Source organism: Malaclemys terrapin, chromosome 19, assembly GCF_027887155.1.
Source record: "Malaclemys terrapin pileata isolate rMalTer1 chromosome 19, rMalTer1.hap1, whole genome shotgun sequence".
NCBI classification, from domain to species: Eukaryota; Metazoa; Chordata; order Testudines; family Emydidae; genus Malaclemys; species Malaclemys terrapin.
In genome coordinates, this window is record NC_071523.1 from 4,490,436 (window position 1) to 4,775,536 (window position 285,101).

The 285,101-nt window shown below is 52.3% G+C and overlaps 1 protein-coding gene and 2 long non-coding RNA genes across 6 annotated transcripts; 2 read left to right on the plus strand and 1 right to left on the minus strand.

Annotated features, from left to right (window-relative positions):
• The first annotated feature begins 1,872 nt into the window (after window positions 1-1,872).
• On the plus strand, window positions 1,873-243,050 carry EPHB2 (EPH receptor B2). 4 transcript variants are annotated; one of them, XM_054009140.1, is made up of 16 exons: window positions 1,873-2,027; window positions 86,885-86,949; window positions 93,749-94,433; window positions 169,830-169,985; window positions 173,384-173,719; window positions 200,833-200,957; window positions 207,992-208,154; window positions 208,516-208,624; window positions 209,063-209,175; window positions 212,365-212,487; window positions 213,177-213,424; window positions 214,830-215,045; window positions 221,294-221,443; window positions 227,197-227,390; window positions 229,756-229,911; window positions 233,305-243,050. In XM_054009140.1, exons 1-16 carry the CDS (start codon window positions 1,967-1,969, stop codon window positions 233,411-233,413), a joined length of 3,009 nt encoding a protein of 1,002 aa, XP_053865115.1. In that variant the 5' UTR covers window positions 1,873-1,966; the 3' UTR covers window positions 233,414-243,050. The 4 variants fall into 4 exon arrangements, with proteins under 4 accessions (XP_053865115.1, XP_053865114.1, XP_053865117.1 ...); XM_054009139.1 differs by having other exon boundaries at window positions 1,874-2,027; window positions 209,060-209,175; XM_054009142.1 differs by having other exon boundaries at window positions 1,874-2,027; window positions 209,063-209,127.
• Window positions 118,902-121,650, minus strand: LOC128826076 (uncharacterized). Its single transcript, XR_008442785.1, has 2 exons — window positions 121,596-121,650; window positions 118,902-120,656 (listed from the first exon to the last, which is right to left on the minus strand). It is a non-coding gene; the product is annotated as an uncharacterized LOC128826076 (long non-coding RNA).
• A 34,517-nt stretch (window positions 243,051-277,567) lies between the features above and the next one.
• LOC128826185 (uncharacterized) lies at window positions 277,568-278,794 on the plus strand. The gene is made up of 2 exons (XR_008442810.1): window positions 277,568-277,656; window positions 278,045-278,794. It is a non-coding gene; the product is annotated as an uncharacterized LOC128826185 (long non-coding RNA).
• The last annotated feature ends 6,307 nt before the right edge of the window (window positions 278,795-285,101 follow it).

The window sequence follows — 285,101 nt, forward strand, 5'->3', positions numbered from 1 at the left end:
ACAACCCCCAGTAGAATACAGTCCAGGTCAGGCACAGCTAGGGTGACCAGATGTCCCAATTTTATAGGGACAGTCCCGATATTTGGGGCTTTTTTTTTAATATGGGCTCCTATTACCCCCCCACCCCTGTCCTGATTTTTCACACTTGATATCTGGTCACCCTAGGCACAGACAACCTCCAGCAGGGTACAGCCAAGCCCAGGTAAGGTGCAGATAGGGTGACCAGATGTCCCGATTTTATAGGAACAGTCCCGATTTTGGGGTCTTTTTCTGTAATAGGCTCCTATTACCTCCCCACTCCCGGCCCGATTTTTCACATTTGCTGTCTGGTCACCTAAGGTGCAGACAACCCTCGGCAGGGTACAGTCGAGGTCAGGTGCAGATAACCCTCGGCAGGGTACAGTCGGGGTCAGGTGCAGATAACCCCGGGCAGGGTACAGCCGAGCCCGGGTCAGGCGCAGATAACCCCGGGCAGGGTACAGCCGAGCCCGGGTCAGGCGCAGATAACCCCGGGCAGGGTACAGCCGAGCCCGGGTCAGGCGCAGATAACCCCGGGCAGGGTACAGTCGGGGTCAGGTGCAGATAACCCCGGGCAGGGTACAGCCGAGCCCGGGTCAGGTGCAGATAACCCCGGGCAGGGTACAGCCGAGCCCGGGTCAGGCGCAGATAACCCCGGGCAGGGTACAGTCGGGGTCAGGCGCAGATAACCCCGGGCTGGGTACAGTCGGGGTCAGGCGCAGATAACCCCGGGCAGGGTACAGTCGGGGTCAGGCGCAGATAACCCCGGGCTGGGTACAGTCGGGGTCAGGCGCAGATAACCCCGGGCAGGGTACAGTCGGGGTCAGGTGCAGATAACCCCGGGCAGGGTACAGCCGAGCCCGGGTCAGGTGCAGATAACCCCGGGCAGGGTACAGCCGAGCCCGGGTCAGGCGCAGATAACCCCGGGCAGGGTACAGTCGGGGTCAGGCGCAGATAACCCCGGGCTGGGTACAGTCGGGGTCAGGCGCAGATAACCCCGGGCAGGGTACAGTCGGGGTCAGGCGCAGATAACCCCGGGCTGGGTACAGTCGGGGTCAGGCGCAGATAACCCCGGGCTGGGTACAGTCGGGGTCAGGCGCAGATAACCCCGGGCAGGGTACAGTCGGGGTCAGGCGCAGATAACCCCGGGCTGGGTACAGTCGGGGTCAGGCGCAGATAACCCCGGGCTGGGTACAGTCGGGGTCAGGCGCAGATAACCCCGGGCTGGGTACAGTCGGGGTCAGGCGCAGATAACCCCGGGCTGGGTACAGTCGGGGTCAGGCGCAGATAACCCCGGGCAGGATACAGTCGGGGTCAGGCGCAGATAACCCCGGGCAGGGTACAGTCGGGGTCAGGCGCAGATAACCCCGGGCTGGGTACAGTCGGGGTCAGGCGCAGACAACCAACCCCCACCGGGGACAGCCGAGCCCGAGCCCGGGTTCTGCGGGCACCTGCCTGGCACGTGGCGCGGGGGGCGCTGGCGATCCCGGCCTGGGCCCCTGCCCAGAGCCCCCCCCCGGCGGCTCCCCTGGCCCGGCAGGTGACGGGCGACCCCGCCCCGCAGCCCGGCCGGCCGCGGCTGACAGACAGCGCCGGGAGATACCACTGGCGGCGGGGGGGCGCCGGCCCCGCTCGCCCGCCGGGCCGCCCCGCGCCGCCCCCCGCCCCCGCCCCCGCAGGCTGCGCCGCCCGCCCCGCCCGGCCCGGCAGGCGCGGCGGGGCCCGGGGGCGGGGCGGCGGCGGGCGCTCCCCCGCGCGGCGCGGGCGGTGGGTCGCTCCAGCCTGGCGGAGCGGGGCCGGCTCCGCGCTCCCTATGGCTCACTCGGCGGCGAGCGCGCGGCGCGTGTGTCTGCCTGCGCGGGGCCGGGCTGGCCGCATGGAGCCGCGGCCGCTGCCCCGCTAGCCCCGGCCGCCGCCGCCCGCCCGCCGGTCCCTCCCCGCGCCCGCCATGGCGCTGCTGCCCGGCTGCTGCCTGCTGCTGCTGCTGCCCCTGCTCGCCGCCGTGGAGGGTAAGTGCGGCCGGCCGGGGCTCGGGGCTCGGGGCAGGCGCCGCCCGGCTGGGGCTCGGCACCGGCCGCTCCGCTCCGCTGGGGCCGGCGAGGGCACGGCGGGGAGCGGCCGCCTTTGCCGGGGGCAGGGGCCGTCGCGCCCCGGTCCGCAGCCAGGCCAGCGCCGGGCGCCCCCCGCGGCATGGGGACGGGTCCCCGGGAAGCGCGCTGCAGCGAGCCCCCGGCCGGGGCCCGGAGCCTCGGGGGCCGGGCAAAGTTTGCAGCCGGAGGGTGGAAGTGCGGAGCGGGGGACAGCGCTCGGGGGCAGCGCGGGGCTGCGGGGCGAGGACCCCGCTGGCGATGTGGAGACGCTGTCCGGGGGCTCTGGGCTGCGGCTGCTGGAGCCTGGACCTTCCCAAACATGGCGTGAGGATGGAGTGAGCCTGTGGGGCACACAGGTCCCCCTCGCCCCATGCTGCCTGCCAGTCTGCGGCGGCTTCTGGCATGGGCCGTGGTTGGCATTGCCAGCCTGTGCTGTGCCCTCTGCCTGCTCCCCCGTTAGCTGCCCGTGGCTTGGTGGGAGCCCCGGCGTGGGGGCTGTGCAGCCTGTGAGAGAGGCTTCGCGATCCCGGGCCTGGCGCCGCACGGGCTGCCCACCTCAGCCTGGCGCTGGCGGGCCGGGAGAGGGTTTGGCACGTGCCTGTAGTGGGCCCTGGCCCCTTCCTGGCTTCTGGAGCCTGAGGTTGGCCCCCGGCGTGGGCTTTCGGGAGCCGACACGTTCCCGGCTGCGTTCCCCCGGCTGTGCAGGCTAGATGGCAGGTAGGGAGTTTGTGGAATGCGGGTGCGTTTGGAACATGGTGCCCGACAGGGGGAGACGCGTTGTGGCAGCACTGTCTGGGCACGGGATGAGGTGGGATTCATCCTGCTCGCCCGCCTGTCTGAGCCGTGCGTCCATGCCCTCACACCGCTGGAGAGCCGGCCCTGTCGCCCGGGGAAGTACGACGGCACAGAACCCTGGGCTCCCGTCTCAGGGGCAGGGAGGAGCGCGAGGTCTCAGGCTGGACTCTGGCTCGTACCGGCTCGGTGAGCGCTTTGGGGGCAGCGAATGGAACTTGCGTTCAACGCAAGGGGTGACTGGATCCCCTGCTGGGTGGATGGATGGGTTTGTGTGGACGCCACTGGGTTTGGCTGTCAAGACAAATGCCCGGAAGGGGCCTAGGCACTGCGTTGGTGTGGGCTAGGGATGAGGCACTGTTGATTAAGTCGGAGTTTTGGGGAATGACTCATGGGTTGGCCAGCTATACGTAGTGATATTTACAATATGCGAGCTTGGCACAAATAGGACTATTTACATTGCAGTGGAGAGCACTAGCCAGCAATGCTGTTCAGACGAGCCCAGCATGGTTTTAATTATAGGGGGATGAGCGTGTTCCTAGGAACATCCATGTCCACGTCGGATGGCTGGCCTGATCGGATGGCAGTATTGATGGTTGACAGCGGCATTCCTGCAACGCCAGCCAGACCCGACACTGCTGACTATAGCAGGAGCGCCTGCTGCGTAGGCGACTACAGCCATGGGAGGGGAGGGGGCTGGGCCTGTGCACAGGAGCTGGCTGACACCTCCGCCCCCACCCTCCTAGTGCAACCTCTGTGGCGGAGAAAAGCCCCATGCAGCCCCCCCCGGCCAGCGCTAGGGGTCAGTAGCCCCATGTACCGTGGCGCTGCCCGGCCTGTAGGTCTCCGTCTCCATTTTCTAGAAGGAGCCAGAAACACCAGATAACATGGGCGGCTTCCCGAAGCCGTGGCAGCGTCTGGCTGGGCGCGGAGTCAAGAACTTGCGGGGCTCGGGGGGCTTTTCTCCCCTGTTAACTGGATCGTTCAGCAATGCAGAGCCCAGGCTGTCGGCTTTGGGGTCTGACTGGCCTTGCATTAGGTTCCCCCTCTCTTCCTCCCCACGCGCTCCCCTGGGCGCTTCCCGGTGTGTGTCCCGGTCAAGGGGCTCTCAGCAGATGTTGTCCCGCCCAGGAGAGGGGCCAGGCCTGGGAGGCGGATCTGTTCTTTGGCCAGTCTAGTTGGTCCAAGCGTTTCCCCAGCTGTACTTTAGTGTCACTCTTTGCCTGTCCAGTGGCCCATCCCACCCACCCTCGAGCCCCTGAGCGAGGAGCCAGCACCTTTCCCTTTGTGCCACAAAGGGCCCCCAGCCCTCCCGAAGGGAGCTTTGCTCACGTGGGTTTGAAATAGGGAAACAAGCAGCTTTTGGGGAAAGACGATCCAGGCCTGGCTTGAAGTCATTGGGCCCGGCCTGGTCTCGGGCTCCTCTCCGAGACCCTGCCCGGAGCATGGAAATGAAACTGGAGCTGAGGCGGAGTTGTCTGCTCCTGCCGCTCGCTCCTTTACCATTTACTGTAGCAAGAGCCTTGTTCTCTCCACCTGAAGGAGTGTCTGGGGCTGTGGCACCTCACAGGTCAGCAGCTCTCATCCTTGCTTTGCAAAGCTCCAGTCAGCAAATGCTGTGCTCCGGACTGGAGGGGGCGGGGAGGGCTGCCAGTTTAAAAAGTCATTAACATCATGGAGAGCCATTGGTGGGGGTGTGCTGGGTGGCGAGCGGGAGGAGGAGGGCCCTAGGGGGAAGGGCGTGCACGGGGAAGTCCTGCTCTACTAAGGAATGGATGCTTGGCCTGCTGGGTGCTGGAAAGAAAAGAGCTGGGGAGGGGAGGGGGAGAAATGGGGGGCAAGGGGAGGGAGTCCCAAACCAGCTGGACCTTAGAGCCTGAAACACAGTTGCCAGGGACAAAATGGGACAAATGCAACCTGAAGTCAATGCACTTCCCATCGGAGTCTCTGGGCCTCTCGCAGCGGGTGTGAGTGACTCTCGCAGCGGGTGTGAGTGTGCACTGGTGCTATGTAAGCTGCATCTCTTTGGCATTCAGTGGAGTGGGGAGGCGGGGAGAGGGGGCTCTCAGATGGATAGCTCATCCCATCCCATCTCCTAGAACTGGAAGGGACCTTGAAAGGTCATCGAGTCCAGCCCCCTGCCTTCACTAGCAGGACCAAGTACTGATTTTGCCCCAGATCCCTAAGTGGCCCCCTCAAGGATTGAACTCACAACCCTGGGTTTAGCAGGCCAATGCTCAAACCACTAGCTGCACTCTCCAAAGGCCTAGCTGCTTTCCATGCTGGTAGCCCCCTGCCCCCCGCCTCCCTGGACAGGTCAGCTTCACTCATGTGCTCGCCACCTGAATGCCAGGTGGGTGTAAGTCATTCACGTCACCATCTTGAGCTGCCCTCTTCCCCGATGGGTAATGTCCGTTGCCTGTCAGGGCAGTCCTGGGCCTGGCCCGTGGTCCCACACTCCTTCTGTGTGATGCTGTCTAGAATGGTAGAGTTGAAAGGGACCGTGGGAGGTCATCTAGTCCAGTCCCCTGCACTCATGGTGGGACTAAGTCTAGGTCGTGGGGACCCAGCATCATGTTCATGCAAGCGACCCCCAGCCCAGGCTGCCTCTGCCTCTGTGATAGCAAAGCCTAGCCCAGAACTACGGCCCCTAAGCTGAATGCCGGCAAGGCAGAGCGATGACGGGCTCGGGGTGCTGTGGTGCTCTCCTCCCTCCTTGAGTTACTCTTCTCCAAGGTGGTACGCCTGGCATGCTGGTTGGTCCTGCAGCTGCCTTGTCAGGCTGGGGCTCTGCCTTGGCCAGTGTAGGAAGCTCAGACATTTATGCTTTAGTGCCTGTGTCTAATCCATTCTAGCCTCCCTTGCCTTGCGCGGGCTGGGTTATTGGTAGGTCCCCCTGGTACTTACCTCCGCTCTAGCAGGTTGGCTGAGCAAGTGTGCCAGATCCACTGACACCGCAAATCAGTGTTAAGAGTCCTTCCTTACGCTGGAGGCCCTGCAGGCGTCTCACTCCGCCATATGTCTGAGTGACACCTCCTCAGCCCCTGCTCCCTAAATGTTCCCCCGCTGCCTTCGCAGCTGCAAGGGACTCCTGGCTGTTTTTCCTTTTTCTCCAACAGGCAGGGCAAGACCTCTGGCTTATTTATGGGAGACCGTGTTGTCTAGTTGTTAGCTCTTCTAGGAGACAAGACTCCTGGGTTGTATTCTCAGCTCTGATGTTGGGGAGGTCACTTGTCCCCTCTATCTCTGTTTCCCCATCTTTAAATGAGTGAAATAATACAGACCCCCATCCTGGGAGGCTTCACTAATTGATGATGTGAGGTGCTTTGAGATCCTTTGATGAAAGTAAAACAGAATTCTGTCCCCACCAGTAATAGATATATATGTATCTGTATTTACACACACTTGAGCTAACTCCCCAAAGCTACAGATAATGATGAGCAAAACTGTTGGGAAGAAAAATGTAAACTGAGAAGTGTGTATGGAAATTGGGAGTTGTTTAAGAACACTTTACTAAGTGCTCCAAAAGTCACAGTATCTCAGCTGTGAAAAAGTGTTTTTTTTTTTTTTTTTTAAATTTTAGAGGAAATGTGCAAAGAACAATAAAACATAAATCAGTGTGGAAAAAGGGGAGGTGAATGGCAGTGAATATAAAACAGAAGCTGAGATTGCCGGCAGCTGATAAGAGAAACAAAAGGGATGCTCCCCATATCTATGTCAGAGAGTTAAAGGTAATAAGGAGGCGCGTTCAAAATGTATCCGAAATAAAAGGAATCCTAAAAATAGTGTGGATCCAATATTGGGTGGAGATGGCACCATTGTCAATAATGGTGCAGAAAAGGCAGAAGGGTTCAATAAATATTTCTGTCCTATATTACGAATCAGATTGGATGATGTATCCATTGTGTATAATGATGTAGAAATACTTCTCCAAGGGTAACGAAAAGGATGTTCAGTAGCAGCATCTACTAAAATTACACATTTTAAAATCAGCAGGGCCAGAGAGCTTGCACCCAAGAGGTTTAAAAGAGTTGGCCAAGGAGCTCTTCATACCTTTGATTTTTACTTTTAATAACTTGCAGTGCTTGAGAGGTTTTAGAGGGCTAGAAGAAATGCAATATTGTTCCAACAAAATGTTAAAGACTAAATGGGATAACCTGGGTAACTATAGGATACTATTAGCCTGACATTGGTGCTGGGCAAAAGAGCGGAACCGCTAACACCGAATTCTATCACTAACGAATCAAAAGCTGGAAATATAATTAATACTAGTGCACATGGAAAATAGGTCTTGTCACACCACCTTGATATCATCCTTTGACAAGATATAAGTCTGGTTGATAAAGGCAATTGTGTTGACTGAATATACTTTGAATTCTGTAAGGATTTAGCTCTGCCAGACATTCCAATTTAAAAAAACAACACCCCCACCCCCAGAAATGTACAAAATAATTGCAGCCCATATTAGGTGGATTAAAAATGGGCTAACTGTTATTGCTGATAGGGAATGATCCACACTGGGGTGGTCCCAGTGGGGTCCTACAGGGCTTGGTTCTCAGCCTAAGGCTAGTCAGTAATGCATCATTACACCTGCGTGGCGGAAGGGTGGCGAATAAGGGGGGCACCTTGGGGTTCTGGTGAGGAGCAGCATGCGGGAGCTTGGCTGTGAACACAATACATAAAATGCTTGCACTGTGCTGGTGTAGTGATAGTATCACCACATCCCTTGTGTAATACGGGCTGTAGTGGCATCAGTGTGCTTACAGTAGGATCACTATTCCTGTACGGAAAGAAGAATAGCGCCGCGGGTGGAAGGCACTTCGGTACCAGTAACACTGCATCTCCAGAGGAATACTACCGGCAAACCTGTATCAGTAGTACACTTACAAATCCCCGACTGACGCAAACGCAGGCCAGAGGTACATTGAAAATCCTGCGGGAGGGGAGGAAATCGGTGACTTTCCTCTCCTGACCTGTTGTGTCCCTCAATCGCGTTTCCCTTGGGGGATCCTGAAAGAGATTCTCAGCAGGGACTGACCAACAGAGCGAGTGCTAGGACCCAGGCAGGGGTCATTCATGGAGCGTTCTGCCGTGGTTGGGATGCCCTGTCCTCTGCCACAGCCAGGGGGCGCTCTGGACTGTGGAGGGCAGCAGCAGAAATAGGCCAACTGCAGATGAACCCCCGGACATCTGGGTGCTGCTCAGCTGGGCTGGCTGAATTTTGGGGAAAACAGGCTCTCTGATCCCGCCTGCTTCTGGATCAACCCCAGGGCTTGCTGGGCTGCATGGGGAAGGGCGGGGCCATGGCAACGACTGGAGGTGGGGGAGGCCCTATTTGGAGACTTTCATGGCCCCAGAAAGGTTCAGTTCATAGCTCCCCTGAACCGGTTCTCCCCAGCCTTGCTGTAAGGAGGCCATGTTGAAAGGCTCTGGGGGGCTGCAGGAGGTTCAGGGGGCCTTTTGCCTGCTTAGGGCCAGCGTTCTCTTCAGGCTCTGATTGCAGCAGGCCTGGGCCCTCCCTTCGCTGATCCTGTGGGCCCTGGTGGCGGCCATCCAGCTCCTACCCTGCGGGCACTTGGAACTCCGGGACTGAGCGTGAGAACCACCCGGAAGGTGGAATAGGTGTGGGGGGAGAGCGCTCGTCCTGCCCCCCCCTCCCCCGGCCCCTCCCAGTATCGTAGTTCCATCACTGCCTCCCCCAGGCCTTCAGGAAAGGGTCTGCCAGGGGAGAAAGAGTTACGGGCTCTGGGTCTGGCTGGGGTCAGCACCTTTACCGTGGAACTTGATAGGATGAAATTTGCAAAACTGCCTCCTCTTCATCACTGTGTGAACCCAGGCCAGCCCTCCCTAGGTGTCTGGCACATGGAGGCCCTGCTGGGCTGCCTGCATTCCTTCCAGGCTGACACTTCTCCCCTCCCTCCTTGGTAGGGTGGATGGTCTAGTAGATAAGGCAGGAGGCTGGGGCCTGGGAGACCTGGGATTAATTCCCTGCTCTGCCACAGATTTTCTGGGTGATCTTGGGTGAGTCTCTTAATCTTCCTCACTTCCTGTCTGTTCAATGGGGATAATGCCCTTTGGGGTGTTGTGAAATTAAACTCCACTGACAATTGTGAGGTGCTCAGAGGATATTATGAGGAAGGCCAGTTAAGTATGTAGAGAGCTGGAGCTCCTCTATTAGGATCATCACTTGCTGCGACTGTTGTATCTGCCCTTTCCGGAGCCTCAGGCTGGTTTGCACGGTTACAATCTGCGGGGAGAGCACGGAGTGGGCTCGGACGGGGAGGGCTTCCAATTATGAGGAACCCATTCAGTGTAGGGACCCCCTACCCTGTCACTGGCTTGGGTCCCACCACAAGGGGAGAATGAACAAGGTGCTGCCTTTAGCACATAGGGAGTGAATGCTGCTCCCACTGGCTGCCTTTTGACTGGGAATGGGAGTTCTGGGGCTAATTAATGATGCCCCTCCAGCCCACGGGATGCTGCTTTTCCAGCTTACCCAGCCTATGTGTGTAGGAGTTTGTCCGGCACTTTGGGATGGAGCTGTAGAATGAAAGGCATTCTGGAAATGGATGGGTCCTAGGGTAGTTACTCATCACTATCATCCTGGGCTGCTGTTTATAATCCGTGCAGCTTCCCTGTAAAGGAGCGACCCAGTCCTCCCAACTAGAACCAGTGCACAGGGCAGAAACAGGTTTCAGAGTAGCAGCCGTGTTAGTCTGTATCCGCAAAAAGAACAGGAGTACTTGTGGCACCTTAGAGACTAACAAATTTATGAGAGCATAAGCTTTCGTGGACTACAGCCCACTTCTTTGGATGCATACAGAGTGGAATAAATATTGAGGAGATATATATATATACACACATACAGAGAGCATGAACAGGTGGGAGTTGTCTTACCAACTCTGAGAGGCCAATTAAGTAAGAGAAAAAAAACTTTTGAAGTGATAATCAAGCTAGCCGAGTACAGACAGTGTGATAAGAAGTGTGAGAATACTTACAAGGGGAGATAGAGTCAACGTTTGTAATGGCTCAGCCATTCCCAGTCCTTATTCAATCCTGAGTTGATTGTGTCTAGTTTGCATATCAGAAACAGGGCAGAAACAGTACGACTCTGTGCCCCCCCCCCCTTCAGTGGTATGTAAAGTGCATACGCTACACGCCCCCTAGCACAGGTGTAAATAACAGTGTAGATGGGGAAGCACTGCTTATATGACGAGTAAAGACACTCCTGAACCCTGTGCCGATGTACCCCCCAGTGCTCTCTCTGTTCCCAAGCAGTACCTCCCCATTTACGCCGCTGCTTTTAGCTGTGTAGTGTCCCACTACTGGAGTTTTTACCACTGCAGGGAAAGGCTCTGATGGAAGGAGGCAGTGGGGAAAGGATCCCAGCAGCCTTTCCCTGACACGTAATTCTTTCCCAGGTATCTGCCTGCTGGGTCTTGCCCACATACTCGGGGTCTAACTGATGGCCAGACTTGGGGTCAGGAAGGAATTTCCCCCGGATCAGATTGGCAGAGACCCTGGGGGGTTTTCGCCTTTCTCTGCAGCATGGGGCACAGGTTTCAACTAGTGTAAGTGGTGAATTCTTTGTAACTTGAATTCTTTAAACCATGATTTGTGGACTCCAGCAACTCAGCCAGAGTTCAGGGGTCTTTTACAGGAGTGGGTGGATGAGGTTGTGTGTCCTGCGGTCTGCAGGAGGTCGGACTAGATAATCATGCTGCTTCCTTCTGACCTTTAAATCTGAGTCTATGATCCAAAATGAAACGTGTAGACATTTCCAAATGGACGTTTTTCAGAACTTTCTGTTCCACCAAACGTTTTGATATTTTTGTCCCGACTCAGGACAAAAAGGAATTCCCAAATACACCTCTACCTCGATATAATGCCGTCCTCAGGAGCCAAAAAATCTTACCATGTTATAGGTGAAACCGTGTTATATCGAACTTGCTTTGATCCACCGGAGTGCGCAACCCCACCTCCCGGAGCGCTGCTTTACCGTGTTATATCCGAATTCGTGTTATATCTGGTCACGTTATATCGAGATAGAGGGGTACCAGAGTTTTTCATGCCCCGAGTTTTCAACCAGTTGTGTTTATCACCAGACGATTGACTCTTCAGCCCTGCCCTGTCAGTCGCCCTGCCGGGTGCGACCCCTGGGAGTGTGCTAGAGAACCATGGTGAGTTGGGTTTCCTTGTACTGTACCTTGTCGTTGCCATGGCATCTGTCTGTGTGCTTGCAGGGGCGACTGCTGTCATGGGAGGGCCTGTCACAGAGCAGAGCCCCCCTCTGGGCTCTCTTGGACCCTCTCCCTTTGTCATGGCGGTTTTGCTGGTGTCTCTAATCTAAAGAGAAAGTCTTGGGCCCTGCCAGGCTGGGGTGGGCTTTGTGTGCAGAGTAGAGCTGCCAGCAGAGCCGCTTGGCTCACCGGGTGCTCCCAAATCCCTTTACCATGGCCCCCTTCTCCTAGCGATAACCCTCAGCCGAACAACTGGTAGAGGGGCAATATGCAAATAAGAGGGTTTCGCCTCTGAGCACGTCCAGTGTCAACTGGATGTTTGCAGCCCCCTGAGCTCACTGCAGCTGGTACTGGAAGTGCTGGGTCGTTTCTCCCGCCTCGCATCATGCACCTGCAAAACCACTGTCCGTCCCGCTGGAGAATGGCTCTGCGTGGGAGTGGCTCTGTACTCTTCCACCCTGTAGAGGGCTCTGGGGTGACGGGGCTGGGTCCTGGGAAGGGGTGTGGCCAGGTGTCTGTGCGCTCCAGCTAGTCTTCAGCCACACAAGCTCCCTAAGAGAGGGTCTTTGTAGGCAGGGCACATGCAACCCCAGGGGCAGGAAGTCGCAAGTTCATGCCGGGCTCCGCATTGCCCCAGGGATGGGATTTGGCGGCCGACACAAGAAAATCAGTTCTCTGCTCCGCTGAGTGAGAGGGTGGGCGGGTGGGTGTGGTGCTTCTTGCCTTGCAGTGAAAGTTGATTTCATTAAGGAAAAACGTTAGCAAGCTCCCGAATGCTGAAGGGGAACTGTGATTTCAGAGTGATCAAAACCCACTGTTTATTCGGGGGGCGGGGGGTGAGCCCGGTGCGCACACCACGTGGGCCCTTGCAGTGAGTGGCAGGGCTTGTGGTGGAATGGCCACTCCCTGATCCTCTGCATCCCGCACCACTTCACATCGGTGCTAAATTTCCCATTACCTTGAGCATGCAGAGGGCCAGTCCCATGTGCGCGCATATGCACATGCATGGACCACAAGGGATGTGTGTGTTTGGTCGGTCGGTCCAGTCTACAAGGACTGTCTCTGTGTGTGTGTGTGTGTGTGTGTGTGTGTGTGGTCTGCAAGGTGTGCGTGTGTGACAGGGCAGCCACCTGCCACATCTGGAGGCAGTCCGCTCTAGTGGTTAGAGCAGGGCACTGGGAGGTCGGAGCTGGGTTCCCAACTCTGCCACTGAATCATTGTGAGACCTCGGGAGAGCTACATCCCCTGTCTGGGCCTCAGCCTGCGCCTCTGTAAAATGAGCCTGGCGCTGACCCCAGGGCCTGGAGCTCTCGGGATGGGAGGTGCCCAGTGTAATCTGCAGGGCTGATGTTGCCCTTCCCCTGCTCAGGGACCTCCTGTGCCTATACAGTGACCAGCAGAACCAGTGATGAGTCATGAGGAGGGAGGCAGCCAACGGTGTGCACTGGAGCTGGCTGCCTTCACTCCGCCACCCTGAGAGCTAGCTGGCAGCAGGGCCCTGTGTGTGGTGGCCGGGAGCAGGCACTCAGTCAGCCCTCGCAGTGGGGTCCCCTCGGCCTGTACTGGGTGGGAGAATGGGGGCCCCTTGAGCAGGATGCATTGTGCTTGGATGGGGCAGAGTGGTGGCAGTGTCTGGCTACAAAGCCAAGTGCAGGTCTGCTCCTGGCTAGAGCCATTTGTGTTTTATTAGTGACCAGAAGCTGCTGGATCCACTCTGCCTGGCAACTCCCCCCCTTCCCCCCTGGCATCAGAGGTTCCTTCCTGAGGTCCTGGATCAAGAGCGCAAAGGATGGAGGGTGGGAGCACCGAGATCCAGCAAGAGGGGACACTGGGACCTGAGCATACCTGTGCCCCTCAGGTGGAGGAGTTGTCTCTGCATAGAGACCTCTCGCATAAGGACAATGAGTGCCCCCCCACACACACTGTGGGAGCAAAGCAAGCTGGGGAGGGGGCTGTCGGGTTGGATGCATAGGGCTTTGTGCCCCTCTATTCCCACTTGGCTTCTGAGCAGGCAACGTCGCTGCTCCTGCCAGCAGCTGCCTGGGTACCCCCAGTTCCAGGGGCATGGCAGGCTGCCACCAGGAGCTTTGTACTGGGCCTGGGCAGAGGCATGGCCAGAGCCTCGTCCTGCTGGGGTCACTGCAGAGCAAGACGTGCCTAACGCACCAAGCCAGGCCGGAGGAGCCTTTTATGTCTGAGCCGATTATCCTTCCCAGGCTGCGGGAGGGGGTTGGGAAAGCCTGGCTGCGAATGCGGTAATGAGCACTGCAGAGAGTTCTCAGGGCTCCAGACAGACCCTCCTGCCAGGCCGTGCAGTGGAGAGGCAGAGCAAAGGGCGGTGCTGAGCTGGGGCAGCCGGTGTGGAGATCAGGGAGTGACTGGCTGGCTGCAGCAGGGACAGGGAAGAGCTGCCTGTGATGAGAGAATAGCCTCCTGGGTCCTGAATGCAGCCAGATCCCAGGAAACCAGCCAATACGTTTAGTGTCGCGCTGGCTCCAACAGTGCCCCTGTGGCTGAGGTCAGAGAGCAGCCTGCGCTCTGAGCCCCGCTGGCCAGCGTTGCCCGGTTCGGTCGCTACTCAAAGGAGGATTTCTGTGGCGAGTCAATCGGTTGATGAAACCACTCCAGGGTTCGGAAGCATGTCCATGATACATTCCCCAGAAGGCCCACAGCACCCCTGCCAGGGTGGGTCCCCTGTGTGTCGGGCACTGCCAGCTCCCAGTGAACAAGGGGTTAACTCCTTGTCTGTCCCAGATACTGTACATCTGGGCTGCTTGGGAGACAGGGAGGCTTTGGGGACATTAGGCTCCACACCCCGGGGTCACGGAGCGGGTCCAAGCCCCAGGAGGCAATGTGTCTGTTTGCTGGTCATCTCACATTGTTTTTTCCTCCCCGTCCTTCACCTGGACACCCAGGAGAAGCCCTTGCTGACCGGGACTGTGTCTGTCTCTTGCATTGTTCCCCTGCATAGTGTTGCTGTGAGGACGGGAAACCAAGACACAGGGAGCTGCCTGGCCCGCAGGGAGTCGGGGCCAGCGTGGGGATTAGAACCCAGGAGATCTGACCCAGTTCTCCTGCTCTGCTCTTCTTGCACCGTCCATGCCTCCTGTGACCAAACAGAGTGGGGACAACAGTGTCGAGGATGCTGGACAGAGCTTCATAGCTGCTCTGTTAAAATTGCTGGGGTCTGCTTCCTGCTCCACTATCTCCTTCCCTGGACGTGTCCGAAGATTCCCGGCATTGCCTTCAGTCTCCCCCAGACTCGTGTGCCGAGTGGGGCGCTGATCTCAGGGCTGGGGGAAGGCATCCCTTTCCAAGAGTGAGATCTACGAACGGCTTTAACCAATCGAAAAGGAAAAGCTGGAGGGGAGCGTATCTTGGCAGACCTGGGCTGTCACCCCAGGAAGGTCACTTGCATTTTGGCTTCCCCATAGGAGCGGAAGGACGGGGGCATTCTGTGGTCCCCAGACTGCCCAGTTACCACCGCTATCAATGGCAGACAGGAGTAAAAGCCGGGAGCTCCGGGGGCCCAGCCCAATGTTTGTCCCTAGGCCTTGCTGCCTCTCCTGGCCACCACCCAGTTCCTGGGCAGTTCTGGGTCCACTACAGGCCCAGTGCTGGCCTGCTCTGGAGCTGGGCAAGGGGTGAGGCCGAAGCAATGATCCCGCTCCCCCCTTTGCCCTGCCCTTGGTACTGCTCAGGGCCCCAGAGAAGGGACTGGGAAGCTGTGCCTGGAGCCCCAGCCTCCCTCCCCCCCCCCCGCCCCTTCATCTCTGAATCTCACCAGCAAATACACACAGCACCTGAGCCAAAGTCTCTGCATTGCCTTCGGTGAGCTTTGGCTCGGAGGCCCACACCCTCCCTGGGATTTAGGCACTTCACTGGGAGTTAAGAGTCTGGCCCAGATCCTCAAGGTGTTTAAAGTGCCTGCTAGTAAATGGAGCAAGGCCCTGGCCTGTTCAGCCTCTTCCCGTATGGAGATCCTGGGGGATCAGGGTGGTTCCGGATGGGGACTCCCCCACTCCCGCCCTTCCAGCTGGCCCATGCTGCCAGCCTGGTTCCTGGAGAGCAGCCGGCTGCATCACCAACGTTGTTGCTGGCTTGCGTTCAGCACTTCCTCTAGGAGCAGCACTTGGCTGCCAGGAAACATCTCTGGGGAGACATCTGCTTTCTAGCAACTTCCCTGAGGCAAGAGAACAGGCTGAAGCCAGGCAGTTGCTGTCCTGGTCCCTCTACCTGCTGCAGCTTCTCTCCTTTCCACAAAGCGTTGTGTGCCCGTCTCTGCTCTGCTGGCAGGGCTGGGGGAACACCTGGACCGGGAAGAAGGTGCTCTGTCCACCAGCTGTTTCATGGCTGTTGCTGTGCCCACCTGTGTCATGGTGGTGAGGTGCCCATGCAGATGGAGCAGAGCCCGCTGCCAGCGCCAGGCGGCTGCTACGGGGAACAGCTTGCTCTTTGGGAGGGCCTGGACTCCACGCAGGAGTGCAAGCCCCAAGTTCTGGCACTGAAGAGCCAGGATGGACGGAGCACGTCTCCGTTATGCAGAGCTGTGGTGAGGTTGGAGGGACTCCTAGCCAGAGCTGGGGTCCTGTGACCAGAGGTCCCTGGGCTTCGATTTCAGCCCAGCAGTGAAACAGCCACTGCAGAGAGGGCCAAGTGCTTGATGGTCCTGGAGCAGGGGATTGAAATGCTGCCCTTCCCCCTCCCAACCCGCTCTCCCTGCAACCTGCCCCCCTGCAGAATCTGCTCCTCAGCCCAGCCCAGGTCTGTGTGCCCCCTGTTGTCAGAGCACCCTGGGGGGCTGTATTGGGTATGGGGGGGGTCAGCGTGTGCTGTGATGTCAGAGCGCCCTGGGGGGCTGTATTGGGTACGGGGGCTGGTGGTGTCAGTGTGTGCTGTGCTGTCAGAGCACCCTGGGGGGCTATATTGGGTACCGGGGTGGGGGGTCAGCATGTGCTGTGCTGTCAGAGCGCCCTGGGGGAGCTGTATTGGGTATGGGGGGGTCAGCGAGTGCCGTGCTGTCAGAGCGCCCTGGGGGGCTGTATTGGGTATGGGGGGGGTCAGCGTGTGCCGTGCTGTCAGAGCGCCCTGGGGGGCTGTATTGGGTATGGGGGGGTTAGCGTGTGCCGTGCTGTCAGAGCGCCCTGGGGCTGTATTGGGTACAGGGGGAGGGGGGTCAGCGTGTGCTGTGCTGTCAGAGCGCCCTGGGGCTGTATTGGGTATGGGGGGGGGTCAGCGTGTGCTGTGCTGTCAGAGCGTGCCGGGGGGCTGTATTTGTTTGTTTTTTACTCTCTAGAGTGCAGCTTGGTTGGACAGTTGCTCTGATGGTTCGAGGTGGTGTCTGGGGGCACAGGCGGTGATAGGAGAAGTGTGAGAGCAGGGGCAGTTTGTGTGTCTGGGGAGCTGTGCATGTGCAGAGGCGGGGGCGGGGGGAGATGACTGGTATGCAGTTCTTTTATCGGACTGAAGCCTAGGTCGGTAGAGCTCGAGTGCCCAGGGAGATGACTGGGCCACGTCTGCCCTTCAGCCTGTGTGTGTGGCGTGGTGAGGGAGTGTGGGGAAAGGATTTGGGCTCTCAGCAGGGCCGTGCTGCATCAGGGGAGCCTGGGAACTGCTGCTGGCTGGCGAGGTGCTGCTTGCAGCCAACCTGGGGCGTGGCAGCGAAGGCAGCCTGTGGAGCTGGGCTTGCCCACACCGGCAGGTGTGGAAGGAGAGCGCTCGAGGGGTGAAATCGCTGCAGAGGAGTGGGCTGTTGCCCCAGGAGAGCAGAGAGCACCTAAGCATCTCGCCCAGCCTCAGTGAGTGGCTGCAGGCTGAGGGTGGGGATATGGGAGATGCAGCTTGTCCCACACGCTTAGTTCCTCTTCACTCCTGCATGCGGTCCAGGCCTTGTCTGCACTATGGTTTGTCCTTGTGTTAATCCGCACGTGTTTGCTAACTCCAGTTAAGAATGTGCCTTTTTTCTTAGGGGAGATGAGTGGGTAACACACAGAGAAATCGGGGCCGATTCTCATCCTGCTGCATCAGAGTAAACCTGGAGTAACTCCAGGGCAGTCCCTCTGCATTTACATCGCCGAGCTGATCCCAGACCTGGTTCTTTCACCAAGGCATGTGTACGTGTACAGACACACACACCTTGGCACTGCTGGCTGCGTCTGCATTCTGCTTGCTTGGGGCTACGTGTAAATCCTCTTTGGGGTGCAGGAGAGCTGCCTGCGTTCTCAGCCTTGCCTGCACCCGTGGCTCTCTGCACCTCTAGCTTACCTGACGTCTCAGCAGGGAGGCCGTGTCCTAGCTCCATTTTCCAAACCCCTGCCATGCCCACACTGTCTCCGTGCAGCTCTGCTGAGCTGTGGGAGAGTGCATGCTGCATCCTGGGCAAGGCAGCCCAACAGCTGGGTGTCCTGCGTCCCCACGCACAGAGCTCCTGCTGGGGTGTTCAGCTGGGCCGGGCCCCTACTACAGGTTGTACTCAAGGCAGAAGTTGAGTCCATGCTGTGCTCAAGGCAGTGTGAACAGGGTCAGGAATCACTGCGACTCCCTTCCTCTGGAGGGCTGCTCCATGCAGGCGCTCAGTGAACTCTGCTCTGGTGGGTGCTGGGGGTCAGGGAATCCATTTTTGAACCTGGCCTAATTCTGCTTGTGGGAGCCAGTGATGCCGCTGCAGGGCCATGAGAGCCAGTGCCACCAGGTGGGACAGGGAGATGAATGCTTTTCCCCACCCGGGCAGCCTCTCTTGCTTGGAGTGGCTGTGGCTTTGTGCCCTCAGCAGGCACACAGCCGACCTGACATCTCAGAGCCCCTGTGCAGCTGCGGCTGGGCCTGTCTCCTCTCCCCCAGCCCAGCGTGGACAAACGTGGCAAGTATTTTGAGTGGGTGTGTGGGAAGCCCAGGGCTTTATGAAGCAGTGGGATCAGCTCCCTGGTGAAGAGCGGTGGGCTGGGAAAGCCCCCGCCAGTGAGTAAAGGGAGAGCAGGCTGGCAGCAGCTCGTGCCAGATCTGCATCATTGTTTCTGTGTTGAGGAACACAGGCTAGTGGATCAGAAGCGGGCAGTGACTGTGGCTCCCCTGACTTTGGGGAGGCCTTTGATACAGGTCTTGAGCGACATTTTCATTTGTAAACTGGAGCCGTCTGGGTAGGGATGGACATGCCGCTGGATAACAGTGCTGGAAGGAGCGACTTGTGGTGTTCCTGGCATAATGAAGGGGTTGGTGTCTGGCTGGTGGGAAGCATCAGGTGGGCACTGCGGGGGTCTGTTCTGTATCCAGTATTGTCATGAACGCACTGGCTGATGGTCAGTAAATGGGGTTCATTGATGGCACAAGCCAGGAGCAATGACAGCACTTCAGAAGGGAGATAAGTTGTCCTGACCTGTCAGCTTCTTTTCTCTGAGATGTCAGGTCGGCTGGCCTGCCCCCAAACCTGCGCTGGCCTGCCCCCGTTTTAGGCTGTTGTGTTTTACTCTAGCGCTTGCTGGTCTGTATCATTGCTGTAAGTGATGGCTCTCTGCTTTGGAGTGATAGGAGGGCTGCTCCCTCCCCCTCAGCTTCCAGTGACTGTCATCTGAGCCACCTCCATGCATGGTGGGCAAAGAAACCCAAAGCCATCTGTCCTGGGTCATCAGGTGCAGCCTCCAGAGACATCACTGCTGTCCATCGTGGTCTTGCTGGTGTGGAGCAAAGGCTGACCTCAGGGAAAGGGTCTTCAGCCCCGGCGAAGGAGTGGTGCAACACGAATGTCACTCCTCCAACCTGCGGAGTGCTGGCCAGGCAGACACAGGCCCCGGGCTCACAGTGGACAGAAAATTGAATGTGACTCAAGTCAGTTGTTGCTGTCACTAGAAGTGCAGATGTTGCTGTGGGTTTTAATAAAAGGGTCACTCCCCATCCCCAGATCGCTCTCAGGGTGCAGTCTGGGGTCCTGTTTCTGCTAGTGGCTGATTCCCTGGTGCTCGGGGCAGGAGAAAATTCCCCAGAGCGGGGCCTGTCTGTATTTCCTATTATTTACTCACTTTTCATTCTGCCTCTGTTTCTTTGCTTTCCTTTATCGATAGCTCTCTTCAAACTCGGGAAGCAGAGAAGGAGGTTCTCCCATGAGAGAAGGAGCTAAAAGCTCATTCTGACCTGATGTCAAACTCTTTGCTTTCTGACTGAATGTTTGCCGGGAGATTTCACTGTGACTGACACCTGTTCTGGCTGCAGATTGACAGCTTTTGATAAATACAGATCTCCTGGAAATGCTGAATTGACTGTCAGCTGCTTCCACTTGTCACCTGTGTTTCTGCTAATATGGAGCTTGGACAGCTTAGAAAGGCTGTGATGTTACTTCTCTATGCATGGCTGTGGCCTGGGGGGGCTGCCAGCTTCCTGGGCTAGGGCTAGAGTGCTGCCAGCCCGTCTGTGGTAGGTCCAGAAGTGTTGAGGCAACACCGGTGCCAGGGGCAGCGGCGGCTCCAGGCACCAGCGCTCCCAGTGTGTCCCTGGGGCGGCAAGCCGCAGGGGGTGCCCCGCCGGTCTCCGCGAGGGCGGCAGTCAGGCTGCCTTCTGCGGCATGCCTGCGGGAGGTCCGCTGGTCCCATGGATTCGGCGGTGGGTACGCCGAAGCCGGGGACCGGTGGACCTCCCGCAGGCATGCCGCCGAAGGCAGCCTGCCTGCCGTGCTTGGGGCGGCAAAAAAGCTAGAGCCACCCCTGGCCAGGGGAGGCTACCTACGCTAACAGAGGAGCGCAGGCGTGAAGGGGAAGGCCGCTTTCTCTGGACTGAGCACTGGTGAGTCGCAAGCACCGTGAGTGCCAATTCCCTTTCTGGCAGGAGCCCAGAGCACTAATGTGGTGTGATGTTACTGTGGCTTTAAGAGGATGAACAATCTCCAGGGTGACAGGTTTCAGAGTAGCAGCCGTGTTAGTCTGTATCAGCAAAAACAGCAAGGAGTCCTTGTGGCACCTTAGAGACTAACAAATTTATTTGGGCATAAGCTTTTGTGGGTAAAAAACCCACTGCATCAGATGCATGGAGTGGAAAATACAGAAGGAAGATTATATAGAGATAGAGATAATGTTTTCACCTCTCTTAGCCAGTATTACACACACACACAGAACATGAAATGATGGGGGTTGCCTTACCTGATCCCCCACTGGGTAAGGCAACTCCCATGTTTTCATGTACTGTTACATATATCTTCCTACTGTATTTTCCACTCCAGGCATCTGATGCAGTGGGTTTTAGCCCACGAAAGCTTATGCCCAAATAAATTTGTTAGTCTCTACGGGGCCACAAGTACTTCTCGTTGTTTTTAATCTCCAGGGTGTGGGAGCTGACATGGGGAGCAGGCACCTGGTTTTAGGTTAGACTGACCAGAGTTCAGATGCTCTCTATGTGCGGTAGCAAAGCTCTTAATAAAGACTGTGGTTAAGTTACTAGCAAGGAATGACGTAAAATGACACATGGTACCAGGATTGTGGGAAGTGATAAAAAGAACTGGAAGTTGGGTGGTTGGTGTGGTGTGTGTTTTTGTTTGTTAGTTTTTGTTTAAAAACAAATGAACAAAAAAACCCTGAAGTAAAAGTCACTCGGGAGTGAAAAACAATTTTGAATGAAATAAGATGGATCAATTCAGAGTTCCCACGTTTCTAAAAATGATAAATGCTGCAGAAACCTGGAAAAGGTTTAAATGAGAATTGGATTTATGTTTGAGGGCATCAGGGTCTATTCTGAGGGAAGATAAACAAAAGATTGCCACCTTTTTGAAAACTACAGGTGCTGAAGCAATTTGTTTATATAATTCATTTGAGTTTAATCAACAACAACTGCACATTTTAGAAAGAAAACCAACTGATGTGAATATAAACTTAATAAGAAAAAGTGTATATAAAAAAAGCCTATGGAGGAAAACAGAGTTGAAGTTTTGAAGTTAAAACATACGAGCATATGAAAGAATATTCTAGAATGTGGAGGGAGGCACCAACCTAGACAATGTCCAGCAGGTGGTCAAACCTGTCACATCTGAAAGAGACAGAATTATTCTCCAAAGCTGGTAAACAGAGAAGTCTGAAAAAAATTAGAAATATATATTTAATTCCAAATTCAAAAGTCTCAGAGAAGATGCTAAGTAAGGAATGCAGAGCTGACGTTACAGAGGAAGAAAATTGTGTTTCTGGGTATTTTGAAACAGAGCCAATCTGTGAACTACAAGCAGGATTGGATGGTTACACTATCTACTAATGGAACATGCATTTTGTATGTAATAGATACAGGTGCACAGGCTAATGTAATTTCTTCTGAAATTCCAAAATGTCTAAAAGTAAAACCTGTAGTAAGAGAACAAATGCAGATTACTTTACAGTCTTATAGCGGAAAAAATTCCTGTTATGGTATTTGTGAATTACAGGTCATAGTTAAAGATAATTTGGAAAACATAAGATTTGTAGTAGTTAAAGGACAAAGTTTAGGTTTAGAAACCTGTTTAGCACTAATTCTAATTGATAGAATTCAGACTATTCAGGATTCTGAAATGCCGGAAAACTTTATGAAGTATTCACTGGCATTGGTAAATTAGATACAATGTATAAAACAGATTTTAAATGAAACAAAGAAATCAGTTATACATGCAACTAGAAAAATACCCTTTGCTTTAAGACAGTGGTTTTCACCTTGTGATCCGCTGACCCGTGGGGGTCTGCAGACTGTCTAAGGGGTCCGTGAAAGATTGTCATTACTACAGAATAGTGGTTTTCAACTTGTGGTCTCCGCAGACTGACTAAGATTTCCAAAAGGGTCCACGCATCCATTTGAAATGTTTCTGGTGGTCCACAAATGAAAAAAGATTGAAAACCACTGCTTTAAGAAGTAGGGTACAAAAGGAATTGGAAAGGTTAGCTAATTTAGATATAATTAAAGAGTAGAAGAACTGACTGGGTGAATTCAGCTGTAATAGCAGAAAAGAAAGATGGATCCTTACGTTTGTTTAGATCCGAAAGGGAACATTTTAAAATACCTACCAGGGAAGAAATATTTGGACAAATAGCAGGACCAAAATACATTTCTTCTTTCGATGCATCAAATGGATTTGGGCAGATATCTTTGGAGCAAGAAGGTCAGTTGCCATGTACATTTAACACAGCTTTTGGATGTTACTGTTTTAATGCTGCTGAGATATTTCATAGAGCAATGCAAAAGATTTTTGAAAATACAGCTACAGTAATATGGGGAAGAACTTTAGAAGAGCATGATAGAAGATTAACTAAAGCATTATCTAGAGCAAAAGGGGGATTGAAACTTAACAAAAATGCATGTAAATTTATTGTGCAACAATTGACAACTCCATGACCAGTCAGGAGTTGATCCACAGTGAATACAAGCCATTGATGATATTGCTTACCTAAAAGATAAGGAGTCATTACAGACATTTTTGGGTGTGGTTAATTTTGTAGGAAAATGCAAACCTAACCTAGCAGGAAAAAAACAAGCAACAAATTGAAGGGCTTTAACTTTGTAAAAAATAATCAGTGGAAATGGGACTATGAACACAACAAGAATTTGAGCAACTAATAAAAAACCGCTCCAGTATTAAAATTATTTGATAGTAACAGCCTTACAAAATTATCTTCAGACGCATCCAAACAAGGTCTCCGAGCAATTCTATTACAGAAGTGTGGTGCACTATGGAAACCAGCTGCTTATGCATCTGGGGCTATGTCAAACTGAATGTCAGTATGCTCAAATAGAGAGAGGCTTTGGCATTGGTTTTTGCATGCAAAAGTCACATGTTTGTATGTGATAGATCTGTACTTGCAGGAGTAGTTCATAAGCCATTAGTTAATATTTCGAAAAGGAACATGACAGTTATACCACCTTGGTTACAAAGATTATTTTTTCAATTTTATGTATATGATTTACTAGTAGAGTATCAGCCAGGCAAATCATTAATTGTTGATGATATTCCTTCTAGAGTTTATGATGTAACCAACGTAATTGAAGGTGATGAGATGCATGTAGATGTACTTAAATAGTTTTCTGTATCAGAAAGGGTATGGAAAGAAATTGTACAAGTAGACAGGTTGAGAATTTGCAAACAGTTATTACAGCTGTTGAAAAAGGATATAATAAATTATACCAAAGCCATATAGTCCATTTATTCAAGACTTATCAGTAATTGAAGGACTTCTGTTTAAAGGCAATAGAGTAATAATTCCTTTAGGGTAAACAGCAGAGATGTTGCAGTGCTTACATGAGGGACATGTAGGCATAGACAAATGAAATGTAGAGCAAGAGAGGTTCTGTACTGGCCCCAAAAGACAGAGAAATATAAAGAATGTGACATATGTCAAAGATATAGAAATGCTCAGTCTAAACAACTTGTGACACATATTCATGAAAACTTAAGACCTTGGTCTAAAGTAGGCTTAGATCTATTTGAATATAAAGGAAATGCTTATAGATTCATGGACTCTAGGACTGGAAGGGACCTCGAGAGGTCGAGTCCAGTCCCCTGCCCTCATGGCAGGACCAAATACTGTCTAGACCATCCCTGATAGACATTTATCTAACCTACTCTTAAATATCTCCAGAGATGAAGATTCCACAACCTCCCTAGGCAATTTATTCCAGTGTTTAACCACCCTGACAGTTAGGAACTTTTTCCTAATGTCCAACCTAAACCTCCCTTGCTGCAGTTTAAGCCCATTGCTTCTTGTTCTATCCTTAGAGGCTAAGGTGAACAAGTTTTCTCCCACCTCCTTATGACACCCTTTTAAATACCTGAAAACTGCTATCATGTCCCCTCTCAGTCTTCTCTTTTCCAAACTAAACAAACCCAGATCTTTCAGCCTTCCTTCATAGGTCATGTTCTCAAGACCTTTAATCATTCTTGTTGCTCTTCTCTGGACCCTCTCCAATTTCTCCACATCTTTCTTGAAATGCGGTGCCCAGAACTGGACACAATACTCCAGCTGAGGCCTAACCAGCGCAGAGTAAAGTGGAAGAATGACTTCTCGTGTCTTGCTCACAACACACCTGTTAATGCGTCCCAGAATCATGTTTGCTTTTTTTTTTTTTTTTTTTTTTTTAACAGCATCACACTGTTGACTCATATTTAGCTTGTGGTCCACTATAACCCCTAGATCCCTTTCTGCCGTACTCCTTCCTAGACAGCCTCTTCCCATTCTGTATGTGTGAAACTGATGGTTCCTTCCTAAGTGGAGCACTTTACATTTGTCTTTATTAAACTTCATCCTGTTTACCTCAGACCATTTCTCCAATTTGTCCAGATCATTTTGAACTTTGACCCTATCCTCCAAAGCAGTTGCAATCCTCCCAGTTTGATATCATCTGCAAACTTAATAAGCGTACTTTCTATGCCAATATCTAAGTCGTTAATGAAGATATTGAACAAAGCTGGTCCCAAAACAGACCCGTGCGGAACCCCACTCGTTATGCCTTTCCAGCAGGATTGGGAACCATTAATAATTACTCTCCGAGTACAGTTATCCAGCCAGTTATGCACCCACCTTATAGTAGCCCCATCTAAGTTGTATTTGCCTAGTTTATTGATAAGAATATCATGCGAGACCGTATCAAATGCCTTACTAAAGTCTAGGTATACCACATCCACAGCTTCTCCCTTATCCGCAAGACTCGTTATCCTACCAAAGAAAGCTATCAGATTGGTTTGACATGATTTGTTCTTTACAAATCCATGCTGGCTATTCCCTATCCCTATGTTCTAGTTCTTGATTATTTTTTCCAGAAATATCTATACTATAAAACACATATGCCAATCAATTTATAAAATTAAATTAGTTTTTGCGAGGCATTGCATTCCCAACACAGCAATTACTGAGGATGGACCTCAATTACATAGTCAAGAGTTTAAAAGTTTTTGCCAGAGTGTGTATGATTTCAAACATTGCATCAAGTCCGGGTTTATCCTCAATCTAATGGACTAGTTGAAAATGGTGTTAAAATAGTAAAAAGATGTGCATTCTGGTTTATATTTGGCATTATTAAATTACAGAATATCGCCGTTACCACAAGGTTTATCATCTGCACAGTTTATTTAACAGAAAGCTTAGAAACAGATAACATATGTTATCCCCCCCACCCCCCAGGAGGATATAAGGAAAGGAATAAGTATCAATATCAGTTGAGTTTGTATTAAAATAATTATGATAGAATAAACGACTTGATTTGAAACTGAATGATCGAGTACGTGTCTGTCATGGGAGAAGTTGGGCTCGGAAAGCTACTGTAGCAAAGGAGGTAACACCTCAGTCTTATGATGTCATGACTAGTAATAGTCAAGTGGACAGCTGAAATCAGAGGCATTTGCAGTTGTTACCTGCAAGACCAGACTCTGGGCTTGTCTACCCTTAAAATGCTACATTGGCACAGCTGGGCTGCCGTATCTCTTCAGTGTAGATGCTACCTATGCTGATAGGAGCAGTTCTCTCATCAGCCTTGGTAATTCACCTCTCCAAGAGCTGGTAGCTAGGCTGACAGAAGAATTCTTCACTGACCTAGCACAGTCTACACAGGAACTTAGGTCAGCTTAACATACCCCTGACCAAGGTAATTAAACTGACCTAATTCTGTAGTGCAAGACCAGGCCTCAGCTGAAAGAAGAAATGATATAGCAAGAACATGACATCAGTCCTCTAAGTAATAAGAGAACTTCATTAATATGGCAAATATAGAAGTTAGACTGTCATTGCATCCAAGGAGACCTGTTAAAAGACTTGTATGAAGCTGTTAAGATAAAATCAGAATTATATGCATTTATATGTACAGAAAATGCTGAACAAAAATTACAAGAAAGGCGATGTGGTATTATTGTGGCTTTAAGAGACTGAATAGGATCTCCAGGATTCTGAGCTGACAGTAGAAGGAGGCAGCTGGTTTTAAGTTAGACTGACAGACTGGAGTTCAGATACTCTGTTTCTGTGTTAACTACCTATCTAATAGACTGTTAAGTTACTAGCAATGACTGATTATTAAGACTAGTGGATTACATGACTATAAAACACAGGCAGAGAACAGGCATGTCTGAGGAGACATGGGGTGAAGGCCAGCCCATAGCATCTCAGATACTCCTCCCTGCCCAGAGTCCACAGAGCAGCGCCAGAGATGGATTTGTCCCAGTGTTTTCTAAACTGAAATTTGGGGAAAAAGCAGAATTAGAGACCGAGAGAGAGAGAGAGAGAGAGGATCCCTGTGAGCTCTGGCAGGGACCCACCCTTACGTAAATTCACAGAGGTGGGTGTTTAATCTCTTCCACTGGGTGAGGCCTTGGCTGTTGCTCTGTAGTCAGCTTTGGGCAACACATCTAAAGAAAGGCAGACCCGAGGTGAGAATTAAAAGGTGTGCATGCCGTCACTGGCCCTCTGGCTGGGGTAGCAACCCATTGGGTCTCTGGAAGAAGGATGCTGCAAGACATCATTGAGCACAAACCATGCCCTGGCATTTAGGCGCCTAAATGGGCACTGAGCTCTCAACTGTGGGCGCTGAGCTCTTGAGAATCTGGCCCTGTATTTTGACCTGCGTTTGGGAGGTCGCCAGGGTCTGGGCTGGTCTAGTAGAAGAAGCAGAAGCAGACGGAGATGTAGATCTTGTTAATTTTTCTTTCTTCAGATTCTTCTCCAGCAGATCAGGCCCCCTCTAGCAGCATGCAGCGCTGTCAGGGTTATGATGCATCGTTGTACCGCAGGAGCGGCTAGCGGCACCAAGCCGGGATCAGGGTGCGGCTGGGCTGGGCTGGGCACAGCAGAGACACACCGTGTAAAGACAGGCCATGCCCCGGGGAGCTCACCATCCGGCGGAGAGTTCTAAAAAGTCGAAGACTCAGTAAAGGTCCTCACTGAGCCGGTGCAGCTCCTCATTCCCTATGAGAAGCTGGTTCAGGTGGTTAAATGTACTGCTTGGGAAGCCTCATCTGAGGCTTTACTTTGAGGAGGAGACCAGTGAGCTGTTCCATCCGCTGGTAGGACCCACCTTTCCGCAGCTGGGGATGCTGAGCCCTGCTCAGACCTCTGACACTTTCCCAGAGACCTCACATGAGCAGCTCCCTCTGTCTGCAAAGCAATCCGAGCCCTGTATCGTGCCTTGCATCCCAGAGCTCAGACCACAGTGCCTGCGAGGTGGAGAACGAACCCCAGGCAGTGTCTGTCGTCGGAGCTGTGTCCTCACCCACGACCCGTCCCCACAGGACACCACACTTAGGCAATATGAGGTTGGATTCAAATCCTTGGGTACTGTCTATCCTGCAAAATCCATGGCTGTAGCTCGTGTCTCTGAGGAGCACTGCCAGGAGAGTCCAAGGAGGTCCCTAAGGGTCCCAGAGCTGGTCTAGACAGAAAGATACAGTATCTGTTCCTCAGTGTGGTGCATCAGGAATAAAGGCCCTAGGTGCTGAGCTGAGCAGAAAATGTCTGTCTTCATTTACAATCTTCCTTTTAAAAGTTGATTGTCTATCTAATCTTCTAGTGCCCACGCTCTTCCCATCCCATCTTCCCCCACCCCCCACCCCCCCCAATCTCTGTCACTAGATATTCCAGCTCCTCACCACCGTATCTTTGGCAGGACTGAACGGCAGGTTCTTGTCTGAGTTGTATCCTCTGAGCAGTAATGCAGCACTTTGTAGCTCATAGATGGTTCCTTGTCGTCTTTCATATCTAGCCACAGGGTCAAATTTATTAGTACGTTTTTAGTCCAAACATTGATTTTCACACACACTGAGCCTAGGGGTTCAGTCTCTTGACAGTGCACATGCAGATCCCAATAAAGTGTCTGGATTCCTACATCTGTCTGACGGGAGGGCAGAGCAAACTGCATGAACGTTAATCTGCATCTGGCCCCTGCATAAGTTCTAGGAGAATCTGAACACCCTGCTGAGTCTACATCCTTTTCTCCCATGTGAGGCCGGAGCACGCGGCAGGATTTTGCATGGCCCAGATTCAGCTGTAGTAAATTGTTGGCAAAGTTTCATCATGCGCACAACCCAGAGTCCAGCTATGCTGTGTCCGCGCGCGCGCGTGAGAGAGCACGCACCTTCTGTGGCTGCTTAGGCCTGGAATGCCCGCATGTGTCACGATGGCTGTGATGCAGAGGAAGAACTGCGGTTCAGGTGTCGTGTGAGCGTCTGATGAGGATGTTGGTTCTCCTCTGCCTTGGTTCCGATACTGCACTCCTTGCCATGATATCTAGTGAGTTAGCGCAGGGGTTCTCAAACTGGGGGTTGCGAGGTCATTACATGGGGGGGTCGCGAGCTGTCAACCTCCACCCCAAACCCTGCTTGCCTCCAGCATTTATAATGGTGTTAAATATATTAAAAGGGTGTTTAATGTCTTAGGGGGGTCGCCCTCAGAGGCTTGCGATGTGAAAGGGGTCATCAGTAAAAACAGTTAGACGCACTGCGTTAGAGCTTTACAATGACGTTTCTATAGCGTAGGAGTCCATTTGTGATCGACGTGTTCTGCCGCAGGCCGGGCAGGCTCACGTGCTGCTAAGAGACAGGACGTGGCTGTTGTAAGGTCTCCTGGTTGCATGAAATGTTTGTTTTCAAACAGCCCTGCTCCGTACGTTACTGACGGCCAGCCGTTAGGGCCGTTGCAACCCTGGTGTCCCAGTGCTCTTTAGAGATCCTTTTAGAAAGAGCTTCCAGCTGTGTAACGTGGAGCATGTAGGAAGGAAACAGATCAATACACTTGGGCCTTTCAGCCGGGTCTGTACGTCTATGGGTGAAGTCGCATCGAGGAGCCCTGGAGGGGGGCTGGCGAATCAGTGACTGGTGCTCCTCTATCCGAGGGTGTGCTAGAGCTGGGCGGGAACTTTCTGTCTGAATGTGGCTGTGAAGGGACATATGGCTTCCACGGAATGATTTCCCCAAATGCTTCAGTTCTCCCTCTGGCAAATCAAATCAAAAGACTTTATTCGGGGCAGATCATTCTGAATTGAAACTTTTGGTATGGAGTTAGTTTGGGTACCTCCTGCTCCCATTCTCCTCTAGGAGTCAGCCTCCTTGGCTGGACTTCATCTCCCATGATGCACTACATGCTTCGCTTTCGGTGAGGTGCCATGACGCATCATGGGACGTGTAGTTCAGCCAGGGAGCCCAGCTTATCAGGGAGAACGGGAGCAGGAGGCACTCAAATGACGACTCCCAAGCGATACCACGGCGGGTCACGTAGACTCTGTTTAATTTTTAAGTCTGTTCGACACTAAACTTTCTGACCTTTCCAAATGGAATATTTTTGGAACTTGTCATTCTGTGAAAAGTTTCAATATGTTGCCCTTTGTCCAGACTTGCCATGAAAACTTATGTCTAAATATTGGAATTTTCCATGAGACAGAAATTCCTATTTTTGATCAGCTCTGCTCTATGCCTTAGCACCCCCTACCCCTCTTCTATGTGGCTGGAGGTGCTGTGTTTTGAATGAGACAAGAGATTGAGACTCTGTGGCCATTAAAGTTCCTATAGCACTTTCTGTAAGAGCAGTGGTGTATACCTGCTTATTGAATTCCAGCTCCGGTAGCTTCCTTCTCTCTACATTACCCAAACCCCTCTGCCATTCCAGGTAGATACAGGATTCTTCACTTGTTGCTGCAGGCTGTTAAGCAGCTGCCGTGGCTCACCCCAGAGGTGGCTGCTCTCAAGGGGTTGGAGCAGTGATCCCTGTGGTTTAGTGCTTTTCATCCACAAAAGTATGCAACTCTGTTACCAGGAGGCTGCCTTCCAGCGTGTCTCACGGTACGGACTTCTAGCAGCCTCCCAACTGGTGGCACTAACCAACGCCTGCAGCGGGTCCCGCTGTAAGCGCAGACATGTCACTGATCTGGCTGATCCTGCTGGAGTCGTTACACCGCTGCTATTCTCAGGGCTCTCCGATGGGGTTGAGACTTGCTGGACTCCACATTTTATGTGCCATGGGACTTTGCCAACAACTTAATCACAGCTGAACTCTCCGAGAGTAGCATAAAAAATGTTGTAGTTGGGATTAGGTTACCCATCCTCCCTATAAAAGACTCTATAAACAGTCCATCAAGCCCAAGAATTCCTCTGTTGGCTGTGAGGTCCTTTGCCCTTAATGGAGCTGGTGTTTGCTTTGACTAAGTCTTGAGGGGGAAGGGGATGCTCCACTTTAAAGTGATCCCCAAAGGATGGCATTTTTCGTGGATTAGAAGAGGGAACCCAACTGCGGGCTGGCTTGGGGGAGACGGTGTTGAATGTCAGGAGCGCTGGCTGGGGAGGGCAGGGGGTAAGCGGCTCCAGCAGCAAAGCTCAGAGACACTGACAACAGCAGCTGCTTTGTCTCCATTTTGAAGGGATTCTTAACTATGAATTTACAGCTTGTGAAAGGGCTGGAGTGAGAGTTTTGGAGTCTTGTTTGACCTTAGGACTGTGGCAGTGCTGGGAGTCACAGTGCATATTGCCCTGCCCTCCTGTCCTGCTAACACACCTCACGTTCCCTTGTCAGCCTCTGCCGAGATTCCTAGTCACAGCCCAGCCCAGTCCCCCTCTCTGGACTGGCACCAGTCTGTTGTGAGTGGGCCCATCTGCTGTATCCCATATCCTGCTAAGTTCCTGGGGGCTAGATTATGACCCCTGCTTGGGGTCTCTGGTGCACTCCCAGGTGCAGGCCCCGTGTCTGATACCCTTCTTGGGCAGTGGGACCCTGCAGTCTGGCTGCCTTAGACCTCCGAGCCACTGCCGTAGTCTACCCTCAGTTGTCTGAACATGCTCCCTCAGACCTCACTGTGGGCACTCTGAGTTCCTTTGCAGGGGCAACGTGTCAGGCCAACAAGGAACACAGGCTTAGCCAAGGAATTTCGTATCCAGAGACACTTTACTCTGAGCAAAGCACACTAGAATTACAGCTGTTTGAAAAATAACCTACAGCGCTGAATGCAGTCCCCGCAGGGAGGTCTCGTGCCTATTGTGAGTCCTGGGTTTAGCCTCTGTCCTAAGGCCAGGCAGCCTCTATCCCCCTTTTGTCCATGTGCTTCAGCAGGGCAACTTCTGAGCTCCACTGTCCTCCCGCAGCTGCTTCTGTGTAGGGAGTCACCTTGTTGTGATGGGCTGGTAGCTGAGAGGCATTCAGGGTGTGTCTGCATCGCAGCTGGGAGATGTAAACCTCTGCTCAGGTAGACGGTTAACTGTGGCAGCACGGGCAGTGTCTCCAAAGCTAGCTGCCCGAGTACATACCCAGAGGGTTGAGCAGGGTTGCCCGAGATTGCTTTGTGCCAATGTATCAGACAGTCTGTCGCCAAGACGTCCAGCCCCTACTATGAGCTGGATGCTCTGATCCACAGTGGAGGTTGCAATACAACATGGATCGTGCTCCCCCATGAAAGCTGGAATACAAAATGGTGCCCTGAAAACCAAACGACATTCACAATCTGATCCTCATACCCCTCCCCTTCCCCCCCCCCCCCCATGTTCCGCACTGCTTCAAGGGCACCAGTTGTGAGGGCAACCTGCCAATTTGGAAAGAGGTTGAAACCATCCAGTTGTTTTATATACAGTATATCAGTGGACAGCTGTCAGATGGGAACCTGTCTATTCATTATTAACCAGGGCAGGTGGCTGTGATGGGAGAGGGTAACGATTTAGGTTTCTCATCTATTTCGGGTTGATAATGATGTTTTGCTTGTTTTGAGTTTCTATTTGGCTCGTGTTTGTACTTTTCTCCTTGTTTCTTAGGTGGAAAATGTGCATTAGGTTCCATTTAACTGGTCTCCAGAGCTAATCTCTGTAGGACAGAATATTTTCTAGTTCTATGACTGGACAAAGCTTATAAAGCCAGAAGGGGACCACTGTAATCATGTGCTCTTGTTGCCAAGAAGGCTAACAGCATATAGGGCTGTATTAGTAGGAGCGTTGCCAACAGATCGAGGGAAGTGCTTATTCCCCCTCTGTGGCACTGGTGAGGCCACATCTGGAGTATTGTGCCCAGTTTTGGGCCCTTCACTACAGAAAGGATGTGGACAAATTGGAGAGAGTCCAGCGGAGGGCAACAAAAATGATCAGGGGGCTGGGGCACATGACTTACGAGGAGAGGCTGAGGAAACTGGGTTTTAGTCTGCAGAAGAGAAGAGTGAGGGGGGATTTGATAGCAGCCTTCAACTACCTGAAGGGGGATTCCAAAGAGGATGGAGCTCGGCTGTTCTTAGTGGTGGCAGATGACAGAACAAGGAGCAATGGTCTCAAGTTGCAGTGGGGGAGGTTTAGGCTGGATATTAGGAAACACTATTTCACTAGGAGGGTGGTGAAGCACTGGAATGGGTTACCTAGGGTGGTGGTGGAATCACCATCCTTAGAGGTTTTTAAGGCCTGGCTTGAAAAGCCCTGGCTGGGATGATTTAATTGGGGTTGGTCCTGCTTTGAGCAGGGGATTGGACTAGATACCTCCTGAGGTCCCTTCCAACCCTGATATTCTATGAGTCTATGTAGTCTGACTCCTGCATAACACAGGCCATAACTTCCCCAAAGTCCAGCTTGTACTAGAGCACATATTTTAGGAAAAAACATCCAATCTTGACTTAACTTGCTGGTGCCAGACAACCCACCACAACCCTGGATAAGTTGTTCAAATGGTTCATTAACCCTCCCTGTTAAAAATTTACACTTTATTTACAGTCTGAATTTCTCTAGCTTTAGCTTCCAGCCATTGGATTGCGTTAGACCTTTCTGTGCTAGAGTGAAGTGCCTTGAATCTGGGCCACCCAAGTCTCTGAATTCCTTGGTAACTCAATGAGTTGGTGTGGTGCGGCAGCTAAGACTGCTTCCCAAGAATTGAGTCGACCTGGGTCCAAGCGCCCTGATGTACTGGTGCCAAATGCAGAGAGATTACCTCCCTACTCCTACTTGAGATTCCCATGTGTACATCCAAGGATCCCATGAGCTGGGAGTTCAAAGTTCAGCTGATTATTCACCATGATCTCTATCTATCAATATATATATTTTGCAGTCACTCCTTCGCAGAGTGACCCCTTCTGTAAGCATGGCCTACGTTATTTGTTCCTAGAAGCATGACTTTACATTTGGCTGTTTTTAAAATGCATATTGTTTGCTTGTGCCCAACTACCAAGTGATCTATATCGCTCTGTACCAGTGACCTGTCCTTTCCATTTTTACTATTCCCCCAAACTTTCTGTCATCTGCAAATTTTATCAGTGATGTGGTGGTTTTTGCAGGTCATTGATAAAAAATATTAAGTAGCATTGGGCCAAGAACTGATCCCTGTGGGACCCCAGAAGAAATATACCCGTTCAATTATGATTACCCCTTGATGGATACATTTTGAGACCTGTTAGCCAGTTAGTGCATGCTGTGTTAATTTTGTATTGTTTTAATTTTTAATCATAATGTTGTTTCACACATTTTAAGGCCAGAAATGATCGAGTCTGATGTACTGTATATCAGAGGCTATTCAATTTCACCCGTGTACCCCTCTGTTGAGCCCAAAGACGAAGAATCGATGAAAATGGAATTCGAACCCACAAGCGCGGAGCACAATGAATTAGCAGTCCATTGCTTAGCCACTTGGCCACCTTATCTCAGTACAATCAGTTTGTCTTGTGTGGTACAAAGTCAAATGCCTTACAGGTGTCTAGTATGTTACATCAACACTGTTCTCTTAATCAACCAAACTTGTAATCTCATCAAAAAGTATCTCAAGTTAGTTTGATAGGATAGGATCTACTTTCCATAAACCCTTGTTGACTGGCATTATTCAGACTAATCTTTAATTGTTTATTAATCGAGTCTTGTATCATCTGATCCATTACTTTGCCCAGGATCCGTGTCAGGATGGTAGGCCTTTATTATCCAGGTGTCCCATTTACCCAACTTAAATATTAGCAGAACATTAGTTTTCTTCTGGAACTTCTTCAGTGTTCCAAGAGTTATTGAAATCCCATTAATGGTCTACTTTAGAGAGTACCTTGGCCAGCTTTTTCAAAATCTTGGATGCAAGTTATCCGGACCTGAGGATTTAAAAATGTCTAGGTTTAGTAGCTGTTGTTAACATCCTCCAGAGATACTATTGGAATGGAAAATGTTTCATCATTGTATGTATGACTACATCATCTGTTTTATTCTTCCCCAAATACAAAATATGTATTGAATTATTCAGCCTTTCTGCATTATTATTGGCAATTCTACTATTTCCATCTATTAATGGACTAGACCATTGTCTAGTTCAAATATCTCCTCTTTTTGGAGCCCGTGCCATGGTCTGGTAGATCTAATTGCTAGGATATCTTTCTTAATATGCATTCTACATTTTCCTTTTTTGAATTTCAGTCCCATTTCTCCTAGCTATTTTCCCCCTTCTGCGGTGTTGCACCTTGCACATAATTCTGGGGTAGGTTGGGACAAACTGTTTACCTGCAGAAGTTTTCTTTTCCTCTCATGAGAATAGACCTTTTTAGATTGCAATTTTCTTGAATTAGGCTGCTTGTTTCACCGGATAAAGGGGATTTGGACACCTCGTTCCAAATTTAGTTTTAATGGGAACCCGTTGTCCAGATCCTCTAGGTGGTTTAAAAAATGTCAGCATTCTTCAAAGTTATGCATCATATAATGTCAGCAAATTATTCTTGGTTTGTAGCTTGTTAGTGTGGAGACTGTTGTAAGTATTTGAAATTCAAGTTCATAAACCACAAGACCAATCTTCTTCTCCAGTGAAGAATGATCAGTCTATTTGTCTCAGTATTTGCTCCACTCTGTCATATTTCTATAGCCCTATTATCATTATTAAATATTTGTAGTAGCCCCTAGTGGCCCCAGTTGCCCCCATTTTGGTAGGAACTGTACACCCCTAATGAAGAGTTCTATACATCCAAGAATCACACCGGCGCTTCTTGCCACAGCATCGCACTGAGAGATCACGTTCAATGCTTGTCCACTGTAACTGCTAAATCCTTTTCAGAGTCGCTGCTTTCCAGGGTATAGTTCCCCAGTCTGTCGGGATGGCCTGTATTCTCTATTCCTAGATATGTAACTTTGCATTTGGTTGTCTTACATTACATTTTGTTTCAATGGCCCCAGTTACCGAGCAAATCCGTTCACCACTACACCAATCTTCGTCCACGGATTTTTATCAGCAATGATTGTATATTTACTTCCAGATCGTTGAAGAGCATCAGGTACCACAGGTACCTGCAGAACCCCGTTAGAAACACCGCAATGATGACTCCCCATTGACAACTATTTCTTGTGATCTGTCAGTTAGTCAGTTCTCTAGTGATATTGAGTAGAGCTCATTATTTAATCAGAATGTTGTATGGTACTAACTCAAAAGGCTTCACAAAGCCCTAAGTAGTAACCTTTGATCAACCAAACTTTTAATCTCATAAAAGAATGAAACCAGCTATGTTTGAGAAGACCTATTTTCTGTAAAGCCTTGTTGACTGGCATTAATTACATTCCTGTCCTTCAATTTGCTATGAGTTGAATCCTGTATCAGCATTTCCATTATTTTGCCTAGGACAGATGTCAGGCTAACAAGCCTATAGTTAATGGGTCATTCCGCTTGCCCTTTTTGTCTGTTGGCACAGTACTGCATTAGCACTTTATCAGTCTTCTGGAATTTCCCTGGTATTCCAAGATGTATGAAAAGTTATCTGCATACCAGAGATCTCCTTAGCCAGCTTTTTAGGACTCCTCAGTGCAAGTAACCCAGGCCTGATGATTTTAAAAATCTGTATCCCCTAGCATATGTCATCTAGCATCCTCCTCAGTTACTAATGTACCACATGAGGATGATGAAATACTTTACAGTACAAGTCCATCATCCTGCTTCTTTCCGAGTACAGAACAGAAATATTTATTGACTGCTGCTGCATCATTATTAACAATTTTACCATCTCCATCTAGTAACAGCTCTATATCATTGCTGGGATTTCTTTTTTTCCTAATATACTTAAACTCTTGCTTATAATCCTTAGCTCTTCCCTTATTTTTCCCCATGCCTTTAGCTTCCCTTATCAATTTTCAGCACTTCATAACTCCTAATTTGTATCATTACCCCTTTTCCACCATTTGTTATATATTGCTTATTTGTTTCTAATTGCTGCCTTCATTTCACACTGATCCAGGATGGGCTTTTATCCAAAGTTGTCATCTTTTTTTGATTGTGGAATCGTGGCTTTTTGGCCCTCTAATAAAGTCTTCTTAAAGCACTCCCAATTTTCATTCACATCTTTCTAAATTTCGCTCATAATTGTCCTCAGTTTTGGGACACTAGCCCTGTTGTCGCCCCAAGTTCAGTATATAGGTTACTGACATGAGCTCGGTCTTGACCCCCTGTATCCTGCTCCATGAGTGGACAGAGCTGATCCTGCTTTTTCCCCCGGCTCGGTGTCCTTGTATATGTGGCTAAATTGTGCAATGGATTCCACTCAAGCTTGATTTCACACTGTTATTTGTTACTATTGAAGTAAATGTGCCTGCAGGGGAAATGCATCAGAGAGAACAATTTCCAATTATTTAGTGTTCTGGTTTAATCTGTGAAACGCACTCCCCTGAGCAGTCAGTGCTGGGCGGGTTTGCTGCTGGGATGGCTCTTATTTACCTGGTTACTCAGTGTAGAGCAGGGGTGTCAAACTCAAATGACCACGAGGGCCACATGAGGAGTAGTACGTTGGCCCGAGGGCCGCATTTACTGACACCTCTCCCCCCGCTGCCCTCGGCCCCGCCCCCACTCTACCCCTTCCATGAGGCCCCGCCCTGCTCTTCCAACCCCTTCCCTGAAATCCCCATCCCAACTCTGCCCCTTCCCTGCCCCCGGGGGGGGCAGGAGGGGTGTGGGGTGTGGCGGGGGCTCAGGGCAGGGAGTTGGGATGTGGGGTACAGGAGGGGTGAGGGGTGTGGCATGGGGTCAGGGTGCAGCGGGGGCTCAGGGCAGGGGGTCGGCGTGCGAGGTGCAGCGGGGGGGTTCAGGGCAGGGGGCTGGGGTGCAGCAGGGGGTTCAGGGCAGGGGGTTCGGCTGCAGGAGGGAGTTCGGGGGCGGGCTCCGGCCCGACGCGCACTGGGAGCAGGGCAGGCTGCCTGCCTGCCCTGCCCCTGCGCCGCTCCGGGAAGTGGACGGAACGTGGGGGAGGAGGGGCGCAGGGGTGTGTGGCTGTTGCTTCAGGCACTGCCTGCAGCTGCTCCCATTGGCCGTTAGTAGTCAGGAAAGGTTGAGAGCCATTGGTTTAGGAGGCTGTTGCAGGAACGACTCTAAACTAAACAATCCTGTATTTCAAAGCTGCTCTCCCTTTGGAGTGATCGTTTGCATTCCCATATCCGCTTTGAAAGACAAACCGTCTAAGCCTAATGGGAATGACTGTTTTTGCCAGCGTAATGTCTCCTCCTGCAGCCCAGCATCATGGCTGGAGTGGTTTGTGGGAGAGGAAGGATTGCATCTTGCTAAGCTGAGAAGGCAGCCACGCCATTAGCTGCAGGTATGACGTCTACCCAGAAATGCCCACCGCAGGGGTGTACGTTTTAGCAAGAACATGAGCTTCCAAAATTGCAAATATAAGGAAAGATGCTCCCCTCGGCCTCATGGCTTTACCTAATGGAGCAATCCAGACGCCTTGGCTGTGACAGCTGCTTTAGTGGACTTTTTCAACTGTAAAATCAGAAGGGTGGTTGTGGATAAAATATACATGGCACATACTGGATAGTGTGCAATGGATTCCACTCTGGCTTGTGTTCACACTGTTGGTTGTTACTACTGAAATAAATCTGTCTACGGGGAAATGCATGTGACAGGAGGCAGACCCAGTGGTAAATAGCAAATGTTGCATACCATGGCCAGTGTGTGTGATGCCCTGTACCCTTGCTGGCCAGTCCTTTAATAAAGTCCTTGCGATAAAGGCAGCAGGAGCTCTCATAAGAGCTGGTCACTGGAAAAGCAGGCAGGCCCATGGATTTGGGTGGATTTGATTCCTGTTTGGAATCCTCAAATACTAAACACTTCACGGGGCTGCGAGGGCAGAGGGACGGGTAAAATTGATACTGATGTGTAACATTCACTTACCCTTGGAGTGCTTCCTTGCGGCTCCATTTAGGGATTAGCTCCTTTCAGGTCAGAAGCCCCCTCCCGCCCTCCAACAGTTGCTCACATCGTAACCCCCCACCTTTTCCCCCAGAACTTGCAGTGCTCCTTCGTGACTCACCCAGCTGGCCAGGTCATTGTATAGTCCTCCCCTTGCGGGGTATCCAAGTGCCACTGGGTCTGCGGTCCGCATGCCATTCCGGACAGTCCTCCAGCCCAAGGCCAGGTCTTGTCACTTTCCCAGTGGCTGGTAGGGGAATCCGGGCCCACGCACTACTCTGGGTTCTAGCCCAGGGACTCCTATGTCCAGCAACTACAGATCCTGTCGCTATTTCCCAGGACTCCATCCTACTTCCCTGCTCTGTCTTCTGTTCTCCTACCGCTGGATTTACCCGTCCAAACTCCCATCTCCCCAGAAGTGACTGCAGACTACTTCCCCTGCAGCCCCCTTTGTACCAATGAAAAACATGGGCAGTGGGGTAAAGGACAATAAGAAGGATTTTTTTTTTTTTTTTTTGGGTGTATATCAGGAACAAAAAAAATAATCCTAGCAAGGGGGTAGGTCTGTTACTCATTAGAAATGGTCAAATTGTCAATAATGATGCAGAAAAGCTAGACGTGCTCAATAAATTCTTTATATATTCATAAAGAACCTGGATGGAGTGTACACATCTTGCAGTAATAATGAAATACTTTATTTTCTGACAGTAACTAAGGAGGATGTGAAACAGCGACTACTAAACGTTTTTCAATTGGCAGGACCCAGATAACTTGCATCTAAGAGTTTGATAAGAATTGGCAGAGGACCTCTTTGAGCCATTGATGTTGATATTTAATAAATCTTGGAATCCTGAGGAAGTTCCAGAGGACAGAGAAAAAACGAATTCTGTCCCAATATTTAACAAGCATAAATGGGATGTCCCAGGTAACTATAGGCCAGCTAACCTGGCATAGACCCTATGCAGAATCATGGAACAGCGGATGCAGGATGCAGTTAGTAAAGGATGGTAGAAGTACTAATGCCAATCAGTGTGGTTTTATGGAAAATAGGTCTCGACAGACAAATTTGAAATCTACTTTGATGAAATCACAGGGTTAATCGATAAAGGGAACATGTTGACGTACTAGTACTACAGCAAGGCACTAGACTGCCACGAGCGTTCTGATGAAGAGTTAACATAAAATAAATGCAGCATGTATTAAATGGATTAATAACTGACAGATCTTAAGAACTTACTGTAAATGGGGACTCCTCATTCAACGGGTATGTTTCTAATTTGGCCTGAATTTGCAGGCAGTACAAAAACTGGCAGCGTGATAAACAATGCTGAGGGCAGGTCGTTTATACAGGATGACCAGGGTCACTTGGTAAGTTGAGCTCACTTTAGCAACATGTGTGTTAATACAGCCAAATGGAATGTCCTTCAGCTAGGAATAAAGGAGGTGGCTCACGCTTCCTGGGTGGGGGCTGTATCCTGGAAAGCAGTGACTCTGAAAGGGACTTAAGTCATGGTGGGTAACCAGCTGAACGTGAGCTCCTAGTGCAATGTGGAGGCCAAGAGGGCTAATGCATTCCTGATCTATAAGCAGGAAAATACTGAGTAGAAGCGGGGAGATGGCAGTACCATTGTATAGGACATTAATGTGACCATTGCTGGAGACCACAGCCAATTCTGGTGTCCACACTTCAAAAGGGATGTTGAAAAAATTGGAAAAGATTCAGAAAAGAGCTACAAGAATGATTCAAAGTCTGGAAATCCTGCCTTATAATGTGGGTGAGGTAATATCTTTTATTGGACCAACTTCTGCTGATGAAAGAGACAAGGTTCTGAGCTTATATAGAGCTCTTCTTCAGGTCAGCTGGTCTCTTTCACTAACAGAAGTTGACCCAGTAAAAGAGATTACCTCATCCACTTTGTCTTTCTAATATCCTGGAAACTACACTGCAAACTGCCTTAAAATGACATACTGAAGTAGCTTCTCCAGAAGGTTAGGTGATGACGTGATCATGGTTTATAAATACCTACAGGGGAAGAAGGTTGCTGATGGTAGAGGGTTCTTTAATTTAGTATACAAAAGCAGAACAAGATTGAGTGGCTGGAGGCAGAAGCTAGACGAACATGGGCAAGTAAAAAAAGGCACGTTTTTTAACAGCGTGGATAATTAACCACTGGAGCCTTTTCAATAAATCTTGGAACACTGAGGAAGGTCCTGGAGAGTGGAAGAAGGCTAGGTGGGCCAGTGTTTAAAAAAGAGTAAATGGGATGACCTGGGTAATCATGGGTTTGCCAGCCTGATTACGACCCTGGGTGAGAGTATGGAGCAGCTGATATGGGACTCATTTAATAAAGAATTAAAGGAGGGGGTAATATAATTAATGCCATGGATTTATGGGAAATAGAGCCTATCAAACTAACTTGATACCATTTTTTGACAAGATGACGGGTTCGATTGATAAGGTCCTAGTGTTGATATAATTCTTTCAGATGTGTGGTTGCCTAGTCAAACAACATTTTGATTGTTAAATGGATTGGTAACTGGCTAGCTGGTAGGTCTCAATATAATTGTAAACGGAATCATCATTGGAGGGGGCAGGGAGGCTTGTAGTGGGCTGCCAAAGGGTTTGGTTCTTGGCCCTATACCATAGGCACCAACTTTCTCTGGCGCCAGTGGGTGCCTGCGCCCCCCCCGCCCCTTTCTCTGCCCCGACTCCACCTCATCCCTGCCCCTTGCCCTGCCCCCATTCCAACCCCATCCCCAAAGTCCCTGCCCTAACTCCGCCCCCTCCCTGCCCCTATTGGATCCCTTCCCCAGCCCCGCCTCTTCCCCCAGCACGCCACGTCCCCCCTCCCTCCCTGCCCCGTGAATCAGCTGTTTCACGGCGCAAGCACTGGGAGGGAGGGGGGAGAAGCAGGACGCGGCAGCGCGCTTGCAGAGGAAGAGGAGGTGAGCTGGAGCAGGGGGGTGGGGTGGGGCCATGGGGAGCTGCCCACGGAGTCTGCACCTGTGCCCTACACCATTCAACATATTTATCGATGCCCTGGAAGAATATGTTAAATCATCGCTGATAAAGTTTGCAGAGGACACCGAGATTGGAGGAGTGGTAAATAATGAAGAGGACAAGTCATTGCTACAGAGTGATCTGATGGCCTGGTAAGCTGGGTGGCAAGCAAACAACGTGTGTTTTAATACAGTCAAATGTCAAGTTATGCTGCTAGGGACAAAGCATGTAGGCCATGCTCTATCTGGCAAAGCAGTGACTCTGCCAAGAAAAAAAAAATAGGAATCACGATGGATAATCAGCTGAGCATGAGTTCAGTGCATCACTGTGGCCAAAGGGGCTAATGCCAGCCTGGGATGTGTAAACGGGAAAACCGAGTCAGAAGGTGATCGTTGTATTTGGCACAAGTGCATTTGCTGCTGGGATACTGAATCCCGTTCTGGGGTCCACAGCTCAAGAAGGATGTTGCTAAATTGGAGAGGGTTTAGCGAAGAGCCACGACAACGATTAAAGGATTAGAAAACCTGCCTGATTGTGATAGACTCAAGGAGCGCCATCTATTAGTTTAACAAAGAGGCGGTTAAGAGGTGACTTGAACACAGATTCCAAGGCCAGACGGGATCATTGATGACCCCCTGTATATCATTGGCCAGAGACCTGCCCCAAAATAAATCCTAGACCAAGTACCTTCACGGGGAACAAATATTCCAAATGGGCTCTGCAGCCTGGCAGAGGAAAGGTAGAACACGATTCAATGGCTGGAAGTTGAAGCTAGACAAATTCAGACTGGAAATGAGGCATCAGTTTTTAAACAATGAGAGCAATTAAGTAGTGAAGTAATTTTCCAAGGGTTGCGCAGGATTCTCCATAATGCAATTTTTGAATGAAAATTGGATTTTTTTTCTAAAAGCTCTGCTCTAGGAATTATCTGGGGGAAAATCTAGGGCCTGTGTTATACAGGAGGTCAGACTAGATGATCAGAGTGGTTCCTTTTGGACTTAAAATATGAGAATTTTTTTTTTTTTTTTTGTATCAAATATAATTCCAAGTGATGACACATCACTCAAATTGCCTAATATAACGCATTTACTGGGAAAAGAATTCTGAGTTGAATTTAATTTGCTGCATTTCAGCTGTGCATGTTCTTGCTGGGAGGAGTGTCTTGTAGAATAAATTTTTCAGCAGAAATACGCATCTTAAACAAGATATTTTGGTTTAAAGTGTTCACTAATAAAACTATTGTAGCATGTCTTAAGTGCTTGTAAAACTGCTGACTAGGGTTGGGTGACATTTTTCTGTGAATAGTTTACACGTTCGGGTCAGCTGAAGGCGTTCATGAATTTGGCAAACTGTTTTGGCTGGAAAAAAGGAGGGGGGAGGTTTCTGGAAAAGTCCATGTTTGTTGTTTTTGAAATGTGGCTAGGTGTGGGGGAGCGGAGTGGGTGGGAGGAACTTTTTCCCTGTTTGGTCAGTTCGAGGGCTGAACCCAATCAGATATTTGCCCAGCCAACACTATAATCCTCATGGAGGGTCATGGGTGCACGTTGCCCAGCGTGGCCAGATTCCATTTCAGAACAAGCGCTCCAGTGTCTGCTGTCGGATGCTACCTCCTATTTGCGGCTGATGATGCTGGTAGGGTTGCCAGGCCTGTGGTTTTTAATCGGAAAACTGGGCCGTTAAAAGTCTGGTCGGCAGTGCAGCGGGGCTAAGGCAGGCTCCCTGCCTAGCCTGGCTCTGTGCAGCTGGCCGGTATGTCCGGCCCCTAGGCGCAGGGACGATCAGGGAAGCGCTACCTGCTACCTCCGCCCCCAGCGCTGGCTCCACATCTCCCATTGGTTGGGAACGCCGGCCAAAGGGAGCTGTGGGGGCGGCATCACCTGGCTGGCTTTGCCTGGGGCCGGACATGCTGGCTGCTTCTGGGAGCCTTAGCCCCGCTGCACCACCAGCCTGAGGTAAGTGCCGCCCGGTCGCAGCCCACACCCCAACCCCCCTGTCCCAGGTTGGAATCCCCTCCCGCACCTGCCCGGCTGGAGCCTGCACCTCGATGACCCCCCCCACCCGCTCAGGTCGGAACCCGCTCCCGCACCCAAACTCCCTCTCAGAGCCCTCTCCTTCATCCCCAACCCCTCCCCAGAGCCTGCACCCCAACCCAACCTCCTGCCCCAGCCCAGTGAAAATGAGTGAGGGTGGGGTAGAGTGAGCGATGGAGGGAGGGGGGCTGGAGGGAGTGGGGGCAGGGCCTCAGAAGGGGCGGGGAAAGGGTGTTGGAAAAGCTGGCACACCTAGCATGCAGGGTGGGGCTCTGCAGAGAGGCAGAGCCAGCCAGGTTTGCAAGATGTGGAAGCAGGACGTCATTATGCTGCCGCCACTCCAGAGAGCTTCCGTAGGGTGACCAGACAGCAAGTGTGAAAAATCAGGACAGGGGGTGAGGGGTAATAGGAACCTATATAAGAAAAAACCCCAAAATCGGGACTATCCCTATAAAATTGGGACATCTGGTCACCCTAGGCTTCCATGGCATGTTGCGCGAAGCGAGGTGCACTGCTGGCTTGATCGCCGTGGGTTTATGGTCAGGAGTCGGGAACAGTCTTTTCCAGCAGCTCTATGTGCTTGGATTTCTAGACTGAGCTGGGTCGCGCGCTTTGCTTCTCCATCTCTGGCGGCTGTATTGGTCTTTGGACAGGCTGCGTGGAAAGCCTCTGACGTGTTTGTAAGGAGCAGCGCTGAAGGGGGGAAGGGTTGGAAGGAACTGGGGCTGCTGCGCACCAACTTCGGGCTCTGTGTCCGTGAAGAACTCGGCCAGTGGTGGTGGAACAGTTTGTATAGTGGGGGTGCTGAGCCATTGAACCGAACCGTAAACCCGGTCTGTGATGGAAACCATTGGGACCCCCTAGTTCCAGCCCCCCTGCACTCTTGAGAGAGAAGCAAAAAGGGCTGTAGTGGAGTCTCTGACCCTAGGAATGTTTAAATCTTTCTCAAAAGGAGCTGTTGTCGTTCAAGCAAAGCTATTGGACTGGAAGCAGAAAGTTCTGTGGTCTGTGCTAGGCAGGAGGTCGGACAAGGTGATTGCAATTCCTAGATTTGCAGAGTCCCAGGCCAGAAGGGACCACTGTGATCCTCTAGTCTGCACTGCTGTATAACACCGGCCAGGGACCTGCCCCATAACAATTCCTAGAGCAGAGCTGGGAGGGAAAAAGTCTGGTCTTGATTTAAAAACAGCCAGTGATGGAGAATCCACCGCAGCCCTTGGTAAATTGTTCCAGTGGTTACTTAACCTCACTGTTAAAAAGTTCTGCCTTATGGAAATAAGTCTGATTTTTTTTGTCTAGCTTCGACTTCCAGCCACTGGATCGTGTCACAGCTTTCTCTGCTAGATCGAAGAGCCCAGTGAATGGTCCCTTCTGGCCTTAAAAGCTATAAATCTGCAGATTGACCTTTGATCTCTTGGTTGGGCACCTCCATGCCCAGGTGGCGAGTCAGAGTCTTGACAGCTGGCATGACCCCAGATACGCCTGCACTGCTGCAGCTTATCCTTGTGTGTCCGGGCCTCTGAAGCTGGATCCCAGGCTCTGCTATGCCTCGTGCACCTCCTCGGAGCAGAAAGCGATGAGAGCCTGTTTGTTCCCCAGCGCCTCACCCCTCTGTCCCTGTCTGGTGGGGGAGCTGGTCAATAGGAGAGCCACACCCATGCGATGTCTGGCACCTGGCCATTCCTCCAGCACGTCCTCACACCCACCTTGTGGATGTGCTGCGGAGATCTCGGAGGAGCAAGTCTGGGCGGTTTCCTCTGGGAACACAATTCTGCCACAACTAGTGGGCTGCGGGCTGCGTTAGCACCTGTGTCCCCGTCAGGCAAACGTGCTGTATTTGGCTGGGAAGTTATTGGAGGGAAGCTGTAGCTGAAGTTGAAAGCCTTGTTAGCTGCCAAGGTGCAGTCAGATGGCTGTTGGTGGTTGTCATTCTCCAGGGCAATATGGCTCTTACCTTAGGAGACTTGTCTCTCCACAGCCTCCTCTGCGCTCCCTGCTCCCCCAGGGATCCCTGCATGGCTTGGGGACTGGACTGAACTCTGCACACACAGTGCTGCCCCCCAATAGCCTTTCCCAAGCTCCCAGGTGCCTGTTGTGAATGTGCTTTCTCACAGCTGGTCCAGAATAGCTGGATATCTCTGCTAGGGTTACCATATTTCAACAATCAAAAAAGAGGACGGGAGGAGCCCCGTCCCCGTCCTGTCCTAGCCCCGCCCCTGCCCCTTCCACTCCCTCCCACTTCCTGCCCCCTCAGAACCCCCAACCCTCCCCCCCACTCCTTGTCCCCTGACTGCCCCCCAGGACTCCACCCCCTCCCTAAGCCTCCCTGCCTCTTGTCCCCTGACTGCCTCCTCCTGAGACCTTCCCCACATCCTAACTGGCCCCCTAGGACCCTACCCCCCTACCTGTCCCCTGACTGCCCCAACCCTTATCCACACCCCTGCCCCCTGACAGACCCCCCCAGAACTCCTGACCCATCTAAACCCCTCTGCTCCCTGTCCCCTGACTGCCCCCTCCTGGGACCCCTGCTCCTAACTGCCCTCCAGAACCCCACCCCCTACCTAAGCCTCCCTGTTCCTTATCCCCTAACTGCCCCTTCCTAAGACCCCTCTCCCTAACTGCCCCCCAGGATCCTACCCCCTACCTGTACCCTGACTGCCCAAAACCTTACACCCCCAACCCCCAGACAGCCCCCCCAGAACTCCCAAACACCCCCCCCGCTCCTTGTCCCCTAACTGCCCCCTCCTGAGACCCCCCACCTGTACCCTGACTACCCAAATCCTTACACCCCCAACCCCCAGACAGCCCCCCCCCCGAACTCCCTGACCCATTCAACCCTCCCCCCTGCTCCCTGTCTCTTGACTACCCCCACCCCCCCCGAACCTCCCTGCCGCTTCTCTGGCCCCCGGCCCCCTTACTGTGCTGCAGAGCAGCGCGCTCGGCAGCGGTGGAGGGGAGTAGGCTCAGAGCTCCAGAGGAACAGCCGGTGATCTGTGAATGCAGGGAGGGAGGGGTGTCAAGTTTCAGGAGGGAGGAGGGGGGAAGTGCAAGCAGGGCTCTGGCTCTGGCTGTCGGAGCACCGGCTGCTTTGTAAGCGCGTGCACGCTCTGCATGGGAGGGGGGAGGAGGGGAAGTCCGGACATTGACAAATTCCCCCCGGAAGCTATTTTTAACCCGAAAAAGCCGGACATGTCCGGGGGAATCCGGACGAATGGTAACCCTACCTCTGCCTCTGCTTGAACAGGGCCCACTGCTAGCTGGGAAGGTGGATTAATGTGCCAGGTACCTTCCGAGGCTCACATACTTCCAGGGTCTCTATCCACACAGTCCCAGGGAGTCTGGATCCGTGTGCAGATCGGCTCTGGTTTGGGGATTTGTCCACCAGAGCCATCTGTGGTGTGCCCCTCTAGCCTTGTCTTGTGGGACAGCTGGTCAATGGCCGGCCTGTGCTCTGTGCAGCCCTCCACTTGGAATCGTGAGTTGGGGTCACCGGTCCAGTTTCACCCCTGCTCCAGTTTAACTGGATTATTTTTATAACCACAAATTGCAAACCCGATCTGCTTAAATACCCGCTCTCTCTAGGCGCGAAGAGTCACCCTTTAGGAGTATTCAGTAGTGGATTTTTATGATCTATAAAGCTGTGACAATGTGTAACAAACAGGTGAAGTGATTCACCCGCCCCAGCCACCCAACGTCTGGTTACTTGTTCCACTAGATGCGAGGAAGTGAGTGGTCAGTACAGTACCGTGGTGCGGCCTCCAAAGGCGGAGGAATTATTTCAGTAGCAGAGGTTCACCGAATGCATTCACACGTTTGTATTAATTAAAAATAAACATTGTCAAATATTCTGGCCTTGATGCCCAGCCATGGAGAGTGAGTGAGTGAGTGAGTGTGTGTGTGTGTGTGTGTGTATACACAAGCATATTGCATACGTGTGTTTGTACACGTCAGTGCATATGTGCACGTACTTGTGGTAGTGTGTGCGTTGGTGCTGTGCAAGTACTCCTCTGTGTGTGTGTGTGTAAGTGAGAGTGCATGCGGTGTATGTTTCTCTGCATGGACGTGCCCTTTCCTTGGATCTTCCCGCTGGCTTCTATATCTGAGGGATTCTCCCCTCCCTGCTCAGCTAGAAGCAAGTGTGTGTGGAGAGATCTGTGGGAGGAGGTGGGGCTATGACCCCTTTTCCCCCTCCTCCCTGAGAGCAGCTTTCAGGGCCCAGGTGTTCTCAGTGACTAGCCAGGTATGTGTTATGACAAGAGGGTTTATTATGGTACTTAATGAACCAGGGAGCTGCCCAAGCAACTTCGCCTGTAAATCTCTCCATTAGGGCCTTGTAACAAGGGTGTGATGCAGGCACCCTGATCTCCATTGCACTGTAAAGCCACCTGGGAAATTACTTTCCCGGCTGTAGCTGCTCGGTGCAGCTGGCTTGGCATAACTCAGCAAAGCCGTCTCCCCAGGGAGCCCCATTCTTAGCGCGGCAGCAGCCGCATTCCAGAGACAGTTTGCTCTGTGTGCAGACAGATCCCGCCTGCTCTGGGAAGGAGCAGCACGCAGCCCTAGTAAATCATGGAGTAAAAAGCTGCCGGTGGTTGTGTGGCTCTTGCAGTGGGTTTGTTGGCTCTGAACTCTTCCCTCCACCTGACTCCAAGTGTTCCCACGCTTCTGATGTGGATTACAGGGAAAGAGACGTTCCTGTCACAGCCCACCCACATCTCCTAGGTGTGGGCAGTGGTATTCCTTCCCCCCTTTGATTTCCTGCAGCCGAAAAGCTGCTGAGCAGGAACCAGTAAACTGGACCTGCCAAGTTCTGGAGATGCTCCCAAGGCACTGCCAGGAAATGAGCCATGGGCAGGCAGGTCTGCAGAACATGAGGGCCCCTAGCTCTTGCCCTACAAAGCTGTAGGGGGAAGCTCCGGGAGCCAGGGGCAGGGTGTACGTGGGATGGACCCTCACTCAGGGAATCCGTGGCAGCTACAGTCTGGCCATTCTCCGGGTGAGAGCGCCACATTTCTCCATTCAGGTGGGCTGTGGGCCTTCTGAGATTGACTCTCTCATCAGCTCAGGTGCAAAGCAGCGGAGCCAGCTGTGGTGGAGCGTCGTGGAGTGTGAGCTCCATGCTTTGAAGATGGTAACTGGTGTCCAGTCAGCCTAGCTCCCATAGAAACACACAATCGCTTTGTGCACCTGTGCACAGCCCAGCCTCTGTGCTCAGCAGGACTCTCATTCAGTCTGTTTACCCCAGGATTCTGGCCAAGCTTCCCTCTGGACAAGTGCGCTCTCCTGGTCTGCAGCTTCAGTTGGGTCTAGTGCTCTTTACTTCTCGCGGAGTCTTGGCATGCCCGATAAAACTGCTGTCACGCTCCACTCCAGAGGTGGCTGCATTTCAGGGATATCATGGTGATGGGTGCAGTATAAGGAGCCTGACTAGAACAGAATGAAATAGTGGAAAGTACTAAAGTAGTGTGAAGTCTTATTTCCCTGACTGGTATGGAGCTCAGCATGTCCAAGGAGAACAACTAGGTGCTCAAATGCAGCACCTGGAACACACCTGCAGGATGTGGACAAACAGCGTGGTACTTTCTCATCTGTTTTTTTAGTGCAGAACTTGATTTGCAGAGTCTGGTTAGCACTGAGATTGTGGATGGTGTCAGTGAAGGGAATTGTATGTGAGGTGCATTCTCTGGCAGGCTCTGAGAGCATAAACTCTTTCCGTCTTTGTCAGATTTACAGCTGGTTCCAGAGTCACGGCTGAAGTTTTAAAGGTCACACCCCACAATGCAACTGCACCTGCCCCGCTCCCCACTTGGATCCAGGCTGCCCCCCAGGGTCCTGGCTCCCCCAGCCCACTGGGCTCCCAGCGGTGGAGCTGTGGGCCAGGCATGTGGCCCCGTTCATGCTGCCCCTTTTAAGTCCGTGGAAGCGTTCCTGGTGAGGATTCGCATCCCCGACAGAAGAAGGGCAGTGTGGACAGGGCTATGTTAGGTCGTAGGTCGACTTAAGTTCCTAGTGTAGATGTGCCCCAAGTCACTGCCCCAGAGCAAAGACTTGAACCTGGATCTCTCCCATCCTAGGTGAGTGCCCAGAGCACTGGGCTATTGGCTCTTCTGGGGACTCGCTTGTGCTCCTTTTTTATATATATATATTACACCTTAATAATAATAATAAATGGAGATATCCCATCTCCTAGAACTGGAAGGGACCTTGAAAGGTCATTGAGTCCAGCCCCCTGCCTTCACTAGCAGGACCAAGTACTGATTTTGCCCCAGATCCCCAAGTGGCCCCCTCAAGGATTGAACTCACAACCCTGGGTTTAGCAGGCCAATGCTCAAACCACCCTCCCCACCTGCTGCTGCATTGCTCCCTCTTCTGGAGAAGGGCATTGTCTGTGTGTCTCTAGGTGTGCTTCAGTAATTGTTGTTGGGTCGGTACACGTAGATATGTGTTACACTGTGTGCTGGGGGTTTATTTGCACTGAGGTGGGTTGGCTGTTGTGGGAGGGTCATGCAAAAGTATTTGAGGATTATCTCAAATGATAATTTATTGCTGTTATTACTCACAGCACCGAGGGAGTGCCTGCCATTGACAGACCAGTGGAGCAGACAGGCACAGGGGCAGATCAGGATGTATAGGTTGGCCAGTTTATGGCTGGTGGAGCTTGTTCTGACCTGGTGGAGGGTGTTATCTGTGAGGAGATGTCACTTCATCTTCCCTAGGATCCCTCTGTCTGGGACAGTTTGAAGAATATGTGGGCATCTTTCAAAGCTCTGCCCCTGTCCCCGACACTCCCAGCTCCTCTCCCCCACAGAGCTCTGCTTCACCCCTTCCCACGTGACAGTCTGATAAGTTAGTTGGAGAAATGCAGGCTCGGCAGAACTACCATTAAATGGATACATAATTGGTTGAACAACCACAAACAAAGAGTAACTATTAATGGAATGATGTCGGATTGGAGGGAGGTCTCAAGTGGGGTTCCACAGGGATCTGTTCTGGGTCCGGTGTTGTTTAACATCTTTATTAATGACCTGGATGTAGGACTAGAGAGCACACTGATCAGGTTTGCAGATGAGACACAGCTGTGGGGGTTGCCAACACTTTGGAGGATAGAGCTAAAATTCAGAAGGATCTGGATAAATTGGAGAACTGGGCTATAGACAACACAATGGAATTCAACAAAGACAAATGTAAGGTGCTACACTTAGGGAAGAAAAACCAAATGCACAAATACACAATGGGGGATAACTGGCTTGGCAGCAGCTCTGCTGAGAAGGATCTGGGAGTTGTGGATCACAACCTCAACATGAGTCAGCAATGCGCTGCTGTTGCAAAAAAAAAAGCAAATGCAATTTTAAGTTGCATGAACGGAGGCATCGCATGCAAGTCACAGGAGGTGATAGTACCGCTCTAATCGGCGCTGGGTAGGCCTCAGCTGCAGTACTGTGTCCAATTTTGGTCACTAATGCATAGAAAGGATGTAGAGAAACTGGAAAGGATCCAGAGGCATGTGACAGGTGATCAAAGGGCTGGAATGCAAACCACACGAGCAAAGGCTGAAGGAACTGGGTATGTTTAGTTTAGAAAAGAGGAGATAAATGGGGATATGATAGCGGTCTTCAGATAGTTGAAAGGCTGCCATTAAAAAAAGATGAAGAAAAGTTGTTCTGTCTTGCCATAGAGGGCAGGACAAGAGGCCCTGGGCGCAAACTCCAACAGAGCAGATTTAGATTAAAACTCAGGAAAATCTTCCTAACTGTAAGAACAGGCGGCCAATGGAGCAGATGCCTTGGGAGGTCGTGGAAGCTCCTTCACTGGAGGTTTTCAAAAGAAGGCTGGATAGTCACCGGCCTTGGATGGGTTAAAACCACAAATCCTGCATCCTGGCAGGGGGTTAATTAGACTAGATGACTCTCCTGGTCCCTTCTAACCCCACGTTCTAGGCATCATTCTTTCCTTGAACTCTGACCTGAGGAGGTGCTCTACCCTTGTCCCATCATGTCACCGGGTCCACTCGCTGCAGGTGGCACCTCCTGCCAGTCACTCTGGGGATTAGCTCTTCCAGGTGTTGCGCACTCCTCTGGTGGTTTCTCCACCCGTCTTGTCTCACCCTGCGGCCGCTCTTGCTTCAGGAGCGGAGCTTGCTCTTCGTGATTTGTCTTCTCAGTGAGTGGCTCAGGCAGTCTTCCTGCTCGCTGCCCCACCAGTGCCACTTCATCAATGGCTGGTAGGGGGGCCCAGACCTGCCCTCTACCCTAGGTCCTGGCTCAGGGACCCTCTCAACAGCAGCCAAGTTTTGCAGCCCTGTTCCTTGCTGCTTTTCCCCGGAGTCTTCTCCTCTCTTCCTGGCTTCCCCCCCTCTCTGGGTTCGCCTGCCTCCCTCTTCTCAGGGAGTAACTGTGGACTACCTCTAACCCCTGTCGCACCTCCCTTCTCCCAGGGAGTGACCGCAGCCTGCTTCTCTTGTCAGTTTCCTGGCTTATATAACTGAGCCTGCTTTCAGTCAGTTCCCTGCTCCCTGGCTGGCTGCTCCTCGGCCCACTTAGCCATCGTAACCCCCCCGGCTTTGTGTGGGGTAGACACCCCGTCACACGTCGGCTCATTATTTTCTGCCATTGTGCACAACCGTGCTACGCTCTTGACCTGTGCGATCACCCTGCCATCACCCCTGTGCTAGACACTGACCTCTGCCCTGTCCGTATTGTCCCGACCTCCGCTCTCCTCTGGCCTCTATCTTCACTCGCTGTGGTGGCACAGGCCTGAGGCTGCAGGCTCTGCCCTTCCTGGGTGCACAGGGAATTCCTTGGGGTTCATTTCAGCCACAGTTCTGTATGCCAGACACCGAGTGGACCCGTCTTAGCCCTTCATTTCATGGCTCGGGGTGGGTAGCGAGTACTCCCCAAAGCAGCCAGCCGGCAGGAAGGAAGAGAAAGATGGGGAGAGCAGGGCCTGTCTGCCTGTGAAGTACCTTACACCTAGTTTCTTTAGGAACAGAGGCCTCTCTGCCTCAGCTTCCCCACCACTCAATGTGGGCCATAGGCCCGTCCGCCATAGTACAGTGCTGTGGCGTGACCGGGGCGGAGAGAAATGCAACGGGGTGTTATATGTAGCAAGGTCAAGGCAGTGACAACCAGATTCCTTTGTTGAGGAGAAACCCAGCTATTTTCTGTGAGGTAAACGCTGCGCTTCTGTATCAGAGGGGTAGCCGTGTTAGTCTGTACCCACAAAAACAAAGAGGAGTCCGGTGGCACCTTAAAAATTAACAGATGTATAACCTTTTGTGGGTAAAAAAATCCACTTCTTCAGATGCATGGAGTGAAAATTAGATACAGGCATAAATATACTGGCACATGAAGAGAAGGGAGTTACCACACAAGGGGAGAACCAGTGTTGACAAGGCCAATTCAGTCAGGGTGGATGTGGTCCACTCCCAATAACTGATGAGGAGGTGTCCATACCAAGAGAGGGAAAATTGCTTTTATAGTGAGCCAGCCACTCCCAGTCCCTATTCAAGCCCAAATTAATGGTGTTAAATTTGCAAATGAATCGTAGCTCTGCAGTTTCTTTTCGTAGCTTTTCAGTTCTGTGGACTGAGCAAACCCATCCAGTTCCTGCAGGCACTCTGACCCCACAGCAGTGTGCGTGAGCACAACCGTGCAACTGACCCAGGGCCAGAGCAGCACGGAGGCCTCCACTTCCCACTCCTTATATACAGGTGAAAGTCTTCCTGCTGGTCTAGCGCAGTGTGTGTGAGGGTGGCTGCCCTGAGAACAGGCTGAGCTGTGTCAGTGTCTCTGCCGTTCAAAATAAGGCCGGGGTGTGAGCGAGCTGCCTCTCTCTCCAAGGCCGATCCTCTCCTCAGCACTGCGAGTCTCTGCTGGGGGTTGGCAGCAGAATTTCTTGTGGCAGCAGCTCCCATGGGAAGCGAGGCTGAATGACCTTGTCCCAGTGAAATTTCATTTGAGTTGCTGTTTGCAAGAATTGGCATCCCAGGGCTCTGCAGTAGCTGGGCGCCAGCGCCCTAGCAAACGCTGGGTGGTGGGATTCCACAGCCCGTGGGGAAGGAAAAACAGAACAGAATTGAGTGCGTGCACTCTGGCAGAGAGAGCGAGAGCTTTGCTCACACGCTGCAGCTCACTCGGAGGAAGTATGAGTGGCCGGCTGGCCTGGGGGGGTGTGTGCGTGCGTGCGGAGGTGTGCGTTCGTGTGTGTGCCTTCCGCAGACTACGCTGTAGCACTGATGCATGAAACTCAATTCCCCGAGGCTTACAGAGGTTAAGGAGCACATTTTAAATGCAAAAGTGCTGGCCCAATGACTTCATGTGTGTGTCCGGTGATTCCTGCCTGGTCCTCACAGCTGGGTGCTGCTGGGTGGCTCTGCTCCTACAGGGGCTGGCCATTGTTTCCGTGACCAAGTTGGGTGGAGAAGAGCATCTTGGTTTGCAGGGAGGCCGGGAGGAGGCTGGATCACATAGTGCCGAGTTTGAGAGTTTAAAGAGAAATAGCACAGCACTACAGAGCTAAAGATGAGCATTGCCTCTGACATCACTGGATTGCCTGGCCCACTTCCTGTGACATCACTAGATCGCCCGGTCCATTTCCTTGGCAATCTTTGTGGTGGTCCTTTTTGTACATATTATTATTATTATTATTTTTTTTTTTTTAAGAGTTTTTGCTGGAGCCCCAGGAAGTGGGCCTCCACCCCATTGCTGGGGGACAGACCCCCGCCATGCCACACCACAGCTTGCTGCCTGCCCCAGTGTCCCCTTCTGAATTCTGTCCTCGTTACTCCCAGCTCTGCCTCATGTGGCAGCCCACACAGTTCCCCTCCCTCCTTGGCATTTGCAGCCTGTTGTTGTGGCTGTCTTGCACCTGGGTTAGACACACCGGGAAGGATTAGCTCTTAATCATCGCTCATAAAATATTTTTGTCGCTAAAAAATGTGCTGGTTCTTAGCTGTCCATCAGTGGGGCCCAGGCAGCATCATGCCCCACCCACCCTCCTGTGCAGACATGACTCTTCTCTCCATACACACGTACGGGAAGATGCACACGATGTTTGATCGCGGGGGGAGTGCCCCTCCCTTCAGCGGAGCACACTAGGCACAGAGAGCCTGGAATCCACTTGGACCTGAGTGACTGAAAGCTGGAAAGACAGAACCGAATCACTGGGCCACCGCCCCAGCGTGACTGCTCCCCGCGCCCCGCTCCCCTCTGAGCTGCGCTGAGAGCAGGGAAAGATCTACACATCCACATTAGCACATGAATGGTCCTGTTGGCCAGGAAAGGGTTGCAGGGAAAGCAGAGTGGGATACTCCATGTTTCCAGCCCAACTAAAGGATCATTTTCTTCTTCTATTTCTGTCTTCCCCCGAGTCATTTATTATTGATCGGTCCCCCACGCTGCTGCTTTGCATAGTACGGTTTCACTGCATGCCAACGAGGCCGTTCTACGTGGCACACAGGATGCAGGTTCATTTCATGGTGAGCCCTGGTTTCCTGCTCCCAGGGATGGTTCTCGGTGTGGGGCCAGCAGGGCCTGGGTCAGCCACAGAGGAGCCTATCTGCTCCGTCCCTGGGGGCAGTGCGGAGAAGGGCCTCAAAGCAGGTTGAGGCGTTCTCCTGGGGGTGCAGGAGGATAAGAGGCTGAGTTGTTCGGGCTGTTCAGCAAGGAGCTGGACCAGGCTCTGTTTGTCACCGTGCAGACCACATCTTACCAGGTTTACATGTCCCTTTCTGTGTGCCACTGTGTAGAACGCTTTCCTCCCCTCCGCAGTGGTGGACCTGGTTTCCCTTTCCCCATTCGCCATCACAAGGGCAGATCTGCTCCCCTTCGCCATTGCATGAGCCCCCTACCCCTGCCTAGGTGGCGGGATTCTGTGTACCGGAGCGTTCATCTCAGGAAGCCCCGCCTTTGTTTTTTTGAAATGCTGTCTAACCATGGTTGCGTGTAAGCGCTGTTTTGGGTGTGCCCGCTGAGGTTCTGTACGTAAGCCCCTCACACACGCCTACACCACAAGGAAACGACATGTAAAGGCAGCCAGCACCATAGACTCCCTGTAGCCCTGCCTGGAGAGAAACCTTATCACTCGCACAACGGCTGTGCCCTACACCCCAACTCTGCCCCGGGAGGAACGGTGGCCCTCCCACTTGCCCAAATTCCACCCACGCACAGCCAGGCCTGTTAGCGTGACATCGCTACAGCTCTCGGGGCTATGAAAAATCCATATACAGGCAGTACTGTGTTGCCCTAACTCCTGTGTAGACCAGACCAGCCAGGTAGTGGATTGAAAAATGGTTCTGTGGTGTTCAGAGTGGTGGTGGTCCTACAGCAATGGAAAAGCCCCTTCTGCTGTGCCGCTGTATTCCCCGTCGTGTAGACATGGACCCAGACTCCCCCTTTCCCTGCTCTCCCATTGCACATTGCTGTAAAGCTCTACCCACTCCACGGTGGGGAAGTCTCTGGGCAGCCGGTGAGTGTGGTCAGCTTTCATGACAGACAAAGTAATGGTCGGACCCTCCCAGGTGTGAGGGAAGGTTGGAAAGCCTGACCCCTAAGGGCTCAGGAACCAGAAGGCAAAGACAGCCCCACAGTTCTAGCTTTTAAAATATTTTTAAAATGTTGGAGGCCTGCCTCATGGCGTGGGGCCAGCAGTGCTGCACACTCTAAAAAGTAAACCAGCAGCATCACCAGGGAAGAATAAGTTCACATCCTCTCTGGTTTCCATATTACCAGCTGGACCCCTCTTCCTCACCCCTCATACAAGAGGGTGCACTGGCCATGCTGCCCCCAGGTGCCAGGGTATGCTGCTCTGTGCGGGTGGCCAGCTCCCCTAGCTGCCACTGATGTGGAGGGGACCGCGTGAACCCGCCCCATAGGTCATGCTAACCGCTGGTGGGTGGAAGGACTGCAGCTGTGCTTGGCATTCAGGGTCCCCTCCCCACATGTGCACAGCTGGGCTTTCAGGGCACAGGTGGGGTCACTGATTTCAATTGGAGCAGAGGTAGGCCAATGCTGAGCCCTGTAGAAAATCACCCCTCCCCCGGTGTTCTCAATAATACAGGCATGGGGGTGAAATTCCCATGCACCAAGCCTCTGATGGTAGGAAGGGAGCGCTGATTAAAGGCACACATCCTATGGGGCGGTAGCACATTGCCAGGTCAGCAACACTGTCCCTGGTTTATGTAACATGCTGGCTCAGGTGTCATGTCTTCCTCTAGTGGCTGGCACACACACAAAATTATAGCCTACTACTACTACCAGCCAATGGAATTACTCTAGCTCAAGTAGGAAGACCTGCGGTGAACATGCAAGGTTCTACCCCCACCACCCACCTTTACAGGAGTGTTACAGTGATCAGTAAGGAATACCCATGTGTGGGGGGCAGGGAGAGGTTGCCCTCTCATACACCAGGTGTGGAAGAGAGAATTCATCCATAGCTCCCAGAGGAGCAAACTTCTGCAACTACACAGGAAGCACCTGTAGCTCCCAGCTGGCATGTGCACCATAGCCCTCTGTGCAGCACACCTAGGGGACCCCGTACATGCATACAGCTTGGCGCTTACAGAGCATAGTCGTAGCAGGACCTAACTCTCATATAGAGCTTCCCCTCCATAAATCCGACAGCCCTTTGGAATCTTGAACATGGGTCTGTTTAGTTTAGAAAAGAGGAGGTTGAGGGGGACATGATAGCAGCCTTCAAATGCTTGAAAAGCTGCCATAAAAAATGGAGACAAGTTGTCCTCTCTTGCCACAGAGGGCAGGATGAGTGGCAATAGATTCAAACTACAGCACAGCAGAGTAAATCTCAGGAAAAACTTCCTAACTGTAAGAGACCAGCAGGACAACGGTCCAGACACCTATGGGGGTTGTGGAAGCTCCTTCATTGGAGGCTTTCAAGAGGAGGCTGGAGCCATCTGTCTTGGATGGTGTAGACACAACAAATCCTGCATCTTGGCAGGGGCCTAGACTAGATGACCTTTGTGTTCCCTTCCAACCCTCTGGGTCTTTGATTCTAGCATGCTTAGCCTCACAACCCAGCACCCTGGGAGCCGGGGCAGTGTTGTTATCCCCACGGGGCAGGTGAGGAACTGAGGATCAGTGACTTGCTTGAGATAACACCGGGAACCTGGGGCAGAGCATGGAACTGAACGCAGGTCTCCCAAGACTACTGTCCTGAGCACCTTAGCACCAGGCCCATTAGAAGTGCAGGCAGCTTGGGTAGATGCAGTGATCTGGAGTGTAAAGCGCTCCTTTAGTCTGGCTCCGGATCCGGTGGAGGAGCCCTTAGAAACGGCCCAGCTGAGGAACTCTCAAGGGGCGGAGTCCTGCATGCTCTGTGCTGGGAATTTAGATCCTTGCAGCATTTGTAGTGTGGAGTCACTCCTGTGGCCCTGAGATCTAGTCCTGGACTTCCGCCATTGCCCTGCCTAGTCAGGGCACGGAGCGTTTCTGAGGTAAGAAGCCCAAATCTCTGCATTTTCAAACCTGCAGCTGGCTCTTCGGTTCCTCAGAAGTTGATCCGCGTGGAGCTGCCAACCAGCAGCAGAGGTACAGACCAGCTGTAAAAATATGGAAACACAGGAACATGTGGCTGTCGGCAAAATGTTCACAGCCAACCATCACGGTCAGTAAAATGGGGAAAAACAATGAGGAATCCGGTGGCACCTTAAAGACTAACAGATTTATTTGGGCATAAGCTTTTGTGGGTAAAAAACCCACTTCTTCAGCTGGGGAGAATCTGTCCCTGCTCCAGCCAGGTGCTGTGTATTTCCAGGACTCCTGCGTGGGCTCCCTCAGTGAAAGGACCTGAGCCCTAACCCAGGGCGTAGTGGCACCTATGAATATTGACACCTAGGTCCCGAAGCTGATACTGCGCGGGGCAGATTGCTTCCATGATGCTGTGGGATTCTCCTTTCATCCTGCGAGCCCCTGTGCAGGAAGGTTTCTGTGCTTTGCAGTGATCAGCTTGTCTGGGCTGAAAGCTTGCCAGGCAAGGGCTGTAGCGCGGGTACATAATGTGCCGGTACATTTCTCCCCGTGGGGTTGGCAGCTCTGACACTCGGCTGTCAGGGTCTTGGGTCTACCGGTCACTGGAGCCCACCTCAGTTAGTGGAGTGACAACTTGGAAGATGGAAATGTTCCCTTGGGCAGCCTGAATTCTGATGCAAACAAAAGGACATGAGCAATGACTGGTTTGTTGGTGCCTGTGACCTCCCTGCACTTTGCCCTGAACTTCCCTCTCTCTCCACTGTGGGGCACTGAATGTGCCGCTCCCACCAGAGACGCCGGGAACCAAACTCACTGAGTCCATGGAACAGGCAGGGGCTGCCTAGTGCCCTTCACCAGCACTCCCCCCCCACCTGCAGCCCCATCGCCCAGCAGCCTAGCTGGGAGAGGTGGTGCCGCTGGGATTCACGCCGGCTGCCAGCCTGCAGTGGGGAGCGCTAGGAAGTAGCAGGGCCGTAGTGCTGAATGCAGCTTGCCGCACTATGCCCAATACACCCAACACGGCTTCCTGGGGGGAAGGCTCCCCACTCGCTCTCAGCAGCTCCCCAAAGCTGTCCTGTGCTGCCCCATCCTGACCCCTCTCTGGGCTGTTCCGTCAGGCCCCGTGGGGAGCTGCCACGGTCAGGGAAGCCCAGCGGGCTCCGGGTGCATCCCATGTAGTGTTCTCGGGCCTGGGAGCCAGAGGAACCGGCTTCTATTCCCAACTCTGTGATCCTGGGCAGTTCGTCTGGTCTCTGTGCCAGGGCAGTGACCCTGCCCCACTCGCATGGATGTGCCTGAAGCACATGGGGGCTGCTGAGTGCTGCCTGCCGGGGGTGTGACTGCACAGCACCTCCTGCGGGTTGGGAGCCCTGGGCTCTGTCAGGGGACCGTGCGGTATCGTGCCAGGACCAGTGTTTACCCGTCTGTCTGCTCCTGCTGAGTGCAGCCCGGCCCGATCCATCCCCCTCCCCAGCTCCCGGGAGCTGCTGTGGACCCATCTCGCTGCTCAGGCTGCTCCCTGAGACCCTTGATTCAGGTGCAGGGAACCACTCGGCCTGCAATGGAGCCAGATCTGCGCTCTGATTTCCTCCCTTTCCCCCGCCCCATCCCCAGCTCCCAGGCACCAGCCATTTTAATTAGATGCATTTTTAAGAACAAGTGTCAACCTCAAAGGCTTATGGGATTGATCACCCAGCACGGCTCTTCTCTGCTTGGGGCGACAGCTCCGTGCCCAGCGGAGAACTAATGAGGTGTGTGTGTGTGTGAGAGCAAAGGGGACGGGGTTGCCACTGCCGCCTCGGGGGGTGGGCGGGGAGGGGGGCCGGGCGGAAAGGCCCCTTGCTGCGGCTGTTTAGGGGGCAGAAGATAGATGCCCTGCCCTGCCCTGCCCCACTGCTGCTGTGGTTCCCTGCCCGTGCCCAGCACAACGGGGTTTGGTGCTGTGAGGGGAAGCAAAGCGACTGCTCATGGGGCTGCCCCTGTGCTTGCTGGCCCCTTGGATGGCATTTAGCTCTCCTGCTCCCTGGCCCTGCAGCGCCCGTGTGGTCTGGCCAGACGTCTCTGTCCGTGGGGCAGCTGCACGGTGCTGCCGGCTCTGGGTTTCCATCGGGGCGTTGGCAGTTCTTGCAGATAATCTTTTCCTTTAGAAACGTTATTACATTGTGTGCATACAAGGGGAGGGGCACGGGGGGGGGGGGGGAGGTGGGTCACCATCTGTGTTTTCCAATAAAAGGAAATTAAAATGGAAGCCCATTAAGGAGGAGTTGATTGGGATTCTGAGCAGGGCTCCAGAGCCTGCTGAGAGTGAGGAGCTGCTTCCAAAAGACCCCACCGGGCAGGGCGGCGAATCTCACGGAGCCCAGGCCTCTCTGGCAAGCAGGCTGCCGGCGCCCCGTGCACACCTGGAGTCCCACCAACCCCAGCGCCGGCAAGGGCTAGCCCAGCCCCTGGGCTGTGGGATTTTGGTGGGGGGTGGCCCTGCCTGCCACTGGGAAGAGCCCTCTGCCCAGCTGCTCGACCCCTGGGGTCAGATGGGACAAAGGGCTGAGGGCAGGTCACAATGTTCCCCATGTATCCGGCTGGGCAGTGCAGCCCTGCTCATCCCATCCCAGGGGGCTGTGGTTTGCTGCCCACCGGCGCGGTCAGCTGGCCGCGGGGATGGGCTGCACAGACCGCCCTGGGCTGGGCCTTGCCTGCACCCAGAGCGCAGCTGCTGGATTTGCTGGTCCCGCTGCAGGCCTTGCCCTTGGCACCGCCCCTGGAGCGGGCAGCTGGGGGTGGCTCTGCTCACCACCATGCGCCCCCTGGGAGGGGACAGGGAGGCTGTTTCCATGCCTGTGTTTGCAGACGTGACTGGCCCTACTCGGAGCCCCTCTCACAGATCCTGCAGGATGATGGGTGGGGATTCGGTGAGCGTATGGCCGCTGCTGGATCACTGAGCAGAGCTCCACTGGGCCTCCATGGCTGTGCTCGGTGGGGAAAGGGGGGTCCTCCCAGCCCCAAAGCCCTCTCCATCTTGGCAAGAGCCCCCTTGTCACTTACATGGTGGTGCCCTGAACAGAGAGCTTCTGGGCTGGGGCACAGGGTGAGCCACGGGGCTTGGCCAGCCCCCCCATACCAGTGCTAAGGGTGTTAGTGCTCTGGCTCAGGGCATGGCTACACTCACCGCGCTGCAGCGCCGAAGAGCTTAGTGAAGCTGCTCCGAGCGAATCCCGCTCCCCAAGAGGCAGGAGCTCTGTGGACAGGAGAAGCCCCCCCCGCCCCGGTTGACACCGCGCTGTCCACACCGGGAGTGTGGGTGGTGTAACTGCATCGCTCGGGGGGCGGCCGTGTAAACCCAGGCTCGGGGACTGCTGCACTGCAGTTGAAGGTGTGCTTGCCGTGTCCGTAGCCATCCCGTGCGAGCTTTAACCGAGCTAGTACAGGGAACAATAGCAGTGATGCGAGGTAGCGCGGCACCCTGAGTATGTCCCCAGCTCCCCTGGCAGCCTTGTTCTCCGAGTGTGGGTCCAGGCTGCTGTGCCTTCACCTGCACTAGCGAGGTTAAAGCTAGCCCGGGGCTGTCTACCCACGCTGCACTCACACCTCTGCCAGTGCGTAGCTAGATCATCAGGCTGGTTTGCAGTGTGCCCCAGGGGCTGGGCAGGGGGGAGCAGGCCCTGGTGGGGATCGATCCCCTTGACACCGCCGAAGGGAACCAGCATGGGGAGGCTAGCGTGGGAGAGCTGGGTGGGCAGTGATGGGATGAGACTGGCAGCTCAGGTGACTGGCTTTACCTCCTGGCTGGTTCCCACAGTGACAGCCTGTCAGGGGAGGCCTGGCCCCTGCTGTGCTCAGAGGAGGCCGACTGGACTTTGCTCAGGGAGAGGCTGTGCAGGGCAGCCGCTAAAGCAAGACTTCCTCAGAGCCCTCCTCAGTCCATGGCCCTCCCCAGGAGGGGCTGGGGAAGCCACTGTGCCTGGGAGGCTGCTCCTGGATGGATCAGGCCTGGCACGGTGCACCCGGCTCAGGCCCGCTCGCCTCCAGGTAGCGGCTGCGCACTGCAACTTGGCAGCCAGACCTGTCCTGTTCCCTTAAGGGATGAGCCCCATCCCTGCCCAGGGGAGCCGCTGGGGACTATCTGGTCAGCTCCCTCTACATGCAGGGTTTGTGTTAAGGAAAAGAGACAAAAGCAAAGTGACACCCCCCTCCCCCCGCCCCGTAGCAATCGAGTGGCAGAACCCAGCTAGCTCGCTGGGCCAACACATCCTACTAGGGCAGCCTTGTGGCTCGGGCACTGCCCTAGACTCTCTGGGTGATGCTGGGCAAGCCACTGTCTCTCTGGGCCTCAGTTCCCATCTGTACAACGGGCTGCTGATTCTTCCTTTATCTCGCCAGTGCTTGGCTATTGAGACTGTGAACTCTTGGGGCCCGGCTGGGTCTCTGTTGGGGACTACGGGGGTCACCGGAACACGCACGGTAGTGCGGAATGAGAACATGACAAGGAGCGTATTGGAAACCCGTCTGCCCAGTGCCGTAGCTCAGGAGATGGTTTGAAATCAGCAGTGTCCCTTTAAGGCCGGGCACTGAGCTCTAAGGGATTGCACGGGGGTAAGAGTGCCGTGCCAGCGTGCGACGTGCAGCACCAGAGCGCGTTCAGGCGGGGGTTCAGCACATCCCCTGGGGTACGGTTACTTGTGGACCCTGGCCACAGCTCAGCCCCTCGGTGCTCCCAGAGAATCTAATCTACAGGGCGCAGCACTTCCGTTGGGTCGGGGATTGGCAGCCTCCGCCCCGTCCCAGCGAGGGAAATGCACCCTGGGTCAGCGCGACTGACGGGGGCACGGCCTCGTCATGGTGCCGGCCAAGCCCCTGGGGTGGCAGGTGCAGCATCGGTTCCAGTCGCTGCTCCAGGCCTCTGGCCGTGGTGGGGAGCGAACAACAGATCCGGGCGCTTCCCGAGCCCAGAGCTGCTGCACTTACCCCCTGGGCAGAGGGGCAAAGGGGGTTGGCCCAGGGTACTGAGTGAGTGCGGCACCTCCAGGGGAATCCAGGGACCTGCGTCTCCCCCCGGGCTGCTGAGCCGGCACTGAACCCGGCCCATTTGAGCTCCCATAGGAGCGCTCGTGCTGAGGGGCAAGCGGTGTGTGTCTGCGCCACAAGCAATTGACTTAGCTGTTAATTTTCTGCCTCCCCCTGGCGGCTGTTGCAGTCCCCCAGGGTCTGTGTGGGAATCGGTGCCCTGGACCCCGCAGCGCCGCCACAACCCGCTGTCTCAAGCAGCCGCGTTGGCGCCGAAATGAGCAATGTCACCGGCGCAGCTGGGCTGAGGATCGGGTCCCAGGAGCCCATGGGCTCCTGCCACAAGAGATCTTGGAGACCAAGTGTTTCCCAGGATTGCAGAAAGGTTTAGCCATTTATATTGCTCTGATAGTTCTTAGGATTTTTGTTGGACAGACGGGTGGCATTCGCTAGCATCACAGAGCTGGGGCCTTTCTGCAGCAGGGCATGCACCCGCCATTGCCTGCCTTGGGGGTTCTTGCACCTGCCTTGGAGGCAGCCGGGGCTGGCCACTTTCAGAGGCAGGAGAGGGCTGGCTGGGCGCCAGGTTTGATGGGGGCTGGCAGTCGCTTGCTTTACGGAGTGTATGTGCTGATGGTAGCAATGGGGGCAGCTTCCAGGCCCCCTGAGGGGCAGACTGGGATCTCTCGTGGCTCTTCGAGACTCCCCTGCACCTTGCAGGACTGGAGCAGGGGCTGTGCGGGTGGCTCGGATTTGAAAGGATTCAGTGAGTGGAGATTGCAGGCGGGAGCCTCCCTTCAGTCTAGGCAGTCGTGTTTTCTGTCCGAGAGTCGCGGTGGGCCTGAGGTTTGTTGCTCCTGCCCCGCCTGTGCCGTGCTGAGAAGCAGCTGTTCCAAGTGTCTGTTCCTTGATCAAGGGGCAGGATACCGGGGCAGGAGCAGCTTCGAGAGGCAGAGCCGCTTTCCTCAGAACCTCCCTCCCTGCAGCCATGTCCTACAGGAGGTGGAAGGACAGGACAGAGGCCGACAGGGAAGCCCTGGCACGCTCTGCACGTCAGAGAAATTGTGGGTTACTTTCCCAGTGGGTAAAAAGTCGGCCGTCTTGGATTCCTGAGGTTCCAGCTCCAATTTCTCAATTTGAGCTGGAATTTCTGCCTTTGCTCGCGGCGCTGGAGGGTCTGCCACAGCAGGCTGGTTCCTCCCCGTGATTATGGGGACAATGAGCCGGCGGGGGCTTTGGGCCATGGAGTCTGGGCGCAGTCCTGCGAGGGGAAAGAAATGAGCCATCTCTGCCGGGCCCCGAAGGCTCCCAGGCAGACACCCTCCCTCTTGTCCCTGCCCGTCGGGCAGACGGAGAACTGAGTGCGGAGCACTAACCACAGGTTGGGCCAGGTTCATTCCTGGTGAAACTCCACTCCCTTTGGTAGCATTGCCCCAGGGGTGGAGTGCGTGCTTTGAGCCTCTTGGACGAAGGGTGTCCTGGCATATCAGAGCTGTCCCCCGAGTAGGGCAGACGGCCCAGCCCGGCGGCTGCTGGGTATATCCATGCAGGAGGGATAATTCCTCTGCTCTTGTTGCTTGTTCCTGTCAGAGACCATTGGGCCATCAGTGGGTGCCCCAAAGGACTGGATGTCTGGAGCACGCCCAGGAAGTGTCTGTTGTGTTGGGTCTGCAGGATCTGTGGCCCCAGCCATCCCACTGCGTCGCTAGTACTGCCTTTACATCCCAGCCAGATCAGTGGGAGGGTCTGTAATGGCTAACAGGCTGAGGAAGGCAAGCAGGCAGACACTGCTACCCAGGTAAGGGGCTATCTGGTATCCAGCCAGAGCTACTCATCTCCCAGCCAGAGCAACCACAGGGCACACAGAAATGCCAGGCCTCCCCTTCCGGATCAGATGCTGGGAGACCGTGTGTGTGTGTGCACTGACATGGGCACTGGCATATCCGTGCGTGGTGTCTGTATTGCGTGACTGGGGTGTGGGCAGTCAGGCCTAGTGGTTAGAACTGGAGTTGGTAACCAGGAATTGAGGGGCAGAGCTGAAGCCAGAGCCCAGGGTCAGAACCAGCTCCCTGGAGTCAGGCAAGGCAGGGGCAAGGCTGGAGCCAAGGCAGAGGCAGGGCTGGGAACAAGCCGGCATAGGAGCTATCGCAGGCATGGGCCAATCTTTGTGCAACCACTGAATTGCTGCTGGGCGTAAGTGCCAGTTTGTTGACTCTTCCGACCCGTCAGACATCCTATTAGCTTGCCTGGAGACTGGCTCTGATGCAGGCCCTGATTCTTGACAGCATCCCCTCTTCCAGGGCACTTCCTAGGGACCTCGGCGACTGGTTTCTTGGGGTACTTCCGATGGAATTCTCGCAATGGGTCTGGGGCCCGGATGTTCTCTACCAGGTCCCAAGACTGCTCGTCCGGCCCATAGCCTTCCCAGTCCACAGGCACTGCAGCCTTCCCCTAACTCCCTGAGACCAAGTGCTCCTCCTGTCCATGGACTGTTGTGGGTGGCAGTGGCAGATGGGAGAAGTTTGGGTTTGGGTTCTTGGTGTAGGGCTTGAGATGTGAAAGACGGGGTGGATCTTCAAGGACTCAGGCAGCTATAACCTGAAGGCCACTGGGTTTACCTGTTCTATGGTCTTCAAGGGGCCCAGTATTGGTAGTCTAGTGTGGCAGATGGGAGGCTCGATGTGGGATTCGGGGCAGAGAGTCACACCCTGTCCCTTATGGCCAGATTGGGGGCACCCTGACAGCCTTGGTCTGCATGGTGTTAGTAGGTTTCTCTGACGGACGGCAGGTGTTCTTTGAGGTCCTGGTGCACTGGTGTAGGTGGGAGGCTAAATCCACAGTGGCTGGTACTGGGGAACTCCAGGGTAAGTCCAGATGGAAGCAGGGGAGAAAGTTTGCTGTGTTGGGGCGAGGTGTGGATTGCATTGTTATATGCGAATTCGGCACAGCAGGGGATGCAGAACATCAGACTGTTGTTGACCATCCCGTTGACAGTGGCAGAAGGCTCACCACTAGATTTGAGATTCAAGAAATTCGTCTTTGGGGGATAGGGCCTCTGCCGTCCCGTTTCTTGTCCCTGGGTGATCGGCTACAACAAAGCTGAAGTGTGCAAACAAAAGAGACCAGCAGATCTGGCGTCGGCGAAGGCGTCTGGCAGTCTGTACGTACTCCAGGTTCTTGTGCTCTGGCAGGACTTGAATCAGAACTGGGCTCCTTTTCGGACGTGGCACCACCCCTCAAAAGCTGCCTTGATGGCCGGTAGCTCCTTGTCCCAAATAGTTTAGGGTTTTTTTCCTGCTTGGACCTTCATGGGGCATCTTGATGTAAAGTGTCCTGGTTCCCTGCGGCATAGGCATAAGCCTGATGCCCAGCGTCGCCTCTTCTCTACGTCAGAGGTGGGGCCAGACCTGATTGACTTGCATGGGTTTGGGCAATGGAGGAAGTAGTACTGCTGAGGAGGGGCTGGAGGTGATCAGCCAGGCGGTTGACTAAGCCTCCAGGGCGGCTGGGGATTCCACCTGGGCCAGTTCATCTTCAGTATCCTTGCTGAGGCTGAACTGGATTTGATAACGCTGGGTGTCCTCACTCCATTTGATGAATGCACCAGGCGTTGGAACTAGGCTGCATGTGTAGCCACTGGCCGGTGTCCCTTCTGCCACAACTGACGGGCAGCTTGCGTCGTCAGCAGTCTGTACATAGCTCCAACCAAGTCCTCAAATTGTCCTAGAAGTAGACGCTCAGGCCGAGGCCTTTCCAGTAACTGGGCTGATAATCGGTCCCCTTTGGCTTGGTCAGTGGGACAGGACTGTGGTCATGGCAGAAATAGGAGCCAACACGTATTTAGGAACCCACAAAATTTGTCCCGATTGCTATTGAATTCTCAGGCGGGGGAATTTGGGCTTGGGGAGGGGAAGGCGGAGCGGCTGGAGCGTGCAGGAGTGCATTCTGTGCACGCAGAGCGAGGCACCTTGGCTCTGCAAAGTCTGTAGGGCTCCCACTCTCTGGCAGAGCTGTTGGCCTTTGTGGACCAGGCTTGCTATATCCTCTCTGGTTCCCTTATTGTCTGTGTTTGGGCTGCTCAAACTGTCAGTTCCCCGCATGGTACTTAGGCCTAGTGGTCAGAGCAGGTGTCGGTAGCCAGGACTTGGAGGCTAGGGTGGAGCCAGAGTCAGAGGTCAGGAATCAGAGCTGAGGGTCAGAACCAGGTTACCGGGAGTGTGGCAAGGCAGGTGCAGGGCCGGGAACCTGCAGGCCAGGAGCTGTCACAGCCGTGGGTGAGTGTTGAGAGCGGCCACTGAACTGCTGCTGTTTAATAGTGGGTCGGTGCTGGACTGAGGAACGGGGGTGCCAGCGTCCCAGCCCTGCTCTCCTACCCATTTGTCATGCAGCAACCTCGGCCCTCAGACTGCTAGTAACAGGGACACCCAAGCAGCCCTGGTGAGGCCGGCAGGAGCCCTCTCCATTTCCTCCCTCCTTGCTTGTGTTGGCTGCACCAGACGCGCTCCCCGGCGAGGGGTGGAACATCACTCTCCTGTAAGCTTGGCAGGTGGCTCTCAGGAGCCGCCGTCTGGGCTCATACACCACGTGTGCCAGGGACTTGCCTCTGCAGCTCGCTGACCGGCACAAATACAGATGCTTTGTGCAGATCTAGTGCTCTGCGAGATGCATCTGTGCCCCCAGCAGTGCCCCCCCTCCCAGCTCACACCTGGCAGGGTCACAACTGGCATGTAAACCCAAATCATCTGGACACCTGTGCGTGTTCCCGGAGGCCATGCCCAAGCCCAGCCCATTCATGCGAGCCCCTTTCTGCGTGCAGCCTGCCATTCCCTTTGCTAATGCCCAGTGCAGCCATGTCTTGCTCATGCCCTGCGATCTGCACTCAGATTGGGGTTGGTGCCCACACAACCTCTGAAATCATTGGCCTAACTAATTAATCCACCTGGGTGGTGGCCAAGGTTTTTGTCACTGCTAGTACAGATGGGGAAACTGAGACACAAGGGGTGTGGTTGGGGCTCGTTCAGCATCATCCAGTGAGTGCATGGCAGAGCTGGGACCAGGGCTCTGGACTCCTTGGCGCTCACTCCCACGCTCCGTGCGCGAGGCCCAGCTGGCTGTGTTAGTGCCGTCGATGTAGCCTGCGTTTGCTCGGGGCTGCTCTCAGTCCGCAGGCAGCCGGCGGGAACGATCGAGTTGTGTGCATCGAAAAGCCATAGGAGGGAATTGATTATGGGGAGCAAACTGGCTCGAATGACTCACTCTCTGTCGCCGAGGGCGGTGCAGATGCAGGGTGCTGTGCACAGGGAGGGGCAGAGCTGTACGGGGGACTCACCCTCCTCTGCGAGCGGCTGTTCCCAGCTGGCAGTGAGAAGGCGCGGAAACCTGCCACTCCATTCGGCCAGTCCCTGTGCAGCGGGACAGGAGTTGTGTTGTGGAGAAGGAAGCATTACAGTCCGGGGGGGGGGAAGGGAGGGTGAGCAGCCCAGCCCAGCTCTGCCCTGTGCAGACACCCCTCCAAGGGCTCAGGACTCCCGGGAAAGATTCAGACGCTCGCGGGAGAGATGAAGCCAAGGTGCAATAGAGCCCTGGAGCTGGTGGGCGTAGGCAGAGCAAGAACCCCCCAGTGAAATCATCTGCCGCACAAGTGCAGCAGCCCCTCGATTTCCTCCCCAGCCTAGCACGGTGCCTTACACAAGGCAGTCCTCAGCACCTGGTACCCGGCTAGCCTTCCGCTGACTTCCGAGGCAGGAGGAGCAGACCTGGGACCCGAGTCCAAGGACAGGTGGGCGTCACTCTGAAGCCATAAAGAGCCCAGCTAGCCGGGTGGGGCTGGGGGAGCCTGCGGGAATCACTCTGAAGCCAGAGGGTGGGTGGTGATTACTGGTTAAGGATATCCGCACCATCCGGGGCCCTTTTCCATCCACCCAGTGTGTGAGCAGACGGCTTCCCCTTCCCTTCCTGCTGGGCCCCTGGCCCGCCACAGGCAGATGGCATGCGTGCCTCATCCTCCCCAGGGCTGGGAACATGGGCTCTCCTGATACCCTCAGCCTGGACTCAGTCCTCGATCCAGTGATACCAGCGGAGTGTAGGACTGCCCCTCCCCAGGCCACGCACATCCCACTGCAGGGTCAGGCCGGGGCCCGACAGTTCCTGGGCTACGTGGAGAATTGCTGCATGGGCGTGAGGCCAGAGCCATGGGCGTCGTTCTGTACTCGGTGCTTTCAAGGGCGAGTGCGGAGAAATTGTCCCGCCCCTGGCTGCCTGCTCCCTGCTGCCCCAGTACTCCCTGGCACTGCCACACCATGCCCTCGGCTTTCCTTGTTCCCTTAGGGTGGGGGGCCGGGGCGGGAAAAGTGTGTGTGGGGATCCCATTCCAGATCAGTCATCGTTCATTCCCTCTCCCTATCAATCACTCCCTCCCTCTTGGAGGCTAAGTGGATCCCTGAGCAAAGTATCCCGAGTACCCGGTTCACAGCGCAGTGTGCGGTTACTGTGCTGGCGGGTCGGCCGGGGGGATTGGGTTTCAGTTTGTTCCGCTGGCCCCCGGCCAGGCAAAGCAAAGCGGGGTGTTGTAGTGAAGGACAAGCAGCTGCCGTTGGGTTCGCAAGACCCTCTTCGCTCTGCCTGGTGAAAATATTATACTAGGCCCCAGTAAAGAGCCAGAGGCAGATAGGGGGCCTTTCAACTGCAAGGAGGATAAATACATCTGCAGCAAAGCTTCTTGGCCAGGCCCAGATGGATTCCTCATTAGCTACCCCTCCTGGACAGGAGTTCGTGGCTGTGCACAGGCTGGCCTGGAGCGCGCGTTCCCGTTTTGATGAGGGATTTTGTGCCACGTCAGCACATTTGTGCGTCTGCACGTCACGGAGCCCCGGGCTTGCCACGCTGCGGGAGATCCCAGCGCTCTGCTGAGAGGGAAATGCCTGAGCCCCATCGACAGCTGTGCCAAGGGCCGTCCCTTGGCTCCGCTCGTCACAATGGGGAAGGAACCGGGAACCCTGCCTATGTCTGTGCCCAGGGCTGAGGCCTGCATTCTTGTCGCTGTTTTCCTTTGGTCACTTACAGCGTTGCCAACTCTTGCCATTTTAATATGAGTCTCATGATATTTGGTGCATCCCTTAAAGCCCCAGCTCCTGGAGTCCTGGCACTCCGAGAGAGCCTGGCCTTTCACTTCTTTTTTTAAAGGAAGTTCCCAGCCCTGCTGACTGCGGAGAAAAGCTTGAAAACGTCCCCCCTCCCCCTCCCACCCTGAACCAGAAAGCAAACAGCGAGAACCCCAGACGTATTGTTTCAAAGATCTCCTGAGCTCTAAGCCTACCTCGTGACATCGAGGGCAGTGATAGCGAGTGCTGGGCGTTGGCAGCCTGGCACTGGCGGGGCCAAGGGGCATTTGGAGATGCCCCTCCTGGGAGCGGTGGCGTCCCTCTCCCCGCATACGTGCATCCCTTCCTGGGGGTTACAGCTCCCACTAACGTGCTCAGGCCCACCCAAGGCCAAACTGCCCTGTGTCAGGGCAAAGCATGGAGTGTGGGGTCACTGCTGCCTTGGACGGGGCCTTGCTGAGGTGGGAGCGTCACTGCAAGACCGTCCCAGTACAAGTCAGAGCCACCCTTTGAGCCCGGTTCGTCTGCACCGAGGTCGTGGCCTTGGGTGCGGGGAGCTGTCCGCACTGCCAGGAGAGCAGCCTGGAACTGGCAGGACAGATGCAGCTCCTTGGCTGCCCTTTCTGCGCTGCGTGCCCTGACCCAATGAGATGCTGTAGGTCCAGTTTAGATCCATTTTGCTGCCTGTAACTCTTGGGCAATGCACCTAATGAGCTTTATACTCCAAGGGCTGAGGTACCATCGACTGCAGTTGAGAGCTTTGATATCCTAAAAAGTGGCATTTAATTATATAGGCAATTACCATCCAGCACTAGCCCAGGAGGGAGTCCCTTCCAGTGTCCATGCAGAGGTCTATTGAGTCAGTTACACTGCAGTGCGAGAAACGTTGGTTTTATTCCCTACCCTGAGAACTAACTAGAGAAGCAGAGTGAGGAAGAGGCTGCAGGGAGGAGGGGCTGGAGGGGAAGCAGGAATTAGAGATGGGAGAGGAGAAATAAAGGGGTGGACTCCAGCTGTTTGGAGCACTTTGCAGCTGGACCCTAGTGCTTGTGAATGAGAAGTGATGGCACAACTGGTGAGAAACACGGGGCCAGATCCTCAATGTCTGTGAACTAGACCACAGTGCACACAGATCTTGTGATGATCCCCTTCCCCACTTCCCCCTTGCCAATGCCCCTTAATTTTGACCTTTAGCATCCTCTACTAGTCCTGTCCTGCCTTCTCCTCCCAGCTCGGCCAATAAACCTCAATCCTGAACCAGCCAGCTGGGGAAAAGTGACTGGGGCTCAGGTCCCCAAACTCTTTTCACTTGTGACTTAAGTAGTAAGAGGCTAGTGTGCAAAGCCAGGTGGCCCCCCCCCATCCCCCAGGGTATCGACACGGGTGTGATAAGATTTCCGCATGGCCCAGGTTCTGAATCAGCTGGCGGCTGTGTTCCGATGGCGCTACCTGCAGCGTGCTCTGAGCTGGGACTGACCGAGCACAGGCTAGGATGGCAGAGTGGCTGTAATGCTGTGGATGTCCTTCCAGGGCCAGCCCCGCCAGTGGTGGGCAGAAAGTTGCTCCTTGAAAGCATCTTCAAAGTGAAAAGGACAGGCACTTACCGTAACTGGGCCGTGGGGAGCTGTGCGGTTTATGGTGGGAAGGAGTCCAGAGTTGTGTCTGCGAGTTCTGAACAGCTGGAGATTTATTTACAATGCCGGGTGTAGCGTGTGAGTCTGCAGATAAACACACGGGAGGGAATAACACAAACAACAACACTGATAAAATGCCGCTTCTGCGAGAGGATCTCACTGAGCTGCAGCTATCGCCAGCCACCAGCGATGGGCCAGCAGCCAGACACCCACTCCCTCCTGCTCCCCGCAGGCCTGCTTTGTCCCTGGCATTGGCAGAGCACCGCTTCGGCCAGGACGCAGGTCTGGGCTCTGCATGAGGCAGGCGCTTCTGGGCCTGCCAAGGCATTGCGACGCATCCAGCACTTGCCATGGCATTCAGGTGGCATCAAAGCTGCTGAACTGCCCCTGTGCCGTGGGCCTTCCCTGGTAGCTCCCTTGTTCTTCTGGGAGCCGCGTGACAGCACCTACCAGTTAGCACGTGCCAGGCTGCCGCCACCGCCCGAGGATTTGGGGAAGGATGAGAAAAGCAGCCAGGCTCGCTCCTGGGTGGGTTGAACTCTACCCGACCAGCCCCTCTGCTGAGGCTGCCGGTCGTCTGCCTCGACACTGCCCTTCCTCCGTCTGCTGTGCAAATAACCTGCGTTCACGCTCCTCTAGCGCCTCAAACCAGCTGACCAAGCCAGGCCGTGGCATTGAGACCCAGGGAAGGGACGCAACTGGCCCAAAGCACACAGCAAAGAAATGGCAGGGCTGGCACCCTTATTTGCAGCTCTAGCCACTAGACTGGGGTGAGCAAATTTTTTGGCCCGAGGGCCACATCTGGAAATAGAAATTGTATGTCGGGCCATAAATGGTCACAAAACTGGGGTTGGGGTGTGGGAGGGAGGGAGGGCTCTGGTTGGGGGTGTGGGCTCTGGGGTGGGGCCAGAAATGAGTTCAGGGTGTGTGTGTGTGTGGGGGGGGGTGAGGGCTCTGGGGCGGGGCTGGGGATGAGGAGTTTGGGGTGTAGGAGGGTGCTCTGGGCTGGGACTGAGGGGTTTGGAGAGCGGGAGGGGGATCAGGGCTGGGGCAGAGGGTTAGGGCGCAAGGCGAGGCTCAGGGGAGCAGGCTCCGGGCGGCGCTTACCTCAAGCAGCTCCCAGAAGCGCCGGAGTGGGGCAAATCCCAGACCCCACTCCCCAGCAGGAGTTTGAGGGCCAGATTAAAATGGCCGGTGGGCCAGATATATCCCGCGGGCCGTAGTTTGCCCACCCCTGCACTACACCTACCACCTCCCTTGCTTTGAGATCCCCAGAGGAAAGGGCCTCAAAGCACTTGACAACGAATTAGGCCTTGTACTCCTTGGGAGGCAGGGGAAGATGCTGAAAATCGCAGAGCAACTGAGTGGCAGAGCTAGGACTAGAACCCAGGAGTCCTGAATCTGGTCTGTCTCTGGGCACCACTCGGTTTTCCTCCCTGCCGTTCTGATCGGGCGCTAAGCCAGCGTTCCAGGTACCGCCACTCCTTCGTCCCCAGTCCCGCTCGGCCGTCTCCTTCCCACGCAGGGCCTCTTGGAGCCACTAGCAGCTCACCAGCTGTGCAGGGCGGGGAGGGGAGTGTGCTGGGGGGGCAGTGGAAGCGGCAGGCAGTGTTGCTGGGCTGGGCTGCAGGAGGCTGCGGCCCTTCGGTGTGGGTGGCATGCAGCGGCACGTCGGGTGTGGGCTCTCTCTGGCACGGTGCCCGTGAAGTTGGCAGTCAGCCCATGCCCAGGAAGCAATGGTGTGGCATTAGCAGGGATTGATGCCTGGGGGTGGGGGGATGGGAATGTTTGCTGTTGTCTTGTGAGTTCAAATCCTGCTGAGGGTAGGAGTGATTGCCAGTGGTTTGCGGCTGCTCGGCGGTCCCCTTGAGAAAGGAGCTGAGATCTCAGGCCAGTTCCCAGGACACAAACACCCAGGTCAGTGCTCTGAAGGGGAATAACCCCGTGTGCTTCAGGGGATGAGCAACCACTGACTAGCTGGGCTCGCGGGGAAGCGTCCTGCCTTCCTCCCTGCTGGGCTCATAGGCTGCTGGTCTGATCTCCTCTGGCAATTCCTGCCTTCAGGACCGTCCTCGAGTCGCCTTTAAAACCTTGCCGGTGGCAGCTGTGGTGTTTGACCTCTGTCCAGCGGCGCGAAGAGCAGCAAGCCCCGAGGAGCGCGAGAGGCCAGGGCAAGCAATGCTGGGTTTGAGTGAGGTCCAGATAACCTGTGGTTTCTTGCTGGTGCTCACTGGGTCTGCTGTGCCCATATGTCTGCGCAGCACCTAGCACAGTGGGGCCTCTCGGCACGACTGAATGTGAACTGGAGAGAGAGCTGGGTGCAGCAGCTTGCAGCGTGCCCCTGGGGGAAGTGTGCCTTGCTTGGTGAGAGAGGTGGGGGCTGCTCGTCTGAGCCCGGCTGCCTCCCCATTGAGATCGCTTGGCGTGACAGCTTGTTTGGTGCATGGGAGTCTGCACACTGCTAAAAGCAACAGAGGGTCCTGTGGCACCTTTGAGACTAACAGAAGTATTGGGAGCATAAGCTTTCGTGGGTAAGAACCTCACTTCTTCAGATGCCTTCAGGACCCTCTGTTGCTTTTTACAGATTCAGACTAACACAGCTACCCCTCTGATACTGCACTCTGCTAGCGGCTGCCCTTCCCGGAGCACCAGGTCGTTGGTGGGCAGTGCCCTGGGGAGGCAGGGGGAATGGAGACACTGTCTGGGGCCCTGCCTGATGGGGTCTCCCTGTCCCGAGCAAGGGAGCCCTCTGCAGCACTGGCCATGCTACTGCTGATCTGCGCTTGGCACTGCACGGGCAGACAAGCCGCCTGCCCCCAGGAAATCAAGGGGTGTCTTGCACTGACTTCAGTGGTGGCAGGATCAGTCCCATGTGATGTTGCAGGGGTGACCATGCTGCTGCTGTTCCCTGTTTCCCGGCGGAGCCTGTCTCCCTGCCCCTCCATCCCCGTTGATTCACTCCCTGTCCTCAGCCTTACCTTTTGCCATTGTTTCTTGCCAGTGCTCCACTGATGCCGGTTCAGAGTCGGGGGGTGGGGAGTCCCCCACCAGGGTTAAAGAATCACAGTTTTAAACATTAATTTATAGGCTTGAGCCCAGGTCCCCCGAGCAGGAGTGTGTGTAGGGGCAGGCAGCCTCACCTGGCCTCCTCATGGCAAGCGGTGGGTTCCTGGGGCCAGCAGGGCTGCTAGCGGCTCCTCGGGACCTGACAGGTCTGGGCTGGTCAGGGCACAGAACTGCTGTGCGTTTTCTGGTACTGTCTGAGCGCTGATCCCACCATGGGATGGGCAGTGGGCCAGCTTGGTTTTGGGAGTGTGGCATCAGCCTGCGTCTGGGAGTGAGCATGGGGTCAGCAGGAAGGTGGGAGCCCCAGTGGGGCTGGGGTGTTTACAGGAGCCCATTCAGGGTCACTGTGGGGAAAGGTCCATGTCACTAGGATGGGCAGTGTACCAGCTCTTGTGCACTGGTCACATGTTCTGCATCCCTGCTGCAGGATGGCTTGTGCAGCCTCTCTGTGGTTTGGGGGCAGAAAAACCCAAAGGGAGGGGCAGGAGCCCTGCATGCGGTAGCCTAGCAGGAGAGAGACTGCCCTGCAAGCCCTAATCTCCGCTCTGCGACTGAGTGCTGCTAACGGGGCTGTGGCTTGCCAGCCTCTCTCGTGCATCAGCGTCGCACGCTAGTAACTGTCAGTCACCCATTCCACAGAGCGGGTCACTGAGAGCTTACCCAAGATCACCAGACAGAGCTGGAAGTTGCTGATGTAATAGAGCCATGTCTCCTCCACTTTGCCATTGTCTTTTAGGAGGAGAATGTCAAATTAGGTGCTGGTGTAACCCACCTGGCCCTGGTGGTGGTCTGTGTTACCAGCTAGCAGCTAGACTATATTGCATTGACTCAGGTACTGCTTCCTTGCTAAGAGGGTGGGGTCTTCAGGTCAAGTGGCAAACGCTCAGGGATTTATGTCCTCAGGTTGGTTCCCCAACTGGGATGGTTTGCTGGGGTGCAACCTTGAACTGGGGTACTGGTGAGCCCTCTGTCTTACCAGTGTGGGCTCCCTCTCACACTGTGACGTTGTGGCAAGCTGCAAACCCCTCCGGGTCCTGCACTCACACAGCCATCCACGGGCAGGGACACCCCCAACTGAGTTACATGAATGCTTTCGCCAGCCACTCATGAACCAACAATATAGACGCTCTAGCCAGTTCCCCCCAAATCCCCAGCCTGGCATTCCAGAACTGGACCGTCTTGTCCTGGTCAGAAGCCTGAGCAGTGTACGTTTATAACCTAGTCCACCCCTCACTCAATGTGGAGAGGACATGCCACCAGCTCTGGTTCCTGAGCAGATTCCCCCAGCACTTCAAGCAAAACCCACTGTTTTAGGTAGAATATAATACAAATTTATTAACTACAGAAAGATAGATTTTAAATGATTATAAGTAGCAAGTGTACAGATCAAAGTCAGTCACCCAAGAAATAAAAGAAGAATTGCAGTCTGAGTTCTATAACTAGACAGGGTTTGAATCAAGCAGTGTCTCACCCTGATGGGAGTCCTCTTTTCAGCCTGGGACCACCTCCCCCGTTCAAAGGTTTTGTTCTCCAGACGTGTTTCCAGGTGTTGAGTTGTGAGGGGAGGGAGGACAAGCGATGATGTTACTTGCCCCTTTTATAGCTTCTTCCAGCTTGCTGGAAAGATCCTTTGCTATGACATGAGTCAAGCAGTCTCCAGTGTCTGTGTGCTATCTCGGAGAGGTCTCCATTGTATGTAGTTTCTGGGGTAGTCCTTGGGAGCGCGGATTCCCCTTAATGAGCCTTCAATACATCTCGCTCCTCCATTGTTGCTCCTGAAAGGTTGGTTGTGGGTGTTTCCAACCTTACAACACATTTCAGTAACGCACACATAGCAAAACTTCATAACTTCCCATACAATGACAGCACACACAATCCGACAGGGTATTAATGTTCAGTAGATCAAGATGTTTAAAATGATCCCTCACAAGGTATACTTTGTACAAAACATATTATAATTATAGCACCTTAGTGAATATGGGGGTGCCAGGGTGTTGCTTTGGGGTACAGAGTGTCACACCCACATGCCCCAAACAAGGCTGGTGTTACATTCATTAGACCACAATCTACTCCCCGAGCGAGGAACTGAGACCAGGAATCCTAATATTGCACCGTGGCTCACAAGTCACTGTGTAACCTGTTGGCCGTGTGTTTGTTGCACCTCCTGTAGGGGTCAGGCTTCATATATGACAGCAGCATGCACTCCTCCCCCCACCCTTTCCTGTTAGTTGCTCCTGTAGGCAAAATGACAGAGCTCTGTGCTGTAGCATTCACAGGTGTGGGGTCAGACTCTGCTACTGGGCAGTGCAGGAGTGTGACAAATACACAGCAGCCCTGTAGTTATTCAGGGTTGCAGATGAGTGCTGGGTTGCACAATGGTTTGTTATTAGAGAGTTGTTTAAAGCACTTGGCTACTGATGCAGATTTTTTGATGGAGAAGAGCATTATGGCTATGGTACAGAGAGAAATCTGCCCCCTTCACAAACAGATTAAGGAGCAGGTTGGGAGTGTAGCTTTGTGGCAGAGCCTTTCCCTTGCAGAGAGAATTAGCCCCGGGCTCAGCCTGACAAGCCGCCACAGCAGACAGGCGCAGAGCATGGGGGAGTGGACTCGCTCGGCAGGGCAGACAGTTTTCTGGTGCAGTTAGAGGATTATTAATAGATTCAGGCTCTCCAGGGCAAGGGGGACCTCTAGGACCATCTAATCCGTTCTGCTGCAGAGCACAGGCCAGGCAACCTTGCCCAGGGCTTTCTGCATCCAGCCCAGAGCTGCTTTCTCTGTGAGAAAGAGACGTCCATTCGCGAGCTGAACTCTCCGAGTGCTGGGGGATCCACCATCTCCCTGGGTACATCTCTGCACGGGTTCGTTACTCTGCCTGTAAAAAACTGGGTCTGCCTTCCAATTGGAAGTTTGCCACTTTCAACGTCCAGACGTTGCCTCTTGTTCAGACCGTGATAAGTCACCTCTTAACCTCCTATTTGATAAGCTTCCTCTGCCCCCGTGCAGCAATAAGCCCTGTCCTATTTAAAGAAGAACAGACCCTGAGGGACATTCAGGGTGGCTGGCTGGGGAGATGGGGTGGGGCCAGGTTATGCTTTTTCAAACCTTCACCGTTTTGCTGGTCACTAGTTTAGACTCCATGCCAGCATTTCAAGGAGAGACTGAAAACAGGGGCCACTGTGCCTTTAACTAGCTCTGTGCCTGGCATGTGGAGTCTCCTCTCTGGAGCAATCTGGCCCTGCTAGCCTCTCACCAACGGTACCGGAGTGGATCCGATGTGGAACCCAGGAGAGAGGCAGAGCTAAGCCCCTGCAGCCTAGTGATGCATGAATGGATTGCCAATCGCTCCTGGTTCCGTTTGCTGGAAACCAGAGAATTAACCCCGTCACTGGGTTTGGAAGTAAACAGTGTGTTAGGAAAGAGTCGAGCGTGCTGCCCTGGAGCGCTCAGATGAGTGACGCTGATCCAGGGAGCGGAGCAGGAATGCACAGCAGGCTGTACACCTCGCTCCAGAGCTGTGGGCAGCAGGAAATAGAAAAGAGTGAGTGCTCACTGATCCCAGGTAGGGAATACCTTCCAGGCAGTGCTCAGCAAGAACAAGGCAACAAATGGGAAAATCAGAGGCTTGGAGCTAACTAGTTTCTTATGGTTCCGTTGTTGATTCACATGCCAGAGAGGAGAAGGGGAGAGCAGCATTTCAGCCAGTAAAGAGCCTCCCTCAAGGCTGCCTTCCCGAGCTGTTGATTGGTCTAATGTTCTGCTGTTGCAATGGAAGGCTCGGATTGCCTAGCAATGAGGTAACGCTTCCAAACAGTTCTTCCTGGGCCCTCTAGAGCCAGTGTCTTCCCAGTGAGGTGTTTGACTTGGTACCGTGTGACATTTTGATTAAAAAACTACAAAGATCGAACGTTAACATGGCACACCGTGGATTAAAAACTGGCTAACTGATAGGTCTCAAAATGTAACCGTGAACAGGGAATTGTCATCAAGCAGGTGTTTTACCAAGTCGGTTCTTGGCCCTGCACTATTAACATTTTTATCAGTGACCTTTAAAGTGTGCAGATAACACACAACTTGGGAGAATGGTAAATAGTGAAGAAGTCAAGTCACTGATACAGAGCGATCTGGATCACTCGATAAACTGGTCACAAGCAAACCGTACATTTTAATATGGCTAAATGTAAGTGTGTACATCTAGGAACAAAGAATGTAGCCCACAGTCCCAGGACGGGGGACTCTATCCTGGGAAGCCGTGACTCTGAAAAAGATTTGGGGCGTTATGGGGGATAATCAGCTGAACACAAGCTCCTGGTGCAACGCTGTGGCCAAAAGAGCTAATGGGATCCTGGGATGTATAAACAGGGGACTCTCGAGTAGGAGCAGAGAGGTTATTTTACCTCTGCATTTGGCCCTGGTGTGACTGCTGCTGGAATCCTGTGTCCAGTTCTGGTGCCCGCAATTCTAGAAAGGGGTTGATAAATTAGAGAAGGTTCAGAGAAGATTAAATGATTAATTTAATGACAATGATTAAAGGATTAGAAAACCTGCCTGATAGATGGAGCTCCTTGAGTCTATCACTATTTAATACATGGAAGATTAAGTGGGGTCACAGTTCTTGGGCTGCTGACGGGTGCGTCCTACTGTAGGGACACCGAGAAATCCTTAGGGCACCTCCATTTGCCTCAGTAGGGGTATCGAATATGCACTGAGTTAGAGTCCCTTGCCCATGTATAAGCTCCCTTGCACCGAGTCCCTTTAGTGTGGAGCTTGCCAAACCTGTCTTACCCGGCCAGTAGACCAGGGTCCTTTTCTCCCTGTAGGCCTGGCGGTGGGGATCTGGAAAATGGCCTTCCGGAGGGAAGTTCCCTGAAGACATCCAGGAGTCTCCTGTGGAGCTGTAGAGCCACCATCTGCTCTCTCCAAGAGCTGCCTGGCAACTGCCGGGAACTTCCTCCTTTTCAGCCCTTATTCCACCCCTGACATGATTGACAGGGCCAGAGGGGCGGGGCCAGCCTTGCCCACACCCCTTCGTCACTGGTGTAGGGTTTATAAACCCCATCACAAAGGGGTGACTTAATTACTGTCGGTAAGTATCTACACGGGGAACAAATATTTAATACTGGGGGCTTACCTACACGACCGCTTAAGTTGATGCAACTTACGTCACTCAGCGGTGTGAAAAAGCCACCCCCGAGCAACGCAAGTTACATCGACTTACAGTGCTGTCCACACCGCGCTGTGTCGGTGGGAGACGATCCCCCACCGACACAGCTTCCGCCTCTCGTTGAGGTGGAATAATTATGTCTATGGGAGAGCGCTCTCCCGTCGGCTTAGCATGCCTTCACCGGATGCGCTACCGTGACACATCTGCATCAATGCAGCTGTGCCGATGTAGCGCGGGAGTGTAGACTAGCCTGGGCTCTTCATTCTAGCAGAGAAAGATCTAGGAAGTTGAAGCGAGGCAAGTTCAGACTGGAAATAAGGTCTACATTTTGAACAGTGAAACTTTGGGACAGTTTACCACGGGATGTGGTGGAGTCTCTGTTGCTGACCATTTTAAAATCCAGAGTGGATGTTTTCCTCACCGATCCGCTCTAGGAATGATTGTGGGGCAGGTCATAGAATCATAGAATATCAGGGTTGGAAGGGAGCTCAGGAGGTATCTAGTCCAGCCCCCTGCTCAAAGCAGGACCAGTCCCCAACTAAATCATCCCAGCCAGGGCTTTGTCAAGCCTGACCTTAAAAACCTCTAAGGAAGGAGATTCCACCACCTCCCATTCCAGTGCTTCACCACCCTCCTAGTGAAAAAGTTTTTCCTAATATCCAATCCAAACCTCCCCCACTGCAACTTGAGACCATTACTCCTTGTTCTGTCATCTGGTACCACGGAGAACAGTCTAGATCCATCCTTTTCGGAACCCCCTTTCAGGTAGTTCAAAGCAGTTATCAAATCCCCCCTCATTCTTCTCTTCTGGAGACTAAACAATCCCAGTTCCCTCAGCCTCTCCTCATAAGTCATGTGCTCCAGCCCCCTAATAATTTTTGTTGCCCTCCGCTGGACTCTTTCCAATTTTTCCACATCCTTCTTGTAGTGTGGGGCCCAAAATTGGACACAGTACTCCAGATGAAGCCTCACCAATGCCAAATAGAGGGGAATGATCGCGTCCCTCGATCTGCTGGCAATGCCCCATCTTATACAGCCCAAAATGCCGTTAGCCTTCTTGGCAACAAGGGCACACTGTTGATTCATATCCAGCTTCTCGTCCACTGTAACCCCTAGATCCTTTTCTGCAGAACTGCTGCCTAGACACTCGGTCCCTAGTCTGTAGCAGTGCATGGGATTCTTCTGTCCTAAGTGCAGGACTCTGCACTTGTCCTTGTTGAACCTCATCAGGTTTCTTTTGGCCCAATCCTCTCTGGCCTGTGCCCTACCGGAGGTCAGAGTAGATGATCACAATGGTCCCATCTGGCCTTGCAAGCTCTGACTAGCTGGGGGGTTACATTAAGGAGCGTTGGAGATGTCTAGAGGACAGGTGCTGGAGAGGACGAGCAGACAGTGCACCTTTTGGGGCTGTATCTGTGTAAGCCTCTGATCTTTTCACCTTTTTGCTGCGCACAATGAGCCCCTCTGGCCACCTTCCCCCCGCTCCTCATGCTGGGCGCTAAAAGCAGAGAGGAATCCCATTGTTGGTGCTTGCTGCAGGGTGCTTTGATTCTTCACTTGTCAGGACCCATCAGTAGGAGGCAGCATCTCTGGGAGGCCTCCCAGGGCTGCTGGATTGTGGTTCCCATTGTGATTGGCTCAGACGCTGCGAGGAAGTCGGTGCCATCTGCTGACGCTGTAGAGTGGCAGCCTGCGATCTAGCACACGTCGAGAGTCATCCAACCGGGAGCTGACGGTGGGTGAAATAATGATTGATTGGTGTCTCTGGCACAACAGTGCTGCGTTTCCATGTGCAGCCACCCAGGAGTCGGACGATGGCCTGAAATCACTGGTAGAGCAGGACAGAGATGTCAGCCATATGGCTGCTGCTAGCATGGTTTCAACCTTAGTGTAGATGGGCTGCTAAGGCAGTCGCTCTGTCTAGCTGGACAGGTTTTTAATTTCCTGCCCCCTTCCCCGTCTATCCTGTCATATCGCCTCCTCTCTCTGGTTTTTAAGTTTTCGTTTGCTAGCCAGACCAGGGCAGGGGCTAGGGACTTGTGATGCCGAATGGGCGGCTGTGGAGGGAGAAGTCCCTGTTATGTTCTGCAGATATGGAGATTATCAACGTAACTAGAGCTGAACGAAAAGTGACTCCAAAGGCCACGGTGCTAATGAATGCTGGGGGCTCTCTGTCGAGTGTTTGCCCTTCCTCTTTGCTGTGTGTAGGCAGTGCAAGCAGGAAAGGCAACGTGCCAGTTTCCAAGCAGAATAAGTTTCCCATTATAGCCAGTAAAACCAGCAGCTCCTCCAGGTGGTTCCATGAAGTCACCACGGACCCAGTTGTGGCACAGTGGAAGAACAGAAATTACACTACAGACGCTTCAGAACCCGCAGAAAGAAAAGTTCCGCCTGTTTCCTCATTTCAAATCTCCTTGGGCCCCTGTGCCTCAGTTGCTCTCCCTGCTGTGTTGGCAATGCGACCTCCACTCAGCACCGCGGCGTCATTAAAAACTAACCACCTGGGAGGACAATGCAGCGGCCGGGAGCCCTGGGTCATGCACTGCAGGAATGCCTCGTCCTACGTCCAGGCCAGTCTCCTGCCTGCACTTCACTGGCCGGAGACCAGGCTGGGTTGGAGCGCCCCTCCCCTGACCCGGAAGCCAGTGACTGCCCTAGCAGGGGGAGCTAAAGCTCACAAGGCTGGTTAGGACTGACCATCACATGTCCACATGCTTCTACTGCATCCTATCCTCACGAGCCGTGCCCAGGGCTAACGTGCTTGGCAGATGCGCAGCCTGAGGGCTGATTGTGAGGACTTCCCCACCCACCTCTGAAGCTAGATGACTGCTGGAACGGTGAGCATTCAGGAGGCAGATTTGGGGGGAAAAGCCCCGCCGTATGCCCCGCCCCCCACGCGTCACCTCTGCCTGCGCGAGCATTCAGCCCAGCCCGAGTCTGCTCTAGCACTGCAACTATCCAGCTCCCACTGGGCATGCTCAGAGGCTTAGCCTGGCCACTCCCATTCTCTATCCTAGTACCTTACTTTCAGGGTCCCTCCCTTGCTCTCGAACACCTTGTGTCCCTGCAAAGTCAGCTGCCACTTCCACAAAGCACTACTTAACCTGTGGAAGCCCTGAGCAGGAAGCACCTCCCTAGCAAGGGACCACCTCTGCTTCCTGGAGGACAGTTGCTGAATGCCTCCTCCTCCGGGTGCCTCCTCCTTGCTCCGCCCCCCGACCCCCAAGTGCTAGACAGAGCAGGAAGGGGGCGGCTTCCCTTCCAGCAAAGGTTCCCCAAGAAGCACAAATGGCAGATTTCCTGTGCTGCCCAGGAGAGCAGCCCTACGCCAATGAACCCGGCTAGGTGTGCCAGACTAGGCCTTCCTGTGACGTGACATGACATAACCAAGGGACACATGGGGGAGCTAGCGAGAGGGGCTGCATGGGGCTAGGGGAGTGAGGCTGGGGAGGTGGGTTGGGCAGTAGGACAGGGGAGTGAAGGCTCACTCCTACTCCAGCCCTTTGCTGGCTGTGGAATGACGGAGGCGGCAATCTCTGTCTGCTTCCTTTGGCAAAAGTCACATCACGTGTCTCCTTTTTAATATAAAATGAGCTGGTATCTGGGACTCAGACCCTGGTCTAGCACCGTTTCAAAGCACTTACAAAACTTCAAGCACATGCTAAAGTGCTTTGCTGGATTGGGGCCTTAGTCTGGAGCTGCGCGGGCCGAAAGTCTGAAGTGTCCCGTCCCAGCCCTTTGGTAGCCAGAGGGAGGGGAGGAAAGGTGAGATCCCAGGCTATGTTTCATGTGGAACTGCATCCAACTCCTAAACACCTCAATAGCTTGACTTTGAGCGTCCCTGAAAATGCACTCTTCACCCTGCGTGCGCGCTGCACGTTACTCAGACCTAGGAAAGGGATCTAAGCCCGGCTATAACCGCAAACCTCAGTGCAGCCCTAGCCGTAGACTCTCCGTCACACACTCTCACCGGGGACTGTCTGGGATGCTCTCATTGGGGTCAGGAGGTATTTTAGTCCCAAGCCTGTTTTCAGGCAATTAGAGCTTTCTGCAAACAAGTCCCCTTTGGGCAGCCGTTTCAGAGGAGGCTGCTCACTAGTTAAGATACGGTCTTCTGTGGAAGCATCAGACTTTCCCCGAACCCAGCCTTCCGTGTGGGCTTTGAAGTTGGAGGAAATTTGTTTAGAAATAACAGTTAAAATATTTTTTCCAATACATTTTAGCATGAAAGTCGAGCACAACACAGAAAGACAACGTAAACCCTACGCACACAGGCCAAGAGCAAACACAGCGACTCATATCTATGCTAATGAGAGGACTCCTCCAAAGGAGAAGTCATTGTCAGTACTGTCTCATCAGGAACCTATCTCATCGTGGGTTTTTAAGTCCTGCTTATACGTTGGGGTGACTAGATGCAGTTACATTGCCAGTATTGTAAGGTATCTTGTCAGCGCTAATACAGTGGTGTGTGAGGATTGCTAGCTCTCGCCTATGAAAAGTATTAAGGAGAAATGGACAAGAACAGCACTTGAAGTATAAGATTATATTGTGTATGTGGCATAGGCCCTGCATTTTACTTTTCCCCACGGGGGTACGCCCGAGGCCCCGCCCCCACTCCACCCGCTCCCCCGAGGGCCAACACTTGCCCTGCCTCTTCCTGCCCCCATTCCGCCCCCCGTGAAGCCTCCGCTCGTTGCTCTCTGTCCTCCCCCAAATTGCCAAACAGCTGTGGCTGGTGGGTACTGAGCACCCATGATTTTTTTCTGTGGGTGCTCCAGCCCCGGAACCCCCATGGAGTCGGTGCCTATGGTATGTGGCATGCTCATCTGGTAACGCTTCCAGAGGCAAGTGGCAGGAGCGTGGTATCTGGGTCCCCCAGTGCAGACCAGTTAGCCTAGCTCTGTGGGCCTGGGCCCTTGCTGTGTCGCCCCCACTCAGCCTCCCTGGGTCTGACGGCATTTGTCCTCAGGAGGCTGCCTGGAGGGAGTATTTCCACACTGCTAACCAGGAGCATCTCTCCAGCGGGGCCCCTCCAGGGTCCCAGCCTCTGATTCCTCTGTCTTCCCCACCAGGACCACTGTGTCGGAAGGTGCCCAGCACACCTGGCAGGGTTTGCACTGCCAGCCCGTCCCCTGCTCTTGCCTTTGGGTCTCCCCGTCCCACGTTGTGCGCTGTGGGCGGGTTAACAGAGCCCGTGCTGTGTGGCTCCATCGCACAGGCGGCCAAGCGTACCAGGGCCTGGCCTGTTCCTAAACACGAAGAAGCAACAATCAAAGGGATTCTGTGTTTAAAAATAAATCAATCCCTGGATGAAAGGCTGAGATGGTAAAACCCCTGTGACCTGTGTCCCCCCTCAGCAGCCCCAAATCCAGCCCTCCCTGCTGTTGCCACGCTCAGCCCTTTGCGGTGGATGGGGGCGGGGGGCCCAGGCATGAGACTGACCTTGCGTGAGCGTGGCTCTGTGTGGCAGAGTGCAGGGTGTGGGAGAACCTGGAGGGGGATGTGGGGGTCTTCAGTTTCCAGCTCCCCCCCTCTGCAGCCCGGCGGGGCACTGTGAAAGTGCTGCAGCAGTACCCACCCCCATGCTTGGTGTGGCTATTGTTAACACGGGGAAAACGACACATTTTTCCTAATTTTGTTCAGAGAAAAGGCTGGACCATTTTATCTGAAACTTTCCAGAACATCTCCACCTGAGGCAGACACCTGGCAAGGAAAATTTCAGACGGAATGGTTACATTTTGGCAAATGTATAAGAAATTGAAAGAAGGATCTTATAATGGAAAGTATCTGGCAGCCTGAACGGTCACCATTGCAACCTGCACTGTCTATAAAACATTGTCTATTTTATTCTCAGTCCTGACTGGCTGAAACATCATCTGACCTAAAGCCTTTGGACCCACGTTGGCTGGAAAATCAGCCTTAATGTTAGTTTAAAGTTTAATGTCGTTTAAATCCTTAAATCAGGGTTTTTCCCTGTGCAATACACGGTGCTTTTTGGCCGCGCTGCTGACCATGATTCTTACCATGCAAAGTGGTGGCAAAATGTTGTATTCTTCAGCTCTCTAAGCAGAGGAGCCTCTGTTACCGCTCGCTGGGCTGCAGTTCCTGAACTGCCGTTTCCGAGCGGCTGCCACGTATTTCATTAGGGTTCTAGACCCTAGAGGGTTCTAGAGCGGACTTCACCCGTGGACGGTGTGAAACGGTTGGGCTGCAGCCCCCTGTAGGTACAGATTGTGGGTGAAGCAAGGTGGGCAGGGCCATGCTCAGAGATGGACCAATGCCAGGGCTCTCCGAGGCCGAGCCTGAGCACCACGACGGCTCAGACGGCTGCCGCTGCTTGTGCACATGTGGCACGTAGGGTTAAATGCCGACCCCCAGCGCAGAGTGGATGGGTTCCTCTACGCAGACGGGCGGGATTGGCAGCACGATAACACGGCTGAACCCAGCTGCTTCAGCGCTTCCTACATGGAGCTTAGCTCCTGCTTGGGGCAAGGCAGACCAGGGAAGGGGTGGGGCAGGGGGAGCTACCACCAGGGGCTGCTCTCGCCTTAGGTAGACTAGGCAGCTGCCATGGGCTGCAGATTTGGCCCGGCTGCCCCTCTGTCATGCCAGAGAGCGGCTAGGCCAAATCTGTGTGGTATTGCGACCCTGGGTGCCAGGTCACAACACCACTCACTCTAATTTGGCCTGGCTCCCGCTCCGTCATGACCAGCTGCCCTAGGCTAGGCGGAGGGGTGCAGCACCCTAACGCGCCAGATTGTCTTGAGTGGCCTCTGTCTGCCCCTCCGTGGATCAGCCCGTTATGAGCCTGCGGGAGGGACTGGAGAATTCTCCCCAGCCCGTGGTCCGGAGGGAGATCCCCAGTGCACGAGCGGAGCTGGGGCTGGACTTGGCGCCAAGGGCCGGATCCAGTGCCCACTGGAGGCAAAGGGCAGGCTCTCCGTGGATCGCGCCCTAGCTGAGCATGGGCCCCCCTCCTTGTGGAGAGCAGGCGGAACCGCGCTCTGGAGGGGGTCATCAGTGGTATGAGAAGAGACAAGATGTTAACCTGGGGCAGAGGCTGCTCGCTGCCCAGGCTCAGAGCTGGTTTCTGCACCAATCTGCTTGTTCAGGCTCCTGCCCTGAGCCGTGCTTGGAGGCCTTCCTGGGGTGGGTGAATGGCTCTGCTGTGCTGCTCACTCGGACTTTGCCTCCCCTTGACGGCTCTTTTTTGTAATCTCCCCGCAGAAACGCTAATGGACTCCACCACGGCGACGGCAGAGCTGGGCTGGACAGTGCATCCTCCCTCAGGGGTGAGTTCTGTTCTCCTCGGGACGTGGGCCCTGCATCCAGGGGATTTAAGGGACCAGTGGTGTAGGACCCAGATTGGGGCTGATAAGTAATCCCAGATGTTACTGTTTACAAAAAGTGATTCACCGAAATAGGGCCAGGGCCAAAACCAAAACAAGCAGACGTCAAACCCCCCCTCCCCCATTCCTGAATTCTGAGATTTTGAAAATGTTTGATGTGGGGTAACATTTTAAAAAGCATCTGTGTGATTAGGAGCCGAATTCTCATTGGCTGTCAATCGGAACGCCTCCGGGGTTAAGTCCCTTTTGAAAACGGCAGTCAGGTGCTTTTGAAGCTGTAGCCCACTCGCCATAGTCGCTGGAACGCTCGGAGGGGGGTGGGAGATTCAGCAAATGCTTCATCACAAAATTTCCCAGATATATTTTTTTTTTCTTAATTGTCAAAATGTGAGAAATGTCAGTTATGCGGGTTGGAAAAGGCCAGGAACGCTGAACCCAAACGTGCCCGCTGCGGGCCCAGCGCCCGTCGTGAACTGGCTGAGATTAGCAAGTGAAGCTGGCCTGGCTTCTCTGTCTGGTCGGGGAGCAGCTCAGCTCCTGGAAGTAGCGTGGCAGAGGGGTCCCGCCTTTCCCCTCGCCATAAGGGGTAGTGGCATCTCCTCCTGGCAAGAAGTGCTGCGGTCCCAGGGAATTAGCACCGAGGAAGCCAGTCGCTGTGGGTCAGATCTGCCAGTGGTGACGCCCTGTCCGCTCGCAGCAATGGGAGCTTACTGGAGGAAGTACTGAGTAACACTCAATAACGGCCTGGGCACTTGGGGCTCTAAGTGGAGCGCAGTCCGAGGAAGTTCAGTGAGGTAATTTGGACTCTCCCTACACTTCGCTACAACCAGACCACTCTCACCGTGAGCCAGATCCCGGGGGCCTTACTCAGACAAACTCCATCCAACTTCCTGGGGGGGCGTGACTCGGGCCTCGGGCCTGGCCTGGCGGTTGTGAAGCACACCAGAGAAGCGCTGGGTCTGTTCTGTGCTCTCCCATAACACAAAGATCCATTTGAAGAAATGAAGAGAAATACGGCGGCGCGGGTGGGCCTGCGGGGTTTGAGCACCGTGTTCCCTTGTCCCTGCCTGGCAGCAGGGAGCAGCCCATGCTCACTGCAGCTGACTCTCCGGGGCTGGGGCGAGGTGTTCGTAGCGGAGGGCCCTGGATTCTGGGCTGCGCAGACAAAGCCGAGTTTGGTGAGTGTGTGCGCGCTGTGAGACTCTATTCCGTTGGGTCTGTGGGGCTGAGCTGGCAGGCTCCAGGAGAAGTGTGACAGGCACACGGAGGCCAGGCTGTGTCTGCAGGGCAAGTGCAGAAGCTGTGCACCCGCCCCAGGGCTCACCACAGACACCAGGCCGGAGCATAGGTCCCTCGTCCATCTCCCCTGGCTTGGGGAAGGAGAAGTTTCCTGTCCTGTAGCAGCAGCAAACTCCAACACCCCCATGTTGGCTGTTGGCTCAGCTGTCATGGCAGAGCACTTTGGAGGAGAGCTACGACTAAGGCTCATATTCCCAGCTGCTCCTGCGTGCTCACCCCCAAGCAGTGTAAGGGGACTCCCCGGCTGGCGTGTCTAGCCCTGCCAAAGACTGGCACATGGTTTCTCAGCTGGACCAAAAGCCTCAATTGGAACCATTCAGCTCAGTGCAGAGGCTTGTGACAGGCAGTCAGGAAAGCACTGGGCTGTGACTCGGGAGAAGATCCAGGCCTGAGATGGTTGTTACTTAACCATCCCAGCTCCTGTGGCTGTGCTGAGGGCCAGAAACCCTGCCACGCCCAGACTAAATTCCCCTGCTGCAGTGCGGAAGGTCCTGGCGCTGACAGCAGGGAGCATGCTGGTGTGGTGCAAGGTGGGGCGACGTGTGTTCTATCTGCAGCACCGCCACAGACTGGGGAAAGGCGTGTCCCCTCTCGGCACCTCGGCTCCCGCCCCAGCCGCACTGCCCTGCCGCCTGGTGTGGGAGGCTGCCAGGAGCAGAAGAGGGGCAAAGGGCTTTATTTGGCAAGCACGTGGATTTGGGGCGTGTCCATTCGCTCTGTGGAAAGGAGACTCGCTTGCCTTCCACCTGGGCTCCATTGATTGCATGTTCAGCAGCAGCGTGGACAGTCAGCACCGGGGCTGAGTTTTGCCACATCCAGGGCAAAGAGAACCTTTCTTTTGCCCTCTCTGGCCGTACTGGGCTCTGTGGGGGAGCGGGAGCCCCCACAGGGAGGCCACCCGCACAGCCTGGAGAACATTGTCTGTGGTGCTCAACTGTGTCAGATCAGTGCCTTTCCCAGCGCCCCACATGGCACGGAGCTGAGAGCCAGGCCTCCACTGCAGCATTGGGAACCAGAGGCTGGAGAGAGCTTGGAGAGGTTGGCAAACCAACCCTGCCAGGTGTGGAAGGCTCAGGGACTGGGCAGGGTCAGTCTGGAGAAGAGGCAGCTATGGGAGATGTAATAATGGCCTTCAGGTCGGCCAGGAGACCTTCCGCAGCAGACAGGCTCAGCTATTGCCATTAGTCACCAGGACGGCACCGCAGCACGGGGATGAGCCTGCAACAGGGAAAGCCCAGGGAAATAGCAGGGGAAACATCCCAAATATGTCTGCATAGGGAGGCCGTGGTGTCAGCTCCACCACCAAGGCAGGGAGCAGGTCCCAGCCCCTTGGGGGAGCTCTAGAAAGCACGTTGTTAGCCCTGCACCCGTGCCCTGAGCGATGGATCAAGTCAGTCACTAGGAGCCCTTCCCAGCCCCAGGGAGTGCATGTGTATTTCCTGGGTGTTACCTGGGTCCTGGGTCTCCTCTCACAGCCCCTGGAGTGAGCTGGGAGGTGCTGGGGTGCTCGTCAAACCAGCCGGCTCTGCTGGCAGTTGGGGTCAGAGTTCCAGCAGCCAGTCTCTCCCCTTGAGAACATCCCGTGGAACCTGCTGGGCACAGAAAGTCTTGACAATCTGCCCCCGTGGCCTTGAAAACTAGGGACAAAGAACATCGAGGAACTGTTTTTATGTGTGTCAGTGTAGCGTGTCACCCAGACTGACGTGGAGGGCCGTGGAAAGAGGGAGCAGGGGCACAGGGCGGTGAGGTCGGTGGGCAGTCAGTCTCGCTCGGGGTATTGCTGTAATTTATTTGTTACCGTCATGCTGAGGACAGTCCTGGCCCAGGCTCTCATGGAGCCAGGAGCTGTATGAATGTAGAATACCAACAGGGTCCTCGGCTCAAAGAGCTGCCTGTCTAGATGAGCTTGGTGGGTTTAGGTGGGGGGCATGAGAGGTGGGGAGATTAGGGGAGAGGGGTAGGAAGCAGCCATAAAACAAGAGGGACCCTCCCGGTCACACATGCCAAATGTCTAGAGAGGTTGTTTTCCCTGTAGGTTCGTTCCATGTCTGATGTGAGGTGAGTTTGTGGCTCTCAGTCAGGGCAGTGGGGCGCATGGTGGGACTCATGTCAGCCCCCGCGGGGGGGGGGGCAGGGCGGGAGCACCACCCAGTCCCGCTCTGTGCCCTGCACCACTCCGGCCCTGCCCTCAGCCGCAGCTGTAGCCCCTGCTCCGCTCCCGGCCTCTGGCCACGGCTCATCTGCCGGCCCCCGTTCTCGGTCCCTGCCCCTGCTCCTGGACGCGGCTCTGTCCCCAGCCGGCTGCAACTCTGCTCCCAGCCGGGGGGCGGGGGGGATGGATGCATGCCATTACTGTGGGGGGGAGGGCGAGAGGAGAAGTTTGGGCGCTGCTGGGCAAGGGCTTAGTGCCCTCTGCACAGGCCCTGCCACCGCAGGGGCCCTGACTCCCTTCCTTGCTGGCAGTCTCAGAACAGAGGCCGAGGAGTGACTGAGCTCCCCGCTCCTCTCCGAGGGACCCCTCGGCCTCAGCCACGTGCTCGCAGTGGGGGCAGCGTGGGGAAGCTTGGCTGCCCCACTGCTCATGCTGCTGCTGCTCGGCAGCCAACTGGACACTTTCCATTTCTTGGGCTGCTAATCAGCCCCTTCCACCAGTGCGGATGTCCCTGGCCTCTCGGCCAAGCTTCAGCCTGGAAAAGGATTTTACCTCCAAGTTAGGAACTCCTGAGGGAGCAGGTTCCCGTGGAGTGTCTGCCCCATTTGTAACCACGGTAGGACCAGTGGGAGTATCTGCGAAAGGCTTCGTGTTACTTTACTGCGAGGCTGGGCCGTTAACGGGCCTCTGCTGGAGAGGATCCCTGGGAAAGACGTGACCTGCTCGCAGATGGGATTCACGTCCCTGCCGCAGCCCCACCACACAGCCCCCAGAATGCCAGGCACACACACACCCCTTCCATCTTCTGGGAACAGAGCAGGGTTCTGGGCAGCAAACCCTGGTCACAAACCAGAGCAGCTCCCTGCAGACAAGGCAGAGGCCAGGCCTCAGCCCAGGGGCTAAGTGGTTAAGTGGGGTTTCTGCTCCATTTCAGGCAGTGAAAGGAGCCCTGACAAGTAGCTTGGAGTGAATCGTTCTCCTTCAGCACCTTAACACGGGTCAAATCTGGGTGGCGAATGCCCTGAGCGATGTGTGTGAACCCTGCCCAGCCTGGCACTGAGAAGTCAAAACGCTAGTCCCTGTCTGGGTTGGACCTACACTGCCTAGCCCAGAGCTTTCCTCGGGTGCAGCGGGAGCAGCACGTCCCGGGGAGCCGTGCAAGCGCCCCAGGAATGCTAGCGCTGGGGCAGGGCAGCTTGGAAGGGGAGAGTGAGGGAGGTTCACCATCCTGACAAGGCCAAAGCCCAGGTGGGGGGCAGGTGGATGGCGGGCGTGGGGCGGGGTGGGATCTGTTTCAGCTTCCCAGATGATGATCTCCCAGTCAGCGGAGAGCGAAGCTACAGCAAACAAAGGCCTGGCCCGGCTGGCCGTGCCCCTTGGAGGTGAGCAGGGCGGCCCCCTCTCCTCGTCAGGAATGGGACGCGCTCTGCGAGGCTCACGAGTTCTTGTCTCGGCAGAGTGGGGTGGAGGCCTGCTCTCGCCCACCCAGAGTTGTGCGGGGAAGGCTGGGGTGTAATGGGGTGCAAGGTGCCCCCTGCCCCACTCTGGGTAGATCCTGCAAAGGCTCAGGCTGCCTTTCCTGGCAGAGCAGGGTGCGAGCGAGAAGGAAATACTGCACCGATACGCTAATGGCAAAGAGGGGCTGGCGGGGCAGCTCCTTCCTTTAGCAGAGCCCACCTCCTGGGGGCCCGGGCCCTCCAAAAACGTGTCCTTGTAACCCGCTGGGGGGTGTCTTCCAGGGTCCCCTCGGGGAGTCCCCCGAGGACAGGAGTCTGTGACCGCCCGAGCCAGGAAGCTTGGCTCTCTAGTTGTGTGCTGGCCAAGAGCGCAGCCATCACATGCTGCTCCTATTGGCTGCCCTGTTGGGCCAGGGATCAGTCAGGGGCTCTGGAGGGTCTCATGTCTTGGCTGCTGGTTGAGTCCAGCCCAGTCTGATGCCTTGTGTAAAATGAGCCGACAGATCTCAGGCTAGTTCCTGGCATCCCCGTTCTATGAGGAGCGGTCCCACGTGGCACTAACGGAACCTTTCATGGAAGCAATGGGTCCCAGGGCCCGAATTCCACGGTCGACCCCAGGCTTCAGGCCAAGCTTGTGGGCAGAGTGGGAGCTTGCGCTGCCCCCGTGGGGTCTGCTCTGTGTGGAACAGAGGCCTTTGGGCTGCACGGTTCCTGCTGCTGCAGTACCTGGCGCAGCGCAGGCACGTTCTCGCACTCAGCGTCAGAAAAGGAAAGTAGACGATGATGTTACAGCCCCAGTTTTGTCTCTGGACCATGCAGAGCGGGGTTGGCCCCTACAACTCCGCATCGTCCCATCTCGGGGTGGGGACAGGAGGCAGAGCTCCGGATGAGGTTATTCACCAGGCCCCCCAGCACAGACAGGGAGATGCAGGGCTGAGACGGCATTTTACTTGGAGAAAAAATATGGAAACGCCCAGTAAATTCCCGAGACCTCTGCCTCCCTCGTAAAGGAGCGTTGAAAGGCACAATGGGAGTTTTGCCATTCACTGCCGTGGAGCCAGGATTTCACCCCGGGAGTCTGACTCCATTGCCCTTCTTCGGGCCGTCAGTTGTACCAGTGCAATGGTGAACCGCTGCCATTCACTCCCTTTGCCCAGCTGTGAGTGACGGCTCCGGGGGAGGGTGATGGAGACTCTGGCCCTTCATGGGTTTCTTTGCGATTTACTTTTTAAAATCTCAAGTAACCCTTTCCCCTGTGACAGTGGAATGGGCCGCGAGGGGAGAGCCCTTCCACCAGAACCTAGGCTGTGCTAGACACATGTAGGTACTTTAATGACCCTTGGAGAGTCTCCTCTGCCAGTCAGTGCACGTATCTCCCACTAACGCGAGTGGAAACCAAGTAACCACCCGGGAGAATAGAGCCCCTGGCCTGTGTGGTGGCTTTGTCCTGGCCCGGCAGTGGCAGGGTAGTGCACCACCATGTATCCTTCGGCTGCTCCCTCCTTCGCTGCATCAGCTATTCCCAGCAGCGGCCTGCGTGGAGCATTAGATGAGCATGAAGTGTTTGAGGCGTGTGCCCTGGCTCAGGGAGCCCGGAGGCAGAGCCCTAGTGTAGACACAATTGACCCTGCTGCAGTGCAGTTTGTACCGATGCAGCTGACCCCACATTGAAGCTGGCTTCTCTCTCCCCTCCCCCCCTCCCCGAGGCAGACTGAGCCTTTGTCTGTCAGGGGATGGGGGGGGAGGCAGAGCTGTGCCCCCACCAGGGCCCAAGCTGACTGCCAGTGAATGTAAATGCAATGCAGCCCACTGACTCTTTGTGTCCCATCTGCAGTGGGAAGAGGTGAGCGGATACGACGAGAACATGAACACGATCCGGACGTACCAGGTGTGTAACGTCTTTGAGTCCAATCAGAACAACTGGCTGCGGACCAAGTACATACGGAGGAGAGGAGCTCACCGCATCCACGTGGAGATGAAATTTTCCGTCCGGGACTGCAGCAGCATCCCAAACGTTCCCGGCTCCTGCAAGGAGACCTTCAATCTCTACTACTTCGAATCTGACTTTGACTCTGCCACCAAGACTTTTCCCAACTGGATGGAGAACCCCTGGGCAAAGGTGGACACCATTGCGGCTGATGAGAGCTTCTCCCAGGTGGACCTGGGTGGCCGCGTGATGAAGATCAACACCGAGGTGCGCAGCTTCGGGCCGGTCTCTAAGAACGGATTCTATCTGGCGTTCCAGGACTATGGGGGCTGCATGTCCTTAATCGCTGTCCGGGTCTTCTACCGCAAGTGCCCCCGAGTGATCCAGAACGGGGCCGTGTTTCAGGAGACGCTCTCGGGAGCAGAGAGCACTTCGCTGGTGGCGGCCAGGGGGTCGTGCATTACCAACGCAGAGGAGGTGGATGTCCCCATCAAGCTGTACTGCAATGGGGACGGGGAGTGGCTGGTGCCCATTGGACGGTGCATGTGCAAGGCTGGCTACGAATCGGTGGAGAACGGGACCGTCTGCAGAGGTAACCATTTCTCTTTGCTTTTGTTAGGCTGCTGCGTCCTTAGCGTGGGAACCTGTGATTGTATTCGGCCAGGGCACAGAGGGCACAGCCCCCGGCTCTTGGAGATGCCTCAGAATGCTGCTTCTCCTGCAGGCAGAGGGAGGTTGGCTGGCACAGATTCTTTCACATGCGGTTAGCAAACCCACCCTGCGCAGTGGCTTTGTCCTGTCCCTGCAGTGGCAGGAAGTCTGAGGGCACCCCGTATCCCTTGGCTGCTCCCTCCCCAGTTTCCTGCTCCGTTGCTGCATCAGCCATTCCCAGCACCTGCCTGCCAGGCAGTGACTCTTTGGCAAACTCTCGGTGACTAGGATTTGGAGGAGATATTGTGGGCCCCGGTTCCTGGCACTGGAGCCGGGCGGGGGAACCTGGGCTCTGTGGGCATTGCTCAGGGTGAGGAATTAGGATTCGTAGCTTTAATCTGCAGCTCTGTCAACCTGACCGTGCCCTCCGCAGCCCGGAGGGGAACAATAGGAGACCCGCCCAAACAAAGGCCCGAGGGAGCACACTCTGCCTAGGTCAACAGATGGGCCTTGCTGTGAGGGCTGCAGCAGTGTGTGTGTGCGGCTAGTCACTGCCCCGTCGTTCTTCCCACGGGGAGCTTTGCCTGCACTGGGCAGCACGATCCAGTCCCTTCTATTCATTCTGCAGGCTCTTCATGATCTCTGAGAGCTGCCATTGGTTCTAAACATGGATCTGGCTGGCTGATCTGCCTACGCCTCTCTCTGTCGTTTGCTGATTTCCCATCACTATGGTTCCTGTTCATAGCCTGCTTGGACAGCCTGTCCGTGTGCCTGGGGGCACCGTGAACGCATGCTCCTTCTAGCCAAGCTTCTGCTCATACATGTGCGCTCCTGTCTTTCGGAGCCAGTCTGCCCATTTGTGCCCGGGTCTGGGTGCCCGCTGGTGTGTACCGTGGCCAGGCTGACCCACCCTTGCACTCCCGAGCACACACAGACAGGTCGTGTTCCATGTTCAGTGCCCACCATGCACGCTGATCTCCCAGCCGATCTGCACTTCACCTGGGAAATGCCAAGTGGAAGGCTCGCCCCCGACTGGCTAGGGGGTCCCAGCACTGCCTGATTTCGGCACCTCAAGGATGCCAGCAGCCCTTAGCTTTGCAGGGCAGGATTGCGCTAGCCAATCAGAACAGGTGGCGAAAGGGTAGGTGGGCAGAGTCCCTCCCTGCACCAGCAAGGTCCGAAGGGGAGTCCATTCTTAGGGAGAATTGTGATCCAAAGGGATTATTTTTAGACTGTAACAGGACGTCCAAATTAGGGAGCAATGTCTAACCGAGGTACTGCTAGGAGTGGCTGCAATCGGGTCTCTTACTGTGGCAGGGAGGGGAGAGCAGCAGAAGAGGGTCTCCCAGGAATGAATAACTTTCACTTGCTCCCCCGCAACTTGTCTGGCCTTCCAGCCTCCTCCCCCAGTTCCACTGCCCCCCTCCTCCCATCTCTTCAGGCCCACTCACACTCGTGCCAGCTCCCATCTTAGCTGCTGCTTCTTGGAGATCAAGTTTCACTTGCAATTGCCTCAGCAGATAGGCAGGCCCTGGGCGAACCAGAGAGATACAAGCACAGGAGAGACCACCAGGACCAGAGCCTCCTGCAGGCACAGAAAGTCAAGGTCTGCCAGTCCCATTCACTGCTCAGCAGCGAGGAGAACTCTCCCTCAAGATCCCAGCTAGCATGACCCTCCCTCGCTCTCCACTGGCACTTTGTTCATCCCCGAGAACTCCATGATTAGCCCTTCTGCCGGGCACTGGAGAGGGGCTGCACTGCGACTGGAATACAGCTGAATCAGCATGATTTCCATTGGGCTTTGCTGAGGGTTCTGGCTGGAGTAGCTCTGCCCTCTGCCCTCCACAGTCCTGGGGGGTGGCAGGAAGGGCCCAGAAATGGGCTCAGGGGGTCACTTTGGTCTTCCCAGTGGTCAGACAGAGCCCGGTGTCTTGCTGTTCACAGCTCCGTCTAAAGGAACCGAGTCATGTGCTGCAGGTAGGGGTGGGTGTGCTGTGATACCTGGCTGGAGGCGTCAGGGATTCGGATCTGGTGGTTTTTCTGCTGTAACAGATTAAGTGTGAGTCACGTTTTTTCCGTTCTCTGTCGGCTGCGGTCATTGAAGGGCCCAAAGATCTGCGGGCTGGTTCTCTGGTTAATCACTGTGGGCATGTCTGGATTAAATCATCAGTTAATGGGAACGTTCTACGTCCTGGTCCTCGGTGCAGAACCCCCCTTTTGTCTGCAGCTGAGGACTGAGGCATCCGCAGAGTTGTGCGTGGAGCTGGGTGGGCAGCTACAGGGCAGGGTGAGGGGCTTTGGGGGAGGAGCAGATGTACAGGGGAAGAGTGCAGAGTCATTGTACTGTGCCAACCTCCAGCCGATTGCTTTGGTGACCAGGTGGAACCATGGAGGGTCACCCCGCTGGGTGCTCCCATGTCTGTTTCCACCAGCCCCTCCAGAGTGCTGCCTGCAGCCCAGCCAGGGAGTAAAGGGGACAGTGTTGACGTAATAGACTTAGGCTTCTGTGAGGTGTTTGACTTGGTACCGCGTGACATTTTGATTTAAAAACTAGAGAGAGAGAAGAGTATCTTGGCGTACATTAAAGGGGTTAAAAGCTGGCTAACTGATTGGTCTCAAAATGTGATTGTCAGTGGTGAATCGTCATTGAACAGGTGGGTTTCTCGTGGGATCCCTGGGGATCGGTTCTTAATCCTACATTACTTAACATTTTTATCAGGGGTCTGGAAGAAAACAAAATCATCACTGATAGTCTGCAGATGACACAAAAATTGGAAGGGGTGTGTGTGTGTTACATACCGAAGAGGACAGGTCACTGATTCAGAGTGATCTGGATCGCTTGGTAAATTAGCCTGACGCTAGTGTGAATGTTACATCTAGGAACAAAGTGGGTAGGCTGTACATACGCGCTGAGGGACTCTAGCAAGGGCAGCAGTGTCTCTGAAAAAGCTTTTGCAGGTGGTGGATAATCAGCCGAACACAAGCGCCCGGTGTGACACTGTGGCCAAAAGGGCTAATGGGATCCCGGGGATGTATAAACAGGAGAATCTCGAGTAGGAGCAGAGAGGTTATTTCACCTCCGTACATGGCACAGCTGCGACCACTGCAGGAATCCTGTGCCCAGTTCTGGTGTCCTCAGTTGAAGAAGGATGAGGATAAACTGAAGAGGGTTCAGAGGAGAGGCAAGAGAATAATTAAAGGATTAGAAAACCTGCCTCATCCTGATAGACTCAAGGAGCTCAATCTATTTAGCTTAACAAAAATAATGTTAAGGGGTGACTTGATCACAGTCTATAAGTAGCTACCTGGGGAACAAATATTTAATACTGGGCTCCTCAGTCTTGCAGAGGAAGGTCTGACATGATCCAATGACTGGAAGTTTGAAACTAGACAAATTCAGACTGGAAATAAGGCGTATCATAGAATCATCATAGAAGATTGGGGTTGGAAGGGACCTTAGGAGGTCATCTAGTCCAACCCCCTGCTCAAAGCAGGACCAACCCCAACTAAATCATCCCAGCCAGGGCTTTGTCAAGCTGGGCCTTAAAAACCTCTAAGGATGGAGATTCTCCCACCTCCCTAGGGAACCCATTCCAGTGCTTCACCACCCTCCTAGCGTAGATTTTTGACAGTGAGGGCAATTAGCTATTGGAACAATTTATCAGGGGCTGTGGTAGATTTTCCATCACTTGAAAATGAAGAGTGGATGTTTTTCTCACAGATCTGCTCTAGGAATTACTTTGAGGCAGGTCTCTGGCCGGTGTTATAGATGATCACAGTGGTCCCTTCTGGCCTGGGAATCTATGAACGTCTGACTCACTAAAGCTAGCTGGCACTATGAAAGAAATTGGTCCCAGGGCTGTGCCAAAGGGACACGGTGACTTACCAATGGAGCAGGGCCCGGAGACCAATAGTCCTGTTAGAAAAGGGGCGGTCAGGAGAATTCAGTCCAGCCTAAGCCAGAGGAGAGGCAATTATGCCCCCTGCTCCGGGGCTCATTTCAGTCCTGGTGCAGGGTAGGGCAGCCATCTGTGGGCCATTGTAGTGTCTGTAGAATCTCTAGGATGTCATAACTTTCTGGCCTGTCCCCTCCTGCCTGCTCTTTGCCCACCCCACAGTGCCCCGTGCAGGGGGACCAGGTACAGGGATGTTCCTGCAGAAGGTGCCCTCAGGGCCATGCAGCTGCCATATAGCCCGTTTGTACTGGCTGTGCCAGCACGAAGGTTCTGCCGGGCACAGTGACTGGGGCACAACGTCTCTGTGATACTGTCTGTGCACCTGGAGCAATGAGGCTTTTCTCTCCTCCTTCTGCACGGCCATGTCCTTGCTCTCTCCTACCCACCTTCAGGCCTGCTCTACACTCAAAAATTAGATCAACCTAGCTACGTGCTGTAGTTGGGTCGACCTAAACCTCGGTGTAGATGTGGCTAGGTCAACAGAAGGATTCTTCTATCAACGTAGGTACTGCCTCTCGGGGAGGTAGATTACCTACATCAATGGAACCCCCCCGTTCCTGCTGATGTAGGAAGTGTCTGTGCTCCAGCGGCACCGCAGCAGCGCCATAGCTGTGCCGCTGATGTGGCTGTAGTGTAGACATGTCCCAGGGTCAGCCACCACGGTGCCGGCTAGGGTGACCAGACATCCCGATATTTAGGTGTTTGTCCCGATATTTCGCTCCACCGGTAGCACTCGGCTTTTTTTTCTTTTCTTTTCTTTTCCTTCCTCCGCCGGCAGCATTCGGCTTTTTTTTTTGCTCCGCCGGCAGACACCCCCTTCCCCCAATGTGTCCCAATATTTTCTTCCTCTCGTCTGGTCACCCTAGTGCCGGCTCCGAGGCTGCTGGAAAGGGAATGCTTCTCTCTGGCAGGCTTGGAGATGATGGGAGTAGCTGGGGTGTTAACAGGACGCAGCTGAGCGCCAGGCCAGGGTGGAGGTGTGGGAAGGGAACGTGGCAGTGTGGTTGGAGAGAGAAGTAAAGTTTTGCAGCTGTGTAATACACTGACAAGGGAACTCCCAGGCCCCGGAGCAGGATGGATGGTGGGGGAGAGCGAGCCGGGGAAGCGGTTGAGATAACGGGAGGGAGGAAGAACAGCGGGCGAGCCTGTGAAAAGAGCCAGCGCAGCCAGGGGGCTCGGGTTGGCTCCTGGGCAGACACCGTTATTGAAACATTTCATTGCAGCCAACAGAGCCGTCCCTTGTCCAAGCTAAATATAAAAATCCCATTACAGCCCCGATAGCATCTTGGCAATCGGTGTCAGGACGGAGTTTCTCCGAGATCAATTATAGATATGGCGGAGGGGCTTGTGAAGGGGAAGGCGCATCCTAATGCGCTCGCTGCGGAGTGTGGGTTGCGTCTTCTCCCAGCGGGAAGGGAGGGGAGGGGCGGGGCAGCAGGCAGGCCTTAAACTCCCTGAATCGCTGCAACAACTAAAGGGTGAACTGGCCTGAGATCAGAACGGGTCCTTTTGGGTCTGCGTGATCAGCCTCCATCTTGGAACAGGAAAGGCCAGTCCCTGGAGTGCCCCCGGGGCAGGCGCTGTGTTGGGTCATAGGCCCCCACACGCCCCAGTGCAGGGGCCAGGCAAGCGTGGGGCAGGGCCAGAGCAGAGCACTGGGGGGAGTCTCAGGGGCCCCAGGCACCTGGCGATTTGGGGCTGTCAGAGAGGCGGCTGGTGCCCTTGGCAGAGATCAGTGCAGCCAGGACCTCTGATTTACAGCGGCCTCCTGAGCGTGTCTGTAGGTTGCTCCACAACAGCACAGACCGCCCTGTAGCGCGGCCTCACCTGACATGTCCTGGTGTTGGGACTTGCATGGCGGGGATGGGGCGGGGGGCATCGGTATAGGGTGGCCTGGGACATACCAATGAAGTGCCGTCACTGGGGAATTCTCCATCAATCCCTTGTGTCTGTTTACAGCCTCTGTACCCTACCACAACATCTTGTAGGGGCCGGGCAGGGGACCTGAAACCTCAAGGCTGTGCCAGCCTCTCTAGGACATTATACTTCTCCCAGGTCCCTGGCTTTGGGTGGGACAGCGGGGTAAAGCTTTCTGTGCCAGCCTTGGACAGGTACGATGGGATCTGCTGGAGCGCCTACAGTGTGGGCAGAAGCCAGGAGGCGATGGAAGGGTTGAAGGGGACATGCAGGCAGATTCAGAGGCATTTGTACAACCCCGCGTCTCAGCGAGGACAGACAGACAGACAAGGAGGGAGGGATAGCGGAGGGAGATCCCGGTAGATGTGAAAGGTGTTGGGAAATGGACCTTCCAAGGAGGAACGTCCAGGGAGTAGGGGCTGAAGGAAGCCCAGAGGGAGTCCTGCTTGGAGCAGAACATGGCCTGCCATGCATGCCAGGTGTAGTACGGTAGGTGCTTGTGATCACAGGGACCAACGTGCTCTGGGTGTTTCGGGGTCTGTGCTAGTGGTCATGGGGACCAGTGTCCTCCAAGGGTCAGACATAGGGGCTCTGAGGACAGAAGAATGGGCAGGTTCTCCAGGATGAACCACTCAGCCCTCTCTCTTGTAAGGAGGTGGGTTGCTAACGAGATTCCCAAGCGACTGATGAGCACAGAGCTGGACTGGCTGCTGGAAGCAGTGACACATACTGTGTTTATACAGTTCCTACCATGTTGAGCTCCTATGTGCACTGGTAACACAAATAATACTACAGAGATGGAAAAGCCGTGCTAGGTCCTGTCCATCCTGCTCCAGAGAGCACCTGGACATTGTTGTGTCTGTTCTCGGGAAATTCTGACAAAAATCTTCAATCTGAATCGAAACAAAAAAACAAAATTTCCCATGGAATGAAAATTTAAAAACATTCTGTTGAGAACCATTGAAATGCTTCGTTTCAAGTTGATTCCTTTTATTTTGACTTTTATATTATGCAAGCCTATTAAATATAATACATTCTATGTATTATTAACTAAACTAATGAAACAGAAATAGGATGAAATGTGATATTTCAATGTAATATAAAAGTCAAAATGAAGGAAAGTCGGATGATATCAAACCCAGACATTTTGGCCTGATCAGAGTGAAATGTTTCGCTGCTATCCAATGGAAAGGAGAAAGTTGGAATGTTTCCTTTTGACTTTCTCTCCTAAAGAATTGTGTGAGAATCGACCGGCTTCCGGGAAATGTTTCGGGTTTGACGGAGCTGCAGTTCCCGATGTCAGTGCTGGCCCAAGCAGCTCTCGCCAGCCGGTGCTGCCGGCACCCTGGTGCAGTGACCTTAGCCGGTCAGGTGCTCGGGCTTCCGCCACTTGCCTGGGAGACTCATGAAGCCTATAGCTTGGTATGGCAGCCTCTGGCTGTGGCCCAGTCTGACCGGGCTGAGAGGAGAGGAGGGAATTTGAAAGTGGTCTAGAAAGTGAGTGAACAGAGGAGGGGGATGGCGAGTGAGGTGGGGGAGAGCCGGGCTGTGTCTTCTCTTTGTTTTCCTAGCAGCAGGACTGGGGGAGGTGCTGTGACTCAGGCTGTGTGCGGCTCTGAACTCCACGTGCTGGTTAATAACACAGTGGCCTGCAATCCAGTCTTCTTGGGGCAGCTGGCTCAAGACCTGCACCACAGCAAGTGGGGGAGCACCCTTGGGTGCCACGCTGGCAGAGGCAGCCTGGTGGGACTCAGTGACGGGGGGATGGAGGGGTTGGAGCTGGAAGGTGTTTGGGGAAGGTGCCAGGCCTGACGGCCCAGCTTTGGATTCCCACGGCTGGCTGGGCTCCTGGAAAGTCCAGGGAGAATGGGAACAGGAGAGGGGCCATCCATGGAGAGAGAGTGCGTTTGCAGGGATAATAACCATCCCCACCAGAGTCCGAGACCCAGGACTGCCCCATCCCCATGGGGCTGAGCAGAGTAGCCTGTGGGCAGGGTAACATTTGGCCTAGACACCAATGGGAGCTGGGGCCCAGCACTGCTTGTGTCTACAGAGACGGGCCTGGTCTCTAAACTGGCTCACTGGACGAAAAGGGCATGGGGGGGTCAGGGACGGAGGGGTGTGAGGTGGGTGGGGTGCCATGTGGGGGTTTGGGAGGGAAGGATACAGGGTACAGTGGTGAAGATGGAGGCAGAGGCGTAGGCCCCCTGTGGAGGGGGCTGTGAGACCTCATGGGAACTGGAGGATGGAGGAGGATGGCCCCCTGAAAGAAGGGGGCTGGAGGAGAGAAGGAGGGAGAGTCGGTGGCTGGGGTCAGTGGGATCTGACCCCTCTTGGGGAAGGGCTGTGTGTGTCCGGCTGAGATGTCCTGGGAGTCTGTTTGCCTGGTGTCCCTGCCTCAGATCTCTTCCCCTGGCAGAGCCCCTGTGGAGAATATGGGATACGGGATCCCTTCTCTTCTGCATGACAGCACACCAGAGCCTTTCCCAGGAATCCCTGGGGCAGAGCCTGTCCTGCCAGTGCCGGGCGCCCAGGCACAGTGCAAGGCAGAGAGGGCCTGGGAGAGTTCGCAGGCCTTTCCTGTGGCGGTAGCCTGCCCCAGGAGCAGGCCTGCTGTGGGGTGCTGAGTGCTGCCTGCTCGCCAGCCACCCCCACCCCGGGCTGTGGGGCGCTGGGTCTGTGAACGTGGGAGCCTCCAGGCATGTTTGCCAAAGCCCGCTGCTGAGAGAGCCGGGCAGCACAGCTGTCCCTGGGCTTAGCCACACCTGAGCTGTGGAAAGGCTGCAGGGAGAGCCCTTTGGGGGGGGGCTCCCTCCCTGTGGGGCACAGCTCAGCCCTGACAGCCCCATCGCTGAGCCCCCACAGCAGGGGAGAGGGACAGGATCGGTGATGGCACAGTGAAAGGGCCTTTGGTTCCCAACCTGCTTCTCTTATAGGGTTCTGGGGAGCTGTGACCTCCCTTTCCTCTCTCTCCCTCCCCCCCCCCCGACTCCCTCCTTAGCCTTGCCCCATCCCTGAGCAGCCTGGCCCAGAGCACTAACCCGTACATGTGGCTGGCAGGTTTTCTCGTGTTTCCAGAGGTGGGAGGAAGTCTGGGCCTCTTTCCAACAGCAAAACACAGGCATATAAAAGCCGGCCTTCAGTGTGAAGTACTATCAGATGGCCGGGCAGCCTGCACGGCACCCGGCCCGGAGAGGTGGAGCACTCCGCTTGCCTGAACTGTATTATTAATGCATTTCATTTGGAAGATGCATCCCGAGTGATTAAAAGGCCCCAAACGCTGCTAAAGAGCTGGGAAAGTTGCAAGCTTTCTCTGCAGGGCTTTTCATCTGGGTAATACAATGCAAACCTGCTTGAGGCACCGCACAGGAGAGATTTATGGAGGAAGTTCATGCATCTAACAGCTTAAGCTCTTCTAAGCTTGCAGCCATGGCACAAAAGGATTTGGGAGCAGTTAACAATTCTGTGTGGTTAAGAGATTTCCATTCCCCTGGGCCCTGCTACCCAATGCCACAGGGCCCCACAGGGGAGACTGAGTGAGTAGCCCCGCGTGTCCTCTGCCCAGACACAATCCCTTCCCTGCTTCTTTCCCTTGTGTTTGCCAGGGTCCCATTAACATGCTGCAGCCGAACGCCCCTCCCCCAGGCCTTCCCTCCAGAGACATAGCTCCTGGCTTCTCCTCCTTCCTCACTTTCTCCTTCCCTCTGCCTCTGCGGTTTTTCTCCATGCCCCGTCCCTTTGTCTGTACTCCCTCCCCACCCCATGCACTGTAGTCTCTGTCTCTGCCTCTCTCGTTCACTGGCTCTGTGCTGGGATGGTAGAGGCAGGGCTATTGTTGTGCGCTCTGGTAGGTCTGTTTGTACCAGACTCTGAAATCAAGCGCTCCCTTTGATAGCGGTGCCCCTCTGCCTGCTCGCAAAGGCTTCTGGCTAAACGCTAAAGCCAGGTGGTAGGTGAGAAGCAGCTGCCCATGGACCTGCAATGGCAGGAGCTGTGCCTCCCCTTTGGATTTGCGTGGTGTGTCTCGGTGTATAGGCCTGATGTGTCTTGTACATACAGCACACTGGGTCCCAGCCCAGCACCACTGCAGTAACACTCCTTGCCCCATTGGAGTCAACGGGACATTCCCCGCAAGTTCTGTAGGGCGAGGATTTCACCTGCGCTCCACAGGCTGTTTCCATGGCTCTCCGAGGCGTTTGTAGAGAAAGGCAAGAACTCTCCTTTGACTGTCCCCGGAGGCTCGATACTCTGGGCTCTCCAGAGAGGGATGCTGCACGCGGGACAAGCCTCACTCCCAGAGTTTCGTGTCAGAACCGTGTTCTTTAACCCCCCGAGTGAGTGATTAGCGGTTTAGCCAGACACCGGCCAGTTGTGGTTGCTGCGTGGCTGGATTATGGCTCCACTTAATAGGCTGATCCACACAGACACGAGTTGCTGTGCCAGGCTACGTGGCTGCTGTTGCTTCCTTGAGAGCCATATGCAGAGCATTGTCTGCATGCACGAAGCTCCCATTGCCCTCCTGAGGGAGGGACAACGCCACGAAAGGGTGAGCGTTTCTCCTGTGTCGGTGTGAACTTCCTGACATGCCCAGGGACCCACGATGCTGCTGGGTACAGCTGTGTGCCCCTGTGACACAGAGGACTGTGGCAGGTTTTATCACTTTGCCTTCAGGCTGTTCTGTGGAGCCACATACCAGAATGGGATTCATTCCAGGGCATTGGATGTGAATGGCATCGGGACACGGAAAACATTCGCTGTGCACAGGAAGTGGTGTGCCCTGCGGACTAGCTATGTCCTCTGTGCGTGTGCATGGGCACATATTAGCCCTGTCCTAGCATGGTCCCATCTGTGTGGGGTGTGTTTTTGGCTACGTGACTCCCGGTGTGTGCTGGTTCTTGGGCTCTGGTGCTGCTGGACCCTGCCGATGTGGGTCCCATTCTCTGGGCGCCCCTCTTTGTCTGTGCAGGCAGAATGCTGCTCCTTTCTTTCCTCCTCCTGCATTCTTTTCCCTCCTGTTTCTCGCTGACCCCTGCGTGTTGTGAATCCAATTAGCACCGCGATGGGGATCACAGCTGCACAGCATCAGGCTATTAACGACACTGAGCATGCTCAGTGCCTCAGAGCCCCGGGAGGTGCCAGCCTGTTCTGCTTGTAATTCTGGGACAGTGCTCGGGCTCCTGGCGATGGGAAAGGGGCTGGGGGAGGGGCAGACACATGAGTTAGGTGGCATATGTCCCCTGTAAGTTCAGCCCCTAGCCAAGCCTGCGATGGAGATGTCCCTGAATAGTGAGTGCGTTCCCCGGCGAGGTCGCCCCCCGCACCCACTGTGCGCTCTGGTGGGGGAGGGGAGGATCCACTTTCCTGGAGGGGCTTGGTCCTTTTCGATGGGGGTGGGGGCAGGGTGACCAGATGTCCCGATTTTATAGGGACAGTCCCGATTTTTGGGTCTTTTTCTTGTATAGGCTTCTATTACCCCTCACCCCCGTCCCGATTTTTCACACTTGCTGTCTGGTCACCCTAGGGAGGCTGCTCAGGGAGGAACAGAGCTCTCTTGGGAGCGGAGGCTCTTCCCCAGAGGTTACGCTGACCTTCCCAAAGAGCCGGGGAAAGCAGGGACTCTGCAGGGAACTGCTCTGTCGGTTTGCCTTTAAGACGCAGTTTGTGGTCCGAGTTTTTCCAGCAAGGCTTGTCTGCAGGGGGAAATGGCCTGGAATAGCTGTTCTGGAATATCTCCCCATGCGGACACTTACTCTGGAATGCTTCTAGAGCCTTACATCCCTGCCCATCTTCCTGATGAGTTCTGGAGAGTTCTTCTCGTTACCTGTTCTAGCACCACTAAGCTCTGCCCTCCTCCTGCTGCATCACAAGAGGAGAAACCTGGACCTGGAAATCAAACCCAGAACACGGTCCGTACAATTACTAGGAAAGAGAGAATGTGAACATAAACCTGGCTAGAGCAGGGGACTGACTGGGTGCCATGCCTTTGGGTTCTGCCACTGACTCTGATCTCAGACTAATTGTTTAACTTCTAATTCCCCGTCTGTAAAATGGAGATGATGATACTTCCCAGACACCGGGGTGTGGGCTTGTTTGTTGTAATTCATCACTGCGTTGAAGCACTCTGAGATCCTCAGATGGAAGGTGCAGTGTTCTCTTCTGCCAGATGTATTCCCCCGGAAATGGACAGCACCAGATTTGTGGAAATAGGAAACCCCACAGCTTGGCTAGTCCCCCATGGGGGCTAATTTTATGGTGTGCTCGTGGGGGAAGTGGCTCTGAGGAAGCTCTGGAGATGACTATGTGGTGTTGCCCCAGTAGGCCTAAGGAGGGGTGCCCATGGTGATGCTCAAGGGGCCCATTCTGTCACTTTCAGCAATGGAGGAAGGACCACGGCTAAGAAAGGAGACTGAATTAAAAACAAATCAAGGGGGGCGGGTTCGTTTCTACCCATCTAAGCCAGGACCTGGAGACTACCACACAAAGGACAGCCAAAGGCCCAAGATAGGTGCAGTCCCATCTCTCTCTAACAGGAATCAGAGGGAATGGGGTAGGCATGTACTGGCGGTGGGTGTCACAGTTCATGGCAGTTGCCACCCGTATTTCCTCTGAATTCTTCCCCAAGGACACTCGTTCGTCTCTTCAGCCATTGCCCTTCTTTGGCATAGACTCACGACCCTCTCCCCTCTTGGTTTTTCCAGGCTGCACCATAAGAACTGCCATACTGGGTCAGACCAATGGTCCATGTAGCCCAGTATCTTCTGTCCAACAGAGGGCAGTACCAGAGCTTCAGAGAGAGTGTACAGAACAGGGAAATGTTGGAGAGATCCACCCCTCAGCTCCTGACTTTTGGCAGCCAAAGATTTAGGGATGCCCCGAGCATGGGGTTGTCCCCCTGACCATCTTGACTTAATAGCCTTTGATGGACCTACCCCGCCATGAATTTATCTAATTCTTTTTTGAACCCTGTTATACTTTTGGCCATTACAACATCCTGTGGCAGTGAGTTCCTGAGGTTAATTGTGTACTGTGTCGAAAAAGTACTTCCTCTTGTTTGTATTCAGCCTGCTGCCTATTAATTTCGTCAGGTGACCCCTGTTTTTTATATTGTGGGAAAGTGTAAATAACATTTCTCTATTCACTATTTCCAAGCCATTCATGATTTTATAGATCTCTATCATATCCCCCCTTAATCGTCTCTTTTCTAAGCTGAACAGCCTTTTTTTAGTTTCTCCTCATATGGAAGCTGTTCCACACCCCTGATCATCTTTGTGGCCCTTCTTAAAACCTTTTACAGTTCCACTATCTCCTTCTTTAAAATGGGGCGACCAGAACGGAACACAATATTCAATGTGTGGATGCATCATGATTTATATAGGGACATTATGATATTTTCCATCTTATTTTCTATCCCTTTCCTAATAGTTCTTAACAGTCCGTTAGCCTTTTTGACCACTGCTGAACATTGAGCTGATGTTTCCAGAGAACTACCCACGTTGACTCCAAGATCTCTTTCTTGACAGGTAACAGCTCATTTAGACCCCGGCATTATGTATGTGTCATTGGGATTATTTTTTCCAATGTGCATTACTTTGCACTTACCAATGTTGAATGTCCTCTGCCATTTTGTTGCCCAGTCACCCAGTTTTGTGAGATCCCTTTATAACTCTTCGCAGTCTGCTTTGGACTTAACTATCTTGAATAATTTTGTATCCTCTGCCAACTTCGCCACTTCATTGTTCGCTTCCTTTTCCAGATCATTAATGACTGTGATGAATAGCACCGGTCCCAGTACAGATCCTTGGGAGACCCTGTTGTTTACCTGTCTCTACTGTGAAAACAGATCATTTATTCTTTCCTTTGTTCCCTATTTTTTAACCCTTTACTGATCCATGAGAGGATCTTCCCTGTTATTCCCTGATTACTTAGTGTCTTTAAGAGCCTTTGGGGTGGGACCTTGTCAAAAGTTTTCTGAAAGTCCAAGTACACGACAGCAGCTGGATCACCCTCGTCCATATGCTTGGTGATTCCACCAAAGAATTTTAATAGATTGATGAGGCATGACTTCTCTTTCCAAAAGCCGTGTTGACTCTTCCGCAACAAATCATGTTTATTTATAAGTCTGACAATTCTGTTTTTTACTATAGTTTATACCAATTAGCCTTGTACTGAATTTGAGTTTCCTGGCCTATAATTGGCAGGATCGGCTCTGGAGCTCATTTTAAAAATTGGCTTTACATTACTATCCTCCAGTCACCGGGTACGCAGGGTTGTTTCAGTGATCGTTACATACTATGGTTAGTAGTTCTGCAATTTCATATTTGAGTTCCTTCAGAACTCGTAGGTGAATCCATCTGGTCCTCGTGACTTGTTACTGTTTCATTTGTCAGTTAGTTCCAAAACCTCCTCTGTTGACACATCAATGTGGGACAGTTGTTTAGATTTCTTGTCCAAAAAGAATAGCTCTGCTGTGGGTATCTCCCCCACATCCTCTGCCACAAAGACTGATGCAAAGACTTCATTTAGCTTCTCTACAATGGCCTTGTCTTCGCTGAGTGCTCCTTTAACATGTTGGTCAAGTAGTGGCCCCACTGCCTGTTTGGCAGGTTTCCTGCTTCTGGTCTCCTTAAAAAAATTCTTACTGTTAAGTTTTTGCATCTTTAGCAAGTTGCTTATCAAATTCTTTCTTGGCCTGCCTGATTATTCTTTTACGCTTAAGCTTCCAGGCTTTGTGCTCCTTCTTCTTATCCTCACTAGGTTTTGATTTCCAAATTTTTAAAGGATGCCTTTTCCCCTCTAATGACCTCCATTACTTTGCTGTTTAGTTCCCTGCCTACACTGTTATTCCCAGCAACCAGAGTGCCTACGCAGGCCAGTTCTGGAAACCCTGACACATGATGTTTCTAAATCAAAAATTGGTCCCCAGGACTCCGTTTTTGTCAACAGCGACTGGGGCTGGAAGGGCCTGCAACTCCATCTTGCAGTCTGCCTCGGGCTGGGGATCCTAAGGCTTCCAGGCCAGCTTGGCTCCGCGGGCTGCCCAACTACCGAGTGGGATCTCTGGACTGAGGCACTCTGGAGTCAGAGCCCCTGGAAGCCTGTCCCAGGACTTCCATGGCAGGGGGCATCCCAGCCCCCGGCAGTTTGCATGGTGAGGCTGCCCTGGAGCCATGGACCCTGGAAGACCCACCTCCCTTGTAGCTCCCCAGGCGAGCTGGTAGTGAACCAGGCTGATCTTCTGGAGCTCAACAAAAATTTGTTCAACCTGAACTGTTTTCGTGAAATGTTTCAGGTTCGAGGAATTGGCATTTTCCAGTGAAGCTCTGTTTCATCGCAAATTCTCCAGCCCTCTCTAGATTCAATCACAAGCTCACTGATCTATTGCTTAGCTGCTGCAGTGCATCGCTTTCTCTATCACTTGTTGAAAACCAACAAGCAAATGCACAGTAAACCAAGTCCAGTTTGCCAGAAATACTGTCTGCATTTGCGGCAGATCCTGGAGCGACCTAAGGAACCGGCTTTGATTCAGCTTCCTAATCTTGTTTGGATGAGTATTAATATTTCCCAGTGATTTAATATGCTTCTATTGCATCCAAGAAACAAGAGAGGAGCTTCCCTGAAGCTAATTTAATAGCTGTACATTCTCATAGCTTCTAGCTGAAACTCTCAGTAAGCTGTGTGCCTCCTATTGCTAAAACGTTGAACTGAAGTCCTTTAAGGTACGTCTACACTGCAGCTGGGAGCGAGTCTCCCAGTGCAGGTCGGCAGGCTTGTACTAGCAGGGCTCGCGCTAGCATGCTAAAATAGCTCTGAAGACGTTGCAGCTTGGGCTGGCGCTCAGGCTCCCAAGCCTGGGGGTGGACTTGTGAGACCAAACTTCAGCCCGAACTGCACCATCTGCACTGCTGTTTTTAACGCCCAAGTCTGTGGATCTGGGCTGGGCGGCTCCCTGCCAGATGTATGTGAGAACATATCTTCATTGAGGCCGTTTTCCATTAGCCTGTTTTCAGAGCTTCTGATCTCGCCGAGACAAACCGCTCACTACATTAATCGCACTTGATTTCCCCCAATATTCTAAAATTAAAGGGCCACAAACTTGGCTCTAAAGATGCGTCCAGATTTCACCAAAGTCTGGGGAAGGGAGTAAAGCTTTCGAGGAACCCAACCTTATGTTTAAAACCACTGGAAAAACTCTGCAATGTGCAAGGATTCAAGAACCGAAAACGGTACTGTGGGGGGGTAAATGAATGCGGGCATACAATCAGACTGGAAGAGCTGTTAGTTAAATGAAGAGTGTTTCAATCCTTTTCTGCACTGTGATTCTGATTTATGAAGCGCTCCTGTAATAAAAATAATACAGTCGATGGTGTGTACTTAGCTCAAATAAATACATAAATAATCACAACCCTTCAATCATATCCCTGGTGAACTCACCACAGGCTCGAGGCTGCTAAGCACAACTGAGAGAGACTTTCCTTTCCCCTCCACAGTGTATGTACGATTCCTGACTCTGAATATATTTGACTTTCCTTGAGACTGAAGCAGCTTTTGAGATAAATGCAGTCCTTATTCTAGCTCATGCTCTAGTACAGCTTTGCCCCCAAACAATGGTGTCTGTGTCCAGATGGGGATGCCCCTCTGATATACTAAAAAGAAAGCATTTGCGCAGTTTATCAATGAACAGATGCAGAAGGATTTTGACATGACTGACAATGGGACAGTCTGCCCACAGGCTTTGGGGGAGGCAGTTGGGAATAACCATTCCCTTAGATGCAAACCCAAAGAGCTCTTTTAGGCCTGGTCCCCACTAACCCCCCACTTCGGACTAAGGTACGTTAATAACGTAGCTGAATTCGAAGTACCTTAGTCCGAACTTACCGCGGGTCCAGACGCGGCAGGCAGGCTCCCCCGTCGATGCCGCGTACTCCTCTCGCCGAGCTGGAGTACCGGCGTCGACGGCGAGCACTTCCGGGATCGATTTATCGCGTCTAGACCAGACGCGATAAATCAATCTCAGAACATCGATTGCCTGCCGCAGGACACTCCGGTAAGTGTAGACATACCCTTAGAAGAGTGGCTGATCTTAGCAAAGCAACTCAAACCTCTTCAACAGCTGATCACTGGCATTACCTAAGAAACACAAGCTCAAGGTGAAGAAATTTAGTTGCAGCTTGAGAACGTTATCACATCTAAGGCTCAAGAAACTCACTCATGTGGCCAACCTTTGGAACTGGGCAATAACGTTAACCGCCGAGCTTTCCAAACCACGCCATCCCACTCTTGCCCTGTCCATTATACCTGCATCTGTAACCGAGGGCACTTCCACACCTAAAATGCTGCATTGATGCAGCTGCACTGCTGTATGGAGATAGGAGAGAGCTGTCCTGTCGCTGTAGCCAATCCACCCCCTGAGAAGCAGTAGCTTTGTTGATGGGGGGAGAAGCTCTCCCACCGACATGGTGCTGTCTACATGGGGGGTTATTAACGATATCGCTCGGAGGTGTGGGTTTTTCACACCCCAGAGTGACGTCGTTATACCGATATAGGTCAGTAGTGTAGGCCAGACCTGAGACAATAAAAGGGCAATAGTTAAATAGCAGTAACAGATGCATGTTGTACATGTATTCACCCTAAATGAACTCCTGCTACAATAGAAATACATTGTGGTATTGAAACCACCCAAATCTTGGAGATTACTGAAGAACAGAAAGTGCAATTTGAAGCAAAGATATCAACCGAGAAACTACAAAATGCTGTTCCAAAGGGTAATTCTCCAGGGCTGGTTGGCTTTAGCAGCGAATTCTAGAAATCTGTTTAGGAGTTAGAATCATAGAATATCAGGGTTGGAAGAGCCCTCAGGAGATCATCTAGTCCAACCCTCTTCTCAAAGCAGGACCAACACCAACTAAATCATCCCAGCCAGGGCTTTGTCAAGCCTGACCTTAAAAACCTCTAAGGATGGAGATGCCACCACCTCCCTAGGTAACACATTCCATTGCTTCACCACCCTTCTAGTGAAATAGTGTTTCCTAATATCCAACCTAGACCTCCCCCACTGCAACTTGAGACTATTGCTTAATAGTGTCTTGAATACTTTAAACATTCGGTCACTCCCTTGGACAAGGAAAATTGCCCAATTCCTGTTTGGAAGCCAATGTAACTGAACTCCTGAAAAATGATAAAAATCCAGAAGACTGAGTCTCACTCAGGCTAATTTGATCAATTAAACTAGACAATAAAACACTGAAACAGCCTCAGCAACCAGCTGCCTCTAGCCCTGTCACTGGTGATTTTCACCGAGTGCTCTCGCTTTATTTAAGGCAGAGCTACAAATCACATTTGTCAAATGGCAACTATCATTAAAGAAATGCAAACATCACCGCCTTTTTCTGGCAGCAGATGTGGAGAAGGCCTTCGATAGAGTGCTCTGGGGCGATCTCTTTGTAGTACTGGAGATATTTAGTTTCAGACGTCAACCAATTACCTCCATCAAACTGTTCCACGGCTCGCCACATGCCTTCCTTTATTTGAATAGCTGCAGAGCAGAGATGAAGGGCCAGGTTTTTAAAGGCATTTACGTGTGTAACGATGCTGATAGGCACCAAGTGGGATTTTCAAAAGTGTCTAAGCTGTTTCAGTGCCTAACTCCCATTGGTCAATGCAACAAGGTGCTTAAAATCAATGCGCATTAGCGGCCAAACCTACTTTGGTTCTTCTGAAAATCCCATTGTTGCCTATTTGCATTTTCTGGCACCTCAGTACGTTTGAAAATCTAGCCTTTTCTCCTTAAAGAGCAGTGCAAAGCAAGGGCGGCCCTGTTTCCTGTGTCCATTGTGTATCCATCTCCATCTCCTGTCACCAGACAGTGCATCACAACCACAATAAAGAACATAAAATGGTATCTTGGCAGATGAATCCTATGTTAACTCAGTGAAATTGAAGCCTCCAGACAGCCGAGAGGCCTACAGCATTGTAGAATCATAGAATCATAGAATATCAGGGTTGGAAGGGACCTCAAGAGGTCATCTAGTCCAACCCCCTGCTCAAAGCAGGACCAATTCCCAACTAAATCATCCCAGCCAGGGCTTTGTCAAGCCGGGCCTTAAAAACCTCCAAGGAAGGAGACTCCACCACCTCCCTAGGTAACGCATTCCAGTGCTTCACCACCCCCCTAGTGAAATAGTGTTTCCTAATATCCAACCTAGACCTCCCCCACTGCAACTTGAGACCATTACTCCTTGTACTGTCATCTGCTACCACTGAGAACAGCCGAGCTCCATCCTCTTTGGAACCCCCCTTCAGGTAGTTGAAGGCTGCTATCAAATCCCCCCTCATTCTTCTCTTCTGGAGACTAAACAATCCCAGTTCCCTCAGACTCTCCTCATAAGTCATGTGCTCCAGACCCCTAATCATTTTTGTTGCCCTCCGTTGGACTCTTTCCAATTTTTCCACATCCTTCTTGTAGTGTGGGGCCCAAAACTGGACACAGTATTCCAGATGAGGCCTCACCAATGTCGAATAAAGGGGAACGATCACGTTCCTCGATCTGCTGGCAATGCCCCTACTTATACAGCCCAAAATGCCATTAGCCTTCTTGGCAACAAGAGCACACTGTTGACTCATATCCAGCTTCTCATCCACTGTGACCCCTAGGTCCTTTTCTGCAGAACTGCTACCTAGCCATTCGGTCCCTAGTCTGTAGCAGTGCATGGGATTCTTCCGTCCTAAGTGCAGGACTCTGCACTTGTCCTTGTTGAACCTCATCAGGTTTTTTTTGGCCCAATCCTCTAATTTGTCTAGGTCCCTCTGTATCTGATCCCTACCCTCCAGCGTATCTACCACGCCTCCTAGTTTAGTGTCATCTGCAAACTTGCTGAGAGTGCAGTCCACACCATCCTCCAGATCATTAATAAAGATATTAAACAAAACCGGCCCCAGGACCGACCCTTGGGGCACTCCACTTGAAACCGGCTGCCAACTAGACATGGAGCCATTGATCACTACCCGTTGAGCCCGACGATCCAGCCAGCTTTCTATCCACCTTACAGTCCATTCATCCAGCCCATACTTCTTTAACTTGGCGGCAAGAATACTGTGGGAGACCATATCAAAAGCTTTGCTAAAGTCAAGGAATAACACATCCGCTGCTTTCCCCTCATCCACAGAGCCAGTTATCTCATCATAGAAGGCAATTAGGTTAGTCAGGCACGACTTCCCCTTCGTGAATCCATGCTGACTGTTCCTGATCACTTTCCTCTCCTCTAAATGTTTCATAATTGATTCCTTGAGGACCTGCTCCATGATTTTTCCAGGGACTGAGGTGAGGCTGACTGGCCTGTAGTTCCCCGGATCCTCCTTCTTCCCTTTTTTAAAGATGGGCACTACATTAGCCTTTTTCCAGTCATCTGGGACCTCCCCTGATCGCCATGAGTTTTCAAAAATAATGGCTAATGGCTCTGCAATCTCACCCGCCAACTCCTTTAGCACCCTCGGATGCAGCGCATCTGGCCCCATGGACTTATGCACGTCCAGTTTTTCTAAATAGTCCCGAACCACTTCTTTCTCCACAGAGGGCTGGTCACCTTCTCCCCATACTGTACTGCCCAGTGCAGCAATCTGGGAGCTGACCTTGTTCGTGAAGACAGAGGCAAAAAAATCATTGAGTACATTGTAGCCAGCTTTCATTTAACTATGGCCAAGTAAGAGGTTTAGGCACCCGTCCAACAAGACTCCCCATTTCCATTTTCATATCTGTGATCCCCTGAGGAATTCACATGCTTGGAGATATGAATCTGCAGCACTTTCCATACACCTTACATCATGGCTTTCAGAGATCTACCACAACTAGGAACTGGAGAGCCTTTTGGGAAAGGAGAAGTCTATACAGGAAGGATGGGCGGGCTCCACGTAAACCAAAACGGGACCAGACTGCTGCCACACACAATTAAAAAGGTCATAGAGGAGTTTGTAAACTAAGGGCCGTGGCTGAAGAGCACACGGTTCGGACAGAGACGTTCCTTAGAGCAGTGGTTCTCAACCGGTGCTCCGCGGATCCCAGGGGATCCACGGACTGTGTTTAAGGGGTCCAAGAAAGACTTAGACTGAAAACTGACTGAATAGAATTCAACTATCTTTAGAGACAGTAGATTTCCAAAAGGGTCCACACCTCCATTTGAAATTGTGTAGGGGTCTGGAAATGAAAAAAACACTGCCTTAAAGGAGGATTTATTAAAGGGGATACTCAATATCCCCGTAAAGAGGAGCGGATAGAAGTTGATAAAGCACAGATAGGAACCGGAGAGAAAGTCAAACGAAAAAGAATCCCCATTCAGTTACATCACATAAAGGCAAATGTTTTAAGTACTTGTATACAAATGCAAGAAGTCTAAATACTAAGATGGGTGAACTTGAGTGCCTGGTATAAAATGAAGATACTGATATAATAAGCATCATAGTAACTTGGTGGAATGATGATAATCAATGGGTAATACCAGGATGCAAGACATATAGGCAGGACAGAGTAGGTTGTGCAGGTGAGGGAGTGGCACTATATGCGAAAAAAAGCATAGAGTGAAATGTAGTAAAAATCTTAAATTACTCAAACAATATCTGAAAATCTCTATGGATAGAAATTCCATGCTTGAATAATAAGAGTAAAGTATTAGGAATATACTACTGACCACCTGACCAGGATGGTGGTGGTGATTGTGAAATGCTCAGGGAGATTAGTGAGGTTACGAAAACATAAAACTCTGTAATAATGGGGGATTTGAACTATCCCTACATTGACTGGGTACATGTCACATCAGGACGGGATGCAGAGATAAAGCTTCTTGACACCATAAATGGCTGGTTCTTGGAGTAGCTAGTTCTGGAGCCCACAGGATCTGGTCCAAGAGATGAATAAACCTGTACTGCTCAGTAATAGCAACCATAATGTAATTAAATTTAAAATCCTTGTAGGGAGGGGGGGAAATACCAACGAAACCCACCACAGTAACATTTAATTTCAACAAGGGGAACTACACAAAAATGAGGAAGCTAGTTAATTGGAAACTAAAAGGAACAGTCACAAGATGAAACGCCTGCAAGCTGCATGGAAACTATTTAAAAACACCATAATAGAGGCTCCAACTAAAATAATTATAATAAAACCAATAAGCCTAGGTCCAAAAAAATAAAAAAATGCCACCATGGCTAAACAGTAATGTAAAAGAGGTGGTTAGAGGCAAAAAGACATCCTGTAAAAATTGGAAGTCAAATCCTACTAAGGAAAATAGAAAGGAGCATAAACTCTGGCAAGTCAAGTGTAGATGTACAGTTAGGCAGGCCAAAAAAGAATTTGAAGAGCAAATAGCAAAAAACACAAAAACTAACAGCAATATTTTTTAAGCACATCAGAAGCAGGAAGCTGCCAAACAAACAGTGGGGCCACTGGACGATTGAGGAGCTAAGGAGCACTCAAGGAAGATGATCGTTGGAGACAGGGCCGGCTCTAGGTCTTCTGCCGCCGCAAGCAAAAAAAAAAAAAACCTCCCAGAATGCCGCCCCTGGAATTGTGCCGCCCCAAGCACCTGCTTGGTTTGCTGGTTCCTAGCACCGGTCCTGACTGCAGAGAAGCTAAATGGATTCTTTGCATCAGTCTTACGACACTGCAGAGGATGTGAGGGAGATTCCTACACCTGAGCTGTTCTTATGAGGTGGCAGATCTGAGGCGCTGGCCTAGCCTGAGGTATCAATAGAATAGATTTTGGAACAAATTGATACATTAAACAGTAATAAGTCATCAAGGCCAGGTGGTATTCACCCAAGAGTTCTGAAGGAACTCAAATATGCAATTGCAGAACTACTAGCTGTGATATGTAACCTATCGCTTAAATCGGCCTCTACACCAGATGACTGGAGAATAGCTAACGTAACGCTGATTTTTATAAAGTGCTCCAGAGGTGATCCTGGCAATTACAGGCCAGTAACCCTCACTTCAGTACCAGGCAGATTGGTAGAAACTGTAGTAAAAGGACAGAATTATCAGACATAGAGATAAATATGATTTGTTGGGGAAGAGTCAAAATAACTTTTGTAAAGGGAAATCGTGCCTCACCAATCTATTAGCATTCCTTGAGGGGGACAACAAGCAGGTGGGTAAGGATGATCCAGCTGGTATGCTGTTCTTGGCCTTTCAGAAAGCCTTTGACAAGGTTCCTCATCAAAGGCTCTTAAGCAAAGTAAGCAGTCATAAGATAAAGAGGGACAGTCCTCTCGTGGATCAGTAACTGGTTAAAAGACAGGATGAATGTATGGTCAGTTTTCACAATGGAGAGGCAAACAGCAGGATTCCTGAAGCGTCTGTATTGGGACCAGTGCTGTTCAACATATTCACTAATGTTCTGGAAAGAGGAGTGAACAGTGAGGTGACAATGTTGTAGACAATACAAAATTACTCAAGATAGTTAAGTCCAAAGTCGATTGCAAAGGGATCTCATAAAACTGGGTGACTGGGCAACAAAATGGTGGGTGGCATTCAATGTGGATAAGTGCAAAGTAATGTACATTGGAAAACATAATCCCAACTACACATACAAAATGTTAAGGGTCTAAACTACCGGTTACCATGCAAGAAAGAGATCTTGGAGTCATCATGGATAATTCTCTGAAAATTTCAAATCAATGTGCAGTGAAAAAAGTTTACAGAATGTTAGGAGCCATGAGGAAAGGCATAGATAAGACAGAAAATAATGCCACTATATAAATACATGGTATGCCCACAGCTTGAATACTGCGTGCGGTTCTGCTTATCCCCGCTCAGAAAAGATATATATTAGAATTGGAAAAGGTATAGAGAAGGGTAACACAAATATTTGGGAGTATGGAACAGCTTCTATATGAGAGGAGATTAAAAAGACAGGGACTGTTCAGTTTAGAAACGAACTGACTATACTGGGGTATGATAGAGGTCTATAAAATCATGAATGGCATGGAGAAAGTGAACTGGGAAGTGTTATTTACCCCTTCACAAGAACCAGAGTCACTCAATTCAATTAATAGATAGGAACTTCAAAACAGACATAAGGAAGTACTCCTTCAAACAATGCACGGTCAACCTGTGGAAAGGATTGCCAAAGGATGTTGTGAAGGCCAAAAGTATAACTGGGTTCAAAAAAGAATTAGATAAATTAATGGAGGGTAGGTCCATCAATGGCTATTAGCCAAGGTGGTCAGGGAGGCAACTCCATACATTGAGTGTCCCTAAGTTTCTGACTGCCAGGTGCTGGATTGGATGACAGGAGATGGATCATTTGATAATTACTCTGTTCTGTTCATTCCCTCTGAAGTTTCTGGCACCGGCCATAGTTGCAAGACAGGAAACTGGGCTAGATGGATCATTATGGTCACATTTATTTCTTATGTTCACTATCTCTGTTTGGCTAAGTCGACTTGATAACAAACCCGCAAGCACCATGGTTCCTCCAAGCCCTCCCAGTACTCCCAACTTCTTGATGTGTGATGCTACGGAAAAATACTGAGACTCAGGCTCCAAAGACAGAAAGGTTTGGAACTGATATATTTTACAAACACTCACAACAATATCCTCACATCCCAAGCACAGAAGCAGTATATTGTTTTCCTTTTATTCTTTCCAATCTGACTTATGGAGAAGATGCTTTGCATCTTCAGGAGATCAGATAACATCCTTTCCATAGGACCATGCGGCAAGTATGGAAAAACACAGTCAGATATCTTGGTTCAATGCCAAAATTCTATCTGACTCCTTGGATATGCATGATCCCAGCTTTCCTGCAGGAGAAGAAGATACCAACTCTAAAAGATGAGATATCAAAGGACTATCAACCTTTAGAGACTTTGTCCAAGGCTTAACACTGCTGAACTTTGAACAGATCAGAATTCAGTTTATTCTGCCCTTTTGGGGTTTCTATGCATACCTATCATTTGTACCCTTCCTAGACATTGTTATAAAGGAGAAGCAGCTCAAGTGGGGAAGAACCAATTAGAAGAAGCATTTGATGAATGGTCTAACCCAAGTAAGCCCTTAACTGGACATCTTAGTTGAGAAATAATCTAAAGTGTGAGCTCCAACTTTTGTTCCTTTGACTTGAGTTCTTCATACGTGGGGGGAGGGATAGCTCAGTGGTTTGAGCATTAGCCTGCTAAACCCAGGGTTGTGAGTTCAATCCTTGAGGGGGCCACTTAGGGATCTGGGGCAAAATATCAGTACTTGGTCCTGCTAGTGAAGGCAGGGGGCTGGACTCAATGACCTTTCAGGGTCCCTTCCAGCTCTATGAGATAGGTGTAGTCCTGTTAAGGATAATCAATGACAGAAATTATGTGAATGCCTTTACGAGTTTCTATTTGCAGTGCTTACAAATAAGCGCAGTATTTTCTGCTTTGCCATTTTCATTCTATTTTAAAGAAAGCAAATTCAGTTCTGTATCTATGATGCCCTAACTGTGGTTTTCAATCACCCTTATTCATAAAGAGGTTATGGAACTGCCCTTCTACACTCCAATTTTGGACATTGATTCACTGCTTCATACATTACAAGTCAGCAGTCATTTTGGTGTTTAACTCTTTATTATACATTCTGGGGTTAGACCCACGGGACCAGCTCTCTGGCACTGACTTAAGAGTAAAGAGCACAGTTCCTATGGTGAACAAAAAGCCCAGCGAAATCTTCTAACTGCCCCAAACAATTTCATTCCAGATGTGGCAATGAAAAGTCCAATGCTATCTTCACCTACTGAAAACACTACATTGGATTGGCAGCACTGAAGCATCTTCTACAGATGATGGGGCACATAGATCTGTCCTGCGTCTGTGCAAAGCAATAAATCAATTCACTAACATCTTAGACTTTAGAGAAACCTGAGTTATGTTCCAGGTAATCTGTCTGGTGCCCAGAATATTATTAGTATTTGGTAAAAAGCAACAGAGGGTCCTGTGGCACCTTTAAGACTAACAGAAGTATTGGGAGCATAAGCTTTCGTGGGTAAGAACCTCACTTCTTCAGATGCAATCAATGGAAATCTCCAGAGGCAGGTATAAATCAGTATGGAGATAACGAGGTTAGTTCAATCAGGGAGGGTGAGGTGCTCTGCTAGCAGTTGAGGTGTGCCATTTGGTATGATGTCCATCCGTTTGCATTTGGAAAGGAAGATGATATCTGTCTGTATTTGTGCAAGTTTCTTCATGAGGTTGATAGATTTCCATTCCATACGGCTAAATGCAGTGCCTTGCATGGTGTCAGGTATCAGATGGGTAGCCGTGTTAGTCTGAATCTGTAAAAAGCAACAGAGGGTCCTGTGTTAGTATTTGATGTTCAGATTTATAATGAAGATCAGTTGGCTAGAAGGGAAAGTTTATCATTTAGCATTTTTAATTACTGTGCTACTATAAATATTAGGAGTTTGCAAAATGAACAGCCTAAGTATTTGTGTCTTCTGGGGTCCTTATAATATTGAACTGTTCTCCGTTTACTTGTGGGCTGGATAGAACCTCTGTAACTTTCTGATTGGGGATTGTTCCTGCTTTGAGCAGGGGGTTGGACTAGATGACCTGCTGAGGTCCCTTCCAACCCTAATACTCTATGATTCTCTATGATACTATGAAATGAACTGATCCTTGTCTGTTGTTTGGAAAAGAGACGACTAAGGGGGGATATGATTGAGGTCTATAAAATCATGACTGGTGTGGAAAATGTGAATAAGGAAGTGTTGTTTACTCCTTCACATAACACAAGAACTAGGGGTCACCCCAGGAAATTAATAGGCAGCAGGTGTAAAACAAACAAAAGGAAGTATTTCTTCACCCAATGCACAGTCAACTTGTGGAACTCATTGCCAGAGGATGTTGTGAAGGCCAAGACTATAACAGGGTTCAAAAAAGAACTAGATAAGTTCATGGAGGATAGGTCCATCAATGGCTATTAGGCAAGATGGGCAGGCATGCAAAACCATGCTCTGAAGTGTCCCTAATGTCTGTGTGCCAGATGTTGGGAATGGGCGACTGGGACTGTATCCCTTGATGATTGCCTGTTCTGTTCATTCCCTCTGGGGCACCGGGCACTGGCCACTGTCAGAAGCCAGGATACTGGGCTGGATGGACCATTGGTCTGACCCAGTATGTCTGTTCCTATGTTGTTGTTAATCATGAATTCAATAAAAATTAAAATGACCAGAATGAGAGTAGGGAGCTGACTGAAAGCGAGCATGTCCTACCTGCTCGCTGCACATTTCTTCCCAAAGAAGGCACCTGGTAGTTCGATATTTTTCTGTGATGACAGAATGATTGTTAGGTCTGTGTACAAAAATGAGTAAGACTCCAGGATTGTGAGGACAACCCCCCATGCTTCCCATGACATTTTCTCTGCTAGAGGTAGGGTCACCCTCATTCTCTAATTTGGCTTGAACCAGAAGACTCTTGGGTAAAGGGCCTTAATATAAAAGAGAATCAGGCTTCCCCTGCTAATTAAATGCCAGAATAAAGCTGCTGCATCAGAAAGTCTGAGCTGTGAAATGCACAGGCATCAGATGCAAATCCTCGCAGCAGCACTGGCCCAGCCGTGTTGCACACATGTATTAAGGCAATAAAGCTACCGCTCGAGACAGGAATAGGGAATGTTCTGTACACAAAGGGGCTGGATTACAGTTACTATGGGAACAAGAACTGTGAATTTCCTGAGGCTTGTGTGATTAAAATCTCAGTGTAATGGGGCATTCCTGGGGCTCTCTGCGCTGCAAACATAAGAGCAGAGGAGACGGGGCGGAATGCCCATAGGCAACGCAAGGTACCTTTCCCGTGCTTTGCCTGCCTGTGCCCTGGGGGCAGGCGGAGTGAAGAATCACTCAGCCTCAGGGAAGGAGGGTGAAATGCTGATGCCCTGATCCTGTTCTCACTCATGCTGGGCTAAATTGGAGTCATGCCCTTGAAGCCCATGGCTGTCAGAGCGCTGTGAGCCAGGCCAACGCTGGCTCAGGGGCTCCAGGAGGAAGGATATCGAGAGCAGACACAGATGTCTAACGGGGGGAGAGGGGTGATCTGCCCTTTCAATAGCAAGCACTATAGGTCCCAGGCCAGCTGGGCTGATGCCATCACAACAATGGGGGGAGGAAGGGGCAGGACGAGTCAAGGAGGATAGAGTCAGGGTCAGATCTCCAGACCAGTGCTTGGCCCCAGTGGCTGGGCTGGGACAATACATGGAGGAGACATCACACGCACTCTGTGGAGGCCTGGAGTAGCCCAGTGCACTCCTAAAATGGCCCTGCCATAGGGAGAGACCTGGGTCCTCAGGGGCTGGCCCTCCCTCAGCGCACCCGAGCCCTGCCCCCTCCCCTGCTCCTTGCCACAGAGGGAGGCCCCAGCATGCAGCACCCCCTCACTGATTTCCTGCCAAGGAGGCCTCTGCAGCCACAGTGGGGGCTGGAATTTGCCCCTCAGTGAGCCCTGCCTGTGGTTAGGGGAAGCGGAGCTCACCCCGCAGCTGCAGGCCCCTTTCACTCATTCATAATATCTCCAGTCCACAGCCAGTGTCTCTGCAGTGCAGAGCTCCCCATGCTGTCCCTGAGAGCACGTCTACATTAAAATGCTGCGCTGGTGCAGCTGCGCCACCGTAGCACTTTAATGAAGACACTCTACGCTGATGAGAGAGAGCTCTCCTGTCAGCGTAGTTAATCCACCTCCCCGAGAGGCTGTAGCTACATCGGCAGGAGAAGCCATCCCGCTGATGTAGCACTGTCTACACCAGGGGTTAGGTCGGCATAATTATGTCACTCGGGGCGTGGGTTTTTCAGGTCTGTAGAGTAAACCAGACCTGAGAATCAAAGTGCATCTTGTGCTGGGCTGCAAGTCACAGCAGGGGTCTCTGCCCATCTTTGGGCATGGCAGCAGGTCCTTTCTGCTCCTGCTGCTTGCTGCCGCCGACTGACTCGTGGCATTGCATCCCTCGGCAGGATGACCTCATCGCTGACACGTGGCACAGTCTGATCTCATCTCTGTATGAACCGGGGAGGGGAGGGATGTGGCTCTGGGTTAAGGCGATGAGCATTTCCCAGCCGTGGGACAGTGAGCTTGTCCTGGACAGCGTAGTGTGGGGGAGCGTGGAGAGATGTGACTGGAAATACAGGCAGGAGCACAGCTCTGGAGTTCAGCCATTCTGGGATGGGCTCCTGGGATGCTTCAGTCCCACTTCACCCGCCTGAGAGGAGTGGAAGAGACCAAAAGGGACCTGTGCATAGCTCCTCTCTCTGTAGCTGGGCCCTGTATGGACAGACCCACGGACTCCCAGGTCCCATTCACTGGGATGGGTGGAGATTCTGGGGTTGCCATTCTATTCTATTTTGTGATTAGCTCACTTGCTAGAGGCCCAGGAAGGGTGGCAGTTCTTCATAGGCATGGGGAGTCCTCTGAGCAGCTGCACTCATGACTTCTGAGTGCCCTGGCATAGGAGCAGCTGTGCCCTCTGGGCACCCTGGCACCAGAGTCCCCCTGCCCTCTCTCGAATGTTCAGCCGCTGAACTGTCAGGCCTGCCGAGGGAGGCAGCACTGAGTGCTGGAGCTGCTAGCAGGCTGGAAATGTCTTTTGTCAAAGCCTGAGATGCCTCCAACCTCCTTTAATTAAAGACAATTACTGCTTTCAGCCCCTCTTCACAGCTCAGCCGGGTTGTTTGCAAACACACAGCTGCAGGAGCCTTTGTGCCCCTCTCCGAGTCCCGCTTCCCTGGAGACACACAGAGGTTTCTTTATTGTCGGCATTACGGCAGAGGGAAAGGAGGGGCGGGGGAGTCTCCCATTTGGGGACATTATGAAGTGCAAGAGGGAGATTATACCCACTGTCCCGTGGAGCCCAGAGCAGCCCCAGCTTCGCTTTGCATCGGGTCTCTTCTCCCTAGCCCTCAGCAGAGTTAAATAGCGAATGTCGGCTGAGGGACCAAGCAGGTCTCCAGTGCGGACAGAGGGGTAAGCGCTCCGAGATATGAAGAGCGACGGAGCATGAAAGATCCAGGGAGACTTTGTTGCTGCAAAGGAGAAGGCTCTTGCCCTACGTGCGGTGAGGTTGTGTGAAGGGCCAGCGAGGCGGCTGGAGTAGGTGGGGAGGGAGGAGGGATGGGAGGGACGTTCTTGGCATGACCTTTGTGCTGTCCATGTAACAAGGCGGCAGGCCCGGTACCGGGCAGTTCAAGGCTGTGCTTTTCCACCCAAACCACTCTGGAGCTGTCAGACCCCTCTCGGAAAAACCTGAAACCTCCTGTAACCAATAACCCCGATTTCTGTGCTCAAGTAACCCTGAGGCAGCCAAATGGAGCTTTACCAAACCTTCCAAAACAGGCAGCCCTGGCGCCAGATCAAGCAGGATCCGTTGCAGCCTTGTGGGATATTGTTTCCGGGAATATGTGCCTGAGCATGAAAGTGTCTCTCAGCCCGGAGTTTCATAGTGCTCCAGTGTGGCTCTGAAGTGAAGTGTCCAACTCCAGATCCTCTGGCCAAGGCTGCGGCTCCTCCGTTTTCAGGTGCTAATGGTTTCCTCAGGGAGAAATCGAGGCAGGAGTTCTCAGCGGCCAGGTCTTTGAAGCGTTTGGTGGTTAAATTCATTGCAGAGGTTTGAATTGTAAGAGCTCAGCGCTTGGCCTCGGGGGAGCCAAGCTCCTTTCTGAGCTCCTAAAAAGCTGACACTGCTCTGTCTTGTATTCATTTTGCAGCCATGAGTCCCTGGTGAGCACTAATCACTGTGCAAGGGGAAACATCCCCCACAGATGGGAAGCCCAGGAGCGATTTCCTCTTAAACAGCCTGTCTGTGGCCAGCTTTGCTCTGCTTCAAGGCGGTTTCTTATTCCGCAGAAGGATCTTGCAGGCCAGCTGGAGAAGGGGGGAAGAAGAGCTAAAGCAGCGCTGATACCCGGCATGAATCTCTGATCTACCCAGACGCACAAAGGTTCAGTTTTCACTGCACAGTTAACCTGAGTCTGCGCTCCTGACGATCGAGCCCGTTGGGGAGCGGCCACGCTGCAAAACTGGACTCAAATTACTGCACCCTCATGGAATGTCAGGGTTGGAAGGGACCTCAGGAGGTATCTAGTCCAACCCCCTGCTCAAAGTAGGGCCAATCCCCAGCTATTTTTTTCTTTTTTTTTTTTGCCTCAGATCCCCAAGTGGCCCCCTTAAGGATTGAACTCACAACCCTGGGTTTAGCAGGCCAATGCTCAAACCACTGAGCGATCCCTCCTCACAGTGTGCTGTGCTCCCCATGTGGGTTGCTTGGATTCCCGGAGGCACATCCCATGGTTCTTGGCACGGCCCTGAGCTGCGCTGCTCTAGGGATTCTTTGCCAGTGTCTCGGGGGAGAACTTGTCTGGCCTTTCTGGCCCGTTGTGAGAGTTGCTCTTAGCCTGCAGGCTGCAGTGAACACACCCTAGTGCTCTGACTGCAGCCTCTGTTCCAATGCCAAGGCCAGGATTCTGCTCAGGACAACGGCCTGTCCAGCTGTGAATGTAACTCTCCTGTTGGCAAGAGGAGGTAGATACAGGTCGTGCAACTTGGTGGGGGACATGTTGGCACCCTGCTCTATTTTCTATATCTGTGCTCATGTCTTGCTCTGAAAGGGAGGTTCCTGTTTATGCAGTGAAACATAGACCACAGCTCTTTAGTAACTAAAAGTCTCTTAACTCCCCTGCTGTCTCCCATGCAGAGTGATCTAGAATCAGATCACCTGATAAGTTGGGCCCATTGAAACAAAATGTGCTAATCGGGGCCGGCTCCAGGGTTTTGGCCGCCCCAAGCAGCCAAAAAAAAAAAAAAAAAAAAAGCCGTGATCTTGATCTGCGGTGACAATTCAGCAGGAGGTCCTTTGCTCCCAGCGGGAGTGAGGGATCGTCCCCCGAATTGCCGCCGAATAGCTGGACGTGCCGCCCCTCTCCGGAGCGGCCGCCCCAAGCACCTGCTTGCCAGGCTGGTGCCTGGAGCCGGCCCTGGTGCTAATACAGCCAAATGCAGTTATACAGCTAAGAACGAGGAATGCAGGCCATCCCTACAGAATGGGGGTCTGTATCCTGGAAAGCAGTGACTCTACAAAAGATTTAGGGTTCAGAGGAAAACAACAACGTTTTGGGTCAATTGAAACATTTCATTTAGTTGCAACCTTTTTTATTTTTAAAAATGTTAATAAATAAAACAAAGTCCATTTTGAAACAAAAAGTTGTTTTCAAATGAAATAATTGAAACTTTATGTTTCCAATTTTTTTTCAAAATGAAATTTGATTGCAATGAATACGATTTCATGAAAAATTACTGTTTTGTCAAAACAGTGTTTTGGACGGAAAATTGTTCTATACAAATTCACACCCGGCTCTGCTGTGCAGCGCTGATGTGCCGAGGGGGCAGCCCTCCGTTTGCCATGTGTGGATTTCAGGAGCTCCCCTTCCCTGTGGAGCCCACTGCGGGTGGGAAAGCCTTGCACACAGTGCTGGAAGCTACTCACATGCTGGAGAGACTATTGTCTTACAGGTTCCATTTGAACTCTGTGAGCATTAACCCCTCAGTCCTTCTCACTATCCTGCTAAGCCCGACAGCCTGTCTTTCCCCAAGCAATCTGCTGGCCGAGCTGCAGGATTTCACACCTAGAGAGCAGGCCAGCGTGTGGAGAGTGTGCGTAAAGAGGATAAAAGAGATATTTTGCGTTGGGGGTATACTGTGTATGTGTGTGTGCACGCGCACGTGCATCGCTGTAAATCCAGAGGGTTCGTGGGGGGCGTGTTAGCTGTGGCCTGGGGTAAATTGAAGAGGTCTGACTGTATGAAGGGGTGATTGGGATGGGGGTGTATAATGGGTTGATGTATGTAGTACGGTTGTGTGTATGTACAGGGAGCCGTGGTTGCACACAGTACAGGATATATACAGGAGCGCAGGGATATGTGGAATGTGTTTTCTAGGAAGTAGTCATGAGCAGCCCTGAGTGACGCTGACTCCTCCGTGCCTGAGTGCTCGGGGTAGCTTGGACGTACACGGATGCGTCCCTGCATCTCAGCTGAGGCAGCGAGGCCAGGGACCCCCCCACGTTCCCAGCCTAGCCCTTTCCAAGTAGAATTTGGGGCCGTGCCGCTCAGCCGCCCCCGTGAGCCCGGCCCCAGCCTGTCTGAGCAGAGTTTGATGCGTTATGAATGAGCTTCAAAAGCCCAGCTCTAGGCTTCTAGCCCATTGCTATGGAAACAGCTTTGGGTGGCTGGTCCCTCTGGTGTGGCTGCCAAGTTGCAAAGCTTGCCAGGTGTGCTGGCTGTGACCCCTGCCCCCACACAGGATGCCCTGGAGGGCTGGGGCTCACACGAGGCAGGTGGTCACCTACAGCCAGGGGACAGAAGTCTCAGGAGCCTGGGAAGGTTGTTTATTTCTATGCATTATGGGCTAATGAAAGGCCAGAGGTCAGCACCGCAGTTTCCTGCATCTGTCCATGTGTCTGCAGCCTGCCAAGTCCCCCCCACAGCATAGCGCCTCCTAGTGATGGGGACACTGTCCAGGGCAATGAGAACCTGTCCTGCCCTGCACCCACCTCTGCCTGGGTCTGGGGGCTGTGGCTCCCATCCTGCCTTCTGCCCCTTCGTGCTAGTAGAGCTGGTGTAACGGAGCTGTAAAACTGGCTGTACTGGCACCAGGAGACTCCTCCTGTGCTGGGGGAGGGGTTCCCTGCTGGTGAAAAGTCAGTGGACTGGTGCCCACTGGTCACAAGGAGCATGGTTCTTGGCAGGCCAGCTTTCGGGCTCATGCCCGGGTCTGGGCTGGTCTTCAGCAAGCCCCAGGATGCAGTGGGGAGTGGGAAGGGGGCTGCAGAGGGGCATACATGAACTGCTCCCTGGCTGCAAGGGCATGTGTGAGAAGGTGCTCTACCAGTGACGCCCTCTGCCCACAGACTCTCAGCCACCTTCCCAGAGAGCAGCTCACACCAGCCATTGGGGAGTGGGTTGTCAGGGGTGCAGGTCTTGCAGTAATCCTGCCAGTGGTGCTCCATATGCCAGGGCTCTCATGCTTGGCATCCTCTGTGCTGATGCTCAGTGGGTGGATGCCTGCAGAGAGCTGGGCTGATTCCAAACAGTTATGACATTAGAGGAGTGCTGGTTGCTAATCCAGCGAGGGGACAGGGAGCAGATGGGCATGTCCCACACCCAGGCTCCCACCTCCTGCTCCAACATTAAAAAAGCCCCTTTTCCTACTTGTGCTCCAAATGGCCGGCTCCTCTACTGGAGCGGGATGTGACTGGCACTGGGCTTCCTCAGACAAAGATTAAACAGACACTTGCAGTCAGAATAACCTTCGTCTTCACGTAGAGAACAACAAAACAAGGAGGAACGAAGATAAAATCTCCAGGAGAGAGCACAGTCTGTGCATCTCTTCTGTAACAGTCTGCACTGCACTGAACACGGAACAGCTCTGGACAGCTCAGTCCCCAGAGTGTACCAGAAAAGCAAGGCATACCCATTTTACAGCTCAGTAGTCCACCCTCTAAGCTAATGCGTGTCTCCCTTGGGGTCAGAGGTTAAAAAGTGGGTGTTAGGCTGGATCACCCCTCCCCAGTTCCTGCCCTCCAGGAGGGTTCTTTAAGTTTTACCTAATGGCAGAGTCCCAGAGGAAGCTCAGGTGTGAAAACTTGGCCAGTGCCTGTGGTGAGAGACAGCCCAGAGACTAGAGACTGTTGGTGGGCGATGGGATTCGCATGTCAGAGGTGAACAGGACGGCGGAGATTTCCTTTGCAGTGTGTGCTTCTCCCTATGTACTAAAACTAGCTGGCTAGAAACCTCTCTCCCATGGAACCAGCATGGAAATCCACGGTGTCCAGCCGAGGGGAGGAACCAGTGGCAAATGGGAGCCCGAGAGAGGGCTCGTTAGGAAAAGAATTGTCCTAAATCAATAAAAACCTCAGTGCCTGTTAGCGGGAACCCCAGCGCCTGCCAGACCCATCTGGGGGACCACAGAAGGTTAGGCTGCTGCACAAGGAAAGCAACCAGCGGTTCCCCCACAGGAAGCTGCCATGACCTCTCCTCAAGGTGTGAGGTGCGGCCTCACCCTGTGCTGGCCAAAGCCCTGGCATTGCCCCTCTTCTCAGGGGTTCTCTAGCTTCTTTGGGGCAGGGAAGGGAAGCAAGTATTCTGCTTAGGGCTCAGCTCTGGGGGGCAGGAGGCTTTGGGTTGTGTTACTGGCTTTACAGCAGACTTGTACCAGAGAGCAGAAAGCACTCGTGACAATCGGGCCCTGTCAGTGACTCAGGCAGTGACACACCTGACAATAGGGCCCTGTCAAGCCCTATGAGCTGTAGGAAAAAAGTTGTGTGATCACAAGGGACTTCAATCTGAGAGACGTGTTGGAGGTCTCGTGTTGCCAGTACCAAAACAGCCTTTGTCATTTCTAAATATTATAGATGGCAATTTCCAAACTCAAAAAGTTTTGCATCCAACACAGGGAAGTCCTATATCAGACCTTGTCTTGGCCGTGATAGAGGAACTGATCACAGAACTAAAAACTACTGGTAGCTTAGGTATAATGATATATATATCACAGGTACAGCAATGGTCTCAAGTTGCAGTGGGGGAGGTCTAGGTTGGATATTAGGAAACACTATTTCACTAGGAGGGTGGTGAAGCACTGGAATGGGTTACCTAGGGAGGTGGTGGAATCTCCTTCCTTGGAGGTTTTTAAGGCCCGGCTTGACAAAGCCCTGGCTGGGATGATTTAGTTAGAAATTGGTCCTGCTTTGAGCAGGGGGTTGGACTAGATGACCTCCTGAGGTCCCTTCCAACCCTGATATTCTATGATTCTATGATTCTATTATATGTGTCACAAAGCTGAAAACAATTATGAGCCAAATCTGGGAGGAAGAATTTTATCAGAAAAATGTGAATGATAATTGGGAAGTAAGAGCACTTTATTAGATGCCCAGAGGTTAAAACAGAGAGAACAACAGGTCATATGGAAAGGGGAACTGTCAGGCAGGAGGGAGTTTACTAGTGGAGTTCCTCAGGGATTGGTCTTGGAACCAACCTTATTTAACAATTTTATTACTGACCTTAGCACAAAAGTGGGGCTGTGCTAATAAAATTTGCAAATGGCACAAAGCAGGGAGGTATTGCCAATATGGAGGAGGACCGGAAGATATAAGAAGATCTGGATGGCCTTGTAAACTGGAGTACTAGAATTGGGATGAAATTTAATAGTGCAAAGTGCAAGGTCATGCATTTAGGGTCTAACAACAAGAATTTTTGCTATAAACTGGGGACTTATCCATTGGAAGCGACAGAGGAGGAGAAAGAGCTGGGTATATTGGTTAATCACAGGATGACTGAACTGTCAAGATGATGCGGCCATGAAAAAAGGCTAATGCAGTCCTAGAATGCATCAGACACGATATTTCCAGTAGAGACAGGGAAGTGTTAGTATCATTATACAAGGCACTGGTGAGACCTCATCTGGAGTACTGTATGCAATTCTGGTCTCCCATATTTAAAGGAAGCCTGCTAAACAACCAGTGGGGCCCCTGGACGATTGAGATACAAAAGGAGCACTTAAAGACGATAAAGTCATTGTGGAGAAACTAAATTAATTCTTTGCTTCAATCTTCATGGCTGAGGATGTTAGGGAGATTCCCAAACCTGAGCCATCCTTTGTAGGTGACAAATCTGAGGAATTGTCACAGATTGAAGTGTCATTAGAGGAGGTTTTGGAATTAATTGATAAACTTAACGGTAACAAGTCAGCGGGATCAGATGGCATTCACCCAAGAGTTCTGAAAGAACTCAAATGTGAAATTGCGGAACTGTTAACTATGGTTTAAATCAGCTTCTGTACCCAGTGACTGGAAGATAGCTAATGTAACGCCAATATTTAAAAAGGGTTCTAGAGGTGATCCGGCAATTACAGACGGGTAAGTCTAAGGTCAGTACCGGGCAAATTAGTTGAAACAATAGTAAAGAATAAAATTGTCAGACACATAGAAGAACATAAATTGTTGGGCAAAAGTCAGCATGGTTTCTGTAAAGGGAAATCATGTCTTACTAATCTATCAGAGTTCTTTGAAGGGGTCAACAAACATGTGGACAAGGGGGATCCAGTGAACATAGTGTACTTAGATTTCCAGAAAGCCTTTGACAAGGTCCCTCACCAAAGGCTCTTACGTATATTAAGTTGTCATGGGATAAGAGGGAAGGTCCTTTCATTGATTGAGAACTGGTTAAAAGACAAGGAACAAAGGGTAGGAATAAATGGTAAATTATCAGAATGGAGAGGGGTAACTAGTGGTGTTCCTCAAGGGTCAGTCCTAGGACCAATCCTTTTCAACTTATTCATAAATGATCTGGAGAAAGGGGTAAACAGTGAGATGGCAAAGTTTGCAGATGATACTAAACTGCTCAAGATAGTTAAGACCAAAGCAGACTGGAGGACTTCAAAAAGATCTCACAAAACTAAGTGATTGGGCAACAAAATGGTAAATGAAATTTAATGTGGATAAATGTAAAGTAATACACATTGGAAAAAATAACCCCAACTATACATACAATATGATGGGGGCTAATTTAGCTACAACTAATCAGGAGATCTTGGAGTCATCGTGGATAGTTCTCTGAAGACGTCCACGCAGTGTGCAGCGGCAGTCAAAAAAGTAAACAGGATGTTAGGAATCATTAAAAAAGGGATAGAGAATAAGACGGAGAATATCTTATTGCCCTTATATAAATCCATGGTACGCCCACATCTTGAATACTGCGTACAGATGTGGTCTCCTCATCTCAAAAAAGATATACTGGCATTAGAAAAGGTTCAGAGAAGGGCAACTAAAATGATTACGGGTTTGGAACGGGTCCCATATGAGGAGATTAAAGAGGCTAGGACTTTTCAGCTTGGAAAGGAGGAGACTAAGGGGGGAGATGATAGAGGTATATAACTTGTTCCCATAATATAAGAACTAGGGGCCACCAAATGAAATTAATGGGCCGCAGGTTTAAAACAAATAAAAGGACGTTCTTCACACCGCGCACAGTCAACCCGTGGAACTCCTTGCCTGAGGAGGTTGGGAAGGCTAGTACTATGACAGGGTTTAAAAGAGAACTAGCTAAATTCATGGAGGTCAAGTCTATTAATGGCTATTGGGTAAGGAATGGTGTCCCTAGCCTCTGTTTGTCAGAGGGTGGAGATGGACGGCAGGAGAGAGATCACTGGATCATTACCTGTTAGGTTCGCTCCCTGTGGGACACCTGGTATTGGCCACTGTCGGTAGACAGGATACTGGGCTAGATGGACCTTTGGTATGACCCAGTATGGCTGTTCTTAGGAGTCTATTTAATAACGGGCTCTCCAGTCTAGAAGAGGAAGGTCTGACATGATCCAGTGGCTGACAGTAGAAGCCAGGCACATTCAGACTGGAAAGAAGATGTACATTTTTAACAGTGAGAGTAATTAACTGTTGGAACAATTTACCCAGGGTCGTGGTGGATTCTCCATCAGTGACAATTTTTCAGTCAAGAGTGAATGTTTTTCTTACAGATTGTCTCTGGAAATTATTTTGGGGAAATCCTGTGATTTACAGGAGATCAGACAATGGTCCCTTATGGCCTTGGAATCTATGAATGTATGACTCAGGCACTGCTGCCACTGTCAATTGGGCCATGTTGGCGAGTCGTGCTCCCGACACCCGGGCCCCGTCGGCGAGCCAGGCCCCCGCGCTCCCGACACCCGGGCCCCGTCGGCGAGCCAGGCCCCCGCGCTCCCGACACCCGGGCCCCGTCGGCGAGCCGGGCCCCCGCACTCCCGACACCCGGGCCCCGTCGGCGAGCCAGGCCCCCGCGCTCCCGACACCCGGGCCCCGTCGGCGAGCCAGGCCCCCGCGCTCCCGACACCCGGGCCCCGTCGGCGAGCCGGGCCCCCGCGCTCCCGACACCCGGGCCTCGTCGGCGAGCCGGGCCCCCGCGCTCCCGACACCCGGGCCCCGTCGGCGAGCCGGGCCCCCGCGCTCCCGACACCCGGGCCCCGTCGGCGAGCCGGGCCCCTGCGCTCCCGACACCCGGGCCCCGTCGGCGAGCCGGGCCCCTGCGCTCCCGACACCCGGGCCCCGTTGGCGGGTCAGGCCCCCGCGTTTCCCCCCTGAGTTCCCCAAATTGAATAGTCACTTCTGAAAATGTTGCGAATCGTCCCTGCCGCTTGTCCCAGGCCTGTGCCGCGGGGGAGGGGGTAGTGATGCTGGCCTGCCGTGGGGTGTGAGCAGGGCTCGGGATTGTTCTGTGATGGGAAGTGGTGCAGATGTTGCCTTGCTTATTGCACGCCAGCAGCCGTGCTCCCCAGCGTGAGGCTGGAGACGCACTCCCCGCCAGAGCGGCCCCGTCGCACGGCCTGGGAAGGGAGCTGGATTCCCTCCCGCTCTGAACATTTGACCAAGTGACCTTACTGTCCCTGGATCAGTTCTGCCTGGCCTCCAGGCACAGTGTCCTCAGCCCTGGGCCATGACTCTGGCAGGCATGACGGACCTGGCTAATTTCCTCTTGGACGTGTCCAGAAAGGAAGCTGGCAGCTTCTGCTGAGTGCTGGGTGCCGACTCCCACCGGCTGTTGGCCTCGCGTGCCTGATCAGGAGGTGAAAGGCCAGGCCAAGAGCTGTGGGGTTGCCTCAGCAACGGAGACTTAGTTAGTACTTGAGTCCTTGCTGGGAGCTAAAGGCACCTAATAGCAATGGAGAGCTTAGCTCCCCCGGCGACCTGCTGCCCCGGTGGAGATGAGAGAGGCTCATTCAGACTGATTTGCTTTCATTAACTAGATTAGTTCCTTTAATCTGTTAAAGTAAAAGCTAGTTGAACCTGCCTGAGAACCCCTGGAGTGGGGTCTGCTCTGCTGGGACATGGGCTGAGGCAGCAGGGAAGCCAGCCAGTCACCTAGGGAGAGCCCCACACCGCCTCCCTGTTGCTCCTCAGCCTTCCAGCCACCCCTGCACCTTCCTGTCCCACACTCAACCTCCCTGCCCCCGTCTCCTGAACCTGCCCCCAGCCTTCACTGAGTAGCTTCTGAGCAGCTTTTCTAACCCTGGTTATTCTTCGGGAAGCAGCATTACGATGCAGAAGCATAATCTGTCATGGAAAGGGGCCGCTGCTGCCCTCAGTGACACTGCTGCCCTCCCAGGCACCCCACCACCGTCAGCGGAATTGCCGCGGCTGCAGCTGAGAGCAGCCTGCACTGCCATACCAAGCCAGGCAGGGGTTCGCTGCTCAGCGTGAGGCATCTGCCACTGGGGTTTTGGTGGGCGAGGATTGTGCACAGCTTCCATACAGCTTCCCTTTGGGAATAACCCAGAACAAGGCACCTCCTCCGCACACATGTGTGCTAAAGAGAATGGGGACCATCAACAGGGTTTGTCCTGCTAAAAATCATGGCCTGACCAGCCCCCCGGGTAACAAGCAATCCCAAGCCAGCCACACGTAGTGGGTGCAAGGGCTCTTCTGCTAGAACGAAAGTCCTGCCGCATCCTGCCCCTGATAGGGGGCCTTTCCCACATTTCCAGGCTGATTTTTCCTGAAAAGCTGCTGCCCTTCCCAAGAGGCGACGGGGAGCTCCGCTTTCTGCTCTGTGAACGCCCTTCGAAAGGCGAGAAAGTCTCTGCTCAAGGAGAGCAGTGAGAGCAAACGCCCAGAGACCTAGGAGTCTGTGGCACGGCACGTGTTCTCACCCTGAGAGCAAGCAATCCAGCTGTGCCGCTCTCCTCCCATGACGTGCCCTCCGTTTATGGCCAGATGGGAAGGGTGCACTGAAGATGGGACCGTGTAGGAGGAGAGGTTGGGTCTCTGCTCTATAGCAATCCCTCTGCATTCTCTTTATAGGGACCCACCGTTGCTTCTCTGTGCGTGTCAGGAAAATGGACTAATTAATACCTATGGGGTATTTTCTGCACATTTCTGTGACCCAGTCTGCGGCCTAGCCGCACGATGGGTGGTGAAGGGGCCGTCCTGGCAGAGCCCAGCTGTTTGGGAAGCACTTCTCAAATACTAGGAGAGGGTCTGCCTGTCTTTCCCAGACACCCCTCATCAGGTTGGTGTGTCACTTGGCTTTCTAAGAGACTGATTCTTCTGCCTAGGAATGTAGCTCACGGCAGTGATAGTCCATGTGTGCAGCGTGGGTCTCTGTCTCCTCATGGAGTCCCTTAGTTCTGAACTCAACATGGGAGTAGCTCATTTGTTGCCCAAAGGGCCACAGTGTGCTCCCATGGGAACCCCAGAGAGGGAAGGTGGTTTTGTGGCTAAGGTGCTGGCCTGGCACTTAGAGGTTCAACGCCTAGCTCTGCCACAAGCTGCCTGTGGGACCCTGGGCAAGTTGTGTAATCTCCCTGGGCATGGTCTTTAACTGTCTTGTGTAGCATGAAGGATCTGGCTGTGGGTCATGTCAGCATCCAAACGGAGAGGAGCAAATGAACAGAGTTAGCGTAGCAAGAGTTGGGATCTCCTTGTGCGATACTCCTGTAGGCCTTGACAGCCATTAGCAAGAACCATGCCATTGACTTGTACTTCTGACTTTGCTTTTACGTTACAGTCCAAACGCAGCCTGGGGAGCGTCAGGCAGCCTCTGGAGCTCATGAGCGCTGCCCATGCCGATCTGCACCTTATTCCCGAGCCCACCGGGAGTACAGGTCCCAGCATGATTGGAGAGGTCATGCTGCATTGCAGGCTGGAACCTCTGCCCCTTCCCCTCTGCCAGCAAGATGAGGGCAGGTGCAATTAACACCATGTTATGTAACTTACATGACAGGCTGAGTGGCCAATGCACTCCACTGCTGGTGGAATATACAAAAGGATGGGCACCCAGGCATGGCAAACCAATCTATAGCATGCAGGATATGCAACATCAATAAACAGCCAGCCAGGGAGATCACATATGTCCATGAAGGATGCAGGCTTCAGACGAGTTCTTTCTACGCTGTCCTCTGCATCTAATCAGAAATATAATCATACTCTTCCTATTTCTAGCAGCTTTCATCTGAGGGCCCGAAAGGAAGATAAGGATCAATAACGCTGTTTTTTTAATGTGAGGTAAACCGAGGCACCGAGAGGGGTAGTGGTTTGTCTGAGGTTACCCAAGGAGTCAATGACAGAGCCCAGAACAGAACCCAGGAATCGTGGGCCCTGGCCCTGTCTTTTAACCCAGGGGTTTTCAAACTTCATTGCACTGCAACCCACTTCCAACAACCAAAATTGCTGCTCGACCCCAGTGCCCTGTGTCACTCTAGAGTCTAGAATCAGGGCTGGCGTTAGGGGGTGATAAGCAGGGCAATTGCCCGGGGCCCTGTGCCACAAGGGGCCAAGCAAAGCTAAGGTGTCCGTTTCAGCCCCAAGCGGCGGAACTCGGGCTTCGGCTTCAGTGCCGGCTTGCAGGGAGTCCAGCCCTGGCGACCCCATTAAAACAAACTTGCAACCCACTTTGGGGCCGCGACCCACAGTTTGAGAACCGCTGCTCTAACCACTACACAGGCTGCCTCCATTCCGTAGCATGGTTCTTTTTATTTCTTGATGCATTAAAGCTTCTTGCCCAAGGAAAAAGGGATCATGCAAATGATTTGCCCCAGGGGATTCACAGAGGTTGTTTAAGCCAGCAGATTCCGCCTCCTCCCCAGCTGTGCCATGAATTCTCCTCCCCTCCATGCAGAGTGCGACTGACAGATGTGGACATGCAATCACTGTCCCAGGAGAGAGCAATTAAAGCTACACTGGACCCTTCTAAGACACACATTAGTGTCAGGAATTTCTAATCAATCAGCTTAGTGCCTTGTGGGGTCAAACATCTCTTTGAAACTCCAGTGGGGAACAGCTCCTAATGGGTTTTATGTTGATGGCTATAAATTGATTAGTGTTAAGAAAAGCAAGTTTTGTTTCCTTCTGAAAGCCCCAAATATGCTCTGGGGGCAGGATGAGCAGCGGAGTCAGATCTCTTCCTGTCTTCACTTAGCTTCTGTCCCTGGCCAACATGCACTGTACACACACAGAGTCCTCGCGCCAGAGCCTGCTAGGGAAACCTCAGTCTTCTGCACCGGCTGTTGGATGAGTTCCCTATGCCGGTCACTGCTTGCAGAAGGCCTTGCTGACTAGAGGCTGAAGAGGGATGTGCCATGTTCTCTCTAGCTCTGTAGGGTAGGGTTGTACTCAGAAGGCCAGTGCATTGGAGCATTTTGCTGGGAAGTGGTGTTTTACACTGGAGTGCACTGTGGTGGGACATAGACGTGCACGGCAGGCTCACACTAGAAACCTCCTTTGTGATACATCAGAATTCTGGTTGTGCTCAGATGAGCTGTGGTGCAAGCGCTGACTAACTGGCATACATTCAAGGGTTATTTGCACTGAGGAGCTGTGAGCTGGGGGATGATCTGCTGAACATTCGGCCATTTTGCATTAGTGTGGCTGGATTCCTTGTGGGGGTAAAAGGAGAGCTGAGTGCTGTGCAGTGTGGGGAAAGCCAGTGCTAAGAGCCAAAGCATGGAGCAGGAGAGCTGCTGTACGCACCTTGGTGGCACTGTGTACAGACGCTGGGAGATTTCCCAGGATGTCTTGGGCTCGTATTGGGACAGACGCTCATGGCCTGTGGCACAGTGAGTAGCACGTTCCCCCATGAGGAGTGAGGAGACGCAAGGGCTAGTCTATGCTAGAAGCGCTCCAGTGGTGCATCTGGGGAAGATGCTCTAGGCCAGGGGTCGGCAACCTTTCAGTAGTGCTGTGCCGAGTCTTCATTTATTCACTCTGATTTAAGGTTTCGCATGCCAGTAATACATTTTAATGTTTTTTAGAAGGTCTCTTTCTATAAGTCTATAATATAGAACTAAACTATTGTTGTATGCAAAGTAAATAAGGCTTTTAAAATGTTTAAGAAGCTTCATTTAAAATTAAATTAAAATGCAGAGCCCCCCGGACCGGTGGCCAGGACCCGGGCAGTGTGAGTGCCATTGAAAATCAGCTCGCATGCCGCCTTTGGCGCACATACCATAGGTTGCCTACCCCTGCTCTAGGCCAACAGAAGAGAGCTCTCCTGTCGGCATAACAACGCCAAGAGACGCGGTAGCTATGGCTGTGGGAGAAGCTCTCCCACCAACGTAGCACTGTCCACACTGACACGTAGGTCGGTGTAACTTACATCGCTCAGGGGTATGGATTATTCACACCCCGAGTGATGTCAGCTGTACCAAAATAAGCTCAAGGGTAGACCAAGCCCAAGCTACTGAGAAGAAAGATACTAATTAGTGTGAGTAATAGATCAGTGAGCTTGGTGTAGTACTGCACTACAGTGTCTGATATTTGGATAGGATGCTATATGCTGGAGTTTTTTCGGATGGTGTTGGGGTGTATCAGGGATCTGCGGCTAGAATGGGGTGGTGTGTGCTGGAGCTCTGTTGGATAGTGTTGGGGTGTATGGGGGGTCTGTATCTGGAATGGGGTGGTGTGTACTGGAGCTCTGTCAGACGGTGTTGGGGTGTATGGGGGGTCTGTATCTGGAATGGGGTGTGGTGTACTGGAGCTCTGTCGGATGTGGGTGTATCAGGGGTCTGTGGCTGGAATGGGGTGTTGTGTACTGGAGCTCTGTCGGATGGTGTTGGGGTGTATTGGGGGTCTGCGGCTGGAATGAGGTGGTGTGTGCTGGAGCTCTGTCGGATGGTGTTGGGGTGTATCGGGGGTTTGTGGCTTGGATGAGGTGGTGTGTGCTGGAGCTGTCGGATGATACATACAGGTGTAAGGGGGGCCTGTGGCTGGGAGCGGCTGTTGTGCGCCACAGCTCCCAGTGTAGCCATGCAATGGTGGTTAGTGCTGTGGTACTGTCCGTGGTGTGGCTGCGATTGACACATTCTTGGGTCAGGTTTCAGAGTAGCAGCCGTGTTAGTCTGTATCCGCAAAAAGAAGAACAGGAGTACTTGTGGCACCTTAGAGACTAACAAATTTATTAGAGCATAAGCTTTCGTGGACTAAGGGCTGTAGTCCACGAAAGCTTATGCTCTAATAAATTTGTTAGTCTCTAAGGTGCCACAAGTACTCCTGTTCTTCTTTATTCTTGGGTCAGGTTTCATTGTGCTGGCTGACTGACCCCCTCGGCACAGCCAGGCACAGCTGGGGAAGGTTCTGCTGTTCTCGTGCTGCAGGTCCTGTTACTGTAGCCTCTTGCTATCACCTGGGACTGGGATCAGTAGATGCCCACGTGGGACTGGCGAATGTGGGTGACTGAGTTGAGTGCCTGTTGTCATGTGAGTGCCTGCTGGGGCCTTGCTGCCTGTTTGCTGTGCCACTCGATTGGCACTGCTGCCTCCTCTGCAGGGCAGCGGCTCTGGATGGGTGCCCACCCTGATGCCAGTTGTTGTTTCCAGCCGGCTGCAGGAATCAAACATTTTGACAAGAGGCTGCAGACTGTGCCTCTGTCGATGGGGCTGGCTGCTGTGCGAGAGCAGCTTCCCCCTCCTGGCAGTTTGGATCCCAGCCAGCTGCAATCCGACGCCCACTCCATGGGCCTGCCAGGAGCTGCCTTTCTCTGATCCTGCCCTGCCCATGCTGAACCCCTCCTGGGGTCCAGTCTGGAGACGGGGGAGGCCAGGCCCCAAGGCAGGACGCTTGGTGGATTCCAGGCCATCACCACTGCGGCGCTACAGACACCAGCCAGCTCCCTGCATCCCTGGTGGGTCCCAGCCATTGATCCGCCGGCAGGCCCCAGAGCCACAACGGAAATCCAGGGTAAGGCGCTGACCAGCCAGGGGTAACGCTCCTGTGCGCTGAAGTAACTGAGAGCAGGGTCTGCCTGCTGCCAGACACCACATGAATGTGGGAGACAAAGGGGGACAGGCAGAGGCCAGGGGCTCGCTGGGCCGTCGTGGGGAAGGGGGGGCTGCTGCAGGATCCCAGCCTATGCTCCTGGAAGAGGCGAGCGTAATGTGGCTGTTTGCTGTGCCGTGAGTGAACCCAGGAGAAAGGCTGTTCATATTTCTGTACTGAACAGGGAGCTGACATTAATGAACAGCTAATTAACATCACAGGGCTTGATGGTTCCAGTGTCAGTGTCCCTAATTAGTCTCGCACTAATCTGCTTTAATTAACTGTCCCTGTCGCGCTTTTAATTTAATTTTCAGCACTAGACCAGAGATGGCAGCCCTCTGAGTGTTTCGGCCCCAGTATGGTGGTGCCACTCGGATTGGGCAGACTGGCAGCTCCCTGGCGCTGGGATGGGGTTGCCTGGGGCGGGGTCCCGGGGAGGGGATGGCAGTGCCAGTGGGGGTACAGACAGGGGAGGAACGGCTGCACCGAGGGGCTACACCACCAGGCACCATCCGAAAAGACTTGGCCACAGGACTCCAAGGTGGGGCTGAGCGAACAGGCGTCACATCTGACCCCGCAGCTAACTGAGCCCAGGGCAGGGCAGCCACAGAGATGCAGTGTGTGCCCAGGAGCAGGAGAACAGCCAGTCCTCCCCGATGCCCCGAGCACAGACCGGCGTTGCCCTGGCTCTCCCTCCCACCCCCATGCCCCGAGCACAGACTGGCACTGCCTGCCCCAGCTCTCCCCCCACCATGCCCCGAGCGCAGACCGGCACTGCCTGCCCCAGCTCTCCCCCCACCATGCCCCGAGCGCAGACCGGCGCTGCCTGCCCACGCTCAGGGGCACAGAGATCCCCCCGCAATGCCCTAGGCACACAGACCGGCACTACCTGCCCCGGCTCTCCCCCCCACCATGCCCCGAGCACAGACCGGCACTGCCTGCCCACGCTCAGGGGCACAGAGATCCCACCGCAATGCCCTAGGCACACAGACCGGCACTGCCTGCCCCAGCTCTCCCCCCACCATGCCCCAGGCACACAGACCGGCACTGCCTGCCCACGCTCAGGGGCACAGAGATCCCACCGCAATGCCCTAGGCACACAGACCGGCACTGCCTGCCCCAGCTCTCCCCCCACCATGCCCCAGGCACACAGACCGGCACTGCCTGCCCAGGCTCAGGGGCACAGAGATCACCCTGCAATGCCCTAGGCACACAAACCGGCACTGCCTGCCCAGGCTCAGGGGCACAGAGATCCCCCTGCAATGCCCTAGGCACACAGACCGGCACTGCCTGCCCCAGCTTTCCCCCACACCCCCATGCCCCAGGCACACAGACCGGCGCTGCCTGCCCACGCTCAGGGGCACAGAGATCCCCCTGCAATGCCCTAGGCACACAGACCGGCACTGCCTGCCCACGCTCAGGGGCACAGAAAGCTCCACTAAATCTTGTCCCATAAACACAATCTTTTTAGCACTGGAGCCATCTCTGTGACTTGCCTTGCACTGGCTGGTCCCTGATGCCGGCTGTGCCAGGGGCATGCCTGCCTGTGTAGTGTGTAGCGTTGCCCATGAGGCCCACTGTGCGTCTTTGTGCCCCATGCACAGCAATTGGGAATGCTGCAGGGAGCAGCGACCGGCCGGTTTGGTGAGTAGCCGAGTTAGGACTCCTCCCTCCTTTTCATGGACATCAGTGCAGGTATAGGGGCGTGGTGTAATCCTGTGGTTGGCACAGACAGGACCTTCTCTGGGAGCCTTTGCAGATAGTCTATGGCAGGGTTCTCAAACTGGGGGTCGGGACCCCGCAGGGGGTCGTGAGGTTATTACATGGGGAGGTTGCGAGCCGTCAGCCTCCACCCCAAACCCCGCTTCACCTCCAGCGTTTATAATGGTGTTAAGTATATAAAAAGTGTTTTTAATTTATGGGGGGTGGTCGCACTCAGAGGCTTGCTATGTGAAAGAGGTCACCAGTAAAAAAGCTTGAGAACCACTGGTCTATGGGAATGGCTTCTCTGGGGCCTTCCCTTTGTCCTGGGATTGGCTTAGGGAGTCCTGGCAGTGCCTCCCACCTGACTAACTGGGTGCCTTCTCCCTGGCTCCCACGCCTGCGTTTCCTCTGTGCCCCACTCTCCGGGAGCTGCATGCACAGAACAGGTCGGGTGGCTGGGCTCCCACATCCCAGCCCCTGTTCCTCTTTTCCTTCCCATGCTTCCCTGCGTGACCTGTGGCACCAAACAAGTCAGGTGCACAGTGTATGGGTGTGAGAGGGGGAAGCTTAGTGCACTGCAGTGTATGTGTGGGGTGGTTAATGTATCGTGTGGGGGTTAGTTAGTGTTCTGGGTGTGCAGGGGTGGTTAGTGCACTCGCTGTGGGTGGGCAGTCAGCGCACTGGGTGTGTATAGGGGGTGTGTGTGGATGGTTAGTGCACTGGGTGTGTGGAGGGGGTTGTTAGTGCAGTGGGTGCGGGGGGGCAGTCGGCGCACTGTGTATGTATAGGGGGTGTGTGTGTGGTTGGTTATTGTACTGGGTGTGAATAGGGGGTGTGTGTGGATAGTTATTGTTCTGGGTGTGTGCAGGGGTGGTTAGTGCACTGGGTGTGGGGGGGCAGTCAGCGCACTGGGTGTGTATAGGGTGTGTGTGTGGATGGTTATTGTACTGGTGTGTATAGCAGGGTGGTTAGTGCACTGGTTCTCCCATCCGGGAGTGTGCGAGATGCTTGCACACACTAGCGTGCCTGCCCCAGTGGGCAGGGCTGGGGGTGGTACAGCCACGCTGGAGGAGCTGCCTGGGCTGGGTGCTGGCTCCTGCGAGCGGCAACCCAACATGCTGCTGCTTTCGCCGCTGTGGTTCCCGGTAGAGCCCTGCGGCTCCACCGAGATCCACATTACATCCGTGAATATCTGCATCCGCAGATATACATTTTGTATCCACTCCACTTATAGACTGTGACCTCTTAACCTTCTTGTGGATAAAGTAAGTAGATTGAGCTGCTTTCCATCTTTAATCATTCTTGCAGTTTTTTTCATTTTGAAGGGTGAACACCCGAACTGGACACATCATTCCAGTCGGATTTTACCAATACGTATACAGAGGTAACACCACCTTCCTACAACATTCCCCTGCTTAGACATCTCAGGATTGCTTCACCTTCTTAGCTACAGCATCGCCCAGGGAACTGATGTTCAGTTAGCTCTCAACCATGACTCCTAGATCCTTTTCAGAATTTGTTAATTAGAATGTTATGCAATACTAGGTAAAGTGTCTTACAGAAGCCTAAGCATACTAGGTCAACACAATCACCTTTATCAACCAAATTTGTAATGATGCTTCCACCATTTAATTCTTTATTGATTGTATCCCATATCAGCCTTTCCATGATTTTGCCCAGGATCGATGGCAGGCTAGCTGGCCTAAAGTTACCCTTTTAAAATATGAAGTTGATACAGTATTAGCTTGTTCCAGGTCTCTGTAACTTTCCCAGCATTCCAAGATTTGTTAAAAATCAAATATCAATGTCTCGGAGGGTTCTTCAACCAATTATTTTAACAGGTTTCAGAGTAGCAGCCGTGTTAATCTGTATCCGCAAAAAGAACAGGAGTCCTTGTGGTACCTTAGAGACTAAGGAATTTATTTGAGCATAAGCTTTCATGGGCTACAGCCCACTTCATCGGATGCGTAGAATGGAACACACTGAAAGAAGATATTTATACATACAGAGAACATGAAAAGGTGGGAGTAGCCATACCAGCTGTAAGAGGCCAATCAATTGAGAGGAGCTATCATCAGCAGGAGAAAAAAAAAAAAAAAACTTTTGAAGAGATAATCGAGATGACCCATAGAAAGTGTGAGGATAACTTAACATGGGGAAATAGATTCAATTAGTGTAATGACCCAACCATTGCCAGTCTCTGTTTAAACCTAAGTTAATTGTATCTAATTTGCATATTAATTCAAGTTTAGCAGTCTCTCTTTGGAGTCTGTTTTTGAAGTTTTTTTGTTGAAAAATTGCCACCTTCAAGTCTGTCACTGAGTGGTTAGAGACGTTGAAGTGTTCTCCCACTGGTTTTTGATTGTTATGATTCCTGATGTCAGATTTGTATCTATTTATTCTTTTGCGTAGAGATGGTCCGGTTTGGTCAATGTATATGGCAGAGGGGCATTAAATTAAAATAATTTAATTATTTTAAAACTCTTGGATGCAAGTTATCTGGTCCTGGTGATTAAAAAATATCTAACTTTAGCAGTTGCTGTTGCTAGTTACTGATGGATTAGAAAGTATTTCATGATCACTGTACATTGTGAATACATCATCCTGCTCCTTCCAAACACAGAACACTTCTGCCTCTTCTGCATTGTTGTGGACAGTTTGACTGTGCCGGTGTAGTAATGGATGTACACCATTGCTAGGATGTCATTTGTTCCTGATATATTGAGAGAATTCTTTCCTATTGCCCTTTCAACCGACACGTCATTGATTTTTCACTGATACCTTTAGCTTCCTTTATCAATTGTCTGAATTTCATAATGCTAATTTATAGTAATTGGTGTCAGGTTCCCACTTTTGCCAGTTAATACATGCTTTTTTTTTTTTTTTTTTTTTTTAAACTGCTGCTTTCATTTCCCTTCTTGACCAGGGTTGTTTTTTAACTGACAAAGCCTGCTTTTGTACTATGGAATTGTGGGGTTTGGGGGCTCTAGAAACTCTTAAGACCTTTCAATTATCCTTTCCATTGTTTGGTTTACAGTTTTTCTTCCAGTCAGTTTTGCTCATAATTGTTTTCAACTTTGGAAAAGAGGCCCATTTTCTGCAGCAAGTCTGTATATTAGAGCCGTGGTTCTCAACCTGTTTACCATTGTGGGCCACATATGCAACTCTCTGTGTGTTATGGGGGCCGCATCCACACAATATATATACTCCCTGATGGCCCTGAGGATGTCACATGGGCCATAGCTGTGTGCTGATTGGGCTGCAAGTGGCCCGCGGCGGGTTGAGAACCACTGTGTGAGAGGCTGGGACTGTATTCTGTGTGCACATCACAAATGTCATTAGGTCGTGATCACCTGAACCTAGGTAGCCACTTATTTTCATTAGTGATCAGTTTCTCTTTTTCTGTCACCGCTGAGTGGAAAACCAGTGGGCTGAGGCAGACGGGGCCAGGCTTGGCATGCAATATTTCACCTGAACGTTTTCTCCACACTGACCCTTCCAAGCCCCCTATGTCCCTTGCATGAGCCCAGAACACAAAGTGTCACATTCACTGCTGAGCTCAGGGGAGCTTCACCCCTATAGGCCAGCAATGAACTTAGTTCAGAATCTGAGGCAGGCCTGGCCACCCAGGGTCCGCTTCCAGGGCTGGCTGCCTAGGGCCTGCAGGAGTTGGCCCTAAGCTGAGCAGACACCTGTTACGGAGCTGGATGCCAATGGGACTGACGGGGCAGGACAGGTTTGCAGGCCGAGGGCCATACAGCGGCTGTGCCGAATCCATCCTCGCTGCGGTGTGGTTATGAGCTGGGGAGGAGAGGAACTGCGGGCCTGGGAGAAAGTGGGGGGGGGGGGTCAGCAGCACTCGTGGAAATGAGGCTCCTGAGGTCCCCAAGCGTCTGGGATTCGCCCCACACAGGCATTTCCCGCCTTGGGTGGGTTACAATCACTGACGGCCATTCGGCCAGGCAGCCCTTTTCTGTTCAGGTGGGTCAGCCAGCTGTGAAACCGAATTCCCTTCCCCCAACCACACACACACAGTGCACATGTGCAGACACACGCCGGCATACACAGACACAAACCCACACACACATACAAACACACACATGCCCACTCATGCGTACGCAAACACGGATACCTGTTGCTTAGCTGCAGTCCCTCTACCCCTGATCCCTGGGGATGCCAGCAGTAGTGGACAAGGGTGAACCAAGTGAATGCAGAAGGCTTAAGGTCAGGTCTCATTGCACAAAGCTCCGAGCACAGCTCCAGACCCTGGAGAACTCTTCTGCCCATCAGCGGTGTCGTCTGGGAGCTATGAGGGCCTGTCCCAACAATGACCTGCATCCCAGGAGAGCTGCAATTTGGAAGCTCAGACTATCTCACTGAGCAGGAACTGGCCTAGAAGGGTTTGGTGAGGGGGGGGTGGCTATTGGCTGAAATGGATCTCAGACCGGGCTTGAGATTGAGAACTGACTGATGGGGTCTGCTGGGCAGCACAATGAGTTGGATGTGTCGCTTGGGTACGCATTTGCAAGCATCACCCGAACTTCCAGGGCTGAGTAGCTACTGTGCGCTCTGTCAGTGAGCGAGTGGGGTCAGACTTGCATGCAAAGAGGTGGGTGAGGATGTCGTGTGTGTGGAGTGGTGTGTCCTTTCTGCAGCGCTGGGTGAGGTCAGCCTCAGCCCCGTGGGATCTCTGCAGCTTTCACTGCCTTGTTTTCTTAACCCTGACCCTGGTATCTGTCAACACCTTATGTTGCCTTCTCCTGTGCCCCACGTCCCTCTCTCTTTTTCCTTCTCTCTCTCTCACTGTATCTGCTCTTAACTTCTCCGTATGTCCTTCGCCTTCCTCATGCTATGCTCACCTCTCCCGCCCAACCTCCCCACGCTAAATCACACGTAGGGTGCATGCGCTGTTTGTGGAGAGGCAGAGAACCAAGGGAGAACAGAGGAGGTGCATACAGAGAGCTGTGGAACAGGGATTGCAAAGACATGTTTCATAGATATTTATCCTTAAATGCACACAGACTGGACCATAGTTCAGCGCCCAGGCACCCTGGTGCCAGTCACGCTAAAGCCATTGGGGACCCCCTGTATTTAGCTTGCCTAACATGTTCCATTGTAAAATTACTTACATTTTTTTTTTAAATAAGCAGCTCTAACACATCCATAGTTTGCAGCAAGAGTTTGAAATTTGGTAAGGGAAAAGCCCTCAGGTCAGGGAGGTGCCTTTTGATGGCCCTGGGTAAATCCATTCATATTAGGGCAAGTTAAGATTATGAATGGTCAAAAATTGCTGTTTCCCCATTTGTGTTTTGCTCAGTACAGCTTGTTTCTGAAAACCCTGAATGTTCTATATGCATAGCACCAGCGTCTTGCCATGTAGCACTGCTCTGGATGGGACAGACAGAATTATTATTGCCGGCATTGGTGCTGCTTTCCCCAATTGAAGCTTATTTTGACCTGGAGGAAGGTGCACTGATCTCAGGTCTTAAGTTCAAGTCTCATTTAATCTGTTGACTGGTGTTAGCCCTTCACAACCATTATTATTGAATAAGCCCTCTTACACAGTGGTCTCCAAACCATGGGGCATGCCCCCCTAGATAGGTGCGGAAAAATGTTTTGGGGCAGGGGAGTGCACAGCGGGCCCCAAGCCAGCCCAGCATGGGGGGCAGGGAGGGAGTACTACTCAGTTCTGCTCCTGCTCCAGACACAGCTCCACTCCATCTCCGGCTCAGCCCCAGCCCTGCTCCGCTCCACCCCCTGCCGCAGCTCCACCCCGCCCCCTGCTCCGCCTCCAGCCCAACTCCAGCCACAATTACACTCCGCCGCCTGCCCAGCTCTCCCCTCATTCTCTCTGCACCCAGGCCAGCTCCGCTTCTAGTCCCAGCTCCTCCCCCATTCACAGTTCTGCCCCCAGCTCCGTGATCAGCCCAGACTCCTCTGCTAAGCCAACTATGCAGGAATGGAGGGGGGCACAGGCAGATTCCATTACTGGTAAGGGTGGGGGGCACACACATGACAGGAAAAGTTTGGGCACCATGGCTCTAATCTCACAGAGATTATACGAACCTAGACTAGAACCCAGCTTTCCAATATGGCTGAGCCAAATGTCCGTCATCTAGTCCCAGCCCCTCCGAAAGAATCTGCCACATCTATGGGCTTGTCTACATGGGGACGTTCAGGAAAGTTTGGGTGAATCAATGAAAGGTGTGAAGTCAATGCATTAACCTCCCCTACCCATCTCCTGTGGATACTTATCCACTAGTTTGGGGTGCCTTAGTGATTGGCCACCCACCTTTGGGGGGCCAGATTTTTCAGCAAACTCAGCTTTTTATAGTGCTTTCTATGTTCAAATCATAGGACTGACAGTATCTAATTGCTCTTTGCAACACTGCTTTGTGGGGCAGGTGAGTTAGGATCATCACACCCTGTAACGTGCAGGACTCACCACTGCAGTGCCTCCTGCTGGTCTTCTCCAGAATTAGCTCTTCTCCAGCCTCCGGAGCACCCTCTGCAGGTTGGTATCCCACTGCCACTGGGCCCCATGTCCCTCCTGGACCCGATGCCCTGTTATCTGGGGTGCTGCCCCTTGGCAGTAACCCCTTTGTCTCAGGGTCTCCCCCTCCCAGGGGAACCCCTACCCACTATCCCCACTTCGCCTCAGTCTTGGCTACTGCCCAGTCTCCATCTAGCCCCATTCACTGGGGCAGACTGCAGTATCAGCCACTCATCACAAGCAAAGGGGTTTGGACCTGCTGCCTCTGGCTACCCATGGGCTGCCCCCTGCAACCCAGTACCTAATAGGCCTTACCAGGCCTGCAGCCTGGGGCTTTCCTAGGCCAGAGCTCCCCAGCCCTGCTCCACTCCAGATACCTAGTTAACCTCCCTGCAGCCAGGCCCTTCTCCCTCTACAACTAGAGAGAGACCTCTGAGCTCCTGGCTCCCAGCCTCTTATACAAGCCAGCTGTGGCCTGATTGGGGTGTGGCCCAGCTGCCACCGCTTCCCCAATCAACCCAGCTTTTAGAGCTGCAGCCCTCCCAGGCAGGAGTGGGGACCACCTTGCTACACCCCCATTTTACAGATGGGGAAACCAGGCCTGAAAGACTTTCCAAGGCCCTAGAGTGAGGCCATGGCAGAGACAGGATCAGACGTCAGGACGACCTGGCTGCTAGGCAACCAACAAGGTGCAGTTGTGAGTGCTCAGCACTTCTAAGAATCAGGCCCCCAGTGTCTCACGTCGGGCACCCAGCAAATGAGGAACACATACACTTAGTGGGCACCTGCAAATATTTTCATTTTAGCAACCCATGCGACATCACATAGGAAATCTGGGCTAAAAGTAGAGACAGAAAATTCTCCTGGCTGGTATTCCCCTGCCTTACCTGTAAGGGTGTCCTGCAACCCACTCTCATTCTCTATGCAGCTTCCAGCTCTTACAGTGACTGAGGTGCTGTACACACAACTGCTTTCTTCACAGCAAAACCCCAGTGCACTTCTGGAGCATGCTGCATTCTGTGTACTGAATGAGGCAGGGGGCCCGAGGAAAAAATAATATGAGACAATATAATTAAAGACTGTATCATGCTGTATGTGCACAAGGGGACAGAATTAAGGTTGCACGGATGACCGTAATACTGGCATTTCCTAACTTTTGAGTGCTTGACTTTATTTACACTGGTTTTTTAACCTGGTTTTTAGTGTATGTAACATAAATACTCATCTCAGTCAGAACACTCTATGGTTTTGTACAGTGCTTAAATACCTTAGTGACTGCTGCTATGTAAAGTGATAGATTGATAATAGATAGGATAAAGTAGACTATATGTAATGGCAGGCATTGGAATTCTAGTTATGCACTCACTCGGAGTTCTCTGAAAACATCTGCTCACAGTGCGGTGGCAGTCAACAAAGTGAACAGAACGTTAGGCACCATTAGCAAAGGGATAGATAACAAGACAGAAAATATCATAATGCCACTATATAAATCCATGGTACGCCCATGTGCAGAGATGTTCATCCCATCTCAAAAAAGATAGATGGGAATTGGAAAAGGTTCAGAGAAAGGCAACAAAAATGATTGGGGTATGGAACAGCTTCTGTATGAGGAGAGATTAAAAAGACTGGGACCTTTCACCTTGGAAAAGAGACGACTAAGGGGAGATATGATGGAGGTCTATAAAATCTTGACTGGTGTGAAGAAAGTGAATAAGGAAGTGTTATTTATTCCTTCACATAACACAAGAACTAGGGGACACTCAATGCAATTAATAGGCAGCAGGTTTAAAACAAACAAAAGGAAGTATTTCTTAACACAACGCACAGTCAACCTGTGAAAATCATTGCCAGGGGATGTTGTGAAGGCCAAAAGTATAACTGGGTTAAAAAAAGAACTAGGTAAGTTCCTGGAGGATAGGTCCATCAATGGCTATTAGCCAGGATGGGCAGGGTTGCAACCCATGCTCTGAGTGTCCCTCGCATCTGTTTGACAGAAGCTGGGAGTGGATGACCGGGGATGGATCACTTGCTGATTACCTGTTCTGTCCATTCCCTCTGAAGCACCTGGCATTGGCCACTGTCGGAAGACAGGATACTGGACTAGATGGACCATTGGTCTGACCCAGTATGGCCGTTTTTATGTTCTTAATTCCTGAGAGCTGGAGCATCCATTCCTTCCCCAAATGTTGCTAACATTGATTTTAGATTGGCCACCATTACACATAGCCTCACGGTCTCAGAAGGTTGGCCTGTCTTTAGCAAGCATTGCTTTTGCCTGTAAATTTGCACCTTCATTGGATTATGGGCTCCAAACTGTGCCATGTATCAGCCGGCACAAGTATTCTGATTTGTGTCTCAAATTCATTTTGTAGGCTCAAAGATATAGGCACAGAATTCTGCAGGCATCCACTGCACTGGCAAAGGGGAGGCTGGCTAGCAGCCTGGGTGAAGATGTGAATGCTGGGAGACTGGCAATTGTGAAGTTCTGCTTGTATCACTCCCTGCGTCTGTGCCAGCTGCTCTCTCCTGCACGGCGGTGATGTGGCCGAGTCCTTATGATTCTTTCTGTGCCTTTCCTCTGTGGTTTGTTGCTAGCTAGGGCTACTGAGGCAGTGTGTGGTCAGGTCATTATTGAAGCTTTTAAAATGTTTGAGAGCCAGAGGCTTGTCTATAAAAAGTAAATCAAAGATGGCAGAAAAGAGCGGGGTTTCAAAGCAGAAGTGAAGAAGTAGGACCGCGCTTTGGAGAAGCGGACTGTCGTGGTCAAGTGTGATTGATCTAGTGCAGTCAGTGAATTTAGTGGGAGAAAAATCCCGTTTGTTCCCTCGGCTGTTTATACAAACAATTGTTTGTCTTTTGTACTCCTGGTATAAATGACTCTTTTGACATGCAGGCCACCAGTTCAGCAGCAGCATGTTTGCATAACCTCATTTCCAAGGGCATGTTTACCCACCTCTCCATGGGCGTATGCACAGTCCAGAGTCAATAGCCAGGGATTCAGGAGAGCAGGAGTGAACTGGGAGCTCATTAGAGGGGGCTTGCAAAATGGGAATTCCAACCATCAGCATTCAGCTACGTCCACAAGATAGATGGGAAAATGTGTGTTGGACCATTGGGAGACAGTGCAGGAAAACAGAGCAGCCCACATACAGGATCTGCCCCCTTAGCACCCTCTGCCTGAGGAAGGGACCCTCTCGGACACTGCTGAGCTGTCACGTGACTTCCCATTGAGAGCGACAATTGAGGCAGTCTGGACTGTAATGTGTGACTGGCTTTGAGAAGGAGACAGCCCAACATACCTTTACTTTGTGTCTGTCATACCCATCGTGTCCCAATATGCTTTACAGGGTTTAATAAAGTTATTACAATGATAACGTCTACATTCCAAGGCCAGAAAGGACCTTGTGATCATCTAATCTGACCTCCTATATAACACAGGTCAGGGACCTTCCCCAAACGTATTGCTAGAACAGATCTTGGAGAAAAACTTCCAATCTTAATTGTAAAATTGTCAGTGATGGAGAATCCACCATGTCCATTGGTAAATTGGTCCAATGGTTAATTACTCTCAGGGTTAGAAAGTTATGCCTTATTTCCAGTTTGAATGTATAGCCGTTGGATCTTGTTAGACCTTTCCCTACTAGACCGAAGAGCCCATTATTAAATATTCCCCATGTAGACACTTACAGACTGTGGTCAAGTCACCCCTTCACCTTCTCTTTGTTAAGCTAAATAGATGGAGCTCCTTGAGTCTGTCACTGTCAGGCAGGTTTTCTAATCCTTTAATCATTCTCGTGGCTCTTCTCTGAGCCCTCTCCAATTTATCAACATCCTTCATGAATTGTTGGCACCAGAACTGGACACAGGATTCCAGCAGCGGTTGCACCAGTGTCAAATATACAGGTAAAATAACCTCTCTGCTCCTACTCAAGATTAATAGTGGTGGCAGAGATTAATGGCCAGGTCTATCTCTCGGTCTGTCTAATCTGGGCACTTGGGTGGCCCCATCACAGTAGGGATACAAAGGTAAGTTTTCATCTAAGATTTGCAAATGATCAGTGAGTTTTCTGCAGAGTGGTTGTTCCAATGGCAGGAGATGCAGAGAAGGTTCTGACCCCAAGAGTGCCGAGAGAGGAGCCCAACACTATGTGAGTAGAGCAGTAGCGGGATTATAAGAATGGCCATGCTGGGTCAGACCAGTGACTCATCTAATACAGTATCCGGTCTCTGACAGTGACCAGTGCCAGGTGCTTCAGAAGGAATGAACAGAACAGGACAATTATTGAGTGATCCACTCCCTGTCCCAACTTCTGGCAGTTAGAGGTATAGGGACACCCAAAGCATGGAGTTGCGTCCCTGACCATCCTGGCTAATAGCCCTTCATGGACCTTGTGATGAGTTGGACCCCCCCGTCCGAGATGCCACCTGATGTGCTGAGGCCTCACTAAGCCCGCCCGTTCCACCAGCCTGGACTTCCTCACCCTGTCTTTGCCGTGCCAAGCCCTCAAGCCTTCTCTAGCACACACACAGGTAAGGCCACACCCAGCTGCAGACACAGACTGAAATCAGCTCTGTGTGAGAGGACTCAACTCGGGGATTCACCCAGCTCTCATGTGCACACCCCCTTTGGGGAGTAAACCTAAAATAATATTGTCTTGTGCTATACAGAAATATCTTCATAGCGCAAGCTCATAAAAATCACCCTCTCCCTCAATGTGGAGAGAGAGATGCACAGCTTCTTGCCCCCTCCTCCCCCAGATACGAATTGCACAAACTGGTTTATGTTATAAACAAGAAATACGTTTATTAACTACAAAAGGTAAATTTTAAGTGATCATAAGGGACAGCAAACAGAACAAAGCAGACCACCGAGCAAACAAAACAAAACACACAAACCAAGCCCAATACACCAGTTGAAACAGGCCACACACAGTAATTTTTCACCCCAAAGCTGTCTCAAGCAAATTGCAGAGTTCCCTGAAGACAAACTGCTTTTGTTTGCAGCTTAAAGTTCCAGATATTATTCTTCACAGGCCAGACACCTTCTAGCCTGGGTCCAGTTCTTTCCCCAGTTCAGTCTTAGGTCTTTCCAGGAGTCACCTTGGGCAGTGATTCAGTGAAAAACCAGAGACCCTGATAGACTCACTTCCCACCCTTAAATAAGTTTTACATAAGGCGAGAATCCTTTGTTCCCAGCGGGAAAATACCAGCTGGTTCAAGGTGACAGTAGGTAAAAGTGAAGAGGAGAAGGAACATGAGGAGGAGGAGGAATGGGGAGATGCAGCAGGGGGCTCCAGCCATGCCACAAGCCAGGTCCTGTTTATGTGCACAGGTATCCCTTATATCCTCCTGAGAGATCTTGGGGAACCTTTCATGGAGATACTCGACAATTCCCCTCCCAAGCTTTCTAGGGATGGCTGCCTTATTTCTTTATCTGTGGTAGGGCACTTTCCTATGCCACTCTGCAGTGAGTTTGACTGGCACTATTGCAGTAAACAGACTAGTGGCATACAGGCCTGGGCAGCTTTGGGATGTCAGTAGCAGCTGTGTTCTCTGTGCCTTTGTGACTTTCAGGAGTGAGATATCAGCTGAAATCACCTCTGCCTGGGGGAAACTGCCAATATTCAGTGCCATTGCCCCATACTCCTATCCATGGAACAGGGACTGATACTTTATAGATTCATGCAACAGAACATTTCCCCCCCCCCCTTGCCACTGGTGGATCATGGCTGGGACTGGAGAGCGATGCTGTTCATTGGCACTGCGTGTCTTATTGGCAATAAGGAAAGGGAGATTTGAAACTTCTCTTTCCCTTTCCATTGTGACTGCAAATCCAGTGGTACACCTGTTCGTTTCTGCCAGCAGCTTCTGGTTTGATGGCCTTGAGGCATGCCCCCACCACAGAACACCTGACCCTGCTGAGGAGGAGAAAGAAAAGGACTAGGGAGGACACGTTCTGAAAGATCCTGCAAGCCAGTGCTGCTGTGAACCACAAAGAAAGGGGCCTGGAGGGCCAACATGGCCAACAGTATGGAGAAGGAAACAGAAAACAAGAAAAAGGCCCAGGAATCCCAGCAGGACAAGGAGATGGAAATGCACCAGGACATAATGGGACTTCTAAGGCAGCAAACCCAAATGCTGAAGACCCTGGTTGAGCTACAGGTCTAGAGATCCCCAACTCTCCACCCTTTGCAGTTGTTTGAGAATTCCATGGTCACTGCTCATTACACCCCACAACATTCCACGTGCATCATGGGCTGCATCCTTTCCCCTACCGCTCCCCGCCGGGACAGACAGCCAGGAAAACCACAGCTTCACAGACACTGAGCTGCATTGGTTTTCTCACTCAATAAAGTTCTATTTTTGGAGCCTCAAATGATCTTTATTAGTTTACAACAAATACTGTAGAATGCATAGTAGTAGTCAAAGCAAACAGGACTTGGGGCTGGTCTATGGGGGAACTTACATTGGGAGAGCTACTTCTCTCAGGGATGTGAAAAATCCACATCCCTGAGTGGTGTAGTTAAGCTGACCTAACCCCTGGCATAGGGAGCACTAGGTCAGTGGAAGAATTCTTCTGTCGACCTGGCTACTGCCTCTCAGGGAGGTGGGTTACCTACGCCAATGGAAAACTCCCTCCCATCAGTGTAGGGAGTGTCTACACTGAAGCACTACAATGCTGCAGCTGTGCCGCTGTAGTGGTTTAAGTGTAGACAAGCCCTTGTAAATGCACATCAAGCACCATGGGACAGAGCTTCAGGAAAACACCCAGTCGTATTTATAGCTAGCACCACCCAGTTCGTAGCAGTACCCACAGCTCCAGGCCCAGAGAACCCTCTAGCACAGAACACTACTGTGGCTGACCACTAAAGTGTTTTTTCAAAGCCTCTCTCAACACATAGCTACATACTGAGATCTTGTGTCTGGCTGTTCAAAGACAGCCACTCCACTTCCACCCGGGAGGCAGTTTTCCCCGCTTTGCCTCACAAATACTATGCAGGACACAACAGGCAGCGTTAACCATTGGGACTTTTTTTTAATTGTGATCCCATATAGTGATTGAACACCGCCACCGTCCGTTCAGTCAACCAAAAGCACGTTCAGCTGTCAGTCTGCACCTGCTGAGCCAGTAGTTGAATCTTTCCTTGGTCCTGTCAAGAGGGCCAGTGTATGGCTTCGTGAGCCAGGGGAACAAACGGCAGGCTGGGTCCCCCTGAATTCCTGTAGTCATTTCCATATTGCCAATGATAACCTGCCAGTTGGGAAAGAATGTCGCTGCCTGCAGCTTTCTGGACGGTCCTGTGTTCGTAAAGATTCATAGATTCCAAGGTCAGAAGGGACCACTGTGATCATCTAGTCTGACCTCCTGGATAACAAAGACCGGAGAACTTCCCCAAAATAATTCCTAGAGCAGATCTTTTAGAAAAAAACATCTAATCTTGATTTTAAAATGGTCAGTGATGGAGAATCTCCCGTGACCCTTGGTAAATTGTTCCAATGGTTAATGACCCTCACCATTAAAAATGTACACCTTATTTCCAGTCTGTATTTGCCTAACTTCAGCTTCCAGCCCTTGGATCGTGTTATACCTTTCCCTGCTAGACTAAAGAACTCATTAAAGATGCAAGTGTTGTGCACCTTCCCTGACCTACCCACATTAGTAGCAGCCCCACAGATCCACCGACGCTCGCATAACCATAGAACAGTATCCCTTTCTGTTGATGCACTTGGTGGCAAGGTGGTGCCAAAATGGGGATATGTGTGTCGTATGTCATCCGACTGCAATTCAGAAACCACATTGCTGAAAATCCATCCACTAGGCCTTGCACATTGCCAAGAGTCGTAGGCATGTGTAGGAGGAGACAGTTAATGGCCCTGTTCACTTGCATGACAACAACACCTACTGTGGATTTTCCAACTCCAAAATGATGTCCCGCTGACGAGTAGCAATCCAGTGTTCCAAGCTTCCACTGTGCAATCGCCACTTGCTTCTCCGCTGACAACGCAGCTCTCATTCTGGTGTCCATGGGCTGGATGGCTGGGGCGAGCGTGGCACGCAGGTCCAGAAATGTGGCCTTTTGCATCCAAAAGTTCTGCAGCCACTGATCATCCTCCCAAACCTGCATTATGACGTGATCCCACCAGTCAGCGTGCTCATTTCTTGAACTCCACAGTCTGCAACTGCTCCATGAATGCCACCAGCAAGCTTGAATTCTTTTTTTTACTGTGTCCCTCAGCAAACTGCCCTTGAAGAAATCCTCATGTCCCTGTTGTTGCAGGACTTCCTGCAGGTCCGCAGAGACAGGAGAATCGTGTGTCCTGTATTTGCAACGTTCATGAGAGTAGTGCAGAGCTCTGCGGGCACCATGCTTCTGTCAGAGATGGTGGAGATAGAAAAGTGCCACACGGATCTGTGGGATTTTTTAAAAAGGCACAAAAAATATGGGAAATAGATGGCATTATGGGCTGGAGAAAGTTGCATGCTGGGAACTTGGCCCCTAGCTCCCAGAGATCCCTGGATGAGTCACTTCTATCCCACGACACATTATGAAAATTTCCAAAAAGGCATTTGGTGCCTGATGGCAGTGTGTGGTGCATTGGGTTACTCACCTGTGCACTGCACTTTGCTTTGACACTGGGGAGTACTTACAGTGCCGACCCCACGTGATATACAAACTTTGGTTGCTGGCCGCTGACGTAACTGGTGTTGACCACAGTTTGTAATGTGGACATGGCCTCAGCAGAGAGGAATTCACCTTGCCTCTCTTGCTGGAAGAGGTGGGGCCGCGGTTTTCATTGTTATTCACTCAGTGAGTCAGGCTCCTCACGTTGCTTTCTCCAGGCTGGATGGGGTTGTTCTCCCTTGTCCCCTGGGGTTCCCTTCCTGAACTGGGAGCTGAGTGCTGTGTTAAAGTGTGCTGAACACATCGGTAAGCCCTGCTTAGCACCCAGTGCAGACAAAGAATTAAGCTGTTTTTACAGGGCATTAGCTGGTAACCAGCTGGCAGGTTTTTAAATCTTTCCCACAGGTGCTTAGTGGTGTCCATGTTTGTTAACACACTACTTTTCCCAGGGCAGATTTCCCAGCAGGGTCTCTGCTTTCTTCTCCCTCCTGGTACAGAAACATGACGACAGTTCTGTGTAGGGACGGCCCAAGCCAAAGCCTGCACCCTGATTGCTGGGGAGCCTGAGATCTGGTCCAGCTATGAATGGTGCATAGTAGAGCCCAGGTGTGGTTCTGCCTTTAGCCTCTAGCACCGAAGTGTCCCGTCCTCACATCTCCCTGCTTCCCTGACACCCCCGTGCAGGTGAAGCAGGAAGAAAGATAACACAGTGGCAGTGGGACTCCTTTCCTGGACGCTGGTGGGGGAAGAGCAGGCTCCACCGTAGCATCACCTGACATCTCTACTCAGCTCCTGGGCCCAGCACCTCCCACTGCGAGAACTATTAGTTTCTTCTTTGTCTGCATCCAAGTTGCCTCTCGAGACAACAGGCACCATGCACCACATCGCAGCACCTTCCCTTCCTGATTTCAGCTCCTTCGCACAGCAGGAAATCCAAACAGCTCTTCAGGGAAACTGAGTCTGCGCCTGCTGCTGTGAACCATGCCTTCCTGTCCAATCCAAGAGGTCAAGGCCCTGCGAACTGAGATCATCAGCACCCATCAGGGGAAAATCAATGTGCCACCCAAAACCACACCATCGCCTGGTCACACTCATTGCAAATCACCTCCCCAGCAATGGCACTGTACTAACCTCCCTGTCTGAGCAAGATAATCGGAGAGCTTACCCAGGGGGACCTGCACCTCCACTTAGCGGTGGCCAGTATCCTGGGCCCCTTCCCATCAGGCTGTAGCACAGGACATGAAGCAAAGCTAGCACTGGGAGCACTGATGGATGGACTCCTGCCTAGACATGGCCAGATGGGCATATACCTGTAGCTGGGCCTCTCCACGGCCTTTGATATGGCTGACCATGGACTGGTCGGAGGACTCAGAAGAGTGGTGGGTGGCAGAACAGGGTGGGCCAGGGGGCTATGGCCCCCCCACTTTTAAAAGTGGGAGAACTATGCCCCCCATTTTTTACCAACCGTTAGGGCGAGCGATGGTGGGAGGGGGCGGAGCGGCGCGAGCAGGGGGCAGGGTCTTGGGGGGAAGAGGCAGTGCGGGAGCAGGACCTCGGGAGAAGGGGCTGTGTGAGGGTGGGGCTCGGGGGGAAAGGGTGGCGCAAGGGTGGAGTTTTGGGGGAAAGGGGTGGTGTGGGGGCAGGGCCATGGTTCGGGTGCCTGTTCCCCCCCACTTTTAGGGTGCCACACCTGCAGAGTCATGAGCATCTGCTCATCTGCCTCTGAAGCCCTCAACAGTGGAGAATCCTCTGTCCCTTCTATGTGGAGTCAGTGGGGGAGACAGTGGACACTATAATGTGAGCAACGTGCAGATGACATGCTCCCACAGCAGCCACGTTGCACTGGGACAGTGGCACTACCAGCCTCCAGCGTGTGACCCGTGTGGGCAAGAGACAGAACTTCCTGGGGGACTGGCCAACAAACCTGGCGCTCACTCATGGAGGGCATCAGGAGGGAAGGAACCTCAGCTCCTTCAGACCAAACTGCAAACCCTACATCAGCCAATCTGCCCATGGCACCAGCGTGGGAACCAGCCCACCAGACACCCAGCGAGAGGGGAGAGCCAGAGACATCCTCCCCGTGTGCACCATCATATGGGGACGTGATCAGACGCCACAGGGACAGGAATGGGACAGGGAGCGTGGGCCGGCTGACTGACTGACTGACAGATGTCAGACAGCCGAGCACCCACAAATCCAGTTTCAGGCACTGGGAGCTGCAGGTGCTTAGCCCAGTGATCAGTGGGGCTGTAGATCCTGATGCTGATTCTGCTCACACCATTTCAGTGTCTGTGTATCTAATCGGCAGCAAACTCCATTTTGGTTTTGGTGTCAGCCTGTCTCTTCCCCATCTTGCAGCATTGTGCCAGACCACGCTCTGCCCTCAGTCAGACCTATGTATCGAACCCTGCCCGAGGCCTTGTCTTCACGTCTAAGGAAGGGGTGTTTTCACCTGGTTAAAACCACCATGGGATCCTGGGCCTTTCGTTTTACTCTGAGGGAAACCCTGCAGGGGTGCAGGCCTGGGCCTGACTGTGCTCAGACCTCAGGATAGCTCGCGTGTGTTAGTTACCCCCAGTGCCTGACCCTGTCTGTCTCCCACTTTGTCTGTCATTCTGTCGCAGTCTTTCCAAGGGGCTGGCTGAGGGGTGGGAAGCAGGAAGAGGGGCAGGCGGTTTTGAAGGGCTCTGTTTCAGGAAAGCTCCTTTTATAGTTTTATGTTTCCTTCAGGATTAAAGCTGGTTCCTCGGGGCTCTGGTCAGGGAATGTTTGCCAAGTTTATGAGGGCTTTTAGAGGGGCTTTTAGAGAGTCCATCCTATCCCCTCTTTTATAAGGGCTGAGATAAGATTATCTTTGTTTTAACACCAATTAAAGCAAGAAGGGTTTATGGGATTAGGGGCTTTCCATCAATCCAACTTTGATGTCACCACTGGCTTGCTTGCCTTCTTTTCAGTACGTTAAAAGGTTGGGAGTCATTTCCTTAATGGTTAACATCCCAGCCCAAGGAGATTCAGCTTTTAGGAGCGGAGCTTCGGGAAACATTTAAACAAGACCAAACAAAGAAACAAAATATGAAAGTCCTAAATTCTTCTGGAGGCCAGTTGGACACAGAGCACTTAATGTCCAAATAACCCACCCTGTAAGAATGTCATCTCTCGACTTCTCAATCCTTTTAAAAACTTAAAACCAAGATGCTATTTGCCCTTTAAAATCTTTTTTGAAGTACCAAAAAAAAAAAAACAACCATCCCTTATATTGTAGGGAATCTGTCGGACACAAAAAACAAAACTTTTGCAGCCAGTAACTGGGGAATAGACGAGGCCATCCTGTATCTTGAGAGGCTGAAGAAATGAACATGCTTAATTGATGCATTTGCTAGTAAGTTATGGTGTGAGATGTAGGTGATGTAACTGGGCACAGCTCCACTCAGGACGTGGCGATGGGGTAAATGACAGAGCTCCAGGGAGCGGTGCCAGTTTACATCACTTGAGGATTTGGCCTTTTGTGGGTATTTCAGCTGGCTAACGTGGTTAGTGTGGTGCCATTGGCTGAGTCAGGGTCACACAGCCCTCCGCCTTCATCTGGAGACTGCGTAGTGCCTCCTGCAGAATACGGAGGGTACCCACATTGCGGGATGGTTGTGATAATGGAGAGTCTCAGGACTTGTCTTCACTACCTCTGCGATCTAGGCAGCAGCGTTGCTTTAGCAGCTCTGGTAAAGGTCTGCGCTTCGTCGGCGGGAGAGCACTCTCCCTTCGATGTAGTTACTCCACCTCCACGAGAGGCAGAAGCTCTGTCGGGGGGAGAGCGCGCGCCCGCCAGCAGTGCGGTGTAGACACCGTGTTAAGTCAATGGAAGTTACGTCGCCGGGGTGGGGGCTGGGAGTGATGGAACTTAAGGCCTCAGTTTGACGTGGGGGACATCTCAGCCCGTGGGCTGACCCAGGCAACCCCTATTCAATTTGCTCCTCAGTAGTTTTCAGTGGGTGCGGTGTGTGAAATGTGGGAGAGGTTCTGCGTCCCTGTGTACTCAGGGCTGGGGCTTGGGTGGAAAGCCTGTTACTTCTCTTTACGGGCTGGTAGGGTGAGTCCCTTAGGCAGCCGTGTTGGTTTAACTGGGCTTGCTGAGCTGGGAAGGAATTCCATGCATGTTTCCTACTGACCCCCTAATCCCCTCCCTTGGCGTGGCTGTGCGCAGCCCTCCGTGCTGGCTGCCGGGGGCGCTCACAGGTGTGCCTTTCCCACAAGTGAGGCCGTCTCGCCAGATGCTTGAATTTCCGAGCCATGTTTGCAGAGCAATGACCTTGTGAGCCCGGCTGAGCGGGAGAGCTGGGCGTGGGAGAGGGTTCACCGCCCAGGGTTAACGCTTGCAAGCCATGACAGGCAATTCTACAGGGACATGCACATTGTGATCAAATGGGGGCGGGGGGCGGGTTCTGAATGGGTCTCAGTGATGTCACCCCAAGCCTGCCAGGCCCAGTAAATACCAAGTCTGCATTTTCGGTAAATATTCCATTTCAGGATCGCACCAGAGGCCATGGGCCAGGGGTGAGGCCAGCACTCTTTTAATGACAGCTCTTTAATCCACATTAAAGAAGCTAGTTGATCTCCACATTTCCCTTCATTTAATCTCGTTTAACCTTGGTTTCCTCTCAGCATGTCCATGCACTGCTGTCAGTGCGGCTGGCAGGGACAGCACCTGGCAGTGGGATTCCTGGCGTCGCTTATGCAGGTGATGTGCAGGCTGGTAATTAAAAAGTTCTGGGCTTGCTGGGAGGAAACTGGAGGAATGGGTGGAAACAGGCAGGAACGACTCACTCAGCCTCTCTCAGGAAGGGTGGCGAGTGTGTGGTTTAGTGGTTAGAGCGAAGGGCTGGCACCGGAGACCCGCCAGCTCATTGTAGCCTTGCTGACCCTGGAGAATGCTGGTGTTCTCAGGACTGGCTCAGGCACGTGCGTGGCCTGAGAAGCACATGTGTGCACACTCAAAGATTTCCAAGTGCTCCCAGTTGCACCAGCACCTGGCAGTGCCCTCACACCCACCAGTTCGATGGGACTCATGGTGGTGGTAGTGTTGATGGAAACTGGTGGTGTTACAGCCACACCCATCCAGTCGGTTCCCTCAGTACAGTCCCACAACACTCCCGGCCAACCTCCAGTGACAGCCGAAAGCCCTGACTCCGTCACTTGTCTGCCACTCTCCTGCCAGTTCCAGGCAGCCCTGACAGAGGAAATGCGGGACAGTACCACCTGGAGATGCACAGGTGCAGATGGAGGCAGTATATTCTTGTGTGAGATGCCGCTCTCCAGGTGTTCTGTATGTGCCACAGGTGTGTCTGCATATAGAATACCTCGGGGATACTGCCAGGTAGGCACCTGTGCTGAGGTGAAATCCTGACCGCGAGGAAGGGAATGGCAGAACTCCCACTGACTCCCGGGATTTCACAGCGGGTGTCCAATGCAGAGGCAGGGCAGTGGCGGGAGGGACCCTGAACCACCAGGCTGGCAAGGTTAGACTTGCAGGAGGACCGAGTTGCTGCCCCCTGTAACCTCACAAACCTGCCGTCCCTAGTGCAGATGGATTGGGGGGCGGGGTTGTCACATGTCAATCTGGGCATAAAGCAGGAATCTCACTGGGCTCTTAAGGTGGACTCAGTGCTCCCCCGGCTTCCCCAGCACCCGGTGCCTTGGGCGCGTTCAGATCTGGGCCTGAACTGGGTAGCGGGGGCCCATCGCTGCAGAGATCCCCACGCTGCCTCTGAGCCAAGCTTCCCCCTGAGGTGGATGTGGATGGTGAAAGGGTGGAGGAAGCTGACTGCAGGACTCAGCCTGCCCACTGCTGGATGGGGCTTCCTCAGCCACGAATGGGCATCCTGACAATCAGCTTCGGCAGATGTGCACACGCAGGCCTCAGGTGGCCGGGGAACTGGGACATGGCTTTCTTGCATGGCCAAGGCCACAGTTGAACTGCAAAGCTCTTGGTGCCAGGGTGTCAGGCCACCTCCACACAGCCTCTGGACTGTGTTGCACCTGTAGAAGCGGGGGGTGGGGGGGAGTAGGAGATCCCAGTCAGAGACCCCCCTCCCCACTCTCAGCCCTCCAAGGGGGGATGGGATCACTTGTATTTGCAGCAAGTAAAAGGCTCAGCTCGGTAAAACTCTGCAAACGTGTCCGTGCAGTAATGGCTACGGGAGAGCTGGGTGGACTTTCCAAAGGCCTTTGTCAAGGTCCCTCACCAGAGGCTACTAAAGAAACTGAGCAGCCAGGTTGTGAGGGTCTTGAAAAAAGGGTGAGGAAGGAGCAGGCAAAATCTGCAGATGACACAAAATGATTTAGGTTAAGCAAGTCCAGAGAAGCCTGTGAGGAGCTCTAGAGGGACCTAACCAAGCTAGGGGAAGGGGCAACACTATGGCACCGAAAGGTCAGTGCTGGTAAGTGCACACTGGAGGGAACAATGTGAACTACTCCTGCAGCTCTCTGGGTTCTGAGTGAACTGTGTTAGCTCAGGGAAATGACCTGGGCGTGATTGCGGGCCGCTCCAAGGAGAGCTCTGCTCCATATGCAGCTGTTGGTAAAAGAGCACCAAGACGTTAGGAAGCGCGAGGAATAAGATGGAGGATAATATAGAAAATGATGTCAGTGCTGGAATATGCCTCGCTGGAATGCTGTGTGCAGTTCCAGTCACTCCGTTCAGTAGAATTCGAGAGGATTGCAGAGATGAGTGATGAGGGCCTGGAAAAACTCCCATGTGAAGAGAGATTGAAAAGGTTTGGATTGTTACTGTAGAGGTGGTAAGAACTGATCTGATAAAGGAATAGAAAATAATGTCTCGTCTAGAGAAGGGTCATCAGGAATTTATATTTTCCCTGTCCCACAGCATGAGAAGTAGGGGACATGCAAGGAAATGGAAAGGTGGCAAATTCAGACCTGGTCAAAGGGAATACATTTCACACAGCACAATTGCCCTGTGGAACTCATTGCCACCAGATGTCAATGAGGCCCAGAGTTTAGCAGGATTCAAAACCGCATTAGACACTTGTGCAGATTACAGGAATCTGCAGTTATAATAGTAAATGCTAACAATAACGACGGGGTTTGGAAAGCGGGAAACCCTGCTGCACGAGCCAGCCTCTAATTCTTGGGGTCAGGAGGCAGGCTGGATTTGCCCCGTCCTCTGGGGCAGCTGGCACCATGCAGTGTTGGTGACGGGAGACTGAACTGGATGGGCCGAGCTCGGCACCAGCCTGGCCAGTCCTATCCGCTTATGATCCAACGATGAGGCACATCATTGTTCCCAGCCACAGCCTCTCCTGCTGGCTAAGGGCATTTGTCTGCTAAGAAACGAGGGTGCAGGGAGCGGCGCTGAGGTGCCTGTTGTAATTAGGAATTCACGTAGGCGAGGAATTGTGCGTCCCCAGTGCAGCTCCGGGGATTAGCTTCAGCAGGAAAGCATGAGGCGAGAGTGAGCGCAGGAGACAAGGGAGAGAGACAATGGGAGCGTTCCATGGCGCATGCGAGGCGCTGAAAGACAGTGAGGCAAGGGAGGGCTGATCCTGATTTAATTCCCAGTCTCTGCACCCTGCGGGTGCTGGTCCTGCCCAGCGTGGAGCCTCCTAGTCGATGGCATTGCCAGGTGCTGGGCACGGGCAGGATCAGGCTGCAGTGGCCCTCTGCCCTTCCCCCTCCCTAGGAGGTGAGGAGGGCAGCTGGAAGATAAGGCTGGAGGATATTAAAGGTTCTCTGTTAAACTTAATTGACAGAGCCGGGGCTGGCTGCTTTGTGTCAGACAGTGAGAACAGCCTCTCTTGTGCAGCAAAGGGCCTGTCTGGAGAAACAAAGGCAGGCAAACAAGGCGGAGGAGAGCCCTTCCTCAGAGCCATGAATGCGGGGCTAGGGCTGCCATTTTGGAAGCTTTCCCCCCGGGAGAGCTGCTTGACATGAGTTGTTTGCAGAAGTGATCTGCGAGGAGGGGGGCGAGGAGGGGAGCTCCGGAGGCCTGTGCTTGAGCGGTTTTCAAGAGACGCTCTCAAGGCTGCCCTCAGTCTCTGTGCAGCTCACTGGATTAACTCAAGGGGCTGGTTTGAACCAACATGGCCAGGCCCTCCTGGAGATCAGAGGCTGCAACTCAAAGGCTCTGCCACTCAAGTGGAAGGGGATGGAAGCAGGTGGCAGGTGCCTGGGTTCCCTCTGAGCCTGGCGCACTGGCCCAGGGCACACACACCAGCCCCTTGCCCTGGCTCAAGAGACACGGTCTGTGCAGGAAGCCGGCAGGACAGGTTCTAGGGACTGGGGGGGGCCTAGATGTTGCTATTTAAAAAACAGCCGACCTGCCAGGGGCCCATTAAACCTCTGCAGAATCTTGGATTTTAACAGCTTTAAACAGTAACATTGGGCTGCTGCGTCAGTATTCTGCTGTGATTTATAACTTCTATAGCGGATGACGACTCTCCAATCTGCCGCTGTGCCACTGTTTAACACGGGCCAGTTTAACATAGGGAAGCCCCATGGCTGGGGTATAGACGGCAGGGGACGGGACAGCCCCACGGCTGGGGTATAGACGGCAGGGGACAGCCCCACGGCTGGGGTATAGATGGCAGGGAACAGGACAGCCCCACGGCTGGGGTATAGACGGCAGGGAACAGGACAGCCCCACGGCTGGGGTATAGACAGCAGGGAACAGCCCCATCGCTGGGGTATAGACGGCAGGGATGATGCTGGCTGTGGTGCCTCCTAGATGGGATGTAACAAAGCATTTCTGATTTCTCTCTCCTGTGAGTCCAGCCAGCAAACCGCGCGCACCAGCCAGGCTGTTCCAACAGCAGCCTTGGGGCAGGAGATGCCCCAGGAGAGGAGGGAGCTGGTGTCAGGGAAGCTGCAAGGCCGGTGGCAGGAGGAAGACGCTGCAGAACCATGATTTCCACCCAGCTCTGTCCAGGCCCGGCAGTGTGAACTGCCCAGAGTTCTCCACCGCCAAGGGGAAGGGAGAGACTGCTGGGGCCTCCCACTGAACACTGAGCAGGAATCTCCCTTCCCAAGCAGCTCTGCTCTCCCCTAGCCAGGAAGGAAAGAGATCGGCCGGCAGCCCCTAGAGAGGGGCTCCACAGGCTGGTGCTAAAGGAGTCAAGAAATCCTCGGAAGGATTCTCCCGGGGAGTCCCGGCGCCTGTTTATTTACACGCGCTCCCATCACGTGCATCACGTGCCCCGGGGGGGGCGGCCCCCTGGCGGGTCTCCCTGCACGTGGCAGGCACAGTGGCCGGAGCGGGCACTGGAGCTCATGAAGGCTGCCTGCCCCCTGTGGGTCAGCGCGGGCACAGTGGGGCTGGCACGGCAGGAGTGGGACAGTCAGAAGAAGAGTGTATGGTCAGAGGCCTGAGGCTGCCAGGCCTGTGGCCCCCTCCCTTTGTCCCCCACTGACTCTGCTTTGCTCCCAGCTGGGGAGGGAGCGCTGAGAACTGGGCCCTGGCCATCCCGGTGTCCGCGGGGCAGGCCCTGTCAGCAAACGGCCACCGTTCAGTGCCACCCCGTGAAAGGAGCGGGCCCCACCGACTAGCCTCGGGTTGGCACTGGAGTGAGTGCACCGCAGGCTGGGAGCTATTGCTGGTCAGCAGGCAGGTCAGAGCCCCTCCTGGCAGGGGAATTTCTCCCCCTTTCCCTGGCTAACAGATGTTTTTAGAAATAAATCGGTTCTGCCTTTGGAGCCCTCGGTGCTACAACCGTTCGCTCTCCCCCCGCTCCATCCTGGTGTCTAGTCACAATCTCTGCCCCCGCCTCTCCCCGTCCCTGAGGGAGCTTCTCACAGGAACATCCTCATCTGCCTCCCACCATCACAGCCCCTGCTCAGCGCAGGGAGCTTGGGGTGGCCGGTCTCCACCCCCCCCCAAGGGACTTACGCTGGGGTCTGCAGCCTCGGTGCCCCCTCTTCATTCCCACAGCGAGGCCCAGGCAGTGCTGGCTGTGATAGCTACCCATAGTGTCCCTTTCTCACCCCATGACGACGGGGGGCAGAGACTGAACGGAGGGGGGCAGCTTTCCCCCTCCCCGCCTAGATAGGACAGTGCTGAGGTGGAGGGGTCACAGAGATCTCATCCTTGCAGGCCTCAAGCCCTGGGCGAGGGGATTCGGAGGAGCAGGGCTGCAGCGATGGGAGGTGAGTTTCCGCGGCTGCTGCAGGGGCTGCCTGTGGGGATTGTGCCCAGGAACCGGCACAGAATGGGGACACATTTAAACTAATCAGTGCAGCTGGTGGGTCACAGGCTGATAGGTGCGGAGCCCCTGGCGCCAGGGTGCCCAGTCTCTCTCCCGGAGGCTTATGGGGCTTGCTGGGGCTCAGAGGTTTTGGCCTCCCTTTCCTAACAGGTACAATTAATCCTCACTCCACGCCCAGCGAGACGGGCTTTGAGGCAGCGACGCGCTGAGCTGCCCGTCTGGGCCGCATCTCTAGGCACATGCAGGAATCAGTCGATGACGGCTTGTTCGTGAAGATTAGCAACATTATGGGAGGCCTGGGACTCCATGCAGGATGCCAATGACTCCGCGGCGTGAGCTGCATGGCCTGTGGCGCTTAGTGGCTTAGCAAGTGAGGGGTGGAAGGCATCTGGGGTTGTGAGTCACCCAGCAGGGTTAGCTGGTGCAGGACAGAGCTGCCAACCTGACCATTTCTGAGCTCAGCCAACCAGGGGAGGGGGCAGCTCCCTCTCTTCCAGGAGGTGTGTTGCAGGCCAGGGTGCTTTTGCATAGCGCTTTGCAAGCATCAGCTTCTCTGAGTGCTGGGCTCCTGGTACAGATGGGGAAACAGAGGCAGGGAGGGGCAGGGACTTGTCCAAGGTCACACCGTGAGGCAGGGTCTGGCCTGGGAGTAGAACCCAGGAGAGCCTGAGGCAGCAAAATTGTGTTTAGAGCCTTGGTTCCCCCCTTTCTAGGGATCTGGGATGGGGCAGAGGCAACGTGTGTTATGGTAGTTAAGGTGAGACCTGCCCACAGGGCACGGCCCACCCTGTCTGTTCTCTGCCGCCTCTTGGTTTCTTGGCTCACCTGCTCCTCGCTCGAATCATTACAAGGGAGCTGGGGGTTCCTCACGACAGCCGATGCGCCTCCCCTAAGTACCCGGGCATTTGGGGGTGGGAGAGCTGGCTCTGTGCAGCTGGGAGCCAGCCAGGACTTGGAACGGGCCCTTTGCCTTCTCCACAGAGCCAGACCCAACCTCCAGGAGTGTTTTCAGTTTCAGCTCTTGGAGCTGGACTAGATTTCAGCAGGCTCCGTCAGTGGCATGGGTCTCCTGTGGATACTGTCTACAGGGGAAGGGGCCTGTTTCCACCACAAACTACCCTGGGCCTGGAATTTCAGCCCGATCAAACTCTGCGTGTTGATTCCAGCTTCAAAATGGGGCTAAACGCAGAAACTGCAGCAACTTTATCTATGGAGCCGGCGTTGCTCCTCCATTACACTGAGAGCTGCTTGGCCATCCTCGCTCCCCACAGCTCAGCCCTCTCGGTGATGGGTTTGCAATCAAATGTGTGCTGGAAGTTGGGTCAGCAGTGGAGCTACCCTAGCGGGTTGGAGGGGGAGGGGGTGAAGATCCAAGAGCCTGGAAGGAGAAGCCCGCTTCTCACTGGAGATGCTCAGTCGACTGGAGAGAAGGGAGTTGGTAACAGAGATCATTGGAAAAGGGGATGGTTTTCAGTGGAAAACTTTGACTTTTTGTAAAGAAAAAAATGAAAACTGAAAATTTTTCGTTGAAAACCATTGAAACCCAAATGTTTTTTGGGGGGTTGGTTTGCTGATGAACATGGAAATTTTTTGAGGAAAGCAGAAACCTTTCACAAAACCTTTTGTTTAGTGGAAATCCTAATTTTCCGCAGAAATAATGTTTTGACAGAAAATTTCTGACAAGTCGCAGGCTGTAACCTCCTTCTTGGGCTGTTTTTTCTCATCCTTCCGACCCTTGGCAGAGTGGAAGATGTTCTATAGAAATCACTGATTTCAAGAATTCGTTCTGATAAAGTGAAATGGGAAATGTTTTTATTTATTGTATTTCACTGCAGACAGCGTCTGCCATCCCCTTCGCTACACAACCAGTTAACAGCACAAAATCAGCAATGGACACACAGAGCAATACAGATGGACCACTACAGTCCACATTTAGGAGTCTGATGCCAGGGGTGCAGGAATCAACCAGTGGGGTTCCATGACCTACAAGGGCTTTTTGTTGGATAAGTTATTTGGCAGTAATTTCTCGATTTCCATCACAACCATTATTTGCCATAATTCATATCCCGGTCTCAACCTTCAGCCTGCCATGCATTCCCAGCAACCATTGTAACGCTCCTCCCACTGGGGGCTGGAGACCTGATGCAAGGCCGTCACCACTCCTAGTGCATCTCCTTTAGCTCCAGTGGGAGAACTCTTGCCTAGGGATCTGCAGGTTCAGGTCTCAGCTGGGGGCTGTCACGGAACATAACTGCGACATCCAGGCATCAACAATGGCATAATGGGCAGAACCAAGGAGATGGAGTTATGGAGTCAGCTCCTCTTTAAAGTCCTAACCGTACTGCCGAGTAACTGGGAGCCCATCCTGTAATCATAGGTAGGGACTTCTCTCTGGCTAGCAGGCACTTGGTCTTCACGATCTGACAGAGCAGCCGTGCCCGGTTCCTGGAAATGTTCAAACCAGCTGCTGTTTCTCCTGCTTGATTGTTTGTTTGTTTTAAATGGTCAGATTTTGGCTTCGGATCCTGAAATCCCCTGAATGTTGTCCAGCAACTCCAGCAGAATCCAGGCAGCCTCCTCCCTGCCTGTCTCCCCACTCCACTGGGCTTTCCTCTCACCAAATGTTATTCTCACTTCTTTTCCAGGCTGCCCATCGGGGACGTTTAAGGCCAGCCAAGGGGACGAAGGGTGCATTCACTGCCCAATTAACAGCAGGACAACTTCGGAAGGGGCCACCAACTGCGTGTGCCGAAATGGATATTATCGGGCAGACTCTGACCCCCTGGATATGCCGTGCACCAGTACGTAACCACCCGGGGGTGTGGGGAAAGGCCATGGGATGGTACAGACCCTGAAGCAGGGATGAAACTATTTCAAATTGCCTGTTGGCGTCTAACAAACTGTCCCAAACTGGAACTGCACATCCCCCCCGTGGCTGCATGTGAAGGTATTGGTGCAGTCAGGGACTGTCTATGGAGACTGTAGCCAAGGGTCCTGACCCCAAGGGATTAGGTGGGCAGCTGGCACACACACCTTCATCTCATTAGGGGCTAGAATGCCTGGAGCTCTCAAGCAGAGGGAGTTAGTTGAAGTTAGGGTTTGGTTCAATGTTAGTCCTAAGGTTCTGGTTAAAAATAGTGTCAGCCTTAAGTTGAGGTTGTAGTTAGAATTAGGGGTAGGTTGCAGTTAGGGCTACTGTTATTGTTAATGGTGGGCTAGGGCTAGTTTGTAGTTAGAATTAGCATTAGGGTTACTATTTGTTTAGGAATATGTTATACTTAGGGTTAGGGTTAGCGTTGGGTTAGGGCTAGGCTCTGGTTAGGGTTAGCGTTGGGTTAGAGTTAGTCTCTAGTTAGGGTTAGGATTAGCGTTGAGTGAGGGCTAGTCTCTAGTTAGGGTTAGCGTTGGGTTAGGATTAGGGTTAGCGTTGGGTTAGGGCTAGGCTCTGGTTAGGGTTAGCGTTGGGTTAGGATTAGGGTTAGCGTTGGGTTAGGGCTAGGCTCTGGTTAGGGTTAGCGTTGGGTTAGAGTTAGTCTCTAGTTAGGGTTAGGGTTAGTGTTGGGTTAGGGCTAGTCTCTAGTTAGGGTTAGCGTTGGGTTAGAATTAGTCTCTAGTTAGGGTTAGGGTTAGTGTTGGGTTAGGGCTAGTCTCTAGTTAGGGTTAGCGTTGGGTTAGAATTAGTCTCTAGTTAGGGTTAGGGTTAGTGTTGGGTTAGGGCTAGGCTCTGGTTAGGGTTAGCATTGGGTTAGGGCTGGGCTCTGGTTAGGGTTAGCGTTGGCTGAGGGCTAGGCTCTGGTTAGGGTCAGCATTGGGTTAGGGCTGGGCTGTAGTTCGAGCTAGTGTTGTGTTTAGGTTGGGCTGTGATTAGGGATAGGTTTTGGGTTCCTGATGAGGGGGTCTATGAAGGAGCCATATTAGAAACTCTTTAGTGAAATCTCCTCAGTTTAAATGACTCAATGCAAAAAACTGCAGTCCAGCAAATCCCATTAGCACAGTGCATGTCTCCTGCCTGCCTGGAGCTGAACATGCTTCCTAAAGGAGGCCAATGCCATCATCTCTTCCAGCAGATGACTGCCTGCTCTTACCCAGTTGTCCTGTCCCCTGCTCTAATCACTGCAGTCAGCGTCTCCACTCGTGGCTGCAGAGGGCCAGGCAGCCCCCCAGCTCAGGGGTGTGCACATGGTGAGGGTGAATTGTGCTGAACGTTTTTTTTCACGAGCTGCTCCTGGAGTTTCCCAGTCCCTCTTAGCCCATGAAATGTTAGGGTCCTGCCCTGTCCCCACTCCAGCATATGCATAGCGTTTCCTGCTAGGATGGATTCGCTAGTTGTCTTCACGCTTTCTCATCTTTCCTTCTATTATTGGGAGAAAATTTCCTTCTTCCCCACTTTTTATTTACATTTTTGGGAGCACAACACACAGCCTCTTCCCTGGCTGCTGTTGCCTCCAATTAGCCTAACGAGGATTCTTTCAAGAGGTTAACACCCCACAAGCCCATACCCGGAGGGCAAACAGCAAATGCACAGAGCTGCTTTCACCCTGAGCCTTAGGGGCACTGGCCATGTGGGGTCAAAGTTTTAATTGTCACTTTGATAACCTTCCTTTTGTAATGGATCGAGCAGAGTTAAGGTCGTTTTACTTCACTAATATAAACAATTTTTAATTGAATTCCAGTTTCCAACGAAATGCAGCTTGACACAACTCCGAGTAAACAATTAGCATGTAGTAAACAAGAAATGTGTCATTCACCATTTTCTAGCTTATTAACAAACGTCATAAGAATCTGAAGCAATATACGATAAGCGATTGTTGTGTAAACAACTGTGGTTAGTGCAGCGTATCATCCTGGTTAGCAAAAAGAAGCACCACCTTAGTATATAGGCTGTCTTTGCTTGCAAATCAGCAAGTTTTCATAGTTATGTCAACCAATGAGAGAGAACCATTTCAAGGAAAATAACTAAATAGTAGAACTGCAAAACCAGATGAAAATCACAGATTTAAATCAAGGTTTCCTGCTCGCTGATTTAAATCAAGGCCCCCTGCGAGTGACTGAGCTGCAGGGAGGGCGGGGGTGCTAACAGAGTGGCCTTTGGGGATTTAAAGCCTCCCCTTCTGCTCACTTGCCCACACCCTTGGAGTGGGGCCCTTGAGTGCTGGAGCTGTGGGCCTGCTTGTCTTCTTGTGCAGGCTGGTTTTACACCAGGGTCACTTCGTGGACTTCTCTAGGGTTGCTCCTGATTTCATCCAGAGTGAGTAAGGCCCCATGGATGAAACCTATCTCATTTGGAGCAGGTATCTGTCAGGCACTGGCTAAAAGGCTGGTGTCCTCAGAGCCCCCGAGAGCACTGAACTAACCTCCTGTGAGCTGTCATGCCCACACGTGGCATTCCCTTCCCAGCATTCCTGGGTGCCCAGGGTGAGCTGGGCATCTCCCAGTGTGCGTCTGGCATAGGCTGAGGGTGCAGAAACACAGGTTCCTGCATGCCAGGTTAGGCACTGAAATAACTTCCCTCCGGGGGCTGAATCTAGATGGTAGGGCCTGACTGTAGCCACCTGGGCTTGGAAACTGTGGCTTATGGCAAATAGCAGAACAATCCCCTTCCAAATGCATGTCCAAGGGGGAGCAAAAAGGCTTTTGAAAAAGACTCACTCAGGTGAGTGGTGATCTAATGGGCAGTGATATACATACGACCAGTAATTATGTTAAAGGTGCCCAGATCTGTACCATGCAGACTCGAGTTACAATGAAATACTGCTGGGAGTGCTGTCCTCCTCTACTTCCCTGTCAAGATCTGCTATCTCCTACATCCCTAGCACCTAGGGGGCGCTGAGCTAAGGGCGTGCACCGACCGGGCACCGCAGCACAGCCTCCCCTTGGTTATCAGCAGGAGGAATGGGAAGGTTCACAGAGATGGCTTGAACCCAGTCTGGGGACTCGCTAACCGTTCAGTAGGCGGGCTGGTGTTCATCCAGAAGGGGCGCTGGGGGTGGGAACTGCACACCACTCTGTGGAGGGGGTGGAGCTGGTAGTCCATGGATGTTCCTGAAGCGGGGAAACAGAGCCTTGACAGGTAGCAGCTTCCATCTCCCTTCTCAGTCTGGGCTCATCAGAAACGTGCTGATGAGCCTATGTGCGCCCTGCCCCATGGTGACGGGGGTCACGGACTCTCACTCTCTCTCTCTTTCCCTCTCCTGCCCAGCCATCCCGTCCGCCCCCCAGGCCGTGATCTCGAGTGTGAACGAGACGTCGCTGATGCTGGAGTGGACCCCACCCCGGGACTCCGGGGGCCGCGAGGACCTGGTGTACAATATCATCTGCAAGAGCTGCGGCTCGGGGCGTGGCGCCTGCACCCGCTGTGGGGACAACGTGCAGTTCTCCCCACGCCAGCTGGGCCTGACAGAGCCCCGCATCTACATCAGCGACCTGCTGGCCCACACCCAGTACACCTTTGAGATCCAGGCCGTGAACGGGGTCACCGACCAGAGCCCCTTCTCCCCACAGTTTGCCTCAGTCAATATCACCACCAACCAGGCCGGTAAGGAATTGCGCTCTCTATTGTTGAGCCAGGCTGAGGCTCAGGGATGGGAATGGAGTCAGGAGCCTCTCGCTTCCTGGTCACATTGGTGGTGACCAAAAGCCCGTCCCACCCGAGGGATGGTCAGTGACCAGCCCATTTCCCCAGGCACAGGGAAAACATCCCTTGTCCTAGCAAAGAGACTCTTTTTGTGTGTGTTTGTACAGGGCCTAGCACAGTGGGGGCCTGTCTGTCCCTGGGCTCCGAGGCACTACAGTAATCCAAACAATGGGCTGCAGCGGTCACCTGGCAGGGCGTTGTGGGGAGCTTGCATTGCCACTCTCTCTGATCTGGCCTCTCTGCGAGTACTGCCAATGCTCCGGTAGCCGGAGCTGGAGCGCTAAGGTGGAGGGGCCGGTGGGAGGGGTGGGGTGCACAGGGAGTGCCAGGTCCGCACTCAGCAGCTCTCGCAAGATGATGTCGCAGGGGATCATTGCCGCAGACAATTGCTAATAAGAAGCACCACTCCAAGGGCAGTTCCATTCTGCTCCCTCAGGCCAGAGTCCAGGAGTCTCCAGGATCTCAGGGCTTTTGATTTGGGTCTGTTGGACTGTGGCTTGAGCTCATAACTCAACTGGTGGGCCGGTACCGGGTCAGCGTCAGCGTGCGTGAGCATCCAGATCTGTGTGCTGGTGTGCGTGGCTGAGCTGTGCGTGTGAGCGGGCCTGAGTGTGAACAGTGTGTCTGTGTGCTGGGAGAGAAATAGCGTGGGCACGGCTTGGCTGTGCCAGGGGTCTTTCTGGGTAGGACTTTGGGGGTGTGTGTAGGACATGTGGGCAATGTGTCTATTTCTGTTCTAGTCGGGAGAGATCTAACCCTTTCCCTCCGAGGGGCTCCTCCAGTGTTTAGAAGCTGTTTAACGCTCTGATTTCACACCTTGCAATTAAGCGCTGCAATCGCTACATTAATGCCCCAACTGTGAACATTTCCACCTCTGCAGAACAAGCAGCTGAGGCGGATGAAATTGCGAATTGAGTTTTTTTAGTTGCCTCCTTTCAGAGCCTTGGATCCTCCTCTTGTGCTTCCCTTGTTTGACACTCCCTTATTATCGGGGCTCACACTTCCCAGGCTGTGTGTTGCCTCTCTTAATGTAGCCATTCATTAGCGCTAAACAGTAACTGCCTGCTCGCTAATTCCTCTGTAATTAGAGGCTCTGAATTCTTTTGCTTACGCTCAGCCTAGTCTGGCAGCCTTGATGTACCTCATTAGCAGTTGGTAACAGAAGCTGTAGATACAAAGATACAACAGGGAGCTGGGAAGAGGGGGAAAGGGGGGAAGCCAGGAAAAGGAGGGTACTCTGCGGCAGGGAGAGGAGAGATGGGGGAGGGGAGAGGTTGGCTCAAGGGCAGCAATGGAGACAAGAACGCCGGTTGGATGCGTGTCTGCCTTTGCGAGGAGAGGCTCCAGGCTCGGTCTCCACCTGGGGCTTGTTCTCCGCTTTCATGGGAGCCTAAGAGGAGGATTGAATGTGTGACGGGCTATTTGCCGCCTCCTGCAGGGGCTGAGCAATCCCTTCCCAGCGACCACGGCAGCTACCTGCTCGCCTTCATTCTTGCCTCAGCAGTATTGACAAAGCACCGCCAGCCATGGGTTGCTTTGGCCTTGGAGCCATTATCTGCTCCCAGCTGTGCGCCAAGGGACATTGAACGGTGCAGCTCGGAGGGCGGGACAGGGAGCTGGATTGCTTCCCTAGACTGAGCCCGCCCGTCGCCTTTGTATCGATAGTTCACTGACGCTCCTTTACGTGATAATACCGGGTGCTGGGCAGCATGGTACGGTGCTCACACAGCAGCCAGGCAGGGGCAGACAAAGCCATGAAACTGCTGTGGTTTGAATGGCACAAGGAGAGCCAGCCTGCTCCAGGGAGACTCTGAGGGCAAGCAGATGGCGCTGGCTGACTTCAGGCACGGTAGCTTCTTTAGCATCCCAGATGGGAGAACAGCCCCAGAGGGGACGGAGGAAACCCTTACAGAGGAAGCAGGGTGTGGGCTGAGAGCCAGAGCCAGAGGAATGGCATTGCAGAAGGAGATGACATCACAGTGACCATAGTGCGAGAGGGGTAGCCCAGGAGCAGGGGAGCTGGTTTAGAGAGGGGAGACACCTGTTGTCTCTCAGGAAGGTGTTGAGGCAGAAAGGGGTGGGAAAGAAGCAGCCATGCTCTGGGTCCTAGGCTGACTTTCGGGCAGAGGGGAGGGTGCCAGGCTGAGCAAAAGCACAGGCAGGGATTGGAAAAAACTTCTGAGAATTCACCTGCAGCTGAAGATCCACCTGTGGCTGCAGAAGATTGTGAGAGAGGAAGGGTCTAAGGCAGGTTTTCCAGATCTTGAATCATTCCTGTAGCTCTTTTCTGGGACTTTTTTGAAACATCCTGTTTGAAGTAATTGGACACACTGTCCCAGTACTGGTCTTGTCAATGCTCTGTGTGCTGGCAACATAGCCCAAAATTGTGCTGTTCCTCTGAGCACAGAATCACACTGGGAGCTCATGTTCTCTTGGTTTCCATCTTAACCCCTCAGCCCTCTTCCGTGTCATTCCAAGGCCAGACAGGACCATTGTGATCATCTCGTCTGACCTCCTGTAGAACACAGAGAACTTCCCCAAAATAACTCCTAGTTAGAGCTTTTAGAAAACCACCCAATCTTGATTTAAAAATGGCCACAACCCTGGTACATTGTCCCAGTGGCTAATTACACCTTATTTCCAGTCTGAATTTGTCTAGTTTCAGCTTCCAGCCACTGGATCATGTCAGACCTTCCTCTGCTACAGTCCCCCATTCTATAAGTATGACCTACATTCTTTGTTCCTGATGGATGACCTTCTGTGTGGCTGTGTTGAAACACACAATGTTTGAATGAGCCCAAGCAATCTAGGTTGGTTTGTATAACACTCCTGTCCCCATCATTGTTTACCAGGCCACCTGTGTCATCTGCCAACGTGACCAGCAGTGGTATTGTATTTTCTTGCAGATAATTGATGAAGGTATTGAATAGCATTGGGCTAAGAATAGATTGTAGGAGCATTCCACTAGAAACACAATGCTGATTCCCCAGGTACAGTTCCTTTTGGAGATATATCCGTCAGCTCGTTTTCAATCCATTTGATATGTGTTATATTGCTTAATAAGAACGTTGCGTGGTATGGAGTCAATGGGAGGTCAGGTATGTCTGCACAGCAGTGCTTCCCAGCGTGGATACACAGACACACACTAGCTGTACTCATGCACGGACAGCAGCTCAGGCTAGCCATCCAAGTACACAGAGAGGGGATCGGGCAGGTTTGTACTCAGATGACTAGCAGCCACACTGGTAGCTCAGCCAGCTATCCGCACTGGGAAGCCCACTTCCAGCTGCAGTGTAGACAGAGTTTATTTATATTATGTCAACCCAGTACCTTTATCAACCAAACTTGTAATCTCATAAAATATATATGTTAGTTTGGCGAGATGTATTTTACATAAAACCATGCTGGTGGACATCACTTATGTTACCACCCCTTAATTCTTTCCTGATTGCGTCCCATATCTGCTGTTCCCTGATCTTGCTCAGGATTGATGTCAGAGTAACTGGCCTGTAGTTAATCCCATTTACCCTCTTTAAATAATGACACAGCAAGAGGTTTTTTCCAGCAGAGTCTCTAGAGAAGTATGGGCTGGATGAATGGACTGTAAGGTGGATAGAAAGCTGGCTGGATCGTTGGGCTCAACGGGTAGTGATCAATGGCTCCATGTCTAGTTGGCAGCCGGTTTCAAGCGGAGTGCCCCAAGGGTCGGTCCTGGGGCCAGTTTTGTTTAATATCTTTATTAATGATCTGGAGGATGGTGTGGACTGCACTCTCAGCAAGTTTGCAGATGATACTAAACTAGGAGGCGTGGTAGATACACTAGAGGGTAGGGATCGGATCCAGAGGGACCTAGACAAATTAGAGGATTGGGCCAAAAAAAACCTGATGAGGTTCAACAAGGACAAGTGCAGAGTCCTGCACTTAGGACGGAAGAATCCCATGCACTGCTACAGACTAGGGACCGAATGGCTAGGTAGCAGTTCTGCAGAAAAGGACCTAGGGGTCACAGTGGACGAGAAGCTGGATATGAGTCAACTGTGTGCTCTTGTTGCCAAGAAGGCTAACGGCATTTTGGGCTGTATAAGTAGGGGCATTGCCAGCAGATCGAGGAACGTGATCGTTCCCCTTTATTCGACATTGGTGAGGCCTCATCTGGAATACTGTGTCCAGTTTTGGGCCCCACACTACAAGAAGGATGTGGAAAAATTGGAAAGAGTCCAGCGGAGGGCAACAAAAATGATTAGGGGGCTGGAGCACATGACTTATGAGGAGAGACTGAGGGAACTGGGATTGTTTAGTCTCCAGAAGAGAAGAATGAGGGGGGATTTGATAGCAGCCTTCAACTACCTGAAGGGGGGTTCTAAAGAGGATGGAGCCCGGCTGTTCTCAGTGGTGGCAGATGACAGAACAAAGAGCAATGGTCTCAAGTTGCAGTGAGGGAGGTCCAGGTTGGATATTAGGAAACACTATTTCACTAGGAAGGTGGTGAAGCACTGGAATGCGTTACCTAGGGAGGTGGTGGAGTCTCCTTCCTTGGAGGTTTTTAAGGCCCGGCTTGACAAAGCCCTGGCTGGGATGATTTAGTTGGGAATTGGTCCTGCTTTGAGCAGGGGGTTGGACTAGATGACCTCTTGAGGTCCCTTCCAACCCTGATATTCTATGATTCTTTGAGAGACAGACTCAAAATTCTGTATGGTGTGGCCCACATGTTAAGACAGACATTACCTTGAGAACACTTCTCACAGTCATGCAGATCCACCTCTCCGCTCATTTGTCCTTCACCCAGACCCATCTCCCCATCCATTTTCAGGAGAACAGATTCACCTCCCCTTCATCCATCCGCAAGGCGGCTATGTCCCTTCAAGACTGGCCGTGATGAAGATGATGATGGCCTCCCCTTCATGCTCACCTGACCTCCCTGGGGCAATGACACCAGTAGTTTACATGGAAAAGTTACTTTAGGAAATTAGCTTCTTTTAATAGAATTTGGTGATTGAAGCAAAGAAGTGAGTCAGCACCATGTGACCTGCCTGCCCCACTCTGCAAGAACACCCGGAAATTTCCTGCTGACCGCCGGTGGACCAAAGCATAGTCGCCAACTCAGTGCGTGCTCCGGGGCTGGAGCACCCACAGGGAAAAATGGGTGGGTGCTCTGCACCCACCAGCAGCTCCCCGCCCCCCACCCAGCTCACCTCCGCCTCCTCCCCTGAGCGCGCCGCGTGCCCGCTTTTTCCCCCTTGTTCCCGGCGCTTGCGCTGCGAAACAGCTGTTTTGCGCGGCTGGGAGGGAGGGGGGAGAAGGGGGAACGCGGCGCGCTTGGGGAAGAGGCAGGGCCGGGGCGGGGATTTGGGGAAGGGGTTGGAATGGGGGCAGGGAAAGGGTGGAGTTGGGGCGGGGAGGGCACGAGTACCCACCGGCGCCAGGGAAAGTTGGCGCCTATGGACCAAAGATTACTGTTTGGGAACAGCTTCCTTAAGAAGAAATGGGGCCCAAAAGAGCATGCCCAGATGTCTATAAGGACCTGCAGATTTGTTACCACCAAGGTTCCCTGTTTTGCACAGGATGCTGCATTGTCAGCAAAGGTTTGCAGAGGCCAGGACCAGAATCTGTCTGCTTCTTTGCTGGAGTGAAAGCTGAAGAGAGGGCACCTTCCCCCAACACTCCTTGGGGCTCCCAGAACCGTGGGGCTCCCACTCCTACAGTGGCTGGGGTGGCACCATGGCCCTGTGCCCCTTCTGCCCTGGCCAGCCCTGGGTGGATTGCAGATGGTACTCTTGTGTACATGCACGGCTCTCAACCCCACACTTTTCACCACCACTTTCACGCCACATTGCAAGATAGCAAGTAGGTACAAAAACATGGACCAAACAAAGAGATTTAATGATCCAAGAAGGTCTGCAAGTTTCCTGCTGAAACATGAACCAAAATTGCAGTCACAATGTCCCTGGGATTTCTTAGTGGCTTTGCAATGGGAAGAACCATGCAACAAACATTTCTGAAATTCCCATGCTGGATTGCCCTGCTGCTCGGTCTCATTCTGTTTATAATGTACGGTGGGGACGCTGTGTCTGTGATGCCGCGCGGACGCTGTGTCCTTGATATGCCAGGGGGATTCTGTGTCTGTCACGTGCCGGGGGGACGCTGTGTCCATGATGTACCACGGGAAAACTCTGTCTGTGATGTGCTGCGCAGACGCTGTGTCTGTGTCATGAAGTTGGGACGCTGTGTCTGTGATGTGCCAGGGGGATGCTGTATCCAAGATGTGTCGCAGAGAAGCTGTGTCTGTGCCGTACTGTGTCCATGATGTGCCAGAGGGACACTGTGGCTATGATATGCTGGATCTGTGATGTGCTGCGAGGACACTGGGTCTGTGATATGCCGCGGGGTCGTGGGGAAGCTGTGTCTGTGCCGTGCCACGGGGACGCTGGGTCTGTGATGTGCCGCGGGGACGCTGGGTCTGTGATATGCCGCGGGGACACTGTGTCCGTGATGTGCGGTGGGGACGCTGGGTCTGTGCCATGCCGCGGGGACGCTGGGTCTGTGATGTGCCGCGGGGATGCTGGGTCTGTGATGTGCCGCGGGGACAGTGTGTCCGTGATGTGCCGATGGGACGCTGTGTCCGTGATGTGCGGTGGGGATGCTCTGTCTCTGATGTGCCGCGGGGACGCTGTGTCTGTGTTGTGCCGTGGGGAGCGTATGTCCGTGATGTGCCAGGGGGACGCTGCATCCGAGATGTACCGTGGGGATGCTGTGTCTGTGATTTGCCACTGGAACGCTATGTCTGTGATGTGGTGCAGTGACCCGGTATCTGTGATGTACCAGGGGGACGCTATATCTCTGATGGGTGTGGGGACGCTATGTATGTGATATGCCATGTGGACGCTGTATCCCTGATGTGCCAGAGGGATGCTGTGCCTATGATGTGCCACGGGGACGCCGTTGTGACATTGCACTCCATATGTTTTATGGAAATATGCTTATGAGTGTGAATATGATGTAACTGGAATATGCTTTATGCGAAAGGTCTCTTATAAGGTATCATAACAAAGGTTATAACAGACTGAAATTTTTCCTCTTATTTGTATACATGTATCATTCTTGTATCTGAAACTAGGAATATGAAGTATAACTCTGAGGTCCTATTGCAATTATGCAAAGTGTGGGCCACTAATGGTGGTTTAGAATCTTGATGGCTCCCATTGACTAGGACAATTGGTTGTAAATGGTTTATTTACCTGCAAACCTTCCTGTGTACATTTGGGCCAACCCAGGAAGAATGGAGACTAGGGGTCTTACATTACATGTGACCATGTCACATGACACTGGAATCCATCTTAATCCTTGTACTTTTCCATTGATGAGGCAGGAGTGGGGACAAGCACAGACAAAAGATTCTCACCTTGTGCTAAAGCTATAAAAGGAGGTGGAATAGGACAAAGGGGGCTGCCAGTCATGAAAAAACCCTGCTTACCACCTGAGATGACTGCTGCACTAACAAGGACTGTACCGGGGAAAGGATTGGGCCCAGACTAGGAAGGAGTCTAGTCTGTGAAAAAAGCTTATTGGGACATCTCTGAGGGTGAGATATTACCTTTAATCAGTTTCTTAATGTATTAGGCTTTGACTTGTGTGTTGTTGTTTTTTTATTTTGCTTTGTGGCTTACTTTGTTCTGTCTGATATTACTTGAAACCCCTTAAATCCTACTTTTTATACTTAATAAAATCACTTTTGTTTATTAATAAACCCAGAGTAAGTGATTAATACCTGGGGGAGCAAACAGCCTTGCATATCTCTCTATCGGTGCTATAGAGGGTGGACAGTTTATGAATTTACCCTGTATAAGCGTTATACAGCGTAAAACAGATTTATTTGGGGTTTGGATCCCACTGGGACTGAGTGTCTGGGTGCTGAAGACAGGTAACCTGCGTAGCCATTTTCAGTTAAGTCTGCCGCTTTGGGGGCATGGACCTATCCCTGGGTCTGTGTTGCAGCAGGCTAGCGTGTCTGGCTCAACAAGGCAGGGTTCTGGAAATCCCAAGCTGAAAGGGAAAACGGGCTCAAAGATAATTTCAGCACATCAGGTGACAGTCCCAAGGGGATCTCTGTGACCGAACCTGTCACAGCTGTGTCCATGATGTGCCGTGGGGACGCTGTGTCCGAGATGTCCCAGGGGGACGCTGTGTCTGTTATGTGCCGCGGGGACACTGGGTCGCGGGGATGCTGTGTCTGTGATGTTCCATGGGGATGTTGTTTCTGTGATATGCTGGGGGATGCAGTGTCTGTGATGTGCCACGGGGACCCTGTTTCCATGATGTGCCAGTGGGATGCCGTGTCTGATGTCCCAGGGGGACATTGTTTCCTTGATGTGCCTTGGGGACGTCGTGTCTGTGATGTACCGGGGGACACTCTGTCCGTGATGGGCCACGGTGATGCTGTGTTTCTGATGTGCCATGGGAACGCTGTTTCCATGATACGCTAGGGGGACGCTGTGTCTGTGATGTGCCACGGGAAGGCTGTGTCCATAGCGTGCCGTGCCGTGCCATGCCGTGGGGAAGCGATGTCCGTGATTTGCCACGGGTACGCTCTGTCTGTGATGTGCTGTATGGACGCTGTGTCTGTCATGTGCCATGGGGATGCTGTGTCCGTGATGTGCCATGGGGATGCTGTGTCCGTGATGTGCCATGGGGATGCTGTGTCCGTGACGTCCAGCAGGGACTATTATTTCTGGGGGACGCTGTGTCTGTTATGTGCCGCAGGGACGCTGTTCCATGATGTGCCGTGGGGACGCTGTATCTGTGATGTGCCACGGGAAGGCTGTGTCCATAGTGTGCCGTGCCGTGGGGAAGCGATGTCTGTGATGTGCCGCGGGACGCTCTGTCTGTGATGTGCTGTATGGACGCTGTGTCCGTGATTTGCCGTGGGGACGTTCTATCCGTAATGTACCAGGGGGACGCTGTGTCCGTGATGTGCCAGGTGGATGCTATGTCCATGATGGGCTGCGGAGACAGTGTGTCTATTATGTGCCACGGGAACGCTGTGTTTGTGGTGTGCCGCGGGGATGCTGTGTCCGTGACGTCCAGCGGGGACTGTTATTTCTGGGGGATGCTGTGTCCGTAATGTGCCGCAGAGACGCTGCATCCGTGATGTGCCACGGGGATGCTGTGTCCGTGATGTGCCGCGGTGACGCTGTGTCCAGGATGTACAGGACAACATGCTGCTCGCTCGTGATATTTCAAGAGCCACCCTTTTGCGTGTCCTGGTTTCCTCTGTTTTTAGCACCTGCAGAACCTCTGTCCTGGTGCACAATCTGGGTGGTTTGGGGTGGGTTGTGGAGCACCAGGGAGGAACGGCCCCTTTCTGGGATGTGTCCCAAACAGCCCTTTGTAGCGCCAGAGATATATCAGACCCTGGCTCAGGACCGTGAGGGAATGGAGTGAAGCATACAGAGGAGGAAACAGGAGCTCCCAATGATCGGGAGAATGAAAACAGCTAGTTCTTCTAGAACACATCCCTTTAATGTGCCCCTCTTGTGTCACTCCGAGCAAGAGGGCAGGAGTAACTCTGGGGCTAGGGGCTCTTGGCTGAAAACAGATGTCCAAGAAGAGACCTGGGACAGGCAGCAGCCCAGACTGCAGTCAGTGTGTCACAAGCGCACCCCAATGCACGTCCCAGATTGCTTTCTCATAGGGTACGTGGCCACTGGGAGCGCACTTCCCTGCCTGAGAAACACACACGTGCTAATTCTGCTGGAGCTAGAGCGCTAAAAATAGCGGTGTGGCCGTGAGGGCACAGCCTGCTCTGTGCCTGTCATGGGTCAGCTCCCTGGCTCCACCAGCCATGGGCAGCACACGCCTCTCTCAGCCTCTAGAGGCTCTGCCGTCCTTCTGCAGGTTAGCGATAGGCACGTTCCAACCCTGGGGCCCTCCCGGCAGCCCCCTGGAGTGTCCAGCCCTGGTCCACTGGACACTGTCAGAGTTCCCAGATCCATTGTTCTCCCCGCTCACGAGCTCTGCTCAGCTCCCAGCACTTAGCTTTGGTTATAGTGAAAATAAGTATAAGTGTAATTAGCGAAGAACAGAGATTTGGGAAGTAACCAATAAACACATGGCTACATGTAAAATAAAATCATAATGCTGCCCACGCCTAGACTGAACTAACAAGACACTTCCCTCTCTAATAAATTAGCTCACCCAAAGTCTTTCTCCCAGCGTTTGACAGCCAGGCTTTCTGTGACCCTCCGTCAGTAAGACAAGCACGCTGGCAGCTTGTCCCCCAGGTGAAGGATACTGTGTGGCTCCTTGCATTCTCCTGATATACCAGACTACTTCTTTGATCATAGTCATAAACAGGACACCCTCCTGCTGTGTGTCCTTTCCTGTAGATTTTGTGATCTCTTGTTGACTTCACAGTCTAGGTTAGCAGGTGGCTCCGTAGGCAAATAGACTTACCTTGGAAGATACACAAAAAACAGCCAGGGAGAAATAAACATCTGATATCCCCTGCCTGAGCAGAACCTGCTTATCATCTTCTGGTGACCGATCTTAACTTACACACCGTCAGAACATCATCTTCAGCATAGATGCCTAACTCCTTAAATATCACCATACGTAATGACCAGTGCCTTACTGGCTGTTGGGAGAGACCTCCCATGTTACCCTTTGGCACACTGTTATGTAGACATCAGACCCAGGAGATCCCTGTAAAACCCTTTACTCCCCTTGTGCCCTCTGCCACACAGACCCCGGGGGCGGCTGAGATTGTACTCGGACGGCCAGCCTGAACCACCACCCAGTCCGCCACGGCCAGACTGCTGTTTGTAGCATGCTAGCTCCAGCAGAGTTCGTAGGATCGTGCATGTCTGTTTACCCAGCTGCAGTGTAGCCAGACCCTTCGTGCCTGGATACCGTGGGGATGGGTGCAGCATAAACACTTAGGCTTTGTCTGCACTATGAGCTAGGAGTGTGATTCCCCGGCTTGTGCCCACAGACGAGGCTCCCTGTGAGCTAGTGTGAGTCTAGTGTAGCCACGGTCGCATGGGCGGGGGCAGTGCAGGCATTATACCACCCTTTTCGGGCAGGTTTGTACTTCACACGACTCAGCCCTGGCTCTGCTGTCACTGCCTGTGCTACTGCGTCTACACTGCTATGTGTCCTCTCACTAGCTCCCGTCCAGCTCCCACGAGCATGTGCACACGAGCAGGGGAAGCACAGCCCTAGCTCGGAGTGTAGACGTAGCTTACTTCAGCATTGCCCAGGGAGATTGAAAGTGTACTGAGCACCCGGGGGTCTCCTCTCCCACGTAGGACAGGAATTGTATAGTTTCTCCCTCTCTCCCCTCCACCCCACTCTGGTTTATTTCTCAGGATCACATTTCTAGAGCATTTACTGTTCCTGGACAGCCATCGACCATGAGGGCACATCCAGGACAGAGACTCAGGCAGGGTTTCAGTTCCCGCCTGAGGGTGGAAAGGCAGCCCAAACGCATACAGCAGGTCAGCCGAGGGCTGGACTTAGTGTCTGAAAAGGCGTGTGTGTGCTAGGAGCTGGGAAATGCACCTGAAAGAACTATCCCTGTGCAAGGCAATCTGCCTGCCCATGAGAACTGCCCTTCTCCAAGCCAAGATGGCTCTGATGCAGACTATGGTGCCACATCCATCAAAATGGGAGTGGAGCTGGGAGCCAGGGGGCTGGAGACAATGTGGGGAGCTTGTCCCATCCGGGTACAGTTCAGTGGGCAAGCCCAGGGCACATCGGTTCTGATAGACGCTGAGACTTCTCACCAGCAGAGATTCTGTGCAGAGCCTGGTTTCCCTCACCAGGGGTTTGCGTTCCCCACCACTCCCTTCAGACACGAGTAGGGAGCCACGGTCTCCTCTCTTTCCCTCAGTCTTTGGATTCCGCTCCCCAGACGCTGCTCACGTTCTCCTGAGTCCGCCACAGCACTTCCTAAATCACTAGCGCTCACGCCTCTGTCTCCGGGGAGGGAAGCAGCATCCAGGGGCTGGTGTGTGCAGGTGTCAGACTGAAGAGTTGTAATGGTCCCTCCTGGCCTTTTAAAGCGATGAATGAATCTATCTTCCATTGTCTCTCCCTGCAGAGATAAGGAGATAGAAGATTCATAGACTGATAGAGTCCAAGGCCAACAGGGACCATTAGATCCTCTAGTCTGACCTCCTGTATTTCACAGGCCAGAGAATTTCACCGAGTTACCCCTGTGCTGAGCCCAATAACTAGTGTCTATTACCGTCCAGAAAGGCAGCCAGCCAGGATGTGAAGACGCTGAGAGATGGAAAATCCATCACTCCCTTTGGCAATTTGTTCCCGCAATTAATCCCCCTCACTGCTGAAAATTCATGGATTTGTTTGGCTTCAGCTTTCAGTCCCTAGTTCTTGTTCTGCCTCTCACCGGCCAGGCCATCACTACAGCTCCTTTTCTCTCAAAACCATCTAGCTCCCTTCTCCTCCAGGCTCCTCTGTCTGTAACTCAAGGCTTTCTCCCCCAGATCCGACTATTCATTTCTGCTCTCTCTTGAGATCATGCAGCCATTGCCTCTCAAAACTAGTTAGCTTGACATTTGTTGCCTAATGATCCTCTGGCCCCACTTCTTTCTCTTGCCAAGCTGCCCCGTCTGATTGTCTGGCTGGGTGCGGGGTGCTGCGGACTGCAGTGAACCCCTTTGGCTGGGATTCACCCTCTGAGGTTTTGCTCTTCGAGGAGAGGGGGATGCAAGACGTCTGAGTGGGCCAGACGCGGGCTCCCTCTTTTGCCCACTGGAGACTGCCCCGAGCCAGGACTCCCATATGGCAGGAGCTTTGCCAGCTGCTAGCGCCTCAGGACTCTTCTTTCTGTTGCTGTCGCTGGCAGTTGGAGGAAGTTGGCAAACTAGGGCATGAGATGCACTGCTAGAGCTTTCCTGGCAAATTCTGTAACCTCCTGTCACCAGCTCTGTGGGGCCCTCCCACCTCCTGATTCCCGAGCGTCCCCATTCCATAAATGACTCCAGGAGTTTCAGGTTTCCGACACCGGCCTGGGGCTTGAGAAACCTGTCCCTGACAGAGAGGGGTGGACATCTCCCGTGCTTGCTCAGTGCGGCTCCCCCTCCCAGAGATGGGCTTGTCCCCGCTGTGTGCGTGCATGAGACAGACGGAGGGACTGAGGCGCTAGCCCTTGGCTAATGTGTGTGTAAGATGTGGCTAATCCGTACTGCTACACTTGGCAAACAGAGTCTGCATGCTAATTGCCTTGCTCCTGTGTGAGGCCCTGGGCGTAGCACCTTGGCTGGGGGGATGTAAGAGGTCCCATAGTGTGTGGTGTGCTGGGAGCATGTCTGCCTGCCACGAGGGGTACAGAGCCTGGCCCTGCCCAGCTCCGGCCTGCCTGCCATGGGGGTACGGAGCCTGGGCCCGCCCAGCTCCGGCCTGCCTGCCACGGGGGGGTACGGAGCCTGGACCCGCCCAGTTCCGGCCTGCCTGCCATGGGGGGTACGGAGCCTGGGCCCGCCCAGCTCCGGTCTGCCTGCCACGAGGGGTACAGAGCCTGGCCCTGCCCAGCTCCGGCCTGCCTGCCACGGGGGGTACAGAGCCTGGCCCTGCCCAGCTCCGGCCTGCCTTCCACAGGGGGTACGGAGCCTGGACCCGCCCAGCTCTGGCCTGCCTGCCATGGAGGGTACGGAGCCTGGCCCTACCCAGCTCCAGCCTCACTGCCACAGCTCTGTCTGTCATTGGGAAAACCACTTTCCATACAATGAGAATGGTCTGGGGCTGACACAGGGCACCAGACGGCACTAGCCTCGCTTTGCCGGCTTGGCAGGGCCTGTCCCATTCCTCATCCCCACGAGGGAGCAGTGGCACTGTTCTGCCCGCAGAGCCTGTCGCCATGGCCCACACAGCAACCCTGGCTCCAGCACACCAGGAGCCTGCCATTTTGGAGGCCATCCTGAGAGCCTCAAGTCTCAGGCCACAAGTCAGACGTCTGGCACGGCTGAGGAAGAGGCTAGCTGGGGGTCAGAGACCCAGTCATGGCTAACTCTTCACCTCGAAAGAAATCCACAAGGATTTTAAAAATGAAGGGCCTCCTTCTCCCCTCCATTGCCCCACTGTCAGTGGGAATGGCAGAAACATCCCTCAGCTTCATACAGTGGCTACCGGTGCTGGGGAAACTAGTTACAAGGGCCCCTTGTCCAGTGTGTCAGAGCTACACAGGCCCAGTGTCTGACTCTAGACCCTTGAATTTGGAAGCTAGCCCCTTCTTCTTCCACAAAATGGCTCTGGGAAATGCCTCTGGACGGTCCCTACATGAGCCAACAACATCTCCCACCCACGTTCCTGGCAGGGCAGCACGGTGCTGTGGGACGGGCTCCCTGGCTCCTCTCAAAGCTGCAGGCGATATGCAGTTCTGCCATGACCTAGGGTGATGTGCTAAGCTCTGCAAACCCACACAGGTCAGGGAAGGAGCTGGATGCAGGACAAAGGAAACTCAAGGATTAGAAGAGGAGTCAGGAGTAGTTTGGGAAGCTGTTGCAAAGTGGGGTGAACGTAGCGAGCATCTACTGTAACCGTCTCCAGGAAGAAACAGGCCGGGGTGAACTGCATCTGGGCATCCCCTGTGGCTAGAGCTAGTTGAGCCATAGGTGAGGTTCTCCCTAGACATGATGGCAGCTCCAGAAACAGAGGGAGCACTCCATGGGGCACATGAGGCTAGGTCAAAGTGGCCCGAAACAAATGCAAAATCCACAGACCTTCCTTCAGTGCTGGAGAAGGAGTTGAAATGGTTTGTCCCAGGCCCCGCGCTAACAGCAGGACCCCCTTTGCTCCAGCCACGTGGCACCTGGTGCAGGGTGCACCCACGTTCGGGTTGTGGGGGAGGAGACAATGCCAAACCTGCCCCAGGATAGTCCATTGACACGCATGCTGCGCTGCCCATCCTGCATCTCTGCCCAGCACCATCAGCAGAATCCCCCTGCTCCGTTGGCGGGCGGCGAGGTTTGTAAACTCAGTTAAACAAAGAGACAGGAGACGGCCAAAAGCTTCCATCTGCCTGAGCCAAATTACTGGCCTTGCTGCATTTAAAGCCTGTAATCCAACCCCAGTGGGGCTTTCGTTCATTCAAGCGGGGCCGGGGCCAGAGCCAGGGCCCCGCTTTGCACTCAGCTGCTGGGGGTTTTTTAAGCTCGTCCAGCATTTGCAGTTGCAGAGAGCTGGGCTTGCTGGGAAATTTTCCAGACGCTCTGTGCGCACAAACAATGCGAGTGTGAGCTGGAGGGGGCTACCTTGCCAGCCACAGGCCGGCAGCCTGTGAAATGGAATCCGGCAAGCTGTAATATGCCAATCCTCTATGGCTGCCGACAGTGAATTCCCTGGCCCGAGGCTGCACTGCAGTACAGGAACGAGCCGCTTGTTAAACTAGCCCGAGTGCCATCAGCTCTGCACCTTGTCACTGCTTCCTCCACTTCCACTTGGAGGCAATTGATTTCCAAAGCTGTGCCATCATGGGGGGAGGGGACAGTGGCACTCAACTGGCCAGGATGTTGAGCGCTGCCCAGTGTTCGGTGGGCACTGGCCCTGTGGCTAACTGCCCAGGCTGCCTTCTGGAGAGTCCCAGAGTGGGGACTGGGGTGCAAGCTCCCTCCACGGGGCACCGAGGGAAGCTAGAAAGGCCACACGTGACACCCAGACATCACCACACACACCGTGGGATGGGGGTGGGGGGTGTTAAATATTCCCCTTTAGTTCCGTAGGGCCATGGCCCTCCCCTTGTTTCCACTGCAGAGCTGGATACGGCCTGCAGCCTCCAGCAGAGCTTGGTCCCTCTGCAGCAGCTGCATGATCTCTGCTGGCCCCCGGTCAGAGCGCAGCGCCCTCAGTGTGGGATTCCACCATCAACCTAAGGGCTCCAGCTGCACAGCCCGGGGGACCCGGTGGCACACACAGGCTGCTTCAGAGCAGAGAGGAAACAAGGCCGCACCAAAGGGAGAAAAGCAGGAGATGCAATGAGGATTATCCCAGGCGAATGACACAGGCAGTGTTAGCTTGTGGAGCATTGTCCATGCCCCAGCTCCGGGGGTGTGACCTGCTGCCGAATGGTGGCGCATATGCCAGCGTTAGTGACAACAAGGTGCTGGCAGTTAGAGGGGAGAGGAGCCGAGGCAGATCCCGGGGTCCGGTCCCCAGAGGTGGGTTGTCAATTCCTGTCCTGGCAGTTCAGCTCCCTGCAGAGCTGGCAGGGAGAAGTGGCCACTTTTGGCTGCTCTCCCACTGCATTCTTCACCGTGCCTGCCCACCACCACCTTATCCCTTGGCCTCCGGACCAGCCAGTGCCTGCGTCACCCTGGTATGTTCTTCCCCTGCCGCTTCGTCTCCAGCCCGAGGTCATGCCGTTAATCCTGACCCCAAGAGCACAGCCGTCTCTGCATGCTGGTAATTGAAAATGTCAGAATTCCCTGCTGACCAGCTCATAATAAAAGTGGTTCCCAGTCTGGTAAGCTGACACTCCAGGGACTGCGATCTGTCAGAGGGGCTGGAAAGCGCCCAGCTGTTCACCCCTTCATTTCCATGGTTAATTTCAAAGTGCTCTGGAGGCGAGGACGGGGCCTGGCTTTGCTCTTTCGGTCATGACCATTTTCCAGAGCAAATGTTGCCTCTGTCTGACACGACATGAGTTGCTGGGATTAAAGTGATCAGAGATGGGGGTTATGCTGCCTGTAACATGACCTTCCCAGCTAAGCCAGAAGGGGGAAGGAGTGCCTTTGATACGGGGCCTAGATGGAGCCAACCTACTGACAAGCAAGGAGTGAAAGGTTCACCCTGCAGTCATGGCAGCTGGGGGAGGTGGAGAACCAGTGGTAACATGGATGGATTGGAACTGGCATGGTTGCCAATGGAGATACAGCTCATGACAGAGAAATCGGAGAAGGACTGTGGTTTCCTCCGTCGCTGGCACGTGGTCCGAAGTCTAAGGCGATAGGTAAAGTCAGTGAGCCGCCACGCAGCAGCCAGGAGACAATGAAGAGGACTCCCAGGCTGGGGCGTCTAAGGCTCTGGTTAGTTCTGTGCTGCTCCCTAGAATCTCCAGTGCTACCTTCATGTCTCTTCCTCCAACCGTTTCCTTGTTGTCCTGGACCCACAAAGGTAATTGTGGATCTTTGCATCTTCCCCTAAGTGCCATGCCTGTGGAGGCTCTGAATGGCCAGGGAGATTATCGACCATGTTCCTGCAGCTGGGACTCCTACCGGCCAGAGCCCAGCCAGCCCCCGCCCTCTGGGAGTCTGACTTAGTCCTGACAAAGCAAGGCAGGTCCCTGCCAGAGGGGCAGGTCCTGGAGACAAGCAGCTCTCTGGTATTGAAGTGTGTCGGGGACAGGGCAGTGTGAAGCCAGTGGAGAATGGGTCACGTCACAGGGTGACAGGCTCTGTATTCAAATACGTAGTCACAGACATGATAGTCTCATTCGCCAATGGTAATGTGTCTGCTCACCTTTGTCCGGCTCTGTGCAAAAAGCCCTTAGCACTGATTGCAATTTACATGGAAGGTAGACGCAGCCCACCGGTGGGAGAGCATGTTTCCCTGCAGGCGGGTGGCCTCTGGGTCTGTTTTCGGGGGGCTAAGTAGGCAGCAGGCCCTGGGGGGAGAGACAGCTCCCACGGGAATTCCTGCTCTCTCCATGATTAGAGGCAGGCGGCAGGGAATGCGCCCGCCCTTAGCTTGAGGACTCTGGCCTGCCGCTGCTAGAAAAGCCCTGTCCTGCTGCCGGTAGAGTCAGGGGACACGTTGGGGCGGGGATCACCTATGGGCAGTGCAGCCCCAGATGACCTCCCGTCCTGTCCCAGCCAAGCAAAGACTCAGCATATCCTGCCATTTTAGGGGAGGCCCAGAGCCTGCCAATGGGCCTCTTTTGTCTGCTTTGCCTGATGCAATTCTTCATAGTCTGATGATTCCCTGCTGATTTTTGTCAGTTTTATCATAATGAATTGCCTTAAGCATCACACAGCAGCTTCCCCAATTACCCTCATTTCCAGTACAGCTGAAATCTCTCGGCCCCAGATCACATCACAGTGTGGTGCAGCTGGTGGATATTGCAGAACTTCAGGCAGGAGGCTGAGGCTGGGGCCAGGAGCTGGGTTTGGGCCTAGAGAAGCGGACGGTGGGAATCTGACAGAAAGCAGGTGGAGGGGAGGCAGGGACCGGCTTTGTGTTCGGTGTTTGCACAGGGTTCTGGTCAGTGACTAGGGCTCCGAGGTGCTACAGTAACACGATTAATCAAGTGCAGCTCTCTTCCAAATGGAGACTAAAAGTGGCTCTGGGGGGCTCTTCGTTTATAGGCTCTTAATAATTTCCAGATCAAGTGGGCTCGGCTTACAAGTCAAGAGCTGCTTTTCCAGACTCAGCCAGGGGTCTGTGGGTCAAGCTCATGTATCATCACTAGTGATAAAGACCATGCAGCGCAAACTGTGCTGTCCCTGACATCTGCAGCTTTTTCGTGGGTTCGCGCAATTTGAACGTGCGTTCCCATAGCGGTAGTGTTCCTAAAAGGGCTGATCCCTGGATAAACAAGCCAGGGGAATCTGAAGTAGAAGGGAGGCGGTATTACCTCTAGACAGCACTGGAGAGACCATTCCTGGGTGCTGGGTCCCGTCCTGGTGCCCACACTTTAAATCAAAAGCTGAATCATTGGAAAGGGCTCAGAAAAGAGCTACGGGAATGATTCAAATTCTGGAAATCTGCCTTATAGTGGGAGACTCATGGAGCTCAAGCTAGTTAGCTAACTGGAGGACAGGTGAAGAGGCAGCTTAATCTGTGGGAAAGATTTCTGAGTCTAGACTCCCCTCTCATCCAGAGGCGTAGCGAGCGCCCTCCGTACCCTCCGACCGGAGGGGGCCCCGCAAGGAAGGGGGCCCCTAAAAGTGGCAAAATAAATACCACATTCCAGTTTCTGCATTGTAAGGGGCCCCGCCCGGACATATGTTCGGAGGGGGCCACGTTCTTTGTTGCTACGGCCCTGATCTCATCTAGCAAACAAAGGCAGAACGAGATGCAGTGGCTGGAAGCGGAAGTCAGTACAGTTAACGCTGGAAATAATAGGCATACATTTTAACAGGGAAGATAACACTTAACCACTGGAATAACTTCCCAAGGAGCGAGTGGATTCTCCCTCACTAGCTCGGCCACAAGTGTTTGGGTTAGATGCAGGAGTCACTGACCTGTGTCGTTCAGGAGGTCAGACTACAGGGTTATAATGGTCCTTTCTGGCCTTCTTATGAAACCTAAGTACTCTCTCTTTCCCCTCTGTACTGGGACTTGGTGTTTCCTTTAGGATGTTGTTGCATTTTGCATTGACCTGCCTCATTTAAAAGGCATGACACACTTTCTCCTTTTTTTAAGCTTAATTATTTTTTATTATCTTCAATAGGCAAACTGAAAATATACAACAATCTATTGTACAATTAGGGAGGGAAGCCAAAAACGTGCTATAGCCGGCATGGAGGCATCATAACAATACTGCTTTGCACATGCCTCAGTTAAGCCAAATATTCGATTATATATAAAAATATATAAATATTCGATATATAACCATCCGTTAAGGAAATAAAGAAGGAATGTTTAGCTCTGGAGCAGAGTGTGCACCTTGGAAAGAACAATTACGGTGCTGTTTATTTTGTCATGGGAAAAAAAGTGTCATTTTTCCTGCAGCAAAATGGCACATCCCACAGGGCCACATTCCGTTTTACAAACATATCTGAACAGCCGGCATCAGCTAGACAATGCTTTGGAAGGTGGCAGAAATATCCCAGTGCAGAGCAGAATGAAAGAACAACGAACGTCCGCTCGCTTTTTAGTTTGTTGGAGTTTTACTCTGAAACATTCCAAGACCCAAGGGAGAGAACCTGTGTAAAATGTGTTCACAAGTAACGAACTTCAGTAAATTCAACTTAAATATTCTGGACCTTCTACTACCAGAAACTTTTTCTCTGCTGAGTTCATTGTGTAAATCCTCTGGTTCTCTGGACCTGTGTTTGTCACTCAGTGCCCACCCAAGTCCAGTATGGGCTAGCGCACAAAGCCCACTACCTGCCGTATCCCCCAGAGCCGGACGATGTTCAGCACTAGCCTGCCCAGACCGAGTGAGGTTTTAGAATCAAAGACGTCTAGGACTGGAAGGGACCTTGAGAGGTCATCTAGTCCAGTCCCCTGAACTCATGGCAGGACTAAATATTATCTAGGCCATCCCTAACAGGTATCTGTCCAACCTGGTCTTAAAAATCTCCAATGACTGAGATTCCACAATTTCCCTAGACAATTTATTCCAGTGTTTAACTACCCTGACAATTAGGAAGTTTTTCCTAATGTACAAACCTAAACCGCCGTTGCTGCAATTTAAGCCCATTGCTTCTTGCTCTAGCCTCAGAGGTTAAAGAGAACAATTATTTTCCCTCCTTGTAACACCTTTTATGTACTTGAAAACTGTTCTCATGTCCTCTCTCAGTCTTCTCTTCTCCAGACTAAACAAACCCAGTTTTTACAATCTTCCCTCATAGGTTATTTTTCTAGATCTTTCATCATTTTTGTTGTTCTTCTCTGGACTTTCTCCAATTTGTCCACATCTTTCCTGAAATGTGGTGCCCAGAACTGGACAAAGTACTCCAGTTGAGGCCTAATCAGCATGGAGTAGGGTGGAAGAATCACTTCTCGTGACTTGCTTACAACACTCCTGCTAATACATCCCAGAATGACATTTGCTTTTCTTGCACCAGCCTTACCCTGTTGATTCATATTTAGCTTGTGAGCCACTCTGACCCCCAGATCCCTTTCTGCAGTACTCCTTCCTAGGCAGTCATTTCCCATTGTGTATGTGTGCAATGATTGTTCCTTCCTATGTGGAGTACTTTGCATTTGTCCTTATTGAATTTCATCCTATTTACTTCAGACCATTTCTCCAGTTTGTCCAGATCATTTTGAATTTTAATCCTATCCTCCAAAGCACTTGCAACCCCTCCCAGCTTGGTATCATCCACAGACTTTACAAGTGTCCTCTCTGTGCCATTAGCTAAATCACTGAGGAAGATATTGAACAGAACCAGACCCAGAACTGATCCCTGCAAGATCCCACTCGTTATGCCCTTCCAGCTTAACTGTGAACCACTGATAACTACTCTCTGGGAACGGTTTTCCACCGTAGAGTAGCTCCATCTAGGTTGTATTTCCCCAGTTTGTTTATGAGAAGCTCATGTGAGACAGTATCAGTATTTTATCTGGCTGTGTCTTCTTTTCATTGCAGGAATGGCAAGGAGGCCCTGCCCAGGCTGGGGCCCATTGTGTTAGGCTTGGGCCCTGTATCCAGAAGCAACAGTCTGTGTTCCAGGGAGCTTCCCATCTAGCTAGCCAATAAACAGAGAGATGGAGACGGGCAGGGATATTATCTCCATTTTGCAGATGGGAAACTGAGGCCCAGAGTGATTATCTGTGACTTGCCCATGGTCATGTAGGAAATCTGTGGCAGAGCTGAGAGCTGATATCAGGTCAGGAGCTGAGAGATTCTCTGGACCCCCCCAGTGTAGGAGGCTCTGAAGGGTTAAAAACTCACATGGTACATTGCAGCTGGCTGATAAAATTACCGTCCTGCTTCGTGGAGTCACACAGCATCTGTGCACAAGATGCCCTGGTGTTTTGTAGAGTTCTGTGGTTAGAAGCTTTTCCTGTGGCTAGACGCTGAAGAGCCACTCAGCTGAATGGCAAAGATGTGTCTAGGATCCTCTGAGCCGCTTTGGAAATCAGAACCCCTCCTTCTAGCCGAAAGATGTGATCTCCTGATTCCCAGGCGATGGGGGTCATGCCTGTGAACAGAGCCGGAGGCCACATCAGTCCATCTGCTGCTGCCTCATCAGGGGGTGTTTGAGTGGAGACAAATGTTTGCAGCATTGTTCCATGCAGCTCTGTTCTCTCCAAGAACAAGTGTCCCCCCGTCCAGTTCCTGTCAAGGGGGCAATGTTGGGGGTTCCCCTCCTGCCTGCAGGACAAGCCTGTGCCCGGCTCTCCTTCCAGGAGTGGATGGGAATGCTTGTTTCACAGCTACAGCAATGTCACTGATGTTACCCCCAAGTGCCTTTCCCGTGAGTTGAGCTGCTTCATGAGCTCCATCGAGGAGAACGTCTTGCAGGTGTTTTCCCCCACACTTGCCTGCATAGGATGAAACCCCACCTGTGCAGAAGGACCGTGCGTTACTAAAGTGCAAAACAGTGTGAGTGGCGCGTAAGTGGTGCTTTGGTCTTGTGCATAAAGGGATTTCCCCCATCCACAGCACTGGCTGTCACAAGCCCCAGCACCTTTGCTGAAGCATTGTTAGACTTTCGTAGCATTTGCATTGTCATTTGGAAATGGTTCTGAAATGTGTCGCCTCCAGATCAGCTTTGAGACCCTCCCTGGCCCTCTGTCCTGCGCTAGAATGCGGCAGGTTCATTGAGGACACGGCTCCCTCAGGCGTGGGTTTGTTAATCACGGAACGACTTACTCAAGAGGTGGCTTCCGCTGATTTCTTTACTTACCACATCAACATGGCTGTCAAAAACCAGGGGAGATACTTACTAGCCACGAAGTCGCTTGTATGACCCCAGTGCCTTCTGGGTGGGGTTATCAAAAGTGCTCGGCCTTGGCGTAACTCTGGAAGCTTCCAGTGACTTCACTGGGAGCAGAGTGAGACCAGCGCTGAGCAGCTGCTAGGCCTGCCCCTGGTACTGTAGGAATGCAGGGTTCCATTAGACACAGTACAGCGGGGCCCATTAGCAGATGTAAATGTTCCTGTTGCTTTCTAGCTGTGTTTATTCTGGGCCAAACCATCTCCCCGTCACCGCTTCCTCTGCAGAGCAGGTTGCATGAAAATCAAGCGCTCTCCACATCTCAGGCTGCGAGATGGCGCTCACGGGGCATGGTTCTTTTATAGGCCCCTGGATTATTGCACGTGGTGCAGAACACGCCGCCAGCAGGCACACGGCACGTTCCACTTTCATAAAGCAGAGACTGGCATGGGCCAGAGATATTGTACATGGTTCCTTCACTTACGGAGCTGCAAGATTCAGTCATTTATGATGACTTAGTTTGCAAAGGGCCTAAACACACAAGAGGCAGCATGCATTGGTGGTTCAGGGCCCAGCATGGGAACAGAATCTGCTCTGTCTGCCTTACTCTCCTAGGTATGGTGATCCCCTCTGTGAGGTCTCTCAGGCGGGGAGAGAACTCTTGGGAAGGGAGTCATCCACTTCTCCCCACCAAGAAGGAAGCACAACCAGGGGAATGTTCTTGTTTTCTGGGGGGGGGGGGTGGCTTGTGCCCATTCTCCTAAGCTCCCATCTGCTCCCACTGCTCTCAGCCTGAGAGAGCCCTGGCAGAGACTAGCTGGCTCCAGCACATGCCCCATCCTCTTCCCTTGGCCCTGCTTCAGCAATCCGTGGCTTGGGCACACCCACGTCTCTGGCCTTTTTCTGCAGCAAGGGAAACCCAACGTGAATCTCACGCTTGTCACTGAGATTGTCGGTTTTCCTAAAATACATGATGGTGGTGAAAATAATCAGCCGTAGTAACAATGGACTAACAGCTGGGGTTAGAAACGTCATCACTTCATTCGAATGAAATCACATCTCTAGCCTGCACTTTGCAACAGTCAGCCCTGGTCCTGCAAGAGGATTGCTGTCAGTGGGACTTCGTGTGGGGCACGGGCCCTGCAGGGCTGGGGCTGACAGACAGGGAGACTGCACCAAGTGGATGGGGCAGCAGTGAGAGATGGTAGGAAGTCTAGAGGGGAGTAAGGGGGCCGTGAGGAGAGAGGACTAGGAGGAGTGCAGAGAACCAGGCACATGACCTGAAATAATAAGGGTGAGGCGCTCTGGTTTGCCATGAGAAGAGCCAGTGAAGGGCGCCAGGGTTGGAGCAGAGGGAGAGAAGGTGATTTTAGCAGCTGTGATTTGGATGGGCAGTCTCCATTCCCTACCCTCACCGTGTTTCTGAGGGAGCATTGGCTGGCAGTGACACCAGCAGGGGGAGATCTCTGAGACAGCCATAGATCTCAGAGCTTTGCCAATGCTGGCCTGTGTCATTATCCCTGTTTCACAGATGGGGAAACTGAGGCACAGGGCAGGGATGTGACACAGCAACTTACTGGTCTCCTGACTCCCATGCCTGGCCCCTAAGCGCCAGTCTGTGCTGGAGACTAACCCATCATGAACGTTGCAAAATAGTAAATGAAGAAAATCAACTGAAAAGCCAGGATAATGCATCATGAAAGTGTACTTTGTTCATTTATTTTGACAATTGCAGCTTCATTTTAATTATTTATGATTCTACTTTGTTATGTTCTGTAGCCAAGCTGGTCAAAGTAACAAAGTCTTAGCACTGCCTGTTACTGGAGACCTGGGGGCAGCAGGCTGTCGGGAAGTCTTTGTGGAGGTACGGTAAGAACCCACACAGGGGACGAGTGAGGTGCTCTGCACCTCGTATGTTGGGGAACACCTTGCTGCTCTCGAACGCCCTTTCTCAGGATTGTTTAGTGAGTTGCTTTTACATCACAACATAGTTAAAAGGCTGGGCCTAGTAAAAGCCCCTTTGAATGTGAGTCTGTCTTTCATGTGGAAACAGACTTGGAGAGATAGTGATGGGGGTGTGATGGGATCCTCGGGATACAACCTTGAACTGGGGTACCACTGTGCCCCCTTAGCGCTCCAGCCTGGGCTGTCTCTCACAGTGCTTTGCTAGTGACAGCCAACAAACCCCTCCAGGTGCTGTGATCACTCAGCACAACAGCATGTGGAGCCCCACACCCAGCTAGATTGCATGAATGCTCCCTGAGCCACTCACAAATCACACAGGGAAAGGCACCAGCCAGTTTCCCCCATCTCCCCAGCCATGCACCCCAGACCAGTGTATGGTTATTACCCGTCCGCCCCTCCCTCAATGCGGAGAGGACACGCACCAGCCTTTGTAACTGAGCTGAGATTTCCCAAGCACTTCAACCAAAACACACTGTTTTCGGTAAAATATAAAACAGGTTTATTAACTACAGAAAGATCGATTTGAGTGATTATAAGTGGGAGACATAAAGGGTCAGAGCTAGTGACCAAAGAAAATAAAAGGTAACTGCAAAATCTAAAGCTTAAACCTTATTAGACTAAACAGTATTTGGATCGAGCAGTTTGCTCACCCCCCTGGATGTTACAGTTCTTAATACACAGGCTTCTCCCTTAAGCCTGGACCAGTCTCCTCGGTTGAAGTCTTTTGTCTTTCCAATGTTCTTATTGCTTCCAGCGTAGGTGGGGGAGGAGAAAGGTAAAAGCATGATGCCCTTGTCCCCTATTTTATAATCTTAGTCCATGTGCCTAGAAGACGCTTACCCAGACATGCCCTGGGGGGCTTTGCTGAGTCATAGCGTTGAGCAATTCCCCCGGTGTGGTCTTGTGCAACTGAGTCACAGAACTGAGAAGTCCCCATTGTGTGGTGCTTGTGCAATTGTCATTGAATTGCAAACCCCTTGATTCCACCTCCCCTGCTGATTAATGGTGGATTAACCCCCTCCTGGGAGAATCTCAACCTTACAGCCTATGTCAGGAACAACCATATAGCAAAATCTCAGAACTGCATACACACTGATGCTATTCGGGTTTCAGCAGATCATGACCTTTCGTATGATATCTTACCTGGCCTGCTTTGTATGAAATATCACAACCATCTAGGAATGATGAATATGGGGGTTACAGGGCGCTATTTTGAGGTACAGGGGGTGTTACCTCATTACCTTTTCTGAGGATTCAAAGCCTGGTGCTACAGCTGTGGGGAATTCATTCTCTTGGCCATTCTCACTGGGTCTCTCTCTCCCCGGCCCTGACGTAGCTGAGACTGGTTTTTCATCAGTTGTGCGCACTGGGATTATGCCTAATTTACATCTGTGTGAGAGCAGAATCCAGCCACGTGTCTGGGGGGCTTATTGGGAGGGGTAGCAGCACCGTGCTGTTGAGTGAAGAGGAATGCATTTGCCTCTGCTTTGCTTGTGAGCCCAGCCCCAGGTGCCAGAGAATCTCACGTGACGTGGAAATGGGGAAAGAATCTGTAGCTACATCATTCCTAGCAGGCTACATGTCAAGCCGTGTTGGCCATCAAGGGCAATCTCACTGTGATCAGCTGGTGGGCCAGTCTGAGCCGGAGCTGGAGGGATCTGTCGGACGCAGGAGAACTAGTGGGTCTGCATGTGTGTCATTTCCAGGAGGACTGTGATGGGGCGCAAGAGTCACTGTTACACATGTGTCTGGTCAGTTTGCGCTTTATGCTCAGGCTGATGGATGAACCTCTCGCACTCGCATCTGCTGCCTGCAGACCCAGCACCCTAACAGCAGAGAGCGGGGATAGCTCATTGGTTTGAGCATTGGCCTGCTAAACCCAGGGTTGTGAGTTCAATCTTTGAGGGGGGCCACTTAGGGATCTGGGGCAAAAATCAGTACTTGGTCCTGCTTGTGAAGGCAGGGGGGCTGGACTTGATGACTTTTCAGGGTCCCTTCCAGTTCTAGGAGATAGGGAGACATGCACTTCCAGCATGTCCCTGGGCCCCAGGCATGACAAATATTGGGGGTGGAAAATGGATTTTTGCATGTTCTTGATGCAATGGCTTCTTTGCTGGGAGACATGGCAGGTTTTGCTCAAACAAGAGTTCATTTTGCCTGAGAATTAGGGCCTATTTCACTTGAAAATAATTCAGATCCCCACCTGAAATATTGCACTGAACTGCTCCCAATTTCAAACTCGTAACAAAGTGCAAAAATCTCAAGCCCTGAATAACTTTCCGTGTTCACAGGAATATTTCCTCTCCTCTCAGACGCTAGGAATTGCAAGGGGCTGGCCCTGGGAGCTGTACAGACCAGTGGCCAGTGCTGGAACTGAAAGCGATGGCTACGACAGAGTAATGTTACTGACCTGCCCGCTCCAGCGTCAAGTGCCATCTTCTCTGTGCAGTTGACTTACAGTTCTCTCTTCTCCCTCTCTTCCAGCCCCTTCTGCTGTGTCCATCATGCACCAGGTCAGCCGGACGGTGGACAGCATTACCTTATCGTGGTCTCAACCTGACCAGCCCAACGGAGTCATCCTGGATTATGAGCTGCAATACTTTGAGAAGGTATCAGCAGAGCCTGGGGCCGCCCACTGTTAATGTGGGCATGGGGAGAGGCGGCTCAGACCTTTGCCAGCCTTGGGGGAGATGCTTTGGGGGACTGACCATCACAGCCAGAGATGGCATGAGCCCCGGGGGTATGTGACGGCACAACAGGTGTCAGATGCAATTGAAGAGAATAACAGACGGGCACCGAGGCTGACAGAGTCAGTCTGGCGGTGTGTATTAACCCTTCGGATCCCAGGGAATGAATGTGTAGGGCAGGACACGCTGTAGTCTCCATGCGGCTAGCTCGGGTTGGGCGATATAGCTGGGTTTGAAAGGGAATGAGGAGTCACTGAGGAGGAGTTCTTGAGGCCGTGAGAGGAGTGTCCCAACCTTCAATAATCAAGAGCCAGTGGCTATCAGCGCCATTGCAGGCTGGCCCTTCCCTCCAGTTTGCTAAAGCCGAGGTCCCAGGGACTTGTTAGTCCCTTTCCCTGGAGCAGGAACTGTGCTGGCTGGAACCTCGCCAATTGATACACTAGTATCTTGGGGCCAAATTCCTGCTTGCTGGAACTCCACGGAGTCAATGGTTTTACACCAGGGATGAATTTAGCTTCCAGTGCCAGTCCTAAGGGCTTCTCTGCATGAGCATTGTTTGCACCAGTGCAGCTGAACCAGTGCAGCCTCCAGTGTGCATGTGTTGCACGGGCAAAAGCTGGGCTTGCACTCCCCCGTGTGTACGCACAAAGCTGGGCTTGCACTCCCCCGTGTGTACGCACAAAGCTGGGCTTGCACTCCCCCGTGTATACGCACAAAGCTGGGCTTGCACTCCCCCGTGTGTACGCACAAAGCTGGGCTTGCACTCCCCCGTGTATACGCACAAAGCTGGGCTTGCACTCCCCCGTGTGTACACACAAAGCTGGGCTTGCACTCCCCCGTGTGTACGCACAAAGCTGGGCTTGCACTCCCCCGTGTATACGCGTTGTACAAGTACGAAGCTGGGCTTGCACTTCACAATGTATCTCTGTAGGAAGCAGGGCTGGCACTCCCCAATGTGTATGTGTTGCTCCTGTAGGAAACTGGTCTTGCACTCCCCCGTGTGACTTTTCCGAGGATAGAACTGGGATAAGTGGTGCTGGTGCAAGCTCCACTTTACACGAGTGCAGTGCATCTGTGCTGGGGGTCTACACTGATGCAGCTACCCCAGTGCAATGCCCTCTGGGACGGGAGCTGATGTGAGAGGTTGGAAGAGATCCAGGTGGAATGGCCCTTCTGAGTGAGAATCCGTCCCTCTCCAAAACACGCCCCATTGCAGGTGCCACCAGCCCAGCCAGAGAAGAGAAGAGGGATTGTGTGTTATTCAGTGGAACTCACCCTGCACAACAGGAGGAAGTTCACGGGCCAGGACTGTAACTTCCTTGGCATGGTGGGGAGGTGTCCAACGGGCTGGCTTTGTGCTGCCAAGGCCTGCCGTGCTGGGGGTCTGTACAGGGTCACAGGAGAAGGCCCAGCCTCAGTGAGTGGTGCTGAGGCTCTGGCAGGATGGACCCAGCTGGGAGCGGGAAGTGGGGGGCAGGAGCCTTCTCCTCCCAGGAGCACATCTCTGCCGCAAACTACACATTAAAAAATAAACTCAAAAAATCCCCACCTAATTAAAACACTTTATGATTTAAATGAAACAGAAAATATTTTCCCAGCAGCTGCCCGAGGAAATGATTAATCCCCGTTGCTCCCTGCCCGTGACCTATTTTCTCAGCACCAGGAGCCAGAGGGAGAGGGGGGAGGGGAGAGCCGCTTTGTAAGCTGTAAAATAGGTCCTGACCTATATTGGATAAATCAGAGCCATTTACTTGACCCCTGGAAATGATCCCAGAGAACAGAGCGAGTTGGAGGGGGAGATAACCAGACAGATCCAGAGAGGGGTCCCAGCCCAGAGACACGCTAAGCAGCAACAGAAGCTCTCGGGGAGTTTATTCGCTCGTTCTCTCTCTCTCTCGGTGGGGGGGTAAAGCCAAAGCTGTGTCCTACGCCCCTGTCCGCTGGACTGTGGCTGGCTGCTGGAGGAGACTGCGCTCCTCCTTGCTCTTAGAGATTATTGCATAAGAGGCAAATGGTCTTGCTGACAAATGGCACAAATAATGCCAAGATGTAATGGTTCATACAGCTTACAATGCAAATGGCGCTGGGGCCCTGCAGAGGAGGCTGGGTTGGAATTTGCTGCCACGTTAGCAGTGGGCAGAAGGGAATATTCTAACCCCAGCCCTCCTTTGCCTTGCAGAGGGAGGGGCTGGTGCCGATGCTACAGTGACACTTTGGGCTTGTTTTGACATTTGGACAAGTTGGTCCTTGTCCTGGCCACTGTCAGCTCTCCACCCTCCAGAAGGTGGGAATGAGCAACAGGGGAGGAATCACTTGATGATTCCCTGTTCTGTTCATTCCCTCTGGGCCACCTGGCATTGGCCACTGTCGGAAGACAGGAGACTGGGCTAGATGGACCACTGATCTGACCCAGTACGGCCGTTCTTATGGTCTTATGTTCACCTTGCTCTGATTCGTCCCCAAAACTGAAACAAGTGTATCTGCTTTTCATTGTGAAATGACTTTTCATTTCAAAATTGATTTTATTCTAATTTGAATGCAGTACAAAATGAAAATGTCACAATTGGAATGAAAAACTTGGATTTTATCACAGCACAATGTTTTCAATTGACCCAAAAAAAGGGTTTTTTTCCTAAATTTAGTTTCAGAGAAAATTGTAGATGTTGTTGGTTTTGTTCCAGTTCGGAATGAAACCAGTTTCAGAATGTCAGTATCTCCCGCAGAGCAGAAATTCTGAGCTTCAAATAGCTCCAGTTGTCATTAAAACCATCATGTGGGTCCAAACTATGATTTTCATCCCTTGTAACTAGGCCAGACCCAGAAAAACCCCTTTGCTCCCTAAGGGATCTCTCCTTGCTAGATTTCAGCTCCCGACCCCAAGCGGCTTAGACGCCAGAGCTGTTTAAAAGTGGCAACTTTGTTCTCATCACGGAAAAAGTGCGCTCGCTCCACTTGAAAACCCAGAATTGTCTGCTCAAAGTTTCCAAACAAATTCACTCCTGGGTAGTAACCAGCCCTGGAGAATTTCAGCCCCAAAGGTTGTGAGCACTTGAAAAATGGGGGGTTCCAGTGGAAAAGCGTAGGGCCCCTTAATAGACAGACTCTGGACTCATTAGGGAGTTAAGAGAAGCAGAGGCCAGAAAGCCTTTCTCCAAACCGTGCTGGCGTTTGGTGCAGGTTATTTTGCATTTCCTGTCAGTGTCACACAGGGAAAGGACAAAGAATAATGGAAGAACAGTTGGGCTCGGCATGCACAGGAAGATGTTTGGTGGCCAGCTGTCAGCCCTGTACGGACACCTCTGTAGGTGTGTCTGCGCTGCCCTCCGGGGATGTGATTGCAGCTCTCCCAGCTAGCTGGAATCCACTGGCACAGGTAGCAAAGCAGTGAAGCCCAGGCTAGCTGCACAAGGAATTCTCAGGGGTCCAGGAGGGCTCGTCCAGCCCCTATTGCAGCCAGTGCCGCTGTGGCTTCACTGCTGGCAAGATTCAAACAAGCCCAGCTTTGCGCTGTCGGCATACCGTGTGCACGTGGAGTGGTAAGACCAGGCTGCAGAAGCGAGACTGAGAGGAGGGGGCTGGGCGGGATGGGAGCGCTGGGCCCAGGGCTGTGAGAGCGGAGGTGCAGTCCGTTTGTTCGCTGAGGGAGGGGAGCACTGGGAAGGGCAGGGAGCCCTGTTGTAATCCCAACATCCCCAGAGCTGGGGAAGTCCAGACTCAGGGGGTAGTGGGGCCTGCCCCAGCCTGTGACACATGAGGCTTCTTGAGAACCACATCTCCCCCGAGCCAAGGCTGGAAAGAAACGAGGAGGCATTTCTAAGTCATTCCATGTTACCTGGGCAGCTCTGGAGCGGGGCTGGGCTGGGGAAAACCGGGTAAACTCGTCAAGTGCTTGTTGCAAAAGGTGATGGACAAAACACTGACATTGGGCCAGTTCCAGCCCCCATTGTGTGGGGGGTGGAGGTGAGGTGGCCCTAGATCCAGCCCGCGATTCCACGGTGCTGCCCACGTTTCAAAGCCTGCAGCATCAGACAGAGGACACTGCCCTAAGTAATGGCCTAGCTGGCCCTGCTTGGGGCTTGGAGCTGACGATTCTTCCTTACTTGTCTGCTGGACCGATTCCTCCTAGGAAGAATGTTCTTCATCCCCTACCAAGTGAGCTGGTCTAGCTCCTCCTTGCAGGCTGACAATCCCGCCCCCAGATTGTTAGGATCCCACCCTCTGTGCAGCGCAGTGCCCTGAACTGCCTGAAGGCACCACTCCTGGACTGACCAATGGAAAGCAGGTTCAAGAGGGAGGATTTTGCCTCTGGACTGGGAGGTTTGATGCTCTTTCCTTGCAGACCAGGTGCCTGTTGAGGCTGTGAGTGGCTTCTGCCCAGCACCCAGATGTCTCGCAGGAGGCGCTCAGAGCACCTGATTCAATATTCTTGTAAAGCAGCTCGCCTTGCAGGTGCAGGCTGGTTGGCTGCTCCATTTCCTTAAGGGGCAGATTAACTTGGCAATTGCAACATTTTCATTTGGGCCTCGCTGGCAGGTTTTGATGATCAAAGGGACCTGCCTCTCCAGTGTATTTATAACCCCCAAACCAATCCCAGCGCCACAGTGGAACAAAGGAGAAGCGCATATTCGTGGAGATTAGCACACCCCTCACAATGCCCTAAAGGCCCAGTTACCCCAGGTTACCTCCACCGCACTGGTCGTGCACCTCCTGGGAGTGGAAAGGTTCAGTGCTACAGTCCTCAATCCTCCATTAGTAAACAACATGTCCTAGGAGAGCCCCGCCCGGGTTATAACAGCCGGTACCTTATTGGAAGATTGTTACCACGTCCCTGGTTAATCTTCCTTTCTCAGGACTAGACATGCCCAGAATCTTCCCTCCTAGGCCAGGCTTTCTACACCTGGTCCATATCTGCCTTAAAATGTGGTGCCCAGAACTGGACACGACTCCAGCTGAGGCCTCACCAGTGCTGACTAGAGTGGGACAGTTGTCTCCTGTATCTGACATACATCGCTCCTGTTAATACACCCCAGCGTGATAGTCGCCTTTTTAGCAACTGCGTCAGACTGTTAACTCCTAGTTTGTGGTCCATTATAATCCCCAGATCCTTTCCAGCAGCACCACTGCCTAGCCAGCTACTCCCCGGTTTGGAGCTGGCGTTTGATTTTTCCTTCCTACGTGAAGTACTGTGCACGTGTCTTTATAAAATTTCATCCTGTTGATTTCAGATCAATTCTCCGATTTGCCATGGTTGTTTTGATTTCTAATCCTGTCCTCCAAAGTGCTTGCAACCCCTCCCAGCATGGTGTCATCCACAGATTTTATAAGCATCCTCTCCCTCCGTTACTCAAGTCATTAATGAAAATATTGAGTAGCACGAGACCCAGTACAGATCCCTGTAGGACCCAACAAGAAACATCCTCCCAGATCCCACATGGAGGGGTTGGGGGTGGGAGTGGGTCGGATGTGGAGGGAAGGGGATGGGAGTGGGTAAGATGGGAACGGGGTGGAGACAGGGAGTGGGTAGGCCGTGGAAGGGATGGAGATGGGAACATAAGTGCAGAGAAGGGCGACCCTTCACATTTGTACGGAATGAAAAGCATGGTTCATTCACAGCAGAAGAGTCATTATCTCCATCCAAATTCAGCTTTTGCTACAGGTGGGTCCCCCATGCAACAGGCAATTTCCATTTCTATACCAAGTGGGACCCTGGTGCAAACCCCCGGAGCGGGAGACCTGCAGAAGCAGAGACTTCATTGCTCCCCTATAGGGGAATGGGAAAACTGAAGGGGTTTAAATGGGAACCTGCCTAAGGGCTAGAGCCATACAGTTGGCGTCTGTGTAACCCCTCAGCTGGCCCCACTCCAGCAGGAGACTGCCGGGGCCTTGTGCAGGCACTAATGGCCATTGTGCTCTTCACAGCATCGTGTATGTCTTGGTATTCGCACTCTTCAGCACTGCGGGGTTTGCTTCCTCACTAAGCAGGCTATATTCCACTGGGGTGTTTTGGTAGGGTTGCTTATAAGTTCTAGGGGCTAATGGGGAAAAGGAAGAGAAACCAAAGGTGTGGGCGGGGGGGCAGATGGCCTGACTGCAGAAGCATGGACTTTGCAGTACCATATTTGCCCCCCAGATCTCCCCTTCACAGCGACACTGAGCTCAGGCTGCCCTCCCACCCATCCGTAGAGGGACCAGCATTTAGATGTTTGTTTCTCTTGTCGTTCACTCAGGGCCAGTGCTACCATTAAGGCGAACTAGGCGGTTGCCTAGGGCGCCAAGATTTGGGGGCGCCAAAAAGCGGTGCCCCCAATCGTTTTTTTACAGCGTTCCTCCCCGAGCGCGCGGTCGCCGCTCCACTTCTCCCGCCTCCCAGGCTTGCAGCGCCAATCAGCTGTTTGGCGCCGCAAGCCTGGGAGGAGAATTAGAGCGGGGGCGGCGTGCTCGGGGAGGAGGCGGAGCAGAGGTGAGCTGGGGTGGGGAGGTGCCGCACGGCTCCCCGGACTGGGGGGGGTGGGGAGCTGCCGCGGGGGGGGAAAGGGGGCGCCTCAGGGCGGGGGGGGAGCTGCCACAGGGCTGGGGGGGGCGCAAAGTGGAAGTTTCACCTAGGGCGCGAAACTTCCTTGCACCGGCCCTGCGTTCACTCAACCAATCCCTCCAACAGAGCTCTCCTGATCCCCAGGTATTGAACAGCGTGCTGGGAGCTGTCGCTTTGCACCGTTTGCCAAGGTTCGCTGCTGTCCGCAGAAGCGAGGAGCTGCTGCACTCAAGCACCGCTTAGCCCCATGTCTTCCCCAGTCACTGAGTTGTTGCCCCCCCAGAGGACCCCCGTGCAGATGCTCCCTTCTCTCTGGAGCCCTGGTGGCAGCTGTCCTGGGTGCAGCGAATGCAAAACTCCTCATGCCAAGAGGGGCCAGGGCCTGGGCTCGGCTCTCTAACAGCAGGTGTCGTTTCCTTGGCAGGATCTGAGTGAATTCAATGCCACAGCAGTGAAGAGCCCCACCAACACCATGACTGTGCAGAACCTCAAAGCCGGCACCATCTATGTCTTCCAGGTGCGGGCACGCACCGTGGCCGGCTACGGCCGCTACAGTGGCAAGATGTACTTCCAGACCATGACCGAAGGTGAGACAGGCAGGCAGGTCCCTCTGCGTAAAGGGGCAGAGACCAGGATCAGGGTTTTAGCAGGGTGGGCTGGTGCCTTCTGCTGCAGGGCTGTGAATTCCCCCACCCACCCTACCTGGCAGGGCTCAGGTGAGCAGACAAAGAGGGGTGGGCACAGAGGTTCTCCATGGGTTCCCACCAATCTGGGACGCGCAAAGGATTCTTTATTCCCCCCTCACCCATAGCCAGGGATGGGGCAGAAGACTCACGTTCCCTCTCCCCCCTGCACTTTGGGGAGCTGCATCCCCCACCCACGTGTGAGCTTGACACCTGCGGGGGGTCTCACTGCGCAGTAACGGGTTCCCTCCATCCTGTGTGCCAGCTGAGTACCAAACCAGCGTCCAGGAGAAGCTGCCGCTCATCATCGGCTCCTCCGCAGCGGGTCTGGTGTTCCTCATTGCCGTGGTCATCATCATCATTGTGTGCAACAGGTGGGTTACCGGTGAGCGCGCCACGCGCTGTCCAGGGACAGCCCCACCACACTTGGCCTGGCACAGCCCACGCTGCTCTGTCTGGGGTGGTGGGAGAGGTGAAGGGTGACAGGGCATGTGGGGTGGGGGAGGCGAGAGGCAGAGGGCAGATGGGGGTGGGGGAACTAAGGGGAGAGGCCAGGTGAGGGTGGAGGTGAGGGCAGAGGGCAGGCGGGGATGGGGGAGGTGAAAGAAGAGGACAGGTGGAAGTGGGGGAAGTGAGGGGAGAGGGCAGATGTGGGGGGAGGGCAGATGGGGACGAGGGGCAGAGAAGGTAGAGGTTATTGGGACTGTGTGGGCACGGTGGGACGGTGCTGACATGCCCCATGCTTGGAGCACCCTGCCCTGCTGTGCCCGTCCCTTTCCTGACCCTCTCAGTGCTCGCTTTCCTTTCAGAAGACGGGGCTTCGAGCGAGCCGACTCCGAGTACACTGACAAGCTGCAGCACTATACCAGTGGCCACAGTACGTACCGCGCACCCGTGCCTGGCCTGGGGGTCCATTCCTTCTTCGGTTCGTTCTCTCATTCCCTCTTTCCCTGTGTAGAGTGTGAAAAACCCACTGGGCCCAGCCAGGCTCCGGGCCCTTAGTCTGAAAAGGAAGGCCCCCCGGTGGTGGCTAGTCTTGTTGGAAACACCCTCACCTCCCTCCTGGTCAGTTACGTGGGAAATGGGGCACCATGGAGCCAGGGGGTCACTTTAAGGAGCCATTTGGGGAGTCTTCACCAGGAACCCGACTTTTTGATTTAGGGGCCAAACTTAATCTGGAATTTATTTGACAACTTTATGGTTCATAGCATGAAATTAATGTCTCAGCATGCTCTGTGTTCTCTAGAATCCCACCCCATCTAGAGCATCCTCTAGAACCTCTGATCTCCTCAGAGAGCATCCTCTAGAACCCCACCCTCACCCAATTGTAGACCCCCACACACCACCTCACTGCGCGTCCTCTAGAACCCCGCCCCGCTTCACTGAGTGTCCTATAGAACCCCACCCCACCTCGCTGTGCATCCTCTAGAACCCCACCCTGCTTCACTGTGTGCCCTCTAGAACCCCATTCACTACCTTGCTGTGCATCCTTTAGGGCTAGAATGGGCAAACTACAGCCCATTGGCCGGATGTGGCCTGCGAGACGTTTTAAGCTGGCCCGCGAGCTCCTTCTGGGGAGCGGGGTCTGGGACTTGCGCTGCTCCAGCCGGGGCGCAGGGTCAGGGCCGCTCCACGCAGCTCCTGGAAGCTGCGGCATGGCCCTGCTCTGGCTCCTACATGCTCCAGTGGGAGCTGCAGGGGTGGTGCCTGTGGATGTGGCAGTGTGCAGAGCCACCTGGCCGCGCCTCTGCATAGGAGCCGGAGAAGGGACATGCCACTGCTTCCAGGAGCCGCTTGAGGTAAGCGCCACTTTTGGAGCCTGTACCCCTGAGCCTCTCCCCACTCCCCAACCCCCTGCCCCAGCCCTGATCCCCCTCCCACTCTCCAAACCCCTCGGTCCCAGCCCAGAGCACCCTCCTACACCCCAAACTCCTCATCCCCAGAGTCCGCACCCCCATCCAGAGCCATCACCCCCTCCCGCACCCCAACCCCAATTTTGTGAGCATTCATGACCCGCCATACAATTTCTATTCCCCGATGTGGCCCTCGGGCCAAAAAGTTTGCCCACCCCTGCTCTAGGGGGAAAGGAATAAACTACACCAATATAAGGCATCTTTTTACCGGTATAATTGTGCCCACCCAGGGATTGTACCAGTACACCAGTTAAAAATTACACCCCTGACAACAGGGCTATGTCCACATAACTTTCTAGTGTTGACCCGGCCTTATAAGGTGTACAAAACTGCATTCACATTTCCAGCTAGCCGCTAGCAAAGATTGTCCCATCTCACGGCTCAGCTGGCCTTAATGTCAGCACAGCCATTGAATGAGCTCTAATATTGTTGTTGTTATTGTGCTGTTGTAACTGTGGTTGTCACTTGGCCGACTGCTAAGAGCCCCAGACGCTGCTCAGTGTCCCAGCCGTGCCGCCCTAGCGGCGAGTGTGGCTTTGTTTGATGTGTCAGAAACCCCTGAAGCGCCATACAGCCTTTGAACCCCCTCGGCTCGCACTCTGGAGAGAACGGCCTTCCTCTTATCCTGGCTCGCTGCCGGTTCCCATCCACTGACACGTCCCCAGGACTGGCACTTCTGGCTCTGGTGCGCTCATGAAGCTCACGGACCCCACTGCACGCTCTGCTCCAAGGCTTGGCTCCCAAGAGCAGCCCAAGTTCTGTGGCAGGCTAGGATACGGCTGGGGAAAGGCTCTGGTGGGCAGAGCCAAGTCTCTGGTAACAAGCGGGAAGCACGGTGCTCAGTGCCGCCTTCCCAGCCCCCAGCCATGAGGCCAATGTGCAGTGGGGCAGTCAAAGCTAGTGGTGAGTTCCAGACCGGCTCCCGCCTGCGTGTTCGGCTCCATCTGGCAGGGGGAACTTGGCTCTTGCAGCTGCTGTAGTGTCTTCAGCCTCCAGGCCTGGCTGTGTCTGGGTCACCAGTGTTGGGTCCCTCCCCCTCTGGGTACAGTTATCTGTGGGGAGGCAGTGTGGGCAGGGCACCAGCGTGGATTCTCCATCTCCCTGGCTCTGCCACTGATTTGCTGTGTGGCCTTCAGTCAGTCACTTAGACCAGCATTTTCATAGGTGGGGGTGTAAGGTTGGGAGCCCAAGTGCATACTGACATGACAACATAAAAGTGCCCAGCTTGTCCTAGGTGCTAGGCATCTCTAGCTCCCCCCGCCTGAGTTACTGGAGGTTTGCCCAGGGGGGCTGAGAGCAGAATCTGGCAGCTTTCCGTCTCAGGCTGGTCTGCTGGCCAACATCTGGATTCCCCCATATTAAACTCCAAAATGACAGTGCTCCGGGGGGGGTTGGATCCCGGGCTCAGGTTCTGTGGTCACTGCGATGGCTGTCTCGCTGTAGCACAGTTGGGCCTGAGGTCCCTAATACCTGAACCCTGAGGGTGCGCTGGGCAGACGGAGGCAGGCTGTGAAGTGCTGTTGCTCTCTTTGGGGAAGCCAGGGGGTTGGCTCAGGGTGTGTCTGCTGCTCGAGCTGCAGGAGCGTCTATTGTGGAGGAATTGTACTTAACCGTTTTCGTTGTTTGCAAGTAGCTCCTTTGGCCTAGGACCCAGGCTCCTCCGTGGCTGATGAGCCCCTGTGTTCAGGAGGGGCCTGCTGACGGGGTTCTGTGCTCGGCCAGCGAGAAGCTCTGCTTGGATTGTGCGCTTCCCATGAATGCCACATGCTTCTCCACATGCCTCTCTCCTGCACATGCTCCCGCTGTCTGCAGGGTTCAGAGCCTGCCCCTTGCTGCAGCAGCATCTCTCTCTTGCACACACGCACTCATGCACACAGACCCAGGTACACATGCATGCACACAGACCCGGGTACACACGCACGCACACAGACCCGGGTACACACGCACGCACACAAACCTGGGTACACACACATGCACACAAACCCGGGTACACACACACGCACACAGACCCGGGTACACACACACGCACACAGACCCGGGTACGCACGCACGCACACAGATCCGGGTACGCACGCACGCACACAGACCTGGGTACACACGCACGCACACAGGCATGCACGGGTTCTTCCTTTCTTCTTGCTGTCTGGCTGTCATCCCGGGTGCCTCTGTCTGTCTGACTCTCTCCCTCCACCTATTCGCAGTGACTCCGGGAATGAAGATTTACATTGACCCCTTCACCTATGAAGACCCCAATGAGGCCGTCAGGGAATTTGCAAAGGAAATCGACATCTCTTGTGTCAAAATTGAGCAGGTGATCGGAGCAGGTAGGCTGGGCCATGTTGGGCTGGGCTCTCCATCAGCCCCACAGCCTCCTCACGGTAGCCAGGCCCAGGGGCTAGGCAGGAGCTTGCTGAGTGGCCTGCGCCAGTGAGACGGGAACTAGCTGTGGCCAGTAACGGAGGGATGGGGCCAGCCCCTGCACGTCCTGCTAGGTGGGATGCCCAAGGTCAGCACCCAGCAGCCCGTGTCAGCTGGCACTGGGTGCTCTGCGGGCAGCACACTCAGCCCTGCAAGGCAGGGACACCGCACTGGGCTCTAGCTGGCTGACCCAGAGGGAGCAGGATTTAGCGCTCCTCAGCTGGAAGGATGCCTGGGCCTGAGGAGAAGCATTTGGCACAAAACAAGGGGGAACAGCGGTGAGATTCCAGATGAACTCAGCTGCCCCCAGAAAAGAGGTGGGCAGGTATTATGTGGGTCCGGTGTGCTTGGGTGGTGTGCATGGGCCAGCGTGCAAGGAGATGTGGGTGTGGGTAGGATGTGTCTGGGGTTGGGTGCATGGGAGGGGAGTGCATGGGGCTGGGTGCATGGGAGGGGGGTGCGTGGGGCTGGGTGCATGGAGGATGGGTGTGTTTGGTAGCGTGGGAGCAGCAGGGTCCCATGCCGAGGGTCTGAGTGGCAGGGCAGAGCACTGGGGAGGCCAGCAGTTTGTAACCTGTGCTCTCTCCCATCTCAGGGGAGTTTGGGGAAGTGTGCAGTGGGCACCTCAAGCTGCCTGGCAAGAGAGAGATCTTTGTGGCCATCAAAACGCTGAAGTCGGGTTACACGGAGAAGCAGAGACGGGACTTCCTGAGCGAGGCCAGCATCATGGGGCAGTTCGACCACCCCAACGTTATCCACCTGGAGGGGGTGGTCACCAAGAGCGCCCCTGTCATGATCATCACCGAGTTCATGGAGAATGGCTCCCTGGACTCCTTTCTCCGGGTACGAGGTGCTGGGAAGGGCAGTGGCAGAGGGGATGCTGGGACCGGGGGGGGAGGCGGCAAGCGGGGCCCAACCCTTGCTGATTCACCTTTTCCTATGGCAGTGCTACACCCCTCCAGGCCAGCAGCATTCACCCTGCAGGCTGAGAGCCGCCGCGTGGTGCTCTGGAAGGCTCTGCCCCAGGGCTGTGCACACAGGCAGAGGGCATACACTGCCACACACACACACACACACACACACGGTGAGCAAATACTGCTTGCACGCTGTGCATGCACGTTTCACACATACACATGCAGCACTTCGCTCACAGGCGGGACACACGTTTCAAACGCGCTCAGGGTCAGACGTCAGAGTTCTGAGCCCCCAGCGGCTTCCCTGGGGACACTGACGCCCAGCTTCTTGTGGGGCTCAGCCACGACTGTGAACATCCTGTGTCAATTAATATAGTGTAGGCCCTACACAAACACGTCTTCCAGGACACAGACATTGGTGCCAGGATGCAGCCTACTACTAAACTTGGCGAGGAACAGATGCCCGTGGTCTGTCTACACTGCAGTTTACCACCGTGTTAGCAGCATGGATCAGGACATGGGTTACAACATGACCAAACTCAAGTGCAGACGTCCACACACACACTGCACACCAAGGCACACAAGGACAAATGCACGACTTGCACAGCGCACGCACTCACTATGGCCAGGGCACACGTGCGCCCACTGCCTGCCAGTGCGCATGCGCTCACGCACACAGGGCACACACACGTTCAAGGGGAAATCCTGGCTCTGTTGAAGTCAATGGAAGTTTTGCCACTGACTTGTATAGGGGCAGGATATCGCCCTCAGTCCGCTCGATCTAAACCTTTGTGGGCCTCAGCCTGAGGTGAATAATTCAGTGTGCTGAAAGGAATAACCCACGTAGCTGAGTGAGATCCTAGTGCCCGAATCCTGCTGTGCAAGGTGCATCTCTGTGTGACAGCAGCTCCCTGAAATCACTGCTCTGAAGGGGGCGCGTCCCCTGTTGGCTGTGGAAAGTTCTCTCTGGTGCTTAGCTTGAGAATGCTATGATTGTTGGGCAGGAATAGGGGTGACAAGGTGCCCCTGAGCCTCGCAGGCCCATTCCTGGGTCAGAGCACTAGGGCCCCCAGGCCCACGGCCCCCATCATAGGCAGCAACACCAGGCCTCTTATTCCAACAGAAACGGCTGGCGACTCTCCTTTGATTGTATGAGAGCAGCTGAGTTCTGGGGCAGAGACTCAGGACTCCTGGGTCCTAATCCTGAGTGCTGCTGACTCCTGCATGGCTATAGGCAAGTCATTCCAGGTCTGCGTGCCTCTTCCCCTGGCCTGGTGTCGGAGTGAAGTGCAAACCCACTCGTCCCATACGGACTTTTCCTGTCTCCCCCTAAGCAAAACGATGGGCAGTTCACTGTGATCCAGCTGGTGGGCATGCTGCGGGGCATCGCCGCGGGCATGAAGTACCTGGCCGACATGAACTACGTGCACCGGGACCTGGCTGCCCGCAACATCCTCGTCAACAGCAACCTGGTCTGCAAGGTGTCCGACTTCGGCCTGTCCCGCTTCCTGGAGGATGACACCTCGGATCCCACCTACACCAGTGCGCTGGTAAAGCTCCCATCTCCAGAGCGGGAGGGGAGGGGAGGGGAGGAGACGAGGAGGTGATCAAGGGGGAGACGAGGAGGTGATCAAGGGGGAAGGAGAGAGCGAGAGGAACACGGGGGGGGGGGCAGTTGGCGAGCCCTTGCCCTGTTGGTGAGCCGGTCAGACTCGGCTCATTGCGGTTGGTGTGAGCACTCCTGAAGGGCGCCGCACACAGAGCCTGCATGTAGGGAAAGGGCAGAAGGGCTCAGACATGAAATGAGAGCCAGGCAGAGCCCCGGGAAGGGGAAGGCTCCTGCACCGGGTGGGGATTCATTCATAGTGGGCTAAGGATAAGCAGCTTCTGTTTCACACACACGCTCCCAAGATGGGGACGATGCAGTTTGTCAGACAGAGCGGCCCAGGCCGCACGGTCAGGGTGCACGGCAGGGCAGAGCTAATGGCTCCCAGGAATGCCAGGGTGAGTGGCGGGGTGGAGCTGGCGGCAGGGAGGTCTTTGTAACAGTTGTGTAAGAAGATTCTGGAATTCTAGAATTTCTCATTCCGTTTCTGTCTTTGCTTTCTGGTTATCCACCTTGTTGCCCCAACTGTTCCTGAGGCCACACACGTCAGTTCACATCCCTGCCAGTAGTTAATGCCCTAAAATGACAGACCGATGCATGAAACCCAGTGCCGATAAGAAATCCCGCAATAACAAACCATGAGCTTCTTCGAAGGACAGCTTCTTCTAAATAACGTGGGGAAACCATGACAGAAGAGTATCCATCGAATCACAGACATGGAGGGCTGGAAGGGTCCTCAAGGGGGCATCTAGTCCCGCCCGCTGAGGTGAGGCAGGGCCAAATATACCTAGAGCATCCCTGACAGGTGTTTGTCCAACCTGTTCTTACAGACCTCCAATGATGGGGATTCCACAACCTCCCTTGGAAGGCTATTCCAACGCTTAACTATCCTTACAGGTATCCTCTACCCTATAAGCTAGGGGTGTGATTCCCTGTTCACACAGACATATTTGTGCTAGCTGTCATTGAGATAGAGCACTAAAAATAGTGTAGCCATGGGAGCACATGGCCAAGTACAAACTCATCTGAACCCTGTGGGTATGTCTGTGGCATGGCTTGTATAAGAATATTCTCCATCCGAGTCACTATGGAAATATTGATTAATCTGGATCTATGACAGACCCCTGTTGGTCCCCAGTAGATGTACGCTTCCAGTTTAACAGTGAACCATTGATAGCTGCTCTGTGAGTACAGTATTTCAACCAGTTGTGCGCACCTCTAGACCACATTTCCCTAGTGTGCTGATGAGAATTTCATATGGGACTGTATCAAAAGGCTTACTAAAATCAAGATATATCATGTCTACAGCTTCATCCACTTGCCTGAGTAACCCTGTCAAAGAAGGAAATTAGGTTGGTTTGGCATGATTTGTTCTTGACAAATCTATGTTGGCTGTCACTTACTACCCTATTATCCTCTTGGTGCTTACAAATTGTTAACAATTTGTTCCAGTCTCTTTCCAGGAATTTAAGTTATGCTGACTGGTCTGTAATTTCGTGGGTCCTCTTTGTTCCCCTTTTTAAAGATAAGTACTATGTTTGCCCTCCTCCAGTCCTCTGGTACCTCACCCATCCTCCATGTGTTCTTGGAGATGATCCTAACGGTTCCTCCACTCCACTAACCCGCAACCCAAAAATTCCCCACAAAGAACCCACCAGTTTCTTCCAACTTCTCAGCAAAGCTTTACTAGCAGAAGCAGCGTGATGCTGACATCTCACATTACAACGGCCTCGTTGCTGTCTGAGACTCCAGCACATTTCCTAGGACTCAGAGAAGGAGAGTCATGAATAATTAAAACTTCTCTGCACTGTTAAAGTCAGTGAACAAGGTACAGTTGGCAGTGCAGATGTTTGCTGTCTTCCTTGCTAGTTTGCAAAATTCATTACTGTGCTGTAAATCTCCCAACTGTTGGTTGAAATGCATTTTTCATAGATTCATGGATGCATGGATTCTGAGGACAGAAGGAGCCATTGTGATTATCAGTCTGGTCTGATTCCTGTGTTGGTCCATAGAATTAATTCCTGTTTGAATTAAATCATCTGTTTTAGAGAAAACATCCAATCTTGATGTAAAATTTTCCAGTGATGGAATATCCACCCCAGCCCGTGGTAAATTATTCCAGTGGTTAATTACCCTCACTGTTAAAAATGTATGCCTTATTTCCAGTCTGAATTTGTCTAACTTCAACTTTGAGCCATTAAACCTTGTTATATCTTAGCCTGCTAGAGTGAAAAGCCTGTGATTATCAAATTTATGTTCCCCGTGTAGTTAAATATAAACTGTGATCAAATCACCTCTTAATCTTCTCTTTGATAAGATAACCAGACTGACCTCCTTGAGTCTTTCATCCTGTTAATTCCTTTTAAATATTGGCCCCACATTAGCTTTTTCCAGTCCTCTGGAACTTCCCCATTTCCCCAGTACATTGAAAATCAACATTTACAGTTCAGAAAGCTCCTTTTGAATGTAAGGTATCAAGACCTGCTGATTTTTAAATGTCTAGCTTTAGTAGTGCTGTTTAATATCCTCCTTAGTTACTGTTGGAATGGAAAGTATTTCATTATCTTCCTATGTTATAGCTATATCATCTGGATATTTTCCAGATTCTGAACAGAAATATTTATTGAACACTTCTGCCTTTTCTGCATTATTATTGACAATTCTACCATTTCCATCTAGTAATCTTCCTATACCATTGTCAGGATTCATTTTGTTCCAAATATACTTAAAAAACTTCTTATTGTCCTTAACTTTGTTGACCATAGAGTGCTTCTATCCTTTGCTTCCCTTATCAATTTTCTACAATTCTTAAATTCTGATTTATATTCATTACTATCAACTTTCTTTCCTTCCATTTGTTATATATGGGATTTTTATATCTGATTTCTCTTCCCCTCTAAGCCAGGCTGTTTATTTAACTAGTGTGAACTTTTTTCAAGATAGAGAGATTTGTTGGCTTCTTGGCATCTAGTAAAATATTTTCAAACAATACCCAATTATCATTCACATTTTTCTATTTAATGTTTTTCTCCCAACTTGATTTGTCTCATAAGTATTTTCAACTTTGTGAAATTGGCCCTTTTAAAGCTCAACTATAGGAATTTGGACTTTATTCTGTTTGCACATAACAAATATAATCAATCCATGATCGACTGCACCTAAGCTACCACTAATGTTTAGTTCTGTGATCAGTTCCTCTTTATCTGTTAAAATAAGGTCTAATATAGGGTGCCTTCATGGTGGATGCAACACTTTTTTGGGACAGGAAATTGTCATCTATAATATTTAGACATTCCAAGGATGTTTTACTACTGGAAGAATGAAATCTCCAGCAGACGTCACTCAGATTGAAGTCCCCCGTGACACTACCGGTTTTTTTCCTATACGTTATAGATAGGTGGTTAAGGAGGCAATCATCTTGTTCTCTATTGTGCTTTGGTGGCCTGTAGCAGACACCAATTAGAACCCCCATCTTGTGCTTTATCTGTTAGACCATTGATCCATAAGCATTCAAAATAATTGCTTCCAAGTCGTCAGTCACTCTGAAACAGATGTAATGCCATTGTTTATATAGAATGCCACTCCCCATCCCCTATGAGCCTTCATAAATAGGTTATAACCATTGATTTTAACATTCCTCTTATGTAAACCACCCCACCAGTTTTCAGTAATGCCGATTAAATCAAATTTATGCTTTGGTGTCTTGATTGATTTTGTTTTCAACCTCTTGGTTTTGTGCTAAATGAATATGCATTTGTTCCTCCCCTTTTGTTACTAGTTTAACACCCTCCTGGCTACTCAAGCCAGCCTGTCCCCTTGAGGATTGGTTCCCCTTCTACTCAGGTGGAGGCCGTCCAAACTATACAGCCCCCTCTTCCACAGAAGGTAGAAAAATGTGCCAAAAAACCCAAGCCCTCCACCACTTACCTAGCCAGTCATTCACTTCCAGAATCTTCTGCCGTTTGTCTTCCTTCGCTCCTAGGACAGGAAAGATCTCTGAGAAGACTATTTGGACATTCCTGACCTTCAGCACGCTTCTGAGTTCCCTGAAGCCATGTATAGTTGGGGCAGTATCGCGTGAAGCAGCATTGTTAGTACTGTACCTATAAGCACCATCACGAATGGATCCTTCCCGCTGGCTTCAGGCGCCCATCCTGTCTTAGCCCTGGTCTACACTGGGGGGGGGGAGGGGCGACCTAAGATACGCTGACTTCAGCTACGCAAATAGCGTAGCTGAAGTCGGCATATCTTAGGTTGACTTACCTGGCCGTGAGGACGGCGGTGAGTCGACCGCTGCCACTTCCCCGTGGACTCAGCTTCCGCCTCTCACGAGCTGGAGTTCCGGAGTCGACGGGGAGCACGTTCGGGGATCGATTTATCCTCGTCTAGACGAGACACGATAAATCGATCCCCGATAGATCGATCTCTACCCGCCGATCCGGCGGGTAGTGAAGACCTGCCCTTAGAGTCACAGCTCCTCTTTCACTCTCTTCTTCAAGGAGCGCTCCAGCGACAGTCCTTTAGAGGGGGTGGCCGTGGTTGTAACCCCATCTGCCTTTGTAACAGAAAGCGTTCCATCCATCCAGATTTTGGGGAGTGTTACTGCTCCCTGTGATGCCTCTCATGCAGCGAGAGAGACAGCCGAAGGGTCTACAGAGACATTCAGAAGACCGCCAGCGATTGGGACTCTTTCCTTGCAGGTGTGGTAGTGTAAGCAATGCCTGTTTCCCTCTCTAGAGAGATGCGAGCACAGGGCACCGGATCAGACCTGGGCTAAGTGGACTTGCACCCGATCATGAATTCCAGGCCCAAACTCGAGTGCCCCCTTTAAGGGTTAGTGTTTGCCATGCTAGCAGAGGGACCAGGGAAAAGCTCTCACTTGGGGCAGTGGCTCGTGCCCCAGTTCACTGCCACGCTCTCCTGCTCTGTGTGGCTGGCGCACCATGAGGAGCACGCCTGTTGGAAGGGAGAGAGATGGCACCGGCACACCCCACGCCTGTGTGCCATCACCTCCTGGCACAAGCAACAGCTGGATTGGAGAAGTGCTGAAATGGACATGAATTGGGCCCAGGGTGACTCTGCTGGTAACAACAGCCCTGAAGCCTGGGAATGTCACCTGCCCTGCAGAGGAGTGTTGTGTTTTACAGGAACGCAGTGCTGGCCAATAGTATTTGCCTTGTATGGCTGGTATGGCTGGAAGACGCTAGGATGAAGTTCTCTGTCGAGGCCTCTGGAACTTCCTCGACCCCAGCCTGGGTCTTGCATCTGATCCCTCTTGGGGCACCTTCTCTGCTCAAGCCCAACCTAGAAAGCTTCTCATTTTATCTGAAGTTCAGTGGGTCTGATCAGACCACAGTGGGCATTTAGGGTAATTGTACAGTTACTGTATCTAGCATCTGTAGTGGTCCGAGACTGTTTCACCTAACAGGACCCCTACTAAGAGGGAATAGGTCATTCTTCACATGGGCCAGATCTGTCTCACTTCAACCAGCTTAAACCAATAGTGACTACAATGCATTTACTCTGTTTACATGAGGGTAACAGCAGAACCGGGGCCTATATGAGCCTGTATAATAAAAAGATAGCCACAAACCTTCCAGCATGGGAACTCTAGCCCCAGGAGTATCATGCATCCCACAAAGCTTGAACAATTAAACAGGACGTCTTTGAAATCTCTGCGTTTATCCTTCCACTGGGATAACTAGCTGACAGCAAGAGGATGGGGAGAAACTCAAGAGAGAAGAGTCCGGATTTTCTATGTTTTTACATACTAATTTTTCTTCAAATGAATCTATTGGCACAACAGGCCGTAGGTATTGCAGGAGTTCACAGCAGAGATCACAGCAGTTTGTAGGAAGAGGGCACTTCATATAAACCCAGTCTGTAGGCAGCTGCCAAGTCAGAGCGGCTCAGGGCTTCATCCTACTTGCACGACAGGGAGGAATACATTGATTCATGTCCACTGGTTCCAAAAGGGCCAGTCCTTGTCTAACCCTGCATAGAAGCACTGATTTGTGTAAGTGTGGAGAGGGGTAAATTCTGGTCAAGGAACTCTGGCACATTACTAATTTCATTGCTCAGAATTCTAGTTATCTGGCCCAGCGGCTCCATTTCACCGGTTCATTGTCTGCAAATACTCCAGATCTCATCCTTCTCTCTTACTCTCTCCTTCTCTCTGTTCCTTTCCTGCAGGGTGGGAAGATCCCGATCCGGTGGACGGCGCCTGAAGCAATTCAGTATAGGAAATTCACCTCAGCCAGCGACGTGTGGAGCTACGGCATAGTCATGTGGGAGGTGATGTCCTATGGGGAGCGGCCCTACTGGGATATGACCAATCAAGATGTAAGTTATCAAGAGAGATGTGGTGGAAACATTGAAATCAGCTGTGGGCCTGGAAAAGGCAAAGGCTCCCTGCATGGTTCTGGCTGAACTCAGCCTGTAGTGTGCTGTGGGGGTTCTCTGGCCATGAGAGTTATCTTCATGGCCAGATCCTCTGGTAGAGACAATGGGGCTGGCTCTGACCTTCACTCAGGCCCATACTTGTCTCTGGGGCTAGGTGCAGGGGCCATAGAGAGGATTTCTCCAGCTCAGAAGTAGCATAGGGCTGACAAAAGCAGCCTAAACTGCTGCCCCTTGCAAGCTGTAGGGTAGGGAGCATGTCAGAGGTGAGAGGGGGCACTTTGGGTGCGGGGGGATCTCCCATAGGCAGTCCAAAGGAGGCTGCCATCCTCCAAGTGGCCCCCAGGGCACTGGGGAGGGTTTTAGTCCCTGCTGCAGCACAGGATATGGGGGGTGCCACGGTGACATACTATAGCAGGCTTCACTCAGGCGCCAGCAGGCCTAGTGGTCAGGCTGCAGCCCACAGCCTCTCGGCTGCTGGGCCCCCAGGCTCAAGGTCAGAGTTCATTGCCCCCATGGTGTCCTCCATGATCTCTCAGGCAGCCGGAGGAAGAGGGAAGGAAAGCGGAACCCAGGCCCTCCCCCTCCACCAGGTGCTGGCCCAGGGCCCTCGGGGAGAGAGGTGGCTCCGTCCCTTGTGGCTGCCACGCCAGATCAGCGTCCCCTGGGCTGCTTCCTACCCTCCCTGTTTCCCTTCAGTGTGGGGCGTGGCCCCAGCCTTCTGCTTACACAATCTCATTAGTTCGGGGCTTCAGTCGGGGGCGGGGGGGTTAAAAGTCCGGTCGGCGGTTCAGCGGGGCTAAGGCAGGCTCACTGCCTGTCCTGGCTCTGTGCAGCTACCCCGAAGCAGCCGCCATGTCCGACTCCTAGGTGCATGGGCGGCCAGGGAGGCTCTGTGCGCTGCCCCTGCCCTGAGCTCCCATTGGCTGGGAACTGCGGCCAATGAGAGCTGCGGGGGCGGTGCTTGTGGGTGCGGGCACCACGCAGAGCCCCTGGCTGCCCTGTGCCTAGGAGCTGGACATGGTGGCTGCTTCCAGGAGCCACGCGGAGCCAGGGCGGGCGTGGAGCCAGTCCTAGCCCTGCTGCACTACTGACCAGGAACCACCTGAGGTGAGCACCACCTGGCTGGAGCCCACACCCTGAACCCTTGCCCCAGGTCAGAACCCCCTCCCGCACCCTAACTCCCTCCCAGAACCTGCACCCCTCACCTCCTCCGAAACCCTAACCCCCTGCCCCAGCCCTGATGCCCCTCCTGCACCCAAACTTCCTCCTGGAGCCCGCATCCCCTCCTGCACCCCAATCCCAGCCCTGAGCCCCCTCCCACACCCAAATTCTTTCATGGAGCCCGCACCCTGCACCCTCTCCTGCACCCCAAACCCCTCATCCCTGGCCCCACCTCAGAGCCCACACCCCAACCCCCAATCCCAGCCCTGAGCCCCCTCCCACACCCAAAGTCTCTCACAGAGCCCGCACCCTGCACCCTTCACCCCTAGCCCCACCCCAAAGCCCACACCCCCTCCCGCATACCACCCCCCTTCCCCAGCCCGGTGAAAGAGAGTGAGGATGAGGGAGAATATGCGATAGAGGGAGTGGGCGCGTGGCCTCTGAGACGGGGTGGGGCAGGGGGAGGGACAGGGAGGGACAGGGGGAGGGGCAGGAGGAGGGGCGAGGGCATTTGATTTTGTGCAATTAGAAAGTTGGCAACCTTATCCTTCCCCTGTAGATAGCTCTGCCTCAGTAGCTGCAGGCAGACTCTCCTCCCCCATGCCGGGCAGCTGCTGAGGGCCAGGTCTTCTTGGCCCATACTACTCCACCACTCCTTTTACCTTAAACCCCATCACAGCCGCCTTGCCCCTTCTTCCCTCTTGGGAGGTGCAGCAAAGTCTAACCCTCTATTGAGACCCATCAGCTCCATGGAACTAGTATGGGCTTAGCAATAAAGCTCTGCCTTGTGAAGGATCCGTAGCTGGGGACAGTCACTGCCAGGCAATGACGCTGAAGATCAGGAGGTCCCCTGCACAGAGCACCGGAGAATGGAAATATTCTCCACTGTAAAGGCCTTCTATCCTGGGACGTTCCCTCACCGCGAGCATCAGGACTCGGCCGGCCTTCTGTGAGAGCCCCAGACCCGTCCTTTCCCTGCTAGAACCCATTCGCAGAGCCGTTCCTATATCCTGCGTTCTCCACGAGCTGGGCGTGGTTCTGGCTGGTGATGGAAGATTGATGTGTGCAGTCGGCTGCTTCCATCCTTGGGGGGCAAACGGGTATTAGTGCAAGATGCAGGCCCCAATGAGTGTGTCACTTACTCTGGGACCTGGAGATTCCCCTGCGCTCTGCAGTGCAAGCACATAGCTGTGATTTACCTCTCCTCATCATGGAAATGCAGCCACTCCCCCAGGTCCTCTCTTCTGGACAGAAGAGTTCAAACTCTACCCCTTTGCGGTGTCCCAGGAGTGCTCTAGGAAGGAGGGTTATCTGTAGAATGGGAACGTGTAATTAGCTAATAGAAAGAGCACCAACAAGTGGCACTTAAGGATACGTAGCATTGTTCATAAGTCGGGCTTGGTAAAGTGGTATTTGTTGTGCACTGCAAATGGCTTCCTAGTTAACACTGGTGTAACCAGCGTCCCACTGCACCGATCCAACGCATCCTTCTGTGCCCAGCATTTCCCTCTCCCTGGGCCACAACCAGCCTGGAGGGTGCGTAGGAACCTCCTCCTCAGTGTAGGTGCTCACAAGAACTCGGTTATGTCTGGAGGCCACAGCCCTCCTTCCCAGGGGAGACCCCAGCTCCCTCCCCCGCCTCTCACCTGCTGAGCGATGGGCACAGAGCTGGTTGGAATATTTCTGGCAAAGCCAAAACATTGTTCAGAGGCATGTCAGCTTTCACCAGTCCAGAGCTCTGTAAGAACTTAAGAACGGCCAGGCTGGGTCAGGCAAGTGGTCCATCTAACCCAGTATCTGGTCTCTGACAGTGGCCAATGCCAGGTGCTTCAGAGGGAATGAACCGAACAGGGCAATTGTTGAGTGAGCCAACCCCTGTCGTCTAGTCCCAGCTTCGGGCAGTCAGAGGTGGCTCACTTCTGACCAGGCTGTAGCCTTGTGGTTAGGGCACTGGCCTTGGACGTGGGAGACCCAGGCTTGAGTCCCTGCTCAGCCCGACTCGGCATAATCCGTGACAGAAGCTCTGCTCTGAACCAGGGTGAGTAGGCCTTTGGAGCTGGGTCTGCCACATCCCAGGCCAGCGCCCTAGTTAGTGTCCGTCTGGTCAGAAGTGACCGCAGAGCCCTGGACCCAAAAAATCTTCCCAAAGCGAGACTCCGCAGCTCCAGTCAAAAGACCTGGCTTTCATTCCAGTGCAGATAGAAACGAACGTCAGAACCTTAGACGTTGCCCCAAATTGCTCCAGGTCCTTCACGTGAGCTGAAGACGCGCTGTCTGCTCGCTGCAGATTAGCCTCCTGAGTCCAGGAGGAGCAGGAAGAGGAGCTGAGGCAGAGAGCTCAGGGCTGGCAGCTGGGCCGGTGCTTTACTGGGGATTTGCTGGGTCAATGCCTGCTGCCGGTGTGATGACTGTCCCCAGCCCCACTCCCCCTGTGTGCCCCCTTCCCTCCTTGCTGTCTCGGCTGGATCCGCCAGCCGTGGGGAGAGGGGACAGGTCACATCTCTCAGGAGAGGGTTTTCTCCAGCTCCTGACCAGGAGCCGAGAGCCGCACAAAGCCCAGTAGCGATTCCTCAGGTTAGACCCGGACAGGCTGAGCGGGCACCTCCTCCCACTGGCCAGTGCTGCTTCCTGGATTGGTGGGCGAGGGGCTTGTGGGTCCAGACACAGGGAGGAAGGAAGGAGGCTCCCAGCAGCATTGGAGTGAGCGCTGAGCTCTCCCTGCATGCAGCCCTGTCCGGGCACCTCAGCCCCACCCTGCACCCAGCCCGGGGCTCTGCCAATGCCCCTCAGTGCTGACTGGCAGCTCCCTGCTATTCCAGTCCTTGGCTCAACACAGAGATGTGCAGCTCTGTCCACCCCTCCATCCTGACCAGTAGCCTGCCTGCTACTCCAGCTCTGGATTCCCCTTACACACCCCCAGCTCTGCCAATGCCCCTCAGTTATGACTGGCAGCCCCCGGCTCTTCCAAGCCTCACCTTGCAGGTCAGTGCGTGCACACACGTATTTGACCCTGTACCTTGGACCTGATCTCCCACCCTTCCACTGCTACTCCAGTTCTGGGCTCCCCACACGGCTCTGCCTGAATCCTGACTTGCTGTATCCCTGTTGTTCTCATTCGGGGTCTCTCTCCACAGCAGGGAATGAGTTGCATTGTATTGTGCTGCATTGCATATGGTGAGTTGCTGTTCTCATGCAGCTAAACAATCCTTAGCGTTAGGTGTGTGACCTTCCCATTGTCACCTTCTCTGGGGTGAGCTGTTCCTTCCCTCTCATTGCTCGGCAAGTGCAGTAGCTGACTGCAGTCTCTGGTCAGCACCAGGGGCTCTTGTCCGGAGCCAGAGCAGCCTGCTCCGTAGTGCCCACTGCTTTGTCGCCTCTTCCTGTTGTGTCGGTGACCAGCCCGTGCCGTGCCCCAGAGCACAGCCCAGGGGACGCCCGGGGGGAGGAGAGGAGAGCTTCCCAGAAGCCTTCCTCACTGCAAGGCTGTGAGAGGAACAGGCTGCCCTCTGAGCAGACCATACCGTCTTAGAGCAGCCTTCTTCCTCCCGCGCACCCGCGTCACCTTGGCCAGGGCGGCAGCTGCAGGTGCCAGACACTGCCAGTGGTAGCAGAGGAAAGGGGCAGGATGTCCCTGGGGGAAGGCCGGCTGGGCCTGGGGACGCATGTAGGTACAGTATATGCATGGAGAGGCCCAGCATCTTCCATGGGCGCATGGAGAAGCCAAAGAGGCAACGAGCAGCAGCTCCTAAGCACGAGCCTATATGCCAGCCGTGTTCTTGCAGGCTTTTGTGACAGGTTTTCTGGCCTGGTGACCCACTGCTTCCTCCCCCTCCCCATTCAGTTCCCCACGTTGGTGTGTCTACACTGCCCATGCCAGTGGACGTGGGCTGCAGGGCTGTTTCATTGCAGTGTACTCCACCAGGCTCAGGCTGCTGCCCTTGCTCTAGGACCCTCCCATCTCACAGGACCCTGGAAGTCTGCACTGCAATTAAAGAGCCCCGCAGCCTGAGCCCCGCAAGCCAGCCCTGCAGCCCCGGAGTCGACAGGCACGGGCCAGCCAGGGGCGTCTGGCTGCAGTGCGGACATACCCTAAGTGCACACAGCTGAGTGGGAGGCAGTGGTCAGTACAGCCCAGGCTGGGGACCGTTCGGCTGGAGGGAGCAGAAAACACAGCCGGGGGGGAGGGGCCATGTGCCAGAGCTGCCCCATTAGTAGCCCAGGTCTGCGCCTCAGGCTCCGTTCCATGGATGGGGCCAGGGAGCAAACCAGGTGTTTCCGTCCCACCCTGGGTGTCATTGCCATGAAAATAAGTGGCCTGCATGTGCCAGCAGAGGTACGTCACAGGCGATTCAGTGCGACAGAGGGACAGGGCCCCTGTGGGCGAAGGCTGTCCATGCCTGTCACTCCCTGAAGCCGAGATGATGAACAATGCCAATTCAACGGGCACTTCTTTGGCACGTGATATTTGCGCTGTCCCACTTCTCCTAGCTACTCCGACTGCACTGACCTTGTCTCTGCGGCTTGTCTTGCAGGTGATAAATGCGATAGAGCAGGATTATCGGCTGCCCCCTCCCATGGACTGCCCCAACGCCTTGCACCAGCTAATGCTCGACTGCTGGCAGAAGGACCGGAACCACAGGCCCAAATTCGGGCAGATTGTCAACACGTTGGACAAAATGATCCGGAACCCCAATAGCCTGAAAGCCATGGCACCCCTCTCCTCCGGGTAGGTATTTCTTCTGTCACCCTGGAGCTTCTCGTTCAAAGGGAACTCCATCAGTGGCAGGTACCGTGTGTCCACACCAGACTCTGAAATCTCAGGCATTCAGCTGAAAGTATGCCTGGCCATTTCCATTAGCTACAGGTAGCGGTGCCTTCCGGTGATTGGAGCGGATGCGTCCTCCTCTGTAACATGTCCTGAGCCATGCGTTAAAGAAAACTGGGAGAATAGAAAGAGGTTTCCACAGGCTTCAGCTCACTGGGCAGCATTTTTAAGCTCTCTTAGAAAACCAAGGACCCAGGTTCTAGTCCAGACACTGGCCTTTGCCAAGCAATGGATCCATTACACAGCTCGAGTTCCTGGTGAGCATGTGTAGAAGATATCCTGGGGAGGAGACACGTGCAGTGTCAGGAATCCAGATACCGTTTGTGACAGCGTGCTGCCTTTTCAACCTGTCCCAGCCCAGGTGTAAGACAAAAGGCCCTTGATAACGGGGTGGGTTTGCAAAAAGCTGAAAAGGAAAAGGGAGGGTTCATTTCTTTTACGGAAATAACAGAACTTTCCCGACTCCGATTTTGTGTCATGAGGGAGCAGCTGGTATTGGGGCTGGATGTCTTGTTTGGGGAGGAGAGGGAGGTTGGCACGGAGGTCTGAGCTGGGCAAGAACCAGGAGGAAACCTGAGCTGGTTCAGTCGAGGAGCTGGAGCGTTCCAGCTGCCATGTGGGACTTCTGCAGCTCCCTCACTTTCGTTTTTTCCTTCTTCCCTGTGCCCCAAGAGCCCCCAGCTCCCGTCCCTGGGAGGAAGTGCTTGGCTAGCCCTGCTCAGGGCCACCTAGCCACTTAACCTCACCAGGCTCCCTGAAGGAGCAAATAGACTTTGGCACTTCCCAGGCGGATCTGTTTGCCAGTAACAATACGGACTTCACAGGCACTTGGCCCCTTCTCAGAGCAAAACAAAGGGAGTAAGGCCTTAATGAGCTGAGGACATCTGCAGCTCTGCAACATCAGTCCTCATTAGTGATTGGCCTGGGGGGAGCTCGCTTAAACGCAGCCGCAGCCCCACAGATAGCATTACGGGCTGGCACCAGTATCCAGTCAAGTGCTGCTCTGACAAATACATCTGCGAAGAGCTAGAAAGAGGGTGCTGGAGCCACAGGATACTGTGTAGACAGGAGACGGAAGTGTGGGTAGGCGGTAGGATGTGAGTGACTTTGCAGATGTTACTGACTTGTCATTATGAATTGTTGTCCCCACAGGTCTGCTTTGTTACAACTAAAACTAGGGATCCCCTTTAGGGGTATAACAATTGTATTCATGTCTACTGCTCCTCTGAGCTGAGCTCCCCAGAGCCCTGTGCAGACATGCCTCTCGACACCGCCCCCCCCCCCCCCCCCCCAGGAGTTCAGTACTATTGTCCCCATTTCACAGATAGGAAAATTGAGAAAGAGAAGGGAAGCAATATACCCACGACCACATAGTAAATCAGTGGTAGAACTGGGGCTAGCACCCAGATCCCCATCATATGCTTAGATTAATAGAGTCATTGATTTCAAGGCCCGAAGAGACCCCTGTGATCATAGAATCATAGAATATCAGGGTTGGAAGGGACCTCAGGAGGTCATCTAGTCCAACCTCCTGCTCAAAGCAGGACCAATCCCCAACTAAATCATCCCAGCCAGGGCTTTGTCAAGCCAGGCCTTAAAAACCTCTAAGGCAGGAGAATCCACCACCTCCCTAGGTAACGCATTCCAGTGCTTCACCACCCTCCTAGTGAAAAAGTTTTTCCTAATATCCAACCTAGACCTCCCCCACTGCAACTTGAGACCATTGCTCCTTGTTCTGTCATCTTCTCTGACCCTCTGTATAACACAGATCATAGGTCATTGCCAAAATAATTCCTAGAGCACATTGTGTAGACAGAAATCCAGTTTTGATTTTAAAAGGGTCAGTGATGAAGAATTCACCATAACCCTTGGTAAATTGTTCCAGTGGGGGTTAATTACTCTCACTGTTACACCTTATGTCCAGTCTGAATTGTTCTAGCTTCAACTTCCAGCCATTATGTTCCATCATGTTATATCTTTCTCTGCTAGATTAAAGAGGCCATTGCTAAATATTTGTTCCCTATGATCAATCTAGATTTGAGCTGCTAAGTGGGAGGGAAGGGTAACATTTTATCCAGCCCCGCAAACTCACTCTGTACTGTTGGTCCACACCTGGGTAAAGTTATCTACACGGGGACAGACGGTGAATGGACTTGCTGCAGGTGCATTCCAGGGTTTGCCCCATCTTCCACAGCCAGCCAAGGGTAAAGAAAGCCCCTCACAGGCTGCCACTAACTTCTGCTCATTTTCTGTCTCTCTTTTTCAGGATTAACCTCCCTTTACTGGACCGCACAATCCCCGATTACACCAGTTTCAACACAGTGGATGAATGGCTGGATGCCATCAAGATGGGCCAGTACAAGGAGAGCTTTGCCAGTACTGGCTTTGCCACCTTTGACGTGGTGTCACAGATGACCATGGAGTAAGTGCCAAGAGCAGTAGTCACAAAACCGAAGCAAAGACCTCAGGGATCTTGCAACAATTGGCCATTATCAGATTTAAGGTTTCTGAGCTTTATATTAATCTTATCGTTAGGTAATATGAATAATTTTGTGCCAGAAAAAGAAAAGAATCCCCCCGTTCATTTCTAATCTTTTCCAGTCCCGCTTTTCCTCTTTAATCCATGGGCTGAGTATCTGTCTACTAGATATTTCTACACCATTCATCTCCATGCTATCCGATTGGTTTTCTCCCTCCTATGAAGATGCAGTTCTGCATGAGGTTCTCCAAGCCCCGTAACTAGCCCAACAATGTCAAGGGGGAACAGTAAAGATTACAGGCGGGCACCAGGCAGTTCCCCTGCCACTGGAGGGCACTTTGGGATGCTGTGACCCCAGTGGCTCCATTGCTGACAAGCACTTGCATATTGCATACAAGTCGCTGCCTGAAAAAGGTCTCTGAGAGCCAGGATGGTCTCCCGTTCGTTCCAAATAACCCTGCACGCATTTGAAACAAGGGTATGCTCCTCACCTCCATCCAACAGTCACAAAAATGTAGCAGGCTCTCCAGGGACGAGCAGGCTGCTGAAATGCCAGCTCCAGTGGGTTGCGGGCTGCTGGAATCCCTTAGGGCCTCGATGCGTCTATTAAAAGATTTGTGGCTAGGTGCATCGAACTTTGGAGGCCCTGCCGGAGACAGTGGAATGAATGACCCATGCGGGAAAGCTGTCTGGAAGCACGGGAATGCTTTGTTTTCTTATGGGTCTGGGGCAGGCCAGCCTGCAGGTGAGCTCAGTCGAAACCAGCCAAACTGACCTTTTCTGTTTGGGGTTTTTTTGTTTTGTTCTTTGCCTGGAAATAGCCATAGGACCGTTCCGAATGTGTCCGTGTCTCCACAGCAGCTCCACGGGCTGCTAGAGATGGCTTATGAAGCCTCCAGGCGGAGCTTAGAAACGACAGTAAAGGTGCCCTAGGACAATCGGAGCAGCAGAAGGAGGGCGAGAGGGAGGCTCTGGGGAGGGGAGGAGCTCTGGTCCACAAGCCAGGGAACACAATGTCAGCACTATGACCCCAAAGCTCTGCCAAACAGGTGACTGGTGTTTGCAGCGTGTCCAATAAAAACAGACCCAAACTCAGCCTTCTCCACGTCTCTGGGCAGGGAAGCTGCAGGTGACCGTATATACAGAGCCGGTCGCTGATGCAGTGAATTTGAAACGTTTCATGGGGATGGTTCAGTTTTGCCAAAGTTCTGACTTTGCCCAGGCAGGTTTTGAAACCTGCTGAGTTCCCCCCCAGGTTCGCCTCCTGGGTCCTCAGCAGCTTCCAGATTCCAGGAAAGCCTGGCACACCCACTGCATCCTAGCCGGGGCCCCAGGGTCCAGGGCTCTAGAGCAGCCCATGCGGCAAGAGTGGCTCCATTCCCTTTGGGGGAGAATTTCAAAATGTTGGAGTTTGGTGTGTAATCAGAATGAAACCACAGGTTGAAATATCAAAATGCGCTGTGAGAGGGACACCCTTTCTCTCCCTATGAACACGGCAGGAAATGAGATTGCTCATCAACACGTCAGCTAGAAAGCAGAGGTGGGAGCGGACAGTTCCCTGAGCAAGTCTACCCACCCCACAGATTCCAGCAGGAGAGCAAAGACTGGGGGGCGGGGCTGGGAGCTGAGGGTTTTAGAGATGCCAGTTTTGGGTCTTGTGGTGCAATAAAAGGGGCTGGGAGTCTGAGCATCAGTATCTGTCTGTGCAGGAAGGGAGGGAAGGTCCTTGAGGAGCCCACCACCCGGAAGCCAGATTTCCTTCTGGAGGTTAGCACAGAGGATGCTGTCTGAGAGTCTGGTGGAATACCAGGGCTGCTGGGGCCTTGGGGTCTCACACATAGGGCTGTCTCAGAAGGCACAGAGTTGCTTTAACGTGGGGCAGCCTGCTCCGTTCTCTGCTATTGGCACATGACTCTCCTGCCCCCCTCACCCTTGGCTTGTGACTGGAGGTAGAAAAGGGCCAATGCAAGCAGACCTCCATGGCTCCTGTGCTGGAGGAATTGTCCTGCAGTCGCTTGTCACTCGTGTTGGGCCCCTACTTGTCCAGGCGGTGGTGTGACAACAGTCAAATGGAGAGCGTCTGATTGACAGCGGTGAATTCCCCGCCTACAGTAATATGTCCTTCGTAGTGCCAGCCCCCTGCGTCACTGGGACTTGTGTAGGGCCTAGGGCATCGAATTCACAAGCACGACTTTTTCTGATAAAACCAGTCCGCTAATAGCCAATGGTTCAGGCTGTGGAAATCCTGGCCAGGAGAAATAGACAGGATTAGCCGGGGGACAGGAGCCTCCTTGCCCGACTCGGGATGCAGCAGCTTGGCAGTGACCCCAGGTGGTTGTGTGAAATGAGTTGCCGGCCCCAGTCCTAGTGGGAAGGTCCTGGGTGCCCACACACAAGATCTCCACCGCTGCCACTTATTGGCCATCCTTGTTGGCACTCTCCTTAGAGAAGCGAACGAGCAAAAAACCAGCTTGGGATGGAGCTGAGGTACAGTAATAGGGGAAGCACGGGCAGCTTCCGTCGGATTCATGCACAGTATGGCAATGGGACCCCTAAGGATACCCGGACGATAATAACAATGAATAATAATGTAATGCTTTCCATACAGAGACCTCAAAGTGCCGTGCAAAGAAAGGTCGGTGTCATGATCCCCATGTTATGGATGTGAAAACTGAAGGACAGAAATGTGATGAGAGAGAGGACATAAGAATGGCCAGGCTGGCTCAGACCAGTGGTCCATCTAGCCCAGTGTCTTGTCTTCCGACAGTGGCCAGTGCCAGATGCCCCAGAGGGAATGAACAGAACAGGGCAATTATCAAGTGATCCATCCCCTGTCGTCCACTCCCAGCTTCTGGCAAACAGAGGCATAGGGACACCCAGAGCATGGGGTTACATCCCCAGCCATCTTGGCTAATAGCCATTGCTGGACCTATCCTCCAGGGCTGTCAGTCCTCCACCTTTCATCACCAACAAATTCACGTCCTTTGTTGCGGTTCAATGATTTGCAGAGTTCTGAACATGGGAATGAGCTGTTAGTCGTCAGTTCTGAATATATTGTGTGGCATAGACCATCCTGGGCATAGTGCAGCTATCTAAAAGGAAGTGCAGAGGCTAGGAGAAGTAGGCTAGGGAGAGACTTAGAAACAGACAAAGACCTGGGGCCCTGAGGGAGAGACCAAATCCAGTCTAAGCTGTGAATAGTTTAATAGAAGCAACCCTAAGACTCCCAGCTTCCTCAAGAAAGCGCTGCAGATGCGTGTTCAGCGTATGGGTTTGTTCTGTGTCTGAACAGGGTTCCTTACTGGCCTTTCTTGTGTGTTTGTTTTTATTCCAAAGGGACATTCTGCGAGTCGGGGTCACTTTAGCAGGCCATCAGAAGAAAATTCTGAACAGTATCCAGGTGATGCGAGCACAGATGAATCAGATCCAATCTGTGGAGGTTTGATGTTCACACGTCCTCACACTCCTCTTCCTCAAGGCCCTTCTCCCCTTTGCCCCTGTACGTCCGAGCTCCAGTTCTTGAGTGTTCTGCATTCACCAGAGACAGGCAGCTGCTCTAAGGATCGTGGCAACAGGAAGCAACATCCTGACAACAAAAAGTTGCCAAGAGCTTCTAGAATTTAAGCAATGGAAAAAAGGGAACAAGGAAGACAAATATTTTGGGAAAACTATGAAATATTTTTTAAAAATAAGAATAATAAAGCATTTTCGAAAAGGGCTCTGAGATCCACAGGAGTCTCCAAAGGGAGATAAAAGAGCAGATCCTTTCATTTCCTTCTTGCACAAGGCTGCTTCAGCAGGCCTCAGACACCTCTGGAGCAAAGAGACTTTGTCAAGGAGATGAAAGCCAAGTGAAGCCACGGGAAGCGCTCCTCCTTTTCTCCCTTGGGATGGTGACTCTGGGGACATCCTGCAGCCAGCAGTCGTCCCCGAAAGCCCCCAGCTGGCGAATCACAGGGGGAGAGAGAGCTGAGAAGTTCTTGCCGTGTAGTGGACCAAGCGCATCTGTAAAGTGGCAAACTTTTGCAAAGCTGAAGATTTTTGTAAAATAAACAAACTGAGACGAGAAGAGTCTTTTTTCCTGCAGATGAGAAGGAACCTTGAACCCATTGGGAGTGGGGGATGGGGAAACCAATCCTTTTTAGAGCTCTTATTTTCTCTTGCCATGGAACGGTTTAGTGAGTGACGCGTTTTCCAGGGGTCTGCCCATCCAGCCCTCCAATGGCATCATTGTCTCATACATATCATATGCACAAGACTTTTAGTGATCGCCTCACTAGTTGCCAATGACCTTTTCTCAGAAGACTTCCCAAGTACAGTATGTAGTAGTTTTTGATTACAAATGCTGACGTGTCCATTTATTTTTCTGTTGTCGTTGTTTGGAGATTTGTCCTTTGACTTTGTTTGTTTACAACAATTTGTGGCTTGGGGGATGGATTTTGTTTTTTGGTTGGTTGGTTGGGTTTTTTTATGAAAAGGAACTGACATTTCCAGGCTTCGGATCTCTCAAGAACTTGAACCTTCTCCCTGTGGAAGGAGAATTGCAGCTTACCGACTAGACAATACGCCAAGGGCAAGAGTTTTTATATTCACGTTTCCTCCTCTTTGCTCGTTTGTTATTTTGTAATTTCCATTGCCTCACAGCTGTTTATAACTGCCGTGTGTCCGGCTGAAATAACCACCTGCCCAGCTGGGGCTGCTGCTGCAGGGCGGGGCAGGGTTACGGAGGGTTTTGTGGATGGGGAAAGAGGGGTCATTCCACAGGTCATGATCAGAGCCCTTTGGAGACGCAGGAGAGGTGAGAACCAGTCCTACCAGCTGTGACAAAAGAAGATGTGGTGCATGCAGCAGAGAGAGGGAGGGGGGATGCACTACGGGCAGCAGCCAGTATCCTGCGTAAGGTTTCTCAGAGTAGGGACGCTGTCCCAGGCCAGGGTGTAAATCATTCACTGTGATACCTAACGCCATGCACTCAGATGCTCACCCCCTGCCTCAGGAGGTGCTTGATGTGCCAAAGGTTTCGTTCTCAGCTGCCACATCTAGGGGAGGCCAAAACAGCAAACGCTGGCTGGCCAAGGGCACCACAGCAGGCAGGTCCCTCCCCAGGCCAAACCAGCCGACCAGGCAGTCAGGGGGGTTATAAAGAACTGACGTAAAGGCTTTAGTTACAGAACAATCCCCGGTACTTGGACATACCACTGGACAAATCGGAGGGCAGTGCAAAAGAGCAAACGCTTGGATTTGCTCTTGTAGCTTTCATCACCATGTGTCCTTCTGGGCATGTGCGGTGTCACTCGGCGTTCCTCGGGCTACGTCATTCGAACAGGAACACCTTTGCTTGGCAGTGGCACAGGGCCTTGAAGACGTGTTCGCAGGGAGCTGCTCTTGGTTATTTTCCAGTGGCTAACGCCAAAAGGGCAAAGCATGTGCTGTGGATAGAACCCTATGTGCGGCGTACCCTCCTGGGCCACGCAGGCTTATACCGGAGTCTTTATAAAATATGTCAAGCCCTGTACAAAATACTTAACGTTTTCCCCTTAAGATTTGACCGGGAGACAAAACATGGCTGAGAGACAGGTCGCGGTGAGCTTTGGGGCACCCCTCTGCTTAGCTCTGTTCTCTCTGGTGTGTTCGGTGCACAGCTACCGCAGCGGGAGCCTGAAATGCCAAGTCTGCCTCTCAAGGGTCCGTTTGTCTGAAATGTGTCTAGATACTGGGCCTGGTTTTTACATGGCCTGATGGCCAAACAGTCACTGGAATTCTGGGGACCTCTGTAACTGGGCTGTGCTGTGGCCTGGGGTCCATAGTTCTCAGTGGCCTCAGTGTCCATTCAGAGCAAGCACTCTGAAATGAATGGCACTGCTCCAGATTTCACTGGGAGCAGAATTTGGCCCAGTCTCTGATGATTGGGGTGAGAAACGCCAGGCGTTCTGTAGGCTCCTGGGGGTCCGGGGGTGTCAGCTGTCCGCACTGCGTTCTGATGCACAGTCAAGTCAGTCTTTATGTGTGTATTCCACTGCGGTGTGTGTAAACTGGCCCTGTGTTTGACAAGCACCGTACCTGATAACGGTGTGGTCTAGCTGTACAGGATTGGCACCCAAGAGACAGTGGTGTCAGCTGGAGCGTTCCTAGTGTTTGCCGGGGGCGTACTGGGAAAATGGAGGCCTCCCTACACAGTCTATAATAGATGGGTGAGCAGAGCAGCAGAGAGAAATGCTTTCATGCTGCATCTCTCTCTTCCACTGCAAGTGCTACATTTTAACACGGGAGAGCTCCTCAGCGTTGCCCAAGGGTATCGGACGAGGCTGCTCAGTGCCAGCCCCGGGGGACGGGCGCACAGGGCTGTACTGCGTCGTATAGCCATAGCCAACCAGATGCTTTGTGCGCAAGGAAAGCTTTTGAGTGCGAGGAGAGCTGCCTCTGTAGAAAACCCACCAGCAAATTCCAGTGGGGCAACCATCTGGAATGATCACATGATGTGCTTGCATGGTCTTTCCCAGACAATGCTTGACTGTTCTGTGCCACCCATTACATGCTTCCATGAACTCAGTAGGAGTGGTGGCCAAGCTGCAGCCCTCAGAGTCAGTGACCTTCGGACAGGGCTCTGGGAAGAACTTATGATCGTGTCCACTGGGCAATGTTCTATCTTGATGCACTAAACCTGCTCTTCGCCAGCCAACTGGCGTTCTACGCATCTAACTGCCTGACCCCACCCACTGTGAAAGAAGGGATTGTACAGAGCAGTGGATGCTGTAGTTGGCATGGGCTGTGGCAGCCAAAGGTGCATCTTCATATCTTCCCCAGACCAAAAATCACACGTCGTCAATCCAAGAAGAGCATGTTTTCTAGTCTGTTAACACCAGGCGTCACTGTGACAGCTTACCTGGGACTAGCGGAGAATGAGACAGAAATGGAAAGAACTAATAATGCACCACTTCTCTCTGCAGCTCTCCAGCTCTTCCTGAGGACGTGAGGAGCCACTGTCCAATGTTCCTCACCCTCCCTTTGCCTGGTAATGCTTCTGGAGTTAGGGTCTGCTCCTAGGAAAGCAGAGAGCCACTGGGGTGATTTCAAAACAATTGCATTTCATGGGTGTAAAACATACTCTTATGAAACATGCTTCTAGTGGCAAAAATCAGCTTCATACAGAGAGCAGGTCACAAGTGAAAAAGTAATGTGGACACTGTGACAATGTGGGGGTCTGTGTGTGTGTGTGTGTGTGTTTGTCGTTTAGCAATTTCATCTATCTGAGTTTGTCAGTCAGCTTGTTGGAATTTTGGCTGTTCCCCTCCAGCCGTCCAGCCCAGCTTCCAGATCTAGGGTTCTCTTCCTCCAGCTTTTTACAGTCCATCTTCCGGCTGCTACAGCCCACCTTGCATCAGTAATGATGGTGTCTGGCAGGAGAACTTAAGTTGGAATTCCAAAGTTATGTTGAAAATAGCAATAAAAAAGTCAAGCAATGACCCACCTGTGGTGTAGATGCCACGACTGAGCAGCAAGGACCAGAAAGAGTAGGATGGAGGGTGCCGGTGGCAGCGTACCAGAATCCCAAGGGTGTCATATTTAACAAGTAACTCATAGCTTTCACCTCCAGCCCCGTAAGTCGAATTAATGGCCAAGAGCTACTTTGGAGTAAAAGAAAAATAAACTCGGAAGCACTTTCATTATAGCTCTGCCATGAACACTGGCTTCCTCTCTGCCGCAGTGGAGGATGGAGATATAGGGGCCGTTGGGGTTCGCCATTCAGGGATTCATCTTTTTGTCTCATGTCTCAAAGATAAGAAACTTTGGGTCTCAATTGCTGTCAATAGCCCAAACACCATTGAAATCAAAGGGAGCTGTGCCAACTTACGCCAGCTGGGGAGCTGCTCAATTAGGTTCTTTATGTATTCTGAGCACTCCCCCACAAGTAGTGACCAGTAACTTCCAGTACTAGTGCAGCCTGCATGGGGCACCCCCAGGAGCTGGGTGCCTGTTGCTCACAACAGCATTCATTCATTGTATAGTGGTGTGGAAGCAGAGAGAGAACTGTCATGCATTGCATCCCCTTCCTGTCAGTTCTTTCTCTGCTTCCACAGTGGTAGCAGCTAATTGTCGTAGTGCACAAGTCAAAGGGCTTGTTCCCGTTCTCCCTTACACTTGTACACTAGGGTAGTCCTGGTGGCTTCACTGGACTAGCTCAGATTCACACCAGCATAAGCAAGAGGAGAACCATTTGCAGTAGAGCGTGTAACGTAATCACCAGTGCAAGGCAAAGAGGAAAGCAGTGATCACCTTGTCACTTACACAGTCATTGCATGGGAAACTATTGTAGAAGATCACAGTCTAGCTGAGATGGCAGGAGTCACCCGCGAGGCCGGACCCATCTAGAGTGTAAAACAGAGCCGGGGAAGAGGGAGGAAATCACCAGTACAGGGTTGTTCCAAAGGTGAGGCATGTTTACAGCTGAAGGGAAGGGGCTGTTTTATCGATGTTTGGTCCTAAATGTGGCAGGAACGCATCCACCCATATTGCAGTCCATCTCTTGGGTCTGGGCTGCTCTGCCAGCAACAATGGATCACGTCTGCTGTGGAGGTTACCTTCATAATCATCTCCCCAGCAACCAGCAGGTGCTGCGGCGCGAAAGTTGCTGCTGACTTAGGGGAGTGGGGTGAATGATGATGATGCAAGATTCTCTCTCACACTGTTGTCCTTAGTAACAAATAATGCGGGGAGAGAACTACAGGAAACCTCCAGGGCAGGGTGACAAGCGATTTGGAATATTTCCTAGATCGTCTCTGGGGAGTGGAGGGATGAAAGATGGTGGAGGGATGAAAGATGGTCGAGGAGGCAAAGCCCGTCCTTCACCCATCACACAGTATCACCAGTGCCTGAGAGACTGTCAAAGCGCAGCCCCTGGCGTGGGTTGGTGGCATGAGCCCATGTTTGCCTCTGTCCTGTTGTAACCTGCAGCTCAGGGCATGGAAATGCAAAGCGAGGCCTTGGCGGGATTCCTGAGTGAAGCAAGAGGTGGCACGGTCAGTCTGTGTGTGGCCTCCCTGGGGCTGGTCTGAGCCAGGGGCCGAGCCCAGAGGGGTGAGGAGGGGGGGTTGTATTATCATTGTGTCTCTGATTGCTGCACACAAATATTTTCCTTTGGAATAGCTCTGGGTGTGCTTGTGCAGAGACCCTATGCGGGGGAGCATTAGAGAGCCCACAAACAACGTCCCGCGAGCTCCACGTAGTGAACCAGCTGCAGGCAGCGCCCCCGTCTGGCTGGTTCATGCAGGCAATGCTGCGCTGTCCTGCAGGACATGATGGACTCAGTGTGCCTCAGGCTCACCCTGCCAGCCGGGGAGATTTGAAGGCTCCAGGCCTGGATGCTGGGTGGTGGTGAGTGCTGGGGTGGACCTGTGAGCTCTGCTCTACCCCTGCCCCCAGAGCAATCCGGACCTGGGTTTGCCAACTGCTCGGAACAAAGTTCCTGGTTACCTGGGAACAAATCATTCCTTCGTGTCGTGGGGGAGGAGCCAGTGGGATTGGGAAGGAGGAGTTAGGGGACTCCTCGTGGGGGTCACTTCTCCCAGATCCCATCTGCAGCACCCTGCAAGGTGCTGTGCGATAGCGCAGGGAATTGGTGCTGCATACCTCCTACTCCTCCAGGGTGAAGGCTGGTGGCGTTACATCCCCAGGCACTTTCCTGCATTTCCTTTTAGCTTTGACTGGTCCTGCTGCTGGGCAGAGTCTGAACTCCCCGTCCCCATCTGGCTCTGTCATCACTCCAGCCAGCCCAGCGCCTGAGGTGCTACAGAGCTGGGTGAGGAGCCCTCCTTCAGTCATGCTGCAAAGCCCTTTGAGGTCCTGCTGGGCATGGCGCTGGGAGCCGTGGGTGGGAACAAACCTCGAGCTTTAAACTCTGTTGCCAGCTCATGAGTTCATTGCGAGTCTCACAATATCTGGGTTTTTTTTTAAAGCCCCAGCTTCTGGAGTGCTGGGATTATGAGAGAATCTGGGCTTTCCTAACAACAAAACCAAAAACAAAGGTGCAATTCCTAGCTCTTATCTGTGGAGAAGCATTGTGACAGGTCACCCTAAAGCCATGGAGAGAGACCCCAAAAAGCTGTGAAAGGGGACCTCAAAGGCGCCCTGCTAGCAGGCAGAGACAGACCCAGCACTGAGCATTTATTCTAATCTCAGGATTGCCTAGGGCCCATCTCATGAACTTTGACCACTTGGGACTGGCAATGCTACACCAGCAACTGGGACAGGTGAGCTCCATCTGGGACCATAGTGCCCAAGGGATTTGGGCAGGGAGGGTGGGGCACCAGCCCAGGGAGCAGGTAGCCCGGGGCCCCCAAGCAGGCATAAAGTGGGTCTGGTAGGAAAGGGGTTTTTATTTTATGTTTTTAAGGAAAGAATTTCTAAGGGATGAAGGCCAGTCTGGGTGTGGGGGGGGGGGGCTCCCGGTCAGGGAAGGGGCGAGCAATTCAGAGTGGCACCCTCCACCCCCAGCCATTCTGACGTGTCCAGTAGAACTATGCAAGGGGTTGCTGTGCTCTCCTAGGCTGGGTAAAGCCGGACAAACAACATTCAATTAAACTTTTTTCCATTGAATAATCGAATGCTCCAAGGAAACGTATTGAAATGTTGTTGGGAAGGTTTCTCGGCCCCAGGGTGTAGCTGGAACTGAAAGCGAGTGAGAGACCTACCCCAGGGCAGCCAGTGCCCCTCATCTAGCAGCCGGGAGAATCAGGCAGAACTGGGGGTTGAAAACAGCTGTTCCACAGCCCAATCAAGTCCCCAACTGCCATTTTAGAAGGGGCTTATCTACAGTCAGAATTGGACTGAAACCAACATTCGAACCCTCAAAATGTCTTGCAAAGCGGAGCGGTTTTCTGGCCAGGCCAGTGTCTGAGGCTAAACATGAGTCTGGCTTCTCTGGGGCTGATCCTCTGGCACTGAGCTCACTGCAGCTCTGGAACCAGCTCCAAACTTCTCTCTGCCTTGGTCCATTTCTCTTTGTGGCCTCTCCTCCCTTTCTAGAGCTACCACAGAGCACACCGGTGTTGATGCACACAGCTAGGAAAGCAGATGGAAGAGTGAAGCCAGGTTGCTTTACCCCTGAACCATAGTAGCGTCCATGCTCCAGCTCCCTGCGCTGCCCATTCTCTCTGGGAGCAAGTTGCCCTGGAGGACGGGTCTGCAAGGAAGCCCAAAGGGGTGTCGGGATAGCAGGGCTGATGCAGCTTATTATTATTTTAAATATTATGCACCTGTGGGCCCTCCCCAGCCAGAGCTATCCCAGCCAACTTGCAAACAGTGACCCGTGTTCTCGGGGGGTGAATTCTTGAGCACTCCCAGCTCTGTAACATGGGCTCCTCCTGCGTGACCACAGCACAGTTAAGCCCCCTTGCTTCCCCACCACTCAGTCAGGAGCAGTGTGTGGGGAGCAAACGTGCAGCAGGACTTGGTTAGTCCCAGCGTGAAGGAGATCTGCAATTCCAACCCTGGGGTCAGGCTCTTTACTGTGGGATTGGTCAGTGGAAAGGGTAGCTTGCAGGTCGAGCTAAGAAGCACAATCTGAGTGTATGTTCTGGAAGTGATGCAATCAGTTCCCTGAGCCCAGGAGAGTAGAGTGGAGTGAGAGTGATTTAGTAGTTAAACCTAGGATAGGTGTTAGGTACCCTGGGTCTTGTCTCGGCTCTGTGACCTCGTGCAAGTCATTTCTCCTCCCTGTGCCTCAAGAGTGCATTGAGCGTAGTTAATTAATAATGTTCTTCGCCATCCTCCATTAGATGCTTTAGAAAGGCAGAATATTGTACTAAGAGCCTTGACTTGCTTTGTAGCAACCGTCTTCTAGACATGAGCACCTTACTTTGCGCAGCCACAATTCCTGCTGACGCCGATGAGAGCTGGGTTTCAATGCGCCTCTCAGGGTGAGGCCGTCAGACTTGTCTTGAATGGTCCCCAGCCAGTATTGTGGGCTCCAGAGGGCGACATTGTTCTCTGGGGTACAGGTGAGGAGCGCAGTGAAGGTGAGCAATAATTATGAACCTCAAGACCTCGGTGTAACGTAGATGAGGCTGGGTTGGGCGACTCAACGTCCTTTTCTACAGCACTAGACCCAGTCTCATGTCTCAGTGCGCGTCTGAGAAACCGCAGAGAGCAAACGTTGCTCTCCATTTACCAGAAAGGCAGCTATTGCAACCAATATCACTCCAGCAGGATCTGCTGCTGGACTTCTGCACCCAGAGCCAGGGTCAGCAATGCAGAGGGGAAACGACCGGCCCTCATATAAAGAAATCCTTCAATGCACATCTAGATAACACCGTAGGGAGGCGAAGAGCCACTCAGTAGTGGAAAGGATGGCTGAGTGTAATGGCAATGCCTCTGTTTGCCTGTTAGCATCTACCTTCAGGAGATACTTCAGTATGGTCCATACTATGCTGGAGACTTTCCCTTTCAAAGAGGTGCTGAGTAGCTCTAACCCGGGATATGTTTGAAAGGCTTACGAAGAGGTGCTGACATTAGTCCGGAATAAGGTGTTTGTGGCTGAAAGTCCCGTTTTGCTGTGTTCCTAGTTCATCTGTTGGCTCACAAGGTGGTTAATAGTCTTTGTTTCATCACAGACCCTCATGGCTCGGTGTGTGAAGCCCGCATTGGGAGGGAAAGGGACCCTTTGACTGCCCAAGACAAGTAACTAATCAGTGTTCCATCTCTCATTAGTCACCCAACATTTGCCTCATGGATTGACCTGGTTATCTGGTGGGCCCAAGGAGGGTCCCAATCCTGATTACCTGCTCTGTCTTGCCCTGTACATTGGCTGTGGCCCTGTGGACAATGTAATGCTTTTCATGACAGTATTTGTATTTTTTTAAACGTGAATGGGGAGATAGCGTGCAGGTCCTTGTAACGCAGGGGTGTGTGTCTTCCATTCCGACCAGGGCTTCCCCTGGCGCCGTCAAACATCTGTGGATGTTACTCAGATAAAATAAAATAAATCGGATGTATTTATAAACGAAACAGAAACCTGCTGCTCCAATGCCTTTGTAGGAGTATTTTTAACAAAACATTTTTTCAAAATAAATGTGAATTGTAACGTTTGAAGCATTTGCTTGTGGTTTTCCTTCCTTGCTGCCTCTTCCATCTTTTCCCTCCTCAGCAATATTGCTGCAGTGGAAACGCTGCACTAGAGAAACACAAAAGGTCCGTTAGAGGGACACAGACGGAAGGACTGCACACGACCTGCCTGGGAAATATGATTGACTGATAGACAGATAGATAGATAGATTAGATTAAAATTAGCAGCACCATGCCCTCTGCTAAATTTAAAGTAACGACGTAAGCTGTTAATTTGACAAATTCTATTATTTTCTCTGCAACTTTTCCACAAACAGACTTTGATTTTCACAAATTTGTTTGTTACTCTGGAATGGGCCACAAACCCTTTTGAGAGTTTGAGTCGATGGATTGTTTGTAAACTGGTGAGCTGACAGCTCGGTGTTCATTATTCCTGGTATGTGACTGATCATTTAAGTCACGAGGTGGTTCTGCTTCCTGCTGGGATGACTGAAACATTTATAAACAGTAGGAGGAAAATCAAGGAGAGCCCAAGAGGTCTGAGCGGACACGTCTGCCATGAACCTCCACATGAAAAGGGCTACATGTGCGTTCAGGAGATTTCACTTTCCATCAACATCCCTGTAATCAACAAAAGTGGCTTGTAAGTTCACAGTAAATTAATGACAGGTTCACAAATTTAACCGAAGTGAATTCACTGTTTTTATTTGAATGAATGCTCACGAATAGTTCTCTGCAGTGCTTAGCCAACTCTAAAACTGATGCACATGGGGAGAAATAATGCGCACACTAAGGCCTTGTCTACACTACAGAGTTAAGTCGACTTAAATTACATCGACACCCATATGCTGCTTTAATTACATCAGTTGTACACATCCACACAACGCTCCTTGTGTCGGTGGAGTGAGTCCACAGTCGGTGCTCTTGCATCAACAGAGAGAGTATTGCATTGTGGGTAGCTACCCCACTATGCAACTCGCCACCTGCGGCCGCTGGGAGATCTGGGAACGGATTGCAGTGCATCATGGGAGCGCACTCACTGTCCCATGATGCAGTTCTTTCCGTGCCATCATTCTATGGACTTCCGACTTCATTTTGCACCATTTTATAACAGTCCCTGTAAACTGTGCACCCGCCATCTCTGCCTGAAAGCATGGATCCTGAGCTGCCAGCCAGTCTGGTGATGAGCGTTATGACCACAACGCGGCTGGTCCTGCAGTATTTCGTGAGCTAGGAAACGGAAAGTGAATCTGTGTTGCCTGTCCTGCTGTGTCAATGGAAAGAAACAAAGATTGCTGCTGGCATTCACGGAGCAGCTGCACACGGTGGACTGTTGGTACTGGGCTCGGGAAACAGGTACTGAGTTGTGGTTGTATCCTAGGATTGGAGAATTGCAAATATAGTTCTTATATCTAAGAAAGGGAAAAAATTATCTGGGAAACTACTGGTCCATTAGGTTAACCTCAATTATATGCAAGGTCTTAGAACAAATTTTGGAAGAGAAAGTAGTTAAGGACATAGAGGTAAATAATAACTGGGATAAAATACAATATGGATTCACAAAAGGTAGATTGTGCCAGACCAAACTGATCTCTTTCTTGGAGAAGATAAGTGATTTTCTAGACCAGGGGTCGGCAACGTTCGACACGCGGCTCGCCAGGGTAAGCACCCTGGCGGGCCGGGCCAGTTTTATTTACCTGCTGACGCGGCAGGTTCGGCCGATCGTGGCCCCCACTGGCTGCGGTTCGCCGTCCCGGGCCAATGGGGGCGGCGAGAAGCCATGGCCAGCACATCGCTCGCCCGCGCTGCTTCTTGCCGCCCCCATTGGCCCAGGACGGCGAACCGTGGCCAGTGGGGGCCGCGATCGGCCGAACCTACCGCGTCAGCAGGTAAATAAAACTGGCCCGGCCCGCCAGGGTGCTTACCCTGGCGAGCCGCGTGTCGAACGTTGCCGACCCCGGTCTAGAAAATCACTTATCTTCTCCAAGAAAGAGATCAGTTTGGTCTGGCACAATCTACCTTTTGTGAATCCATATTGTATTTTATCCCAGTTATTATTTACCTCTATGTCCTTAACTACTTTCTCTTCCAAAATTTGTTCTAAGACCTTGTATATAATTGAGGTTAACCCGCCAGGGTGCTTACCCTGGCGAGCCGCGTGCCGAACGTTGCCGACCCCTGTTCTAGACCAAGGAAATGCAGTAGATCTAACCTACCTAGATTTCAGGAAAACATTTTATACCGTTCCACATGGGGAATTACTAGTTGGAATTAATACAAGAATTGAAAGGTGGGTAAGGAACTGATTAAAGGGGACACTACAAAGAGTCATTTTAAAAGGTGAACTGCCAGGCTGGAGGGAGGTCAGTAGTGGATTTCCTCAAGGACTGCTATTGGGACCAATCATATTTAACATTTTCATTAATGACTTTGGTACAAAACTTGAGAGTGCTAATAAATCTGCAGATGACACAAAGTGGGGAGGTATTGCCAATATGGAGGAGGACTGGAATATACAAGAATATCTGGATGATCTTGGAAACTAGAGTAATAGAAAAGGGATGAAATGTAATAATGCAAAGTGCAAGGTCATGCACGTAAGGACTAATAACAATATTTTTTGCTATAAACTGGGGACTTATCAGTTGGAAGCAATGGAGGAGGAGAAAGACCTCAGTGTATTGGTTGATCAAAGGGTGACTATGAGCCGTCAATGTGATGCAGCGGTGAAAAAGGCTAATGCACTCCTAGGATGTATTAGGCGTGGTATTTCCAGTAGAGACAGGGAAGTGTTATTACCATTATACAAGGCACTGGTGAGACCTCATCTGGAGTATTGTGTGCAATTCTGGTCTCCCATGTTTAAGGAAGTTGAATTCAAACTGGAGCGGGTGCAGAGTAGGGCTATTAGGATGAGTTGAGGAATGGAGAACCTAGCTTATAAAAGGAGACTTAAGGAGCTTGGCTTGTTTAGCCTGACCAAACAAAGATATGGGGTGATATGATCGCTCTCTATAAATACATCAGAGTGATAACCAGGGAGGGAGAGGAGTTATTTAAGTTAAGGGCCAATGTTGGCACAAGACCAAATGGATTTAAACTGGACATCAATAAGTTTAGGCTTGAAATTAGACAAAAGTTTCTAACCAACAGAGGAGTGAAATTCTGGAACAGCCTTTCAAGGGGAAGAATGGGAGCAAAAAAACTAACTTGGTTCAAGACTGAGCGTGATAAGTTTATGGAGGGGATGGTGTGATGAGACTGCCTGCAATGGCATATGAGCCAGCCGCAGCTGCTATTGGCAAATATCTCCAACGGCCGGAGCGTCTGACTGGAGAGTGTCACCCACAAGCTCAGGGTCTAACTCAGGGGTGGGCAAACTTTTTGGGCCGAGGGCCACATCTGGGTGGGGAAATTGTATGCAGGGCCAGGGCAGAGGGCTGGGGTGCGGGAGGGAGTGCGGGGTGTGAGAGGGGCTGCGGTGTGCAGAAAGGGGCTCAGGGCAAGGGATTGGGGCAGAGGAGGGGTGCGGGGTGCATGAGGGGTGTGGAGTGCAGGAGAGGGCTCAGGGCAGGGGGTTGGGGTGCAGGAAGGGTGTGGGGGAGTTCAGGGCAGGGGGTGGGGGCAGGAGGGGTGTGGGGTGCGGGAGGGGGCTCAGGGCAGGCAGTTTGGGTGCAGGAGGGGTGCGAGGTGAAGGCATGGGGCTTAGGGCAGGGAGTTGGGGGGCGGGGTGCAGGAGGGGTTTGGGCTCCGGGGTGGCAGTGGTGCACACCAGGGCCAGGGCAGGCTCCCTGCCTGCCTGCCTGCCTTGCCCCGGCCCCGTGCCGCTCCTGGAAGCGCTGCGGCCCCTTGGGGAGGCAGGGGCGGAAGGCTCCATGTGCGCTGCCCTTGCCGCACCTCCAGGTACCTCCCCTGAAGCGCCTATTGGCCACAGTCCCCTGTTCCTGGCCAATGAGAGCTGTGGGGGGTGGTGCCTGGAGGCAAGGGCAATGCACAGAGCCCTCTGCCCCCCCGCCTGGGAGCCACAGGGATGTGGTGCCGGCTGCTTCTGAGAGCAGCGCGGGCCCATGGTGCCATGGGAGGTGATTCCGCGGGCTGGATCCAAAGCCCTGAGGGACGGATCCGGCCCGTGGGCCATAGTTTGCCCACCCCTGGTCTAACTGGTCACCATATTTGGGGTCGGGAGGGAATTGTCCCCCAGGTCATATTGGCAGAAACCCTGGAGGTTTTTCACCTTCCTCGGCAGCATGGAGCTCGGGTCACTGGCAGGTTTGAACTAGAGCAAATGGTGGATTCTCTGTAACTTAAAGTCTTGAATCATGATTTGAAGACTCCAGTAACTCAGCCAGAGGTCAGGGGTCTGTTACAGCAGTGGGTGGGTGAGGTTCAGTGGCCTGCAGTGTGCAGGAGGTCAGACTAGATGGTCATGATGGTCCCTTTTGCCCTTAAAGTCTATGAGTCTGAGCCAGAGACTGCTGTAGGCATCCCGGACAAGGCATATTCCCCTGCAGTATCACGTTTCTCCTTCAAACACCTCCTAGGCTTAGCCATGGGGTGGCCGGCCAAGAAAATCCAGCTTCATGGCCTCATTCCAGACACTTTTTTGGGCAGCTTGTGCACAATAGTTGATTCCTCTGGTTTAGCTCTGGGCATGAAGATACGCCGCCACCTCTCACTGCCTGCACTGCCCTGTCTATTGCTGCTTTTGGAGCTCAGGGAACTCTTAGCTCATCAGAGTTATTCATTTCTGTCCACCAAGAACCCTCATTCCTCTGCCGCCTGCCCCACAAACTCTGCCCACCACATTTGCCAGTTGGCGTCCCACCATTGCCCCAGGGTTCTGACTGCTGCCGCTCGGTGCTGAGTACATCAAACCCTCAGGTGCCTGTAATGGGCCATGTGCCACATGACTCAGGGGCAAACACTGTATGTGCCTCAGCAGCTAGGCCTAGTCGGTCCCGATAGCCACCCGGGCACATGGCTCAGGGAACGGGTGTTTACTGGGGCTGGCCAGAAAGGGAAGGTTGCCAGTACCCCAGTTATAGTTCAAAGTGCGTGAGATCAGTTCCCATTTGGGCCCCTGGGGCAGGCCAGTCAAGGGTCAGGGCTCTTCAGGATAGTGCCTGGGGTGCCCTCTCTACTCCAGTCTCTGTTCCAAGCAATCAGGCACTTGCAGGTTTCCAGGCCAGGCGCAGTTAGTAGCTATCCTGGGGCCCGTCTCCGTTGACTCCCTGCCCATCCCTTGCTGCTCTCCCGTACGTCTCATACAGACCCTGCCCCACGTGGTCCCAGCGAGGTCTGCAGGCCAGTGTGCCTCCACTGCTGCCCCCAGCTCTCAGCTCTCCAGGCGTCTGCTGCCCGGCCTCTTTCTGGTTCAGCACTTTCCCCCCTACCTGGCATGGGGAAGGTGTGTGCAGCGGGGAAGTGGCTGATACAAGTCCCCTGCTCCGCAGATCTGTCACAATAGTTTAGAGAGGGCAGTAAACTGGCTAATACCGCAGAGGAAGAGGCTGTAGGTATATTGAGTGACCTGATGTTCAAATGCCTGTTCCAACCTACAGCAGCAATAAAGACACATTGGTTGTACTGAAAGGAGATAACGAAGGTTTTCAGTAATTAGGTTCATAGCCATATATGACTTTTGTCACCCCACTTCTCAGATGTCAAAGGACTACGTTCTTGGTTATACAGTTAGCAGGACTCTGGGCAGAACGGTTCTCCCAGCATTGCACATTTCCCAGGTAAAGAGTTTTGCAATAACAAGAAATGACCATTTAAAATATTTTGAAACCATGTCGCCTGATTTCACAGCCCTGCCTCCCTCACCGCAGCACCATGGCCAGACCCTCGACTCTCCCTCCTGCACCACAGCGTTCAGCAGAGAGCTGGCTTTGAAGCACTGGAGCTGTTTGCGACGTGCGTTGTTACTGCCGGCATCACCCTCCAAGAAGCCTCCATCTCACAGACTATGCAGCTAACGCTGAAGGTCTTTGTTTGGCTACTGGATCAGCTGCTCTGTCCGGTACCACAAACCTTTAAGAGCTAAATAGGGCCAGTGCTTCCCCCAGCTCCTAGTTCCCTGGGATACCTAGCTTCTCTCCCTGCCCCCAGCTCTCCAATACGCCAGGCACTCAAGTAACCTAGGGGCCCTGTGCGGCTAAGCAGCTCCCCCATGACCCTAGTCCAGGCCTTAAAGTCTCCTCATAGTAAAAGGAAATCAGTTAACAGCTGAGCCACTAAAACGCATCAGTGCACATACTGCTAGGGGCTTTCAGCACATAAAGCTTTGGCCACTGACATGCTGAACTGGCTGCGGCTGCTACAGGCCACTTCCCTTCTCCTACCAGAAAACATCAAGGCGCTAAATAGGGCCAGGGACTAGGTTTGCTCCCAGTGCCTTGGAGAACAATGGCCACTCCAGGGGAGGAGGGAAGAGGGGCACAAATTAGCATTGGACCCTGCCACCCAGTAAAGAGACCAGCGTCAGTGAAGGGTAACTGGGACCAGCTCCCTTAACACACAGCCCCAGTAGATGCCGACAGTCCATACAAGAAACCAGGCCCAGTCCAGTGCCCACAATGCGAGAAGCCTGTGGAAAGACATTTCGTTCCAAACCAGTAAATGTCCCACCTGCCATCCTAAGGCGGGTTTCTGACTGTTGGGCTCTTTTCCCTCCCACCCACCGCTGGTTCCCCAAACACCCCTCGCCCCCCCAGCAGAGGTGTGCTGGCTATTGTAACGAGCGCTGCTCTGCATTGATTTTATTGCCCACGAAATGTTTGGAAGAAAAGGAAACTGTGTTCTCTCAGTTAATGTTTTTAATGGAATTTTCACTTTTTCATCCAAATCTCAACCCCGAACAGTTTGCAGAACTGGAAAATGGTTGGTTTTGTGGGGTTTGCTTTTTCAGTGAACTCCCCTCCCCCAAATGTTGAGGAAAATGGAGATTTTTCTTGTGAAAATGTCAGTGTCGTTAAAGAGGCTGGAATGAGTAAGGGAGGGCTGCCCTGCATTTCCCTTAGGGGTACAGTAGGCAGTGAGAGCTGTTAATTGCACTCAACTCGGATTGAAGATGATGCTTAGCACAGCCTAGAATTGGGCTGTCGGTGCATGATGGTGGTGCAGGGTGACAAGTGTAGAGTCACAGAATGTCAGGATTGGAAGGGACCTCAAGAGGTCATCTAGTCCAACCCCTGCTCAAAGCAGGACCAATCCCCAGCTAAATCATCCCAGCCAGGGCTTTGTCAAGCTGGGCCTTAAAAACCTCTAAGGATGGAGATTCCACTTCCCCCATAGGGAGCCTGATGATCTAGCCAGCTTTCTATCCACCTTATAGTCCATTCATCCAGCCCATACTTCTTTAACTTGCCGGCAAGAATATTGTAGGGAATGAGTGAGTGTGTTTCCAGTGGGGTCCAGTAGGGATCAGGTTTTGACTCTATGCTGTTTCACATTTTTATCAATGACCTGATAAAGTTTACAGATAATATAATAATCGGGTGAATGGTTAATACTGAAGAGGACGGATCGCTGATACAGAGCGATCTGGATTGTGTGGGTAAACTGAGCACAAACAAACAATATCCATTTTAATATGGGTAAATGCAAATGAATACACCTAGGAACGAAGAATGCAGGCCACACAAGATAGGGGAACGCTCTGCTGGGAAGAAGTGACTCTGAAAGAGACTTGGGATAATCAGCTGAAGATGAGCTCTCGCTGTGACGCTGTGGCTAAAAGAGCGACTGGGATCCTGGGATCCATAAATGGGAAGATGAAGTAGGAGTAAAGAGGCTATTTTACCTCTGGTTTGGGCACTGGTGCAGAGAAGAGCCACAAGACTGATAAAAGAATTTGAAAACCTGCCTTATAGTGATAGAGTCAAGAGACTCCCTTTGTTTAGTTTAATGACGAGAAGGTAGGGGCTGGTTTGATCACAGTCTGTAAGTACCTGGCGGGAAACAAATACAACAATTACCATTGGTAAATCCAATCTCAGTTCCTTGTAAATTGGAACAAATACTAACAGGAAAACAAAACTCTAAGGAGCCAAAGGATAAAAGCACAACCAGCAACAAGCAACATGGATTACACCTAGGGTGACCAGACGTCCCGATTTTATTGGAACTGTCCCGATATTTCCTTGTTTGTCCCGCGTCCCGACCGACGTGCGGACGGGACACTGGACAAACAAGGAAATGCGCCGGAGCCTGGAGCCCAGAAGTGCTCGCACCCCCCCCGCCCCGACTCCCCCCCTCCTCCTCCGATTGGCTTCCTCCCTGAATCCCCGCCTCTTCCCCAGGCTCACCATTCCTCCTCCCTCCGCAAGCGCTGGAGGGAGGCCCGGGAGACTCAGGGGGAGCGCGGGGTCAGGGTGAGTGAGAGTCTGGCCTGGCCCCGAGCAGGCAGGACTCAGTCGGGCGGTAGGGCGAGGAGGGGGGCGGCCCGCGGGGCCAGGCAGCGGCTGTTGTTCTCCCCCCCCCGGGCAGCGGGACTCGGGAGCAGCTGCTGCTGCAGCTCCCACTGCCGCGGGGGAGGAAGCGGCCATGGCGCTCTGCGGCTGCGGCTCTGGCGCCCCCGAACCCCCCGAGCCGGGGCCTGCTGCAGGGACCCAGCAGCGCGCACGCTGGGCCCAGCCCCTGGCCAGTTGCGTCTGGGCTGCTGCCCAGCTGGTGCAATCCCGTGGTGGCCCCGGGGCGGAGGCATCGGCAGCCCAGCCCCGTTCGGTCCCCTGCGGGACTCAAGTGGGACGGGGGGGGGGCTGGGGCCTGCTGCCCCACTCCGGGGCCGCCGCGGGATAGTACCAGGGTTCCCTCCAGCTCTAGGAGATAGGTATAGCTCCATTTATTAAATCCCATCTGACAAACCTGGTCATTTTCGAGGCAATTGCAATTTGAGAGCCTGCAAGGTGTGATTAAGCTATAAAGTACAGCACCGTGGCCTTAGCAACACGTACCTCATCCTGTCCTACCTGGAGAGTAACTGCCAATTAGCTGAGGCGTGAGCTTTGCCACATGGAATGAGCGTAGCCTGAAGGGCCATAGACATAGTGCACTAATAAACAGCATGGTTAGACACATTGTGCTAAAGAAAAAAAAATTCCTGTAAAAATGGGATTTTATCATAAATGAATTTTTTCATGAGAAAATTTCATTTTCAATTAACAGTTTTTCTACTGTAAATTGCAAAATGAAACAAAATTCAAATACCGATTGTGACGGTACCTCCCATAAAGCTTTATGGAAATCTGCTTATGAATTTATATATATAAGATAACTAGAATGTGTTTTATGCTACACATGCCATGTAACATATCTCCGTAAAGGTTATGATCTAGTGAATGTGTTAATCCTATTTGTATGCATGTATCATTTCTGTATTCGAAGTTATGAATGTTGGCTGTGCACTGGCTTGATTTCTAATTAATCTTAGTAGAGCCTTTGGTCAGTTCCTGGAGAAAGGAATGTTGAAATTAAGGACCTAATCAAGAAACACTTAAAGGACAATGGATCTTGGAATGTTCCAATCTGCATAAGAAGTCTACTTGAGGACATTCAAGGTAGCATGTAAACAATGGATGCTACCTGTAAAAATTGTGAGTCATGCATGGACGTGTGACTGGCCTAAGTGACTCCAAAACTCCATCTTGGAGCTGGACTTTGCATAGGAGAGAGGAGGGGGTCTCCACCCACAAAAGAGTGTCTATTTAAGCCCGTGGGAGACCCTTCCATTTGGTCGTCAGCTGGCTAAAGAGAGAGCCTCTCCACCCCCCAGGATACCTGAAAGAAACTGGAACAAAGGACAGTGACTGCAAGGGTTGTGAGTGATTGCTGGACCCAGACTAAAAGGAGATTAGCCTGTAAAAGGGAGCATTCTGGAACTGGTAAGGATCTTATCTGGATTCAGTTTGATTAGACATAGATTTGCGTGTTTTATTTTATTTTGCTTGGTGACTTACTTTGTTCTGTCTGTTACTACTTGGAACCACTTAAATCCTACTTTATGTATGTAATAAAATCACTTTTTACTTATTAATTAACCCAGAGTATATATTAATACCTGGGGAAGGCAAACAGCTGTGCATATCTCTCCATCAGTGTTATAGAGGGCGAACAATTTATGAGTTTGCCTTGTGTAAGCTTTATACAGGGTAAAACGGATTTATTTGGGTTTAGCCCCCATTGGGAATTGAGCATCTGAGTGTTAAAGTCAGGAACACTTCTGTAAGCTGCTTTCAGTCAAGCCTGCAGCTTTGGGGCAAGTAATTCAGACCCTGGGTCTGTGTTGGAGCAGACGGGTGTGTCTGGCTCAACAAGACAGGGTGCTGGGGTCCCGAGCTGGCAGGGAAAGCAGGGGCAGAAGTGATCTTGGCACATTGGGTGGCAGCTCCCAAGGGGGGTTCTCTGACCCAACCTGTCACACTGATTTCGTTTTATTTGGCAATCCAATTTCACTTTGGTGTGCAAAAACCAAAATGCAGTCCAAATAAGGGAGTTTGTTTTTTTCCCTTTTGCTGCTCCTTTTCTGCCATTTCCCACAATAAACGACTAAGAACTGTGGGCTGCACTTTTTCAATATTTCTTTCTTCCTTTTCCCCCCTGTAACTTTTCAAAACTTGTCCCCCTTGGGACAAGTAAAAGGAAAAGTGAAGCTGTCAGGCTCTGTTCTTTGGTACCATTTGAAAGGCTCTGGAAGACTCCCAAGCAGCGACCCTGTCACACAGCAGCAGGTGCCAGCTCTGGGTGCTGACCCCCAGCTGCCTGGCAGTGGGCACCGATCCCCAGCCCAGGGTCTGCAACCATGGGCGCCGCCCCTGGGCTCCAGTGGGTGCTGGCCCAGGGCACCGACCCCCACCTCTGACCACGCAGTGGCCCCCCATCCATCACCCCTGGCCCCCTCTGCCTCATCTCCCACCCCGCCATCCAGGTCTGAAATTGCCAGGACTTGCTGTGAAAAGTGATATCTGTATGTTTGTTAATATTACTTTTCACAGCATTATTTTTATTATTGACTCTGCAAAAAACCCTACATAACTAAGTTACAATGAGCTGGAGGTGTCTATGTGCATATTTATTTGTTTTTTCCTAAAGTTAATAAAGTATTTTAGTGGAAAGTGTCAGAGCGGCCACCGGCAAGAATTGTGTGACCCCTTCCAGTACTGTCTGTAGCCAATGAGAGAAGCCTGAGGACGAGCAAGGGCAGCAGACTCAGGCCTTTTGGAGCGAGGTTTCCAAAATCGCAACTTGATCTCCATTCCCTGCACAATGTGAACGCTCAGTACTGCATTTCTCGGCAGGTAGCGCTGACTGCTGGGAGGAGCTCCATTGATCCCAGCAGGTCTGGTCACTCTACTGTCATTGGCAGGGCCGAGCCGTTAACATCACAAAAGTGGAGAGGATGGAGGAAAGATGCACTGCTTGGCCAATGGGCGAGACGATAACCACAGCCAAACACGGACAGGGAGAGGAATGGCTTGGGGTGCTAAGGGGGTGGGTGCAGATAGATGCCTGGGGATGGAACTGACCGAAGGGCCGGTTAGTCTGAAAGCATGAAAAATCTCTTTCTTTGATTCTTATACAGATGCCCACAGAGTAGGGTCATTTTGTGGACAATTCACAGAACAGGTTCTACCCATTACAAAGCAACGGTCCACCACACGCCGTCCTAAAGAAACCAACGTCGCAGGGCCAAATTCATCCCTGGCACACCTCTGCTGGAGCCAATACTTACACCAGGGATGAACGGGGCTGAGAAAGCTTAGCCAGGAAAAATATCAGAACAGTCAGGTCTGCTGTGAACTAGCCTCCCAGGTGATCCGGTGGAATCCCTGTCATTAGAACCAATTAAAACCAGGCTGGAGAAAACACTAGTGACTGCGGAGCAGAGACCCACCCTGCCCTAGCAGAGACATGGGCTGCATTATCTAACAGCTCTTCCGTTCTATAACATACCTATCAAAGCCCACGCTCTGCTCAGCTTCCTCACACCGCTAGCCTCTGGACATGGGGGGGAGATTAGCAGGGTGAAGCACTAAGTAGTTATAACTCTGCAGATATCTGAATAATCAGCTGCTAAGGCAGTTGGATATGGCCACCAGGCCCAGTGCTTGCCTTAGGAAAGAGAAAAATCCAACACCTGAGTATTTTAAGGCAGAGATTTTTCCATCCAACTGGAGTTGGGGAAAAAAAAATCATGAAAAATGGGAGGTCACTGCAGAGCTTGCTAACCGAAATCTCTGAGGGGCTTGGGGTTATTTTTTCTTTTCCAATTAACTTCACCTGCTCTGACTGGGGATTTCACACCCCTCACATGTTAAGTAAATTGGTGTCTGGATTTTTATGAGCTTTGGCAGGAAGGAGTAGCCAGTGAACCAAGAGAAATCCGGAGCTTTGGGATCTTGGGTGCCCAGGATTTTCCAACTTGTATCGGAACCAAAGGGTGGATTGAGAGAAATCTTTGGTGAGACTCAAGAACCCTGGGCGATCACGCTGATGCAATGTATCATGAAATATTATTGTGTAAGTCCATTCTTCCAGAACCTCCTCCCGCTGCTGGAGTTTCGTTTGGGTTATTTATGCATCGGTGATGTGTTCTGAATGCCTCGCTTACGTTGATGGATATTATACTTGATGTCTTTCCTTCTGTCCCTTTGGTGGTGCGAACGTGAGAAAGGGCACTGAACTTTCGATGACTCTCTTGTATAACTAAAAAAAAAACGAAAGTTTTTTTTTCCCTGGGTTCAAAAGTTCAACGCGCGTCAAGAGGCATCAGCTTCTCGGCGCCGAGGCGTGAAGGGCGGGGGGCTTTCAGGGCGGGCTTTATAGCTGAGGGAAGATAATTATTCTGGGACACAAATTTGGGAATTCTCGCCCTTGGCCAGCCTCACGAACCCCTGCATTTGGAAAATGACTTGCTGCAACGTTGGCACTCCACCGCGATGGCTCACCGTGCCGTGAAGAGCTCACGAAAGCAGGAATCTCTCATCATTTCATCCAGTGCATTAGCATTGCCTCAGGGTCCCCTTGGTCTGCACGTTGCTGAGGTTTGAAGAACCAAAAAACAAGGGCCTTTGTTGGGAGCGATGGGGGGAGGGCAAAGGAAGGAGAGTGGCGTGAGAAATCCCACAAATTCCAGCCTTCTCCAGGAATTCTCACAAAAAATTCAGGGCCGGGACCTTCCCAAGTTCAAACCGCCTTCTGCCCAGATTCACACAAGGTAGCAGAAAGGCCAAGTCTGAAAATGAGTGTGCTGGCAACACCAGTCTACTGTGGAAAGGAGCCATTGTGTCAGGTGGCGAAGAAAAACCGAACCCACTTCTGTGCATGGAAAACCCCCTCCTCGCTAGTTACAGAGAAAGGCTTTTTAAAGTAAATGGCTGTCTCAGAATGAAAGGCCAAGGGGCTAAACGGAGCACTGAGCCACACAACTACCGGGCAGAGGAACACTGATGGCTTGGCTTTATTGTCACACAGCCGTTCCTTAATGCTGTTCTGTGTCCTCAGGGGGAGAACCGGAAAACGACTCCAGCTTTCTGCAGCAGAGTTCCCAAGGGCGAGGGGCATTCGTCTCCACACCAGCGTCTCTGTTTTCAGGGCACTGTAGAGTATTTCCAACGGATGCCGTCTGTTTGCCCAGGGAATGCTGCTGGGGCGCACGTGCTGGTCAGGAAAACACAGCAGGGACAGATGGAGACGGAGACAAAGGACAGACTTTCTTCTCTTACTCCGTCCTGGTCCCTGACTTGCCTCTGGGCAGTTTTCAATCCTTCCGCCCTGGGTCGTTGAGTCCTCAGCCCCAGGAGCTCCCATCCCCAGTGCTTTCCTAGAAACGCGTACACTCCACCATTGTGCCTCCCAGGACTTTAACCTGCCTCACTTCGCTTCCCTAGGAGAGCCCTGCAGAGCTCCCACCCACCACGAGACAGGCTTCTATAATGATCCCCATTTTCTGGTTGAGTTGCAGGGAAGGTTAAGTGACTTGCCCAAGGTTACACGGTGAGTCGGCAGAAAAGCCAAAAATAAACCCTTGCAAGCAGTCCTGCCCCCCACCCTTCCCCGCCTTGCTGTCAGCCCTGGCTAGGAGCGCCCCTCCCCTCTGCGCACAGCCTGTGACCTTGCTGCTAACAAGGGAGAGGAAAGACGAGAGCAGCGTGCACGTCACACAGCAGCTAGCCTCTCAGTAACGGCCCGCCCTGGGCAGGCAGCCAGGCCAGCCACTGGAGAGCTGCTCTAGCCTATTTCCAGGGGTTTGCTTCTCACTGACAGCTAATCTCTAAGTGTGCCCCTGTTAAGCGGTTCCCTTACCCAGGAAACTGCCCCGCACTCCTCATGTCTCTTGAGAGCTGAAAGGATCCTTCTGCTTAGCTCCCCTGACTGCAGAGCCCCCGGTCGGTGTGAGCCGCCGGAGCAGAGGACTCAGTGGGAGGGCAGAAGGGCTTGCAGATTGCGCGGGTGCTTAGCTAGCTTATTTGCTGAGGATCACAGACCGTGTCAGTGGGGCTGGCTTCTCTGGCTCCTGAAGCTGCGGCTGCAGGCCTCCAATTTTGAGGAGCTAGAGAAACAGCTGATCTAGCACCCTCATTCCTACAGCAATGGGCACAGTTACTCCCCAGGGGGTGGGGGCAATCAAAGGAGAACAGCAGAGGACAGGGAGAAAATATGAAGGAGGCAAAGCAAAGGAGGAGAAGACAGGGAGGTAGAACACAGGAATGGGATGATTTAGTTGGGAATTGGTCCTGCTTTGAGCAGGGGTTGGACTAGATGACCTCCTGAGGTCCCTTCCAACCCTGAGATTCTATGATTCTATGAAAGAAAAGGTGAGAGACAGAACGAATAAATGAGCAGACCCCACAGCAGCTAGAAAGAGGGAGAGCCTGGCTCTGCCAGGGAATGATGCAGGGACAAGTGCGAGCAACATAGCAATGAGATCAGGGGAAGCCAATCCATAGGCAGCGTTTAGGTCCATGATCATGGAGGTGATTCATGCTCCTTGACTGTATTGGATTTCCCCGGCAGACGCCCCACGTCTCTGTAAACCTGGGGAAGGAAGGAGGGGGATGGTTTGAGCCCTTATGCCCCTGTCCACTAGCTCCTTGGGATTCTGTAGTGACGTGGTCAGAGCCAGTGGTATTCACGTGCACCAGAATGTACCCGCAAGCACCTGGCAGCAGCCTTGTTGAGCAGGGGACCCAGCAGAGTAGGGGGTGCTGTGTGGAGCAGGCTGGGGCCGCTGTAGGGCAGGGGTATGTGCAGCTCCTCATCACAGCGATCAGTGTCGGCGGAAATACACCACTGTTTTAGCATCTTCTGGCCCAAGAACCTTGAAAACACAACTGATGTAAAAAGGCCACGAGAGCTAAAAGGAACCAGCACCTGCAACTGGAAGCTGGGACTGGGAAGCCTAAAGACCCCCTGCCGTCTTTATATGAAAGGATTCGATTAAGATGGGGCATGCCCTCTGAATCAGTGGCCCGGCCCTGTGCAGAGCTTTAGGTGGCCTGTATTCTGCAAGCCCATAGCTGGCCCATGGCAGCCGATTGGGCTCACAGGGCTCGGGCTAAGGGCTGTTTATTGCGGTGTAGACATCTGGCTGTGGGCTTGAGCCGGGCTCTAGGTCCTGCGAGGTGGGACCTGCTCAAGAGCTCTGTGTGACTTGAACACTCGTCTCGCTCACTGACAGACATTGGTCCAGTAAAAGATATTCCCTCCCCCACCCCTTGTCTCTAATTCTGTATCTTGTGCCAGCGAGTTTCACAGGGTGGTGATACATCATGCGACAAAATATTTCAACAGCATTTCATTCCTTGTGACTGTATTTACCTTTCCATTTCATTGACGATCCCTGGGTTCTGAGGCAGTCGATGGAAATACCCGATTTACCCTCCCTGTATCAGTTAACATTTCATTCCTTTTTTGTCTCTGTTCTAAACTAAAGAGGCACAATCTTGTCAATCTCTCCTGACATGGCAGTCTCTCTGCACCTAATCACTTTGCCACCTGCCTCTGAAGCCCCCTTTTCTGCTATCTGACTCTTTTAGACGGGGTGGCCAGAACTGCACATGGTATCCAGGTGAAGATGAACCATTGGTTTGTATGACGGCATTAGAATATTTTTAGCATTACTTTCCTCTCCCAGTCCCTTATACACAGCTGCTGCTGGACAGGGAGCAGAATTTTCCATTGAGCTGTCTGAAGTGACATCCACATCTTTCTGTCCAAGTGGTTACAGTTAGGGATCCAGCCGTGCGTATGAAGAGTTCAAATTATTCCCTCCAGTAGTTCTATCGGGGCACAGGTAGCTTGTACCTATCACATACATGATAGTATGCAGTGTAGTTGTTAGCCATGTCGGTCCCAGGATATTAGAGAGACAAGGTGGGGGAGGTGATATCTTTTAATACCTCTCCCCCGTTGGCTTCCAGAGCTCTTCTGAGGTCTGGGAAAGGTAGTCCCAGCTAACAGCCAGGTGGACCAGAATGTTTAGCGTAGATAGTTAGCACATATTGTAAGGGACCAATCAAGGCAGAGTGGCCCGTTAACACCTCTGCAGTCATAGGACAGAAAGAGGGGGTTAGTGGATTTTGTGAAAGTCCAAATTAATTATAGCAACAGGTTCTTCTGCTCAGAGAAGCTGAGTGACTTGAAGAGGAAGGATTTTCCTTTCACAAGCCCACGGGATTGCAAGGGGCTGCACTCAGTTACGTTTGATAGGAAGTTCAGATGATAGTTTTCATGGATCAGGTCGGCTCTGGTTGTTGACATTCCTTTTTTGCTTTACTTTATTATTTTTTTCCATAGCATGTTCCAAAACTGGTACCGACTTCGGATGCCTTTTCTCCCAGCAATGCAAGTCAGCAGAAGCCAGTTGTTCTTTGCAGTGTGTACATTCATATCATCAGATTTGGACTGCAGTAGTTGTTGGCTAATTGATACACCGATTCTAATGTCTTCAATACTTGCGCTACTTGTAGCTCAGCCAAATCTTTGTTTCAATACATGTGGCCTCACACGCTTTAGCCTACAGCTGATGAAAATGTTTAAATATTCAAAATTTTAACACTTTTTTTTTTTGCAAAAAGTTTTCCATTTTTGACCAGCTTTGGGAGTGGATAACATTTTTTCAAAATAAAAATGTCAGCTAATATCATTGGTAAAACTTTTATTCTTCTGCATTTTTCTGACCAGCTCTCTTTTGACCTTCGTATTTCCAAGGTAGCAGCGGGCCAGTGCTGTAATCCACATCTGATGTACTTGCTCTTTTATCACCTGCTCCTGGTCCAAATTGAGGCCTGTCTTTCAATGAGCGCCATGCGGGCTAGACTCCGAGCAGCTGATTGACTTCAGTATAGGAGGGTCCGCCCTGTGGAACACCCTACAGGACCATATATTCATGGAGTTCATGCTGTTCCTTTCTGTCCTTGATCCCTGAGGCTAACCTCCTGCATAGCCCTGGCCAGAAAGGGTCACCAGGATCCCTGCATCTGGTCCATAACTTTTAGCAGAGCTCAGGCAGATCTTTCAGAAGCAAACAGCCAATCTTGGAGGTTCTCCATTTTATTTGTTCTTTCAGGACTGGAGCCTTAAAGCACACATACAGTGTTGCCAACTTCCTCAATTTTATCATGAGTCTTGTGATTTCTGGTGTCTTTCATAGAGCCCAGCACCTGGAGTCAAGTGACTGGAGGAGAATTAAACCACGTCAGTTTCTGGCCTGGGTGGCTGGAGAGAAAATCTGGAAAGAGGAAGCTAGTGCAGCCTGCCGAATCAGAAACCAGAAGGCAAACCACTTTATTCAGTTTAGCTAAAACCCCTTCCTTAGCAACAGAAACTAAAAAGATGCCTTTTATACTTCAATAAGTGTCCACAGGGGAGTTACACGGGTATAACTAGACTGGTTTAAATTCACACCTTGGCTTGTACCAGTATAACATTCCCTCGTAGACAAGCGCTTGGGGTAGGAACCACAGAGTGATAACAAAGCTGCATGGAGCCACTTCATAACCCTCCCCAAGGCTGGGGCTGGGCTGGTGGCTCCTTACTCAGGCCAAGTTGCCACTATAAAATGAAGGCGACCGAGGTTACCTCAACGTACAGCCACCAAATTGCTTTTGCATGTCCACACCACACTCCTCGTGTCGGTGGTGCGTGTCCTCCCCAGGAGCGCTTGCACCAATTTAATGGTCAGTGTGGGGCATTGTGGGACAGCTTCTGAAAGGCCACAATAGGGGATGTAAGCAATGCAGTATCGACACTGACACTGCGTCGACCTAAGCACATCAGCCTACGTGCTGCGCCTCGCGCGGAGGTGGAGTTATACAGTCGGCGTAGTGGGCGAGTCACATCGGCGGGAGCAATATGTTAGCACAGACGCTTACAGAGATCGGTCGACGTCAGCTGCCTTATATTGACCTAACTCCGTAGTGTAGACCAGGGCTCAGATGTGCTTGCAAGTGACATGGCAGCTGGTGCCAGGGGAACTCCCCTCTCAGTGTGACAACTGTTCCAGCAGTACCTGAAGGGAGGGAGGCAGGGCTATGGTGTTGGTGCATTGAATTCAAGTCCTGGAGCCACTGGGAGAAACCTGAATTCCCACTCCTGCTATGTCCCTCCACCACTCAGGGGAAACCTGCTCCCTCTCTATGCCCCACTTCCGGCAAGAGACAACCAGTCCCTCACCCAGCAGCCCCCGCCTGGAGTGGGGGGAAAGAGCATGGAACCATTCGATTTGAGGGGAATAGGGAGTCTGGAAGACTCCTCTACTGAGGGGTTGTCTCCTGTGTCACCAAGGGAGGGAGAACGTTTTCTCAGGAAGTCCCCTATTAAAATCTGGGCAGAACATCCCTGGGCAGAGGGGAGCTAGCTGCCTCAGAGATCCCCAGCACGTTTGGGCGATAATTACTGAGATATTGGCCACTGTGCCTAGACCCCAGCAGAGCAGGCAGGTCCCCACTGACACTGAGGCTAGAAAAATCACTCTCAGCGCTGGGTGATCTGCTGCGAATCTGACAAACAATCGTACTCATCCTTCTAAGCCGCTATCGCAAGTGTTCTTGGCTGGAACATTCATCTGTTTCAAGGGCCAGGAGCACCATTGAAAGCGGGAGCCTCAGTTGTCACGAGGGTGAACACAACAGCCTCCTGCTCTGGGTTGGGTTCTGCGGGCTAGGACCCCTGGCTCTGGTGGGCATGTCAGCGCTCAGTGCAGTTATTGTGGTTTGTTATGCTGGGGGCCAGCTTTGTCTCTGGTCATTTTTTTCCTCTTGGTTAGTGCTCCGTGACTGATGGGGATCTCAGTAGAACACAAATTGATTTGCTTGGCTTTCATGGTTGCCTCTGGACTGTAATTACTCAGGCAGGAAAAATTAATTAGTCCAGTGCGGGCTGACTGCTGCCCTCTAAGCAGTGCTGAATCTTAATTGGAGCGCTCCAGAGAAAGGCACTGATTCACACCACGGTACTGAGGGGCATCGTTTTTTTCCGGGGGCAACGGGTGGTGGGGGCTGAAGGTCACCATGAGAAAAGTGTCGGCTCTGACATTGCCAGCATCATCTTCACGCCCTGTTTAACCATCAGAACAAGCCCATCGAAACCTGCCTGTCCCTCTCTGAGCTGACAGTGTAATGTTACACAGGCTCTCTATTTCTGTGCTTAAGGGAATATTAACAGTAGGGAGAGGAAATTCTCCCCAAGATATTGGGTAATTGATTACTGACTATTCCTTTTCCGATGTCTATAGTGCTGACTGCCACAGCTGTATGACACCTAGATATTACAGTGACGGGCGCTATAGAAACCCGAGGGTGGCTGGAACTGAACAGCATAGGCCTTCAGTCATTAATGCCGTCCTGCAGATTCCCAGGGATCACTGAGCAGGGCGATACAGGGATTGGTGGCTGTACATTCACTTGCGTCAGCTGGGAATTTGGCAAGGAGTAGGGACACTGGATGACAGAGTGGGAACTCCTGGGCATTCTCAGTGACCCACTGTGGAGTCTAACTCGAGTACTTCATCTTCTATCATGTCTCTGATGGTTTTTGAAACAGCTTAGAGGGTGGAGGGAAGGCACAGCCACGCTCTGCAGTGCATTGGTTAGCCTCTGATCATGAACAGTCAGGGGAGTGGGTGAGAACGATCATCTCATCCATCCTCTTCTCCCCTCCCAGAAGGGCTCCCCAATTTAGATTACCCCAGGGCAATTAAACCTCCATTTGAACAGGAAATTGCTCAGGGAGCCTCGGGTTCCTCCTACTCCGCTATGACCCTTACGATGTGGATTCATTCCTGCCTTGGAGCCTCCTGATGCCCCACTGGGATGGACCCAGTCCCCGCCACTGGGATGGAGATGCTTGTCTTCCTTTGCTTTATAGCCCTGTAAATGGCAGGCCTGTTCCTCTGTAGCTGCTGTTACTGGTTTGGTTGCCTACGCTGTGTTCCTGCGTTATCTCCTGCCTTGCTCCTTCATCTTTGTCCATTCTGTAGAAAGGTCCCGTGAGCCTTGTACAGCCAACTTGGTGCACTGGTGTTCAGCTCACACCACTAACACGAACAGTCCATGCTGGTCTGAATAGTTTGGGTTATTTCATTGGCTAGGACCGTGTCCCCTTCCCAGCGCCCCTATCCTTTTCATCCTGTTACGTGGGTCACTCACTCCTGCGTCTTCTGCACTGCGTTTACTGCTAACACAGCTGATCAGAATTCTTCAAATAAAAGAGGGGGGGTGGCTGAAGAATGTTCGTTTGTCAAAAATGAAACTGTTTCATGAAAAACATCATTGATAATATTGACATCGTCTGTTTTCCGGAATTGTTTGATATTTTAAGTCAATATTTTAATCAAAATTTTATTGACATGTTTATCAAATTTATTTTCAAAATCATTGATTTGTTTTCTTTACAGAAGACAGTTGTCCGTAAGAAAATGCAGTTTTCAGTGAACTGAACAATTGATAAGGATTTTGAATTTTTTTGATAAATATTTCAATAAAACTTGTTATAAAATATTGTAAAATACAGAAAGTGGCTCCGTTGTGAACCTGATGAAATGGAAAGTTTCAACCTTTGGAATTTTTTGCAGAACGATTTCCCCAGTTTTCGGCTAGCTCTATTTTTCTTTAAACTTAAAACCATCTCCTGTTTTCAGAGCTTAATTGCAACTATGTAGCAGGCCCTCCAGGTTGATCACGGAGTGTTCCTAGCATACATCTGGGCCCTTGTTCTGTTGCTTTCAAACATTTGCAGACTGCTTTGGGACATTAAAGGTAGTTCAAGACTGGAGTGTTTTCTTTTGGGGCCCCAACTAGCATTAAATCTTCCATTAGCAGGTTGAGGGTGATGATAGACTTGTAAAACTGGAGAGGATGTTTCAATACCAGGGTCAGTTTTTCATACAATCCCTTTGTGGCAGGAGCTGATTATTTCACCATGAACTGTTCTCCCCAGTTTGAATTTTGTCTCATTACTATAATTACTTATTGTTTGGTATCAGGGACTCCAGAGTTAAGGTTGTAGCTGAGGGTTTGTTTTTTTGTAAACCAGATCTGGCCCATATCCCACCCCACCCCATCTGAAATTTCACAGGCAATGAAATGTTGGCCTCAATTTGGGGGCTTGGATATGTATTTTAGGAAGAATTGTTCTGCCAAGTGTGAAGTGGATTGGATGAAGAATCCCTTAATTCAATTACGATAGCCTAAAAAAAGAATTCTCGGCAGGAATCAAAAAGTCTTCTAAATTTTTTTTGCGACTATGTAGTAAAAACAAAACTGTTACACATCACCCAGTTACGCAGTGTCTCTGTCCCCTTCCGCCTGTGACTGGATAACAAGATACAGGAGAACCTCAGAGTTACAAACCGGCCAGTCAACCGCACAGCTCATTTGGAACCGGAAATATGCAGTCAGACAGCAGCAGAGAGCAAAAAGGAAACACAGTACAGTGCTGTGTTAAACGTACACGATTAAAAAAAGAAAGGGAAAGTAGCATTTTTTGCTTTTGCATAGTAAAGTTTCAAAGCTGTATGAAGTCAATGTTCAGTTGTAAACTTTGCAAAGAACAACTATAACGTTTTGTTCAGAGTTACGAACAACCTCCATTCCCGAAGTGTTCATAACTCTGAGGTTCTACTATATTAGTAGGTCTGGCAAAGGTGTCTAAGTCGCTGTTTTAGAACATAAGAATGGCATTAGTGGATCAGACCATCGAGCCCAGTATCCTGTCTTCTGACAGTGGCCAGTGCCAGATACTTCAGAGGGAATTAACAGGACAGGACAGGACAATTATTGACTGATGTATCCCCCTGTCGCAGGGCAGAGGTATAAAACCTTTGGGTGCCCTGCTAAAGAGCCGGCTTCCCCCTGTTTCCTTGTAGGGTGGCCGGGTGTATGGGCCAAGACCCTTAGCAGGAGCCCAGCTGCAGGCCCTAATGAGGGCAGGCTCAGGGTGATCTGCTGAGCCTAGTGGAACCAGCTGACATATAAACCCAGGGAAAAGCTCGGGGGTGGGGGAGCCAGACAGGAGGATAGGAGGGTTGAGGCTCTGTCTCGGGGGGAAGGGGCTGACACAAGCCTCAAAGGCCAGAGGACCCAGTGAGGGGTCGGAGCAGGGACAGGTTTTGGGGGGATTGGGACTGCACAGCCACCGTTAATAAAAGAACACAGGTGACGCACCTGCAAGAGGCGTCTGAGACCCTTTCTTTGGCCAGCCCAAGCACAAGGCTCAGGGACAAGCAGAAGGAAACCTATGCTGCCCTGTAACCCCGCCGTTGTCCAATCCCAACTTCCGACAGTCAGAGGTTTAGGGGCACAGAGCATGGGGTTGCACATCTGACAATCTTGTCTAATAGCCATTGAAGGACCTGTCCTCCATGAGCTTATCTAGTTCTTTTTTGAACCCAGTTTTACTTTTGACCTTCAAACACCCCCAGCAGCGAGTTGCAAAGGTTGATTGTGTGTTGTGTGAAGAAGTACTTTCTTATGTTTGTTTTAACCCGGCTGCCTGTTAATTTCATTGCGTGACCCCAGTACTTGTGTTATGTGAAGGTGTAAATAAGACTTGGCTATTTACTTTCTCCACACCAGTCATGATTTTATAGACCTCCATCATATCCCTCCTTACTCGTCTCTTTTCTAAGATGAACAAGCCAAATCTTTTTCATCTCTCCTCATATGGAAGCTGTTCCAAATCCCTAATCATGTTTGTTGCCCTTCTCTGTACCTTTTCCAATTCTAATATCTCTTTTTTGAGATGGGGTGACCAGAACTGCACACAATGTACAAGGTTTGGTTGGACCACGGATTTATAGAGTGGCATTATGATATTTTATGTCTTCTTATCTACCCATTTTCTAATGGTTCCTAACATTCTGTTTGCCTTTTTGACTGCCACTGCACGTTGAATGAATGTTTTCAGAGAACTATCCACAGTGACTCCAAGATCTTTTTCTTGAGTGGTAACCGCTAGTTTAGACCCCATCATTTTGTATGTTTGGTTGGGATGATGTTTTCCAATGTGCATTACTTTGCATTTATCACCATTGAAATTCATCTGCCATTTTGTTGCCCAGTCACCCAGTTTTGTGAGATCCCTTTGTAACTCTTCACAGTCTGCTTTGGACTTAACTTGCTTAAGTAATTTTGTATCATCTGCAAAACTTTGCCACCTCACCATTAACCCCTTTTCCCAAATCATTTATAAATATGTTGAACAGCACTGGTCCCAGTACAGGGCCGTGGGGGATACCGCTATTTACCTCTCACCACTGTTAATACCGACCATTTATTCCTAACCTTTGTTTTCTGTCTTTTAACCCATTTCTGATCCATGAGGGGATCTCCCCGCTTATCCCATGACTGCTCACTTTGCTTAAGAGCCTTGGGTATGGAATCTTGTCAAAGGTTTTCTGGGAGTCCAGGTACACGGTATCTGCTGGATTGGCCTGGTCCACGTGCTTGTTGACACCCTCAAAGAATTTAGGCTTCACCGCAGTCCAGAAGCCCCTACTCAACTGCTGCCTATTCCTGGAGTTGCCTACACTCCCTGAGCACCTACGTGTTTGCAGTTAAAGTTCCCTAGGTGCCTGTGGGCATGTGCACTGCTACCTCCCTCTGGGCATCTGGATGCCTATCGGCTGCCTAAGCCCCAGAGTGATCCACAACCAAGGGAAGACAGGCGTTCAGCCACCTAACTCATGTGCAGGGCCCAGTCCTATAGGCATGCTCAGAGGCTACCTAACGCCCCACATAACAGCCAGCAGCGGGGCTTCCTTATATCCCGTAGCCTAGTGGTGTGGGCACTCACCTGTGTGTGGGAGACCCCAGTTCAAGTCCCCACTCTGCCTGATGGGGAGAAGGGATTTGAACAGAGTTCTGCTAGGGCCCTGACCACTGGGCTCTAGGCTACTGTGATATAAAGCTTCCTCTATTGATGTTGTTCCACTTTAATGAACTAATTTAATATTAATTGGGCCAGTGAAAACGTGAGATTGACTCTATAGCCCAGAGATTAGGGCACCCACGTCCCAACTGAGTGCCCTAACCTCTAAAGGCTGTAAGGAACGTCTCCCGCCCCGCCCTGCCCCAGGCTGGTTTGTGTGAAGCTAGGCCGCCTCTGAGCACAGCTACTGGACCGGGTCCTGCACACATGTTAGGCAGAGGAGCGCCGATCTTCTGTCAGTTCATGGATCGCTAGCAGACATTGGGTACTGATGTGCTTGTAGAATGACTCATCCACTTCCTCTTCCTCATTTGCTGGTCTTTAATAGACCCCACCATAACAGCGCTACTGTTTTCCCCATTGTGTCACCCAGACACTCTAAGTAGGTCTGTGGCTCACTTCCCCTTGGACCTTGGAGGGGTCTCCATCCCTGCCTCCTTTTCCCCCGTACCTATCCTTCCGGAGCAAGCGATACCCCTCAATGCTGGTACTCCAATCATGGGAGTTGTCCCACCAAGTCGCTGTAATACCAATTGTGATAGGTTGGATCACAGAAACCCCCTGGGGGTTGCCACCTGATGTGCCAAGACTACTTCTGCCCCTGCTTTCCTGCCCTGCCAGCCTGGGACTTCAGTGCCCTGCCTGGTTTGAGCCAGACCCGCTAGCCTGCTGCAAACTCAGACCCAGGGTCTGAACCACGTCCCCTAACAGCTGTAGGCTTGACTGAAAGCAACTTACAGAAGAGTTCCTGTCTTTAACCCTCAGATGCCCAACTCCCAATGGGGTCCAAACCCTAAATAAATCCGTTTTATCCTGTATACAGGTTATACAGGGTAAACTGTAAATTGTTCACCCTCTATAACACTGATGGAGAGCTATGCACAGCTGTTTTCCCCCCCAAGTATTACTAACATCTCACCAGTTCCAGTAAGCTTCCTTTTACAGACTAGTTTCCTGCTAGTCTGGGTCCAGCACCCAGCACTCACACCCCCTGTAGTGACTGTCCTTTGTTCCAGTTTCTTTCAGGTATCCTTGGGGGGTGGAGAGGCTATCTCTTTAGCCAGCTGAAGACCAAATGGAGGGGTCTCCCACGCAGGGCCGGCTTTAGGCCAATTCCACCAATTCCCCCGAATCGGGCCCCGCGCCTAAGAGGGCCCCGCGCCCAGTGGCAGGGCCGCCAGGGTGGGGGCAAGTGGCCGAGAATCCCTTCCCTGGCTAGAGGCTCCTTTTTAATTTTTACTCACCTGGCAGCGCTCCGGGTCTTCGGCGGCACTTCAGCGGCGGGTCCTTCACTCGCTCTGGGTCTTCGGCAGCACTTCAGCAGCAGGTCCTTTAGTGCCACCAAAGACCCAGAGCGAGTGAAGGACAAACCGCCAAAGACTACGAGTGCCGCCCGGTGAGAACAAGCCCCACATGTTTTTTTACGTGTTTTTTTTTTTTCAGTCATCCCTGCCGGGGCCCCGTCAAAACTGTTCGAATTGGGCCCCGCACTTCCTAAAGCCGGCTCTGCTCCCACGGGCTTAAATAGACTTTCTCTTGTGGGTGGCCCCTCCTCACTCCTATGCAAAGTCCAGCTCCAAGATGGAGTTCTGAAGTCATCTGGGCAAGTCACATGTCCATGCATGACTCACAGTTTTTACAGGAAGAAGCCATTGCCCACATGGTATTTTGAATGGCTCCAGGAAGACTTCATATGTGGATTGGAGCATTCCAAGATGCATTGTTCCTTAAGCGCTTCTTGATTGGGCACTTAACTTTGCAAATTCCTTTCTAAAGAAGTTGACCAAATGCCTTACAAAGCTTACTTAGAAATCAAGCAAGTATACAGCCAATATTCATAACTTCAAGTACAAAATGATATATGTGTACAAATAGGATGAATACATTCAGTAGACCATAACCTTTACAGAGATAAAAGCACATGTAGCATAAAACATACTCCATTATGTCATATTCCCATAAAGCATTATGGGATACATCGTCACACCAATTAATAATTTTCTTCGTATACCATGACTTCCAGTTCATCCTGCTTGTTCCTCATACTCCCTGCATTTGTATATAATCATCAAAGATATTTTGCAGACTGCCCTGTTGCTTTTCTTCTTGCCTTTTAATGCAGTTGAGATTTCTAGTCCCTTCTCCAGAAATCAGCCCCTTTCCTTTGTCCTCCTTACTTGAGCCTATATGCACATTGGCCAGATTTTTGTCTTCATGCCCCATAGGACCTAATTTAAAGATCTCCTTATCAGGTTAGCCAGACGATGTCCAAAGATGCTCTTCCTAGTATTTGACAGATGGAGCCCATCCCAGCCCAGCAATCCTCTTTCCTGGAACATGAGTTCATTGTCGAAGTAGCCAAAGCCATTTCGCTGACACCACCTATGTAGCCACTCGTTTACTTTCACGATTCGACGGTCCCTGCCAGGGCCTTCTCCTTCAACAGGGAGGATGGACGAGACCACCGCTTGCACCCCAAACTCCTTTATCCTTCTTCCCTGAACCAAATATTCTGCAGTGATCTGCTCAAGGTATTCTTGGCAGTATCACTGATGCCCCCGTGGGTAAGTAGCAAGGGGTAGCGGTCCGAGCGCTGGATGAGTCTCAGCAGACTCTGAATCACATCCTGAATTCTAGCTCCAGGCAAGCAGCACACCTCTCTGGATTCCTGGTCCGAACGGAAGATGGATGACGCCATTCCCCTTAGGAGGGAGTCCCCGACTACCACCAGCCTCTTGGGAGCGGTGGTCGTGGAACCCCCATCCCTAGGACAATGTATCCCAGGCCTTTGGTCAACAGGTCTCCTTCTGATCCCTTCCCTCAGATGACTCTTCCAAGGCATTCTCAGCAGTAGTACCTGTGCTGAGAGCCTGAAAGTGGTTGCTTACCTCTATCTGCATTGTGGGTATATTGGTTCTCCTCCTCCTCCTTATGGAGGGCACATGCTGCCAACTTTCTTCCTTCTTCTTCAGTCCCCCCTGCACTGCCCATTCTTTGGCATGCTGTGCCCACAGCACCAAATCCTGATTTCTATCTAGGAAGTCTTCATTTTCCCTGCTGCAATGCAGGGTCAATATTTCAGTCTCTGATCCTTTAACTTTTTCTTCCAGCATGGAAACCAGCTTCCACTTCGTACAGACAAAGTCTCTCCTATCCTCCTGGAGAAAGACAAACATGGCACATCCTGTGTGGGTCACAATAGCTGATTCCTCACTATCCATATTCTCTCCCTTGTAATGTATCAAGAGCCTCTTCAGATGATGTATTTATTGCTTGCAGAAGCCTGAAAGGCAAAAACTCTGTGGACTCTCCCCCCTAGGAAATCTTCCATGCAAACTCCCTCTGTTTGCTACTCGCTAGGTTGGCAACTGGCTGCCTTTTTGTAAGTATCCTTTTTTAGATGGATCCACTTACTTCACAGGAGCGTTGTGAGGATCAATCACTTAGTGTCTGCACAGGGCTTTGAACAAGTAAACTACTGTAAAACAAATGAAAAATCAGGCTCGACATGTCTTAAGCTGAGCGCTCAATCCTTGAGGCACCCCACATCAGTGGAGACTTTTACAAATGTCGATTTTAATCGTCCTGTGCCTCATTTTCCTGTCTGTGAAAACTCTCCCTACCGCCCAGAGGTCTCACAAAGACAAACTCATTCATGTCTGTGAGATTCTCAGATACTACTGTGATGAGTCCCAGCGAATAGCCCAGGAGGAAATGAACAATTCCATATTCAGGGCAGGGTTTGCATGGTGAGCAGTAAACAAGACCGGGGGCCACATGCTGAACAATGAGAGTAAAAAGTAATATTGAGTAGCTGCCTTATTCCCCCAGACACCTCCCTTCTGTGCACTGACTGAGGAGGGATTCTGTGGAAACAGTAATACAAGATCAGGAATTCAAGATGCTCAGAATGCATATGCACAAGGAGACCAAATTAAGCTTGCACGGGCAACCTTAATACTGCCATTTGCTATCTTTTGAGGGCTTGACTTTGCAATACCCATATTTTTAACTTCATCTTTGTATGTAATAAATAAATATATGAAATAACACTGACTTCCTGGGGCAGCCCTCTCCTCACCTCTCCCCACTCTGAGGAGCAGAGTTTCATTACAGTTCTTCCTTTCCTATCTCTTAATGAGATCAGTTCTTAATCCAGCAGGCCTTCCTTTTTATCCTGCAGCTATTTATTTTTCTTAATAGTCTTTTATGAGGACGCTTATCAACAGTGTTTCAAAAATCCAAGTAAATTACATCCACTTCGGTCACCTTGATCTACAGTTTTATTAACTTTTTCAGGTCAGCTAGGCACAACTTTCCCTTTCAGAAGCTGAACTGGTTTGACCCAGTCAGGTTACATTGCACTCATCTAAGAACTGTATTATTTTATTCTTAATTAGCCAGTTTCTCTGAGACTGTTATTCTCTCTTAGACACTGGGTGAGTAACTTTCTAATCTCCTGGAACAGTTGCTGTTATTAAGGATATAGGGCTTGATCCAAAGGCCATGGAAGTCAATGGAAAGACTCAAAAACATTTCTTATATTCCTCATTGTCTCTGCCATTTTGTGTCTTTAGTTCCTTTAGAACCTATGGAGAAATCCCCTCCAGCCCTGGTGAAGCAGAGCTCTGTGTTTCTTACGTTACTCCATAGCTTTGTTAGAGTCATAGAGTCATAGACTTTAAGGTCAGAAGGGACCAATATGATCGTCTAGTCTGACCTCCTGCACAACGCAGAACCTCACCCAACCACTCCCGCAACAAACCCCTAACCTATGTCTGAGCTATTGAAGTCCTCAAATTGTGGTTTAAACACCTCAAGGTGCAGAGAACCTTCCAGCAAGTGACCCGTGCCCCACGCTGCAGAGGAAGGTGAAAAACCCCAGGGCCTCTGCCAATCTGCCCTGGAGGAAAATTCCTTCCCAACCCCAAATATGGCGATCAGCTAAACCCTGAGCATGTGGGCAAGACTCACCAGCCAGACACCCAGGAAAGAATTCTCTGCAGTAACTCAGATCCCACCCCATCTAACATCCCATCACAGGCCAGTGGGCATATTTACCGCTAATAATCAAAGATCAATTAAACACCAAAATTAGGCTATCCCATCACACCATCCCCTCCATAAACTTATCAAGCTCAGTCTTAAAGCCAGATATGTCTTTTGCCCCCACTGCTCCCCTTGGGAGGCTGTTCCAGAACTTCACTCCTCTGATGGTTAGAAACCTTTGTCTAATTTCAAGTCTAAACTTCCCGAGGGCCAGTTTATATCCATTTCTTCTTGTGTCCACATTGGTACTGAGCTTAAATAATTCCTCTCCTTCCCTGGTATTTATCCCTCTGATATATTTATAGAGAGCAATCATATCTCCCCTCACCCTTCTTTTGGTTAGGCTAAACAAGCCGAGCTCCTTGAGTCTCCTTTCATAAAGCAGGTTTTCCATTCCTCTGATCATCCTAGTAGCCCTTCTCTGTACCTGCTCCAGTTTGAATTCATCCTTCTTAAACATGGGAGACCAGAACTGCACACAATATTCCAGATGAGGTCTCACCAGTGCCTTGTATAATGGTACGAACACCTCCTTATCTTTACTGGAAATACCTCGCCTGATGCATCCCAAGACCGCATTAGCTTTTTTCATGGCCATATCACTTTGGTGGCTCATAGTCATCCTGTGATCAACCAATACTCCGAGATCCTTCTCCTCCTCTGTTACTTCCAACTGATGCCTCCCCAGCTTATAACAATAGTTCTTGTTATTAATCCCTAAATGCAGGACCTTGCACTTTTCACTATTCAATATCCCGGTCCTTCTCTGTATTGGCAATACCTCACAGCTTTGTGTCATCCGCAAACTTTATTAGCACATTCCCACTTTTTGTGCCAAGGTCAGTAATAAAAAGATTAAATAAGATTGGTCCCAAAACCGATCCCTGAGGAACTCCACTAGTAACCTCCCTCCAGCCTGACAGTTCACCTTTCAGTATGACCCATTGTAGTTGCCCTTTTAACCAATTCCTCATCCTTTCTATTTTCATATTGATCCCCATCTTTTCCAATTTAGCTAATAATTCCCCATGTGGAATCGTATCAAATGCCTTACTGAAATGGAGGTAAATTAGATCCACTGCGTTTCCTTTGTCTAAAAAATCTGTTACCTTCTCAAAGAAGGAGATCGGGTTGGTTTGGCACAATCTACCTTTTGTAAAACCATGTTGTATTTTGTCCCAATTACCATTGAACTCAATGTCCTTAACTATTTTCTCCTTCTTAAAGACTTCTACTAGTCTGAAGGTCACACTCTTCTTTCCTATAAAAAGCAGTTGTAGAGCAAAGATTTCCCCATCCCTACATAGAGTAATAACAAGTATGTGGGATATTAAATGAACGTGTTTGCTTATTATTATCTCACCATTCTCTTTCCTTGCACCTTCTCCTAAGATCCTCTGTTCACAAGAGTCTTCCTGCTTCCAAAGTCTGATTAGCTTTCGCATTCTTCTTTTTGGCGTCTCTGGACATCTATGCTTTGTATTCTCTCTCTGTCCTCCTTATCTCCCGTTTCCAGCTTAGCAGTTATAACTATCTTCATATTCATTCTCTCAGTGACTTTTCTATCACATTCAGTCAGCCTGTAGAACTAAATTATTGAAGGAAGCTCGAAGTCCACACCCATATGACAAACTGTGTGCTGTTTGATTTGGGGCTTCCTAGTCCTTACGTTTTTTGTTTTGTTTGGAGTTGGTGTGGATAATTCCACCTGGAGAGGATACAGGATTGATGAAGTGGATGGATGAGGAATTTGAGCTGCTGGGTTGACGATACCCATATGAACCCCTCTCTGTATTGAAGGAAAGCTCTGAGCATGGCAGAAGTCAAAGCTAGGTCAAGAAGATCTGGGGACCACTGCATAACTATTTAGTGGGAGTCCCCTGCTCCAGGACCCATGTATAACTTTCTCCTAACTGTCCCAGACTCCTATGTGATGCCAGCTGGGGGTTCAGTCCCCCAGGGACAGGTGGAAAAAAGTAATGTGTTCAGAACTGGCATCTGTTTGTGAAGACCTGGGTTCATTCGACTACTGGCCATTTCCTGTGCCCTTGAGGTAGAGCAAAAGTGTACAGCTCTTCTGGGGTACAGACCAAAAGGTTTCATGAAGGATTTCACAGCTGACTTCCCTAAGCTGGTGTCAGTGCTGCTGTTAGAGTTGTGACAGATTATTGTTCTTGGGCATTTTAATATGAATGAGGACTTAGCTTGGATTGGTCAGGAGGCCGAGAACTTTGAAAATGTCCATATGCAGTCTCACCTTTGGGTCTGGTTTGGTGTTTCAGATATTTGGGTCATTCCCGTGGGATGGGCTGACCATCACATCATTGTTGTAAATACAGGGCTACCCACACCCATCTCAGAGCCAGAGTTGGGTTACTCCTTGAGGCTTATGAACGTGATGGATCTCTGTGGTCTGCTCACTGGTGCTGAGGAATACGTCCAACCTCCAGTTTGGTGTTGACCCCATCTCTGACAGCTATCACTAGAGCTTATAAAAGGCTTTCAAGTTCCGGGTTTCTTGCTGTAACTTGGTCATCTTTGGTACCTGCAGGCCACTGCGGTCTAATAGTGATCTTTTAAATTGCTGAGCATAGACTGGAGAGGAGCTGGCTGGGCATTGAATCTTCTTTTGTGCCGAGAGTTGATGCAGACACACAGGAAAGCTTTGACTGAAACCAGAAATGTTGCCTGTCACCAGTCAGACATACCACAAGCAGTGAGCAATCCGATTGCTTCAGACTGACTCCCTCAGCTAGCAGTTCACTCAGCTGATCACTGGGGCAGCATTTAAAACATTCTTTGTGGATAAGCCAAGTCAGCTATGGCTGGTCCCCTTTTGATTGTGGGAGTGGGCTCTCCTGGCAGATTGATATCCACTGAGTTCTTCTGATTTGGTCTCAGGTGAGGCTGTTTATGGTCTCCTGGGTCCACAGAGACACCCCACATGTGGCTGTGACCCCGGCCATGTGGGTTGCTTATAGCAAGTAGTGTGGCTGTGATGGAATTAATGATAAGCATGGTCAATGCGTCACATAGTGGGGGCGGGGGGCGGGGGGGAGTGCTGACCACGCACACATGTAGCCATTCATTCCAGTTCAGTGAACCATCTCTTGAAGCTGCAGCGTTTGCCATTTAACATGCAGACTCAAGCCCCCCCTTTGTTCGGGAAAGCGATAGAGAGCGAGGTGACTGGCTATTGAAGGTCATTTGACCACACCAAAGCCCTGGTTTGGTCTGCCCTGCAGGGGGTGATGTCAGGAATCTCCAAAGAACTAGTGACCTAGCACATAATTGTTACAAACATGACTGCACCTCCCCCAATATTCTACAGCCCCAGAAAGGGGTCACAGACCTACAAGATAGACAGCTGTGAGTTCTAGTCCCAGCTCTTCTACTAACTGCGGTGACTGTTTCTGTACACGTCACAGCCCTTATTCCTAACCATACCTCGGACTCTTCATTTGCTCCTTTTACAAGGAAGAGAAGTGAAAGACTGCACAGGGTCACTGTCTGCAGAGAGACAACAGCTCCCTGTTGGGACAGACCCACGCCTCATCCATCTTGCCATTCTGCTTTGCCGAAAACATTGTTAAATTATGTGCTTGTGTCACTCGCGCTAACAGACTGCAGCTGTCTTGCTTGATTGCATACAGAGTTGATGAGTTTGCTACTGCCACAAGAACAATGGAAGGGATCCCTTAGCTGCAGGCGTAGAGGCTTGCACTTTTACATCCAGAGGCCACAGTTTCTGTCCTGGTAGGTGACCCCGGAAGAGGCATCCATACGGCTATGACTATGATACAGAGCCTTCGCTGGCATATGCTGGTAGAGCTGTGCTGGCATATCCTCCTAGTGTAGAAGAGACACATGTTGACCGAAGGAGTTTTTCTGCAAGTGTAGGAACACCACCTCCCTGAGGGACATTTGCTACCTTGACTGAAGCACTGTAGAGCTGATTCATAGAGCCGAAGTGAGTGGGGAGAGTCCCAGAGCCCAGGCTCCAGCCCGAGCCTGAACATCGACACTGCAGTTTTATAGCCCTGCAGCCCAAGCCCTGCTAGTCTGAGTCAAATGCCCCGGGCCAGCCACCAGTGTTTAATTGCCTTGTAGATACAGCCTCTGAGGTCACCGGCGCAGCACTTGTAGCCTGGGTGGCTGATATCACATCTCACCATGACCCTAGAGTTTAATTATTATAATTTCCCTCTTCATGGGGCTCTCGGGAGGGCTGTTCCATTGCCTGCAGCCCATTCAGAGTGCAGCTGCATGGTTACCCAATGGTTTGATCTATTAGATCATGTTCTGCACAACCTGTTTTCTTTATCTACATGGGTAAATTTCTCAGAGCTTTTAAATCTGGAACACAAAGGAAGAACAAAATGCCTGGATATTAGACTGGAAGTTAGACACATTCAGACTAGAAATAAAATGCAAATTTTAAACAGGGATGGTGATTAACCCCTGGAACAACTAACCATGGCTCGTGGTGGACTCTTCATCCCTTGGAGTCTTTACATTAAGCTTTGATGTCTTTTTCTAAAAGAGCTGCTCTAGTTAAACTTAGGGTTACCATACGTCCTCTTTTTCCCGGACATGTCCGGCTTTTCAGCAATCAAACCCCCGTCCGGGGGGAATTGCTGAAAAGCCACACATGTCCGGGAAAATGGCCGGCACTTCCTCTCCCCCTGTGGCTCTGCTCCACTCCTCCTCTCTCAGATTTACAGAGCCAAGCTGCCCGAGCAAGCGCTACTGGCTTCAGGCAGCCTCCGGACCCCGAGCCCCCAGCCAGGCACTTCTCCTACCCGGCTCCAGCTGAGCTGCTCCCATGGTGCAAGGTCCAGAGGCAGGGGGGGTGCTGCCTGAAGCCGGTAACGCTGGCTCCTGCAGCTCTGCTCTGTAAGTCTGAAGGGGCGGAGCCGAGCAGCTCGGCTGGAGCTGGGGAAGGGACGTGTCCAGCCAGCTCTGGGTCCTGAGGTAGGGGAGGGCTGCCAGAAGCCAGCAGCTCGGCTCTTACAGTCTGAGCTGGGAGGAGCAGCTCAGCTGGAGCCCAGGTAGGAGAAGTGCCTGAAGCCGGTAGCACTAGGGCAGCTCGGCTCTTAAACAGAGCTGAAGAGTCAGGGAGCAGCAGCAGTCGCCAGAGCCTGCTCTAAGGTAAGCCAGGGATGCCAGCAAAGCTGGGAGTACCATGCGCCGCTGATTGCACAGGTGGGGGGCAGCGCTGGGGGAGCTGCTCCGGGGAGTCGCCAAAAAGCACTGACTGGTGGGGGAGGAAGGGAGGGCAGTGTGAAAAAGGCAGGAGTGTGCAGAGGGATCAGAGCTCTGGCTGCGATGGGCATCGGGCTGCCTTGCCTGCAAGTGGATCAGAGCTCCTGGGGCTGGGGTGTGCTGTATGGCACTCAGCTCCCCATTTGTGATGAGACACAGCAGTGTGGTGGATCACTGCGAATTGATGAAGAGTGTGACAAATTCTGTGCTGAAGTGAATAATATGTACAGCAGATGCTTAGAATATTTGGAGATGTGGCTTAGACCCCTTGAAGACTTCTCTTGTTTCAGGTGGATTACCCTGAGTGAGACACCGAATTGGAGTGATGTGGAACCTTGTATCAAGTACCTGACCGATAAGGGGATGCAAATTGATGACGTGAAGTGTTTTGATCAGTTCAGCAACCTGAAGAAGTTTACAGAAAGTTGCAACAGTGATGAAGAGTTCAGTAATTTGCTAGCACACCAGAAGTGGACCAAATATTTTGAGAAATCCAAAAACATTGAGTGTCATTCAGAACTGTTAAAGATTGCACAGTTTTTCTTTGCTATTCCTTCTCACAATGCAAATGTAGAGCGAATTTTTTCACTGATGCAAAGCCAGTGGACAAAGGAAAGGACCAACTTGAATGTTGAGTCGTTGAAAGGAATTCTACTTGTACAGTACAACTTCAGACAAACTTCTTGAAAAGACTTTCATGCCTTCTTAAAGAGCAATCAACCACTGCTGAGAAAAATGCGATCTGCAGAGAAGTATGCGTGGGCACATGAGGAGAAAGAAAACTGAAGAACTGGTGAAAGGAAAGGACTCACTACATATAAAGAATTACGTTTTAGAATTAAAGAATTAAATAGCTCAAAATGTCCGGGATTTTACCCGGCAGGGAGGAGAACTGGGTGCTCCAAGGCATCTGGGGAGCTGGGAAACAGAACAGTGTGAGCTGCGTGTCCTGACCGCTCCCAAAAACGGAGCGCTGGGGCAGATCCTCCACTGAGCAGCTTCATTAAAGTCATGGGAGTCTATACTAGTGGAGTGCCTGACTTTAGAATTGGTGCAGTTGTTTCGTGTGGCTGGGAGGGAGGAGGGGGAATGTGGGGTGCTCAGGGGAAGGGGCGGAGACTTTGGGGAAGGGGTTGGAATGGGGGCAGGGAAGGGGTGGAGTTGGGCGGGACCAGGGGCGGGGAAAGGGGTGGGGCGGGGGAGGGGAAGGGGCGGAGTTGGGGCGGGGCCGGGGCCCCGTGGAGTGTCCTCTTTTTTCAATGTTCAAATATGGTAACCCTAGTTAAACTGGAAGTTCTTTGGCTGGATGCAGGAATCCCTGGGTGAGGATCTCTGACCTGTGAAATGTAGGCGGTCAGACTAGGTGATCATACTGGTTCCTTCTGGCCTTAAAATCAGTTCATCGATGAATGACTCTTTATACTGCATGCTTATGAAGTGCAGCATTGACTTTACATTGGAATTACTGTTTTTTAAAGGCCTTAGCTGTGCTTGTCTTGGTTTACGTTGAGGATATGCTCTGTAGGCCTTGCATTACTTCTTACACACTAGCTGCGTTATAGGATCCCGCTACCACACTAAAGGCAGCAGACCACAGAACTTTCCCTGGGATGGGCCCTGAACTAGATCTTATTTTGTTGTACATCAGCCTGAGTGTTTTGTATATTATTATTTTATACCTGCATGTGTGTGTTCAGGTTCCATGACTGCGGATACAAATCAGGTGACTGTGCACACAAATGTCTGTTTAGACACCTAATAGGCCCTTTGTACATTCACCTTGCACACATGGTTGTGTTATTACTAGAGCCTTACCAAATTCATGGTCCATTTTGGTCAATTTCACAGTCATAGGATTTTTAAAATAGTAAATTGCATGATTTCAGCTATTTAACTCTGATCTTCATGGTGTTGTAATTGTAGGGGCCCTGCCCCAAAAAGGAGTTGGGGGGAGGGCGTCCACAAGGTTATTGTACGGGGGGTTGCGGTCCTTACCTCTGTGCTGATGCTGGCGGCGGCGCTGCCCTCAGAGCTGGGCTGCTGGAGAGCGGCAGCTTCTGGCCGGGATCCCAGCTCTGAAGGCAGAGCTGCCGCCAGCACCAGCGCAGAAGTAAGGATGGCACGGCATGGTGTTGCCACCCTTATTTCTGTGCTGCTGGTGGCAGGGTGCTGTTTTCAGAGCTGGGCGCCCAGCCAACAGCTGCCACTCTGCGGCCGCCCAGCTCTGAAGACAGGGCAGAAGTAAGGGTGGCAATACCATGACTCCCCACAAATAACCTTGTGACCCCCCCCCCCGCAACTCCTTTTTGGGTCAGGACCCCCAATTTGAGAAACACTGGTCTCCCCCGTGAAATCTGTCTAGTGGGGCAGCCTACCTGAGCCTGAGAAGGAGCCAGAATTTACCAATGTACATTGCCGAAGAGCCACAGTAATACGTCAGCAGCCCCCTCCCCATCAGCTCCTGCTCTCCAGCCCCCAGCGCCTCCCGCTTGCCGGCAGCCCCACTAGTAAGTGCCTCCTGCAATCAGCTGTTTTGCCTGCACAGGAGGCTCTGTGGGGTATGGGGAGGAGCAAGGGCATGGCAGGCTTGGGGGAAGGGGTGGAGTGGGGGCAGGGCCTGTGGCAGAGCCAGGGGGTTGAGCAGTGAGCACCCCCCCCCCCCCAGCACACTGGAAAGTTGGCATCTGTAGCTCCAGCCCCGGAGTCAGCGCCTATGCAAGGAGCCGCATATTAACCTTTGAAGAGCCGCATGCGGCTCCGGAGCCACAGGTTGGCCACCCCTGCTGTATAGTATAGGGTAAAACCACACAAGAGACCAGATTTCACAGTCCATGACGCGTTTTTCATGGCTGTGAATTTGGTAGGGCCCTAGTTATTACATATGCAAATATCATCACACAGATTTTCAAGCTTGACTCACAGGTTTCCTTCTTCAAACATTTTGTTGTAAAAGTCAGAAGCTGATTTTTCTATAGTGCAGGCAGAGCAAATTCCCTGTACCCTCATCTCCTGTCCTTGTACATCTGCATAAGTGACTTGCCCAGGGTCACACAGTGATTCTGTGGCAGAGTCCGGATTAGCGCCCAGGATGCCTCACTGCTGCCTCCGTGCTTTAGTCACAATATCATCCTCCCTGCATGGGCAAAGAGACATCTTTGTCACTCACCTCCACACTCCCTCACACATCGCACTCCCGCTCCCAGATACAATACACACAGACACACCCCTCTATTCACACTCATACTAACATGCACACACCTCCGGACACAAACACTGATGCACATTCACAGCCACCCACCCACACGTGCCTCTCCCGCCGCCAGCAGCACTAGCCTGGGTCCTGTGTCTGCGCTTCCTCGTCGTGCTTCCTGAGTTGGTTCATGTGGCTCCTCTGAGATGCCGCCTCAGTGCAGTGAGTTTGTGACTGGGACACCTCATTCAATAGCCTCCACCATACACCACTCTGTTACCATGGCAACTACCTCCTTAGCCCTGTTCTGGGGCTCCTCTGGGCTGCCTGATGTTCACCTTGACACCTTGGCAGAGACCTCGGGGGACAGACTTTAGGTCTTAAGGCACCTTGCACTTGTCAGGCTGGTGTGATTCCTTCCCTCATGGATCTGTACGTGCCATCGGGCTTGAGAGAGGATTCAGCACCTCTCCGATTGCTGCCCAGGCCCCTCGGCACCTGCCAGGCCAAGCCCGAGGATGGGCAGAGGCCTGGGCCGCTCCACGGTCAAAGCTGGGGTCTCAGTGCTCCCGCCTGGGGGGTGGAGGGAGGGCTGGGCAGATTTGAGCAGCGGGGACCTCAAGCCTAGAAACGCTGACCCGGGTGAATGGGCTTGGTTCTATTTCCACGCTCTGGTCCGTTGCCTCCCCATCTCTGCTGTACTCTGGAGCCTTCACCTCCCCACCGTCAGGGCCGGCTCTAACTTTTTTGCTGCCCCAAGCAGCAAAAAAAAGCGCTGCCCTGCCGAGCCCCCCCCTGCCGAGCGCTGTGCCGCCGGAACCCCCCCCCCAAGCGCCACACCCCGTGCCACCCCCCTGCCGAGTGCCGCGCCGCTGGAGCCCACTCCCCCTCCCCCGCCGAGCACCGCACCGCCGGAACCCCCCCTGAGCGCCGCGCCCCGCGCTGCCTCCCCGCCGAGCGCCGTGCCGCCAGAGCCCGCCCCCCCCGCCCAGCGCCGCGCCGCCGGAACCCCTCCCTGAGCCCCGCGCTGCCCCCCCCACGTCGAGCGCCACGCGCCGCCGGAGCATCCCCCACCGAGCGCTGCGCTGCCGGAGCGCCCCTCCCGCGGAATCCCGCGCTGCCCCGCGCTGCCCCCCGCAACCCCAAGATTGGCCGCCCCTTACCAGGTGCCGCCCCAAGCATGTGCTTGGTTGCCTGGTGCCTGCCCCCCGTTTAGCTAGTCAGCTGGGCAATCACCTGGGCCTGCCTTTGATGCACCTTTGAGCCTGGTAGCACAGCCCTTGCTCCAGCCTTGTTTAAATGATGTTTTCTGAGGACCTTTTTCTCATTTCTTGTCTGCCTCTGCCCCTGGCCTCTGGATCCAGTTTCACCTGATGATATATTCAATGCCCTGCGCCCCCAGCCCCAAACTGGACCTGTCACAAGGGGTATGCACAGCCTCTACAGCGCTCTGAACCCAGCTGGTTAGCTCCACTGGAACGAAGCAGCACCTAGACCTTTTCCTTTCGGCCAAGCACAGGGTTCATTAGGAAGAGAGATGCAGTGGGGCCTCTTCCAAAATGGGCATAGTTGGCACCTATGTGGTGGGAAGGAAACATGTCATCAGGTGCCCTTAACTGCCTCCCCTGCCCTCTGACTTCTAAGGCTAAAGATGCCTTCAGCTGCATCGTGCTCATTTATCTGTAGATCTCAAAGGTGGGTATAGAGGAGTAGCCCCATTTCACAGACATTATAGCCAAACACATAGTGTGTTGTGTTGAAAACTTCTGAAATGGCAAGCCATCCCTTTAAATGCTCAGAGGTTTTCCTGGTCCTGCTGGCAGGCTAGGAAGCACTGTAGGGAAGCATGTGATCTGGGCCTAGAAGCAGCCAGTTTGTAGTCAGCCTAGAGGAAGGTGGGGTGAGTTGTGTCTCTCTCTTTTGGGGAGCAGCCTGCTCTTGTGTGCTCTGTTTTTTGGTTCTTTTGTGTAACCATTCCAAATTCTAAGAAATAAAGTCATGTTACATTGCAACCTTCCAGCAAGACTGTTTCTGTTTTTAGAAAACTTCGGTTTGTGTATGTTGTGGAGCATGACACAGATTTGCCGTGATTCTGAAAGGCAGCATGGCTGTGGAAGGGACCTGGATCTGGGTTCCTTTCCCAGCTCTGCTAGAAATGATCACGTGCAGCCTCTTAGTTACCTCATCAGTAATATGAGGGTAATGATACTTGCCTACTGCCTAGGGTAGAGTTATGAGGGCTGACTTGATAATAAAATCTGTTAGATGCACAGAATTATTAACAGCAGTCAGTCCAAAAGGTAAGAGCTAAAGCCCTGTTCTCCTGGCACCCAGCCCATTGCATCACTCTTAAGCCAGGCAGTTTTTGGAGGCAAATTTGTTTTGCCTGTGTCTTGTCTGGAGTCCTTGATCCATGCATAGCACAAGCATGTGATGCAAGAAGCTCAGCTGAACCCGGGAGCATGCTCAGTGCAGTGGGAACATTCAGAAAACAATGAGCAAACATATAAGTTCTTGGGAGCATGCACAAATGGTGATTTTCTGCAGCTTATAACTCAAGCGTACTTGGGTAGACTTACACAGGGACTGCAAAGACCATGTACCTGCTTCCACAGCTCTCTCCTTGCCAAATTTCAGGGTTGTACTCCAAACCCCAGGGGCATAGGTGCTGACTACTAATGGCGCCGGTGGGTGCTCGACCTCCCTCTCTGCCCTTGGCCCCGCCCTGACTCCATCCCTACCCCGCCCCCTCCTGCCCCCATTACAACCCCTTCCCCAAATCCCTGCCCCAGCCCCGCCTCTTCCCCGCCTCCTCCCCTGAGTGCGCCACGTTCCTGCTCCCTCCCGGACCTTGCTACAGCTGTTTGGCGGTGGCAAGTGCTGGGAGGGAGGGAGGAGCGGGGACGCGGCGCGCTCAGGGGAGGAGGCGGAGGAGAAGGTGAGGCAAGGCGGGGCGGGGCACTTGGCTGCTGGCAGAGCACCCACTAATTTTTCCCCATGGATGCTCCAGCCCCGGAGCACCCACGGAGTCAGCGCCTATGCCCAGGGCTGCTACAAGTGTTCAAACAAACAAAGATTTTGGAACACTGAACCACCTATTCTTCGTTACCTCCTTCTCGCGAATGGCTGAACGCTGGCTGTTATGTGGGTGTTGCTCTTTGTCTGTGATCAAACTTCAAAAAAACCCAATTCCCTCTGGAGACAGACTCTGCCCTTGCTCCAAAAGCTCCCTGTGACATGAAGAAGAATTCCACAGGCAGCGCCTTTTCATGCCAGCTGTGAGGGCAAGCAGGCGGGGTCAGGGAAACGGTGGGGGTGACGGACCTGTCTGGTTTTAAGATTGTTAGATAAATTTATGGAGGGAATGGTTTAATGGTAAAGCATAGTAGTCAAGGAAAACCAAGCAATGGTAGGTAAATAGTATAATGGCTGACAGGGGTCAGGCTGGAGACTCTTGCCTATATGCTCGGGGTCTTACTGATCGCCATATTTGGGGTCGGGAAGGAATTTTCCTCCAGGGCAGATTGGCTGAGCCTCTGGAGGTTTTTCGCCTTCCTCCGCAGCATGGGGCAGGGATCTCTAACAGGAGGGTCTCTGCTGATTGAAGTCACTTAAAACAGGATTGGGGACTTCAACAGCAGAGTCCAGGGAAGGGGTAGGGACGGTTTTATGGCCTGCAGCATGCAGGGGGTCAGACCAGATGATCATAATGGTCCCTTCTGACCTTAAAGTCTATGAGTCTATGAGGTACTTGCTTGAGAGATGGGAGACCCAAGTCCTTGTCCCAGCTCTGAATCGGCAGAACTGGAGCTCGGAGCTGGGGCAGCACATCTGGGCTAGTCAGAGGCAGGGCTCTCTCTGTTTGTTTGGGCTCATTTTCCTTCTGAATGAAAATAAATATTGAAACTAGGGCTGTCAAACAATTAAAAAAATTAATTGCGATTAATGGCGCTGATAAACAATAATAGAATACCATTCATAGAAATAATTTTGGATGTTTTCCACATTTTCAAATATATTGATTTTAATTACAACACAGAATACAAAGTGGACAGTGCTCACTTTATATTTATTTTTGATTATAAATCTTTGCACTGTAGGAATAAAAGAAATGGTATTTTTCAATTCACTTAATACAAGT

What these genes read in the sequence shown, in the direction of transcription:
- EPHB2 (XM_054009139.1), top strand. Translation starts at nt 1,967, where the DNA reads ATGGCGCTGCTGCCCGGCTGCTGCCTGCTGCTGCTGCTGCCCCTGCTC. An exon ending in GAACGGGACCGTCTGCAGAG is followed by an intron (nt 94,434 to 169,829) that starts GTAACCATTTCT and finishes CTTCTTTTCCAG; the next exon opens with GCTGCCCATCGGGGACGTTT. An exon ending in CCCTGGACTCCTTTCTCCGG is followed by an intron (nt 213,425 to 214,829) that starts GTACGAGGTGCT and finishes TCTCCCCCTAAG; the next exon opens with CAAAACGATGGGCAGTTCAC.